Raw genomic sequence first — 282,605 nt, 5'->3', positions numbered from 1 at the left:
CAGGGTGCTTTCGTACGATCCCGCATCCGTCTCCTGCAGGAGATAGATCGCGGCTCCCGCTTCTTCTATGCCCTGGAGAAGAAGAGGGGGGTGAAAAAGCACATCCTCTGCCTCTTGGCAGAGGACAGCGCCCCCCTCACGGATCTGGTGGAGATGTGCGAGAGGGCCAGGGCCTTCTATGCTGACCTTTTCTCCCCGGATCCAACCGATGCCGATGCCTGCGGAGTGCTTTGGGATGGACTCCCGACGGTCAGCACGGGTGACCGAATTCCGAATTCTCGGAAGCCCTCTGTCTCATGCCCACCAATAAATCTCCGGGCATGGATGGGCTGACCGTGAAGTTCTACCGCATGTTCTGGGACGTCCTCGGCCTGGATCTTGCCACCGTCTGGGCCGAGTCCTTGGAGACCGGGGTCCTCCCTCTCTCGTGCAGGTGAGCGGTGCTCGCCTTATTGCCGAAGAAGGGGGACCTCCGCGATCTCCGGAATTGGCGTCCCGTCTCGCTCCTCAGCATGGACTATAAGGTCGTGGAGAAGGCCATCTCACTGCGGCTACGGTCCGTGCTGGTGGACGTGGTCCATCCAGACCAGACCTACACTGTCGTGGGCCATATCATCAATGACAATCTTTATCTGGTCCGGGATCTCTTGGAGCTTGGGTGTATGGATGGTTTGTCGTTTGCCCTCCTGTCCCTGGATCAGGAGAAGGCGTTCGACCAGATGGACCACGGGTATCTCCTGGGCACTCTGCGGGCATTCGGCTTCGGACCCTAGTTTGTGGGGTTTCTCCAGGTGCTGTACGCCTCCGCAGAGTGTTTGGTCAAGCTCAACTAGACCCTGACCTCACCTGTAAGTTTCGGGCAAGGGGTGCATCAAGGCTGCCCGCTGTCGGGTCAGCTGTACACTCTGGCCATTGAGACCTTCCTTTGTCTCCTTCGCAAGAGGTTGACAGGGTTGGTGCTCCGTGAGCCAGAGGTGCGGTTGGTCCTGGCAGTGTATGCTGACGATGTGCTCCTTGTGGTTCAGGACCCGGACGACCTGGTGTGGGTGGAGGCTTGTCAAGCTGTTTATTCAGCAGCCTCCTTCACCCGGGTCAACTGGGTCAAGAGCTCTGTCCTGGTGCTCGGGGCCGGGTGGCAGGCGAGCCCCCTCCCACCCGTGCTTCAAGCCATCCGGTGCAGCACGGATCCACTGCTCTATCTTGGCGTTTATTTTTCTGTCACGCATCTGTCTCCGCCGGAGAACTGGCATGGTTTAGAGGGCAGGGTGACTGGGTGGTTGCGGAGCTGGACAGGACTCCTCCCGTGCCTCTCCCTTCGGGGGAGAGCACTGGTGCTCAACCAACTGGTCCTGTCCATGCTCTGGCACCGACTCAACACCCTGTGCCCGCCCTCGGTGTTCCTGGCCAATCTCCAGAGGTTGGTTCTGGAGGGTTTTTTTGGCTGGGACTGCACTGCTGCAGGGGTTCTCCATCTCCCCCTGGAGGAGGGCGGACAGGGCCTGATGTGCATGCGCACACAGGTCCATGTCTTCCGCCTCCAGGCTCTGCAGAGACTCCTCTATAGTGCAGGTGGCTCGGCGTGGAGCATATTGGTGCACGCCTTCCTCCGCCGCCTGCGAGGGCTCCGATATGACCGGCAGCTCTTTTTTTCTTCATCCGAGAGGTCTTCCGCGAGACCTCTCCAGGTTGCCGGTCTTCTACCAGGACCTCCTCCGGACCTGGAGGCTGGTTTCAGCAACCAGGTCCTTTGTGGTCACCGAGGGGGTAGATCTCCTCGCAGAGCCCCTGTTACACAATCCCTATGTTCGTGTGCAGGTGGCGGAGTCCTCCTTGGTGCGCCAGAGGTTGATCCTGGCGGGAGTCACCAAGATCGGAGACCTCCTGGACTACGACCTGGGGGGCTGGGTGGATCCCCAGGCGCTCAGTCGGCGCATGGGGCTCTCCACCCTTATGACCCCCCGGCGCGTACTCCAGGAGGTGGAGGCAGCCCTGCCTCCTGCGGCTCGGTTTTTCCTCGAGCGGGTCCTGTGAGAGGGTGCACCCCGCCCGCCCCTCACTCCAGGCCCTCCAGATCTTTCCATTGGCCCCCTGCCCTGTGAGCCTTCCTGCCCCCCCCCCCAAACCGCATCAAGGGACCATCTGTACGCGCTCGTGCTGCACACACTTCATTACCCCACCCTCGTGTCCCACCCAGACACCAAGTGGCAGGACCTTCTACCAGCAGTAGAGGGTGGGGAACCCCAGTGGGCCAGTTTCTATTCCACCTTGGTCCCGTGGCCCGCTGGGGATATCAGCTGGCTGCTCCTGCATGGACCTGTGAGAACGGGCATGTACTTGGTGCGGTTTACCACTGTCCCTGAAGCCTGTCCCTTCTGTGGCGTGAGGGAGATCCTGGTGCATGTGTACCTTCAGTGCGCCAGGCTGCAGCCCCTCTTCCAGCTCCTCTAGAACCTCTTATTGAGGTTCTGGCTGCACTTTTCCCCTCACTTATTTCTTTATGCACACCCGATCCAAGGCCTCACGAAGTCACGGGACTACCTCGTCAACCTCCTCCTAGCCATGGCCAAGGTGGCCATTCATAACACCAGGGAGAGGAGGTTGGTGGGGGGGGGGCTGCGACTGTGGGGCCATTTTTCATTCTTTCATCCGTTCATGTATCTGGGCAGAGTTCCTCTGGGCAGTGTCCGCCGGCTCTCTTGATGTTTTCGAGGAGCAGTGGGCGCTGTCCAGTGTTCTCTGCTCAGTGTCCCCTTCTGGTTCCTTAGTTTTGGCCCATTGACCCCCACACCTGTTCCTGTTGTTGCCTTTGTTGTCCCGCGAACTCAGTTGGGTTCCGGGTTTAGTAGCACTTCCCTAGGCTGGAGGAGGGGCTTTCAGCAGTGGGCGAGCTAGCGCTCGTCCACGTCCCGGTACTCAAAAGGATCACTCTCCTGTAGCCATCTGGCCTGACCCTGTCACATAGTATAAATAATAAGTAAAGTACTCACCCCCGCAGTATCTTTGGGAGTATCCTTCACCTGAGTTCCCCCCATGCCTGTGTGAATGTCTGTCAAACAAATGTCCCTTTAACACATCCCTGCCACCCTCTTCCTCTCCGGTGTACCCCACTCGTGGGTTGTTGTCAGGGGTTAATAAAGTCCAGGCGTGCGCTTGGGCAGGTCTGTCTCCAGCTCCTAGGGGAAAAGTGCTACTGGTTTCCATGATCTTGTAGCTGCTTCCATGCCATTTCTCACTGCACCATCCTCACTGCCACCACTCTCAGGTACCACCACCTAACCCAGTTATAGTGACTTCTACCCAGATCTCCCCTATTGAAGTTGTTCTGAGTTCATTGAATAATTGAATAATTGACTATTAAGTAGGCCAGAGACCACATGAAAGTCATTCTATAAATCAGAAGTTAGGGGCACCCATGTGAAAGTTACTAGTGACACCCCCTTAACAGAGCAGCCTTTATGTCAACCAGTGGCCATTAGGGGGGAAGCAGACACTTCAAGTACACAGTAGCCTGAACTTTTCAACTGTCTTTCCTTCAAGGCCTTACGGTAGTTGGAGCTGGTCCCAAGCCGGTTTTCACTGACCAGATAGCAAAAGCACGGGTCTGACAACCACCAATCAAGTGTTAACACTGCAAAGACCTTTGTCTAAATGTGTATAAAAAATCTGTAAAATGTGTGTAAGACAGAGTTTTTGTACTAAAGTGCAAAGCTCTCCTTTCTTCTGCAGAATAAAGTAACTCTTCCTTATCCCTGTCTGGCTGTTATTGGCTCTCAGCTAAGTAGACCCGATATTTCAGTAACAGTTTCTGGCGACTCCGCCGGGACTATCCTAGCTCAGACATTAGACTCCGGACAGCTGCGGCGAATTGGGAACGGCGCCAACGGGGTGTTTCGCCCCTTTTCTCTGCTTCACCGCAGCCCCTGGGGTTCATGCTCCGATAAAGTGAGTCCTAATAAAATAAAAAAACACTATCTGGTTCTGGTCTAGTTAACCAGTTAATAAATTTCTGTCTTATACATTTAGGCGTTAAGTGTGTAGACAGAACTAAGCCTCTCATTTGTAATTCCTCAGAGTAGAAGCCATCGCGTGCGATGAAGCTCTGAAGTCGAATTAGAATCCTTCTGTCCCGTCCCCTGTAGCAGTCAGTATTAGTAGAAATTCCTGTAATAAAATCCTATTAAGCCATAATTCCCTCTGTTCTCTGTGTAATTCTCTGTTAGAGTGTCAGCAGGCAGATGAGTGAGTCTCTAGTAATTAAGCCATAATTCCCTCTGTTCTCTGTGTAATTCTCTGTTAGAGTGTCAGCAGGCAGATGAGTGAGTCTCTAGTAATTAAGCCATAATTCCCTCTGTTCTCTGTGTAATTCTCTGTTAGAGTGTCAGCAGGCAGATAAGTAAGTCTCTAGTAAAACCCTCTGAGGATAGCCCTTTAGATTATATGTTAAGTAAATAGTCTTTACCCGGTGTTTAAAAATAAATAGTTACACCTTGTGTAAAAATTGATGTGGCTAGTGTTGTAGAAATAGAATTGTGGAGAAAATGTGCATTTTCCCCAGAACATGTGCAGTGTATATTGTAGCAGAAGTAAAAGAAATGCAAACCTACCAATATAAGTTGTGTTGTCTCTTTCAGATCACTGGGTGTTTAAAAGCAAAAGTTAGAAGTAAAAGGCAATCAAAAGTCTAAGAAAGTTAATTGTGTGCCTTTTTTTTTTAAGTAAAAATCTTTAAGCTGTAGATAGCTTTAGATCTAAAAACAAGCCAGAAAGCATCTGTATTAATGCAATTTTCTAACTAATAAGGTAGAAGCCACTGAAACCTGGGCTGCCTATAAAATAAATACAAAAAAATATGAAGTAATTCTGTTTTGCCTAAAATCAACAAAAGTATGTGTATATAAAAAAAATATTTTAAGCAATGACTGACTGCCCAGAAGGGGCAGACCTCTGTTCTTTTGTCTTTCAGATCATCAGAGAAAACGGATGCCAGCTGAATAGCATTCAACGTACCATGCATTCACTGGTACAATAAGAATTATTTTTGTGTTCTGTGGCCAAAATTGTTGTTAAAATTTGCATACCAACAGTCTTTGGAAGCAAAAACATAGAAAGTTAACCCATTCCCCATATTGCCCATGGGATCCTTCTGGCTACCTCAGATTTCTAGCCAGAGGGCTAGAAAGAAAAGAAAGCTATTGGACACCAGAAGTTGTACCGAGTAGACTCCTCAAAAGTGAGTGTGCTTGTCCTGGTTTGTTGCTCCAAAGCTCTGTATATAAGTTATTTTACTGGAAGGGTGTATATGGCATACATTGAATAATAAGACTAATGTACTGTATAATGGCAATTGTGTATGTGTTCATTTTTTAAAAAAAGTGTATAAGTAAAAAGTAAAAGTTTCCTTTGTAAGTTAAAAAAAGCCAAGAAGGGAAGCAGGAAAAAGAACAGAACGAGTTAACTAAAAAAAAAATAGCCAGCAAGCTCAGTCCAAAGATAAGATGCTGGCCCAATCCAAGGACACTGCCCACAGCTAAGACTTGGCTGACAGCCAAGAAAAGGGGGGCCTGAATGTGCCCAAGCAACTACGAGATCTGCAAAACACTGCCAGGCATTAATGAAATGTGTTAAGTTTCTTTTCTCACAAATAAAAGAAGTGCTACCCAAAGACCCTAGCAGCCCTGCCATTCACTGAAACAAGGAGACTGAGTCTACGTAAAGTCCATCAATGAAAGACTGCTTTAGCTCCACACTGGAAAGGCCCTTTCCAAGTCCTGTTAACCACCACCACCACTGTGAAGTGCCAAAGACTACCTGCCTAGACCCATGCTTCTCACTGTAAAAAGACCCCTCCACCTCGGGAAGACTCTCCGACTGATAAGCCTATTTCTCCTTCTAGCTCTGCTGTGCCTTCTAAACAGCAAAAAAAAAAAAAAAAAAGTAAAGTGCTAGTAACCTCTCCCTTGTCCACTGACAGACCTACTGTGCCTTTAGATTTTTCTAGAAGAAGCAAAACCATTACAGGGTGATGTGCTAGTAACCTCTCCCCTTATGATGCTAAACCACATTGTTTCAAAAAAAAAAAAAAAAAAAAAAAGAACACTTGCTTCATTGAAACCACAAAGTCCAGGGATTCCTGACTACAAGAGACATTAAAAACTGACCCTAGTAAAAAAACAAAAAATTATACACTAGCAAAAAAAAAACTTGTAAAACCCATGCTTGGGAATGTAGTATAGTACTACACCAAAAAGAAATGTATTAAAATATCAATGAACTGTAATTAACACTACACTAGGGACTGTTAAATTTTCATTACCCTTATTCAGTTTCCAGATCACCTCTACATACCCAAAATGCTCACAGGGGGCTGCCATTAGATTAGCACAGCAGAAAGCTTGAGTTATTTCCTCTAGAAAGAAAAGTAACTTGACCGGATCCCTATGGGATGGGGACAAAAGTGCAGCAGCAGTTTAAAATATTTTTAAGAACCAAAAACATAATGAGAAATTAAAGCACAGCTAACCCAGGTACAGGCTAAAATTAGTAAGTTACATGTTATCTCCACCCTTAGTTCTATGACCCAGAAGTTGCTGACAGAGATGGTATTGAATATCACTGAGGCTGGGAAGGCATTGCAGTGGGATCTAGCATGTTCAGAAATTCAGGATTTCCTGAATGACCAGCTAATGGCCATTCAGAATAATCTAGAGCATCAGGCTTGGCCCACTGCCCTTACAGACACATCAAGAGTACCATCTGATCTGTGGCCATAAAGACATACTTAGAGACTTTCTGGGTGGAAGTGCAGACGTTCTCAGTGCTCCTTCCAAGCATATAGACCAGTTAAAAGTGGAGTGAGAGTAGGCTCCCACATACCGAATCCTGCCGGGTCCATGGGGAGGATGCATGTAAAATTAAGTAATTCACTGAGACATCTGCGAAATTAAACTACCTAGTATGCCCAATTAATTTTTAGTCAGTGCTCCTGAGATTACACTTGACATTTAAATAAAATTAAGAAGTCAATGGACATTTTAGTCATTAGAACCCCCACAGCTTCAGTGTATCCGTAAACTGAAGCCAGGAAAAGTTGTTACTCTTCATGACTACGTTTGCTGGGAGGGTAGGGGACAAGGAACTACCCTGACAGGACACTTACTTTTTCAAGCTAATGATAGCTGTGTGTATGTTAAAGCCACCACATTGCAAGACATACATTTTAATCTCATTACCACTGCAGGCAATCATATTATTTACTGGCCTGCAGATAGAATTTTGCAAGTAGTCCTTAGGTTCCAGATACCCTTTAATTGGACTAGTTTAGTACCTGATCGATTTCAAAATTTGCTTTCACTGTTACCAGAGGTTCAGAAAATCTCTAAAGTACAAGGGCAAATTTACATGCTTCAATATATAGACATACACCTTATAGAGTGTCTATTTTATGTATTAAGTATAATGTATTGTACTTTATGACTAAAACTGTACAAAAACCCCATCATATTATTGCTATGAGAATGTTATTGCTTGTATTGTTATTAGTTAGTTTAAAATTATGTTATTGTTGTTAAAAATGTAATAATAGTAATACCTTTCATGTCCATGCTCATCATGCATTGTCATTACATCCAATCAAAACCCCTTAAGTTGAAGCATCTGAAGTAAAATCTGAATTCCAAGACTTAATGCAAATAGAGATTTGAAAATGTTTGTTGTACTAGTAGTACAAAAGGGGGGGTTGTAGAAGCAAAGAAATAACTGACAAAAAAGAGATGCAATGCATGACAGTTCATTAGCAAGAGTTAAGCTAACTGTAACCCTAATAACGTAAGATTTATAAAAGCGAAAAATGTGTAAAACAAGTAAAAAAAAACTGTGTAAGAAGTTGTTGTGACCATGTGTAAATAATATAGAATGTAGACTAAGAGTCTACATTAGTGAGCAAAACAAGATATCAAAATGACCCATGTATAAACAGAATGCTGCTATTGTTTTCCATGCTGTATCTCTTGATCACACCTTTAGTTTTGAGAACCTCCTTCCAGACCGTGGGTCATGAATAGTTTACGGGGCTCTTTCAAACAATTGTTAAATAAATTCTTTTCTTTCTATGTGTTATTTAAACAATAATACAATGTGCCAAATACCTGTGTAATGCTATGATCAAAAGCTCTGCTGTCCATAAGAAAACCCAGTATCTGTCCCTCCAGCTTGATCACAAATTGCATAACGGGCCTGACAATTTTTGAATTTGTCAGGCCCGAAGGGGGGACTGTGAAAGTTACTAGTGACACCCCCTTAACAGAGCAGCCTTTATGTCAACCAGTGGCCATTAGGGGGGAAGCAGACACTTCAAGTACACAGTAGCCTGAACTTTTCAACTGTCTTTCCTTCAAGACCTTACGGTAGTTGGAGCTGGTCCCAAGCCGGTTTTCACTGACCAGATAGCAAAAGCACGGGTCTGACAACCACCAATCAAGTGTTAACACTGCAAAGACCTTTGTCTAAATGTGTATAAAAAATCTGTAAAATGTGTGTAAGACAGAGTTTTTGTACTAAAGTGCAAAGCTCTCCTTTCTTCTGCAGAATAAAGTAACTCTTCCTTATCCCTGTCTGGCTGTTATTGGCTCTCAGCTAAGTAGACCCGATATTTCAGTAACAGTTTCTGGCGACTCCACCGGGACTATCCTAGCTCAGACATTAGACTCCGGACGGCTGCGGCGAATTGGGAACGGCGCCAACGGGGTGTTTCGCCCCTTTTCTCTGCTTCACCGCAGCCCCTGGGGTTCGTGCTCCGATAAAGTGAGTCCTAATAAAATAAAAAAACACTATCTGGTTCTGGTCTAGTTAACCAGTTAATAAATTTCTGTCTTATACATTTAGGCGTTAAGTGTGTAGACAGAACTAAGCCTCTCATTTGTAATTCCTCAGAGTAGAAGCCATCGCGTGCGATGAAGCTCTGAAGTCGAATTAGAATCCTTCTGTCCCGTCCCCTGTAGCAGTCAGTATTAGTAGAAATTCCTGTAATAAAATCCTATTAAGCCATAATTCCCTCTGTTCTCTGTGTAATTCTCTGTTAGAGTGTCAGCAGGCAGATAAGTAAGTCTCTAGTAAAACCCTCTGAGGATAGCCCTTTAGATTATATGTTAAGTAAATAGTCTTTACCCGGTGTTTAAAAATAAATAGTTACACCTTGTGTAAAAATTGATGTGGCTAGTGTTGTAGAAATAGAATTGTGGAGAAAATGTGCATTTTCCCCAGAACATGTGCACTGTCTGGCTGTTATTGGCTCTCAGCTAAGTAGACCCGATATTTCAGTAAAACCCACATGAGATCCCTGTTGGAAACCCTTTTTATCCCCCTCAGGCAGAGGGGTGGGTGCCCTAACCACTGGGCTAAAGGTTATAAGGGAGGCTACCACCTCTTCTCCCATCCCCACCCCCCACCATTTTGTGTGGAGTGAGGCAGATGCCTCGCTCCATCTTGCAAAAAATGTCATTTTTTGCAAGTTCCCAGCTGTGGATCACAAGCAGAAAGAGGCTCCTTCTGGCAGCCCAGACCTAGAAGGCACTGAACTCTGAGAGAGGGGCAGAGCTTTTAGGACATACCACTCTGGTTGGCATCTCCTCTTGGTTAGCATAGATGGCTCCCTGCCTAGCTTGGTGGCTTTTATGCTGCCCATTCTTAGGCGCCTATCTTTCTCCCCATTCATTGTGTAGGGATTCTGAGCGCATAACTCAGGATTTGTGGATCCCAGTATGGTTCCAGTGATTTTCCAGGTGTTTAAAAGATAGAGGTTGTGATGCTCAGCACCACAGTGCCTCAGTCCCTTTGTGGATCTGGGCCTTCAGCTCTGCAGGTGCTCAGCCTCACCAGAGCTCACTCAACTTTGCTGCTGCCCTCTGAAACATTAGTGAAGGGCCAGCATCCACCACTTTCCTTTTCCCAACCATCTGCTGCACGTCTGGTAGGTCCTGACAGTCTGTTGAAACTTTTATCTCTCTGTTCAAATTAAACAACTCCTTCTTCAAAGTGCCTGTGTAATTGAGGCTGAATGGAGTGTCGCTGTGTGTTCCCATCTATTGGCCTAGACTAGGAGTTCTCAAACTTTTTTTGCTATTCGCGTAGCTGAAGTTGCGTATCTTAGATCGATCCCCCCTAGTGTAGACCAGCCCTTAGGTTATGGAACTAGTACCTTATCTCAAGCAGAACTTGTGCTTTTAGAATGCCCTGAAGTTCAGTCCCAAACAGGGGCATCATTACATATTGAATCCTGTTCATCTGCTTTGAAATAATCTACATGAAAAAATATTGTTGATTTATTTAGCCTTGATGAAGATGTGAGGTTGGAAAAGTATAGCATCTTCAAGACTCATTTCCTGACATACAGATAAATAGAATCCCTTCGATAAACTCACCATCAGACCTACACTTTATGTCAATGAAGTAAGTGGCAAAACTCCAAAGGAGGGATAGTATTGCAAAATCCCAAGGAGGACAAGGTTTCAGGAAGGAGAGTATCATTGATGGTGTCAGAAGCAGTGGAGAAGATGAAGACAGTGAGTAAAGAGTAGAAGCAAATAGGCTCAGAAAATGAGTTTTTCCCATGGAAAATTTTGATGGAAGGAAACAAATATTTCATGTTCATTGATGCTTTTACCTGAAACTTTCAACTTTTTGTCAAAAAGATGAAAATGAGAACTAATTTTTCATTTTTTTTGGCAACTGAAAACCAAAAGGGGTTTGGCTAAAAATACAAAACAAACAAACAAACCTTGATTTTTATTTTGATTAATTAAAAAAAGTCCACAATATTTCAGGTTTTGGGTGTTGAGTTTTCCAAGAATATTTTTGAGGAAAGCAGACACTTGCTGAGAAAACTGTTCTTTTGTCCAAAAAAAGAGAATAATTCCAGTGAAAAAAAGTTTAAATGAAAACATTTAGAGCACGTTTAGTAGATGCCCTGTGATATGACCAAGAAGAAATCCTCATAAACCTTAGCAGAGAGAATTTAGTCGATAAAAGTCTTCAAATGTATAAATCGGGGAGAAAGATTAGAGAAAAGGAGGTGGGGCTAGAATATGAGGCTGGTACAAGAGAATGCTTTATTAACCTTTTATCAGCATATTGTGCTAATAAAACCTATGGTTTAACGATCTCCAAGCAGCCTTGCATTTTGATATGGGATGGGCTTTCACCTTCAGACTTTTCATTCATAAAACATCCTGCTTAGACATTCTATTTGTTATTTACTAGCTAATAATTAACTCCCCCCTCTCAATCTGAAAATCATGTTTAAAGCAGATCAGGCCAGGGCAACTTGTGGATTAGTACAATGGAATGAGATGTCAACAATAGTTCCTATAATGGATATTTTTGCTGAGGAAGGCCTAAGAAACAACTTTAGCATTGGATCTATAGAGATCAAAGCAAGATCATGGTAAATTAGAATTGAAACAACATTTACCCCTGCTTTGGGGACCATAACTCAGGGAACTTTCTTTTTGGGGCCAGCTTATCCAGAAGTTAATGCTAACCTCTGATTCATTATAAAGGGACATTCTTGGAAAGAGTGCCCCATTCATTTGGTCTGGTATTTTCACTGTATGTTAGAAAACCAGTTCAATAATTTCTTCCTGCTCCCTTTAAGAGTAGGGCTCTCCATCAAACAAAAAGTTAAGGATTATGAATGTTTTTCAAAGGCAACCTGTGAACTGATGACAAAATTAGGACAGGAACTTTCAGCACAAACTGTGATTCCAGAAGTAGAAGAAAAATAATTTAAAAAACAAAAGTGTCTTTGCCCTGTAGTGTGATCATATCATACCCTAGACATACAACAAAAAATGAAGGTAAAAGCTTTTTTTCACCCTCCTGCCTCCCCTCCCCACAAACATAGCAGATTCCTTAAAAATAATGTGATCATTTACTATTTTCTGAAAAAAACTCACCCAGTTTTAATCACAACACTATACACAGGATCAGCCTGAAGGTTGGTCTTCTTTTGGGGGTGGCAGAGGTTAGGTTAGTGAGAGAATTCTGTGGTGCATCCCAAACTTGACTGCTTTTTTATGAACCATGATGAAAAACCACAGGACCCCTTTCTTCACCCTTCTGCTGCAGAAGTTATACCTGACTGTTTGTTCTGGTGTCTCTGTGGAGTTGCCAGCTTTCAGAGAGGTTTTGCAAGGAACAATTCTGCAAAAAAAGTAAAGAGCTTGAGGAAAAGTAGGTCCCCAGTTGCTGGAGGCCTCGTTGTACAGGGAATTTTAGTTTTGCATAGTGCTTAACAACCATTAGCTAATTGATCTTCACAACATTTCTCTGCGGTAGAGAAGTAATATCAGTTTTACAGATGCCAAGAGTTGATGCTAGAGCCAGGATTAGATTCCAGGAGTTTTTTGTTGTACTCACTACACTGCTTTATCCACACCATCCCTCACGCGATTGAGCTCTTTGAAGAACTGGGTCCTGGGATCTTGGGTTTACTTAGTCCTTACTCCATAAACATCCTCTCATTGATGTCAATGGAAGTCTGGTGTACAGGAATTACTGTACTTTATCAGACCAGCCATTCATCCAATCTCCTGTCTCTGAGCTGACAGTACCAGCTGCTTCAGAGGAAAAGGCAAGAAACCTGAAGCAGTAGTGGACAATTCTGAAATAACTTGACAATAGGGCACATTTCTTGCTAACCTCAGGCACTTAAGTCCAGATCCTCACAGGTATTTAGGTGCCAAACTCCCACTAAAATTGGGATCTGGGCCTTAGTGACTGAAATATGCCTTAAAAATAAGAACATAAGAGCGGCCATGCTGGGTCAGACCAAAGGTCCATCTAGCCCAGTATCCTGTCTTCCAACAGTGACCATTGCCAGGTGCCCCAGAGGGAATGAACAGAGCAGGGCAATTGTTGAGTGATCCCATTCACTGTTGTCCAATCCCAGCTTCTGGTAGTCAGAGGTTTAGGGACACCCAGAGCATGAGGTTGTGTCTCTGCCCATCATGGCTAATAGCCATTGATAGACCTATCCTCCATGAACTGATCTAGTTCTTTTTTTGAACCCAGTTATACTTTGGGCCATGAAACAGAAAGTTCCTTGTGAATTTTACCCTGGCTCTAACTTTAATTGTTTTCATTATCCATGGCGATGACTAATTCTCCTTTGACTCCAATAAACCTCTGGCCTCGGGTAATGACTGTGCCAGTTGGTTTCAAAGGTTAACTATTTGTTTGTGAAAAGGGTTTTCCTTTTATCTGTTTTTAAAATAGCTGCCCTTACATTTCATTAGTTGCTCTATTTCTCATTCCATTATATGAGAAAGAAGAAACAGAAGCTCCCAATTTAGTTCTGTATTCCTGTATGTTACTAAGGTTTGCAGAATGTATTTGGAAACCTCCATGAAGTCTGTTTTTCTTATCTTCCCCATTTTTGTTAACTTACCATATATGGTCCCTGCCTTTTGAACAATCCTCCACCTTTCTTCAAGTGTTTCTAGTTTACAAGTAATTCTGGGTATTATCTGGATGCCCCCATTGAAATGCAGCCTGTTTGCTCTGCACAATTATGAAGTGATGTAATATTAGCTACAGCTGAATTAATACAGATACATTTTATTATTGTGTTTTTCCTTTAAGATGGGATCTTTATCTCTCCAGTATAACCAGCACATGATAAGGATCCTGGCTGCTAATCTACTTTCACTTCTGAAGTTACTGAGCGCAGTGAGAGAACATTCATATCAGTGCAAAACACATCAGGTAAAGGGGTAAAAATACGATCAGGCTAATGTAAAACTCCGACTTTATATGTAGAGGTAATGATGCACCCTCCTCAACTGACATATACACTAAAAATATTACATTAATGCTAATGCCTTGAAGAGGATGTTAAGATGGCTGAGAACACTGTGGGGAGCTTGAAATTACTCCGAAGTATTTTTGCTCCAGGATTCATCAGGTAGGTGATCTTTGTTCATCTGAATACCATCTAGTCTGCTATTTTCTAGGTTTCCCTACTCACTCTGTGCCATTTATTCTTTAGATGAACTGTTAATGTCAAATAGACACTGGTCCTAGGACATCCACAGATAAACCGTCAGTTTCTTACTTTGCATTTAAATGATGTTAGAAATATTAGCTTATGTCAGAGGCTGGTACTTTCTTTCGTTATTATGATTAGGACACTCTCCACTGTCATTAACGTAGAGTCCTGTGGGAAGACTGATAAGATATTATATCCCCAGGTAATGACATTCTTATATAGTTTGCCTTCTTGTATATTACTGTGGGGGGAGGATATATTTTACCTCCAAGTGCTGTCTCAAGAGGGTTTTCAAAAATGGGAGCATATGGAGGGGAGGAAGCTGCTTTCTCACCTTTTTCTCTAAGAATGGGTGTCTAGTGCAGAGTAGGAGACTAATTCTCTCATGCCCTTTGTAGCTATATTTTCCCATATTCAGAATATGGATGTTCTGCTTCTATAGCCTCCCACTAGCAGAGCACTGAGATGTGTAGTGGAGCTGTATCCACCCTTTCATTACTTCATCCATTAATTAAGAGATTGAACTCCAGAGCAAAGATATGGAGGATTTTCATATCATGACTTCTTGGCTTCTAATTAATTAATCATAATCATAATTTGTATTATTATAGTGCCCAGGGGTCCCTGCTTGGGCAGTGGGTATCACAGGCCAATGGACACTAAGCCTCACCCAGGCTTCCTCTTCCCAAAGCAGGTGGGGGCTGGGGCTAGTGCTGGCAGCCCAGGACTCGGGAAAGCTGGGGCCGGTGCTCAGGCTGCCCGGTGCTGGGGCCGCTCAGTGTTCCGGAGCTGGGGCATTGGGACCACCCTCCCGGCACTCTGGGCCTGGGGGTGATGGGGCGGGCTGGCTAGGGCAGCCCAGGGCTGGGATTGGGGAGATGGTGGTGGGGGCCAGCCCAGGGGCCAAGACTTGGGGGGAAGGGCTCTTCTGACCATGATGGTGGGCTTGGGGCTCCAGCAGTGGAGGGGCGGGGCCTTGGGCAGAAGGGGCGTGGCTGGGGCCTAGCCTCCCCAAACAGGTGGTTCACGCGCCGCCCATGGGTCCCTGTGTTGGACTTGGACTCCATTGTGCTAAGAGCTGTACAAATACAAAACATAAAGTTGGCCCCTACTTCAAAAAGTTTACAAACTAAAGCTTGGTCTACACTATGAGTTTAGGTCGAATTTAGCAGCGTTAAATCGAATTAAGCCTGGACACGTTCACACGGCTAAGTCCCTTTTTTCGACTTAAAGGGCCCTTTAAACTGGTTTCTTTACTCCACCTCCGATGAAGGGATTAGCGATAAAATCGGCCTTTGCGGGTCGGAATTGGGGTAGTGTGAACGGAATTCGACGTTATTGGCCTCCGGGAGCTATCCCACAGTGCTTCATTGTGATCGCTCTGGACAGCACTCTCAACTCAGATGCACTGACCAGGTAGACAGGAAAAGCTCCGCGAACGTTTGAATTTCATTTCCTGTTTGCCCAGCGTGGAGAGCACAGGTGACCATGCAGAGCTCATCAGCACAGGTAACCATGATGGAGTCCCAGGATCGCAAAAGAGCTCCAGCATGGACTGAACAGGAGGTACAGGATCTGCTCGCCATATGGGGAGATGAATCAGTGCTAGCTGAACTCCGTAGCAGTAAACGAAATGGCAAAATATTAGAAAAGGTCTCCAAGGCCATGAAGAACAGAGGCCATAACAGGGACGCGCAGCAGTGCCGCGTGAAAATTAAGGAGCTAAGGCAAGCCTACCACAAAGCCAGAGAGGCAAACGGAAGGTCCGGGGCAGAGCCACAAACATGCCGCTTCTACGCGGAGCTGCATGCGATGCTAGGGGGTGCAGCCACCACTACCCCAACCATGTGCTTTGACTCCTTCAATGGAGAAACACACAGGGAAGCAGGTTCGGGGTACGAGGAAGATGAGGATGAAGATAATGTAGATATCTCACAGCAGCAAGGAAGCGGAGAAACCGGTTTCCCCAACAGCCAGGATATGTTTATCACCCTGGACCTGGAACCAGTAACCCCCGAACTCACCCAAGGCGTGCTCCCAGACCCTGAGGGCACACAGGGGACCTCTGGTGAGTGTACCTTTGTAAATATTACACATGGTTTAAAAGCAAGCGTGATTAATGATTAATTTGCCCTGGCAATCGCGGCCAGTACAGCTACTGGAAAAGTCTGTTAACATGTATGGGAATGGAGCAGAAATCCTCCAGGGACATCTCCAGAAAGCTCTCCTTCATGTACTCCCAAAGCCTTTGCAAAAGGTTTCTGGAGACGGCTGCCTTATCACGTCCGCCATGGTAGGACACTTTACCACGCCAGGCCAGTAGCACGTAGTCTGGAATCATTGCATAACAAAGCATGGCAGTGTATGGTCCCAGTGTTTGCTGGCATGCAGACAACATCCATTCCTTATCGCTCTTTGTTATCTTCAGGAGAGTGATATCATTCACGGTCACCTGGTTGAAATGGGGCGATTTTATTAAGGGGACATTCAGAGGTGCCCGTTCCTGCTCTGCTGAACAGAAATGTTCCCCGCTGTTAGCCACGCAGTGGGGGGAAGGGGTGAAGTGATCATCCCAGAGAATTGGGTGTCGGGGGGGGGGAGGGGGGGTTAGTTGGGTTTGTGCTGCATGTTAACCCGGAAACCGCAGCCCCTCTTTTTACATTGCAAACCCATTTTAAATGGCCAAACCAACAGGTGCTTGGTATGGGAAATGAGGGCGCTACTGTTTGAAACCATTCCCACATGTTAAGAAGGTTAAAAAAGCCAAAAGACTGTGGCTTACTATGGCTGCCTGCAAGCCGAAATCTGTTGCCTGGCACTGCATGAGTGATCTCTCACACCAAACCGGCAGGCCCTCAATATAAGAGGAAAAACGCGACCTTGTAACGAAAGCACATGTGCTGTGTAATGTGAACAGCAAAATTTAACGTGAAAGAGTGTACCAATTGTTCTCTAAAATGTGTCTTTTCTTAACCACCTCTCCCTTCTCCTCCACCAGCTGCAAATGTTTCTCCTTCGTAGAGGCTAGCGAAGAGTAGAAGGAGAAAACGGCGGACTCGGGATGATATGTTCTCCAAGTTCCAGATGTCCTCCCACGCTGAAAGTGCACAGCAGAATGAGTGGAGGTAGTCAATGACTGACTACAAAAAAGCACAATATGAATGAGAGGAGAGGTGGCGGACTGAGTCGCGGGCTGAAAATGATAGGTGGCATCAGCTTGTAGACAGAAGGCAAGAGTCAATACTCCGGCTGCTGGAGCATCAAACTAATATGCTCCAGCGTATGGTTGAGCAGCAGGAGCAGAGACCGCTGCTACAGCCCTTGTGTAACCAACAGCCCTCCTCCCCAAGTCCCATTGCCTCCTCACCCAGACGCCCAAGAACACGGTGGGGGGGCCTCCGGCCACCCAGTCACTCCACCCCAGATGATTGCCCGAGCATGGGAAGGCTGGCCTTCAATAAGTGCTAAAGTTTTAAACTGCAATGTGTCCTTTTCCTTCCCTCCTCCCCCATCCCTCCCGGGCTACTTTGGCAATTATCCCCCTAGTTGTGTGATGAATTAATAAAGATTGCATGAATGAGAAGTAACAATGACTTTATTGCCTCTGGAGGGGAGGGTGGGGTGGTTGGTTTACAGGGAAGTTGAGTGAACCGGGTGGGGGGGGGCAGAGGGTTCATCAAGGAGAAACAAACAGAAGTTTCACACCGTAGCCTGGCCAGTCATAAAACTCGTTTTCAAAACTTCTCTGATGCGCACCGCGCCCTGCTGTGCTCTTCTAACCACCCTGGTGTCTGGCTGCGAATAATCAGCGGCCAGGCGATTTGCCTTAACCTCCCACCCCACCATAAATGTCTCCCCCTTACTTTCACAGATATTGTGGAGCGCACAGCAAGCAGCAATAACAATGGGGATATTCTTTTCGCTGAGGTCTGAGCGAGTCAGTAAGCTGCGCCAGCGCGCTTTTAAATGTCCAAATGCACATTCTACCACCATTCGGCAGTTGCTCAGCCTATAGTTGAACAGGTCCTGACTACTGTCCAGGCTGCCTGGATTGGGATTCTATGTGATTAAAAAACAAAACTTTCAAAAAAAATTGTATTGGGCAAAAATGAAAAAAAAAATTCCTAGGGAGAAAAATCATTTATTCACCAGTTCTTATCATAATGTCATGATCTATTTTATGAGGAGCTTGAGTCACTGATACATGCTGTAAATTAAGTCTGTATCCCCAGGGAAACCAACAGGGTTAGAATGAACTCAGAATATACAACTGTGCAGGGTGAGTTAGGACAATAGAATCATAGAAATGTAGGACTGGAAGGGACCTCAAGAGGTCGTCAACTCCAGCCCCCTGCACTGAGGCAGGACCAAGTAAACCTAGACCATCCCTGATGGGTATTTGTCCAAACTGTTCTTAAAAACCCCAATGATGGGGATTCCACAACTTCCCTAGGAGTAAGAATGCTAGCACTTGAAGGTGTAAGGGTGCAAGATAGTTGGTTAAAACTAGACCTGGTTGAACAGTTTTCCATCAGAAAATGTTGATTCAACAAAACTGAAACATTTCACAGGAACACATCAATGTTGTTGAAATTTTCTATGGGAAATTATTGAAACATTTCATTTTGATTTCATTGTTTTTACTTTTATGCCAATATAATATGAGACAAGGTGGGTAAGGTAATAATCTTTTATTGAACTAGAAGTTGGTCCTATAAAATATATTACCTCACTCACCTTGTCTCTCTAGTATCCTGGTACCAAAATGACTACAACTACACTGTATAATATAATATAATATAATATAATATAATATAATATAATATAATATAATATAATATAATATAAATGATAAAGTTGAATCAAAACATGTTGACCTTATCATCTCATTTTGTGAAAAAATCAGATTTTATCCTTTCGGCCCAATTCCTGACTCAGGATTAAACCAGAGTTGGAAATCTTGGAATTTCCCATGGGATGGAAATTTGAGTTTTTGACCAGCTTTAGTTAAACACATACAGGTAGAAAGGTCAGGGTGATGACAGGCTGATATTTTCTTTCTTTCTTTCTTAACGAAGACAAGCAACATACAAAGAGTAGGGGAATGGAAGACAAACAGAATGTATACACTTTTTATAAACCTTATGTACAATTTATATTTTCAGCAAGTGACTCAGAGGTTGTGTGGATAAGAGGGGAGTGGCAGCAGCACAGAAATTATGGATGTTGATTTGTTGGAAATCTCAAAGGGCTGGTTAGTTGATTTGATGGTGGAAGTAGGTGAGTGATATTCAAAGAGATGACGTGGAGGTCAGAGAAAGGGAATTCAGAAATATACAAACCAGAGGCAGTATTATTCTTGTATATGGAATGTCTACTTTCTAACCTTCAAAATCTAATGCCCGGGGTATCTTATATACAACTCACCGCATTTATCTCAAATCACTGGCTTTGCACTCACTTATTTTTTTTCTCCCTTTGGTCCAGTACCAGCTAAAATGAAGATGAAGCTTTTCTTTTTCTCCAAGAGCTCAGTAGGGAGCTCATCTCTGCTTGGTTACATCATTTTCTTCACTTCTCTACTTGTTCACAGATTGGACTCAGGTAGGAATTCCTATTTGCATAGTATAGATGTTGGAGATAGCCAATCCATTATAATATTCATCCTCTGTAACTTTACAATTATTCACCCTAGAAACAATTTCTTTAGGTAGGAAAATTATGCTCTTTTCCTTCTTTTTGGGTGAGCCTATTGTCCTTGCTGCCTCATTCTCCTTAGAAGATTTAGGCATTATGGCCCTGATCCAACACCCATATGAGAGCAATGGATGTCTTTCGCATTAACTTCAGTTGGCATTGGACCAGGCTCTAGGGGCTAGAGTCAGGAAAGGACTTCAGTGCCTAACTGCCACTTGAAGCACCTAAATCCCAGAATCAGTACCCTGTGGGATTCACAAAACCCCCACTCAGCTGTCCCTGAAGCCTATAGGTACCTAACTTGCTTGATGCCTACATTTTTGCAGCAAAAGTTCCCTAGGCGCCTATGTTTTTGCCTCTGAGCATGTGCACTGCAGTGCCATGCCAAGCGTCCAGACAGCTAGACCCCACAGTAATATACAACCAGTGAAAAATTGGCATCCTCTGCCTAGCTCACTTGCAGGGCCTGATCTGGTCAGCATGCTCAGAGCTTGCCTACTGGCTCTGGCCCCTATAGGTGAGCTTACCCAAAACTACTGGGGGTGAGGGGGAAGAAAGTGAGTCACCATTGAGTTACCACCTCCCTCACAAGTTTTAGCCCAGTGGTTAGGCTACTCACTTGGGATGTGGGAGACTGCCAGCTCAAGTTCCCCCTTTGCCTGTGAGGGGAGGGAAGGGATTTGACCTAGTGTCTTCCTCTTGTCACATGAATGCCCTAGCCTCTGGTCTATGGAATACTCTGGTGTGTGTGGGTGGGGAGGTTCTCAATCTCTTTTGTTGAAGCTGCTCTACTGTGGATAACTAATTTTAAAAAAAGTCACTGTGGCAGCGGGACTGGCTTCTGAGTCTCCAGGTGAGTGCGCTAATCACCAGGCTACAGAGTCATCAGGTACCTAAAAGTTAGGTGTGGGGATGCTAAGTGTCTCTGTGAATCCAGCACTATATGTCCCTGTGCAAGAGCCAGAACACCTGCAGCTTGGATCAGCCTTCTATGTATAGCGTGCTGAAATTTTCCAAATTTCAATTTTTTGGTGAAAAACTGTGGTATTTTTGAATTTTAACACAAAAAAGGGGGGGGTTATAATGACTTTTCATGATTTTTTTTTCCTTTCGTTTTTCAACCAACTACATAGGGGGTCAAAAAATGTAACATTTCACCACGTTTTTGTCATCAGAATTTTGAATTTTAGGGAAAAAACCCTTTCTCCTCCCATGTTTTGACTCCTGTGCTTCTGGTAGACAATACAAACTGCAGGAACCTCATTGCAGATTTAGACTGTATTGACTTTCTGGCAGATTCCCTGTAAATCTGAAGATTGTCTCATCCTACAAGGTAACAAGTAAACAACATAGATCAAGACATATGACCATCCCAACTGTACTGAAAGAGAATAAGAGAGATTCTTTTAAATAACATGCCTATTGTGACTTATTGCTCAATTGATGTCATAGTGTCATTGTCTTTGTGTGCTACTATATTTTACAGCACACTTTACAGTGATTGGGTCAGATCAAGCTGTCACTTCCTCGATAGGAGATGAAGCTATTTTACATTGTCACCTCTCCCCCAAGATGAGCACTGAGAACATGGAAGTGAGATGGTTCCGATCCAAATTCTCTTCACCTGTGCACCTATACCGTGATCAGAAAGATCAGTACGTACAGCAGATGCCAGAATATCGAGGACGGACAGAACTTTTGAAAGACGGCATGGCTGATGGAAGAGTTACCTTAAAAATTCGCAATATCACATTCTCGGATGCAGGGTGGTACAGCTGTTTTTTTCGGTCAAATGTCTTTTTCGAGGAAGCCTTAATAGAACTGAAGTTAGCAGGTTAGTTACATGCTTTAGTGTCTTGACTCCTTCAAAATGTAATGAACGGAGTCATGTCTTTTAATCAGAAATGAAACTTGGTGTTTCACAGTTGCAAGATAATGACAATTACTTCAATTTACTTCTGGTTATGTCAGAGGATCACAATAGTTTTTGAACTCCAGGAGCACAGGGGAAAATTTTGGTCTTCCAGGAATGTGGGGAAGTGCCATTGGTCGGCTGGTGACAAAGTCCTTTTCTAACCATTGCTCTTCTCACCCACCATCCTGTGGAGTCCTACTCTTGGGACCCAGACTCAGTCTTCAGAATCAGGCCTTCTGTCCTGCAGAGCTTAGGGGGAATGTAGAAGTTGTAACCTGATGTATTGATTGTTTATTAATTATACTGATTACTTAAGAATTCCTAGTGATCAATCTGAGGTTTGACAGGTTCTTGACCCAAGATCAGTATTATTAAAATTACTGCTCAGTTGGGAACCCCGATGTGCATGGTTGCAACACGCTATAGGAACCCTTCTGTATTTGTAACAGTTCATTAATACATTTAGATAAATCACAAATACTCCAACTCAGTAAGGTAGACAGAGATAACACAGACTGTCCATCCACATATTCACACCATCCTTTGCAGAACAACCTGAAATGTTAGCCATCGTCTTCCTCATCACCATCACCTTCCTTATGATCACCCATGGCCATCAACCTGGCACCTCCTAAGGGCTACGTCTCTCTCTCCTCTTGCACGTGGGCTGGGATACAACTTTTATAATATGTTACGCTGACTCCACCACGTCTGATGCTGTCAAGGCTGTATCCCCACTTTGAACTTTAGTGTACAAATGTAGGGGCCTGCATGAAAACTTCTAAGCTTAACTACCAGCTTAGCTCTGGTTCCGCTGCCACCATCCCAAGGCTAATTTCCTTCCCTGGGTAGCCTTGAGAGACCTTCACCAATTCCCTGGTGAATACAGATACAAACCCCTTGGATCTTAAAACAAGGAGAAATTAACCATCCCCCCTCCTTCCTCCCACCAACTCCTGGTGAATACAGATCCAACCCCCTTGGATCTAAAACAAGGAGAAATTAACCATTCCCCTCCTTCCTCCCACCAACTCCTGGTGAATCAAGATCCAAACCCCTTGGATCTTAAACAAGGAAAAATCAATCAGGTTCTTAAAAAGAAGGCTTTTAATTAAAGAAAAAGGTAAAAATCATCTCTGTAAAATCAGTATGGAAATTAACCTTACAGGGTAATCAAACTTAAAGAGCTCAGAGGACTCCCCTCTAGTCTTAGGTTCAAAGTATAGCAAACAAAGATAAACACTCTAGTAAAAGGTACATTTACAAGCTGAGAAAACAAAGGAAAACTAACACGCCTTGCCTGGCTATTTACTTACAAGTTTGAAATAGGAGAGACTTGTTTAGAAAGATGTGGAGAACCTGGATTGATGTCTGGTCCCTCTCAGTCCCAGGAACGAACACACTCCCAAACAAAGAACACAAACAAAAGCCTTCCCCCCCCCCAAGATTTGAAAGTATCTTGTCCTCTTATTGGTCCTTTAGGTCAGATGCCAGCCAGGTTACCTGAGCTTCTTAACCCTTTACAGGGAAAAGGATTTTGGAGTCTCTGGCCAGGAGGGATTTTATAGTACTGTACGCAGGACAGCTGTTACCCTTCCCTTTATAGTTATGACACGCCCCCCAAATCACAGATAGTGTTGGACGTTCGGTTTCACACTGGCTGTGATTTTTTCCTGGAGTTTTAGGAGAAAACAGAGTTAATAAGACATATGTACCTTTAGACATACTACTGATTATATAAAAACTAACAATATGTTTTATTTCAAGAACAATTGTTAACCAGTTAACTTTGGGAAACTTTTCCGGGAGAGTGCATCAGCCACTTTGTTAGAAGCTTCCGAAATGTGTTGTATTTTAAAATTAAAATTTTGGAGAGCTAAACTCCACCGAAGAAGTTTTTTGTTATTTCCCTTGGCGATATGAAGCCACTGTAGCGCAGCATGGTCTGTTTGTAGTTGGAAACGCCGTCCCCAAACATATGGGCGTAGCTTTTCCAGCGCGTATACAATGGCATAGCATTCCTTTTCGCTGATTGACCAATGGCTTTCCCTCTCAGACAGTTTCTTACTGAGAAACACAACAGGATGGAATTCTTGATCCGGTTCTTCCTGCATTAAAATTGCTCCCACGCCTCGCTCGGACGCATCTGTGGTTACTAGGAACGGTTTGTCAAAGTCTGGGGCCCTTAGCACAGGGTCAGACATGAGTGTTGCCTTAAGCTGGTTAAAGGCCTTTTGGCACTCATCAGTCCACTGAACTGCATTTGGCTGTTTTTTTCTGGTTAGGTCTGTCAGCGGGGTGGCGATTTGGCTGTAGTGGGGTACAAATCGCCTATAATATCCAGCCAAGCCTAAGAAGGATTGGACCTGTTTCTTAGACTTTGGAACCGGCCACTTTTGGATAGCATCCACTTTGGCCTGTAGGGGATTTATAGTTCCTCGACCCGCCTGGTGCCCCAGGTAAGTCACTCTGTTTTGGCCTATTTGACACTTTTTAGCCTTAACAGTTAGTCCTGCCTGCTGGATGCGCTTGAAAACTTTTTCCAGGTGCTCCAGGTGCTCTGCCCATGAATTAGAAAAAATGGCCACATTATCGAGGTAGGCAACTGCAGATTCTCCCAATCCTGCTAGGAGACCATCTACAAGTCTTTGGAAGGTGGCGGGTGCATTTCGCAACCCAAAAGGGAGTACATTGAATTCATACACCCCTGCCTGGGTGACGAAGGCTGACCTTTCCTTAGCGGGTTCATCTAGTGGTACTTGCCAGTACCCCTTGGTTAAGTCCAAAGTAGAGATGAATTGGGCATGTCCCAATTTCTCCAATAGCTCATCTGTGCGTGGCATTGGATAGTTGTCAGGACGAGTTACAGCATTTAGCTTACGGTAGTCCACGCAAAAGCGTATTTCCCCATCTGGTTTGGGAACTAGAACCACTGGAGATGCCCATGCACTATTAGAGGGGCGGATTATACCCATCTGTAGCATGTCCTGGATCTCCCTTTGTATAGCAGTTTTGGCATGAGGTGACTCCCGGTAGGGTGGGGTTCTAATAGGGTGAGCATTACCTGTGTCAATGGAGTGGTATGCCCGTTCGGTTCATCCTGGAGTGGCTGAGAAAATTGGTGCAAAGCTTGTGCACAGCTCCTTGATCTGCTGTCGCTGCAGACGTCCAAGGGTCGTGGAGAGGTTCACCTCTTCCACGCCACCATCCTTTTTTCCTTCGTAGTAGACACCTTCAGGCCACTCCGCGTCATCAGTTTTCTGGGCTGTAAACTGGCAAACGTTTAATTCTCTGGAATAAAAGGGCTTAAGAGAATTAACATGGTATACCTTAGGCTTTATGTTGGAGGTGGGGGAGGCTATGAGATAGTTAACAGCTCCTAGGCGCTCCTGGACCGTGAATGGTCCTTCCCACGATGCTTCCATTTTATGGGCCTGGAGCGCCTTTAAGACCATGACTTGGTCTCCTACTTTGAAGGACCGTTCTCTGGAATGTTTATCATACCAGGCCTTTTGCTCTTCCTGAGCATTCTTTAGGTTTTCTTTAGCAAGGGCTAAAGAATGTTGGAGGGTGCTTTGTAGGTTGCTTACATAGTCTAGAATGTTAGTTCCTGGAGAAGGCGTAAACCCCTCCCATTGCTGCTTCACCAACTGTAATGGCCCCTTAACCTCGCGGCCATACACAAGTTCAAATGGTGAAAACCCTAAACTGGGATGTGGTACAGCCCTGTAGGCAAAAAGCAACTGCTGCAGCACTAGGTCCCAATCATTGGAGTGTTCATTTACAAATTTACATATCATGGCCCCCAAAGTTCCATTAAACCTCTCCACCAGGCCATTGGTTTCATGGTGGTAAGGGGTGGCAACCAAGTGATTCACCCCATGAGCTTCCCACAGGTTTTCCATAGTCCCTGCCAGGAAATTAGTTCCCGAATCTGTAAGGATGTCGGAGGGCCAACCTACCCTGGCAAAAATGTCTGTTAATGCCTGGCACACACTTTTAGCCCTGGTGTTGCTTAAGGGTACTGCTTCCGGCCATCGGGTAGCAAAATCCATGAAAGTCAATACGTACTGCTTTCCTCTGGGTGTCTTCTTTGGGAAAGGACCCAGAATATCCACAGCTATGCGCTGAAATGGGACCTCAATTATGGGTAGTGGCTGGAGAGGGGCTTTAACCTGGTCTTGGGGCTTTTCCACTCGTTGGCACACCTTACAAGACCGGACATATTTAGCAACGTCCTTGCCCATTCCCTCCCAGTGGAAGGACTTCCCCAACCGGTCTTTGGTTCTGTTCACCAAAGAATGGCCACTGTGATAATCATGGGCTAAGCTCAAGAGCTTTACCCGATACTTAGTGGGAACTACCAACTGTCTTTGAGGATGCCAGTCTTCCTGGTGCCCACCAGAAAGAGTCTCCTTGTATAAAAGTCCTTGTTCTACAACAAACCGGGATCGGTTAGAAGAGCTGAGAGGTGGTGGGGTGCTCCGCGCCGCTGCCCAAGCTTTCTGAAGGCTGTCATCTGCTTCCTGCTCGGCCTGGAACTGTTCCCTTGATGCTGGAGACATCAGTTCCTCCTTGGACTGTGGACTGGGGTTTGGTCCCTCTGGAAGCGATGCAGGTGCTGGGGCTGTTTCCATTGACTCTGAACCGATGTCCACTGGTGCACTATGTGGTATCTCAGGCTCTGGCTGAGCCTTTTGGGTAGGGTTATCTGCTGCTTCCGCCAGGTCAGGCTCGCTGGTGCCATCTGGCGTTGGAGTTGTAGATGGGTTTGCAAGCGCTGGACTCAGTGCTGGCAATGGTTCTGGTGCTGGTTGCGTTGCCAGTTCCGGTTCTGGGACTGGCTTTGGCTGGGTCTTTGGGATTGGGTCCACAACGGCTGTTGCAGTCATTGGCAGGGGATCCGGTTCCACCACCTTTGTCTGGGTCTCTGGTAACACAGACGGGGCCCTGGTGGACGGCTCAGGAACAGGGATGGGGGTGAAAGCTTGCTTAGCCTTTGCTAGTTCCAGTTCATGTTTCCTTTCTTTTTCTCTCTCCTACATCTCTTTTTCTTTCATCGCCATCTCTTTTTTTTTCAGCTCCATCTCTCTCTTGTGGGCCTTCTCTTTGGCTTTTTCTTTTCTTTTTTTTAGCTCCATCTTTCTCTTGTGGGCCCCCTCTTTGGCTTTCTCTTCTTTGTTTCTCAGCTCTATCTCTTTTTCTTTCAGCTCCATAGCTCTCTTGTGGGCCTCCTCTTTGGCTTTTTCTTCTTTTGTAGTCATTTTCCTGTTTTCTTGTGCTGGGTCACCCCCTCTGCAGTTGACTGAAACTGGGAAGCTCTCAGCTCTGGCTGCTGCTGAGTTAACAGAGACTTTCTAACTAGTTACTCCCGAGGATGTAAAAAGAAAAAAAACAATTCAGCTTGTAATTCTTTTTACCTTTGTTTGCTCATTTGAACACTTCTCTTAACAAAGGACCTGTTAAAAAAACTTAACACCTCTGCCTTCAGGCAAGGAGAGATAAGATATGCATCTATCTCCAGCTCTGCTTTCAAGCAGCTAGAAGGGAAAAAAAATTTCACTGGCTTTTGGGTTTAAAATGATCCCACTGCTATACCACCATGTCAAGGCTGTATCCCCACTTTGAACTTTAGTGTACAAATGTAGGGGCCTGCATGAAAACTTCTAAGCTTAACTACCAGCTTAGCTCTGGTTCCGCTGCCACCATCCCAAGGCTAATTTCCTTCCCTGGGTAGCCTTGAGAGACCTTCACCAATTCCCTGGTGAATACAGATACAAACCCCTTGGATCTTAAAACAAGGAGAAATTAACCATCCCCCCTCCTTCCTCCCACCAACTCCTGGTGAATACAGATCCAACCCCCTTGGATCTAAAACAAGGAGAAATTAACCATTCCCCTCCTTCCTCCCACCAACTCCTGGTGAATCAAGATCCAAACCCCTTGGATCTTAAACAAGGAAAAATCAATCAGGTTCTTAAAAAGAAGGCTTTTAATTAAAGAAAAAGGTAAAAATCATCTCTGTAAAATCAGTATGGAAATTAACCTTACAGGGTAATCAAACTTAAAGAGCTCAGAGGACTCCCCTCTAGTCTCAGGTTCAAAGTACAGCAAACAAAGATAAACACTCTAGTAAAAGGTACATTTACAAGTTGAGAAAACAAAGGAAAACTAACACGCCTTGCCTGGCTATTTACTTACAAGTTTGAAATAGGAGAGACTTGTTTAGAAAGATGTGGAGAACCTGGATTGATGTCTGGTCCCTCTCAGTCCCGAGAACGAACACACTCCCAAACAAGAACACAAACAAAAGCCTCCCCACCCCCCACCCCAAGATTTGAAAGTATCTTGTCCCCTTATTGGTCCTTTAGGTCAGATGACAGCCAGGTTACCTGAGCTTCTTAACCCTTTACAGGGAAAAGGATTTTGGAGTCTCTGGCCAGGAGGGATTTTATAGTACTGTACACAGGACAGCTGTTACCCTTCCCTTTATAGTTATGACAGATGCATATTCAACAGGGGTTTCTCCCCTCTTCCTTATGTGTATTTCCTTACCCTACTAGTGTTGGGGTGCCCATTTCCTATATGTTAGTGTGTATATGTATATATTTCAACTTGTTTCCATGGCACTCTTATGGTTAGACACCTGCAGACGTTCCCATCCTAAAATATCCCAAATCTGGTGAGCAATTTACACATCCCACCTTGTTACACTCAAGTGTCCAAACCCTTATCTTCTGTACACGCCCAGTGTACACCGATCCACTGTCTTCATGGAAACTGTGCACCTCCCTCTACTGGTTTCCCCTCAGTTTATAAGAGTACAGGTAAAAGGAAAAGATAAGACACAATCTATAGTCTCTAGTTATTCACAAGTTAACATTCCTGTCTCATAAAGTATTTCTCACTCAATGATCAGTCCTTACAGCGCTTGTGCCATCCAGAGAGCTGGCAGAGTCTCTCCTCCATAATAGATTACATCTTGTGCCCTTTCTTCTTCTCTTTTACAGTTACAGATTATTGTCTCTTATCGCAGAGACAAAGAATTTTCCTGGGGTTCTTTTGTCCTTGTAAATGCTCAAGCCTGCATCTGCACACAGGCAGGTCCGGCTCCAGGGTTTTTGCCGCCCCAAGCAGCAGGAAAAAAAAAAAAAAGCCGTGATCACAATTGCAATCGGCTGCACTCCGGCAGCAGCTCCACCGTGCTACTGTCTTCTTCGGCGGGAATTCAGCGGCAGGTGCTTCCCTCCGAGAGGGACCTGCCACCGAATTGTCTCTGAACAGCCCGACATGCCGCCCCTTCCCCTTGGCCACCCCAAGAACCTGCTTGCTGGGCTGGTGCCTGGAGCCGACCCTGCACACAGGGCTTGGGCTGTTCTCAGTGTTAATTGAATCAGCACTGAGACTCCCCCAGCCTCAAGTGACATATTTCGCTTCCAACAGTTTTGGAACACAATAGTCTACATGGTACATAACTCTATTATTTCCCCTGCAGGCATCTTGCAATAACCACAACAATCAGCTAATTCTTAGCTTTCGCCAGAGACAGTGTGACCTCCTTCAGTGAAATATTAAGGAGATGGCTTGACACAAGGGTGCTATACATGTGTGGGCATGTCTGGGTCACAACCCCCCTTGAGAGACTTAAGATGCTCATCAGGTCCCTCAGCTGCTCTGTCCATGAGTTTGATTAGGTTCTTCGCCAACATTCCCCCATTCACACATATTGAGACTTAAGGGATGCAAGTCAGGCTACAGTCAGCTTTTACACCTCGAGAAATTCTGTGCCACTGCACAATGCAGACTTTGCGCAGAATTAATGTTCTGTGCAGAATTTCCTCACCTCTGCCCCAAAAATGGGCTGCAGAGCTGTTGACTGCCACTAGGGGCTGCTGGACCTGGCAGAGCCAAGCTGCCCAGATTGCAAATGGAAGACACTACTGGAGGGAGGTAATGGGACGTGGAGGGTTCCTGGCAACCGAAGTTCCCTGCATGCTCTGAAGGAAGGAGGCGGAGTGCAGGAAACTCCACACAAACCCAGGACCCAGCATTAGGCTGTTTCTCCCTCTGGATCCCTGGGCTCTGGATGGGGTATGGGTGGCTGGGCTAGGAGATGCTCCACAGCTGGGCTCTGAGTGGAGGAGGGAGTGTGGGCTTCTGGCCTCCTGGCTGGGCTCTGGTGTGTGTGTGTGTGTGTGTGTGTGTGTGTGTGTGTGTGTGTGTGTGTGTGTGTGTGTGTGTGTGTGTGTAAGGGGCAGAGAAATAGGAACTGGGTTGTTGTAGGGGTTTCTTCAACGCTCTACCACAGGCACCAACTTTACACAGTGCCGGAGGGTGCTCATCTCCCGGTCCTGCCCCAGACCCCATCCACACTCCAGCCCCTCCCCCAAGGCCCCACCCCACCTCTTCCTGCCTGCACTCCATCCCTGCCCCGCCTCTCTGCCATGTTCCACCCCCTCCCCTGAGTGAGCCGCTTCCTTGCTCCTCCCCCTCCTCCCCCCCAGCCACCTGCACACCACCAAACAGCTGATTGTGGGAGGCAGGAGGCTAGGGGAGGGAGTGGGAGGCTCTGATTGGCGGGGCTCACTGGCGGGTAGGGGAGCTGAGGTTCTGATAGGGGGACTGCTGGTGGGTGCATAGGAAATTTTTTCCCTGTGGGTTCACCAGCCCCAGATCACCCACAGAATTAGTGCCTATGCTCTCTACTCCAAAATTATTGAAACTCACATGATTATATATTTAAGTATCAGAGGGGTAGCCATGTTAGTCTGGATCTGTAAAAAGTGGCAAAGAGTCCTTTGGCACCTTATAAACTAACAGACGTATTGGAGCATAAGCTTTCGTGGGTGAATACCCACTTCATCTGCTCCAATATGTCTGTTAGTCTATAAGGTGCCACAGGACTCTTTGTCGATGATTATATAGTGTTATTTTGACAACTATAATATGCAGAATTTCAAAATATTGTGTGCAGAATTTTTAATTTTTTGGTTTAACTGTGCAGCTCACTGGTATGGATTTTTCACACCCCTGAGCAACGTAGTTAAGCTGACTTAATTTTCTAGTGTAGACCAGGTCTGAGGGTCAGTAAAAAAGGTGAATGCAGCCATGCAGTAAGGTTACTATGTGAACTTTGATTCAGTTTCCTGAATCTTGCAAGTTTAAAATCTCAAACTTAATATTACTGAATATATTCATCTAGATTATAGGCATACTGCAATTTTTATTTCTTTCTCTAGCTTCCGGCTCAGATCCGCTGATATCTGTTGAGGATTATCAAGATGAAGGGATCCGAATTGTTTGCCAGTCGATTGGATGGTATCCAGAGCCTGAGCTGCAATGGAGAGATCGCAGTGGAAATCATTTGTCATCCCTTTTTGGAAAAAAATCTCAAAATGAAAATGGGTTGTTTAGTATTCAGCATATGCTCATTATAACAGAAAAGTCTATCAGAAACCTTTCCTGTTCTATCAGAAACAGTGTTCTGAAACAAGAAAAGGTATCAAGAGTTTATATATCAGGTGAGTTTCTTTCTAACTTACACAACAAATACAATGAAATATGGCTTACTTTAATGGGGAGTATTTATTAATATATTCTTGACATTGTCTACATGAAAAACTCAAGATGCTACAGGTAGAGGCAGTGATTAATCACTATTTTATACAAAATTATTCTCTCAATCACCATTAACCAACTGCTTGAAGTGTTGCTACTGGATAACATGCTTCAGGTCATGCCTTATTTATGGGTGAGTTATAAAACCCAAATGTCGACCAATTACAAGCCCAGTTTTGACCAATTAAATGTTCCACCACCATTCTCAAAATAGTAAGAGGTTTTGCCTCAGTACCTTGGAAAAAATTACAATTTGGGTAATTTTATTGAGCTGTGAAAAATTGCCCCTCTTAATTTTAATAAAATACTGGGTTCTTCTTTACTGCTTGTATTCTTAAAGTGTTATCAATAATACAATAATAATCATAGGAAAAGCTGCTGCATTAAACATCAGAGGTAAAAGTCTGTGATAGGTAAAGTGGTTCTTGTTATTGTTAAATAAATATAAATCAAATTTTGTCACAAAATCACTGTTCAGTTTAGAAGAAAATCAGTTGATGCTATCAGTGTTTCCAAATTAATGAGACTTTGTTTTACAGATGCATTTTTCCCCAAAGTGTCCCCCTGGTTTGTGGCGCTGCTTCACCTGGTGGCTTTTATGGTTTTTTTCATCTCTCTTGTGATTTATTTCTATTGGAATCAACACAAAGAAAACGGTAATATTAACAAAAAGAGCAAATATATTGCACTCAGGAGATTTTTCTTCTAAAACTCGAAAGTTAGATAAAGTGATTCGCAGAGGGGTTATGATTCCCTGGTTTGAAGAAGGATGAATAATGGTTACATGGAAGGAGTGAGAAGCACAACAGATGACTGAAACACTTCTCAGACAAAAGCTGAATGTTATAGGTTCAATTTTAGTAACAATGAGATGTCAAATAATTTAGGCTTCATTTTATTAATCAAAAACAGAACTATACAATGCAGAAAGGTTAATACTTTACTGATCTGGGAAGATTTCACAATTCCTGTGTATTGCCACAAACCTAACACTACTTTTTTAATCTAGCTCTTTGACATGTTTTTCAAGACATCAAGGCACTGGGATCAAACAGACATTAGAATCATAGAATATTAGGGTTGGAAGGGACTTCAGGAGGTCATCTAGTCCAACCCCCTGCTCAAAGCAGGACCAATCCCCAGACAGATTTTTGCCCAGATCCTTAAGAGGCCCCCTCAAGGATTGAGCTTACAGCCCTGGGTTTCGCAGGTCACTGCTCAAACCACTGAGCAGTCCCTCCTCCTATAGCTATCATCCTCTGCCTGATGGGCTAGACTGCATAAACCTCATACGTCTTAGCTTCTAACAGGTTGTTAGTGGCATGTACACAGAACTGGTTACATATAGACTTAGCGGAATTCAATGTTTATTTTTTTATCATTTTGATGATTGATATAGATGTTTATTTTTAAAAATTTCCCCCAATGTTCACAGTTGTGCCAAATGGATTTTAAGCATGTTTTCAATTTTTATTGACTTAAATGTTCACAATGCTGGGAAATTATGGAGGAGTCAGACAATAATTATTTAATGACAGGAGACATTTGAAATTCAAAAAGTTAACACTTTCTGAATGTTAAAACACAAATTGTGAATATCACGTCAAAATATACAAAGTAAAAATACCTAAATCAAAGTCTAATGATTCGCTCACAGCACTTCTCCTACCTTGCCTCTCTGTAAATTTCAGTTATCATTGATGGACATTTTTTTTTGTCGGTTTGTGTGTGTACGGCAAAAGCGACATTTTCCAATATTTACTGATAAATATGTAATCCTTCCAAGCCTGGTTCTACAAAGGTCATAATCAGCATCAATAAGTTTCCAGTGTGCAGTAAGTATTTTAAGTAATACAGTTAAAAGTTTTATACCTTAGAATGAATAAAACTATTCTAAACATATAATCTACCCGTCAACTTAATTTTGTAGCATAGACAAGCTACTAGCTACTTCCTTATTTTAATTGTGTAACATACCTTGTCTGATCACACTTGTAGTTACAGCAACAAAACAAACTTATCTACTTTAGTGTTACATAGGCTCTGACTTCCTCTTTTGTGGGGGGTGGGGTGTTCAACCCCCACTGTGCCCCAGGCCCTGCCCCAACTCCACCCCAGCCCCCAACCCTCAGAGCACCCGTGGAGTCGTCACCTATGGGTGAATACATTTGTTTGTGAGAGCTGATTTCACAGGACATCTGTTTATGAGAGTCAGTTCCACACACCTCAGTATGATTCCATTCCTTACATGACAAAACTCCTGTGCAGCATTAGCAATATATGTAACTATAACTTCGCAAGCGGTGTTTTTCCATTTTGGCTTTGTCCTAGCCACAAAGCATTCTGGTTCAGTTTGGCCAACACAAATACAGTGTGATTCTTCATTCTTCATTGTGATGGCCTAGGTGACTTTGCAAAGGGCAGCTATAATTTTAAATACATATATATCTTTACTAAAATAGACTCTCTTACACCATCCTCAAAGAGTAGTTATCAATGTTCACAGTCAAACGTGGAGGATATTTCTAGTGGGGTCCTGCAGAGGTCTGTCTTGGCTCTGGTACTAGTCAATACATTTATTAACGCCTTGGATAATGGAGTGGAGATCATGACTGTAAAATTTGCAGATGACAACAAAGTGGGGGAGCTCACAAGCCTTTCGCAGGAAAGGATTAGAGTTCAGAGCAATCGTGATAAATTGAAGAACTGTTCTGAAAGCACTAAGATGAAATTCAGTAAAGACCAGGGCAAAATAGTACTAGACCTCAGAAGAAAAAATCAAATGCATAAACACAAAACAGGAAGTAACTGACTAGGCAGCAGCACTGCAGAAAAATATTTGGGGGCAACAGAGGATCACAGATTGAACACGAGACAACAGTGTGATGCTGCTATGAAAAAAGGCAAATGTAAGTCTCAGATGTATTAATAAGGAGTGCTGTATGTAGGAGGTAATTGTTCTGCTCTACTCAGCACTGGTGAGGCCTCAGTTTGAGTACTGTGTCCAATTTTGGGTACCACACTTTGAGGAAGATATGAACAAATGAGAGAATCCACAGCAGAGCAACAAAAATGATAAGCGATTCGGAAAACATGACCTGTAAGGAAAGGTTGAAGGAACTGGGCATGTTTAGTCTAGAGAAGAGACGGCTAAAGGGGGACCTGATAATCGTCTTCAAATATGTAAAAGGCTGTTATAAAGAAGAGAGTGATCAGTTGTTCTCCATATCCGCTGAAGGTAGGACAGGAAATAATTGGCTTAGTTTGCAGCAAGAAAGATTCAGGTTATATATTAGGAAAAACTTTCTAATTCTAAGGATAGTTAAGTGCTGGAATAGGTGACCTAGGGAGACAGTGGAACCTCTGTCACTGGAGGATTTTAAGAACAGGTTAGACAAACATCTGTCAAGGATGGTCTGATATATTTAATCCTGCTTCAGTGCAGGAGGATGGGCTAGAGGACTCTTGAGGTCTCTTCTAGCTCTACTTTTCTATGATTATTTACCTTAGATTCATGTCTGTTTTTTTCTTTTCAGTGAAACTTAATGAAAAAATTAGTAAGTTCAATTTTTCTCCTTTATATAAATGTTGTATGAATTTCTACTCTCTTATGAGTGTTTGGACTCATGGTTGGTGTAGCTCTGGATATTGGGGGGGTGGGGAGAATACAAAAGTCAATCTAAGCTGCTGTTTTGCCTTCCCCAGTCCTTGGACCAATCAGAATCTGAAACAGACCATGACTTTGAGTAGCGTAAAGGCTTGTCTGGTGCAAACTAGAGGGCCCCCTAGGGACTACTCCACCAGCTGAAGTTTGGGCAGAGTGCTGAGTGCAGTGACCTCACCTCTTGGATGCCTGTCCCACCCTCTGTATCTCCAGCCCTGACATGCCTCCTAAGACAAAATCAGGGGAGCCAGTGGTGTAAAGCCTGCCTATGCCGGGACGATTCTTGGCTGCTTGTCTGAGGCAGTTTTAAAAGCAATTTGTGCTACCGGAATAGCACAAAAAGCATTCAGGGACTGAATGGGAACCTTGTGAAGTCAATGGGAGTCTTTCCATTGACCTAAACAGGCTTTAGATCAGACCCTTGTTGAGGGCCAGGGGTGTTTGGATGAGATCTCTAGCCACCTTATGTTTATATCTGATTCTTTCTTTTCAGAGAAACTTATTGAAGAAATTAGTAAGTTCATTTTTTTCTTCCTATCAGTCTTTGTATTACATTCTATCTTCTTACTATGACGTGTGTTCAAAGGAGTTCTCATGTCTATATATTTATGCTCTTGGTTTCAGATTGGAGAAAATTTCGAGGATATGCAGGTGACTAAAGCTGATGTATTATCGATATCAAAATCCCACCGTCCCCTGAGATCTTACATGTCCTGTCCTCCTACTATCAAATATCTTAATTACAAAATTAATGGGAAAAAACTAAGGATGGTAGAAAAATGTCCTTACATTATTTTTTTCCAAGTGGAGGTTTTTCAACTAAGCTAAACACAACACATTTTCATGGAAATGTATCTGCTTTTCTTGAAACTTTTCATTTTTTTCGTCAGAAAACTGAAAACCCATAAACTGAATTTCTTCCATCTTTTCACCAAAAATATTTCTGGTTTTGCCTGTTTACAGCAAAACTTTTATTTTTTTTCTGTTTTTGCCAGTTTTCATTCCCAAATATTTTGCTTCTGGCAGCTTTTGGCTGAAAACGGATTTTTTTTCTTTCCGTTTTTAGTTTTTCAATTAAAAGCATTTATTTTTCTGCAGAAAAGATTTCCAACCAACCAAAACCTACCCACCCCAAATGCTTTCCATCCAGTTTGAGATAAAACTGCTAATTTTCCTTGTGGGAGAGCAAATAATCAAACGTCTTTCAGGATCAGCAACTACGTACTTTGAAAAAGTAGAGAATAATGAAGAATATTTTCTCTGGTATTAAATTTTCAGGATGGCACTTGGCTTTTATTATTATTTGTTTTATAGTGGCCCCTAGAGGGTCCAACCCAGATCACAGCTCTGTTGTGGTCATCATCATCATCATGTTCCCATTATGCCTCTGGCGGTTAGGGCAGTGACGAAGTTCCTCCACTCCTGTCTGTTTCTGGCAAGTCTTTTAGTGGTTCCCCAGCTGTGCCCCAGGTTTTTCAGCTCGGCTTCCACAGCTCTTCACCATCCTGTTTTTGGGCGGCCTCGTTTTTGCTTGCCTTCAGGTGTCCATCTTATTGTGATTTCCATCTACTCTTGTGATGGAATCAGTTTCCATCCGAAGCATGTGGCCAATCCATCTCCAATGCCTCCTGGTATTGATATTGCTCATATACTCTTGGCTGCACTGTGTCAATAGATCTTGGTTTGAGGTTGTTCTGGGCTAAAAGATACAGAGGATTTTTCTGAGGCAGGTTGTATGGAATGAAGAAAGTTTGGACATAGGGATTGTACAAATACTTTGTCCTCAGGAATTTGCAGTCTAAAGAGACAAACAAAGAGTGGAAGGGGAAACAACATGGGCTGCATAGAAACACCCCCATTGGGGAGGCTAGCCCCCTACCCCGTTCCAACCCCTAGGCCACTGGCCCAAAGCCTCGGCTGCTGATGGGCCCACTCCTGAGTGCCAACCCGGCCCCTGGGATGCCAGCTGGCTGGCCCTGAGCTGCCCCCTGGCCCAAGTGGCCCCAGGCTGACGGCCCAAGCTGACTCCCCTGCCAACTTCTGGGGAGAACGGGAGCCAGGGCAGGGCCTTGGGCTGAGCCGTGGGAGGGGCCAAGGTCTGGGTTAGGAGAGGCTTAGCCTCCCCTGGCCTATGATACCTGCCGTCCCTGGGAAACAACTTGTCTAAGGCTTACGTCAGCCTAACTATGTTGGTCTCTACACTACAATTGTGCTCCTGCCAATGTAAGTTGCCCACAACATCGACATAATAACTAGACTTCCATGAGAGGCGTAGCTCTTGTATCGATGTAGTTAGGGTGACACAGTGTCCATGTTGGGGTTGCCAGGAATCCATTTTTTTACTGGAACGAGTGGTCAAAAAGGGACCCTGGTAGCTCTGGTCAGTGGCTAAAAGTCCAGTTGGTGGCACAGTGGGCGTGCTGCTCCCGGAAGCAGTTGGCATGTCTGGCTCCTAGGTTCAGGGGTCAGGGGCCTCTGCTCGCTGGCCCTGCCCTGAATGCCGGCTCCACATCTCCCATTGGCCAGGAACCTCATGGGAGCTGCGGGGGTGGCACATGTGGGCGTGAGGCTCACAGCTGTCCATGTCTCACAATGCTCCACTTCAGTCGGTGGAAGTGTTTCTGGTGAGGACACGCACCACCAACAGAAGGTGCATAGTGCGGATGTGAAGTTCTTTTCTTCTCCATGCAGCTATGGGGACTTAACCACCTCTACAGCACTGTCCCATGTATTGGGATTGTGTGGGGCTTTCTCACCATGTCCAGGGGCAGTGCTGGAGGGGTGGGAGAAAGTTTGGTTAAGCTGCAGGAAGCAGTTAGCAGGAGGGTAGTAAGTACATAGTTCCCCGACTTTGGCCTGCTGGGTCTTCCCTGGAAAAGGTAATACAGAACCAGATGTTGGGCCCAATTTTCAAAGGCAGTGTAGAGCTGGCCAGTTTTTTTCTTTTTTTTTTATGGAAAATTTTGAGTTTTTCTTGAAAAAACAAAAATTGATTTATTTTTATTTTTATTTTATTTTTTGGTTTTCTGATCAAAAAATTAATTATTTTTAGGAAAGCAGCCACGTTTTCTGAGAAATTTTTCATTTAATTGAAAAAAAAAGTGTTGATGGAAAATGTTTAACCAGCCTTATCGCTCGTCCACCACTCTAGTGGAAGCTGCAGGCCCTACACGGCAAAACATCGGGCTCACTCTCTCTTTTCTTTCTCTCTCTTTAATACAAATCATTAATCCCTTCCATGGGAGTGACTGTGATTCTCTTGTTCTCCTTTCTATAGTGAATTTCACACTGGATCCAGACACAGCTCATCCAGAACTCATCCTGTCTGACGATCAGAAAAGTGTGCATCATGGAGACATACGTCAGCATCTGCCCAACAATGCTGAGAGATTTGATTATTCTGCCATTGTGCTGGGCAGTGAGAGATTCACAGTTGGCAGACATTATTGGGAGGTTTCGGTGAAAGATAAGACTAACTGGGACTTGGGTGTTTGTCTGGAGAATGTAGACAGGAAGAAGAAGATTATAGCAAACCCTACAAAGGGATACTGGGTAATTGTGCAGAGGGCTGGGGATACATACAAGGCCCTCACTGAAATTCGGACTTCCATAACTGTGAAAGTGAAACCAAAGCAGATAGGGATTTTCCTGGATTGTGGAGAAGGAAAAGTCTCATTTTACAATGTGACAGATGGGTCACACATGTACACTTTCAATGCCAAGTTCACCGGGCCTGTCCGACCCTTTTTCAGTCCTTGGTACAATGAAGATGGTAAAAATGCTTCTCCTCTAAAAATCTGTCATGTTAGGGACTGGGAATGAGGCAATCAGCTATTCACAATGGCAGGGCAGGGAGGCAAATGTAGTCCAGTGAATAGGGCAGCAGACAGAGAGTGAAGAGCTGTAGGGTCTATGCCAGGCTCTGCTGTGTTACCGCAAGGAAGACTCACTGGGTCCAATTCCCCTGCCTTGTCTATTTAGATTACAAGCTGTGAGAAACAAAAGGTTTTCAAATCCCTCAGCTAGGTTACCTCTGTTCTCAAGATTTCTTGGCTCAATTTGTTAATTTGAAACTTAAAACAGCTCTGTATATTTTTATAAGTTTTATTAAAAGCTAATAAACAAACTTAAAAATCTAATAGACTTATCTCTTGGGCTAACAACTATAAAGTTTTACTAAACTAACTAAGGATAAGACAACAGAATTATCAAATCAAGGTCACAGTTGGAATTGAGTTAATTAATCAATGAACAATGATACTGAACTTAAAATACTCTAGTAATTTAGCCCCAAAGCATCGGTCTTGTAAAGCAAAGACTGAAGACTACAATCTTCGTAGAATAATCAAAAGAGAAGGACTGAAAACTTCATCCCCGGTCCCCAAAATCGGAATCTTATATTAAATTAATTTTAATCAAGTCATTAAATTAAGACAGCTGATCATCATATCATGATATTAATATGGCACACAGTCAATTCTTAAACATACTATCTTGAAAACTTCAGGAGGCAGTTGTCCCGTTAGTTCCAAACCTTAATTACAGGATCATGCTCATGGCAAGGTGAATGAATGAACTGATTGAATGTTTTAGAATCAAAACCAATCTAATTCGACCCTCAGACCTGAATGCAAATTTACACTCCACTTGCAGGTCCCATACGCTTAGGGCATGTCTACGCTACAAAATTCAGTTGACTTAGCTTCAGTCAGCAAACAGCCACCGCAGTAATTACATCGATTGTGCATGTCTACACTTTGCTTCTTGTGTCAGCGATGCGTGTGCTCACCAGGAGCACTTGTGTCAATTGCACTGTCAGTGTGGAGCACTGGGGGATGGCTTCTGAAAGCCAGTAACAGTCGACATAAGCAACACAGTGTCTATGTTGAAACTGCATCGACCTTGACTCTGCCTCTCGTGGAGCGAAATTTTAGCGTAGACCTTTCCATAGTTAGGTTGACATATGCTGCCTTGCATTGGCCTAACTCTGTAGTGCAGACAAGGCCTTAGTGACTGCCAAATCTCTTACCAGCAAATGAGGCAAACAAAGATTGGCTGCAACACACTGCAGACTAGACACTTGGAAATACAAACTATTGCTACTGGTGGTGATAAAACTGCCACTCTATCTGGAAGAAGTGCAGGAACCTTCATGTTGTGGTGTACCAAGAGTCACAGATGGCTTTAATTTAGCCCGGTGTTCTGTCCACTGTCCTGCACCACACTAGTTGCCTCCTGCTGGGGAATTGGAAAAACTCAGTAGAAGACCTATACCCATCCATTTATAACCCTTGGGACCATGGGTGGTGTGTAACTTCTCCATTTAGGGAGGCTGTGCGTTCCCGGACCATGGCCCCACCCCAAGGCCTGCCCCCACTCAGCCTCCTTCCCCCAAAGCCCCGCCCATGCTCCACCCCCGGCCCCACTTGGCCCCCTTCATGAAACCAGAAGAAGAACTCTGTGTAAGCTCGAAAGCTTGTTTCTCTCATCAAAAGAAGTAGGTCCAATAAAAGATATTACCTTGCCCAGCGTGTCTTTCTGACTTCCCTGGAAGCAGACAGCCCCAAAAGCAAGTCCCAAGAAAGTTCTTGTATGTTGCATACTCTCATAGATTTCTAAGGCCAGAAGGAACAATTGTGATTATCTAGTCTGACCTCCTGTATAACACAGGCCATAGGACTTCCCCATAATAATTCCTTTTGAGCTAGAGCATAGTCCATCACTAATTTCCATTGGTTCAGTGTCCATCTTCCCAGAGAAAATGTGAATCAAAGCTTTTCCACACCATACAGCATTTTCAGAGAAGAATGACAAATCCAACCTGAATCATGGCACAAGGTGTATTTTAATATCATATGAAGATTGATTCAACCCCTACACTAGCACATGGATCAGTTGTGTATTTTTCTCTTTACACAACAAACATAATATAAAGGAATCACATGGGACTAGCAGGGTCCGAATAACTGTGTTTACTATGGGTACCTGCATGGCCCCACAATATGCCAATATTTTTATGGCTGACTTAGAACAACGCTTCCTCAGCTCTTGTCCCCTAACGCCCCTACTCTACTTGCCCTACACTGATGACATCTTCATCATCTGGACCCATGGGAAGGAGGCCCTTGAGGAATTCCATGAGGACTTCAACAATTTCTCCCCCACCAACAACCTCAGCCTGGATCAGTGGACAATTCTAAAATAACTTGCCAATAGGGCACATTTCTTCCTAACCTCAGACATTTAAGTCCAGATCCTCACAGTATTTAGGTGCCAAACTCCCACTAAAATTGGGATCTGGGCCTTAGTGACTGAAATATGCCTTAGAGTGACATCTCTCACTATGAGAAAGGGACCAAGAGACCTTCTCCGTTGGATCATATGAACTGGAACCATAAACTCCCTGAACATTAAATCTCACCAAATGAGGGTTAATCCATCCTCATCATCATATCCACTTATTATACTCCAGTATGAACTTCATATCCTCATATCTCAATGCCTGTACTTTGACCCATCAACCTTTTACCCCCAATCGGGGATATTGCAGATTATGTATTCCTTATGCCATCCAATCTTAAACCAAACTTTGCACCCTTGATAATCTGTACGTTATTCCCTGATAACCAGAAACTTCTATGCTCAAACTCTGTTCACTTTTTTTTTTAACATCATCTTAATAAAAATTTTAAATCTATAAGCAGAGTCAGGATGAGCTCTACCCTGACATCTGGTGGTGAATTGTGGTGAGTGTGAAAAAGAACTTCAGGGGCTGATCTTGTTTGCATAGGCACACCCACCCTGCCTAGCATGAGCCCACAGCAGCCCAAAATGGTCACTTTGGCTGCTGTGGGATCCCCAGTTTCTCTGTTATTGGGGCAGGAGGAATATGAGGAATAATGTGTTGTTACCCTGATTATGTGAATCAAGGACAATGAAACTTTTATGACAGAGGGTCTCACCATCACCTAAGTAGCACTTGCTAGACAAGGGACATGGGTTCCAAAACCCAGTGAATTGGGAGAGGCTGGGACAGATATTTGTACTTGATGGCATGGGGCTTTTTTGAGGACCTGAAACAACCACAACCACCTTCTGAATATTAAAGCTAATTTTGATTCTATTAGGTATCTAGTTACAGGCTGCTGAGCAGAATTCACTTTGGGCCACTGGTGCACCTGCACTGGGGCTCCTCTACTACAAGCTGAAGTCACTGAAGAGCTAAAATCACTGAGTGCTGTGTTAACTAGTGGGGGGCCTGAAGATCTATTGCTAAGTGGCTGGCAGAGCAGAGCAGTTTGCGGGGCGGCTGTAGTGGCTCCCGGGATGGCTGGTGGAGCAGAGCAGAGTGGCTGGCAGAGTGGAGCAGTTCAAGGGATGGTTGGAGTGGCTCGCGGTGAAGGCCGCAGCAGAACCCTGTGGAGAGGCATGGCAGTTGGCCTTGGACCATGTAAGGTGCCCCTTAACGCCCCCTCCCATTTCCACCCAGACTGGGGGGGCGGGTAAAACTCTGCAGATAAACTTTTGAACTCTGGTGCTTCATTGACCAGGGACGGAGACTTTTGGTTTGTTAGACTTTTGGGGTGTTGGACTGTTGGGACTCTGGGTGATCTTTTGTGTTGCTGGACTTAAGACCCTGCTCATGGGTTGTTTTATAAATCTTGTTTGTGGTGTTTCCCCAACATAATGCTGCATTGTTTCTTTCCTTTATTAAAAGGATTTTGTTACACTCAGACTCTGTGCTTGCGAGAGGGGAAGTATTGCCTCTTAAAGGTGCCCGGAGGGGGGTGGGGGTGGTATGTAATTGTCCCAGGTCACTGGGTGGGGGCTCGAGCCGGTTTTGCATTGTGTTATTGAAACAGAACCCCTAGATACTGAACCCGGCCCTTGTTGCTGCCAACTCAGACTGGCAGAAAGATTACACATATAAGAACATAAAAGCAGCCATGCTGGTTCAGACCAAAGGTCCATCTAGCCCAGTATCCTGTCTTCCGATAGTGTCAGTGACCATTGCCAGGTGCCCCAGAGGGAATAAACAGAACAGGGCAATTGTTGAGTGATCCCATTCACTGTTGTCCAATCCCAGCTTCTGGCAGTCAGAGGTTTAGGGACACCCAGAGCATGGGGTTGTGTCTCTGACCATCCTGGCTAATAGCCATTGATGGACCTGTCCTCCATGAACTGATCTAGTTCTTTTTTGAACCCAGTTATACTTTGGGACATTAAACAGAAAGTCCCTTATAATTTTTACCCTGGCTCTAACTTTAATTGTTTTCATTATCCAGAATGACTAATTCTCCTTTGACTCCAATAAACCTCTGGCCTCAGGTAATGACTGTGGCAGTTGGTTTCAAAGGTTAACTATTTGTTTGTGAAAAATATTTTCCTTTTTTCTGTTTTTAAAATAGCTGCCCTTACATTTCATTAGTTGTTCTATTTCTCCTTCTATTATATGAAAAAGAGGAAACAGAAGCTCCCAATGTGGTTCTGTATTCCTGTATGTTACTAAGGTTAGCAGAATGTATTTGGAAACCTCCATGAAGTCTCTGTTTTTCTTGTCTTCCCCATTTTTTTTTAACTTACCATATATGGTCCCTGCCTTTTGAACAATCCTCCACCTTTCTTCAAGTGTTTCTAGTTTACAAGTAATTCTGGGTATTATATGGATGTCCCATTGAAATGCAGCCTGTTTGCTCTGCACAATTATGAAGTGATGTAATATTAGCTATAGCTGAAGAAATACAGATAAATTTGGCATAGATGATTCTCCCCAGCAGAAAACTGAGACAGATGGTTGCCTTCTAAATACAATTTTATTTTAGCCTCATAATGCTTGGGGGCATGGGAAAAAGAACATTTTCAAAATTATAATTATCATCGGGCAAATGGAGAACCTTGGAAAATCAAAATGGCTGCCTTGGAAATACTTTTTATTGTTGTGTTTTTCTTTAAGATAGCATCTTTATCTCTCCATTATAACCAGCACACGATAAGGATCCTGGCTGCTAATCTACTTTCACTTCTAAAGTTACTGAGCGCAGTGCGAGAACATTTCAAATCAGTGCAAAACACATCAGGTAAAGGGGTAAAAATAGAATCAGGCTAATGTAAAACTCCGACTTTATATGTAGCGGTAATGATGCACCCTCCTCAACTGACATATACACTAAAAATATTACGTTAACGCTAATGTCTTGAAGAGGATGTTAAGATGGCTGAGAACACTGTGGGGAGCCTGAAATTACTCAGAAGTATTTTTGCTCCAGGATTCATCAGGTAGGTGATCTTTGTTCATCTGAATACCATCTAGTCTGCTTTTTTCTAGGTTTCCCTACTCACTCTGTGGCATTTATTCTTTAGAAGAACTGTTAATGTCAAATAGACACTGGTCCTAGGACATCCACAGATAAACCATCAGGTTCTTACTTTGCATTTAAATGATGTCAAAATATTAGCTTATGTCAGAGGCTGGTACTTTCTTTCGTTATTATGATTAGGACACTAACATTCAGTTCTCACCCAGAACTCTCCACTCTTATTAACATAGAGTTCTGCAGGAAGACTGATGGGATATTATATCTGCAGCTAATGACATTCTTATATAGTTTGCCTTCTTGTATATTATTGCGGGGAAAGGATATATTTTACCCGCATGTGCTGTCTCAAGAAGGTTTTCAAAGATGGGAGCATATGGAGGGGAGGAAGCTGCTTTCTCACCTTTTTCTCTAAGAATGGGTGTCTCTGCAGAGTAGGAGACTAATTCCCTCATGTCCTTTGTATCTATATTTTCCTATATTTGGAATATGGGTGTTCTGCTTCTATAGCCTCCCACTAGCAGAGCACTGAGATGTGTAGTGGAGCTGTATCCACCCTTTCATTACTTCATCCATTAATTAAGAGACTGAATTCCAGAGCAAAGATATGGAGGATTTTCATCCTGACTTCTTGGCTTCTAATTAATGATAATCATAATTTGTATTATCATAGTGCCCAGGGGTCCCTGCTTGGGCGGTGGGTATCACAGACCAGGGGAGTCTAAGTCTCCCCAAACAGCCAGGTGTTGCCCTGCCCACGCTCTGTCCTAAGGCCCCCTCCTGCCTCTTGCTCTTCCCCCATGGCTCCAGCCCAGGTTGCTCCTCTTCCCAAAGTGGGTGGGGGCTGGGGCTAGGGCTGGCAGCCCAAGACTTGGGACACCTGGGGCCAGTGCTCAGGCTGCCTGGTGCTGGGACCGCCCGCCTGGCACTCCGGGGCTGGGGGCACTGGGACCGCCCGCCTGGCACTCCGGGGCTGGGGGCACTGGGGTAGGCTGGTCGGGGCAGCCTGAGGCTGGGATGGGGGAGCTGGTGGCCAGGGCCGGCCAAGGGGCCAGGACTTAGGACAGCTGGGCCAGGGCTCTTCTGGCCATGATGGGGGGCTCCAGCAGTGGAGGGGAGGGGCCTCAGGCAGAAGGGGCATGGCTGGGGCCTAGCCCCCACAAACAGGTGGTTTATGTGCCACCCATGGGTCCCTGTCATGGACGTGGACTCCCTCATGCTAAGGGCTGTACAAATACAGAACATAAAGTTGGCCCCTACTTCAAAAAGTTTACCAGCTAACTAATCCCAGGAGTATAAAGAGAAGCAGGTGGTAAGATAAATATTTGGAAGCTACTTAGGAGATATTTTTTAATGGATCACCCAGTTTTCAACCTTCAAAGCAAATAAAATATTCAGGGTATTTTATGTAATATTCACCATATTTGCATCAAATTCACTGGCTGACACTCACTTATTTCTGGCTTTTTTTATTGTTGTTGGTTTTTTTGCCCAGCACCAACTAAAATGAAGATGAGACCTTTCTCTGCGTCCAAGAGCTCAGTAGGGAGCTCCTCCCTTCTTGGTTACATCATAATCTTCATTTCTCTTCTTGTTCACAAGTTGGACTCAGGTAAGAATTCCTACTTTTCAACATACTTTCTGGTGCCTCCTGTAAATGAAATATTAATTCCATGGGGAAAAAATGAAATTTCCAAGTTGTTTTTCTTTTGAAGGGTTTCAAATGGACCAATTTTGGGGAAGAATGTTCATGACATTTTAAACAAAAATGTGACTGAATTTTTTTTTAATCAAAAATGTTGTTCAGATTTTTCATGAACTGAAAACACAGGCACAAACAGGTTCAGATTCCTTCTGACAGCGCTTGCATATCCTTCTGCTTCTCTCTCGGTCTCACATTACAGCAGGATGGTAGCCTTAAAGGGGTAGACAGTTACAGAGGTTTTCCATTCTTGTGGGACACCCTTTCTTCCCTCCTTCTCTTCTCTACCTTAATGGGGTCAGGCTGGTTGCAGCTGCAGAGCCCCTGGAAGCTTAGGAAGTTGGGGAAGGTAAGGGGAACAGGAATAAGTGAAGAGGAACAGGCAGTTCATGTAAAAAAAAAATGTTATCAGCATTTTGGAAAACACAAAACCAACCCAAAAAAACAGTTACAAATTTTAAGAGAGAATCCAGTGTTTTTTACACATTATTCAAGCAGGTCTACTCCCAGGCATCATGTGCTAGTGGCAGGTGGGAGTGGCCAAAGAGGTGTGAGCGGGAGGGCGGGGGGGCCAGGGGAGAGAGTGAAGAGGTGTGTGAGGGGCTGGCAGGCGGGGGGGGGGGCTGAGGGTGAAGAGGGTCTGAGGCACGGGTGCCTTGGAGTGGGGGCAGGCTGAGGGGAGGCGGGCCTCGGGGCAGGGCCACAGTCCGGGCACCCCCAACCTCCCCAAATAGAGGAGTCACACGCCACCCATGGCCTCTGTGCTTCCATGTTGCATCTGCCTGCCTTTCTTTCTGCTTCTCTCTGTGTGCCATGTCTCCTACTTTTCTAACACACCCACCCAACCCCTCACCCACCTCTCTGGTCCAACAGTACTCAGCAAAGCCATCCACCTACGTATTTGTCATTTGTATATGGGCTTGCATATTTCTCTGCCCAATGGGGAACTGCTATGCGGGAGCCTAACTGTTTCCCATGGCCATCCAAAATGCAGCCACACCCACTTAGCCTAACCTACAACAATAATTATTCAGCCCAGCTTCTAATACATACAAGGTGGAAGGAAGAGGAAGAGAGTTGAAATCAGATGTATAATGGAAGCCCGTTATAGGACATCAAAGGGCCCTGACTTTCAAGAGGTGCCAATTAAAACATCTAAAAACTGAAACACCAATAAAATCACTTTACACCATTTGGCCAAAATCTTGGCCATTAGTGTATAAATGTTATTTCAGGGAAGGGAGTTTTTTAAATGAAAATTATCTATTAGGGTTATTCACAAAGACACTGTTTGCACATGCAAATATTAGCTTTTTAATGTATATAGATTTGGACCTTCAATATTGTGGACATAAGATTTTAAGTGTAGAACTTTGAGCTAGAGGCTATTTTAGAAAATGTGGGTCTTAAAATTATACTGGAAAATAGTCTGGCCAAATATTGCACACAGATGATAATACTGCTTAGCTCTTTTCATCTGCATATCTCAAAATCCATACAAAAGAAGGTCATTCTTACAAATGAAGAAACTGAGGCACAGAGAGGGGAAGCGTATTCCCCGAGTTGCCACAAAAGCTAGTGACAGAAAGATGGCTAGAACCCTGAATGTCAGGGTATATGGTTAGTAATCCATTCAGTGGGCCATGCAACCTACCAACTATGCAACGCTCGTTCAAGTCACTGAGGGTTGTATCTGTGTGTATCTGGCGGCAAAATTTGATCTGCAATATTTTTCATCCATTTTTGTAATAAATTCCTATTTTAATTCTCCATTTGAATAATTTTCCATCAAATGCTAGCATTTCTCCTGAAAGCTAACAGGGAAGTGTATTAAAATTCACATATGAAGTCAGGACCCATGAACAACCACAATGCACTGAAAAGCTGTAAGGGATATATTTTGTATATATTGTGCCTGACCAGGAAATTAAAATCCTATTCTCAGTTCTTCTCGAATTCAATTGCTTTTGTGTCCTGTTCCATTTAACAGCACACTTCTCAGTGATTGGACCCGATCACCCTATCACCGCTTCTGTAGGTGATGAAGTCACATTAGCCTGTCACCTGTCACCCAGCATGAGTGCTGAGAACATGGAGGTGCGATGGTACCGGGCTCAGTTTTCTTCAGTTGTGCACCTGTACCGTGAAGGGAAGGATCAGTATACGGAGCAGATGTCAGAATATCGGCAAAGGACAGAGTTTCTGAAAGACAGCCTGGCTGATGGAAAAGTTGCCCTGAGGATAGGCAATATCAGACTCTCTGATTCAGGGCTGTACAAGTGTTTCTTTCGATCAGAGTTCTCATATCAAGAAGCTGCATTGGAACTACAGGTATCAGGTCAGTAAACCTGATTTTCTACATTGCCTTCCCTAGGTTGAGAGGACATCATTGTATCTCCTTTCATAAGCGCTGGCTTTTGGTTTTGCTGGTGGGTGTCCCACACCAGCTCTCCCTCCTCCCCAAGACCCTCCCCAGGGCCCCACTCCACCCCTCCCCCGAAATCCCCTCTCCTGAGCGCCTCCTGCCTGCAGCTCACTCCTTTCTGCCCCCTCCTGCCTTAAGGGCAGTGAGTGGGGGAGGGGGCAGAGAGGTGCAAGTGGCTCAACAGCTGATTGGTGGTAGAGCCACTGAACAGCTGATTGGCAGCCAGCCCTAGCCCCGGGCAGGCCCATGGGTGCTGAGCACCCCCTATTTTTTCTCCATGGGTGCTTGAGCCTCTGAGCACCCACGGAGTCAGCGCCTCTCCTTTAAATGGCAATTCCAACACTTTTCTTTCTGATGTCAGTTGTCATTTCCTAGCAGTGCTAAGTGTCTGAGATCTGAGGAGACACTTGAAAGTTTTGGTCTCTTGGTTTGTGCACTGCAGTTATATTTCTAAGCGCTGATTGCCAGTCGAGAGGTGTGGAAAAGCTGTTTTTTTCTTCCCTCCCCTCCATATTTGTGGTTTTTGAGGAAAATATCGTATATTCATTTAAGGTGATACAAAATATCTGAAACCTATCATTGCATTCAGCTTTTTAAATCACCTGCACCACTCTGTCTGGTGAAAACAGGAGAAAGATTTATACACATTCTTGGTGATTTTCTTTGAAATTATGGGGCTCAGTTGTCACTAGCCCTAACTCGACCATGCAGGGGAATGGCAGAGAGTAAGTGTGGCCATGTTAGATTTTCAGGTATCCCAGCTTTAGCATGTGTGGGAGTGCAGGGACCAGATGCTCACCCACCAGACCAAATGTGTGATGAGTAGGCGAGGAAAAGTGAGTCATAAACACAGCCATGTCTGCGGTCCTCTACTCCCATGTGCCCATCAATACAGCTGGCTAGGTACCCAGTGGGAGAACGCTGCACCATGAGAAGGGAATGTTTTTCTCCTCCCAGTGCTACCCGGGATGTCTCTAAAATGCACAGTCTAGTCCTATGGGATTATGTAGATGATAATCCAGTGGTTTTGTAGCATATGGTAATACACAGAAACATGCTAGACTAGAATCAGCATTTCTCAAATGCGGCCATCAGGGGCTTTTCTTGTGGCCTCCTCGGCTGTGATTGGGATGTGTGGGGGGAAGAGGGGAAGAGCAGCCCCTTCCCCACCCGCTCCCTGGTGCTCCTGGATGCACAGCCTTGGTGTTGGGGCTTCCAGCAGGGGTTGGTCCCTGCCCTCCCCCCGCCGTGGAGACACCTGGGCACAATGCTGGAGGAGCAGGCAGCTGGTGAGTTCTCTACCTTCCTGGGGCGGTGGGGCTCAGACTTTGGGCTTCAGCCTGTGGGTGGCGGGGTGGCAGGCTCTGGCTGCGTGGCATTGGGCTCCAGCCTCAGGCTCTGGCCATGTGGCATCGGGTTCTGTCCCTTAGCCGCAGGGCTTCTGGTTCCGGCCCCCTGCGGCCTCTTGCTTTCACCCCTCCACCCCCATCGCCCCTGGCCCCTGCTGCCTCCCCCGACCCCCCCCATCCAGGGCTTAATTTGTCCCCAGACTTGCCGGGACTGAGTAAGTATGCAGTGAAAAGTAATACCTGTGTGTTTGTTACTATCACTTTTCACAGCAGACTTACTAGCTGGCAATAAATAAATTACAATGATTTGGACGTGTCTATGTGCATATTTCTTTATTTTTCCTAAAGCTAATTAAGTATTTTAGGGGGAAAGTGTTAGTGCGGCCACCAGTGAGAGTTGGTGGCTGCACTCTGAAGCCATGAAATAATTTGTCTTGAGAACCCCTGGACTAGATTCTGTTCTGCTTTACTCCCCTCCTTGGATCTTGGGTCTGAGTATTGGAGAGCTCTTCCCCCGGTCTCTAGAGGGAGCCAGAGGGTGAAGAGGGGGGTAGAGAGAGAAAGGAGGAGAATGGGTTTGCTTTGCTCTCCTCCCTCCCCACGCCCCTGTGTTTGGCCAGAACAGCTGGCCAGGTGTGAAGACGGCAGTAAGATACACCATTCCATGGGCTGCAGCAACTTACTTCTCCCATAAGAATGGCCATACAGATTCAGACCAATGCTTCATATAGTCCTGTAGCCTGTCTTCCGACAGTGGCTGGTGTCAGATGCTTCAGAGGGAATGAACAGAACAGGGCAATTACTGAGTGATCCATCCTCCGCAATCCAGTCCCAGCTTCTGCCAGCAAGAGGCTTAGAAACACCCAGAGCATGAGGTTGCGTCTCTGACCATCTTGGCTAATAGCCATTGATGGCCCTATCTTCCATGAATTTATCTAATTCTTTTCTGAACCCAGTTATACTTTTGGCCTTCACAGCATCCCCTGGCAATAAGTTCCACAGGTTGACTGTGCGTTGTGGGAAGCAATGCTTCTTTTGTTTATTTTAAACCTGCTGCCTATTAATTTCATTGGGTGACCCCTGGTTTTTGTGTTGTGTGAAAGAGTAAATTTCACTTCCCTATTCACTTTCTCCACACCAGTCATGATTTTATAGACCTCTATTATAGCTGCCCTTCGGCCTTGCTTTTTTAAGCTGAATAGTCCCAGTCTTTTTAAAACTCTCCTCATATGGAAGCTGTTCCATACCCCTAATCATTTTTGATGCCCTTCTCTGAACCTTTTCCAATCTTAATACATCTTTTTTGAGATGGGTGACCAGACACAGTATTCAAGATGAGGGCATATCATGAATTTATATTAGGGCTGTTGATTAATTGCCGTTAACTCAAAAAATTAATTGCGATTAAAAAAGTTAATCACAATTAATCACAGTTTTAATGCACTGTTAGACAATAGAATACCAATTCAAATGTATTCAATATTTGTGGATGTTTTTCTACATTTTTAAATATATTGATTTCAATTACAACACAGAATACAAAGTGCACAGTGCTCACTTTATATTATTATTTTTTATTACAAATATTTACACTGTAAAAATAAAAGAAATAGTATTTTTCAATTCACTTCATACAAGTACGTGAAATTGCAACTTACAAATGTAGATTTTTTGTTACACAACTGCACTCAAAAACAAAACAATGTTAAACTTTAGAGCCTACAAGTCCACTCAGTCCTACTTCTTGTTCAGCCAATCACTAAGAAAAACAAATTTGTTTACATTTATGGGAGATAATGCTGCCTGCTTCTTATTTACAATGTCACCTGAAAGTGAGAACAGGCATTTGCATGGCACTGGTGTAGCCGGCATTGCATGGTATTTATGTGCCAGGTATGCTAAACATTCATATATCCCTTCATGCTTCGGCCACCATTCCAGAGGACATGCTTCCATGCTGATGACACTCATTACAAAAATTATGCATTAATGAAATTTGTGAAAGAACTCCTTGGAGGAGAATTGTATGTCTCCTGCTTTGTGTTACCCACATTCTGCCATATATTTCGTATTATAGCAGTCTCAGATGATTACCCAGCACATGTTGTTCAATTTAAGAACACTTTCACTGCAGATGTGACAAAATGCAAAGAAGGTACCAATGTGAGATTTCTAAAGATAGCTAAAGCACTTGACCCAAGGTTTAAGAATCTGAAGTGCCTTCCAAAATCTGAGAGGGACGAGGTGTGGGACATACAGAAACTCAGAATTCAAACCACCAAAAAAGAAAATCAACCTGCTGGTTGCATCTGATTCAGATAATGAAAATGAACATGTGCACTGCTTTGGATTGTTATCGAGCAGAACCTGTCATTAGTATGGATGCATGTCCCCTAGAATGGTGTTTGAAGCATGAAGGGACATATGAATCTTTAGTGCACCTGGCATGTAAATATCTTGCCACGCCGGCTTCAACAGTGCCATGAGAATGCCTATTCTCACTTTCAGGTGACATTGTAAAGATGAAGCAGGCAGCATTATCTCCTGCAAATGTAAACAAACTTGTTTGTCTGAGCGATTGGCTAAACAAGAAGTAGGACTGAGTGGACTTCTAGGCTCTAAAGTTTTATATGATTTATTTTTGAGTGCAGTTATTTTTTTGTACATAATTCTATATATGTAAGTTCAACTTTCGTGCTAAGGAGATTACAGTACAATACTTGTATTGGTTAATTGAAAAATACTATTTATTTTGTTTCTTTTTTACAGTGCAAATATTGTATTCTGTGTTGTAACTGAAATCAATATATTTGCAAATGTAGAAAATATCCAAAATATTTAAATAAATGGTATTCTATTATTGTTTAACAGCGTGATTAATCATTATTAATTTTTTTAATCACTCGACAGCCCTAATTTATATATGGCATTATGATATTCTTTGTCTTATTATCTGTACTTTGCCTAATGATTTCTACCATTCTGTTAGCTGTTATGACTGCTGCTGCACATTGAGCAGATGTTTCCAGAGAACTCTCCACAGTGACTCCAAGATCTCTTTCTTGAGTGGCAACAGCTAATTTAGACCCCATCATTTTGTATGTATAGTTGAGATTATGTTTTCCAATGTGCATTACTATGCATTTATCAACCCTGAATTTCACCTGCCATTTTGTTGCCCAGTCACCCAATTTTGTGAAATCTCTTTGTAACTCTTCACAGTCAGCTTTGGACTTAACTATATTAAGTAATTTTGTATTATCTACAAATTTTGCCACCTCACCATTTACCCCTTTTCCCAGATCATTTATGTTGAATAGTACTGGTCCCAGTACAGATCCTTAGGGAACTCCGCTATTTACCTCTCTCCACTGTGAAAACTGACTATTTATTCCTACCCTTTGTTTCCTATCTTTTAACCAGTTATTGATGCATGAGAAGATCTTCCGTTTTAGCTCATGATTGCCTACATTGCTTAAAAACCTTTGGTGAGCGGCCTTGTCAAAGGCTTTCTGAAAGTCCATGTACATTATATCCACTGGATCACCCTTGTCCGCATTTGTTGATCCCCTCAAAGAATTCTAATAGATTGGTGAGGCATGATTTCTGTTTACAAAAACCGTGTTGATTCTTCTGCAACGTAGCATGCTCATCTATCTGTCTAATAATTCTGCTCTTTACTATAGTTTCAACCAATTTGCCTTGTACTGAAGTTAGAGTATTGACCTGTAATTGCTAGGATCGCCTCTGAAGGCTTTTTTAAAAATAGGTGTCACATTAGCTATCCTCCAGTTATCTGGTACAGAGGCTCATTTAAGCGATAGGTTACATGCCACAGTTTGTTGTTCTGCAATTTCACATTTGAGCTCCTTCAGAACTCTTGGATGAATCCCATCAGGTCCTGTTGACTTATTACGGTTTAATTTATCAATTTGTTCCAAAACTTTTTCTATTGATACCTCAATCTTGGACAGTTCCTCAGATTTGTCACCTAAAAAGAATGACTCTGGTGTGGGAATCTACCACACGTCCTCTGCAGTGAAGACCAACGCAAACAATTTATTTAGCTTCTCCGCAATGGCCTTGTCTTCCTCGAGTACTCCTTAGCACCTTAATCATCCAGTGGCCCCATTGATTATTTGGACGAGTTCCTGCTTTTGATGTAGTTAAAAAAATGCTGCTCATTTTTGTGTCTTCTGGTAGGTGTTCTTCATATTCTTTTTTTGGCCTACTTAATTATGCTTTTACACTTGACTTGCCAGAGTTTACATTCCTTTCTATTTTCCTCAGTAGGATTTGACTTCCAGTTTTTAAAGGATGACTTTTTGTCTCTAACTGCCTCTTTTACTCTGTTGTTTAGCCATGGTAGCATTTTTTTTTGATCCTCTTACTGTTTTGTGTGTGTGTGTGTGTGTGTGTGTGTTTTAATTTGGGGTCTACATATAGTTTGGCCTCTATTATGGCATTTTTAGAAAGTTTCCATGCAGCTTGCAGGCATTTCACTCTTGTGACTGTTCCTTTTAATTTTTGTTTAACTTGCCTCCTCGTTTTTGTGTAGTTCCCCTTTTTGAATTTAAATGCTACTGTGGTGGGCTTCTTTGGTATTTTACCCTCTACAAGGATGTTAAATTTATTTACATTATGGTTGCTATTACCGACAGTTCAGTTATATTCACCTCTTGGACCAGATCCTGTGCGCCATTTAGGATTAAATCAAGAATTATCTCTCCACTTGTGTATTCCAGGATTGGCTTCTCCAAGAAGCCGTCACTCAGTGATGTCTAGAAATTTTATCTCTGCGTGCCATCCTGAGGAGACATGTTCTCAATCAATGTGTGGATAGTTGAAATCCCCTGTTATCATTGGGGTTTCTCTTTTTGTAGCCTCTCACTTCCCTCCCCACAGCAAAAGAGTAGTAAAGGGGTAATTGTGGCTCTCAGAGTCATAATTCCTTTCGCGGTTGCTCCTGGAATTGATAAATATGTCATCCCTTACTCAAGGCTGAGCCTACAGGATCAGTCTAGCCCTCAATGCTCTGTTGCCAAATATGTTAAATATTTAACCCAGAATATACAATTAATGCAGATTTACTTCATTCTCCAGTTTCAGGTACTAATCCCCTGATCTCTATTGAGGGTTACCAGGACGGAGGTATCCGAATGATGTGTCGATCGGGTGGATGGTTTCCAGAGCCTCAGTCACTGTGGAAGGACCTCAAAGGACAGCCTCTCCCATCATTGCCTGCAAAATACTTCCGTGATGAAAATGGCCTGTTTCAGACTGAATCTGTACTTATTGTAACAGAAAATTCCAACCAGAATCTGACCTGCACAATCAGAAACAACATCCTGAACAAAAAAGAGGAATCAAGCGTTTATATAGCAGGTCAGTTCATACGTCCATTGCTATGAAGTCTGGTTTGATAACCTGTTTGTCCTACATCAGTGGTTTTCAATCTGTTGTCCATGGACCCCTGGGGTTTGGCACACTGTGTCTAAGATTTCCAAAGTGGGTCCGCACCTCCATTCGAAAGATTGAAATCCACTGACCTACATGCATTTCAGGACTAGTCTCCATGTGTAAATAAAGTCGGTAACACTGAGAATATACTCTGACTTCGTCACTGGTTTTCCTCTGCTGGAAACTGAGGTGCAAGGCCCAGATATTTGCTACCACTCAACAGAGGGTTGACACTGGGATTAGAAATGGGATGCTGGTATTGGAAAAAAGAGAGACAATAATAAGGTTAATAATAATTCATAATAATTCATAATAAATTAATAATATGCCTTCGTTTTTCAGATTCTTTTTTCCCAAAGGTCTCCCATGTGATGGTGATTCGCCTGTCACTAAACCTGTTGGTTTTGGGTTTTTTCATTCCTTTGACTATTTACTATATATGGAAGCAACACAAAGAAAAAGGTAATACATGAAATAAAGGGAACAGTACAGACAGAGCAGTCCTGTCCATAGGGTGGACCGGGGAAACCGCTCCAGGCCCCATGATTTGAGGGCCGGCAGAAGCAAGCGACCTGGCCCCAGCCTGCTCCTCTCTGCCCCACCCAGCCGGCTCCTGGTGTCACTCGGGAGAGGGGTTGAAAGCCAGAAAGAGGTGGGGTGGGGGCTTGGGAAAAGGGTGGAAAGGGGCAGGGAGGGGCAGAGCAGGGGCAGGAAGAGGTGAGGCAGGGGCGGGACAAGGGCGGGAAGAGGCAGGGGAGGGGCTTGGGGTAAGGGGTGGAGTGGGGGTGCCGCCTGGGCCGGAGTGTTGGGGGGTTGTCCTGGGCCCTGCACCCCTGCTCTTCCCCCTCCCCCCCGCACCCTGCCCTGACTACAGATATAATCAGAGAGATATTTTTAAAATGAGAGAGGGTGGTATATAGAAGGTTTAACAGAGGATTTCAATTCAATGTTCAACTTTCCTTGGCATTCTCTTGTGCTTCCTATGCACAGCCACATGTTGACTGTGGACAATAGTTACACCGTGTAATGATCTAATTGTAGACGGGTTATTTGGAAACTCTGTCCCTTTGTAAATCAAGTATGGAGGATCAACAGAGCCTTCAGATACTTAAAATCTTCCCTCTGGAAGAGTAATCTTGACACTCTATGTCGGGGTGGCCAAACATACTGACCCTCTGAGCCACATATGATAATCTTCAGAAGTTCAAGGGCTGGACACATCCGACTCTGTGGACCCACAGAAAAAAATTATTGGGTGCTTAGCACCCACCGGCAGACAACTCCCCCCCTCATCTCCAGCACCTCCCATCCACCAGTGGCCCTGCTGATCAACTCCTCCCCCCACAGTGCCTCCCACCTGCTGCGATCAGCTGTTCTGCAGTGTACAAGGGGCGCTGGGGATGGGAGGGGAGGAGCAGGGATGGGGTGCGCTACGGGGAGGGGGCGGAACTGGGCAGGAAGATGCAGGGCAGGGTGGGGGCTTGAAAGAAGATGTGGGGTGGGGGCAGCAGGGCCACGGCAGAGTGGGGGCAGGGGTGGGGGTTTGGAGGAAAGGGTTGGGTGGGGGATCTGGGGTGGAATGGGGGGTTGAGCACTCCTGGGGCCCAGAGGAAGCTGGTGCCTGTGGCTAGGCATGCCTACCAAGGCTTGGGACTTCAGCTCTGTGGAGCGCACCTGCCGGGGCTCCTGCCCTATGGCGGGGTGGTGGGGTTCGGGGCTTCTGCCCTGTAGAAGGTGCTTGCTGGGGCTTGGGGCTGAAGCCCTGGCAACATCTACCATGGGGGAGAAACCCCAAGGCCCCCCTCTCTGTTTTGCAGAAGCCCCTAGCCCCACCACCCTGCCACAGGGCAGAAACCCCGAGTTCCCCTCCCAGTCTGGGAGGTAGAGAAGGGGTGGGCGTGGGGGGGTCCGCGAGCAACACTTTAACTGTAAAAGATCCGCATGCGGTTTGTGAGCCACAGTTTGGCCACCCCTGCTGTACGTGAATGAGAACTACAAATTCAGTACATTATAAAATACAATACAATTAAGACAAGTTAAAATACAATGCAATGAAGAAATGTTATGCAATTCTCTGTGTCAGAAGACGACGTTAGAAAAAATCATTTCAGCTTAAAAATTTCATTATGAAATGGCAATAGTACAAAAATCATTTTTATACTATTAGAATGTCTTCTTTTATTGGCATAGTAATGAGAACTGCAAGATACAGGCAAAAAATATAATTCTGCTTCTTTTGTCTAGAGTGAATTGTACATAGTGAAACAAAGCTGAATGCTGTTTCTTGGTATGGAAAACAATCCAAACGTACATCTACTTAAAGTGAGATTTAAAAAACCCAAAACTATTTTAACTTTTTTTTTGGTTTCTGATTAATTGTAAATTACCTTCCACATCCTGTACACCTGTTTCTGTTTGTTTTTCAATTACCTCGGTTTCTATCACAATTATAGCAAAATTACAATAAATATCAGTTGAAATGTCACCATAAATGTGAAAGGATGACATCTAACATATCTGATCTTTTCCTTCCTATAGATTCTCTGCACTCTAAATTGAAAGACTTTGAAGGTAAGTTCATGGGTTGTATGGAGCAAGTGAACTATCTGATCTAAATAGTCCATGAAATAAGCTAAGTCAAGAAAACAACGTTTATTATCATGGATGTGTAGTCCCTCCCCTGAGGTGTGGCTTAAGCCTCTTCCCTTTTTTCTCTGTCTGGTGCTTGCTGTCACCAATATTGAGAGTTTACATATACACAGGCATTGGCTCTGACTTTAATTTTTCCCCAGGGGTGCGAAACCCCCATTCTGCCCCAAGGCCCCACCTCCACTCTGCCTCTTCCCCCGAGGCCCTGCCCTCACTCCGTCTCTTCCTACCGCCTCCCTGCCCCCTCCGTCGAGGCCCCACCCTCTCTCTGCCTCTTCCTGCCCCTGCTCTGCTCCCTCCGCCGAGGCTCCACCCTTGCAACATCTCTTCCCGCCTCCTCCCCTCCCTCCATCAAGGCCCCGCCCTCGCTCTGCCTCTTCCTGCCCCCGCTCCAACCCAGGCCCCTCGTCTGTTTTCCCTGCCAAAGCTTGGGACTCCAGAACCCTGCCTTGTTGAGCCAGACATGCTAGCCTGCTGCAACATAGATCCAGGTCTGGTCCACGCCCCCAAAGCTGCAGGCTTTAACCAAAAACTGCTCAGCAGGTCACCTATCTCCAGCACCCAGACACCCAGTTCCCAATGGGATCCAAACCCCAAATAAATCTGTTTTACTCTATATAAAGTTTATACAGGGTAAACTCATAAATTGTCCACCCTCTGGAACACTGATAGCGAGATATGCACAGCTGTTTATTCCCCCAGGTATTAATCACTCACTCTGGGCTAATTAATGAACAAAAGTGATTTTATTAAGTATAAAAAGTAGGATTTACGTGGTTTCATAACAGACAGAACAAAGTAAGTCACCAAGCAAAATAAAGCAAAAACACTCAAGTCTAAGCCTAATACATTAAGAAACTGATTACAGGTAAAATCTCACCCTCAGAGATCTTCCAATAAGCTTCTTTCACAGACTAGACTTCTTCCTAGTCTGGGCCCAATCCTTTCCCTGGTACAGTCTTTGTTAGTTCCAGCAGACATCTTAGGTGGAAACTAGGGGTTTTCTCATGACTGGCAGCCCTCTTTCTTCTGTTCCACCCCCTTTTATAGCTTTGGCACAAGGCAGGAATCTTTTGTCTCTTCTTAATGTATTAGGCTTAGACTTGAGTGTTCCCCACCCCTCCTTTAAATGGAAAAGTACCAGATTTAAGATGGATTTCAGTATCATGTGACATGGTCACATGTCCTGTGAGACCTCATTCTTCATTACCCATGGGCTGGCCCACATGTACACAGAAAGGCTTGCAGGTAAATAAACCCATTCACAACCAATTGTCCTAGTCAATGGGAGCCATCAAGATTCTAAGCCACCATTAATGGCCCACACTTTGCATAATTACAATAGGATCTCAGAGTTATACATCATATTTCTAGCTTCAGATACCAGAATGATACATACATACAAATAGAAGGAATATATTCAGTAGGTTATAACCTTTGTTATGATACCAAACAAGAGACCTTTTGCATAAAGCATATTCCAGTTACATCATATTCACACTCATAAGCATATTTTTATAAAGCATATGGAGTGCAACGCATATGGAGTGCAACAGGCCTCAACATGGGTTTCAGGCCCTATTGTCTACACTCCTGACTCCAAGAATGCTGGGAAGTGTGGTCAGAGGGATGTGGTAGCCATTACAGTTGCAATCACTTCAGTAAAGCCCCCTAGAAACTCAGTCTGCATCCTCAGGAGCTGACAAACTCCAAGCTGGGGTTTATCTGAACGATCAGATAGTAAAGACTTTACCCAGGATACAGTAAGTAGTGTCCTCACACTCTGTTTGGAAAGAATGGCACATAGGCCACAGATTTATTGACTATATCAATGCTAATAAATGCAGTGAAATAAAAAAATAGTTCTTACAGCAAGGAGTTGGCCGTGGGAGATTTTTTAATCATAGGCTGCTTCTTGCTCCAGCTGATAAGCAGCAAATTCCACGGTCATAAGAACAGCCAGACTGGGTCAGACCAAAGTCCATTTAGCCCAGTATCCTGTCTTCCAACAGTGGCCAATGCCAGGTGGCTCAGAGGGAATGAACAGAACAGGTAACCACCGTGTGATCTATCCCCTGTTGCCCATTCCCAGCTCCTGGTCACCTCTGATTCTCCAGAAACTTACTTGGCCACACAGCCTACCATAGTTTGATCTGCAGGCTAAGATCATAGAACAGAAAACACTCCTAGGGAGGCCAAGAGTAGCACCGGCTAGCTTCATCAATCTCTGCTGTGGGGTTTCACTGTCCTAATACATCACAATTACCAAACTAGGAGACAAAGACCACCACTCTCCCTCTGCGGCCCTTTATCACCCATTTAATTGCCAATTGGTTGTCAAATTTTCACTAAAAGAACATCCTCTGAACAGTGAAAATTGAAGGCTTCAGTAAATAGTATAACAAAACCTACTTATGTAAAAAACAACCCCAAACTTGTGGGGTTGGTCCATGTCTGTAATGACATGGTGGGTGAGGTAATATCTTTTATTAAACCAACCCATCTTGTGAGATCAATGCTGCAAACAGCTATTAAAATGAGATTTTGTACAAGTGGTGTTTATGGTCATGATTGTAGGGAAAAGATCAAAAAAGTCTATTTTAGTATGTTTTTAATTTTAATAAATTGCAATTGGGCTTCCACAGAAAGATCAACTTGTGTCTGTCCTTATTTCATAGGAACATAGGAAACAGGAATGGACATATTGAATTAGATGTGTGCCCATCTAGTTCAATATCCTGTCTTTAATAGGAGAAATATTTTCAATCTTTCTGTCTCACATTGTCTTTAATAATTTTAGCATACTTATATGAAACAACTGTAGGAATATCACCAAAAATATGACAATATGAATCTCATATTTCATTCTCTTCTTCCTCTAGAAAAACTACGATTTCAAGTGGAGAAAGAGAAAGGTAAATTTCATTTACCTCAGTGTATCTCTAAAATGAAGAAAAACTAATAAAAGTTTATCTTTGTATCTCTGGTAGAAGAGGTGTTTTTAAGTAAACCAAAAGTGAATGTTTCCCTGATAGAGAGGAAACGTTACACAGGAAAATTAGAGATATCAAATATTCTGATTGAAGCTGGTTAAATCTATCAAATAAGCACAGTTTGCAAATTCTTTTCAAGATGTTACACTGTATTAGTCAAAATTTGAGTTCTTGATGGAAAACATCATTGTAAAGTCAAAAGCTGAAAAACTTCAAATAGTTTTAAATCGAACTGTATATTTAGACTGATGCTGCTCAATGCGCTTTCAGAAACTGCTTATTACACGTTTGCTAACGCAGCTTTCTTTCCCTGGCTGTACTACTAAGGAAAGATAGTCTGTGAGTTTAGTTTTCATTGAAGAGCCTTTTTGTTTGTAAGCCAGGACATCACTGGAGTGAATATGATATAAACTTTTATAACTTTCACATTACCAGAGCAACTTTCCTCAAACTCAACTCAGGGCTGAGAATTCCTCAAGGCACCAGGGCACCTAGAGGTTAAGTATTGCAATGAATCTGGCCATTACCTGTGTCCGTGGTATCCCCCATTTTCAGCATAGGGAATATCACTGGAACCAGTAATACCTGTAAAACCTGAATGCACTTTTTAAATGTGTGTACTGTATCTCGGCAACTGGAAATCTTAGAAGGTGAAATTGATTTCTGTGGAGTGGGGTCACCTCACAGACCCATGCACTGCTTGAAGCCCACTTAAACCTTATTTTGATTTAAGTGATGCATAATATTGATGGCCCACTGCAAAAAGGTGAATGTATCTTTGAACCACTTATCAAGTAAATCAGATGTTAGGTAATTTCACTAATTAAAAATGGCAGGAGCCACAGTGCTAGTGTCTTTCTTTCCAGCATTATTCATTTCAGGTCTTGTTTTTTGTTTGTTTCAGAAAAATATCTTTCAAGATTTGGTAAGTTCCCTTTTCCTCTACTATTTTATGAAAAAGCAGCCACTCCATAGTTAAGACTGAATATTCCTGACCATTATAAGCATGGTTTTCTCCCCTTTTCTAATATACCAAGTAAAAAGTATTTTAGCTTTATATTAGGATGCATAATCTTTGGGCAGAGGAAATATGAGTGAATTTGAGGTTATTGAGAAGGCATTTTTGAGATATAGTACTCAGAAAAACAGATAGTCACCATAGTTTGAAACCACAGTGTTCTTGTAAGGCTTGTAGCATTCAGATTTCTGATTTGGGTTTAATAAATATTTTTTTCCTTGCCATAAAAGTGGTACCAAGTTGTATTATATTAAGACTGCCTGTATTTGGACAAGTCTTCAGCTGTTTTTGTAACTTTGTTTCAGTGCTCAGAAAAGCCCGAAGATTTGCAGGTAACTGAAATTGACATGTTACCAATGTCAAAATACCTTTCTTTCAAAGACCTCTGCTCCCTTTTCTTCTCAAAATTAGCAGGATAAAAAAGTATTGGCTCTTAAGAGAGATGTAAGAGGCGATAATATAAAAATGCAAGTTACTGTTTAGCCCTTTTCGGCTTGAGCGGTCAGCCAAATTTGGGGACCTGCAGGTTGTTTGTTAGGAGGAAAAATTGATGTTGGAGTCAGTATTTCTTTGATGTAATCCTGTTTATTTACAAAGACTGTACAAAGTCATGTATCTCTGAATACAGGAATCAAACAAGAGGAAATAGTTTCTTTTTGCACAGTCGCAAGCCTCTTTCAGCTAACATTCAGTCCACAAAAGTTTTGCTCTAGGCCAGGGGTCTCAAACACGCGGCCCAGGGGCCGCATGTGGCCCGCAGGGTTATTTTCTGCAGCCCCCCCACCGTCCCCCAGCGTTTACCTAGAGCGGCTCCAGCCCGACATGCACCGGGGGCGGGGCATGCTCCCTGCCTGCCTGCCCTGCCCCTGTGCCGCTCCGGGAAGCCGACGGAACCTGGGGAATGAGGGGCGCAGGGGTGTGTGTGGCTGTTGCTTCAGGCACCACCCCCAGCAGCTCCCATTGTGGTTCCCCGTTCCCGGCCAATGGGAGCTGCTGGGGGCGGTGCCTGAAGCAACAGCCACACACACCCCTGCGCCCCTGCTTCCCCAGGTTCTCTCGGCTTCCCGGAGCGGCATGGGGGCAGGGCAGGCAGGCAGGCAGGGAGCCTGCCCTGCCCCCGGTGCGCGTTGGGCCGGAGCTGACCCCCCGAACTCCTCCTGCAGCTGAACCCCCTGCTGCACCCCACATGCACCCCAACCCCCTGCTGCACTCCGCACCCCTCCTGCACCTCAACCCCCTGCCCTGAGCCCCCTGCTGCACCCTGACCCCCTGCTGCACCCTGCACTCCTCCTGCATCCCAACCCACTGCCCTGAGCCCCCTGCTGCACCCCTCCTGCACCCTGCAGCCTGACCCCCTGCCACACCCCTCACCCCTCCTGCACCCCACACCCCAACTCCCTGCCCTGAGCCCCCACCACACCCCTCCTGCACCCCCTGGGGGCAGGGAAGGGGTGGAGTTGGGGTGGGGATTTCAGGAAAGGGGTTAGAATGGGGGCAGGGAAGGGGTGGGAAGAGGCGGGGCAGGGGTGGGGCCTCATGGAAGGGGTGGAGTGTGGGCGGGGCCGAGGGTGGCGGGGGGAGGTGTCAGTAAATGCAGCCCTCGGGCCAATGTACTAGTCCTCATGTGGCCCTCGTGGTCATTTGAGTTTGAGGCCCCTGCTCTAGGCTTTTTCCCAGGGCCAAACTCCCAGTGTCTATTCAGGATGTGTCCTTCACTTTCTGCTTCTTATCTGTGTCTGTTACTGCTTTGTTCTTCCTGCCTTTCTCTCACATACACCTCTACTGAAACAATACCCACTGAAACCCATCTGCCCATATATGCCTCACATGTGCCTTTCTCTTGGGCCGTATCATTTGCTTGTGTTATTGGTGGAAAACGCTATTGTTTCAGCTACATGGTTACATGAAGGAGCTCAATTACTTTTCCCATTGATACTGAATGAAAGGCAGCTGTTAGACCCACCAACTTTTATGGGGTTTAGCCCAACCCATAACATTATAAACAGGACAAAGAGCTCAGAGGACCAGAAATCTGAGTCAGCAGTGTAGCACTTTTGCAAAAAAAGCAAACATCATGCTGGGACGTATTAGCAGGAGTGTTGTAAGCAAGACACGAGAAGTAATTCTTCCGCTCTACTCCAGGCTGATTAGGCCTTAGCTGGAGTATTGTGTCCCGTTCTAGGTGCCACATTTCAGGAAAGATGTGGACAAATTGGAGAAAGTCCAGAGAAGAGCAACAAAAACAATTAAAGGTCTAGAAAACATGACCTATGAGGGAAGATAGAAAAAAACTGGGTTTGTTTAGTCTGGAGAAGAGACTAAAGGGGGGGGGACATAACAGTTTTCAAATACATAAAAGGCTGTTACAAGGAGAAGGGAGGTAACTTGTTCTTGTTAACATCTGAAGATGGGACAAGAAGCAATGGGCTTAAATTGCAGCAAGAGAGGTTTAGGTTGGACATTAGGAAAAACTTCCTAACTGTCAGGTTAGTTAAGCACTGGAATAAATTGCCTAGGAAGGCTGTGGAATCTCCATCATTGGAGGTTTTTAAAAGCAGGTTAGGCAAACATCTGCCAGGGGTGGTCTAGATAATATTCTTCTTCGCCTTGCCACTAGTGCAGGGGACTGGATTAGATGACCTATTGAGGTCCCTTCCAGTCCTACACTTCTATGATTCTATTAAATCCGATGCATTGAGAGATCTGTGCTGTAGCCCCTAATTTATTCCATGTGAGTAGAGTGAGGCCTCAGAAGGGAACATGTGTCTACGTGCCTTGCTTCCATGTGGAGAATCATGATTAAATCCATGACTTGTTAGACATAACTATTATCCACCCACATTCACCCCCAAAACACAAGCCAATCCAAATTTGGATGGAGCTCTCCTGTATGTGAAGCGTCCTGCCCCTGTGGTTCAAATATTGTCCCACCTCAGAACAAGACCATCTTGAAAGAATGGTTTTCTTATTTGGCTATAAATGTTTAGCCACCTGTCACACGTAGCTTAGCACTCAAACTGTAGTTCATCTAACCAGGATGGGCAGGGATGGTGTCCCCAGGGCTGGTTCCAGGCACCAGACGAGGAAGCACGTGCCTGGGGCGGCACATTGTATGGGGCGGCATTCCGGCCAATCTTCGGGTGGCACAGTCCACAGTCCGGCCGCCCTGCCACTTTGTTGTTTTTTGGGGGTTTTTTTGCTTCGGCAGTCCGGCCGCATTTTTTTTATTTTATTTTTTTTGGCTTGGGGGGCAAAAAAGCTAGAGCCGGCCCTGGGTGTCCCTAGCCTCTGTTTGCCAGAAGCTGGAAATGGGCGACAGCGGATGGATCACTTGATGATTACCTGTTCTGTTCATTCCCTCTGGGGTACCAGGCATTGACCACTGTCGGAAGACAGAATACTGGGCTAGATGGACCTTTGGTCTGACTCATTTTTATGGCCATTTTTATGTTCTTAGTGTCAGTGCAACTAAAACACTCATGATTTAGGTGCTTTAATAAATGCTCCTCTAGGAGCTACTGCAAATATCTACAACCACCGTTCTCAACATCTTTGACGTAAATAACATACAAAATGAGACAACTCCATATTTATGTGGGATGGAGGTAAATCTGGGCCTTAAATGTTATCTGTAAGTTATTTTCTTCCTATCATAGCTGGAGATAACCTTTAGTCTGGTAAAGGGAGGGTGAGGGAAGAATAGGCTTTTCGAGGAGATGGATATTACACCCCATTTTGTAGGTCCTGATATGGATAACTGAGAAGTTTGAGCAATGCTGCTGTGAGCTGAGGACAGAGAGATCTGATTGTGGGCATTCTATACAATTTCTTGGATTCTCTGAATTTCCTTTAGTGATGGTTTCTGTCTTTTAGGGCTAGATTTTCAAGAGTTCATCACAATGGCTCTGGAGCTGTTTTGAAAATTTGGCCAGCTCATTCTAGCATGTTTCTCATCCACATATAGGACAGGAGAGTCATTATATCCTCCTATTCCCTCTTCCACTTAACACCAGGGATATCACATTCACCTCTCTCATTACCCTCAACCTTTCCTACATGCACAATATTAGCCATCCAAAAGAGGTAGGTCTGTCATCCCCAGCTGAATGTACCCAAATACCCCTCTTTCTCCAACTACCAGTTCTACCACAATCCCCTGTAATAGAAACCTAAAGATAAAACAAAACACAATAAAACAAATTCCCTTCACACTGAATGAGTAGCACCTCTTCGATCAAATGAGCAAATACCATTCCAAATACTCGCTCCATAAGTGAGAAAATGCCAAACACTCCTATCTTCTCACCATGCCCCCACCAAATACCCCACCCACAAATAACTCCCTCCCAGAAATAGCTAACGAAAATATGCCTGATCATGTTTCCACTCCCTGTTCTTAGGAGGTGGCTGGAGGAGATGGGGGAGGAGATAGTCCTTCCTGTAGGGGATAAATGGATTTAAAGACCTCTTTCTCTAAATCCAGGACAATGAAACACTACTCATGAACTTCTGGTGCACAGACGCCTACTTTTACCTTTCGCCAGGGTGCTCCACCACTGCTCGACCCCACCCCTTCCCCCAAGGCCCGACCCTTGCTCTGCTCTTCCCACCCCTGCTCCATCCCACCCCACCTCTTCCCAGCCCCATTCCACCCCCTCTCCCAAGCGTGCCCTGCCGTCGCTCCACTTCTTCCTGTCCCCGCTCCTCTCCCTCCCCCCAGCACCTCCTGCATGCCACCAAACAGCTGATTGGCGGTGGGCAGGAGGTTCTGGAGGGGATGGGGAAAGAGCTGATCAGTGGGGCCTGCCAACAGCTGATCGGCAGGTGGCCGAAGGGTGCTGAGCACCCACTATTTTTTCCCCATGGGTGCTCAAGCCCCGGAGCACCCATAGAGTCAGTGCCTTTGGGCTAGTGTAAGGAATCATGATGACATTCAAACCAATAACAATATGCTTACAAACCTGTCATTTAACTTGTAATTTTTGAAACTCTACGACTTTTATGATAAAATGAATATGGACTGAATAGAATGTGATGGCTTCCCAGATGTTATTAACTTAAAGTAATAACATATTTAAAATGACTAGTTGTGAATATGTAAATATTATTAAATATGTTTTTGGATTATCTATACCAAAAGGAAAACTCTCTTTCCTCCTTCCAGTGAATGTGACTCTGGATCGAGAAACAGCACATCCTGAACTCTGGGTCTCAGAGGACCTCAAAAGTGTGAAATGTGCAGACATAACGGAGGAACAACCTGAAGATCTGGACATTGTTGATTCTTATCGCTGTGTCCTGGGCTCTGAGAGATTTAACTCTGGGAGACATTATTGGGAAGTGGAGCTTAAGAACAAGACTATGTGGCACCTGGGGGTTTGTGCTGAATCAGAAAACAGGGAGAGGTACAAAAGTATAGCACCTGAAGGTGGATACTGGGCCATAAGATTGTGGAATGGAGAATACAAAGCCCTCTCCACTCCTCGGACAACAATCACCTTGGAAATGAAACCCACAAGGGTTGGGATTTTTCTGGACTATAAGGCAGGAGAGCTCTCATTTTACAATTTGTCTGATGACTCCCATATCTACACTTTCAAATATAGCTTCCCTGGGACACTCCAGCCTTTCTTCAGTCCAGGTATACATGGATCTAAAGAAGATGCTCCCCTGACCATCTTCCCAGTTACAGCCTACCAAACAGCTGATCGGCAGGTGGCCGATGGGTGCTGAGCACCCACTATTTTTTTCCCATGGGTGCTCAAGCCCCGGAGTATCCATAGAGTCAGGGGGGACGGATAGCTCAGCAGTTTGAGCATTGGTCTGCTAAACCCATGGTTGTGAGCTCAATCCTTGAGGGGGCCATTTAGGGATCTGGGGGTGCAAAAAAAATAGTTGGGGGATTGGTCCTGCTTTGAGCCAAGGGTTGGACTAGATGAGGTCCCTTCCAACCCTGATATTCTATGATTTATAACTACCATTACAATTTTCTATCTGTCCGGCACACACAGGAAAAATGTTTGATAAGATGTTTGATGATGGGGAAATATCAAGTCAAGCTGGTTGAAAATTGAGAGACAAAATGTTTTTTCTTCGGAAAATACCATTTCATCGATATCTGAACTTTCCAGGGAGTGTGTTGATTTCATCAAAACTTAGTTTAGAAAAAAAATTAAACAAAGCATTTCATTCATGTTGAAATGCCCCTTTTGATACTTACAGAACAAAACATTTTGATTTTTTGTTTCAAAATGACCTTTGTTTAACATTTTATTGTATATAATATAATAAAAGGAATAAAGGCAAAATTGAAACAAAATCTTTTATTTAAATAGATTTCTACTAATCTTGCCTGGTCCCAGTCAAGCCAGAGATTCTCCTTCTGGATCCAGGTTCTGCACATGGGACAGCACAAAGGGTCATAGTCCCCCTCTGTCCATGTGTCACAGTGCTGAGGGATGCAGCCCCGGCAGAAGTTGTGCCCACAGTCTACACTCACCGGCTCTGTGAAATAGTCTCTGCAGATGGGACATTTGGTTTCCTCTTAGAGTCCCTATCCAGAAGTCCCTGAAGCCATGGCTGCTAGGAGCTGGGCTTCTGTTATCTCTGCCTTCTGCGCCGAATCAGAAGTGATTTTGCTGATAATGGAAGGTCCCTGCCTGACCTGCTATCAGCTGCTCTCCAGCTAAGACAGAGCACAGATGGTGACACAGCACAGAGGAGAATGTGTTTGTTTTGGGGATGATTATTCATTTACTAATCTGACCCCATGGCTTCCCTGGGGACAAGCTTGAATTCCACAGAGATGGGTAAATCTCCCATTTTAAGTGCTGACAGGAACATGTTTGCTCCAGCAGAGATGCCCTGTGCTAATGAGCACAGTAGCATGTGATCTTGTAATGAGAGATTGTATCCTAATACCAAGACACAAGGGAAAAGAAATAACTTTGCCCACACATCCTTGATTCTGGCACTGCCTAACTGAAACTGCTTGACTTTTCAGCCTTAAGAACTTCCTTTAAAAGGAACAGGTTGAGGATAATGTTGATATTAAGCCCTCCTAATTTTTCTGCTCTTCTATATAATTAGCTAATATGCAAACCTGTCCAACACTTTCAAAAGACAAGCCTGGGAGCTTAAATTCATAACTGCTAAACACCTAAAATCAAGGACTGAACAGACACACTGGATTTATGGCTTATTAGGACACGCTGTAACCCGCTACCCCTCTCTTTTTGTCCTATGACTGCAGAGGTGTTAATGGTCTGCCTTGAATGGTCACTTACAATATGTGCTAACTACTTATGCCAAACAATCTGTTCCAACTTGCATTATGCTGTGATGCTCGGAGTACCTTTCCCAGCCCTGCAGAAGAGCTGTGTGTGGCTCGAAAGCTTGTCTCTTTCATCAAGGGAAGTTGGTCCAATAAAACATATTATCTCACCTGCCTTGTCCCCCAAGAAAGACAGAGTTTAGCCCTAGATTGGATACAAGCTACCACTGGCTGAAGGTTGGGTTGAACAGTGGCAATTGCACATGCCCTTGAGCTATTCAACTTCATGAGAAATGGTACCCTCAAAAGCCTGTTGGCTGACTTTTCTGGGCATGCTCAGTGTAATCAGTTTAATTCATGAGCGTTAGGTAGGTGACTAACCTGAGACCTAGCTCTCTTGCCAACATCATTTTTAAAGGGAAAGTAGATGCCATGCATTAGCTATGATACATGTGCAGAGCTAGCACCAGCGCTGACTTTCGTTTTTCTGAGTGGGTGCTTCCACCGCTGCCCTGCCCCAAGGCTCCGCCTCTTCCCATCCCCACTTCGCCCCAGCTCTGCCCCCTCCCTAAGCACCTCCTACCCGCCGCCAAACACACCCACTATTTTTTTCCCATGGGTGCTACAGCCCCGGAGCACCCACGGAGTCGGAGCCTATGAGTGCTAGAGATCCCTGTGCCCAGATCAGAGCCATGGTATGACCCTGCGACCCAAAACATCCAGGTATACACACCTCTCTGCATTATTGCAACAATCTTTGCACAAAATAGGCCTTGTGAGGTATCATTTAAAAATGAATCACTTGCTGCTCAACCATACCATGGTGAAATGTATGTAGCAACACTATATGTAAACTTACGAGTTCCCCTGTATGATGTTACTAGAACATATTCAAGTCCAGACAACCTTGCCTCAGTAAAGGTGTGACATACGTCTGTCCTAAACAAAGGAATGCGTGTTTACCTCAATTTACCTATAAACAGGACTATCCAGACATCAGCGAGAGGAGATTGCAGAGAACAGAACAATTTGAATTTTAGCTAATACCAGCAGGGGGGAAAAACCATCACCACATGACCCCATGTTGCCTTCCTCACATAAACTTTACTTGGAGGAGTAACATTCAGGAGAATACATTGCAAAGGTTTACTGGTGTATAAAGACGGAGGGGCTGAATCTCAAGTGATAAGCAATTGAATCAACTGATTGGATACAATATTACTGTACTGATAAAAGTATATCGAGTGAGGTCTTTTCTGAAAGCTAATGACACACTGGTGATTAATAGCATTGTGAAATGTCCATATTAATGCGATACGAGGAAATATGGACACCTAATGATATTATGCTTTAAAGTTGGTGGCCAGACAAGGAGAAATAGGTAGGAGAGAAGGCAGCTATCTACCTGGCTGCAATGAAAGGTGAAATGCAAGTAGGGTGACCAGACAGCAAGTGTGAAAAATTGGGACGGGGTGGGGGGTAATAGGCGCCTATATAAGACAAAGCCCAAAATATCAGGACTGTCCCTATAAAATTAGGACATCTGTTCACCCTAAATGCAAGGTTTAACCAAAAACAATGGAATCCCCATTTACATAGAAATCAGCAGGGGGTTGGGAAGTCCACAGGAAGGGAAGTAGAGCATGAGGTCATCCTGCCTCTTAAAGCAAGGTCATTGAAATTTGGAAAACAAGGACCGAAGCCATCTTTGGGATCCTTCACTAGACAGACACAAAGGAATAGATCTCTTGCAAGCTCAGAAAGATGGGCCCTTCAACCAAGGGAGGGGTTGAAGTCTCTGGGAACTGAAGATAGGAAAGAAATCCACTTAGGAAAAGGTCTTTCACCCAGGTGGACAAGGGAAGCCAGCCCCTTGGCCTTCTGCAGAAAAGCCTGGCTGAGAGGAATTCAGCCCTGGCTGGCAAGAAGGAAGATTGCTGAGAGAAACCATCTTGAATAAAGCCCATACCTCGCTAGATTCAGTTTTTGACTTTTAGATGCAAATTTTCACTTTCATTTGCTTGTAACCATCTCTACTTTTATTCCTTTTCTCAGCATCACTTAACCTATGACCTTTTGTTAACACATTTGTTTGACATTGCACGTTGCCGAGCACACCGTTTGGGCAAAATTCAGGACAGGGAGTGCATTGGGGTCACCCTGCTGGTGGTAACCCAGGCTGGTAGAGAGCAGGGAGTGGGCCTGCTGTGTTGCTGGGATCAGAGTGGCTGGACCAGGGTGGCAGTTATACACAGACACTCAGGCTGTGACCTGCATGCTTGTTGCTGACTGTGACCGTCCCAAGCAGGGAGTTACAGTAACAAAGCATTGTGAAGCTCTCGGTTACAGGGTCAGAGGTGATGCATCCTCGAACCCTGTGACAGATCCCCAGATCTGGACAAAAAAACATTGGTGGAACCTCTCAACTTTGCAAAAAGCAGCTGTTGTCAGGGCGCTGTATCTCAGGAACCCCATATTCAAGAGACCCCAAATTTAGTTCACTAATCCTACCCCAGAAACCCATGAGGTACACCAAATATCAAGAGCAATCCGAGTAACCATGCAGGTTTTAGAGCACTTAGAAGAGACAAGCATTAAACAGAAAGCTGGTCCTAATGACAGCAGAGACTGGCAGCCCACTACAATTTCTCTGCTGTGTGGAGTCTCTCACGTCCAATATGATGTGAACTCTGCTTGAAACATTTGCCACATTATGGACGTTTAGGAGGTCTCTATCCTGGATTTGCAGAAGCCAGTTATGATCATAGCCCCAAGTGAAGAGTCACCCACATTCAGGTCCTCTTCGCTGTGTGGATTTTCTGATGTTTAATAAGATGTGAGCTCCGCTGGAAACTTTTCCCACAGTCCAGGCACTTATAGGGTCTCTCTCCTGTGTGGGTCCTCTGATGCGTAATAAGGTTTGAGTTGACACTAAAACTTTTCCCACAGTCAAAGCATTTATAGGGCTTCTCTCCCGTGTGGGTTCTCTGATGCACAATAAGGTGGGAACTCCGACTGAAGGTTTTCCCACAGTCCAAGCATTTAAAAGGTTTCTCTCCCGTATGGATTCTCTGATGCACAATAAGCTGTGAGCTCTGAACGAATGTTTCCCCACAGTCAGTGCACTTATAGGGCTCCTCTCCTGTGTGGATTCCCTGGTGTCTAATAAGGTGTGACTTCTGAGTGAAATTTTTCCCACAGATGAGGCACTTATGGGGTTTCTCTCCCAAATGGAGACTCTGATGTCTAATAAGGTGTGAGCTCTGTATAAAACTTTTCCCGCAGTCAAGGCATTTATAGGGTCTCTCTCCTGTATGGAGTCGTTGATGTGAAATAAGATCGGAGCTCTGAATGAAACTTTTCCCGCAGTCCAAGCATTTATAGGGTCGCTCTCCCGTGTGGTGTCGCCGGTGTGTAAGAAGGTTTGAGCTCAGGCTGAAACTTTTCCCACAGTCCAAGCATTTATAGGGTCGCTCTCCTGTGTGGGTTCTCTGGTGGGTAAGAAGGTTTGAGCTCAGATTGAAGCTTTTCCCACAGTCCGAGCACTTGAAGGGTCTTTCCCCTGTGAGCGTTCTCTGATGTCTAGGAAGGTGTGAACTGTCATTAAAACTTTTCCCAAACTCAGTGGATGTGTTTTTTCTCTCTCCCATTTGGATTCCTTGCTGGGATGTGGTTTTCTTGAGATTCCCGCAGCCTCTCCCACAACAAATAGATTTATCCACTTTTTTCCTAGCTGCCTCTCTTACAACTCTGGAAGAAATTCCCTTCAGTTCTTCCTGATAATGTCCCACGCAGTTACACTTGCTGAGGATTTTCTGCTGAGGATTCTCCTCCTTTGTTCTCACTCACTGTCCCATCACCTGCTGGGAGAGAGAGAGAGATACAATCCAGAGAGGAGTCATTCCATGGGCCGGAAAGAAAGGAGAACAACAAAGAGCTGAAACACAACATAATAACTGTTTAGGAGATTGAGGAATTGGATTCTGCCTCCCCATCCCATCCAAACACTCAGGGGGAAACAAAGTCAGGGCAGAAACTCCTGCCAGCTGTCAGGTCAGGTGGGAAGCCAGGAGTATATGATGTATGGCAGTGCAGTGTAGCCGTGTCGGTCCCAGGGTATTAAAGAAACAAGGTGGGTGAGGTAACATCTTTTATTGGACCAACTTCTGTTGGAGAGAGAGACAAGTTCATGAGTGCATGATGACAACTACTGGTTCAACCCTGGTTGGATTGAGGTGACGCAGAACTGGGGGAGTCTGTTCCCAAATAGAGCTGGGTTAAATTTTTTGGCCAGAGTTTAGTTGCTGAAGAACATAGTTTCAGTCGACCTGAAACTATTTGTGAATTTGATAGAACTCACCAAATAATTTCAGTCCCCCCCCACGACACCCCAAAATTGTGGAGGGACCGAGGCACCTTTCATAAAATGGCCAGAAGAGAAGATATTGGTGCTTGGGATGTGAAGAAGGGATTTGAATGTGGGTCTCCCAACATTGCAGGAGTACTAACGTCTTTGGCTAATAATGTTAAAAATTCTGACCTTATTTCTAATCAGAATTTGTCTGGCTTTAACTTCCAGCCATTAGTTTTTGTTACGCCTTTCTCCGCTAGATGAAAGAAATTTTAAGTAGCTGATATTTTCTCCCTGTAATCAAGTCAATAATTCATGGCAATAGTTCTGCAAAACTGAGGGAATTGTGTATTATTCAATAATTATAGGTGGCAAAACATCAGTGAATACTGAGATTTTTTTTTAATCAGGATTGATAAGTGAGCGAGAAAATGAGGCAAATCTATGAAAATTTACATATCTTCACTAATTAAACAAAAAAACCCAGCAAAATCTGATAGGTTTTTATATTAATAATGCATATGTAGATGAAAACAATAAGCAATATTTACACCGAGATTAATAATGTATAAATACAGAGAAATGAATCAAAATCAGATAGGAAATTATATCCAAATTCAATAAGAGAAAAAATCTGAAGGATGGTCCAGCAATGTTTGATTATTGGAGAGAAAGGTGGCCAGAGAAGATACTTATAAAGAGACACATCAGAATTGAAGGGTTTGGGCTTTTTTTTTTTTTTTCCTATATTACCTTCAAAAACTACATTAAGAAAATGTTATTACGGTTGCAAAGTCCACCACTCACAGCTAGGCTGGGCCAGAATAAAGGGTATCTGGGGAATATCGATTTCGTCCGCGCATTATACTGTAATACAATCTCTAAAGCTAGAATCACATACTGCACTGTTCATTAACACAGGACCCTGCCTCCTTGTAGCTGGGATGTATTTGCTGCAGGAAACATGTCCCTGTCAGCAGCTGAATAATGAAGAGATTTCTGTGGAATTCGGGGAGGGGGGGAGGCAGGGCAGGGAGGGAGGATGGATGGGAAGTAATGGGTTTGGTTTTTAAAGGAAGAATAACCACCATTCCACAAACACACCCTCTCCATTCCCCTCACTGCTTTTCCTTCGTTCTGCCTCCAGATTCACCCCCTTCCCTTTCTGACAATCCAGAAACACAAAGGGGAAAACCCAGTGGGTGGGGCCCGTTCCTTTTTTCCCCTTCCCTGTTTCCCCTCCTGAATCCCCCAGTTTGGCCCCCGGAGCAGATCCCCCACAAAGGGGTGCTGCTAAGGCCAGATCAACCCCCAGGCAACTTCACACAGCTGCCAGATCGAGTCTCCTGGGGCCCTTTGTGCAGTGACTTTCCTGCCCATCCCTCCATCACCTGGAGTCTCCGGCTCAGGAGCTGGTGTTGGCAGAGCCTGGGGACGCCCAGGGGGCTAGTTCCAAAAAGTCCCTGGGCTGGGCACAGAAGGCGCTTTAATGAAGGTCTCGCCCCTGCCCAGCCCCGGCTGGGGAGCAGCAGCTGCTGGTATCTCCCCAGATGACAAGGCAGGAGACAGCAGCTCCTGACCCAGGAAGATAAACAGAGCCAGAGCAAACACAGCTTCCCCTCCCCTCCCCGCCGGAGCAAGAACCAGAGCCCTCTGGATACAGCAGCTGATGAAGCTCTCCACCCCCGAACCTAGCACAGCCCTGGCCCAGGAACGATCTGGGGCCAGAGCCCGTCTCTCTCTGCCCTTGAACCCTAGAAACCTGCAGAACAAATAGCAGACAGATCAGTGCCACTGAGAAACGCGTCCCCTGCAGCTCGGGGCTCCGGGCAGCCTCTCTAGGGCCAGATCCAGGGCTTCATCTGTAATGTAAGAGGGGCTGGGGGCTCAAGCAATTTTTTTTACATTCATAACTGATGCAACAAGCCTAGAGGTGCCGGGACTCAGCTCTGGCACAAATTAAGCACTGCCAGACCCAGGCCCCCATTGCCCTGCGTCCCCTCTGATTTTGGAGACCCTTGGGAACAATCCCAGTCCCCATAGAAATCCCCCCGTCCGCTGTCCCCAGGATATTGAAGTCACCCCCTTTCCATCCCACACTGAGGTAGATGCTTTAATGCACAATGCGGCTGCACCCAGGGATGTGCGTGGGGAGGGGCAAGCAGGGACACGGGATCCCCCAGTCTGCGGGGGCACAGAACTCCTCTGGGGCCAGGGTGGCAGTGCTGGGGGAGAGCGAACTTCACCGGCCCCAGAACTGCAGAGAGAACCAGGCCCTCCGGCCGTGGGGGGTGGGTGAGGAAAGCCAGCTCCCCGGTCATGGGGGACACAGAAAGTGCCCCTCCTGGGGGTGCAACCCCCGCCCACACCTAAACAGACATCTGGGGCTCAGTGACCATGTTCCCCTCGGTTCAGACCCATTCAGATTCCATGGCCCCCTCCCAGCACAGTGCGGAGCCAAAGCACAATCAAGGAATGTTCCTCTGACAAACTAAACAAACATGATGCATCCTGATTTGACCCCCATTCCCGAACCTGACCTGATCACCCAGCTAGAACAAGGGGAAGAGCTGGTGGTCCCCGATCTCCAGCGCGCTGAGGAAAGCTAGGAGAGGAACTTGCACAGGCAAAGTATCAATGAAATTGGTAGAGAAACCCTCTGATTAGTGCCAGATGCCTCCAGAAATGTTATGAGAGGGATTCCCCAGTTCCACCTCATCTCTCCAGGTCAGGGTTGTAACTAGCAGATGTCCTATCTTCATGGCAGATGTCACACACAGTTTCACACCCATCCTGGCCAACAGCTGGTAGGAACTCCCAGTCCCTCCCTGCCTTTGCTTCCCCTCTGCTGTCTGGATGGGACTGAAGACAGACTCCGATTTCTCCACCCAACAGTTCTTGTGTTTTCCTCTCTTTACTGTTCCTCTCTTTGTCCTCTCTCCCTGGCACAGAGAATGGGTCCTGTCTGGATTCTCACTCCCTATCCCAACAGGTGATGAGACAGGCAGTGAGAACAAGGAAGAGAATCCCCAGCAGAATTTTAAAATATTGTGTGCAGAATTTGTAATTTTTTTGGTGCAGAATTCCAACAGGAGTACCTCACACTTGTTTCTATTTGAATCTCTATTCTTAAGAAACTTTTTTTTTTAATATCATCAGACTCCAGTGCTGCATGAGATATTGGAGTGGTGGCATATGGTGAAACTGGTAAACCAGGGTACGCTGTTCCTCTGGGAACAATGGAACTGGAATGTCTGTGGATATCCAGTGATACCACAGGGGGAAACTTTGAAGGGAAGCAGGAGCTGAGGTGCATCTATTGTCAACCTGGAAGGAAAAGGTGGGACTGGTGTAGCCCAGGGGAGAGAAGTCTGGTGGCTAAGAGGCTGGTTGTGTTAAGGCAAGACTCCCTCATGCTGGTGACAGCGAGGGAACACCCAGCCCTGAGTAGCATCATAGCACCTGTGTCTGATTGTGATTCCACAGCTGGGAAGGAAGGCAGGTTCCTAAGCTCTTTCCTTGTGGGAGCAAGTGAGTTAGACAGGCGCTTCGCTCCATGTAGCCATAGGAGAGGAGTGTGCATGGGGGATTCCTCCTTTAAACATTCAGCCCAGGAGTTCGAGCAGTCACCCCGCTGTGGGAAACCCAGGTTCAATCCCCCCCTTCAGAAAGGATTTGATCAGGGTCCCCTCACAGCTCTTAGGAGAGTGCTCTCACCACTGGGCCATGGGATCTTCTGGTATGGAACTCCCTCAATGTGTCTTCCCCTGGCACTTTGGATGAGTCATTAAAGAAGGAGACAGGAACCTCCATGCCAGGTGCCCCCTGGACTACAGAGTTGTTCTCTCTCTCTGGCCCAGCAAAAGCCCCCGCCGCGGCTGGGCACAGCTAATGAGTCAAGTCCCCTCCTCTCCAAAACCCCAACCCTGGAGGGATCAAGTGAGCTCAGGCCCAGATTAAGACACTGGCAATTTAGGCATTAGTCTAGGGCCCAATTTGTGTGTGTATGTGGAGGAGAGGAGGGAGGTGTCAGGAGGCTGTCCACACTGCAGCGGTGAGGGGGAGCAGTGCTGGCTGCCCCACTGCCCATGCAGCTGTGACCAAGGCGCTCCACCACGAAACAAGTGGGGCACCAGGGTGACACTGAGTGAGTGGCACCCAGACTCCCGCGCACCAGGTAACAAGCCCAAGTCTCCCCACATACACCCCATCTCCCGATCCCTGGAATCATCTCCTGTCTGTCCGCCCATGGGTGCATTGGCTTCTATGCACGATGCCCCCTTAATGCTGAGAGAAGCTGCCTCTGTATGGAGCCCATGATGGCAAGTGTCTGGGGCAGGGGGGCTGCAGCGCGGTGGGTTTATCGCTAGGACCCAGGAGCAGCTGGGATGCGGCTGGGAGCGATCGCTGGGGTTAGTCCCGGCAGCAGGAAGTGACTCGCAGCCGCTGCGGTGACTCGGGCTCCCGGCGAGATCCCCGAGCCCCGGCGGCTGGTGCTGGGAGCCCGGAGCCCGGGCTGCAGCCGGGAGAGGGGAATCTCCAGCAGGGCCCTTCCCGCTGCTCCCCAGGAGCCTCTCCCAGGGCAGAGCCCCCAGCCCGGCCAGGCCCCTTCCCGGCCCGGCCCCTGCCCCAGGGGGCCCCGCTCGGAGGGAAGGTAAGAGAGACCCCCACACACACCCGCAGGGAGCGGTGCCCCACACACACACGGGCTGCAGGGGGAGGTTTGGCCCCAGGCTGCTCCCAGCTCCCGGTGTGTGCAGGGCCGGGGGAGCCAGCCCGCGCCGCGCTGGGGCTGGAACAGTGACACGGCGGAGCCGGTACGGGGCTGAAGAGGGGCGGCGGGGGTGTCAGTGTAAGGGGGGATTTTAGGGGGCAGGATGGGATGGGGCAGGGGGTTGCTGAAGGGAGGGTGGGGCAATGCAGGGCAATCGGGAAACTTATGGGGCGGATGGGAACAGGGCTGCAATAGAGGAAAAGTGGGGGGGGCACTGCGAAGGAAAGGGGGGTATGTAGGGATCGGAGGCTGGGGGGAGACAGAACAAGAGCAGACTGGCTGGGGGAGGGAGAGAAACAAGGTAGGAATCGGGGAGAATGAGAGGGAGAGATACAAGGGCAGCTCCCCCACTCCATGGGGCAGCAGAGGGTGAGGGGCTGCCCCACCCCACAGCCAGAGGGGAATTCCTTTAGCACAACTAGTCAATGATGTTTTGGGGGTAGGTGGAGGCTTCCACCTAAGGGCTCAAAAGCTACTAAGCAAATATCCAGGCTCCCCCCCCCCACACACACACACACATATTGCTCCCAATTTATTTTATTTTATTTTTTTAAGACACACTCATGATTTTGGGGTCTGTCTCATAGAATCATAGAAGAAGAACAGAATCATAGAAGATTAGGGTTGGAAGAGGCCTCAGGAGGTCATCTAGTCCAACCCCTGCTCAAAGCAGGACCAACACCAATTAAATCATCCAAGCTAGGGCTTTGTCAAGCAAGGCCTTAAAAATCTCTAAGGATGGAGATTCCACCACCTCCCTATGTAACCCATACTCCAGATGTGGCCTCACCAGTGCCGAATAGAGGGGAATAATCACTTCCCTCAGGCTGCGGGCAATGCTCCTACTATTACAGCCCAATATGTTGTTAACCTTCTTGGTAACAAAGACACACTGTCGACTCATATCCAGCTTCTCGTCCACGGTAACCCCTAGGCCCTTTTCTGCAGAACTGCTTCCTAGCCATTCGGTCCCTAGTCTGTAGCAGTGCATGGGATTCTTCCTTCCTAAGTGCAGGACTCTGCACTTGTCTTGTTGAACCTCATCAGATTTCTTTTGGCCCAATCCTCCAATTTGTCTAGGTCACTCTGGACCCTATCCCTACCCTCCAGCGTATCTACCTCTCCCCCCAGCTTACTGTCATCTGCAAACTTGTTGAGGGTGCAAACCACGCCATCCTCCAGATCATTAATAAAGTTGTTGAACAAAACCGTCCCCAGGACTGACCCCTGGGGCACCCCGCTTGATACCTGCTGCCAACTAGACATCGAGCTATTGATCACGACCCGTTGAGCCCAACAATCTAGCCAGCTTTCTATCCACCTTATAGTCCATCCATCCAGCCCTTACTTCTTTAACTTGCTGGCAAGAATACTGTAGCAACCGTATCAAAAGCTTTGCTAAAGTCAAGATATGAGTGTTGGGGGCGGAGTGTTGGGGACTGCCCAGGGCCCTGGTCTGATTTCTGGGCAGGATTCAGATCTCAGCCACACTGGTGTCAGACCGGAGTCACTGCTGGCTCTGGCAGGGGGTGAGTGCGGATGGCCCAGTGAGATCAGCCTCTGCCTGCCTGTCCCTGGGGGCTGCAGGGGTAGCACAGGGAGGCTCAGTCATTAGCTGCTCCCACCAGAGGGCTCTGGCTATTGCTAAGAGAGAGGAGAAGGCTGGTGCGTGTCTCTCTGCTCCTGATATTAGAGCCCTTGAATTGAGCTGCTTGGGTCAGATACTGCTGCCTCCTCTACCAGACTGTGAAACTGCTGCTCCCAGCTGGGGCTGTACCGGGGACAGACCTTCATTAAAGTCCCCGTCTATGCCCAGCACTGGTAGGGACTTTCACCGTGCCTGGAACCGGCCCCTGGGGCAGTCCCGGGCTGTGCCCACACCAGCCCCTGAGCCACAGCCTGCAAGTGATGAGGAGAGACCTGGGGGAAAGGGCTGGGGCCAGGCAGGAAAGTGACTCTGCACAAAGGGCCCCTTTCAGGGACCAGCTGGTGAGTTTGTACCAGAGGGGGAAGGGTTCCCCGTGTGTCTGCGGGTCCCAGAGCTGCTGCCCTCAGTGACACAGACATAGCTGTTGTAGTAGCATATCTGTTTACTAGAGAGCAAACGCCCATGTAAATGGAGCAGTAACCAGTTCTCCCAGGCAGAGGGAAGGGAGACAGGGAATGAGACAGAAAGGGAGAGTGGAGAGACTGAAAGGGGCAGCAGGAGCACGAAGGGAGAAGAGAGTCTCCAAGCCTCATTCCCTGCATCACCCCTGGGCAGACTGAATCTCTTGGGAACAAGGGGAGGAGCTGACAGAGGAAAAACCAGGTTCTGCCACAGTCAAGTGCCCGCACTGCTGGGGGGACATGTTGCCCTCGGGGCCAATGTCAGGGGGAATCCCCCAAAGTAGCTCCTTTGATTTTGCTCTTTTCTAGCATTTGTCTTAGTGACTCTGTCCCTGGGGGGGTTTAAAAGTGTCTCAGGGGTTCAGTGCTGGTGGGAGGGGCCGGGTCTGTGTTGTAATAAAGTGACTGAGGGTTTTCTCAGCGTAGCAGAGTCCAGAGCGTCTCTTCTGCAGGGAGAGAGCCTGGGGGGAATTGGGGTGTGAAATGGACTCAAGCCCCTTCTGAAACTTCCCTCATTGCCCCTATCACCCTGACAGGCTGAGGAATCACGTCCACATTTTGCTCCAGATCGTCCTGTCTTCCAGGGGACAGGGAAGAGAACTGGCTGTGATGGAGCTAGCTCAGGTAGGGGATTTTCAGGGAGCTGCAGGGGGATTTGCCGCAGAGGGGGAGGGGCAGGAAACACCCAGGGGGAGGCAGGGATGGGACAGGGTGTGATAAACCTGCTGGGACACATTCAACTTGGAGCCTGATTTTCTGAACAGGTCCATTGGCGGTGGCGGGGAGAAACATTCCCCCATTTCTGAAACAGGAAACACACACCCCTGGGCAGGGCTGGGAAAACTGACCAGACTTCCAGTGCTGGAGCCTGAACCCACTGGCCAGAGGCTGCTGTGAAATACGAAGGGATGCTGTTGGGATTCCTGTCCCTGTCCCTGTCCCCTGCTCAGCTCTGCTTCCCATATCAGCCTGTGGCAGGTGTGTGGGAAATGAGAAGACACTACCCTGCTCTGTGTGCTGGGGGCGGGACAAGGAGCTCTCACCTTCTCCCCACCCCCTGAAGCCTCCTGACTGCTCTGAGCAGGATGGGGGTGGGATTCTGCTACTCTGTCACCCCCAGAGCTTCCATTTGTTTATCGTTTCTCCTGTGTGATTAGTGGGATTGTGGCTGGGGCAGCAGGCACTGAATGGGGGACTCTTGTTGTTTCAGATGCCAGTGACCTTCGAGGAGGTGGCTGTGTATTTCACTCAGGGGCAGGGGACTCTGCTGGACCCCACTCAGAGAGCCCTTTATAGGGATGTCATGCAGGAGAACTATGAGACGGTGACCTCGCTGGGTAAGGGATTCCCATTCCCTCAGTTATTGGAAGCCGTGGGGTCTGCGTATCTGAATCTGGTCAGGGTCTTCCCTGCTCAATTGGATTAGGGGGGACTAGGTCCTAGAGTCCACAGCTGCAGCATGAGAGAGACTTTCATCTCCATACCCCCTCCAGTGGGATAAGTGAATCAGAAACGTAAGAACATAACAGTTACCATACTGGATCAGACTATGGTCCATCTAGCATGGTATCCTGTCTCTGACAGTGGCCGGTACCAGAGGTTCATAGGGAGTGTTCAGACACAGGGCAATTATGGAGTGACCCATACCTGTCTTCCATTCCCGGCTTCTGTTAGCTAGTTGTTTGCCATCACTCCAAGCATTGGGTTTCATCCCTGACCATCTTGGCTAATAGCTCTAGCTGGACCTATTCTCCATGAAGTTTTCCAGTTCTTTTTTGAACCCAGTTATACTTTTGGCCATCACAACATCCATCAACAATGAGTTCCACAGGTTAACTGTGCATTTTTTGTGAAAAAAGAACTTCCTCTTGTGTGTATTAATCCTACTGCCTGTTAATTTAATCGAGTGTCCCCTGGTTTTGTATTATATGAAAGGGCAAATAACACTTCTGTATTCAGTTTTTGCAAACCACTCATGATTGTATAGACCTCTGTCAGATCCCCCCTTAGTCATCTTTTTTTTAAACTAAACAGCCATAATCTGTTTAGTCACCCCTATTATGGAAGCCATTCCATACCCTTGGTTATCTTTGTTGCCCTTCTCTGAACCTTTTCCAGTTCCACTATTCCTTTTTTGAGGTGGTGCTACCAGAACTGGGCACAACATTCCAGATGTGGGTGCAGTATGGATTTATATAGTAGCATTATGATATTTTCTATCCCCTTTCTAATAGTTCCTAACATACTGTTAGCCTTTTTAACGGCTGCTGCACATTGAGCAGAAGTTTTCAGAGAACTATCCACAGTGACTCCAAGATCTTTTTCTTGATTGGTAACAGCTAATTTAGAATTTACCACTGGAAAAAATAATCCTAACTATACATATTCAATGTGCACTACTTTGCACTTATGAACCTTGAATTTCATCAGCCATTTTGGTGCCCAATATCCTGGTTCAGTGAGATCCTTCTGTAACTCCTCACAGTCTGCTTTAGACTCATCTGTCTTGAACAATTTTGTATCATCTGCAAATTTTGCCACTTCACTATTCATCCCTTTTCCCAGATCATTAATGAATATGTTGAATAACAGAGGTCCCAGTACAGATTCTTTGGGGGCCCCACTATTCACCTCTCTCCATTGTGAAAACTGACCATTTATTCTTACCCTTTGTTTCCTATCTTTCAACAAATGATTGATCCATGAGCAGACCTTCCTTCTTATCGCATTACTTTTAGTTTCCCTAATAACCTTGGTAAGAGACTTTGTTAAAGGGTTTCTGAAAGTCCAAGTCTATGTCGACTGGATCGCCCTTGTCCACAATGCTTGTTGACTCCCTCAAAGAATTCTAATAGATTGGTGAGGCATGATTTCCCTTTACAAAAGCTGTGTTGACTCTTCCCCAATATATTGTGTTCATCTGAGGGTCTGATAATTCTGTTATTTAGTATAGATTCAACCAATTTGCCCGATACTGAAGTTAGACTTTTTGGTGTTTTCCACCCTACAAGGATATTAAATTTAATTACATTACAGGTCATTTTTACTGAACAGTTCAGCTATAGTTATCTCTTGGTCCAGATCCTGTCCTCCACTTAGAACTAAATCAAGAATTGCCTCTCCCCTGGTGGGTTCAAGGACTAGCTGCTCCAAGCAACCGTAACTTATAGTGTCTAGAAATTTTATCTCTGAATCATGCCCTGAGGTGACATTTACCCCATCAATATGAGGATAGATGAAATCCCCCATTACTTTTGCATTTTCTACTGCTGTAGCCTCTCTGACCTCCCTTAGCATATCACAATCACTGTCACTATCCTGGTCATGTGGTCAGTAGCATATTCCTACTGCTATGCTCTTAATAGTCAAACATGGAATTTCTGTCCATAATTTACAGTTTGATTCATTTTAGAATTTCACACTATTTGCCTCTGGTTTTGTTTGTTTGTTTGTTTTTTATTATATAATAGCACCACTGCCCCACCGGCGTGACATACTCTATCATGGCTATATATTTTGTACACTGGTATTACTGTGTCCCATTGATTATCCTCATTCCACCAAGTTTCCGCAACGCCTGTTATATCGATAACCTCATTTAATCCATGCACTCAAGTTCAGCCGTATTAGTATTTGTAGACTTCTAGCATTTGTATATAAGCACGTGTACGTTTCCTCAATATGCTTACCTTCATGTGTTATGTTTCAGTGGGACATTTTTTTTGTGTAACTGTTCCTCTCTAGCTCCTACCTGTACTTTACCAACTCCTTCCCTAGCCTCGATACTAGGATATAAAGCTACCCCTTTAATAAATTCATCCCTAAGGGATGTCTTCACCCGATCCAAGGCTCTCCCCCGCCCTTAGTTTAAAAACCTCTCTACAAACTTTTTAATTTTACATGCCAGCAGTCTGGTTTCATTTTGGTTTAGTGGGAGGCCATCCCTCCTATAAAGTCTCCTCCTTCCCCCAAAAGTTCTCCGGTTCCTAATAAACCTAAATATCTCCTTCCTACGCCATCATTTCGTCCATGCATTGAGACCCTGCCGTTCTGTCTATCTTCCTGGCCTTGTGCGTGTAACTGGAACCATTTCAGAGAATGCTACCATGGAGGTCCTGGACTTTAATCTCTTACCTAGCAGACTAACTTTGGCCTCCAGGAACACTGTCCTACCTTTCCTTGTATCATTGTTACCTACAAGTACCATGACCATCAGCTCCTCCCCAACACTACTTGTAAGGCTATCTAGATGTCTTGTGAGATCTACTGCCTTTGCATGCAGTGGGCAATGCACCATGCTGTTCTCTTGGTCATCACAAACCCAACTATCTATATTTGTAATATTCATATCCCCCATTACTTTTACCTGTCTCTTCCTAATATCTGGTGTCACCCATCCAGCGGTATCCTCAGTGTCAGAGGATATCATGACATCATCTTGAAGGTGGGTCCCAATTATGGGATCATTTCCCTCTGTTCCAGAGTGATGCTTTCGAGCCCCAAGATTTTCATCTTCCTCAACAGCACTGGGGCTGTTGGACAGGAGGTGGGACCGCTCTACTATGTCCCTAAAAGTCTCCTTTGTGTACCTCTCTATCTCCCTTTGCTCCTCCAGTTAAGGCGCTCTAGCCTCCACACCCTGTACTTTGTCTCTAAGGGCAGTGAGTTCCTTGCATCGCATGCACATATTCGCCAGCTGCCCACGAGGCAGGTAAATTACATGTTGCACTCTAATGGACGTGCTAATTCATCCCATCTCTCCAGCTTTCAAGGGGATAGAAGCCATGTATTGTCCTGCCTGTATTACTGCTCACTCACACACAGAATCCTTGTTCTCCTCCCTTCCTGGGACTAGCTCCATCCATGGGGAGGGCTCTGGGCTCTGCAGATTTGGAAATAGGCAGGGGTTTAAAACACCAGAGCTGTATGTGCATCAGCAAGTCCCCCAGAGTGCACAGATCCTGGGAACTCCTAGTGAGAGTCAATTTCCCCCACCTCCCCACATGCCTGCCTCTCCCAGGGAGGCTCAATGACCATGTCCCCATTTGTTCAGATTCCACATCCCCCCCTCCAGCACAGCACAGGGCCAGGTTAAAAGCTGGGAATGCCCTTTGTGACAGATACTCTACCAATACTCCTTGCGTCCTGATCTTCTTTGATTTCACCCCCTGAGCAGGATTTCCTGTTCCCAAACCTGACCTGATCGCCCGACTGGAACGAGGGGAAGAGCCGTGGGTCCCAGATCGCCAGGCCGCAGAGGAAGGGGAGAGCCCGAAAGGCACCCACACAGGTGAGGAGTCAGGGAAACTGACACAGAAACATCTGGCGAGTGAAGGAAAAAGCTGGGACTCTCAAAATGTGCTGTGAGTGAGAGACCTCAGTTCTGCCCCATCTCACCCAGGTCAGGGCTGCAGTCAGCAGGTGTCGTAGCATCAAGGCAAAGATCAGTCACGGCTTCCAAACCATCCTGTTAGCTGTCAGGAATTTCCTCCTGACATTACTTCCCTGGGAGTGTTGGGGTAGGATGGGGAGGCAGAATCCAATGTCTTCATCTCCCCAACAGTGACTGTGTTGTGTTTTCCCTGTTTTCTAGTCCCCTTTCTGTCCTTTCTCCACAGCACAGACAGTGACTCCTGTCTGGATTCTCTCTCTCCCAGCAGGCGATAGGACAGTGAGTGAGAACAAGGAGGAGAATCAGCAGCAGGAAGGTCCTGAGAAAGTGGAACCGCAGGAGAGGTTTTTGAGAAGAGCTGAAGGGAATTTTTCCCAGTGCTTGGAACAGGAAAAAGCCTGGGGAAATCGGTGCAGGTCAGAGAGGCAGCTGAGAAACTATTTCATTTATTGGGCGGATGAATCCATTCAATATGGGGGAGGATGCAAAGATCCCAAGGAAACCACAGCCCCACAGACGTATCACCAGGAAGAGAAACACTATAAACGCCTAGAGAGTAGGAAAAGTTTCAATGTGAGTAGAAACCTTGTTACATGTCGGAGAAACCATTCAGGCGAGAAACCCTATAAATGCTTGGACTGTGGGAAAACCTTCTGTAAGAGCTCAGACCTTATTAAGCATGGTAGAATGCACACAGGGGAGCGACCTTATAAATGCCTGGACTGTGGGAAAACCTTCACTCAGAGCTCACACCTCATTACACACCAGAGGCTGCACACAGGAGAGAGACCATATAAATGCCTTGAGTGCGGGAAAGGATTCAACGTGAGATCAAACCTTATTAAACATCAGCAAAATCACACAGGAAGGAAACCCCATATTTGTTTGGATTGCGGGAAATGTTTCAATCACAGCTCCTACCTTATTACGCATCAGAGACTGCACACGGGAGAGAGACCCTATAAGTGTCTTGAGTGTGGGAAAAGTTTCAATCAGAGCTCTAGTCTTATCACGCATCTGAGAACCCACACGGGAGATAAACCCTATCAGTGCCTCGACTGTGGGAAAAGCTTCAATGTGAGATCACAACTTATTATTCATCAGAGAATCCACACGGGAGAGAGACCTCATAAATGCTTGGACTGTGGCAAAAGCTTCAGTCACAGCTCACACCTTACTAAACATCGGCGAATTCACACTGGAGAGAGACCCTACAAATGTCTAGAGTGTGGGAAAACTTTCAATCAGAGCTCACACCTTATTATGCATCAGAGAACCCACACGGGAGAGAGACATTATAAGTGCCTCGAATGTGGGAAAAGTTTTGTTCGGAGATCAGCCCTTATTACGCATCAGAGAATCCATACGGGAGAGAAACCCCATACATGTTTGGACTGTGGGAAAAGTTTTAGTCAGAGATCAGCCCTTATTAGACATCAGAGAATCCATACGGGAGAGAAACCTCATACATGCCTCAACTGTGGGAAAAGATTCATTCAGAGATCACACCTTATCACACATCAGACAATCCACATGGGAGAGAAAACCCATAAATGTTTGGACTGTGGGAAAAGCTTCAATAACAGCTCCTACCTCACCAAACATCGGAGAATCCACAAGGGTGAGATACCCTAGAAACACTTCAATGGTGGGAAAAGATTCAGTGGGAGCTCTCACATTTTTATACATCGGAGAATTCCCACAAGAAAGAGCGATTTTTGACTTTTAAAAAGACTTTTAATAAAATCGGTACATAAAACGCACTGAAAACAAGAAAAAGAAATGACAGATTCGAGCCTGTAGAAGAGTTGAAAGTCACTGAGCAGAGAGTGGATGCGGTTCCAGGGTTCCTAGCCAATCGCTCATTAGGAGCACAATTAAAATTGCCCCCCGCTAACATTAAAATCTCACTTCTCGAACAATGTGCTAAAAGAGCACCCAAGCTCTGAAAAATCCCACTCACCTGGGCTTTCCCTACAGTAGCAGCACAGTCATCTGAGATCCTGCTGCAGCAGGGTCCGCCTCCCAGCAGCTCACTGGGCATCCGGTAGGGTGTGCCTGATTGATTGCGCTTCCTGATTGGTGAAGGGGTGGAGCTAGCTACTACGTGACCCAGCAGCAGCCGGGGCTCGCTGGAAACTCAATGCGTTCCATGCCTGCAGCTGCATTTGGTCCTGCTTCTTGCTTTCTGCTTCTCACCAGTCTGCTCTTGGGCCCAGCTGCCAGTTCCTGTCCTTCTCCATCTCCATCCTGTCCTTCTCCAACCCCTGTCTCTGCTTCCTGAACATGCTTCTGGCATACCCATTGACTCTGGCTTTCAGCCTTTGATCCCTGGCTTTCACCCTTGGCTCTGTGATGGGTGTAGGGAACAGATATGCCTTTGAGTGATTAATAGTTACTGGTTCCCTCTGGCCCTCAGAAAAATAGAAAAGTCCGCCTCTGTTTATCCCAAAACAGGATCCACCTAAGAAGTAAAGACAGCAAGAAAATGGTTCATATTATATGACACACCTTGTCTAAGAACCCATAGATCAGCCAAGGTTGAGATTTCCTCTCCCCAAGAATAGAAACTAAAATGTCTAAATGAGAGCACTGTTAATCAGCTAGGCAAGAATATCTCGTAATTTGCTTCTGTATAAACCTCTTTCTCCCTCCCAGCCTAGTTAAAAAGAACTCCAAGTTACCAAACTACGGTCACACCCTGCTTGCCTATGCAAAATGTTTTCACCCCAAAGTATAAACTATACATTGCTTTCCTTGTAAATCAAATATACTGTGAATCATCTCTTTCCCCCCAAATTAAAATCCGCACATTTGTTTGCGTTGTGATTGTGAATCAGATCTACATCCTTCCGTATGTGGAAAATGTCTCTTGTTCTGTTGTATGTCCTAAATAAGGTGAAATGCTTATGTACAATCAAAGAATGTATGGAGTATGTCCTTTAAATTTAGAAGAGTATAAAGGTTTTGTTGGGTTTCATTGTAAATGTTGCACTCTAAGAATTGTCTGGCACAAGGAAGAAGAAATGTAAAAAGATATAAACCAGGGTATAACTTTGGGATATTAAGAGAAATTGCTTAAGGGGGTGTCCCAATCGATAGGAGGGGCTAATGATGAAATACAATCCTTGAAATGAATCAAATGTGTAAAGCCTCTGATTAAAAAGAGGGTTGAAGAAATGTGTGATACACTGTCGCCACCTACTGGATACCAATGGAAGCAGCAAAGAAAAAACCTAAGCACTTATTTGACCTGGGTCCAATAGGAATGTGTGTGTGGCCCTTTTCTATGAGCCCTGAAAGTAGGGAATATAAACTGAAGTCACCATATGCTAAAGAGAGTTGACTGAACCCAACAAGAAAGTGAAAAATCCTAAGTACAACTCACTCCTGGACCAGACATGTGGAAAGAACTCTTCCCCCAGCCCAGGGTTATATGGATAAGAAGTGGTGAGATTTCATTTCAAGGGTTGTATTTCCCCTTCTGTTCTTTCATATAAATTACTGTGAGTTATCTTGCTGAGTCTGTGCTCTCTAGTGAGACCTCAAGTAATCATATTTTAACTTCTTTGTAAGCCCAAGCAAATTGGCCTAACAGATTTAAAAGAATTGCTTTTAGCAATTGTTTTTAATGCTCTAAACTTGTCTCTTTCGGACCAGTCCAGTCAAACTGTACTAACCACACTCTTCAAAGTGCCTTGCAGACAAGTGCACCCTGGGAAGTGTGATAAATGTGTTAGGAATTTAGAATTGATAGTCACAAGTCAATGTAATCAGAAATCTTGGTACTTTGTTCCTTGATATAACTGCTGAGCCTCAACGCTAGCCTCTGAGAATTGCTTACAAGACTGTATTGTGTGTGTCGTATACACCTAGCACTTCGGTTGTGTCTGCACTTTGGTGGTGAACTGCTGATTGTATATTGATGTGACTCTGGGTGAATTAATAAATTGTTGTTTGGTTGAGGATAAGCATGTGTCCTGATGTGAGAAACATAGTTCAACTTAAAAGTGGACCTGAAAAGAACCCATCATTAAAACTGGTAAGCTAATGTTCCCTCCACTGAATACAAGGGATTCTGTTGGATTCTATTATATATAGGCCTACTTTGTTAGGTTTCAGCTTTGAAATCTATCTGGCACCCTGGCAAATTCATAAATTGACTCCTTTTCATGCTTACGGCTCTGCTCTTGACGATGACCCCGGGTGCCCTGTGGTCCTGATTCTTGTCTCCAGCTTGATTCCACTCTACCCTCCAGGCCTGGTCATCCCCATGGTTCTCTCCATTAGACACAACCACCCACAACCTGGTTGTGATCCTGCCAGTTTGAGCCACCCAAGAGAGAAAGATCAGAGACCTGATTTGCTGAGAAACTGGCCTCTGGTAAGGCCTTCCTCTTCTCAGAGGTAATGGATACCTTTCAGAGGCTGCCACCCAAGACTGAGGTCTCGCTACCCAGGGCCCAGGTCTCTCAGGAACCAAAGATTCTGCTGCTGGCCAAGTTAGACAGCAACTGCAGGAAATTTCACGGCTTCCTAAATCAGTGCGGGCTCCTGTTCATGCTACGACCCCGTTCATTTCCCAGTAACTAAGCCCAAGTGGGTTTTATTATCAGCCTATTAGTGGGGGAAGCCCTAATCTGGGTGTTTTCCCCCCCTAGAATTTCCAGCTCCTTGCTAGGGCATCTTGAGGAATTCAGCTGAGACGTGGTGGCTGTCTTCAATGGCCCAAATTGCACCCATTCTGCTGAGACCACACTTCGGGACTTACGCCAGGGAATAGCCCTGTTACCCGGTTTGCTGTAGAATTCCAACCCTTAGCAGCTGGCACTAGATGGAATGAAGCAGCAGAACATTCCTATTTCCAATGCCACGTAGAGCCCTCATCCGACCCAGTGGCTGTGGCCAAGCTGTGCATCACCGTCAATCACCTGGCTGAATGCCGACTAGAAAGTCCAGTTTTCAACCCGCACTGGCTGACCAGCTTCAACCCTGTCGTACTGCCATAGTAAGGAACCAGCAGTGAACCACAGACATATGCCTACATTGTGGGGAACTTGGGCACTTCATCCAGAGGTATCCCAATACGATTCATGTTCTGCCCTGGTCAGGAAAGCCCTCTTCTGTCAACCAGTACCCTAGCTGTGATCAGTCAGCAAGCCACCGCTGTCCAACTTCCTCTTACTTACAACATCCTGCCATGTCTGAGCCGAGGATTCCAGGAAACTCAGGAGCCTCTGACATATTTTTGGACATACATTTTGCTTGAACATACAACATTCCCATGCCCGGAGAGCGTCCAAGCATCAGTATCGGGAGGGCAGCCTCAGGGACTGCCCGAGAAGCAGCAGTCCCGGGAGCGGCCGGAGCAGCGGCCTAGGGCAGCCCCAGAGGCCATCGGGAGAATGGTCTCCAGGGGCCTTTGAGCAGCGGGCCACTGGGGCCCATCAGCCCCCACCGCTGGAGCAGGGGCCCCCCAGAGTAGCGGGGCCCCAGGAGCAGAGATTTAGTCATCATGGGTATTTGTAGTAAAAGTCATGGACAGGTCACGGACTTCCATGAATTTTTGTTTATTGCCTGTGACCTATCCTGACTTTTACTAAAAATACCCATGATTAAATATTTCTCAAGGGAGAGTGCTCTTACCCCTGGGCCATGGGATCATCCAATGTCGGGCTCCCTCAATCTCGCCTGCTGACCCTGGGACACGTTGGGTGTCATTACAGAGTCCTTGGGGAAAGGGACGGGGCCCTCCCAGGCAGGTGCCCCAACCCCTGGGTTGCTGAGTCAGTCTCTTGCTCTGGCCCAGTGAACGTCTCCAGCTGCGCTGGGCATAGAGGGGGCTTTGCTGAAGGTCTCTCCCCAGCACAGACTCTGCTCAGGGAGCAGCAGCTGCGCGGTTTGTGGGCTCCCAGATCCCGAGGGAGGAGACAGCAGCTTGTGACCCAGGCTGGAAACCAGAGAGAGATGGAGGCGGCCTCCTCTCTCTGAGCAGGGCCCCTCTGGCCACAACAGCTACTGAATCAACTCCCCCCAACCCCTCTCTGCTGGACCCCTAACCCTGGAGGGATCCAGTGTAGCTTGGGCTGACCACGAAATGGGTGCCAGTCAGTGAGTGGTGCTGAAACCCCTGTTCCCCCAGGAAAAATTTTGGTCCTGGAGCCAATCCTAAGTGGGCAGAGCACCAAGACACCCTGAAGCAGGCCGGCCGGAGCTTTGCCGCTGACATCCAGGCTCTGGATGGGGACCAGCTCTCAGCGACCACATGGGGGCGCCAACTGGGTGAGGTGTAGTTGGAATTCCTAGGGGCAGATATGAGGGGGGTTTGCCTAGAGCCCAGGGATGGGTGAATCCGGGCCTACAAATCACTGAATGAACCTGTTGCCATGGTACTGACAGCTCCCTGACCTGAGAGGCAGGGGAGCAGAGCTGGTATCTCTGACCAAGGCTGGTAGCCACGGATGGGGGTGTATACCAGTTTTGTACTCGAGGGACTCACACACCGAGTCAGATGGTGTCACCGAGAAACGTGTCCCAGGCAGCCTCTCTAGGACCAGGACTCGAACCCATCACCCCTGTGTCCATGTAGACATTAGGGACCCTGTCTGGAACAAGGCCCAGTCTCCATAGAAACCCCCCTTCTCCCCAGTCCCCGGGATCTGCCCGGCTCCTTTCTGTCCCACCATTGATCCCGCGGTTTCTATGCACGATGCTCCCTAATGCGGGGAGAAGCTGCCCGTGCCCAGGGGCGGTGGGACCCCAAGGGGCAGGGTCTGGGGCAGGGGGCTGCAGCGCGGTGGGTTGATCGCTAGGACCCAGGAGCAGCTGGGAGGCGGCTCTGGGGGGAGCGATCGCTGGGCTCAGTCCCGGCGCCAGAAAGTGACTCGCGGCCGCTGCGGTGACTCTGGCTCCCAGCGAGATCCCCGAGCCCCGGCGGCTGGTGCTGGGAGCCCGGAGCCCGGGCTGCAGCCGGGAGAGGGGAATCTCCAGCAGGGCCCTTCCCGCTGCTCCCCAGGAGCCTCTCCCAGGGCAGAGCCCCCAGCCCGGCCAGGCCCCTTCCCGGCCCGGCCCCTGCCCCAGGGGGGCCCCGCTCGGAGGGAAGGTGAGAGAGATCCGCCCCCCCCCCCCCCCGTCACACCCGGGCTGCATCTCGGTTGTCCCCAGGCTGCTCCCAGCGGAGCTGGCTGCGATTCCCTGTCCTGGGCCCAGGAAAGCTGCCGCCAGCTCCCGGTGTGTGCGGGGCTGGGGGAGCCGGGTGGGGGGTTGCAGATAAGGGGGGATTGAGGGGAAACAGGGATGTGTGAGGGGCAGGATGGGATGGGGGCAGCGGGTTGCTGGAGGGAGGATGGGGCGATGCAGGAGTATCTGGGGAGACTTATGGGCTGGATGGGAACAGGGCTGCAATAGAAGAAAACTCTCAGTGGGGGGGCACTGCGAGGGAAAGGGGGGATGTGGGGAGGGGAGGCAGGGGGGAGACTGAGAGCAAGAGCAGACTGGCTGGGGAAGGGAGGGGTCGGGAGAATGAGAGGGAGAGATGCAAAGGCAGCTCCCCCACTCCATGGGGCAGGAGGGGGTGAGAATAGGGTTACCATCTTTTAGTTTTTAAAAAGGAGGACACTCCATGGGGACCCGGACCGGACTGGCCCCGCAACCCCGGCTCCTGGCCTGACCCGGCCCGGCCCCGTGACCCCGGCTCCTGGTCCGGCCTGGCCCCGCGACCCTGGCCCGGCCCAGCCCCGCAATCCCGGACCCCGGCCCGGCCCCGCGACCCCAGCTCCTGGCCTGGCCCAGCCCGGCTCTGCGACCCCGGACCCCGGCCCGGCCCCGCTACCCCGGCTCCTGGCCCGGCCTGGCCCCCGGCCTGGCACTGCGCCCCCGGCTCGGCACCACGCCTGGCCCGGCACTGCGACCCCGGCTCCTGGCCCGGCCTGGCCCCCGGCCCGGCACCGTACCCCCGGTTCCCGGCCCGGCACCGCGCGCCTGGCTCCTGGACCCCGGCCCGGCACCACGCCCCCGGCTCCCAGCCTGGCACCGTGCCCCCGGCCCCGCGACCCTGGCCTGGCCCCGCACCTCCGGCTCCTGCCGAGCACCGCCGGCCCCTGCCCGGCCCGGCCCCGCACCGCCGACCCCAGCCCCAGAGGCCCCGGCCGAGCACCGCCGAGCCCTCTCTCCCTCCCTCCCTATTTTCCCGGACATGTCCGGCTTTTTGGGATTTCCCCCCGGACGGGGATTTGAGCCCCCAAAAGCCGGACATGTCTGGGAAAATCCAGACGTATGGTAACCCTAGGTGAGAAGCTTCCCCATCCAGCAGCCAGAGGGGAATTCTTTTACCGCAACTAGTTAATGATGCTTTGGGGATCGGTGGAGGCTTCTGCCCAAGGGCTCAGAAGCACCAAGGCAAATATCTACCCCCCCCCGCACACCCTGCTCCCGATGTATTATTGAGTGTTGGGGGCTGCCCTGATCTCATTTACCTGCAGGATTCAGATCTCTGCCACACCGGTGTCCGACCAGAGTCACTGCTGGCTCTGGCAGGGGGTGAGTGCAGATGGGCCAATGGGATCAGCCTCTGCCTGCCTGTCCCTGCCCCCGCCCCCAATCTGTGTTGTGATAAAGTGACTGAGGGTTTTCCCAGCCTGGCAGAGCCCAGAGCGTCTGTCTGCAGGGAAAGAGCCTGGGGGCAATTGGGGTGTGAAATGGACTCAAGCCCCTTCTGAAACCTCCCCCATTGCCCCTCTCGCCCTGACAGGCTGAGGAATCACGTCCACGTTTTGCTCCAGATTGTCCTGTCTTCCAGGGGACAGAGAAGGGAAATGGCTGTGATGGAGCCAGCTCAGGTAGGAGATTTTCAGGGAGCTGCAGGGGGGTTCTTGTCAGGGACGGCTCCAGCTTTTTTGCCGCTTCAAGTGGCGAATGGGGGGCGGGGGAAAGGAAAACCCGATTGAGCGGCCGTCGAAGAGGAAGGGGGAGTGAAGGACCTGCTGCCGAAGTGCCGCCACAGGAGACCTGGACATGCCGCCCCAACAACGGATGGAGTGCCGCCCCTTTCTATTGGCTGCTCCAGGCACCTGCTTCCTTCGCTGGTGCCTGGAGCCGGCCCTGGTTGTTGTGGAGGGGGAGGAGCAAAAAACACACAGGGAGAGGTGGGGTGGGGACACAGAGTGTGATAAACCTCCTGGGACACATTCAACTTGGAGCCTGATGTTCTGAACAGGCCCATTGATGAGGAGGCGGTAGGGGGGAACATTCCCCCATTTCTGAACCAGGAAACACCCCCCTGGGCAGGGCTGGGAAAACTGACCAGACTCCCGGTGCTGGAGCCTGACCCCACTGGCCAGAGGCTGCTGTGAAATACGAAGAGACGCTGTCGTGATTCCTGTCCCTGTCTCCAGCTCAGAGCTCTGCTTCACATATCAGCGTGTGGCTGGCAGGCGTGTGGGAAATGAGAAGACCCTACCCTGCTCTGTCTACTGGGGGGACAAGGAGCTCTCATCTTCTCCCACCCCCTGAAGCCTCCTGGCTGCTCTGAGCAGGGTGGGGTGGGATTCTGCTACTCTGGCTTTCCCAGATCTTCCATTTTATTGACCTTTCTCCCCCATGAATTTTGGCTGGGGCAGCAGGTGCTGAGTGGGGGATTCTTGTTGTTTCAGATGCTGGTGACCTTTGAGGAGGTGGCTGTGTATTTCACCAAGGGGCAGGGGGCTCTGCTGGACCCGGGTCAGAGAGCCCTCTACAGGGACGTCATGCAGGAGAACTACGAGACAGTGACCTCGCTGGGTAAGGGACTCCTGTCCCCTCAGCTATTAGAACCCGTGGGGTCTGCGTGTCTGACTCTGGTCAGGTTCTTCCCTGATTAGTTGGATTGGAGGGGAGAGTCATGTAGTCCCCAGCTCCAGTGTGAGAGAGACTTTCATCTCCATACCCCCTCTAGGGTATGTCTACACTATGGGATTAATCCGAATTTATATAATTCGAATTTTGAAACAGATTGTATAAAGTTGAATGTATGGGGCCACACTAAGCACATTAATTCGGCGGTGTGCATCCATGTACCGGGGCTAGCATTGATTTCCGGAGTGTTGCACTGTGGATAGTTATCCCATAGCTATCCCATAGTTCCCGCAGTCTCCCCCGCCCATTGGAATTCTGGGTTGAGATCCCACTGCCTGATGGGGCAAAAAACATTGTCGCAGGTGGTTCTGGGTACAGCCTCACCCCTCCCTCCATGAAAGCAACGGCAGACAACCATTTCGCACCTTTTTTCCTGGGTGAACACTGCAGACTCCATACCACGGCAAGCATGGAGCCCGCTCAGCTCAAGACAGCAGTGATGAACATTGTAAACACCTCGCGCGTTCTCGTGCAGTTTATGCTGAGCCAGGACCAGAAAAACGAGGCGAGGAGGAGGCGGCAACGGCAGCGCAGTGACAAGCGTGATGAGGACATGGACATGGACACAGAATTCTCTCAAACTGTGGGCCCCGGTGCTTTGGAGATCATGTTGTTAATGGGGCAGGTTCTATCCGTGGAATGCCGATTCTGGGCCCGGGAAACAAGTACAGACTGGTGGGACCGCATAGTGTTGCAGGTGTGGGACGATTCCCAGTGGCTGCGAAACTTTCACATGCGTAAGGGCACTTTCATGGAACTTTGTGACTTGCTGTCCCCTGCCCTGAAGCGCCAGAATACCAAGATGAGAGCAGCCCTCACAGTTGAGAAGCGAGTGGCGATAGCCCTGTGGAAGCTTGCAACGCCAGACAGCTACCGGTCAGTCGGGAATCAATTTGGAGTGGGCAACTCTACTGTGGGGGCTGCTGTGATGCAAGTAGCCAAAGCAATCACTGAGGTGCTGCTATGAAAGGTAGTGACTCTGGGAAATGTGCAGGTCATAGTGGATGGCTTTGCTGCAATGGGATTCCCTAACTGTGGTGGGGCGATAGATGGAACCCATATCCCTATCTTGGCACCGGAGCACCAGGGTACCCAGTACATAAACCGCAAGGGGTACTTTTCAATGGTGCTGCAAGCACTTGTGGATCACAAGGGATGTTTCACCAACATCAACGTGGGCTGGCCGGGAAGGGTTCATGACGCTCGCATCTTCAGGAACACTAATCTGTTTAAACAGCTGCAGCAAGGGACTTACTTCCCGGACCAGAAAATAACCGTTGGGGATGTTGAAATGCCAATAGTTATTCTTGGGGACCCAGCCTACCCCTTAATGCCATGGCTCATGAAGCCATACACAGGCAGCCTGGACAGGAGTCAGGAGCTGTTCAACTACAGGTTGAGCAAGTGCAGAATGGTGGTAGAATGTGCATTTGGCCGTTTAAAAGGTCGCTGGCGATCGTTACTGACTCGCTCAGACCTCAGCCAAACCAATATCCCCATTGTTATTTCTGCTTGCTGTGTGCTCCACAATCTCTGTGAAAGTAAGGGGGAGACCTTTATGGCGGGGTGGGAGGCTAAGGCAAATCGCCTGGCTGCTGATTACGCACAGCCAGACACCAGGGCGATTAGAAGAGCACACCAGGAAGCGTTGTGCATCAGAGAAGCTTTGAAAACCAGTTTCATGACTGGCCAGGCTACAGTGTGAAAGTTCTGTTTGTTTCTCCTTCATGAAAACCCGCCCCCTTTATTGACTCATTCTCTATAAGGAACCTACCCTCCCCCTTCCCCCAGCTTGCTTTCAAAGGAAATAAAGTCACTATTGTTTAAAAATCATTTATTCTTTATTAATTGATTATAAAAAGAGGGAGAGAACCCGGGTGGGGTTTGGGAGGAGGATCGGCGGGAAGGAAAAGTCCACTAAAAAAAAGTTAAAAAAATGATTGCCTTTTGCTTGGGCTGTCCACTGGGGTGGAATGGGAGGGTGTACGGAGCCTCCCCCCCCCCCCCATGTTCTTACACGTCTGGGTGAGGAGGCTATGGAACATGGGGAGGGGGGTTATACAGGGGCTGTAGCGGCACTCTGTTATCCTGCTGCCATTCCTGAAGCTCCACCAGATGCCAGAGCATGTCTGTTTGCTCACACAGCAGCCCCAGCATTGCATCCTGCCTCTTCTGATCTTCCTGCCGCCACCTCTCATCTCGAGCATCTCTCCTCTCCTCACGTTGGTCCCTCCTGTCCTCACGTTGGTCCCTCCTGTCCTCACGTTCACTGGCTTCTTTCCTATACTTTGAAACCGTGTCCTTCCACTCATTCAGATGAGCTCTTTCACTGCGGGTGGATTCCATGATTTCTGCGAACATCTCGTCTCGCGTCTTCTTTTTCCGACGCCTTATCTGAGATAGCCTTCGGGATGGAGGAGGGAGGCTTGAAAAATTTGCAGCTGCTGGAGGGAGGGAAAAAAGGAGAGAATTTTTTAAAAAGATACATTTTGCAGAACAATGCTTATACTCTTTCACGGTGACCAACGCTATTCACATTCCATAGCCCATGTGATTTGTGTGCAAGGTCGCATTTTGCCTCTTAATATTGAGTGCCTGTGGCTTTGCTGCTAGAGATCACAGACGCAGGTCCAGGCAACAGAATTCGGCTTGCATGCGGCCATGGTAAGCCATTGTCTTTCGGCTTCTGCGCCCTCCTTTCCCACATACCAAGCAAAGCCCGTTGACTGCTGCGGTTTTCCTCTTAACCTTCAGCAGCAGAAAACAAACTACCCCCCGCCCCCATCCAATTCTCTGGATGATCGCTTTATCTCTCCCCCCACCACGTGACTGGTATCAGGGAAGATCCCTGCAGGAACCAAACTAACACCGCCCACCCTGCCATGCATTCTCTGGGATGATCGCTTTACCCCTCCCCCCACCGTGTGGCTGGTATCAGGGAAGATCCCTGTTAGCCAAATGCGAAAAGCTCTGGGCCAATTCCCACCCCCACACACCCTGCGCTTGGCTAACTGCAGGGAAGGATTTCTTTTCAGCCACAGGCAAACAGCCCAGTAGGAACGGTCACCTCTGTCCCCTTAATTAAATTCCCGTATTTCAACCAGGTTACCATGAGCGATATCACTCTCCTGAGGATCACACAGCAAGATAAAGAACGGATGTTGCTTGAATGCCAGCAAACACCGGGACCATACGCTGCCAGGCTTTGTCATGCAATGATACCAGATTACTTGCTGCAAGCATGGTGTGGTCAAGTGTCCTACCATGGAGGACGGAATAAGGCTGCACTGCCCAGAAACCTTGTGTCAAAGCTTTTGGAGTACCTCCAGGAGAGCTTCATGGAGATGTCCCTGGAGGATTTCCGCTCCATCCCCAGACACGTTAACAGACTTTTCCAGTAGCTGTACTGGCCACGAATGCATCCCAAGTCCTCAGGGCAAAGTAATCATTAAAAACCGCTTGCTTTTAAAACAAGTTTTATATTTTAAAAGGTAAACTCATCTGAGGTCCCTTCCATGGGGTCATGGTCTTGGATACTGGGTTGGGAGGGTACTTCAGTCAGGCTGAGAAAAAGATCCTGGCTGTTGGGGAGAATGGAGTGCTGTGTGCTCTCCGCAAACTTGTCCTCCTCCTCCTCCTCTTCCCCGTCCGCAGAATACTCAAGTGTAGCTGATGAGATTATCACCGCCTTGGAATCCACGGTCAGAGGTGGGGTAGTGGTGGCGGCCCCCCCAGAACTGCATGCAGCTCAGCATAGAAGCGGCATGTCCGCGGCTCTGACCCGGAGCGACCGTTTGCCTCCTTTGTTTTTTGATAAGCTTGTCTGAGCTCCTTGACTTTCACGCAGCACTGCTCTGAGTCCCTATTGTGGCCTCTCTCCATCATGCCCTTCGAGATTTTTTCAAAAGTTTTGGCATTTCGTCTTTTCGAACGAAGTTCTGCCAGCACTGAATCCTCTCCCCATATAGCGATCAGATCCAGTACCTCCCGTACGGTCCATGCTGGTGCTCTTTTTCGATTATCGGCCTGCATGGTTACCTGTGCTGATGAGCTCTCTGTGATCACCTGTGCTCTCCACGCTGGGCAAACAGGAAATAAAATTCAAATGTTCGCGGGGCTTTTCCTGTCTACCTGGCCAGTGCATCCGAGTTCAGATTGCTGTTCAGAGCGGTCACAATGTTGCACTGTGGGATAGCTCCTGGAGGCCAATACCATTGAATTGCGGCCACACTAACCCTAATTTGAAATGACAATATCGATTTTGGCGCTACTCCGCTCGTCGGGGTGGAGTACAGAAATCGATTTTAAGAGCCCTTTATTTCGAAATAAATGGCTTCGTTGTGTGGACGGGTGCAGGGTTAATTCAATTTAACACTGCTAAATCCGAATTAAAGTCATAGTGTAGACCAGGCCCTAGAGGGATAGGGGAATCAGAAACGTAAGAATATAACAGTTGCCTCAGTGTTCCCTCTAATTTTTCCCACTTCTGAGTGGAATGAATTTTGTTATGTGCACCAATATGGAGGTGACGTGTGACACATCTCCTTAATGTTGGTGCACATACAAAATTCATGTGGCGGGGTAGGGCCAAGGGGTTCGGAGTGTGGGAGGGGGCTCAGGCCTGGGGCAGAGGATTGGGGTGCAAAGCTGTGAGGGCTCTGGCTGCGGGTGTGGGCTCTGTGGTAGGGCTGGGGATGTGGGGTTTAGGGCTGGGACAGAGGGTTGGGGTGCAAAGCTGTGAGGGCTCTGGCTGGAGGGTGGGTTCTGGGGTTGGGCTGGGAATGAGGGGCTTAGAGCTAGGACAGGGTTGGGATGCGAGGGGGTGAGGATTCTGGCTGGAGGTGTGGGCTCCAGGGTGGGACCAAGAATTATGAAGTCACCCGCACCTGTTTTCCATTCCCAACTTCAGTTAGCCAGATGTTTGCCGTCACTCCAAGCATGGGGTTGAGTTCCTGACCATCTTGGCTAATAGCCCTAGCTGGACCTATTCTCCATGAAGTTTTCCAGTTCTTTTTTTAACTCAGTTATACTTTTTTGGCCATCACAACATCCGTCGGCAATGAGTTCCACAGACTAACTCTGCGTTGTGTGAAAAAATACTTCCTCTTGTGTGTATTAATCTGGTACAGAGGCTGAAGTTACAGACTACAATCAGCAGCTCTGCTATTTCATATCTGAGTTCCTTTAGAACTCTTGGGCGAATACCACCTGAGCCTGGTTCCTTATTACTGTTTAATTTATCAGTTTGGTCTAAAACAGCTTCTGTTGAAACATCAATGTGGGACAAATATGGGCTGCAAAGATGTCCCCCAAAAAGAATAGCTCTGATGTGGGTGTCTCCCTACACCTTCTGCAGTGAAGACCAATGCAAAAAATTCATTTACCTTCCCTACAGTGGCTTTGTTTTCATAGAGTCTTTGTCATCTAGTGACCCCACTGCCTGTTCAGTAGGCTTCCTCCTTCACATATCCTTAAAAACAAAATTACTGTTAATTTTTGCTTCTTTAGCAAGTAGTTTCTCTAATTCTTTCTTGGCCTGCCATACTGTACTTTTAGAATTAACTTGCCTGAGTTTGCGCTCCTTCCTATTATCCCTACCAGGATCTCCAAATTTGGAAGTATGTTTTTTTGCCTCTAATGACCTCTGTTTCTCTGCTGTTTAGCCATGATGGCATTTTTTTGGTCCTCCTACTGTGTTTTTAAGTAGTCTCCATGTTGCTTACAGGCATTTTACCCTGGGGACTGCTCTTTTTAATTTCTGTCTGTCTAACATCCTCATTCTTGTGTAGTTTCCCTTGTTAAAGTTAAATATTACTATGGTGGGTCTACATGCTTGTTGACTCTCTCAAAGAATTCTAATAGATTGGTGAGGCATGATTTCCCTTTACAAAACTCTTCCCCAATATACTGTGTTCATCTATGTGTCTGATAATTCTTTCCTTTACCATAGTTTCAACCAATTTGCCCTGTACTGATGTTAGACTTTTTGGCGTTTTCCCTCCTATAAGGATATTAAATTTAATTACATTATAAGTCACTTTTACTGAATGGTTCAGCTATAGTTACCACTTGGACCAGATCCTGTCCTCCACTTAGGACTAAATCAAGAATTGCCTTTCCCCTGGTGGGCTCGAGGACTAGCTGCTCCAAGAAGCAATAATTTATGGCAGTGGTTCTCAAATGTTTTTTTTCGTGGACCATTTGAAAATTGCTGAGGGTCTCGGTGGACCACTTAATGATCTTTCCAAATATTGATTGTACCGTTAGCTATGGTAAAGTGCTTCAAAGCGCTATATAAAAAATCCCTTATTAATAATTAACTATCCCTCTTACATGCATATTATCTGCACACAGCTCAGCTTTAAGATGCTAAACAAATCTGTGAGTCAACTAGATATAGTCATGCTCTCATTGCAAATATTAATATGATATTTTCTGATACTGGAAAGGAGAGTAAAAGGCATTCGCTCAGGCTTATGCAGTCTCTCTGAAATGTCCACTCTAAATTTGATTAATACTTCACACACATAGAACATTAAAAATAAGTAACAACATGACACAAAGAGCAAAACAAAATCACAAACAAACCACTGAAAATACAAATTGAAGTAAAATATCAAGTGGTTGGTCACGGGTATTTTAAAGGATTGTTTTGGACCCACGCTTTGCAAATGCAACAGAGCCCTGTAGAAACCGGCAAAGTTCTCCTGATTTCACATTGTGTGCATCACCAACTCAAAAACTCACAGTGGACTCATTGAGTTTTTATAGGCCCTGGAGCACATTAACACATGGCTTGGAGTTTGCAGACAGATCCCTGCTTCAAAGAGCTTGCAAATAAGGTCTTGATCCTACAAAACACCCAGCAGTACCCCTACCAAACCTAGTGCTGCTTGCTACTTAAGAGTCAATGGGAGTACTCTAAGGGTACGTCTACACTTACCTCCGGGTCTGGCGGCAGGCAATCGATGTTCTGGGATCGATTTATCGTGTCTGGTTTAGACGCGATGAATCGATCCCGGATCGATCCCAGAAGTGCTTGCCGTCGATGCTGGTACTCCAGCTCGGCGAGAGGAGTACGCGGCATCGACGGGGGAGCCTCCCTGCCGCGTCTGGACCCACGGTAAGTTCAGACTAAGGTACTTAGAATTCAGCTACGTTATTAATGTAGCTGAATTTGCGTACCTTAGTCCGAAGTGGGGGGTTAGTGGGGACCAGGCCTTAGGCTTAGAGCCGTGGTTCCCAAACTTTAACAACCCACGAACCCCTTTCACTAAAATGTCAAGTCTCACGAACCCCCTCCTAAAAATGAATATTTCCAGGGATTTTCTCCCTTACCTGAGCATAAATTATAAAAGCAGTGATCTTGGAAATATAAAATGTCGTTTTATGACATGCTCATTACACACTATTTATTATTAATTATTATTTATCATTACAGTATTTTTATTACATTATGAAAATGGCAACACTCTTCCAAGATCTCACTTTTGTAGCTTGTATCACTTTGAATAAGCCTGTTATAAGCCAAGGCTCCTATGTTTCATCAAGGAGTATCAGATGTGAAAGAGCATGAAGGTAATTAAGAAGCCAACTCAAAGAGTTCCTCCTACACAAGCATTCAGGTCTTGAGCAGTCCAGGCAAACAATGCACCTTACAACAAAGCTTAAACTCGTTCTTCATTATAATTTTAAAACAAAACTAGCAGCCTATTTAATTTTAAAAACGGTAAAAAAAAAAAAAATCTACCTCCCTTTCCATTTCTAATAAGGAGTCTTGAAGTTTAAATCTCAGTGTGATGGATATGCTTGCTTTGATCTGCTTATCTCTTGGAAGTCCTTGGGGTTCTGGGCTGCTGGCTTTGTGCTGCCCGGGGTCCCTAGGGACAGCTCTGTCCACCATTAAGGAATTTTTCCCCAAGAACCCCCTGTAACATTTCGCAGTCCCGCAGGGGTTCATGAACCCCAGTTTGGGAACCACTGGCTTAGAGGGAGCTATCCGCGGACCACCTGAATGAAGCTCACAATTTGAGAACCTCTGATTTATGGTGTCTAGAAATTTTCTCTCTGAATCACCCTGAGGTGACATTTATCCTGTCAATAGGAGGATGGATGAACTCACCCATTATTTTTACATTTTCTACTGCTGTAGCCTCTCTGACCTCCCTTAGCATATCACAGTCACTGTCACTATCCTGGTCAGGTGGTCAATAACATATTCCTACCGCTATACTCCTATTATTCAAGCATGGAATTTCTATGCATCATTTACAGTTGGATTCATTTTAGATATTCACCCTATTTGACTCTGTTTTTTTTATTTATCGTATAATAGCACCACTGCCCCACCAGGATGACCTACTCTATTGTTCCTATATATTTTATACCCTTGTATTACTGTGTCCCATTGATTATCCTCATTCCATCGCTTTTCCGGAACGCCTGTTATATCAATAACCTCATTTAACCCAGGCACTGGGTTCAGCCATACTAGTATTTGTAGACTTCAAACATTTGTATGTAAGCATACTTATATATTTGTGTGTAAGCATTTGTACATTTTCTCAATATGCTTGCCTTCATGTGTTATGTTTCAGTAGGACATTTTTTTGCATAACTGTTCCTCTCTAGCTCCGATCGGTACTTTACCAATTCCTTCCCTAGCCTCAGTACTAGGATATAGAGTCACCCTGTCAGGGTTCCCTCCCCACTCTGAACTGTAGGGTACAGATGTAGGGACCCACATGAAAACCCCGTAAACTTATTTATACCAGCTTAGGTTAAAAACTTCCCTATTCCTTGGATTAAGTAACGCTGCCACCACCAAGTGATTTAAACAAACATTTAGGGAGGGCCACTTGGAGCCCTACCTTCCCCAAATATCCCCCCAAGCCCCTACACCCTTTTTCCTGGGCAGGCTTGAGAATAATCCCCCAAGCCCCTACACCCCCTTTCTTGGGGAGGCTTGAGAATAATATCCTCACAAATTGGTACAGGTGAACACAGACCCAAACCCTCGGATCTTAAAACGATGAAAAATCAATCAGGTTCTTAAAAGAAGAATTTTAATTAAAGAAAAGGTAAAAGAATTACCTCTGTAAAATCAGGATGGTAAGTACTTTACGGAATAACAACAGACTCAAGAAAATAGAGGATCTTCCCTCTAGGCAAAACCTTAAAGTTACAAATCCAGGGATAAACCTCCCTCTAGACAAAACCTCCTTCTAGACAAGGAAAATCACAAGCCAAAATAAAAGTAAGCTAACACATTCCCTTATTATTACTTACTAATTCTAATCGAGTTGGATTGCTTGCCTCCTTGATCTGTCTCCGGCAAGCACACAGAACAGACAGACAAAGAACAGACATAACAAAGCCTTTTCCCCCTCCCCAGATTTGAAAGTATCTTGTCCCCTTATTGGTCCTTTTGGTTAGGTGCCAGCCAGGTTACTTGAGCTTCTTAACCCCTTACAGGTAAAAGGATTTTGTGCCTCTGGCCAGGAGGGATTTTATAGTACTGTATACAGAAAGGTGGTTACCCTTCCCTTTATATTTATGACATGCCCCTTTAATAAATTCATCCTTAAGAGATGCTTCTGCCTGAACTGTTTCCTCCTCCGCACTTGTCCGCTTTTCCCCAGCCCTTAGTTTGAAAAACCCTCTACAACCATTTTAATTTGACATGCCAGCAGTCTGGTTTCATTTTGGTTTAGTGGGAGCCCGTCCATCTTATAGAGTCTCTTACTTCCCCAGTTCGTAATAAAGCTAAATCCCTCCTTCCTAAGCCATCATCTGTTGAGACCCTGCAGTTCTGCCTGTCTTCCTGGCCTTGCGCATGGTTTGATTTCACCCCTTGCGCATGGAACCGGATGCATTTCAGAGAATGAATTCTAATCTCTTACCTATCAGGCTAGCTTTGGCCTCCAGGAACCCTATGCTAACTTTCCTTTGTGTCATTGATACCTACATGTACCATGACCATCAGCTCCTCCCCAGCACTGCTTGTAAGTCTATCTAGATGTGTTGTCCCCCAGAGCACATAGATCCTGGGACATCTCCCCACGTCTGCCTCTCCCAAGGGAGCTCAGTGACCCTGTCCCCCATCTATTTGCGTTCTACTTCCCCATCCCTTCCAGAATACTCAGGGTCAGGTTAAACTCAGGGAATGCTCTTTGTGACAGATACTCTACCAATGCTACATGCACCCTGTTTTGGTCTGATTTCACCCCCTGTGCAGGATTCCCCATTCCCAAACCTGAGCTGATCGCCCGGCTGGAAGGAGGGAAGGAGCCATGGGTCCCAGATCTCCAGGACGCGAAGGAAAGGGAGAGCCCAAGAGGCACCCACACAGGTGAGGGGTCAGGGAAACCGAGACAGAAACATCTGGCAAGTGAAGGAAAAACTGGGACTCCCAAAATGTGTGGTGAGTGGGAGCCCTTAGTTCTGGTGTCATATCATCCCAGCAAATGTCAGTCACGGCTTCCCATTCATCCTGTTAGTTGTCGGGAATTTCCTCCCTGACTTTATGTACCTGGGAGTGTTTGGTTGGGATGTGGAGGCAGAATCCAACGTCTCCATCTCCCCAACAGTCACTGTGTTGTGTTTTCCCTCTTTGATATTCCCCTTTCTGCCCTTTCTTCCCAGCACAGGCAGTGACTCCTGTCTGGATTCTCTCTCTTCCAGCAGGTGATAGGACAGTGAGTGAGAACAAGGAGGAGAATCAGCAGCAGGAAGGTCCTGGGAAAGTGGAACCGCAGGAGAGGTTTTTGAGAAGAGCTGAAGGGATTTTTTCCCAGGACTTGGAACAGGGAAAAGTCTGGGGAGATCGACACAGATCAGAGATGCAGGTGGGAAATTATCCCAGGAGGAAACTGGATGAATCCATTCAATATGGGGCAGCATGCAAAGCTCCCAAGGAAACCACAGCCCAGCAGACATATCACAGGGAAGAGAAACCCTATAAATGCCTAGAGAGTAGGAAAAGATTCAATGTGAGTAGAAACCTTGTTACACTTCAGAGAAACCACTCAGGCAAGAAACCATATAAATGCTTGGACTGTGGGAAAACCTTCAGTAAGAGCTCAGACCTTATTAAACACGTCAGAATGCACATGGGGGAGCGACCTTATAAATGCCTGGACTGTGGGAAAACCTTCATTCAGAGCTCAGATCTTATTACACACCAGAGGCTGCATACAGGAGAGAGACCTTATAAATGCCTCGAGTGTGGGAAAAGATTCAATGTGAGATCAAACCTTATTAAACATCAGCAAAATCACACGGGAGGGAAACCCCATATTTGCTTGGATTGCGGGAAATGTTTCAATCACAGCTCCTACCTTATTACGCATCAGAGACTGCACACGGGAGAGAGACCCTGTAAATGTCTTGAGTGTGGGAAAAGCTTCAGTCACAGTGCACACCTTATTAAACATCGCCGAATTCACACAGGAGAGAGACCGTATAAATGTCTTGAGTGCAGGAAAAGTTTCAATCAGAGCTCACACCTTATTGTACATCAGAGAACGCACACGGGACAAAAACCCCATACATGTTTGGACTGTGGGAAAAGTTTTAGTCAGAGATCGGTCCTTCTTAGACATCAGAGAATCCATACGGGAGAGAAACCCTATACGTGTTTGGACTGTATGAAAAGTTTTAGTCAGAGATCAGCCCTTCTTAGACATCAGAGAATCCATACGGGAGAGAAACCCCATACTTGTTTGGACTGTGGGAAAAGATTCATTCAGAAATCACACCTTATTACACATCAGACAATCCACATGGGAGAGAAAACCCATAAATGTTTGGACTGTGGGAAAAGCTTCAGTAACAACTCCTACCTCACTAAACATCGGAGAATCCACAAGAGTGGGATACCCTAGAAATACACCAATGGTGGGAAACGATTCAGTGGGAACTCACGCATCAGAGAATTCCCACAAGAAGGAGAGATTTTTGACTTTTTAAAAGACCTTTAATAAAATTGGTACACGAAACGCACTGAAAACAAGAAAAAGAAATGATAGATTTGAACCACAGAAGAGTTGATAGTCACTGAGCAGACAGTGGATGCAGTTCCAGGATTCCTAGCTAATGGCTCGTTAGGAGTACAATTAAAATTGCCCCCTGCCAACATGAAAATCTCACTTCTCCAACAATGTGCACCCAAGCTCTGAAAAATCCCCCACACCTGGTCTTTCTCTACAGTAGCAGCACAGACTGTCTGTGATCCGAGTGCAGCAGGGTCCGCCTCCCAGCAGCTGACTGGGCATCTGGTAGGGTGTGCCTGATTTGATTGTACTTCCTGATTGGTGAAGGGGTGGAGCTAGCTACTACGTGGCCCAGCAGCAGCCGGAGCTTGCTGGAGGCTCAACGCGTCCCATGTCTGTAGTTGCACTTGGACCTGCTTCTTGCTTTCTGCTTCTATTTTCCACACTCTGCTCCTGTGCTCAGTTGCCTGCTTCAGTTAGAATCATAGAAAATTAGGGTTGGAAGAGACCTCAGGAGGTCATCCAGTCCAACCCTCTGTTCAAAGCAGGACCAACCCCAACTAAATCATCCCAGCCAGGGCTTTGTCAAGCCGCACCTTAAAAACCTCTAAGGATGGAGATTCCACCATCTCCCTAGGTAACCCTGTGACGGGTTGGATCACAGAAACCCCCTTGGGAGCTGCCACCCGATGTGCCAAGACTACCCCTGCTTCTGTTTTCCCTGCCAGCTCAGGACTCCAGCACCCTGTCTTGCTGAACCTGACACTCCCGTCTGGCTCCAGACACAGATCCAGGGTCTGAATCACTTGTCCCAAAGCTGCAAGTTTACCTGAAAACAGCTCACAGTAGAGTGCTTGTCTTTAGCACTCAGATGCCCAACTCCCAGTGGGGTCTAAACCCAGATAAATCCGTTTTACCCTGCATAAAGCTTATGCAGGGCAAACTCATAAATTGTTCGCCCTCTATAACACTGATAGAGAGATATGCACAGTTGTTTGCTCCCTCAGGTATTAATACATACTCCGAGTAAATTACTAAATAGAAAGTGATTTTATTAAATACAGACAGTAGGATTTAAGTGGTTCAAAGTAGTAACAGACAGAACAAAGTAAGTCACCAAGCAAAATAAAATAAAATGCGCAAATCTATGCCTAATCAAACTAAATACAGATAATCTCACCCTCAGAGATGCTTCAGTAAGTTTTTCTCAGACTGGATGGGCACAATCCTTTCCCCTGGTACAACTCTTGTTGCAGCTCAGGTGGTAGCTAGGGGATTCTTCATGATGGCTCCTCTCCCTCTCTCTTCTCTTCCCCCCTTTATATATCTTTTGCATAAGGCGGGAACTCTTTGTCTCTCTGGGTTTCCACCCCCCCTCACTGGAAAAGCACCAGGTTAAAGATGGATTCCAGTTCAGGTGACATGATCACATGTCACTGCAAGACTTCATTACTCACTTGCCAGCACACACATATACAGGGAGACTCACAGGTAAATACAGCCATCTGCAGACAATGGGAGTCATCAAGATTCCAAACCATCATTAATGGTCCACACTTTACACAATTACAATAGGCCCTCAGAGTTACATTTTATATTTCTAGTTTTAGATACAAGAGTGGTACATTTATACAAATCAGATGATCACACTCAGTAGATTATAAGCTTTGTAATGATACCTTACAAGAGACCTTTTGCATGAGGCATATCCCAGTTACGTTACATTCACTTATTACCGTATTTTCTCTAAAACTATCCCAGTTACATTATATTGACTTGATAATAAGTTTTTATAAAACCATATAGACTGCACAACGTCACAAACCCATTCCAGTGCTTCACCACCCTCCTAGTGAAATAGTGTTTCCTAATATCCAACCTAGACCTCCCCCACTGCAACTTGAGACCATTGCTTCTCGTTCTGTCATCTGCCACCACTGAGAACAGCCGAGCTCCATCCTCTTTGGAACCCCCCTTCAGGTACTTGAAGGTGTTATGTTGCACTCCATATTCTTTATGGAAATATGCATATGAATATGAATGTGACATAACTGGAATATGCTTGATGCAAAATGTGTGATGTGACATACCATTGGAAATGTTATAATCTGCTGAATGTGTTCATCCTCTTCGTATGCATGTATCATTCCTATATCTGAAGTTAGAAATATGAAGTAGAAATCTAAGGTCCTATTGTAGTTATGATAAGTGAGGGCCATTAATGGTACTTCAGGAACTTGATGACTCTTAAGCAAGAAACAATGGGCTGTGAATGGATTTGTTTTCCTGCAAGTCTGTGGGACGCCTGTAAGGAGGAGGGGCGATGTGAAGACATGTGTCTGTGTCACCTGATGCTGGAATCCATCTTGGATTTGATATTTCTCCACAAAGCTGGGGGGGAATGTTTAAACAAAGACACAAAGGATTCCCGCCTTCTGCCAAATCTATATAAGGGTGTGAAGCAAGACAGAGAGAGGGTCGTGAGGAGACCCTTGCTTACCACCCAAGATGTCTGCTGGAACTAAGAGAGACTGAACAGGGGGAAGGGTTGGGCCTGGACTAGAAATGAGTCTAGTCTATGAAAGCAGCTTATTGGAACATCTTTGAGGGTGAGATATTACATGTAACCAGTTTCTTAGTGTATTAAGCTTAGCTTGGCGTGTTTGTTTCAATTTGCTTAGTAACCTGTGTTGTTCTGTCTGTTATCTCTTTTGACCACTTAAATCAGAGGTGGGCAAACTACGGCCCACAGGCCACATCCGGCCTGTGGGACCATCCTGCCCAGCTCCTGAGCTCCCAGCCAGGGACGCCCCTCCCCCGCAGCCTCAGCTCACTGCGCCGCTAGCGTTCTGGCCCGCCGCTCCTGCCGGGCATTGCGGCAGCGTGGTTGGTTCTGGCATGGTAAGAGGGTGGAGAGAGGGGAGTCCCAGGGGGCAGTCAAGGGACAGACAGCAGGGGTCGATTGGATGGGGTGGAGGTTCTGGGGGGGTGGTCAGGGGATGGGAAGCAGGGGGACTGGATAGGCAGGGCCGGCTCCAGGCACCAGCCGACCAAGCACGTGCTTGGGGCGGCACCTTGTAAGGGGCGGCCAATCTTGGGTGGTGGGTGGCGCTCGGGTTTTTTGTTGTTGTTGTTTTCGTTTCGGCCGGGCGGCGCTCGGGGGGGTGGGTTGTTTGTGTTTTGGCAGCGTGGCATGGCAGTCGGGGAACAGGGAGTGGGGGGAGGTTGGATGGGGCGGAGGTTCGGGGAGGGGTCAGGGGACGGGGAACAGGGCGGGTTGGATAGGCGTGGGAGTCCCAGGGGCCTGTCAGGGGGCGTGGGTGTGGATAGGGGTCGGGGCAGTCAGAGGACAGGGAGAAGGGGATGTTGGATAGGGGGTGAGGTCCCAGGGAGACTGTTAGGGGAGAGGGTGGTCAGGGGACAAGGAGCAAGGGGGGTTGGATGGGTCGGGGATTCTGAGGGGGTCAGTCAGGGGGCAGGAAGTGGGAGGGAGTGGATAGGGGACGGGGATCCTGTCTGGGGAGGCACAGCCTTCCCTACCCAGCCCTCCATATAGTTTGCAACCCCAGTGTGGCCCTCAGGCCAAAAAGTTTGCCCGCCCCTGACTTAAATCCTACCTTTTATACTTAATCAAATCACTTTTGTTTATTAATAAACCCAGTGTAAGTAATTGTTACCTGGGGGGTCAACAGTCTGTGCATATCTCTCTGTACCTCAAGAAAGAAGGTGAATAATGTGAATTTATACTGTATCAAACTTTATACAGTGTACGATGGATTTATTTGGGGTTCAGGTGTTGTACTTAAAGTACTGCACAGGATCTTTTCAGGGGGAATAAGACAAAACGCCACATTTATTAGTAATACATGTATTCATTAACACTGTATTATATGCATATAATATATTACACTTACACTTACACACACACACACAAACCCATTCCGTCTTGTTGTTACCAATTAGTTGCTCCCCTTAACTTCACTGGCCAGGTGAGTTAGATGGGGGAGGGGGTGGAGCCGGGCTTCTGCCGATCCGGATCGATGCTCCCATGTTGACAAGACGAGACCCGGGGTCCTCCGCAAGACACCTCACTTTTATAGCAGCTTTTCTCTTATGCAAATCTATACCGGATTCAAACTCTGTGTCTGTGTCCATTGGTCCTTTGTGCTGCTTTCTTTTGAATGCTGCAAAGAGGGTGTTTCCAAAAGAAGAAGCTTGCTTCTAACCCCCGAGGCCGTCAGTATGTCTGCTTGTCTTTAATGAGCCCACTTGACACCTTTTATTGTCCTTGGGTCTGGCTCCCAGCCCCTCTCCAACAGTTGAGGCTGTCTGGAGGTGCTGCCTTTCATGCCTTGCTCATCCACACCTCATTCATTCAACAGGGCAATTGATTAAGAGTGTGGGGGGGAAAGAGCTCTTGTTCTACTGCTAGCAAACAGAAATTTTTCTTCTACCTTATTCTATCCTTAGGGGCTATAATATTATACCAAGGGCAATGCAAAGTTTTTAAATGAGGCTTTGATACAAAGTTCCATGAAAACAGAGGTCACACGTGGGTAGACCCACCACAAGGTTATATGAAGAGGCACAATGTAAAGACATATGAAAATTATCAGAGATTGATCTACACAGGTCCCATTGGGGCTGTGCACTGGGGTGCCGAGGTAAATCCATTTAATTGAGTCACCCCAGAGATGAGTGGATTTTAGTGTCTGTATTCTGCAGAGGGGTGTGGCCGTATCTCTGTGTCTGTGCTGGAGGAGGCCTGGAGGGTCTGGCTCAGCAGACAGAGGCAAGGGGTGCCCAGGATGGAAGAAGGGTTAGGCTCAGTGGATCTCAGTGCATCAAGTGACAGTCCCAAGGGGGTCCCCATGAGAGAACCCATCACAACAGGCAGCTATCAAATCCCCCCTCACTCTTCTCTTCTGCAGATCAAACAAGCCCAGTTCCCTCAGCCTCTCCTCGTAAGTCATGTGCCCCAGCCCCCTAATCATTTTTGTTGTCCTTCACTGGCTCTCTCCAATTTGTGCACATCCTTTCTGGGGCGGGGGACCTGGACACAGTACTCCAGATGTGGCCTCACCAATGCCGAATAGAGGGGAATGATCAATCCCTCGATCTGCTGGCAATGCTCCAACTAATGCAGCCCAATATGCCGTTAGTCTTCTTGGCAACAAGGGCACACTGTTGACTCATATCCAGCTTCTCATCCACTTTAATCCCCAGATCCTTATCTGCAGAACTGCCACTTAGCCACTTGTCCTTGTTGAACCTCCAATTTGTCTAGTTCCTGTCTTCATTGCAACCCCTGCCTCTGCTTCCTGACCATGCTTCCAGCTCATCCATTGACTCTGGCTTTCAGCTTTCACCTTGGCTCTGTGATGGATGTAGGGAACAGATATGCCTTTGAACGATTAATAGCTACTGATTCTTTCTGGCTCCCCAAAATTAGAAAAGTTGTCCACCTCTGTTTATCCCAGAATAGGATGCACCCAAGAAGAAAAGACAATAAGAAAATGGTTCATATTATATGAGACATCTTGTCTAAGAACTCATAGATCAGCCAAGGTTGGGAGTTCCTCTCCCCAGAAATAGAAACTGAAATATCTAAACGAGACTATTGTTAATCTCCTAGACAAGAATATTTCATAATTTGCTTCTGTATAAACCTCTTTCTCCCTCCCAACCTAGCTAAAAGGAACTCCAGTTTACCAAGCTACGGTCACACCCTGCTTGCCTACGCAAAGTGTTTTCACCCGAAAGTATAAACTATACATCATTTTCCTAAATCAAATAGACTATGAATCATCTCTTTCCCCCGAAATTAAAATCCGCACCTTTGTTTGTGTTGTGATTGTGAATCAGATCGACATCCTTCCGTATGTGGAAAATGTCTCTTGTTCTGTTGTACGTCCTAAATAAGGTGAAATGCTTATGTACAATCAAAGAATGTATGGAGTGTGTCCTCCAAATTTAGAAGGTTATAAAGGTTTTGTTGGTTTTCACTGTAAACGTTGCACTCTAGGAATCGTCTGGCACAAGGAAGAAGAAATGTAAAAAGATATAAACCAGGGTATAACTTTGGGATATTAAGATAAATTGCTTAAAAGGGGGTGTCCCAATCGATAGGAGGGGCTAATGATGAAATACAATTCCTGAAATGAATCAACTGTATAAAGCTGCTGATAAAAAAAGGATTGAGGAAATTCATGATACACCAATGCCATTTATTGGATACCAATGGAAGTAGCAAAGAAAAAACCTAAGCACTCATTTGACCTGAGTCTGGGTGGAATAAGTTTTGTGTGGCCCATTTCCCAGTGGTGCTGGAACAACTTTTAGGGTGCGGGTGCTGAGGTGTACCCCCCTTACCCTGTCTGTACCCCTCACCGCCCCACGCTGGGACCATAGCTAAGGGTAGCTGTAGAGCCCCGGGCAGCGGTGGGACCCTGGGTGACTGTGGAACCCCAGAGGTTCGCAGTGGATCCCCCAGGGCCGGTGGCCTGGACCCCGGGAGCTGGCGGAGCCCATGGGGTTGAGGAGTGGCCCCTACTTCCCATGCTTATGCCCTTTTCTATGGGAGTGTGGAGCCAGTGAGGGGGCAGTGAGCAGAGCTGTACGCATGGAAAGGAGTCAATATATGAATTTGCCAGGATGCCAGATAGATTTCAAAGCTGAAACCAAACAATTCCTGGAGGCGGGGGGCAGACATGAGGGGGGTTGCCTAGAGCCCAGGGATGGGTGAATCTGGGTCTACAAATCACTGAATAAACCTGTTGCCATGGCACTGACAGCTCCGGCCCAGGGCTGGTAGCCGTGGATGCAGGAGTGGAGACAAGAGACCAGCTCTGGCAAAGGGCTCCCTGCAGGGCCGGCTTTAGGCCAATTCCCCCGAATCGGTCCTCGTGCCTAAGAGGTCCCCGCGCCCTAAAGAAGAACGCCTAACTTAGGCGCCTTTTTAATTTTTTTACTCACCCGGCGGCGGTCCGGGTCTTCCGGGGCATTTCAGCGGCGGGTCCTTCTGTGCCACGGAAGACCCGGAGCGTGTGAAGGACTTGCCGCCGAAGACCTGGACCGCCGCCGGGTATTCGAATTGGGCCCCGCACTTACTAAAGCCGGCCCTGGCTCCGTGTACCAGTTTTGTACCAGAGCGAATCACACACAGAGACAGTGTGACCGAGCAACGTGGCCTGGACAGCCTCTCTAGGACTGGGCAGGATCCATCACTCCTGTGTCCCTGATGATACGGGGGACTCTCTGGAACAATGCCCAGTGAAGTCTCCATAGAAACCCGTCTTCCCTGGGATCTGCCCCCTTCCTTTCTGTCCCCATCGACCCTGTGGTTTCTAGGCAGGATGCCTACATAGTGCTGGGAGAAGCTGCCCGTGCCCAGGGGCGGTGGGGCCCCAGGAGGCAGGGTCTGGGGCAGGGGGCTGCAGCGCGATGGGTTGATCGCTAGGACCCAGGCGCAGCTGGGAGGCGGCTCAGGGGGGAGCGATCGCTGGGCTCAGTCCCGGCAGCAGGAAGTGACTCGCAGCCGCTGCGGTGACTCTGGCTCCTGGCTCCCGGCGAGATCCCCGAGCCCCGGCGGCTGGTGCTGGGAGCCCGGAGTACGGGCTGCAGCCGGGAGAGGGGAATCTCCAGCAGGGCCCTTCCCGCTGCTCCCCAGGAGCCTCTCCCAGGGCAGAGCCCCCAGCCTGGCCAGGCCCCTTCCCGGCCCGGCCCCAGGGGGCCCCGCTCGGAGGGAAGGTGAGAGACACCCGCCCCCCGTCACCCCCGGGCTGCAGGGGGAGGTTTGGCCCCAGGCTGCTCCCAGCGGAGCTCGCTGCGATTCCAGCCCTGGGCCCGGAAAGCTGTTGGTACTGCGAGAACCTCCTGTCTGTAGTAGGACTTTTTCTAACCCCTGTAAAAAGCAGTCCCCAGAATCTTTATGCCAAGTAAGGGCAGGGTGAAGGGCAGTGGCTTCAGCAGATGTCACTGAGCATGCTCAGTACACTCTAGGTAGCAAACTCCCACAGGGAGCAGTTTCTTGCACTGCTGGCTGGAATAGAGGGAAACTCTGGGTTGGGGGATGCTGAGAAGGAAAGCGGACAGGTGTGTAGGGGGGCAGACAGGGGGAAAAGGCAGAGCCAGGGGGCAGGGAGAAGAGAGGGGAGAGACACAAGGCAGCTCCCCCACCCCATGGGGCAGGAGATGGGGAGGGGCTGCCCTGCCCAGCAGCCAGAGGGGAATTTTTTCCCCTAGAACCGGTCAAACCAGCAGTGGGGCTTGGGGGGCAGGGGCTCAGAAGCTACAAGGCAAATATCCAGATCCCTCTCCCCCCTGCTCCCAGTGTATTATTTTCAGACACACCCATGCTGGTGGGTTCTGTGTCTCCACAGTGTTGGGGGCTGCCCAGGCCCTGGTCTGATTTCCCTGCAGGATTCAGATCTCAGCCACACCGTGTTCGACCAGAGTCACTGCTGGCTCTGGCAGGGGGTGAGTGCGGATGGGCCAATGGGATCAGCCTCTACCTGCCCCTGGGGGCTGCAGGGGCAGGACAGCGAGGCTCAGGCACTAGCTGCTGACATTAGAGGGCTCCTGTTCTGGCTGAGGGAGAGGAGGAGGAGGAGGAGGCTGGTGCGTGTCTCTCTCTGTTCCTGTTGTCAGAGCCCTTGAGTTGAGCTCCCTGGGTCAGATGCTGCTGCCTCCTCTACCTGAGAGCCCAGACTGTGAAACTGCTGCTCCCCAACTGGGGCTGTGCCAGGGACAGACCTTTATTAATCCCCCTCTGTGCCCAGCACTGGTAGGGACTTTCACCGTGCCTGGAACCAGCCCCTGGGGCAGCCCCAGGCTTTGCCCACACCAGCCACTGAGCCACAGCCTGCAGGTGATGGGGAGACCCGGGGGAAAGGGCTGGGGCCGGGCAGGAAAGTGACTTGCACAAAGGACCCCTTTCAGGGACCTGCTGGTGAGTTTGTACTGAAGGGGGAGAAGGCTCCCTATGTGTCTGCGGGTCCCAGAGCTGCTGCCCCCAGTGACACAGCCAGTTAGCAGTTGCAGCAACCAGATCTCTACTGGAGAGGAAACACCCATGTACATGGGCCAGTAACCAGTTTTCCCAGGCAGGGGGGATGGGAGAGAGGGGTGGAGACAGTGAATAAGTCAGTAGGAACAAGGAGGGAGGTTTCCATTCCCAAATCTGCCTAGATCCATTCCCTGCATCACCCTGTGGAGACAAGGTCGGTGAGGTAATATCATGTATTGAAGCAACTTCTGTGGGTGAGAGAGACATGCTTTCAAGCCACACAGCTCTTCTGCAGGGCTGGGAAAGGTACTCGGAGCGTCACAGCTAAATACAAGATGGAACAGATTGTTTACCGTAAGTAGGCAACACATAGGCTAAGGCAGGGGTAGTCAGTCGGCGAACTGCAGGCCAAATCCAGACCACTGGACACTTTTGAACAGACCCTGAAATCTTTATTATTACCAGCATTCTTCTTATTTTTTTATTATTTTCTCTGCAGTCCAGACCTTGACTGTACCTTGACCAAGAAATTTGGACCTTGACCAAGGGTAGTCAATTATTTTTAGTCTAAGGGACCATTCAAGGTGAAGTGGCCTGTTAACAACTCTGCAGTCACAGGACAAAAAAGGGGGAGTTAGTGGGTTGCAGATTATTGTAATCAGCCAATAATCCAGTGTCTTTATGAAGACTGTGATTTTTAGTGTCTAGTGGAGTTATGAATTTAAGCTCCCAGGTATCTTTTGAAGATGTTGTGCAGATTTCCGTTGAGGATGAGGGCTGAGAGGTCAGATATGGAGTGATCACTCTGTGACAAGTTTTCACCCACTGGTGTAAGGGTGTTTTTGTCTTTTATCACTTTTTACTGTGAGTTCGTTCGAGAGTGTAGTGATTGTCTGCTTTCACCCACATAGTTGTTATTGGAGCATTTACGCACTGGATAAGGTGCACCCCATGTTGTGATAGGCGTGTGTAGGACCCATGGATCTTGAAAGCTGTGTTGCAGGGAGATGTGGATCACTGTAGCAGTGGAGATATGGCTGCAGGTTTTGCATCTGTTGTTTTGGCAGGGTCTGGTACTGCTTTGAATTGCTGCGATTGACTTCCCAGAGACTGTGGTAAGGAGGAAAGAGAGGAAAAACCAGTTTGTGTGTCTGCCGAGACACCACTCTGCTGGGGGGACCCACTGCCTTGGCGATAAAATCAGTGAATCCACCAAAGTAGCTTCTCTGTTTCTGATTTTTTTTTTTTAGTGTTTGGCTCAGAGTCAATTGTACAATTGTGTCAATTGCTTGACCGCCCTTTGGTTCGTTCTGAAATGTATGCAAGAGATCAAATAACCAAGACCAGTCAGGTTGGTTGCTCTAAGCCAATGATAATATAGTACAGGAAAAAAAGTGTTCTCTACAATACCAGTCTCCGGGAAGTCGTCACATGCAGCGTTGTTACGTTCACCTTACACACAAGGTGTGCAAAGTGACAACTCTAATGCCATCTCTTTATACATATGTACAGGTAAATGTACACTGTACATTGGGTTCTCAACCTTTCTCTTTCTGAGCCCCTCCCATGTTATAAAAACACCACAGCCAACCTGTGCCACAACTACTATTTTTCTACATATAAAAGCCAGGGCCGGCGCTAGTGGGTAGCAAGCCAGGAAATTACCTGGAGTCCCACACCAGAGGGGCCCCTGCAAAGTTAAGTAGTTCAGGCTTTGGCTTCAGCGCTGAGTGGCGGGTCTTGGGGCCCCAGGTTTCAGCACCATGCAGCACAGCTTTGGCTTTCTGCCTTGGGCCTCAGTGAGTCCCTGCTTGTCGGCCCCCCTGAAACCTACTTGCGGACCCCTGGTTGGGAACTGCTGCTGTACGTCATCTGAAATGAGATTGAACCAATCAGCTTTTTACCTTGTTTTTTCTGGTACCACGGTGGATCCTTTATCTCATGATTTCTAAGTGCCACAGGGCGTGAAGGCATCTCCTAGGTTTGTAGGTAAAACCATTATATGTCTTGTCCTCTTCCCTTGAGACATTCTAGTATAGACCTGTGAGAATGACTTCCTACCTGTTGCTATTGTAAAATTTTCAAAGGTCCTACTCCTGACAGTTTTCCAAGTACTTCAGCTAACGCAAAGTTTTCTGGGCTACTTGACATGGGTGAACAGAATTATGGGGAGGGTGTAATAGATTCAGTGAAGATACCTTCTGGGTCTTTATTGAAATTATTCCTAGCATATATGTATTGGCTAACAACATCCACATTGCACTTCAAATTGTCATGTATTCCCACGGGAGAGGGAAGGGAAATGGCTGTGATGGAGCAAGCTCAGGTAGGGAAATTTCAGGGAACTGCAGGGGGGTTGTTGTGGAGGAGGAGGTGCAGGAAACACACAGGGTGAGGCAGGGAGGGGACAGTGTGTGAAAAACCGGCTGGGACACGTTTAACTTGAAGCCTGATTTTCTGAACAGGCCCATTGGCCAGGGTGTGTGGAGACATTCCCCCATTTCTGAACCAGGAAACACCCCCCTGGGCAGGGCTGGGAAAACTGACCAGACTCCCAGTGCTGGAGCCTGAACCCACTGGCCAGAGGCTGCTGTGAAATACGAAGGGAAGCTGTTGGGATTCCTGTCCCTGTCCCCTGCTCAGAGCTCTGCTTCCCGTATCAGCCTGTGGCTGGCAGGCATGTGGGAAATGAGAAGACCCTGCCCTGCTCCATCTGCTGGAGGGGACAAGGAGTTCTCACCTTCTCCCCACTCCCTGAAGCCTCCTGGCTGCTCTGAGTGGGGTGGGGGTGGGATTCTGTTTCTCTGGGCCTCCTCCCCCATGACTAGTGAGATTGTGGCTGGGGCAGCAGGGGCTGAGTGGGGGACTCTTGTTGTTTCAGATGCTGGTGACCTTCGAGGAGGTGGCTGTGTATTTCACCCAGGCGCAGGGGGCTCTGCTGGACCCCTGTCAGAGAGCCCTCTACAGGGACGTCATGCAGGAGAACTATGAGACGGTGACCTCGCTGGGTAAGGGATTCCCATCCCCTCGGTTATTAGAAGCTGTGGGGTCTGCATGTCTGACTCTGGTCAGGTTCTTCCCTGGTCAGTTAGATTTGAAGAGAGTGGGTTGCATAGTCCACACATCCATTCTGAAAGAGACTTCCATCTCCATACCCCCTGCAGTCGAATCAGGGAGTCATAAATGTAATGGACATGCTAATTCATCCCCATTCCTCCTGCTTTCAAGGGAGCAGAAGCAGTGCATTTTCCTCTCTGCATTAGCTTTCCCTTATACCCTGTTCCCTTTTCTTCCTAGGACTTGCTCCATCTGTGGGGAGGGCTCTGAAGGTTGAGAAATTGGCAGGAATTTAACACCAGAGCTGTTGCTGTGTTAGCAAGTGTGTCCCCCCCCCCCCCCATGCCTTCCCCCCGTCCCCCAGCCCCACAGATGCTGAATGTTCCTACTGGGTTTCTGACAAATCTCTCCTACCCCAGGGGCTCAGTGACCCTGTTCCCATCTGTTCAGATTCCACATTCCCCTGCAGGGCATGGGGCCAGCTTAAAATCAGGGAATGTTCTTTGTGACAGATCCTCTACCAATGCTCCATGCACCTGATCTTGTCTGATTTCATTCGCTGAGCAGGATTTGCCGTTCCCAAACCTGATCTGATCTCCCGGCTGGAACAAGGGGAAGAGCCGTGGGTCCCGGATCTCCAGGCCTCTGAGGAAAGGGAGAGCCAGAGAGGCACCTGCACAGGTGAGGAGTCAGGGAAACTGACACAGAAACTATCTGACAAATGAAGGAAAAAGCTGGGACTCCCAAAAAAGTGCTGTGACGAGAGCCCTCAGTTCTGCCCCGTCTCACCCAGGTGAGGGCTGCAGTCAGCAGGTGTCATATCATGAAGGCAAATATCAGTCACGGCTTCCCACCCATCCTGTTAGCTGTCGGGAATTTCCTCCCTGACTTTCCTTCCCTGGGAGCGTTTGGGTGGGACGTGGAGGCAGAATCCAATGTCTCCATCTCCCCAACAGTGACTGTGTTGTGTTTCCCAATGTTGAGAAGAAAGGGGAACAGCAGTGACTCTTGTCTCTCTCTCCCGGCAGGCGATGAGACAGCGAGTGAGAATGAAGAGGAGAATCGTCAATCTGAAGGTCCTGAGCAAATGGAACCCCTGGGGACCGTTATTAAAACAGCTGATGGGAATTTTTCCCAGTTCTTGGAACAGGGGGAAGCCTGGGGAAATTGGCACAGGTCAGAGAAGCAGCTGGGAAACCACCCAAGGAAGAAAGGGGATGAATCCATTGAATGTGGGGCAGGATGCACAGATCCTAAGGAAACTACAGCCCAGCAGACAAATCCCAAGGAGGAGAAACTCTATAAATGCCTCGAATGTGGGAAAAGCTTCAGTGTGAGAACCAACCTTATTACGCATCAGAGAAACCACACCGGAGAGAAGCCCTATAAATGCTGGGAGTGCGGGAAAAGCTTCCATCAGAGTTCAAGCCTCACTAAACATCGGAGAATCCACACGGGAGAGAGACCCTATGAATGCCTCGACTGCGGGAAAAGATTCAGTGTGAGAACAAACCTTATTACGCATCAGAGACTGCACACGGGAGAAAAACCCTATAAATGCTTGGACTGCGGGAAAAGCTTTAGTCAGAGCGCCAGCCTTACCAATCATCGGAGAATCCACACAGGAGAGACGCCCTATAAATGCCTCGACTGTGGGAAAAGTTTCAAGGTGAAAACCAATCTGATTACACATCAGAGAAACCACACGGGAGAGAAACCCTACACGTGTTCGGACTGTGGGAAAAGCTTCAGCCAGAGCTCAAGCCTGACGAAACACTGGAGAATCCACACGGGAGAGAGACCCCATACATGCCTAGTGTGTGGGAAAAGTTTTAGCGAGAGCTCAACACTTATTAAACATGGGAGAGTCCATACGCGGGACAGACCCTATGAGTAACTCGAGCGTGGGAAGAGATTGAATGAAAGATAAGCCATTGTTACGCATCAGGGAACCCACACAGGAGAGAAACCCCATAAATGCTTGGACTGTGGGAAAAGCTTCAGTTGCGGCTGAAACCTTACGAAACATCAGCAAATGCACAAGGGTGGGAGACCCTAGAAATAACTCGACTGTGGGAAAAGATTCAGAGCTCAGACATGATTACACATCAGATAATTCATGAGAGAGAGAAAGACCTTTAATGTGGGGGAAGCTTCAATTGGTGCTCCTACGGTAGCGAGCATCATCAAATGCACACAGAGAAGAGTCCTGTTGGAGCATTTTGAAAGCTGAAGACATCTATGTGTAGCTAATTCCATGTTGGACATCAGAGACTCCTCCACACAGGAGGAAATTCTCTCAGGGCCCTGACTGGGGCTGGCCATGGTGACAAACCCATTTCCTCGTTCCCACACACATCAGGGGCATTTGGCTCCCAAGGATCCAGCTGCCCATCACTGGGGTGAGGATCCAACAGCAGCCAAACATCAGCTGGTCAGTGACCCTCTGGCTCTGCCTGGTCTCGGCAAACCCCAGGCAGAGGAGGAGAAGCCCCCATCAGCCCCTCCCCCCTGCTGCAGCCCTGGCTGCTGAGCTGATGGGCCACAGGCGGGGGAAGGGAGAGAGAGAAACTTCTCCAGCCGCTCCCTCTGCCTGGCTGAACATCCCCCCTCTCCCTTCCCCTCCCAGCCGGGATCCCCCTGCCATGGAGATGAGGAGAAGAACACTTGGGCCACACCCCACCTTCACTCTACACACCTGTCCCCACCCCCCATCTTCCACCAGCTCCTGGACTGGGCTCCCCCCACTTACCTGGAACTGTCCCCTGCAGGGGAGTGTCCCTGGGGGCTGGTAACTCCTCCCCTCCCCAAATCCCCCAGGGCGCTGGGCTTTGGGGGATCAACCATTAAGGGACCAGGTGATGGGTTATGGGGAGGAAACTGGGGATTGAGTGGTTGGGGCTGGTGGAGCTGGGAAGCAGGGGGAGCTGGGTGCTGGGGCTATCGAGTGTTTGGGGATCATGCGATAAGAGGCGAGGGGGAGCACAGGGGCAAGGAGGTGCTGCCTCATCACTCACCCCCTCTGCCCCTTCTCCCTGCCTCCGCTGCATTCAGACAGCACCACTGAGAGGGGCTGATTCCCACAGGGCCCTTTGTGGGAGGCCTGGAGATCCCACTTCTGCCTCTGCAGCATCAGCCTCTGAGCATCTGTCTATGGTAGGAAAAGCAGTCGGGATCAGCCAGCTCGTCTCCTCTGACCCTCCCCCACTTTTCCTAGTCTAGACTGACCTTGAGCATCTTATCGCATCACCCCATTAGCAGAGTGATTGTTCTAGTCCGGAGTTCTCCCTTTGGGGATAAATTGTCTCATTCCCAGATTCTCACATTGCTCCAGTGTGGGTTTCCCCACGCCCCCATTTTCTCCCTTCTATACCAGAATTACATTTATTTTAAAAAAGCTGGAGCAGGGACAGTGAAATGTGGTGTTTTAGCTGCTATGTTCTTTGCGAGCGATGGGGTGAGTCCGAGGGATTCCCTCCTTCCCCCGTCACTGTCACGCTCCATCTTTGACACAGCAGCCTCTGTCCGACCTTTGGAGAGTTTTATCCTCTCCCTATTCTATCCCTCTGCCTCCTGAAGTGTCACTCACCACAGTGGCCTTTGCTCTGCAGGAATGGCACATTGATTGCTTTGATCCTAAATCAGACTCCAGAGAGCCAGAGAAAAAGGTGTTGCAGACCTGGAGGGGGAATTCAAATGAAGCCCAAAGCACACCGGGAGGTTTCTGAGCTTCAATCCCTGTTTCCCTCTATTGGTAAAGTGACTTCTGGGATTTCCCAGCTAAATCCAGATCATTTGTCCATGAGAAGGTTCTCCCCTCCCCTTCCTTGCTCTTGTTAGGGTAATGCAAAAACTTTTGTAAATTACATAATCAAATAAGGACGTGCTGAGTAAAGCAGGTTTAGCCAGATCAGAAGAAAATGGGTCAATTTATTTTCCTTATTTTGAATTTGAAGATTCTCTGGGATTTCACTTTATGAACATGTGAAAGTGTTTTATAGCCCACCCTGGATTGTGGGGTTTTTCTCTCCTTGGTGAAGGCTGTTTGGTCATGTACTTTGATATTAGTTTACTTTGACAGGATGTAGCTCTGATTTATTGGAGACTTCACAAAAAATTGATCATTTGTCAGAATAGTCCTTATGTATTTTTGTCACCCTTTTCTACCCTTCCCTCTAAAGATTTCAATGTGGTTTGAAAATTGAAAATGATCAATATCTATCAGCACACACACTGAGGGTGAGGGCCAGATTTACACTCCGAGGGATGGAGACTGAAAGAAGAAGGAAGTTACTGTCTGATCCCTGCAGAGATATGAGATGCAGTCAGGAGGAGGAGAGCAGGGTTTGCTCTTCAGAGCCAGACAGATGAGGCTGAGAACTGTGAACTCACTGTACTGGGGCCAGAGAGAGAGAGGAATTGTCCTGTGAGTCCCTGAATTCTAAATGACTTTGAATGATGCCCCTAGAGGAATGATCCACGGAGGGGGGGACCATCTCCTGTTTGCAGAGAGGCGGAATCTGGGCAGAGGCGAGAAGGAAACCAGGGAAATGAACTGGCCTTGCCAGCCCTGAAGTCAGGCGAACCTCTGTCACCAAGAGGCAGAAGTGCATCCTGGCAGCCCAGCTAGTCACTCCCCCAACATCTACCGCCGTTTCCTCTGTGCGGATGAGAGACGTTCTGTGCTCCACTCACCCCACACTGCATCCATCTTCTAACCTGAGCTCCCTGGGTTTCCTGCTCTTTTGTGACGGGGTCCCAGTGTCTGTCGTGAATTGTCTGCACTTTTCCACCGACTTTAACTTGTTCCTCTTTCCCTGCTGCCTGCAGATGCTGGGAGAATCCATGTACTGGCCTGGGGCAGAAATGCATATTTGTGAGCTGGTGCTAGGTGGGGAGAGGGGATCGTTAACTTGTATTTCTTGCTGGCTAAGAATAAAGTAGAATTTAGCTTCTCAAACTCCCTGCGGCCCTTGTCTTGAATAATGGAAAAAATGATCCCAGCAGCTGTCTCTCTGAGATGTTATTTCTCCAGCCTTCACCACGGCAGACTGCAGACCAGAGCTGCCAACTCTTTGGATTTTCAGACTCGTCTGTGGGGAAAATCCATCATCCGCAGGGGAAACCCCCTCTGGCTGTCCTGTTCCATTCACTTTTCTCCTGCGGAAGGAGGGTCAATGAGCCTGGGGAAGGATCTTTTTCTTTTAACCTGAATTGAATTGTGGAGAGGAGCAATAATCTGTGTTGTGAAGTACTTTGAGATCTACGGATGCAAAGCACTCTCTAAGAGCGAGGTATGGTTTTGATTTATTTTCCCCCAAGCCACGTCAGTTCCTACACTCAGATCGATGGCCTTTGTGTGTTCGGAGGTAATGCAATAACTTTCGATTGCTGCATCTGATCAAATCACGTGTTTCAGGGGATGTTGGAGGCAGCCAGCAGGAGATGGCTGGTGATATTTTGGTGAACATCAGAAAACTGTAAGCAGAAATGGGGCCTTTCTGGCATCTGGGCACTAGACCCCTCTGCTTCAACCAGGTCTGCAATTGTCCATAGATCAAGACCTGGGTTGTGGCAGCCACTGAGGGCTGGATGGACAAAGGGATTTCCGTGCTGCAATGCCTAACTTTTAGGCACCTAGAAAATCAGTGGAACAACATTAGGATCCAGTAAACATGAGTTGTTCACATAAGAACGGCCATACTGGGTCAGACCAAAGGTCCATCTAGCCCACTATCCTGATCTAGCCCACTATCCTGTCTTCCGACAGTGGCCAACGCCAGGTGCCCCAGAGGGAATGGACAGAACAGGTAATCTTCCAGTGATCCATCCCCTGTCACCCATTCCCAGTGGGGGGCGGGGCCTCAGGGGAAGAGGCAGAGCAAGGGCAAGACCTTGGGGGGGGAAAGGTGTGGCAGGGACGGGGCTGTGGGGGAAGGGGCAGAGTGGGGGTGTGGTCACGGTTTGGGCACCAGTTGCCCTCCAACTTCTAGGGAGCTTCCAGCACTCCTGCTCTCACTGATGTAACTTGCCCGCTACACCAACTTAATAACTCCACCTCTGTGAGAGGCGTAGTGCTTAGATCAACGCAGGGTCAGCGTAGACACTGCATTGCTCATGTCGACTGTTGCCACCTTTCAGAAACTATCCCACAATGCCCCACGCTGGCAGTTGGATCGGTGCAAGCGCTCCTGGTGAGGACGCTCACCGCCAATACAGGGAACATAGTGTGGACGTGTAAAATTGATTCAGTTACTGTGGTGACTGTACATTGATGTAACGTAGGTCACCTTAATTTTGTGGCATAGAATTGCCCTGAGCGTTTTAATGCTCCAGTCCTTTTGTCAGTCATGCCCCTGGGCCTTTTCCTCACTGCTAAAGAAGGTGACTTCTTTTGTTTTACATTGCGGGTAACTAAGATGTGGGAGCTATTCTGAAGCTAAAATCAGCCTGGACAGGGCACTTCAGTTTGTAGCAGTGAGGAAAAGGGCTGAGAAAATGATGTCTCTGAAATGACACTTACCTGTGCCAAAGTGCAGAATTTGGTGTTGACAACTTGTTCGATGCGAGTAACAGTGACGGGAGGGGATTGGGGAGAGAGGGAGTCTGTTTGAGGAACAGTGCTAGATATTCTGCCCAATCGTTTGTGTTTAGAAGGGATTCATAAGTATTCCAAATCCTGTTCTTGATGCTTTACACTTATTTTTTGTGGACATTAAAAGTCTGTTCACTCTAGAAACTGTACAGCCTTATCAACAGTGGAAAGAGACTAAGAAAGAAATCCCACCACCTCCATGGGGGGCATGGATCAATGTACACGTCTCACTCCCCGTCAGTACCCAGCCCGGGCCAGGGAAGCTAATGATCCAACCAGCGGACCAAATTCAATGATGAATCCTGCTCACGTGCCAGCCATGGGCAGTAGGTATCAAAGGCCGGGGCAGGCTAAGCCTCCCCTAACCCAGGCTGTGGCCCCTCCCATGTTCCACCCTGAGACCCCTGTCTCCCTCCCCCTCTTCCCTGAAGCTGGTGGGGGGTCAGTGTCAGCTGGCAGCCTGGAGCTCAGGCCCGCCAGGGGCTGGGGCCATCCTGGGTGCCTCAGGTTGGCCCAGGGGTCAGGCCAGTGGCCCGGGCTCGTGCGGGGCTGGCCGGTGGCTTGAGCAGCTGGGACAGGTGGGGTTCCTCTGGCCACAGGGGGGAGGCCTCGGGGCTCTGGCCATTGTGTGTGTGTGGGAGACATGGGCAGAAGGGGTGGGGCCTGTGTGTTAGCCTCCCCGAAGTAGGGATTCACTCACTGCCTGTGCACTAGTCACGTTGTGTGTATGTTAAGAAGAAGTCCGCCTTCATGCCGGGTTTTACATACAATAGCCCTGAGGTTTAACTCTGCAGCATGCTTCTCCAAATTGGAAAAATACCTTTCTTTTTAGTGTGCCCAAATTTAACAGAGAGATTTCCGAATGGGAGCAAAATGTGACAGGCTGTGGTCCCCCTCCATCACAGCTTCCTAGCCCTGCACTAGAGGATGGGGAAAGGCAGAGGCAGAAAAAGAGACCAGCTAGATGTCAGGAATTGCTCTGCACAGTAAATTGTGCCTGCAGCAGTTTGTAACGTTGCGCTGGCCCGGAGAGGGGCAGTGGGGATGCCCTGGAGGTGGAGTGGATGTGAGGGGTTAGTCTAGCCCTACAAATAACTGAACGTACCTGGTGGCACAGCAGTGACAATCCCTGACCTGGCTTGGGGAGCAGAACTGGCTTTAGTGTTTATTTTATTCAGCAGTAACGCAAGGAACCTCCAGGCCTGTATCCTATAAGTAGGGCCCTACCTAATTCACAGTTGTGAAAAATGCATCATGGTCCATGAAATCTGGTCTTTTGTGTACTTTTACCCTATACTATACAGAGTTCATGGGGGAGACCAGCATTCCTCAAACTCAGGGTTCTGGTCTGAAAGGGGGTCATGGGGAGTGGTTGCAAGGTTATTGTAGGGGGGTCATGGTATTGCCACCCTTACTTCTGTACTGCCTACAGAGCTGGGCAGCCAGACAGTGGCGGCTGCTGGCCAGGAGTCCAGCTCTGAAGGCAGCACCCCACCAAAACAGCACAGAAGTAAGAGTGGCAATACCAGCCCATGCCATGCCATCCTTCCTTCTGCACTGCTGCTGGCAGTGGCGCTGCCTTCAGAGCTGGGCTCCTGGCTCGCAGCCACCACTCTCCAGCTGCACAGCTCTCAAGGCAGCACTGCCGCCAACAGCAGAGCAGAAGTAAGGGTGGCAATGCCATGACCCCCTACAATAACCTTGTGACACCCCCCCCCCACACACACACACACACACAATCCCCTTTGGGGTCAGGACCCCTACAGTTACAACATGTGAAATTTCAGATTTAAATAGCTGAAATCATGAAATTTACAATTTTTTAAATCCGGTGACTGTGAAATTGACCTGAATAGAGCATGAATTTGGTAGGGCCCTACCTGTAAGACACTGACTTCAGCAGTTAGCATAAGGCTTGAAGCCTATGACCTTTGACACAGATAAATGGCCCTATGGCTATCCCTCAGTTTTGGGGAGCTGCGAAGAGGGTGTTTAAGAGGGAAGTTTGTCCATGACACCAGTCAACCACAGAAACGTGAGCTAACACCAGCTTTGGGATATCTTAGGATGGGAATGTCTGCAGATGTCTGACCACCAGAGTGCCATGGCAATGAATTGACATATAGGATAATAAGCTGAGATCATTAATATACTAACCTATAGGAGAAGAGCACCCCAACACTAGCAGGGTGTGAAAATACACATAAGAAAGAGGGGAGAAACCCCTGTTTAATATGCATGGGACAGAGTAGCATCAGCATAACATATTATAAAAGTTGTATCCCAGCCCGCATGCGGGAGGATAGAGAGATGTAGCTCTTGGGAGGTGCCAGGTTGATGGCCGCAGGTGCTGATGAAGGTGATGGTGCTGATGAAGATGATGGCTAACATTTCAGGTTGTGCTGCAAGGGATGGTGTGAGTATGTGGATGGACAGATGGACAGTCTGTGTTATCTCTATTTACCTTACTGTGCTGGAGTGTTTGGGACTTATCTACATGTATTAATAAACTCTTACAAATACAGAAGTGTTCCTATAGTGTGAGTGTTGCAACCGTGCACATTGGGGTCCCCAACTGATCAAACAGTAATTTTAGTAATACTGGGTCTCATCTTGGGACAAGACCCTGTCAGACCTCAAAGTGATAACTTCAATGTCATTAATATAGGATTCATCCATCGGGTGGCTAAACCTTGTAGGTCCAGCCCAGGGCTAGTAGCTAGGGAGCATGATATGGAGACAAGAGGCCATCTCTGACCAACTGCTCCCTGGTCCAATCTCTCACCAGAGCAAATCACACATGGAGTCAGTTTCACTGGGAAATGTGTCTTCTGCAGCTCTGGGCTCCCTCTCTAGGACCAGGACCCTATCACGTCACACCTGGGTACTCCTTATTGGGAACTCTCAGGAACAATCCACAATCTTCCTAAACATCCCTCCCTCTTCTCCCCCCTCCCCTGGATCCTGGCCTTTCTGTCCTCCCATTGATCCTGTGGTTTCTAGGCAGGATGCCTGCATAGCGCTGGGAGAAGCTGCCTGTGCCCAGGGGCGGTGGGGCCCCAGGGGGCAGGGTCTGGGGCAGGGGGCTGCAGCGCGATGGGTTGATCGCTAGGACCCAGGCGCAGCTGGGAGGCGGCTCTGGGGGGAGCGATCGCTGGGCTCAGTCCCGGCAGCAGGAAGTGACTCGCAGCCGCTGCGGTGACTCTGGCTCCCGGCGAGATCCCCGAGCCCCGGCGGCTGGTGCTGGGAGCCCGGAGCCCGGGCTGCAGCCGGGAGAGGGGAATCTCCAGCAGGGCCCTTCCCGCTGCTCCCCAGGAGCCTCTCCCAGGGCAGAGCCCCCAGCCCGGCCAGGCCCCTTCCCGGCCCGGCCCCTGCCCCAGGCGGACCCCGCTCGGAGGGAAGGTGAGAGAGACACCCCCCCGTCACCCCCGGGCTGCAGGGGGAGGTTTGTCCGCAGGCTGCTCCCAGCGGAGCTGGCTGCGATTCCCGCCCTGGGCCCGGGGGGGGGGGGAAGCCGGGAGGGGGCTGGAGAGGGGCAGGAGGGGTGTGAGTAAGGGAGGTTGTGGGGGGAGAACAGGGATGACTGAGAAGAACGTAAGAAAGGGGGATGGAGGGGGCAGGACGGGATGGGATGGGGGGCAGGGGGTGCGCTGCATGGAGCATGAGGCGATGCAGGGGAGCCAGGGGAACAAGGCTGGAATAGAGGGAAACTCTGAGTGTTGGGATATTGCAAAGGAAAGGGGGAGATGTGGGGAGAAAGGGGGATGGGGAGGATGGGCAGCAAATGTGAGAGGAAGAGGAGACTGGCTGGGGAAGGGAGAACCGGAGGGCAGCGAGAAGGGTGGGGAGAGATACAGTGGCGGCTCCCCCATCATCCTATGGATTTAGAGCTTAGCGAGTGTCAAACCCGATTCACTGTTCGCAAGCATGAGGTGTGAGTCCTGATGGGCAGATGAGATCAGCACCTGTCTGCCTGTCCCTGGGGGCTCCAGGGCCAGCACTGGGAGGCTCAGTCAGGCATTAGCCGCTGTCACCAGAGGGCTCTGGTTATTGCTAAGGGAGAGGAGGAGGCGGTGGGTGTGTCTCTCTCTCTCTGCTCCTGATATTAGAGGCTTGGAGTTGAGCTTCCTGGGTCAAACGCTGCTGCCTCCTGCATTTTGATGTGGGAGCGCAGAGTGAGCAGTTGCTGCTCCCAAGCGGGGTCTGTGCTGGGAAGAGACCTGCATTAACCCTCTGTCTGTGCCCAGCCTGTGAAACCAGCCCCTGGGGCAGCCCTGGGCTCTGCTCACACCAGCCCCTGAGCTGCAGGTGAGGAGAGACTCGGGGGAAAGGGCTGGGGCCGGGCAGGACAGTGACTCTGCACAAAGGGCCCCTTTCAGGGACAGCTGGTGAGTTTGTAGTAGATGGACAGCGAGTGTCTGCAGGTCCCAGAGCTGCTGCCCTCGGTGACACCCCCAAGCTCACACTCCTGCTAGCAGAGGAGGTAGCTGATCTCTCTACTGGAGAGCAGATGTAAATGGGGCAGTCACCAGTTCTCCTAGACAGAGGGGAGGGGACAGAAGGGGGGAGTGGAGAGATGGAAAGGAGCAGCAGGAGTAGTGAGGAGAGAGGCTCTCAGCTCCCAGCCTGCCCACTGCATCATCACCCTGGGCAGACTGACTTTCCTGGGAGCAAAGTGAGATGCTGACAGAGGACAAGCCAGGTCCTGTCTCTGCCAGGTCCCTGTGCTGCTGGGGGGATGCACCGCCCTTGAGGACAATGTCAGGCTCCTTTGATTCTGCTTTCCCTAGTGTTTATCTCAGAGACTCTTGTGCCAGACATGACAACAACCTGGGCAAACCTTATGGAATTAAATGAATCTGTATTGATTGAAGTGTAAGTATTGGGGGAGTCCATTGTATCAAAAATGCAACTGTTAGTGTGCTGTTGCGGGATTGTGTGGGAGTTCTCTGGGTGGAAGATGGGACTGATGCAATCTCTGGGAGATATTAGGGATTTCAGAGGTCTTTGGGAACAATATTAGTGCGATGGATTTCCTAGGGAATACTTGGGGGTGAGGGAAATGCACTTTGAGCAGAGACCCGCTGGCTGATTGCCTGCTCAGGGTCTCTTCAAAGAGCCAGACAGGACGAATGAGTGACTCTTGCCTACACTAGCACTTAATGCCAGCAAAAACTTACGTTGCCCAAGGGATGTGAAAAAAACACACACACCCCTGAGCGACGTAAGTTTCGCCGACATGAGTGACAGTGTGCACAGCGCAGTGTCGGTGGGAGAGCTTCTCCCACCAATAGAGCTACCACTGCTTGCGGCGGTGGCATTATGATGTCACTGGGGAAGAGCTTGGGAGAAAGCATAGAGCGGTGACACGAGCGAGCTTACAGCGGCGCAGCTGTAAGCTCACCAGTGCAGGCATGCCCAGAGCCATGGGTTCTCATTCTGAGCAAAGAGTGTGATGAACCTGAAATCCCAGGGAAATGCCATGGTGGGGCTTTGAAACTTTTGAAGGCCTGTTCCTGCCCGAGCTCCTGTGGCAGAGAGGGGGTGGTCTCTGGGAAGTTATTAGCATGCATGTAGGTTCTTTTATTGTTTTGAATATGGTTTTATATATATATATAGAGAGAGAGAGAGAGAGAGAGAGAGAGAGAGAGATACCTATCTCATAGAACTGGAAGGGACCTCCAAAGGTCATCAAGTCCAGCCCCCTGCCTTCACTAGCAGGACCAAGTACTGATTTTTGCCCCAGATCCCTAAGTGGCCCCCTCAAGGATTGAACTCACAACCCTGGGTTTAGAAGGCCAATGCTCAAACCACTGAGCTATCCCTCCCCCCACCCATAGTGCTTTTTTCCTATAGTGCTTTTACCATAAGAATGAAATAAGCCTAGAAAGAGCTGTGTGGAAAATTATCTCTGGGGGAATTACACTGTATGATGTCAGAGCAGAGGAGTAAATCAGGCCTCCTTACACACTCAGGGAACAGCCTAGAAATACCCCAGTCAGAAGGGAGAGAGACGTGGGTCTCCATCCACAAGAGGCGATAGCTAGGGAGCTGCCTAGTAGGTGCCCTTGCTGGATCACTGAGTGTAAATACAGGAGCAGTTGCCCTGAACTGTGACAGCTCTGTTGCTAGGAGAGTTTAGAAGTGTTAGTGGGTTTAGCCTGCTAGGAGAGGCCAGGTCTGTGTTGTAAGACCTGGTCTACAGTTAACAATCAGATCCATCTTTTGCATCACTCAGGGCTAGGAAGAGTTTTAAGCCCTGAGCTAGTTAGGTCGACCAGAACATAAGAATGATCCTATTGGGTCAGACCAAAGGTCCATCTAGCCCAGTATCCTGTCTCCCGACAGTGGCCAATGCCAGGTGCCCCAGAGGGAGTGAATAGAACAGGGAATCATCAAGTGATCCATCCCCTGTCGCTCATTCCCAGCTTCTGGCAAACACCGACTAGGGACACCATCCCTGTCCATCCAGGCTAATAACGGTTGATGGACCTATCCTCCATGAACTTACCCAGTTCTTTTTTGAACCCTGTTATGGTCTTGACCTTCACAACATCCTCTGGAAAAGAGTTCCACAGGTTGACTGGGCGTTGTGTGAAGAAATACTTCCTTTTATTTGTTTTAAACCTGACCTCCATTGTGGATGCAGCTTGATAGAAAGAATAATTCTTCCATTGAACGAGCTACTGCCAATTGGAGAGGTGGATTACCCACACCAATGCACAAACCCCTTCCATTGCTGAAGGCAGTCTCCACATTACAGAACTATAGCAGTGTGCCTGTAACACTTGTAGTGTGGACATAACCTGAGTGTATTCCCAATGTGGCAAAGTCTAGAGCGTCTGTCTGCAGGAAGAGAGCCTGGGGGGAATCGGGGTGTGAAATGGACTCAAGCCCTTTCTGAAACCTCCCCCATCGCCCCTCTCGCCCTGACAGGCTGAGGAATCACGTCCACGTTTCGCTCCAGGAGACAGGGAAGGGAAATGGCTGTGATGGAGCCAGCTCAGGTAGGGGATTTTCAGAGAGCTGCTGGTGCTTTTGTTGTGGAGGGGGAGGGGACAGGGTGTGATAAAGCTGGTGGGACTCATTCAGCTTGGGACCTGATTTCTGAAACAGGAAACACCCCCCCTGGAGCCTGAACCCACTGGCCAGAGACTGCTGTGAAATACGAAGGAAAGCTCTTGGGATTCCTGTCCCTGGCTCAGAGCTCTGCTTCCTGCATCAGCCTGTGGCTGGCAGGCGTGTGGTAAACGAGAAGACCCTGCCCTGCTCTGTCTGCTGGGGGCACACTGAGCTCTCACCTTTTCCCCACCCCCTGAAGCCTCCTGGCTGCTCTGAGCAGAGTGGGGGTTAGATTGTCATACTCTGGCCCTCCCAGAGCTTTCTCTTTAATGACTTTCTCCCCTCCCCCCACCCTCACAATGAACAGTGAGATAGTGGCTGGGGAAACAGGTGCTGAGTGGGGGACTCTTGTTTCAGATGCTGGTGACCTTCGAGGAGGTGGCTGTGTATTTCACCCAGGGACAGGGGGCGCTGTTGGACCCCACTCAGAGAGCCCTCTACAGGGACGTCATGCAGGAGAACTATGAGATGGTGACCTCGCTGGGTAAGGGATTCCTGTGCCTTCAGCTATTAGAAACTGTGGGGTCTGTGTGTCTGAATCTGGTGAGTTCTTCCCTGCTCAGTTCGATCAGAGGGGAATGGATCCCAGAGTCCATAGACCTAGTGTGGAGAGACTTTCATCTTCATGCCCCCTCCAATGGGATCGGGGAGTCATAAACCTAATGGACACGCTAATTCATCCCCATCCATCCGGCTTTCAAAGAGGCAGAAGCAGTGTATGGTCCTGTTTGTATTATTTATCACTTGTTTGTACTGTTGGTGTGGCCCCGTTCATCCCAGGATAGACGGACAAAAGGTGGGGAAGGCAGTACCTTTGATTGGACCAAATATGGTTGGTGAAAGAGAGAAGCTTTTGAAGCTTGTTATTTTGTTTTGGATCACTTGATGATCACCTGTTCTGTTCATTCCCTCTGAAGCAGTTGGCATTGGCTGCTGTCGGAAGACAGGACACTGGGCTAGATGGACCGTTGGTCTGACCCAGTGTGGCTGTTCTTATGTTCACCCACAGGAGATGGCCCAAGAAAAGATATTGCGTCACCCACCTTGTGTCTCTTATTTTACACTCACCATCCCCTATGATCCTCCATTGCTGGGACTGGCTCCAGCCATGGGGAAGGCTCTGGAGGTTTAGAACTAGGCAGGGGTTTGACACCAGACCTGTGTCTGCATCAGCAAGTCCCCCAGAATGCACAGATCCTGGAAACCCCCAGTGAAGCTGTGACAGCTCCTCCCCACACAGACATCTGCCTCTCCCTGGGGGCTCAGTGGCCATGTCCCAGTTTAAGATTCCACATCTGCATAATTACAATGACCATGTTCCCGTCCTTTTGGATTCCACAATCCCCCAGCTCAGCACAGGGTAGGGTGACCAGATGTCCCGATTTTATAGGTACAGTCCTGATTTTTGGGTCTTTTTCTTATATAGGCTCCTATTACCCCCCACCCCCTGTCCTGATTTTTCACATTTGCTGTCTGGTCACTCTAGCATGGGGGCAGGTTAAACTCAGGGAATGTTCTTTGTGACCAGTACTCTCTCAATACTCCATGCACCTTCATCTTCCTGATGGACTCCCCCACTCCGAGCAGGATTTCCCATTCCCAAACCTGACCTGATCACCCGGCTGGAACGAGGGGACGAGCTGTGGGTCCTGGATCTCCCAAGAGGCAGACACACAGGTGAGGAATTGGTGAAACTGACACACAAACCATCTGGCGAGTGAATGAAAAAGCTGAGACCCAAAGGTGGGCTGCTATCAATCTCCTCGAGGTAGCCAGCCAGTATGGTATCATCATTGCAGATATCACCCATGGCTTCCCACCCATCCTTTAGCTGTATGAAGTTTCCTCCCCGACTTTTCTTGCCTAAGAGTGTTTGGGTGGGATGTGGAGGCAAAATCCAATTTCTCCATCTCCCCAACAGTTATCGTGTTGTGTTTTCCCCTGTTTGCTGCTCCCCGTTCTGTCCGGCACAGGGAATGACTCCTGTCTGGATTCTCTCTCCCAATAGGTGATGAGACCATGATGAGTGAGAACAAGGAGAAGAATCCACAACAGGTAGATCCCGAGCAAGTGGAACTGCAGGGGAACTTTTTGAGAAGAGCTGAAGGGGATTTTTCCCAATCCTTGAAACAGAGAAAAGCTTGGAGGAGTCAGCAGAGATCAGAGAGGCAGCTGGGAATCCACCCAATGAAGAAAGAGGATGAATCCATTGAATATGGGGTAGGATGCAAGAATCCTGAGGAAACCTCAGTCCAGCAGACAAATCCCAAGAAAGAAAAACCTTATAAATGTCTCAACTGTGGGAGAAGCTTCATTCAGAAATCGAACCTTATCGCTCATCAGAGAATCCACACAGGCGAAAAAAACCATAAGTGCTTGGACTGTGGGAAAACTTTCAGTGACAGCTCACAGCTTATTAAACATGGGAGAATCCACACAGGAGAGAGACCTTATAAATGTCTGGACTGCGGGAAAAGCTTCAGTCAGAGCTCACACCTTAATACGCATCAGAGAGTGCACACAGGAGAGAGACCCTATAAGTGTCTCAACTGTGGGAACAGTTTCACACAGAGATCCATCCTTATCAGACATCAGAGAATCCACACTGGAGCTAAACCTCACAAATGCCTCGACTGTGGGAAAAGTTTCGCTCACGGATCAACCCTTAGTTCACATGAGAAAATCCACACAGGAGAGAAACCCCACAAGTGCTTGGACTGTGGGAAAAGCTTCATTCAGCGATCAGCCCTTACTACACACCAGAAAATCCACACAGGAGAGAAACTTTATAAATGCTTAGACTGTGGGAAGAGTTTCACTCAGCGATCAAACCTGATTTCACATGAGATGATCCACAAAGGAGAAAAACCCCATAAATGCCTGGAGTGTGGGAAGAGCTTCTGTCACAGCTCATACCTTCTTAGACATCAGAGAATCCACACAGGAGAGAGAAGCTACAAATGCCTGGACTGTGGGAAAAGTTTCACTCAGAGATCAACCCTTACGAGACATCAGAAAATCCATACTGGAGAGAAACCCCACAAATGCCTCGATTGTGGGGAAAAGTTTCCTGTGGGTTATACGAGATGATGCAGCCCCTCCTCCCTGCTGCAGCCCTGACTGCTGAGCTGATGGGTAACAGGCGGGGGAAGGGAGAGAAAGAAACTCCTCCAGCTGCTCCCTCTGCCTGGCTGAAGTTCCCCCCTCTCCCTTCCCCTCCCAGCCGGGATTCCCTTGCCATGGAGATGAGAAGGACACTTGGGCCAGGCCCCACCTTCACTCTATACACCTGTCCCCACCCCTGAACTTCCCCAGCCCCTAGGCTGGGCTCCCCAACTGACCTGGAGCTGTTCCCTGCAGGGGGAGTGTCCCTGGGGGCTGATAACTCCTCCCCTCCCCAAATCCCCCAGGCGCTGGGCTCTGGGGGATCCAATGTTAAGGCACCAGGGCGATGGGGATTGAATGGTTGGGGCTGGTGGAGCTGGGTGCTGGGCTATCGAGTGTTTGGGGATCATGGGATAAGAGGCGAGGGAGAGCACAGGAGTAAAGAGGTGCTGCCTCATCACTCACCCCCTCTGCACCTTCTCCTTGCCCCCTCTGCATTCAGACAGCACCACTGAGAGGAACTGATTCCCACGGGGCCTTTTGTGGGGGGAGAAGTGGTGGGGATTAGCTAGCACATGTCCTCTGCCCCTCCGCCACTCTTCCTGGTCAAACTGACCCTGAGCATCTTATTGATTCTGAGCCCCCATTAGCAAAGTGATCGTCTGAGTGACCGAGTTCTCCTGGAGGGATCTTGTCCCCTTCCCAGTTCCTCATCTCACTGTCCTCCAGGGTGGTTTGTGGAAGGCTGGGGCTAGCGCACCCTGTGACAGACTGAACTTTGGGTTGAGGAGCTAGTTTATCAGACAGAATAGGGAACTTCTAATGAGTGTAGGCCCTAGTTCGACCTTTCTGATTTTGGTTTTGCACATGACCATGTGACTCCATCCCTCCCCTTGTTTCTGTTTGGATCTCTTGTCTCTCTTCAAATAAATGTCCTTTTGTTTTGCTGTCAGCAAATTCCAGTGCTGTATGTGATACCAGAGCAGTGGTCTTCAGTCAGACTGGTCCAGTGATGTTGTGATGTTGAGGGGTTCAACCCAGACCAGTGTCATCGCCTGCCCTGTAATCCTGGGTGTCTCTCTCTTTTGCAGCCGTGGTTCAGAGCCCTCACACCTGCAGCCTGCGCACAGCACCAGCGCCTCTCACTGGCTTCCACCAGCTTCGGTTCCTCTTTGCCGAGTCACCCCAACTCGCCCCCCAAACCTGAGTCTCCCCAAAGCCGACTGCCCTGTAGTGTCAGAGCCTCCTGAGCGTAGCACTCACAGAACTTCAGTAACTTTTCTGCTCTCTTAAAGAGACAGGGCACAGCCCCACCCTGTTAGGTTAGCAGAGGATTCGCATTTCATTGTGATCTGCAGCACGGAGATGGTTTGTTGTAAAACTAAAAATAAGTTTATTCTCCTGCACCACAGGGTTAAGGAATGTCTAGTAAGAGTGAAAGGGCCAGGGAGGTTACAAACAAAACGTGCTTTCTAGTGACTATATTTATCTTCAGTAAAGCCGTGTCTTGGTCTTAGCAGGTGTCTCACCTAGATTCAGTGTCTGGGGACTTTCGGCCCCCTTGGCTGGAAGGTTCCACTTTTCTCAGATGTACAGGAGCTTGGCCTTCTTGGATCTGCCCAGTAATGGATGCCAAGCTGGCTTTGTGGCCTGGTTATATCTAAGGTTCACATTTTGTCACGGCTATTTTTAGTAAAAGTCACGGACAGGTCATGGGTAATAAACAAAAAATCACAGAAGCCCACGACCTGTCTGTGACTTTTACTAAAAATAATGGGGGGAGGCTTACGGGGTGATGACTGAAGCTCGAGGGTTTTTGGGGGGAGGGGAGACTGAGAGCCCAATCCTCCCCGCTGCGGGGTGGCTGACAACTCCGGGTGCCCCGCCACGGCTGAGAGCTCTGGGGGACCCTCCGCCTCTGAAACGGAAAATCTCACAGATGTCTCTGAAGTCTGAACATCATGGAATCCGTGACTTCTGTGAAATAATCTTATCCTTCCTTATAGCTTCCAGAGTTCAATGACTTTGCTTCAGGAGGCAGGACGTTTTTGTGCAGCTGTGGCTTCCATCTCCCATTGAGAGTGGGAAGTGGCATCTTCCACATTGGTTTGCCTACTGGCTTTGTCTGCCCTTCATGTAAATGTCATTTCATTGTCCTCGCTCCATTTACATTGCAGACACATGCAAGCAGGGGGAAGAACCACATTCCTTTGCCTGGGGGAGAGGGGTGATGTGTTGTTAGGCAAGGCTTACATTTTAATAACATCTTGCAGCAGGTGTTTCTAATGCTTCATGTTGTATCATCATGCCAGAATCTGGCTGATCAGTGAGTTGTTAGTTTCCAGTGACACCTTTTAGATACCGATCATGGCCCCAGTGAGTTGGGCTGGTCAAGGCAGCTGAAACTCACTGCCAGCTCCCAGGGAGCCCCTGGCCCTCTGGCATTGGGATGCTCTCAGGGTTGGAGAGGTGCACTGGTCCTCGGGGAGCTGCAGATCAGGGATTTCCGTGGGTATCCGGTGTTAGGGGGGTGGATACCCTAGGGGCACACTTTGAAGGGACTCAGGAGCTGGGATCTGTTGTTACCCTGCAAGGCAAAGGCAGGGCTGGTGTACTCCGGGGGTAGGGTGACCAGAGGTCCTGATTTTAGGGGACTTGTCCCACGACCCGACCTTACATTGGTCGGGACGCACTTTGTCCCGTTATCTGGTGGACCGCGGCAAGCCGGCGCCACCAGTGCCATTCACTTGTTCTTCCAGGGCCCTGGGGCAGCGCTGCACAGTTGAGCTCCCAGCTGGCGTCCGCCATGCAGCAGCAGCCCGAGGCACACACAGAGTGAGGCAGGCAGGGAGGAGTTCTCCGCAGCTGGGCTGCATGCTGGGGGGGGGCGTGGCTTGTAGTTCCCGCGCCCGCCTCGACTTGACCCGACCCCCAGCCACGCGACCCTCCAGGCCAGGAGCCAGAGCGGGACCTGGTGGCTGCTTGCTGCGGGCTGCTCCGGGTAAGCAATCAACTTACTCCTGCTTTTGCTGCGGCTGGCCTGTGTGTGGGCCTGGGGGGGGATCCGCCGGGAGGCAGCGAGAGCGCGGGGTGCTGGGGGGGGGGCTTTTATAGAGCCCCGTTCTGCTCTGCTGATGCAGGGGGCCGCTGGCCCCGGTGAGCACGGGGGCAGGGAGCCACCTTCCTTCGGGAGGGGGCTAAGCATAGCAGTACCTACACCCCCCAGCCCGCTGGGAAGCAGCTCCTCTCTTGTGGAGGAAGGCGCCAGTGGGGGGTGGGGACATTGAGTGATTGGGGAGGGGGGGGTGAAAATAAAATAGGGGAGGAAAGAAATAAGCCAAGGAGGGCGACTGTCCAGCAGGGTTGGGGGGAGGGAGACTCAAGTTATGACAAATGTTCTGAAAGATTTCGATGAAGCCTGTGTGCCTCAGTTTCCCCTATATTTTGCATGGCTACCCAGTGGGGGAATGGCCAAGCTGGTGTGGAACCTGGTGGCCAAAGGGGGGACTCCCAGGGAGGGTGCTGGGCAAAGTGACTCCGATTCCGAACAGCTGCGGAGAAGGGAGCGGGGTGGGCTCGGGGGAGACCCCCGCTCGCCCCAGCTGGGGGCTGCAAGGCTTTAGGAAACGGGGTGAGCCCAGCCCTTACCTCTCTTGCTCTTGCCAATCTGCCCAAGCTTGGGGGCAGGGGCGGCAGGTTATATGGGCGCGTGGTGCCTGAGCACCAGGAATATTCAAGCCTGGGGGCTGTGCTCCACCTATATTTGGAGCTGGGTTTCTCCCTTGGCCCTGCCGGGAGCGGGCCCCGGGCCCCGCAGGCCACCCCCCACCCCGGAGCTTCCCTGCCTGAAAGAAAAGAGCCCAGTGCCTCTCCCTTGCTTGCTTCTGCTTTGCCACTGCGGCTGCTTCTGCCTAAGGGCTATCGCACAAGAGCAGCAGGAGGGGAAGGGGGAGGAGGCACACATGTGTTTGGCAGCCCCTCCCCACCCCACCTGGAGGAGACGCCAAGGGGACTTCCTGCCAGGAGATGGACATCTGGAGTGGATCTCACTCACCTGAGCAGCTGCTGGGGCTTCTGTGAGTGTTTGACCCTGTGATCCACCCCCCCACCCCACCCCGCAGCCCTCACTCCTGCCCAACGTTGGGCAAGGGGCATCCCCATCCCCCACCCCCAGTGAGGGGCAGCAGGCTGCAGCAGGGGAGGAAGGAAGCCACATGTGATGGCAGTCCCCTCCCCCCCCAGCACCCACCCACCACAGGGGAGATGGGGGAGGGGAGCTTCCTAGTCCTGAGCAGCTGGGGCTTGGGTGAGTTTTGTGACACACACACACCCCCCACAGCCACCACCCTGCAGTCCCCACTCCTGCCCCACACTGGGCAAGGGGCAGCCCCATCCCCAGTGAGGCTATGGTGAGGGGCAGGAGCAGGGGAGGCCACACATGCAGGGCTGGCACTTCCACTAGGTGGTCGCCTAGGGTGGCAGGATTTGGGGGGCAGCCACACTCCAGCCCCACCCCAGAGCCCTCACCTGAGGGGAAAAACACGCAACTTAAAGTTGGTGGTCAGTTTGGAGTATCATTGTGTTTAGCACAATACTTGGTTATTTTACACCCTTTAAAGTATATAATTAGTCGTATACAGGTGTTACGAAGTGGGAATGTTCTTAATGTTTTCTCTGAATACTGTGTGGGTGCCTCAGTTTCCCCTATGCATTTCTGAAGTATCTAGATGTTGGGATAAGGGGGTATGATTGTTGTAGAGCCCTAGTGGGCCAGTGTGATGCCGGCTGCACAGAGAATGGCCAAAATCCTGCCTCCGGGCAACTGATGGCCTGGGCCACTCTCCTGCAAGGTGCCAACTGAAGGTGTTGGAGAACAAAGAGATCAGGTGGCCTCCTAATGCCTGGAAAAGAAACAAAGGCCAGAGGAGGGAGTGTCAGTGCCTGGGTGGACTTCTGGGAAGCGCATGGTGTGGAAGGGGATGCTGGGATGCTCTGGAACCACTCCTTCAAAGCCAGTCAGGACTCTGGGGGAACCTCCTCTCTCTGAGCATACTGTTTCCAGGGCAAGAAGCTTACACCTTCCTGGGTCTGACCTCGGAGCATTCAGCATGCCCTTCTACACTGTGCGCTTCCCGCAGCGGGTCCGCCCAGGCAGGTCCTGGGGCAGCCAGAGGGCCCTGCACTCCAACTCTGCAGTCAGACGTGACTCTCAGCCAGCCAGTAAAACAGAAGGTTTATTAGATGACAGGAACACAGTCTAAAACAGAGCTTGTAGGTACAGAAAACAGGACCTCTCAGTCAGGTCCATCTTGTGGGGGTGGAGAGCCCAGACCCAAGTTCTGGGCCTCTCCCCATTTTCCCAGCCAGCTCCAAACTGACACTCCCTCCTCTGGCCTTTGTGTCTCTTCTGGACAAGGAGGCCATCTGATCTCTTTGTCCCCAACACCTTCAGTTGGCACCTTGCAGGGGAAACTGAGGCACCCACACAGCATTCAGAGAAAACATTAAGAACATTCCCACTTCGTCACAACAGGTGCAACAAAATATAATACTGTATATTGAAGTATTCTGACTTTCCACTTTTAATTGACCCTTGTAATCTTGTGGCGCTGACGTGTTGTAGCTTCAATTTATATCGGCTTACAGGGCGGGAGCGGGGGGGCACCACCAAAAATTATACAAACCTGCTGCCTATGCTTGGGGGGCCTCTTGTTCTGCCCCCCCCCCCCCCCCGCGCGCAAAGAAGTTGCTGGTAAATCAATGTGGGCTTATGCAAAGGGCACCACACACATGCCATGCTCAAGGAGCAGTACTAGAGAGTGTGTGCCTTCTGAGGTAGTGCTTTTCACCACCACTGCATGCAAGGCAGGGGCTCGGAAGCCACAATCTATCTAGCCCATGGCACAGACAAGATAACTAGTCTAATCAAAATAAAGCTTGGATGTTTTCCCTTAGTACAGACTGCAGGACTGATCCCACATTCTGTATTCAAACTTACTGATTACAAGTGAACACATGGTGCAACAAAGCCTCATAATGCTTAAAAAATAGCTGCAACATGCTCACAGTGCAGAAGAGGGGAGAAAAAGTCTGTATTCCACATGCTGTGGCCACATCTCAGGGTATGTCTACATTGCAATTAGACACCTGCGTCTGGTCCAGGCCAGCTGACTTGGGCTCACAGGGTTCGGGCTAAGGGGCTGTTTAATTGTGGTGTAGACATTCAGGCTTGGGCTGAAGCCTGGGCTCTGTGAGGTAGGGGGGTCCCAGAGCTCAGGCTACAACCTGAGCCAGAGTGTCTACACTGCAATTAATGGTGTGGCCGGGTCGGTCCGCTGACTCTGGCCCTCCGCCCGCTCCTGCTCGCTCGCAGCTGGCAGACAGGGTCACTGCTGCTGGCCCTACAGCCCCAGCGGCCTGGCAGGGGAAGTGGCACCGGCGCGGGGGGGGTTCCTCTCCCGACTGGACTCAAAGTCTTGTAAAAACCATCCACTCACACACACATAGGCGAGACAAACATTGGTATGGAAAGGATGATTTGCATTCAGAGTCAATGATTATTCTGACCAGTATATGGCATCCCACTTCATGATGGCAAATTTTGAAGATTTAAAATAACTTTAGCCACAAATAACCCACCAAAGCTTTAATGCAAACCTGTATTTGATTCAAATGATTTATGCTGTGATATTTTAAACATGCATCCCCTCTTTAGATGGGCTTGATCAAAACTGACAGGCAAAATACAGTGAGCAATGTCAGTTAAACTTTATGGGTAGAGAGGAATGTATGAAGCAGAAGGATTCCTACAATGGCATGTAGCTGATCTGTGACTTCTAGGAGCAATACCCCTGCAGCCATGGATGGGGCACTAGATGGGGAGGGCTCTGGGGGCTTGTCTACACTATCCGCCTCTGCACATGCTGATTCTACACAGGGCAGGCTGGAGCTGAGCACTGCTAGGCTGCTGCCCAGTTCACTTGCCCACATTAGCAAGCAGGGATTGCACCTGGCAGTGTTCATCTGCTTGATGTACAATCGGGCGCCATTGTCCCGATATTCAGGTAAAATTTTACTTTTGGTAGTGAAATAGAAAATTAGTTGATTGGGAATGTCCCATTAAACCTGATTGTGATTGGTTATCTACTGGCATTTTTGGTTTTTCAGGTTGTTTTCCGGTGTAACGCAAATTTACAGTAGTGTACAGTTCTGAACCACAGTGCATACCGTAGGACAAACTACAGTGGGCACGTAATAACACGTAAGAAGCACAGAGACTGAGCAGTTCTTTTCAGTGGCTAGCTATCTAGCTAACGGTCTTCAGCCGAAAACCCCACCTGAAATGGCAACGGCAAGGGAGGAGCCAACTACCAAAAAACAAAAGAGACAGTGCAGATACATGACAGAATGGGAAGCCACTTACACCTGGATTCGGAAATCCTATGTGTGTGATTCAAAAGCCTTTTGTAAAGCATGCAGGAAGGAATTTCCCATTTGCCATGGCGGTGAGGCTGATGTTAAGCATCATGCTGAATCAAAAAATCATGGACAAAACACCCAGACTCACAAGAGCAATACCATGATCTCACATTTTTTCAGCAAGCCAAATGAATCCTTCAATAACAAGGTTATCGCTGTTGAGCTAACTCAAGTTTACCACACAGTAGTCCATCAACACTCCTATCGCTCGTGTGACTGTGAACTTAAACTGGCACCTACCTTCTATCCAGATTCAACGATTGCAAAGCACGTCAGCTGTGGCCGGACTAAAGCGGAGGCATTGCTCAAAAATGTGCTGTCACTGCTCTCAACAGAATTTTTAAAAGACCTCAGCAAGCCAGATGGTCCCTATTTCTCAGTTGCCACAGATGCATCTAACACGGGCAATATGAAAACTTTCCCCTTATCACTGAGATACTGGACACCTGAACATGGGGTCCAAGATAAACTGTTAGACTTCTATGAGCAAAGCGAAGAGACCGCAGAGGCAATAAGCAACACATTACTTGAAAAACTTGCGACCCACAAACTAGACCTAAACAAAGTGTCTTCCTACTGTGCTGATAGTGCAAATGTGAATTATGAAAAGCAACAATCAGTGTACCAGAATTTAAAAAAACAAAATGAAAATATCTTGCCAGCGAACTGCCCTGCCCATATTGTGCACAATGCCGTGAAACATGGTAGCAATACCCTACAAGTTGACATTGAGACTCTGGTGATTAAGATGTTCAATCATTTCAGCAGTTCTGCTAAGAGAGTAGCAGCCCTGAAGGATATGTTTGACTTTGTGGATATGGAGTATGCCACTTTACTGCGCCATGTTCCAACGCGCTGGTTGAGTCTTTTCCCAGCTGTAAACAGGCTTGTAAATACGTGGCAGGCTGTTAAGTGCTACTTTGTTTCTCTGGGCAGTGAGAAGTGTCCAAAATTTCTATGGATGCTGTTCTCGGACAGGGAAAACGGTGAACCAGGTGAGGGGCCTAGCGAAGTTGAGGTTCATCTGTTTTTCCTCCAGAATGTCCTGAAAATCTTCAATGATACTGTGCTCTGTTTGGAAAATGAGAGTATGACAGCATGTGAAGTGTATGGCATAATGAATACTCTGAGAACTAAACTTCAGCAATGGAAAAATGACAAATTCTTTGGCTCCAAAGTTGAAAGTGCATTAACTGAGATGCTGCCTGTCACTGCTGCATGTCTCCAGAAAGACTTCCTGAACTTTTACCATGTGTCGATCCTATATTTGGAGAAATGGTTTGATTTTTCAACAGCTGGCTACTTGTTCAATACCCAGTGCTTGAACATCAAAGTTAATAGGGTATTCGAATTCAAGGATCTGTCTGCAGCCGTGACAGCTGTAAACCTTCAGAAAACAGTGGATCTTGATCAGTTCTATGATGAGTACTGTATCATCAAAGACATCAACTCCAAGTTGGAGCCTGGAAACTATTCAGTTGGGGAACTCTGGTCTCAAGTGCTGAGAAACAAGGACAGTAGCACTGAATTCCCGAACATGGCAAAGCTGGTGTCATACGTGCTCAGTATACCCATAAGCAATGCATACTCTGAGCGTGCATTTTCAATCATGAAAGGTGCATGGACTGATGTCCGGAATCGAAGCAGCATAGACTTGGTGCGGAGTGAAACCCTTGTCCAAATGAATTTCCAGATGAGTTGCAAGGACTTCTACAGCTTTGTGATTGCCCAGAAGCAAGTTATGGCTATGGCAAAGTCAGCCAAAAAGTACTAGACTTCTGGCATATCTGAGAGAGATGCAAATTGGGAAGTTGATTTATTGACTGAATAAAAAACCCGGCCCTTTACCCCTGTTCTTTGTTTAGTGTTCAAATAAATCTGTATGTTTTAAATATGTATTACGATTAAGTCTATAATTTAGACTCACTGATTCCAGACCTTTGTGATGTAGTTTGCTTCAGCTGTCAGTGGCTGAAGCTAGGGCTGAAGGCAGGACTGGGGCCTCCCCTCTGTGACTGCGGCTGGAGCCAGAGCTAGAACCGGGACCCTTCACTCCCCTGCCCTGCAACTGGATCTGACTTGGCAACCAGGATCCTGCGCCCCTGTCCTGCAGCTTCAGCCGGGGGCTGGAGCCGGAGCCCTGTGCCCCTGGCCCCGTGGCTTCTACTGAGGGCTGGAGCTGGGGCCATGAGTCCTTGCCCTGTGTCTTGTGGTGCGGGCTGCAGCAGGGGCCGTACAACCCCTCTCGTAGGGCCTCCTCTCATGGCTCTGTGCACCTGTGTCTGTCGTTGTTGTTCCCCCACCCCCACCTTCCACCCCTGCTCGCCCAATGTGTCCTGATATTTCACTCTTGCGATCTGGTCACCCTACCCGGGGGAGAACGCTCCAGTGGCTGAGGGGCTGGATCTGGTAGGGGGCTAACACCCAGCTGGCACAGAGCACGTGAAAGCCGGGTGAATCCCAGTCCTGGGTGCGCTGAGCAGCCTTCCAGCACCTCTGCCTGGGAATGCACCACTGGGAACCCCTCTGCTGGAGTGTTAGGGCTCAGGGGCCTGTGCTCTTGTGAGAATGATGTCAAGTGCCACCCAGAAAAGCCAGCAGATGCGGGTGTGGGGTGATTCTTCTTGTAAACTCCTAGCCCAGTAGTTGGAGCAGCCACCCTACTGTGAGAGACCCAGGTTCAGTTCTAGCCTTTGCCTGATGGGGGGAAAGGATTTGAACAGGGGATGCCCACAGCTCTCAGGACAGTGCTGTCACCATTGGGCCATGGGGTCTCCCAATGTCAGACTCCCCCCATTTCCTGTTTTACTTTGGGTTTCATTGCAGAGTCCTTGGGAAAGGGGATGGGGCCTTCCCAGGCAGGTGCCCCTGGACTGCAGAGTCAGTCTCGTGAACGTCCCACCCGGGCTGGGCACAGAGGGGGCTTTGATGAAGATCTCTTCCCAGCACATAGCCTGCTGGGGGAGCAGCAGCTGCGCAGTCCAGGCTTCCAGATCCTCATGGAGCAAAAAACAGAGACAGATTGAGAGCAGCCTCCTCTGTCTCTCTTTCCCACCTCTGGATACAACAGCTAGTGAATCAACTCCCTCCCCTCCAGACCCCCAACCCTGGAGGAATCCAGTGCAGTGAGAGATGGATTAAGGGATAGGCCATATAGGCAGGTACCTAGGGCTCTATTCCTGGGTGTGTTGGGGGTCACACAGGAGCCTGCTCATTGGGGAGGAGGAGCAGTACTGGCTGCCCCACTGCCCACTCCAGAATGTCCCAGGCCCAGCCCCCATTTCAGAAGAGGGGGCACCAGAGCAAACTCGAGTGAGTGCTGTTGACACCTGGTGGGGGCCAGAGTCGAAATGGAGTGAGTTGGGCTGTGATCCCCGTGCACCAGTCCCTGAACCAGACTGGCTGGAGTTTGCTGGTGACATGCAGGTGTGTGAGAGGGAGCTGCAATCAGTGCCCACATGGGGGAGTCAGCCGGGAGAGGAGCAGAAGGGATCCCTGGTCATGGGGATGGGGGGAGGGGCAGACATGAGGGGGTTTGGCCTAGAACCCAGGGATAGGTTAATCCAGCCCTACAAATAACTCCATGAACCTGGTGGCAAAGCTCTGAAACCCCCATGACCCAAGCTGGTATTTCTGGCCCAGGGCTGGTAGCCAGTGAACCTGGTGTGGAGACAAGAGACCAGCTCTGATCAACTGTTCCCTGTGCCAGTCTGGGACCAGAGTGGCAGGTTTCAACGTAGCCATGTTAGTCTGTATCAGCAAAAACAACGAGGAGTCCTTGCGGTACCTTAGAGACTAACAAATTTATTTGGGCATAAGCTTTCAGGGGCTAGAACCCACTTCATTGGATGCATGGAAAATACAGGAGCAGGTATAAATACATGAAAGGGTGGGGGGTTGCTTTACCAAGTGTGAGGTCAGTCTAAGGAGATAAATCAATTAACAGCAGGATACCAAGGGAGGGAAAATAACTTTTGAAGTGGTAAGAGAGTGGCCTATTACAGACAGTTGACAAGAAGGTGTGAGTAACAGTAGGGGGAAATTAATATTGGGGAAATTAAGTTTAGGTTTTGTAATGACCCAACCACTCCCAGTCTTTATTCAGGCCTAATCTGGTGGTATCTAGTTTGCAAATTAATTCTAGTTCTGCAGTTTCACATTGGAGTCTGTTTCTGAAGTTTTTTTGTTGAAGAACTGCCACTTTTAGGCCTTTTATTGACACACAGAGTCAGTGCATGGAGAAACGTGTCCCCCCCCCCCCCCCCCAGCTCTAGCTCTGGGTTGTCTCTCTAGGACCAGGAGCCCCATCACCCCTGTGTTCCTGTAGATCAGTGGTTCCCAAACTTGGTTCGCGGCTTGTTCAGGGTAAGCCCCTGGCAGGCTGGGAGACCGAGACGCTTTGTTTAGCTGAGCGTCCCCAGGTAAGGCCACTTGCAGCTCCCAGTGGCCGTGGTTCACCGTTCCCCGCCCATGGGAGCTACAGGAAGCGGCACGGGCTTGGGGACTCTCTGGAACAATGCCCAATTCCCGCAGAAACCCCCCTCCCCGGGATCTGGGTCTCCTTTCTGTCCCCCCTCTCCCCCCCCAGCTACACTGGCCTCTGTGCACCGTGCCCCCTTGATGCGGAGAGAAGCTGCTGGAGCCAAGGGGAGGCGGGGCCCCCGAGGGGCAGGGTCTGGGGGCGGCTCCAGCGCAATGGAATCAGCTTGTCGCTAGGACCCAGGAGGAGCTGTTTGCCAGCCAGGAAGTGAATCGGATTCGGATTTCCTTGCCGCTTAGGTGACTCTGACTCCCAGGCTCCTGGCGAGATTCCCGAGCCCCGGCGGCTGGTGCTGGGAGCCCGGAGCCCGGGCTGCAGCCGGGAGAGGGGAATCTCCAGCAGGGCCCTTCCCGCTGCTCCCCAGGAGCCTCTCCCAGGGCAGAGCCCCCAGCCCGGCCAGGCCCCTTCCCGGCCCGGCCCCTGCCCCAGGGGGCCCCGCTCGGAGGGAAGGTGAGAGAGACCCGCCCCCGCCCCGTCACCCCCGGGCTGCAGCGGGAGGTTTGGCCCCAGGCTGCTCCCAGCGGAGCTGGCTGCGATTCCCTGCCCCGGGAAAGCTGCCGGCAGCTCCCGGTGTGTGCGGGGCGGGGGGGCAGAAGAGGGACTGGAGGTGGGAGGGCAAGAGGGGATTTGTAGGTGGGAAGGGATGTGTGGGCGGGCAGGAGGCAGGTGAAGGGGGCGGGATGCGGCAGAGGGGGCGCTGCATGGAGGATGAGGCAATGCAGGGGATCAATGTACAAGGGAGAATTGTGGAGCTCAAGGGTTGGATTACAGGGGAATCTGTCCGGCGGGATCTAGTGAAGGAAAAAGGGGGATATGGGGAGAGAGGTCTGGGGAGGCTGGAATGTGAGAGCAAGAGGACGCGGGCTGGGGAAGGGAGAGAGAGGCCAGTGAAAAGGGAGAGGGATGGTGAGAGATACAATGGCAGTTTCCCCGTGCCATGGACTCAGATCTCACCCACACCGGTGTCAGACCGGAGTCACTGCTAGCTCTGGCAGGGGGTGAGTCCGGTTGGGCGGATGAGATCAGCTGTCCCTAGGGGCTATATGGGGAATCCAGGGCAGCTCATTCATCAGGTGTTGTCACCAGGGCCGGCCCCAGGGTTTTGGCTGCCCCAAGCAGCCAAAAAAAAAAAAAAAGAAGAAGCCGCTATCGCGATCTGCGGCAGCAATTCAGGGGGAGGTCCTTTGCTCCCAGCGGGAGTGAGGGACCGTCCGCCGAATACCTGGACGTGCCGCCCCTCTCCGGAGCGGCCGCCCCAAGCACCTGCTTGCCAGGCTGGTGCCTGGAGCCGGCCCTGGTTGTCACCGGCCTAGAGGGCTCTGGCTATTGCTAAGGGAGAGGAGGAGGTGGGTATGTCTCTCTCTGTCTGCTCCTGGTATTAGAGCCCGGGAGTTGAGCTTCCTGGGACAGATGCTGCTGCCTCCTCCAGACTGAGCAGCTGCTGCTCCCCCAGCAGGATCTGTGCTGGGGAGAGAACTGCATTAACCCCCCTCTGTGCCCAGCCCAGGTGGGGACTTTCTCTGGTGGCTGGAACCAGCCCCGGGGGGAGTCCTGAGCTCTGCCTTCACCAAATCCTGAGCTGGACCTGCAGGACCAGTCTGCAGGGAGAGAGCCTGGGGGGAATCGGGGTGTGAAATGGACTCAAGGCCCTTCTGAAATCTCCCGTATTGCCCCTCTCGCCCTGACAGGTTGAGGTGTCTACATTTCGCTCCAGATCCTCCCGTCTTCCAGGGGACAGGGAAGGAAAATGGCTGTGATGGAGCCAGCTCAGGTAGGGGATTTTCAGGGAGCTGCAGGGGCAGTTGCTGTAGAGGGGGAGGGGCAGGAAACACACACGTGAGGCAGGGAGGGGCCAGCATGTGACAAACCAGCTGGGATACGTTCAACCTGGGTCTGATTTTCTGAACAGGCCCATTGTCAGGGGGGAACATTCCCCCATTTCTAAAACAGGAAACAGTCTCCTGGGCAGGGCTGGGAAAACTGACCAGACTCCCAGTGCTGGAGCCTGACCCCACTGGCCGGAGGCTGCTGTGAAATACGAAGGGACGCTGTTGGGATTCCTGTCCCTGTCCCCGCAGAGCTCTGCTTCCTGTATCAGCCTGTGGCTGGCAGGTGTGTGGGAAATGACCCTGCCCTGCTCCATCTGCTGGGGGAACAAGGAGTTCTCACCTTCTCCTCACCCCCGGAAGCCTCCTGGCTGTTCTGAGCTGGGTGGGGGTGGGATTCTGCTACTCTGGTCTTCCCAGAGCTTCCATTTCTTTATCTTTCCTCCAGCGTGACTACTGGGATTGTGGCTGGGGCAGCAGGTGCTAAGTGGGGGACTCTTGTTGTTTCAGATGCCGGTGACCTTCGAGGAGGTGGCTGTGTATTTCACCAAGGGGCAGGGGCCTCTGCTGGACCCCTCTCAGAGAGCCCTCTACAGGGACGTCATGCAGGAGAACTACAAGATGGTGACCTCACTGGGTAAGGGATTCCTGTGCTCTTAATTATTACAAGCTGAGCTGTCTGCGTGATCTGGTTAGTTCTTCCCTACTCAGTTAGATCAGAGTGAAATGGATCCCAGAGTCCATAGATCTAGTGTGAGAGAGACTTTCATCTCTCCATGCCCTCTCCAATGGGATCGGGGAGTCATAAACCTAATGGGCACACTCATTCATCCCCAGCCATCCAGCTTTCAAAGGGGCAGAAGCAGGGTATGATCCTGTCTGTACTGTTGGTGTGGCCCCATTGAACCCAGGATAGATGGACACAAAGTGGGGAAGGCAGTACCTTTGGTTGGACCAAATTTGGTTGGTGAAAGAGAGAAGCTTTTGAAGCTTGTTATTTTGTTTTGGATCACTTGATGATCACCTGTTCTGTTCATTCCCTCTGAAGCACCTGGCATTGGCTGCTGTTGGAAGACAGGACACTGGGCTAGATGGACCTTTGGTCTGACCCAGTGTGGCCATCCTTATGTTCACCCACAGGAGTTGGCCCAAGAAAAGCTATTACGTCACCCACCTTGTGTCTCACCATCCACTATGATCCTCCCTTGTTGGGACTGGCTCCAGCCAGAGGGCTCTGGAGGTTTAGAACTAGGCAGGGGTTTGACCCCAGAGCTGTGTCTGCATCAGCAAGTCCCCCAGAGTGCACAGATCCTGGAAGCCCCCAGTGAGGCTGTGACAGCTCCTCCCCCCCACAGACATCTGCCTCTCCCTGGGGGCTTAGTGGCCATGTTCCCATCTGTTCAGATTCTACATCTGCATAATTACAGTGACCATGTTCCCACCTTTTGCGATTCCACAATCCCCCAGCTCAGCATGGGGCAGGTTAAACTCAGGGAATGTTCTCTGTGACAGATACACTGTCAATACTCGAAATACACCCTCATCTTCCTGATTTCTCTCTCTGAGCAGGATTTCCCATTCCCAAACCTGACTTGATCGCCCGGCTGGAATGAGGGGAACAGCCGTGGGTCCCGGATATTCAGACCTCTGAGGAATCGGAGATCCCAAGAGGCAGCCACACAGGTGAGGAATTGGTTAAACTGACACACAAACCATCTGGCAAGTGAATGAAAAAGCTGAGACTCCCAAAGGTGGGCTGTTGGCGAGCTCCCTGGGGTGTGTTTCACCCCACCCAGTCAGGCTGTAGCCAGCCGGTATGGTATCATCATGGCAGATATCACCTATGGCTTCCCACCCATCCTTTAGCTGTATGGAGTTTCCTCCCTGACTTTTCTTGGCTGGCAGTGTGTAGATGGGATGTGGAGGCAGAATCCAATTTCTCCATCTCCGCAACAGACACTGTGTTGTGTTTTCCCCTCTGTGCTGTTCCCCGTTTTGTCCTTTCTCCCTGACATAGGGAATGACTCCTGTCTGGATTCTCTCTCTCCCCTAGCAGTTGATGAGACGATGATGAGTGAGAACAAGGAGAAGAATCCACAAGAGGAAGATCCCGAGCAAGTGGAATTGCAGGGGAACTTTTTGAGAAGAGCTGAAGGGAATTTTTCCCAATCCTTGGAACAGGGAAAAGCTTGGAGGAGTCAGCAGAGATCAGAGAGGCAGCTGGGAAACCACCCAATAAAGAAAGCTGATGAATCCGTTGAATGTGGGGCAGGATGCAAGGACCCCAGGGAAACCACAGCCCTGCAGACAAATCACAAGGAAGAGAAACCCTATAAGTGTCTCAACTGTGGGAAAAGTTTCAATCAGAAATCGAACCTTATCACTCACCAGAGAATCCACACAGGAGAGAGACCTTATAAATGCCTGGACTGTGGGAAAAGCTTCAGTCAGAGCTCACACCTTATTACGCATCAGAGAGTGCACACAGGAGAGAGACCCTATAAGTGTCTCAACTGTGGGAACAGTTTCGCTCAGAGATCCATCCTTATCAGACATCAGAGAATCCACACTGGAGATAAACCTCACAAATGCCTCGACTGTGGGAAAAGTTTTGCTCACAGATCAACCCTTAGTTCACATGAGAAAATCCACACAGGAGAGAAACCCCACAAGTGCTTGGACTGTGGGAAAAGCTTCATTCAGCGATCAGCCCTTACTACACACCAGAAAATCCACACAGGAGAGAAACTCTATAAATGCTTGGATTGTGGGGAAAGTTTCACTCAGCGATCAAACCTGATTTCACATGAGATGATCCACAAAGGAGAGAAACCCCATAAATGCTTGGATTGTGGGAAAAGCTTCCGTGACAGCTCAGACCTTCTTAAACATCAGAGAATCCACACGGGAGAGAGAATCTACAAATGCCTCGACTGTGGGAAAAGTTTCACTCAAAGATCAACCCTTACAAGACATCAGAAAATCCATACTGGAGAGAAACCCCACAAATGCCTCTACTGTGGGAAAAGCTTCATTCGGAGATCAGCCCTTACTACACACCAGAAAATCCACACAGGAGAGAAACTCTATAAATGCTTGGACTGTGGAGAGAGTTTCACTCAGCGATCAAACCTGATTTTACATCAGATTCTCCACAAAAGAGAGAAACCCCATAAATGCTTGGATTGTGGGAAAAGTTTCATTCAGAGTTCAAACCTGATTTCACGTGATATGAGCCACAAAAGAGAGAAACCCCATAAATGCTTGGATTGTGGGAAAAGCTTCCGTGACAGCTCAGACCTTCTTAAACACCAGAGAATCCACACAGGAGAGAGAATCTACAAATGCCTGGACTGTGGGAAAAGTTTCACTCAGAGATCAACTCTTACTAGACATCAGAAAATCCATACTGGAAATAAATCCCACAAATGCCTCGAATGTGGGAAAAGTTTCACTCAGAGATCAACCCATATTAGACATCAGAAAATCCATACTGGAGATAAACCTCACAAATGCCTCAACTACAGGGAAAAGTTTCATGTGGAGATCAAACCTGATTTCACGTGAGATGATCCACAAAAGAGAGGAAACCCAAAAAGACTTGGACTGTGGGAAAAGCTTCAAGAACAGCTCAACGCTCACTGAAACATCGGCGATGCCACACAGGAGACAGCTCTTAGAAATACCTTGACTGTGGGAAAGATTCAGTCAGAGCTCACCCATTATCATACATTGAAGAGTCCCCACAAGAGAGAGACTTTGAATGTAGGGGAAGCTTCATCTGGTGATCCAGAAGTATAAAGCAACAGCAAACCCACCCAGGGTAGAGACCCCTTAGGGCAGGGGTGGGCAAACTACGGCCCATGGGCCAGATCTGGCCCCTCAGGGCTTTGGATCCGGCCCACGGGATTACCTCCCCCCCCCCGTGGTGCCGCGGACCCCACGCCGCTCTCAGAAGCGTCCGGCACAACGTCCCTGCGGCCCCCAGGTGGGGGGGCAGAGGGCTCCGTGCGTTGCCCTTGCCTTCAGGTACCGCTCCCCCGCAGCTCCCATTGGCCGGGAATGGGGAACTGCAACCAATGGGAGCTTCGGGGGAGGTACCTGGAGGCGTGGCAAGGGCAGCATCCTTGGAGCCCTCCCCCCCAAGGGGCCACAGCGCTTCCTGGAGTGGTGCGGGGCCAGGGACAGGGCAGGCAGGCAGGCAGCCTGCCCTGGCCCTGGTGTGCGCCGCTGCCACCTCGAGCTGCTTTAGGTAAGCGGCGCCAGGCCTGAGCCTGAACCCCACCTGCACCCTGCCCCCCAACTCCCTGCCCTAACCCCCCTGCCTGCACCTCACACCCCTCCTGCACCCCAACTCCCTGCCCTGCACTCCTTGCTGTACCCTGCACCCCTGTGCACCCCAACTCCCTGCCCTAACCCCCCTGCCTGCACCTCACACCCCTCCTGCACCCCAACTCCCTGCCCTGAGCCCCCTCGTACACCCCACACCCCTCCTGCATCCCAACCCCCTGCCCTGCACTCCTTGCTGTACTCTGCACCCCTGTGCACCCCAACTCCCTGCCCTGAACCCCCTCGTGCACCCCTTCTGCACCCAACCCCCCTGCCCTGAGCCCCCTCCTGCACCCCAACCCCCTTCCCTGAGCCCCCTCATACACCCCGCACCCCTCCTCTGCCCCAGTCCCTTGCCCTGAGACCCTTCCTGCACACTGCACCCCCTCCCACACCCTGCACTCCCTCCCGCACCCCAACTCCCTGCCCTGGCCCTGCATACAATTTACTCACCCAGATGTGGTCCTCGGCCCAAAAAGTTTGCCCACCCCGGCCTTGGGGTCTCTCTGCACAGCAAAGAAAAACCCGTGGCTGACCCATGACAGCTGACTCAGGCTCATGGGGCTTGGGTTCACTCCTATGTGAACGTCGGGGCCTGGGCTGGAGCCTGGGCTCTGGGACCCTCACACCTTGCAGGGTCCTAGAGACAAGGCTCCAGAATAAGCCTGGAAATCTATACAGCAATGAAAGAGCCCCATGAGCCCAAGTCGGCTGGTACGGGCCAGCCACAGCAGGTGCCTAGTTGCTGTGTAGGCAGACCCTGAGCTGCCTGTAGCATGGAAAAGTCTCCAAGTGGAGCTAACACCACCATGGACATGAGAGACTCCTCCACGCATGGGGGAAATTCTCTCAGGGCCCTGACTGGGGCCGGCCATGGTGACAAACCCATTTCCTCGTTCCCACACACGTCAGGGGCGTTTGGCTCCCAAGGATCCAACTGCCCATCGCTGGGGTGAGGATCCAGCAGCAACTGAGCCTCAGCTGGTCAGTGACCCTCTGGCTCTGCCTGGTCTCAGCAAACCCCAGGCAGAGGAGGAGAAGCTCCGATCAGCCCCTCCCCCCTGCTGCAGCCCTGGCTGCTGAGCTGATGGGCCACAGGTGGGGGAAGGGAGAGAGAGAAACTTCTCCAGATGGTCCCTCTGCCTGACTGAAGTTCCCCCCTCTCCCTTCCCCTCCCAGCTGGGATCCCCCTGCCATGGAGATGAGGAGAAGGACACTTGGGCCAGGCCGCACCTTCACTCTAGACCAGTGGTTCCCAAACTGGGGTTCGCAGAACGTTACAGGGGGTTCGCCAGAAAAATTTCACTAATGGCGGACAGAGGACCCTAGGCATTGGAGACAGCAGGTGGGACCCGGTTGCAGGGCAGACACCCCGAGCCCCAGGGAGAACGGGGCCGGGCAGTTGGAGCTGGCATTAGCAAAGTGATCGTCTGAGTCACCAAGTTCTCCTGGGGGGATCTTGTCCCCTTCCCAGTTCCTCATCTCACTGTCCTCCAGGGTGGTTTGTGGAAGGCTGGGGCTAGCGCACCCTGTGACAGACTGAACTTTGGGTTGAGGATCTAGTTTGTCAGATAGAAAAGGGAACTTCTAATGAGTGTAGGCCCTAGTTCGACCTTTCTGATTTTGGTTTTGCACATGACCATGTGACTCCATCCCTCCTCTTGTTTCTGTTTGAATCTCTTGTCTCTCTTCAAATAAATGTCCTTTTGTTTTGCTGTCAGCAAATTCCAGTGCTGTGTGTGATACCAAAGCGGTGGTCTCTGGTCAAACAGTGATGTTGTGGGTTCAACCCAGACCAGTGTCGCCACCTGCCCTGTAATCCTGGCTGTCTCTCCCTGTTGTGCAGCCGTGGTTCAGCGCCCTCACACCAGCAGCCTGCGCACAGCACCAGGGCCGCCCAGAGGATTCAGGGGGCCTGGGGCAAAGCAATTTTCGGGGACCCCTTCCATTAAAAAAGTTGCAATACTATAGTAACATGTATTTGGAAATGTAAAAAAATAACCAGTGAAATACATTCCAAAATTAATTTTTAATAATTTGAAAATACACAAAATACATTATTTAAAAACATTAAATGCTTTAATGGTATGTATACATTTGCAATTACATAATGAGCTGTTGCTGGGTCATGGTGATGGTTGGTGCCAATGGGCTGTCGCTGCCTGGGGGTGGCGCTACTGTTGCCTAGAGCTGGGTGGAGAGCTGGGCTCTGGGTTGGGGGGTGTCCAGTTCAGAGCGGCTGGGCTCGGAGCTGGGGGTCAGGGCTGTGGGGGGATGGGGTCGGGGTGCCCAGCTCAGAGGGGCTGGGCTCGGAGCTGGGGGTCAGGGCTGGAGGGGGGTCGGGGGTGCCTGGCTCAGAGGGGCTGGGCTCAGAGCTGGGGGTCGGGGTGCGCGGCTCAGAGGGGCTTACCATGCCGCCTCCCCCCTCTCCCGGAGCCTCAGTGAGCTGCGTCCAGGAGCTCCTGCCGCTCGGCCCGCCGGAGCTCGCAGCCCCACCCCCTTACCCGCGGCTCCGAGCAGGAGGATCTCAGGCCCCACCCGAGCCACACCACTGCAGTGCTGCCCGGGGCCGCTCCTGGACGCGGCACCCTGAGGCGCCGGGGGATGGGGGAAGGTGGAGGCGGGGGGGCGGGGAGCCTCCGACATTCTCGGGGGGGCCCCTATGGGGCCCGGGGCAAATTGCCCCACTTGCCCCCCCCCTCCCCCCCGGGCGGCCCTGACAGCACCAGGGCCTCTCACTGGCTTCCACCAGCTTTGGTTCCTCTTTGCCGAGTCACCCCAACTCGCCCCCCAAACCTGAGTCTCCCCAAAGCCGGCTGCCCTGTAGTATCAGAGCCTCCTGAGCGTAGCACTCACAGAACTTCAGTAACTTTGCTGCTCTCTTAAAGAGACAGGGCACAGCCCCACCCTGTTAGGTTAGCTGAGGACTTGCACTTCACTGTGATCTGCAGCACCAAGATGATTTGTTGTAAAACTAAAAATAAGTTTATTCCCATGGAACCAAGGATTAAGGAATGTCTAGTAAGAGTGAAAGCAAAACGAAAGGTTACAGACAAAACATGCTTTGAAACATACGTTTAACTGCAGCAAGTTACCGTCTTGGTCTAAGCAGGTTTCTTGCCTAGATTCAGTGTCGGGACTTTCAGCGCTCTTGGCTGGAAGGTTCCACTTTTCTCAGATGTACAGGAGCTCGGCCCTATGGTATCTGCCCAGTAATGGATGCCAAGGTGACTTTGTGTCCTGGTTATAGTTTCTAAAGTTTAATTACCTCGCTTCTATCTCCCATTGAGAGTGGGAAGTGGCATCCAGGGCTGGCCTTACCATGAGGCGAACTGAGTCGGCAGCCTCAGGTGCCAGACTCTGGGAGGGGCGCCACTAGGACCCAGAGTGTAGAAAATTGTGTCTGCTGCTGGTGCATATGTATTGTCTCTGCTCTAGATGCACAGCGATGGTGGAGTGCTGTGCTGGAGGAAGGAGGGCACAAGAGACATAACAAGCAGGCAGGAGAAAAGGTGAGAGGGAATAACAGAAAGCAGCAGGAGCTGCAGGGAGAGAGAGGAGGAGGAGCCTCTTATGTACCTCTCTAGCACCCTCAGGAGCCTGGCTGATTAACACCAGCTTCTCAGGGAGCTTCCTGTTTCCTGCTGCTTCCCTGAACCCACTTGAGGAGAACAGGCAGTCAAGTGATGTAGTAGGAGCCAGTTAGGCACTTAAGTCCCTGATATCTTCCCTCACTCAGGCCCTGCTACCAGCTTGCTTATCTGTCCTCTTCAATTGAGTGTTGAGAGCCACTAGAGCTGGCACAGAACAGCAGTCATGAGTGAAAGAAGAAAACGCCCCTCTGGGGCAGCATTCGGAAAAAGAAAGAAAGCAAAGGAAGCTTTTCTATCTAATCAGGAAGGAGGTCTCCTGAGATACATAGACACAAATGTTCACGGTGAGCCTTCCGGCCCCAGTGAGGATGTGAGTGGTGAGGAGATGCCTGATCTTCCAGTTAGTCAGAGTGCAGGTGACCTGGCAGCTTCTGCAGCATCCATATCTCCATCTCAAATGGATGTAACCATGCACATTCCTGAAGAAAAGTGTAGCTCAGAGAAGAGTGTGATGGAGGCGCAAGAAACAGCTGCTGCTGAGTTTAGTTCCTTAAGTCTAGATGATCCAGGACTGTGGACCCACTTGAGCAGTAGCCTGAGAGACTTCCTTGTACTGCATGGGCCACAGCAAGTGAAAAACTTCATGTTCCCCAAAGACAATGAAAATAGAAGTTTCCATCCAACACATTACTGGCGTGAAATCCCCAATGGTGACAAAGTGAAGAGGCCATGGCTTATGTACTCAGAAACCCAGAATGCTGCATGTTGTTTTTGTTGCAAACTCTTCCAGTCTAATGTTCCAGCCAGATTGGGTTCTATAGGAACAAAGGACTGGAAAAAGCTGGCTAGAAATCTGGCATGCCATGAGAAGGCAGCAAATCACCAGAGAGCATTCCATAGATGGAAAGAGCTTGAGATGAGACTAAGGTTAAAGGCCCACCATAGATGATCAGCATCAAAAGAAGATCGCATCAGAGTCTCTGGCAAAATGTTCTGAAAAGGCTCATTGCCATTGTGAGAATGCTTGCTACCCAAAACCTAGCACTGTGTGGCACTTCAGATCAGCTGTATGTGCCAAACAATGGAAACTTCCTTAAAATTGTAGAGCTGATGGCTGAGTTTGATGCTGTACTCCAGGAGCATCTAAGAAGAGTCACCACCCAAGAAATGTACACACACCACTACCTTGGAAAAACAATTCAAAATGAGATCATACAGATTCTGGCAACAAAAGTCAAACAGGAGATTGTGGCAGATCTGAAGTCAGCAAGATATTACTCTGTTATTCTGAACTGCACACCTGACATCAGACATACGTAACAATGACTTTAATGGTGTGTTTTGTAACAAGAACATGACCTAGTGAAAATGTCCCTGCAATGGTGACTGTCAGAGAGCATTTTCTAGAATTTATTGACATTGATGATACTACAGGAGCTGGTATGACAAATGTGCTTCTTAAAAACTGGAAGATACGGGAATTGCAATAGCTGACATGAGAGGTCAGGGCTACGATAATGGTGCCAACATGAGAGGAAAGGAGACATGGATCCGAGAGTTAAACCCTCGAGCTTTTTTTGTCCCATGCAGTTCTCATTCATTGAACTTGGTGGTCAGTGATGCAGCCTCAGCTTCTAGTGAGGCTGCTGAATTTTTTAATGTAATTCAAAGCATCTATGTATTTTTCCCTGCATCAACTCATCGATGGCAAATTTTGAAGCAACATCTGGGAACATCCTCTCTGACACTGAAATCACTGAGTGCCACACGATGGGAAAGTCGAGTGGAGGTGATAAAGCTTCCAAATTGGGAAGATGGACAATGCCATAGTTGCCATTATGGAGGATAATGCTATGACAGGAACTGTTTGTGGGAGAACAGTGGCAGAGGGAAACGGAATCACCAGAAACATACATAACTTCAAATTTCTGTGTGGCTTAATGTTGTGGCATGACATACTGTTTGAAATAAATGTTGTAAGCAAGAGACTCCAAGGTGTTGACCTTGATATATCTGGAGCAATCATACCCACAGTCTTACCGGTCAGATGAGGGATTTCAAAATGTTCTGAAGAGTGCACAGAAGTTGGCAGAGGAACTTCACACTGAAGCTATTTTCCCACCCATTCAAGAATACAAGAGTCACCGAAGAAGACATTTTGATCACGAGGTACAGGATAATCCTATAAGAGACCCCAAACAATTCAAAGTTGAATTCTTTAACCAGGTGCTAGATTGTGCAATACAGTCAGTTGAAGAACGTTTCATGCAGCGCAAGGAACACAGCAGTATATTTGGGATGTTGTATGATATTCCAAAACTCCTCACTATACCTGAAGAAGACCTACACCAGCAATGCAGGGCACTAGAGACAGTGTTGACACATGATGACATGCGTGATATTGATGCAAGTGATTTAGGTGATGAACTGAAAGCCCTTTCAAGATACATTCCAGCAGGATCAACTCCAAAGGCTGTTCTGGAATATATGTGCACAAATAAGATGACCACCCTCTTTCCAAATGCTTTTGTTGCTCTGCTCATACTTCTAACACTTCCTGTAATAGTTGCCAGTGGAGAACGCAGCTTCTCCAAGCTGAAGTTAATAAAAACACATCTACGCTCCACAATGACACAGGAGAGGCTGGTTGGCTTTGCAACTATCTCAATAGAGCATGAACCTGCCCAGACTGTGGACCTTCAAGAAGCAGTTCAAATCTTTGCAACCAAGAAGGCACAGAAAGCACCACTTTGATTATTCAAACAGATAAAAATGCCAGTGTTTACTATGCAGACAAGAAAAGTTAAATTTGTTGTTCAGGTGTTTGAAAGTTAAGTGTTACTTAAAATTTTTGAACAAGGCATTTTAAGTTGTTAGTTCTCCTCTATTGGGGTAGGTAGCAGAGCAGTACCATGAGAGGAGTAGAACAGGAAGAAGGCAGAATTGAGACCTTTCAAAGTTTTGGCCCAAGTGAGGGGGCATGGGTGTGTTATTTGAGCTCCCCACCTCAGGTGCCAAAATGTTGTGGGCCGGCCCTGGTAGCAGCTTCCACTTTGGTTCACCTGCTGGCTTTGTCTGCCCTTGGTGTAAATGTAATTTCATTGTCCTCGCTCCATTTACATTGGAGACAGGTTCCAGCAAACGGAAGAACCACATTCCTTTGTTTAGGGAAGGAGTGACATAAGCCTTGCCTGACAAACACATTTTAAGAACATTTTCCAGCCTGTGTTTCTAATTCTTTGTGTATGGCCCATACGTATCTCACGCAAGCATATGACTGATCATATTAGTTTCCAATGACACCTTTTAGATACAGATTATGGCACCAGTGAGCTGGGTTGGTGAAGCCAGCTGAAACTCACTTCCAGCTCCCAGGAAGCCCCTGGCCCTTTGGCACTGGAATGCTCTCAGGGTCAGAGCAGTACACTAGTCCTTGGGGAACTGCTCACTGGGGATTTTTGTGGGTATCCAGTGATAGGTGGCACAGTGCCCACTCACGATTGTCTCAGGCCTGACCCCCATTTTGGGAGGGGGGGCATCAGGCCAAATCTGAGTGCTGTTGACACCTGGTGGGGGCCAGGGCCAAAATGGAGTGATTTTTGCTGTGATCCATGTGCGCCAGGGCACAAGTGGGCAGAGCACCAGTCCCTGAACCAGACCAGCTGTAGTTTGCTGGTGACATGCAGGTGTGTGAGAGGGAGCTGCAGTCAGTGCCCACGTGGGGGAGCCAGTTGGGAGAAGAGCAGAGGCAATCCTTGGTGGGTATGGGGGACACACAAGGGGGTTTGGCCTAGAATCCAGGGATGGGTTAATCCAGCCCTACAAATACTTCCAGGAACCTGGTGGCAAAGCACTGACAACAACATGAACCACGTGAGGGGAGCAGAGCTGGTAGCTCCAGCCCAGGGCTGGTAGCCAGTGAGTGTGGTGTGGAGACAAGAGACCAGCTCTGCCCAACTGCTCCCTGTGCCAGTCTGTTACCAGAGCGGATCAAACACAGTGTCCCCGGCTGCCCGTCACCCCCGTATGACCCTGGATACTGGGGACACGCTGGAGCAATCCCAAATCTGCACAGAAACCCCCTTTCTCGGGATCTGGGCGCCTCCCCCGGGTACGTTGGCCTCTGTGCACGACGCCCCCTTAATGTGGGGAGAAGCGCCCTGCAGCGCGATGGGTTTATCGCTAGGACCCAGGAGCAGCTGGGTGGGAACAATGGCCGGACTCCCTGAGTCCCGGCAGCAGGAAGTGACTCGCGGCCGCTGCGGGGACTCTGGTCCCAGACTCCAGCGAGATCCCCGAGCCCCGGCGGCTGGTGCTGGGAGCCCGGAGCCCGGGCTGCAGCCGGGAGAGGGGAATCTCCAGCAGGGCCCTTCCCGCTGCTCCCCAGGAGCCTCTCCCAGGGCAGAGCCCCCAGCCCGGCCAGGCCCCTTCCCGGCCCGGCCCCTGCCCCAGGGGGCCCCGCTCGGAGGGAAGGTGAGAGAGACTCGCCCCCGCCCCGTCACCCCCGGGCTGCAGGGGGAGGTTTGGCCCCAGGCTGCTCCCAGCGGAGCTGGCTGCGATTCCCGCCCGGGGCCCAGGAAAGCTGCCGCCAGCTCCCGGTGTGTGCGGGGCGGGGGGAGCCAGTCCGGGCCGTGCTGGTGCTGGAATTGGGACAGTCACACGGGGGCTGCCGCCACCATCTGCTGCTTTGCTGCTGGGGTAGGTGCTTGTGTGAAGGTGTCGCTCACTGACCTGGGAGGCCCAGGGGCTCTGCTGGCCCTAGGGATAAGAGCGGGCAGAGGAGTCAAATGTGGGGACAATCCGTGCAGGGGCCAAACTGATGTGCAGGAGGGTCAAGGCGCTGGAGGGAGGGGAAGGAGATGGGGAAAATCAGAGACGGGGTGGTTAGGTACCAGGGTTAAGAATGTGGCTAAGGCCCGGCCAGGCAGTATCAGTGGGGAAATCCCAGCGTATTGAAGGGCAGAGGGGTTAAAAGCGACAGCAATGGGGGTGAGCAGTCTGCAGTGGTTCCAAAAAAGGATGTTGAGGGGTCAAGGGGCTCCTCCCCCCCCCCCCCGAGATGCTACACCTCAGCACCCGCTCGCAGGGCTGGGTTCTCACACAGCTGCATCCCAAGGCCCAGAGGCATGGAGCTGCTATAGGAGACCTGATTCTGGGCAATATTTCACATATCCTCTCCCTTCCCAAAGTTTTAGTGTTTAAAAGAATCCCAGATCAGTCGCTATCTCTGCATCATGCCCCATTGATGCAGGAAGGCTCGTGGGCTGCCTAGGGATCCATGAATGGGAACCACTCTGCGGGTGTCTAAGTGGGCTGGGATGTAGGAGACCCAGGTTCAATGCCCCCCACAAGCAGAGGAGGAAAGCGGGTTTGAACAGGGGTCTCCCACATCCCAGGTGAGTGCTGAAAGATAGAAGGTGGGTACCACCACCGCTGCCTCCTTCTCTGGCTGTTTTGGGTGGAATTAGGCGCCTAGCTCAAGAAACAGCTTAGGGGCCTGAGCCACCTGACTCCAGGAGCTGGGCTCCCATTCGGGGAGCGCTAGGCAGGGCTAGGTACCTTCCTGCCACTGAGAGTTAGGCGCCAAAGTCTGTGAGAGCCAAGATGGGTCTTGGGTCAGCATCTCCCATGGGCAGGCTGAGGTGGCTCCTCGCCTTTGTGGATCCCATTCTCAGGCACCTGCCTCTCTGCATTCTCTGTACAGGGAGCCTAGACACCTAACTCCGCTCTGGGGATCACAGGATTGTTCCTGTGACTTGCTAGGGGCCTAAAAGCTAGTCCATACAATGCTCAGCATCCCGATGCCTCCATCCCATCGTGAGTCCAGCCCCCCGGCCTTTTCCTCACTGCTAAAAAAGGTGGGTTTAGTTTTTATTGTTTAGGGTTGTTTTTTTACCATGGAGTAACTAAAGTACAGGATTATTCTGAGGTAAAAATACAGTGAGGAGAGAGCACTTGAGTTTTAGCAGTGAGGAAAAGGGCTGAGAAAATGTCTCTGAAATAGGATCAGAGAGCAGGGAGGTAGGTTCCCTGTATTTTCTTTTTTCCCTCCTGGACCATGGGTGCACTTTATTGACACCCACCCGTGTGTGCCGAAGTGCAGCAGTGCACATGTTGTGTCGGAAACTTGTTCAGGATGCGTAACTGTGGCAATGGGGGATAAGTCTGTAGAAGGGACAGTGGTAGATTTTCTGCCTAATTCCTTGCACTCAAAAGGTGTTTGTAAGTATTTTAAATACTGTTTATCGGGTTTGGCGGTACACTCAGTGTTTTGTGTGCATTAAATGTTTGTTTACTGTAGAAACCGTGCAGCCTGATGTACACATGGTAGCACCTGAACCCCACATTCAGGGAGTCGAGCCCCCGGCCCTGCCCCTTCTGCCTGAGGCCATCTCCTCCTCACCCGCCGGAGCCCTGAGCCCCCTACTGCAGCTGGAGGAGCCCCAGCCCGCCCACCCCAGCCTCACTGAGTCCTGGGCTGCCAGCTGGCCCGAATCCCAGACTGCTGTCTGGCCCAAGCACCGGCCTGCCCACCCCAGCCGTCCCAAGCCTCAGCCCACCCGGCCGGCCTGAGCCCCAGCCTGCCTGCCTCAGTCGGCCTGAGTCCTGGGCCGCCAGGCACCGGCCAGCCCGCCTTAGCCCCTGCTGGCTTTGGGGAAGAAGCAGAGCAAGGGGGGAGGAGGAACAGTGTGGGTGGGGCCATAGGGGAAGAGCGGGATGTAGGAGCGGGGCCTCGGGGTGACTCATGGGCGGGGCCATGGCCTAGCTGGGGAAGCTTAGCCCCCCTCCCTTGGGCTATTTTACCCGCCGCCCAAGGATCTACAGTGGAAAGAGACTAATAAATAACACCACCTTCGTTCCGGGTTTTACAGACAATAGCCCTGAGGTTTAACTCTGGGCAATGCTTTTCTGGATTACCAAAACATCTTTCTTTGTGCCCAAATTTAAAATAGTGATTTCACTGTGGTAGCAAATTGTGACAGGCGTGCCCCCTCCATTACAAGTTCCTACCTCTGGACAGGAGGCTGGGGAAAGGAAGCAGAGTGTGACAGGCAAACCCCCGTCCACCATTCTTTGCTGTCCTGGGACCAGGAGATGCAGAAAAGTAGAGGATGAGGAAAGGTGAGAGGTAGCAGATTGTGAGGGGAATACACTCTCCCTCCATCACTGCTTGCTACCCCTGGATCAGAGGTTGGGGAAAGGCAGAGGCAGCAAAATGGTGGAAAGGCAGCAAAAGAGAACAGCTAGGTGTCAGTAGCTGCTATCCAGTAGCAAATTGTACCGGCGGCAGTTACACTGGCCAGGAAAGGGGCGGCAGAGAGCCCTGCAGGAGTGGACATGGCCCCTTGATCGGTTATTTTTAGGAGCAGATGAACCCACCAAGCCTGGTGGCCTGGTACAGCTCCATGACCCAAGTGAGGGAAGCAGACCTGGAAGCTCCGGCCCAGGGCTGGTAGCCAGTGAGTGTGGTGTGGAGACAAGAGACCGTCCCCGACCAACAGTTCCCTGTGCCAATTGCTTCCCAGAGCGAATCACACCTGGAGTCAGTGTCACTGCGAAAGGCGTCCTCTGCAGCTCCAGGCTCTGGGTAGCCTCTCTAGGACCCCAACACCCCCCGTCTCTGTTTATATCGTGGACTCTGTGGAATAATCCTGAGTCTTGATAGAAATCCCCCTTCTCCTGCCTCCCCAGGACTGGTACATCTCCTTTCTGTCCTCCCATTGACACGGTGGCTGCTTTGTACGATGACCCCTTAATGCTGAGAGAAGCTGCCTGCGCCCAGGGGACATGGGGTCCCTGAGAGGTTTATCGCTGGGACCTAGAAAAAGCTGGTGTGGGAGTGATCACTGGGTCCCGGCATCGGAGTCTCTGCAGTAAGGGCTTGTCTACACTGCAAAATTAGGGCAACTTAATTTAGGTCGACCTACAGTCCCGCCTGTAATTAAGTGGGCTGTTGGTGTCCACGCTGCCCTCCTGCTAGCGGAGCGTGTGCTTGCCAGGAGCGTTTGCACCGACTGATGTGGGGCACTGACAGCTGCACAGGGCTCTGGGGTGAGAGCCCAAGCTGTGACCCCAGGGCTCAGTTTCACAGCAGAGAGCCTATCCGGAATGAAATTGACATCCTGGCTCAGAGCAGCAGGGGACTCACAGCTGGAGCTGTAGGCTCCCCGCTGTGAAACTGAGCCCAGCATGGGGGGTGGGGGGTGTCACAGCTTCCGTTGTCACCCTGGGGTGAGGGGTGGTGGCTCCAGCTGTGAGCCTGTCGCCCGGCTGACAGTGGGGTGGGGCTAGCTGTGAGCCCAGCCCCTGCTTAATTTCACAGCAGGGAGCCTACCGCTGTGGGATCCCCACTTCTTGCAAGATCCAGAACCCCAGCAGCTGCTGCTGGCAACCCCAGAGTCCTGGCTGCAGATGGGCGAGGACCATTCCCGCTACTCCCCAAGAGACTTATCAGTCCGGACACCCCAGCCTGCCCAGGACATCACTTAAGGGGAAACCTGCCCCCTACTCCCAGGGCGGGCACCGCTTGGAGGGAAGGTAAGAGAGACCCTCCCATCTGTCCCCCCAAGGAGCGGTGCCCCCCTGTCACACCTGGGCTGCAGGGGGAGGTTTGGCCCCAGGCTGCTCACAGCAGAGCTGGCTGTGATTCCCTGCCCTGGGCCCAGGAAAGCTGCCGCCAGCTCCCAGCATGTGCGGGGCGGGGGGAGCCAGCCCACGCCATGGGGAGGGCTGGGACAGCCACACCTGGAGGGATAGAGGGGGGTGGGAGCCAGAAGATGTCTGAAGAGGGGCGGGGGTGTGTGTGCAAGAGGGGATTTACAGGTGAACAGGGATGTGTGACGAGCGCAGAGGCTGAAGATGCAGATGCAGGGGGCAGGATGGGCTCGGGGCAGGGGGTGCCTGCTGCATGGAGGATGAGGCAATGCAGAGGAGACAATGTACTGGGGAGAACTGTGGAGCCCACAGGACACAGGGCTAGAATAGAGGGAAATCTGGGTGGTGGGATCTAGTGAAGGAAAAGGGGGGATATGGGGAGAGGGGGCTGGAGGGGTAATGTGAGAGCAAGAGGAGGCGGGCTGGGGAAGGGAGAGAGAGGCCAGTGAAAAGGGATTGGGATGGTGAGAGATACAATGGCAGCTTCCCCGTGCCATGGATTCAGATATCACCCATACCGGTGTCAGACCGGAGTCACTGCTGGCTTTGGCAGGGGGTGAGTGCGGATGGGCCAATGAGATCAGCCTCTGCCTGCCTGTCCCTGGGGGCTGCAGGGGGAGTCCAGGGCAGCTCATTCGTTAGGTGTTGCCATCAGACTCGAGGGCTCTGGTTATTGCTAAGGGAGAAGAGGAGGCTGGTGTCTGGAGAAAAGTTGCTCTCTCGTCACAGAGGGCAGGACAGGAGGCAATGGGATCAAACTACAGCATAGCAGATTTACATTAAATCTCAGGAAAAAACTCAGTAAGACAATGGAAGAGACGCCTCAGGAGGTCGTGGAAGCTCCTTCACCGGTGGTTTTCCAAAGGAGGCTGGAGAGCCCTCTGCCTGGGGTGGCTTAGACCCAACAAATCCTGCATCTTGGCAGGGGGGTAGAATAGATGATCCTTATGGTCCCTTCTAACCCAATGGTTCTATGATTCTAATCCTTATTGAATTAAGTGCATGTATTGTGGGGGTCCATTGTAGTGAAAATGCTACTGCTTGTGGGCTACTGTGCGGTTGTATGGGAGTCCTTTGGGTGGAATCTCTGGAGATATTAGGGATTTCAAAGGCCTTTTGGGAACAATATGAGTGCGATGGATTTCCTAGGGCCATGGCGTCACTTACAAGCTTACAGCAGCACAGCTGTGCCGCTCTGAGAGCGCTCGTGTGGCCACGTTATGCCGACAGCAGAGAGCTCTCCCGTCTGCATAATAAAACCAGCTCAGTGAGCAGCAGTTGCTGTGTCAGCAGGAGAGTTTTTTTCACACCCCCGAGTGACAAAAATTTTTCCTACATAAGTGCTAGTGTAGACATGGCCTAGGGAAGACTTGGTCCCCAATCAAAGGGGAGCTGCTCAGTCGGTGCCCTTGCTGGACCACTGAGCGGAAATACAGGAGCAGTTGCCCTGAACTGTGCCAGCTCTGTTGCTGGGAGGGTTTAAAAGTGTTGGTGGGTGGAGCCTGCTGGGAGAGGCTGGGTCGGTGTTGTAAGACCTGGTCTACAGTTAACAGTCATCCATTCATTGCATCACTCAGGGCTAGGCAAAGTTTTGAGCCCCGAGCGCCATAGTTAAGTTGACCTGACCCCCATTGTGGACGCAGCTCGACGGACGGGAGAATTCTTCCACCGAACGCGCTACTGCCGATTGGAGAGGTGGATTATCGGATGGACAAACCCCTGCCGCTGCTGTAGGACGCATCCATGCTATGGAGCTGTAGCCGTGTTCCTGCAGCGCAGTAGCTGTGCCGCTGTAGCCCTTGTAGTGTGGACGTAGCCTGAGTGTATTCCCCAGCCTGGCAGAGTCTAGTGCAGCCGTTTCTCAATGCAGCCACAACAGGCTCCTGGGCAGAGATGGGGGAGGGGGCAAAGCAGTGGCACCTCCCTGCAGTGCCCAAGGGCTCCAGGGGAGGGCTTCAGCTGTGGGGCTCTAGGGGTGGACTTAACCCCCGTCACCCCATTCAGCCTTAGGGCTCTGGCTCCAGGCTTCAGCCCCTCTACCCCAGCTTCAGTTGTGGGGCTCTGGGCTTCAGTCCTCCAGGGTGGTGGGCTTCAGCCATCTTGCACCCCCCCAGTTCCAGCCATGGGGCCCCTTCAGTCCTCCAGGGTGGTGGGGCTTCATCAGGGCTGGCTTTACTGGCCACTATGGTCAAGAGGCAAGCAGTGGGGTGAGCCAGGGGTGTGAGGCTGCAGAAGGGAATTCGGGGGGGAAGAAGTGGGGCCCAGGAGGTGATTGGGAGCCATGTGGGGTGATGGAGGGCTGGGAGAGGCAGTGGTGGTCAGGGGAGATCCAGGCAGGGGAGGCAGCAAGGGCCAGGAGCACCAAAATACAACTGTACACTAGCAAGACATGAGAAATTATTCTTCTGCTCTACTCTGCGCTGATTAAGGAACAAACCATCCCTATGTGTAGAAAGATAGCAAATATGGCAGGCGACCAGCTTGACTTAACAGCGAAATCCTTGCTGATCTTAAACACAAAAAAGAAGCTTATAAGAAGTGGAAGATTGGACAAATGACCAGGGAGGAGTATAAAAATATTGCTCAGGCATGCAGGAGTGAAATCAGGAAGGCCAAATCACACTTGGAGTTGCAGCTAGCAAGGGATGTTAAGAGTAACAAGACGGATTTCTTCAGGTATGTTAGCAACAAGAAGAAAGTCAAGGAAAGTGTGGGCCCCTTACTGAATGAGGGAGGCAACCTAGTGACAGAGGATGTGGAAAAAGCTAATGTACTCAATGCTTTTTTTGCCTCTGTCTTCACGAACAAGGTCAGCTCCCAGACTGCTGCACTGGGCAGCACAGCATGGGGAGGAGGTGACCAGGCCTCTGTGGAGAAAGAAGTGGTTCGGGACTATTTAGAAAAACTGGATGAGGGCGCTAAAGGAGTTGGCGGATGTGATTGCAGAGCCATTATTTTTGAAAACTCATGGCGATTGGGGGAGGTCAGCCTCACCTCAGTCCCTGGAAAAATCATGGAGCAGGTCCTCAAGGAATCAATTCTGAAGCACTTAGAGGAGAGGAAAGTGATCAGGAACAGTCAGCATGAATTCACCAAGGGCAAGTCATGCCTGACTAACCTAATTGCCTTCTATGAGGAGATAACTGGGTCTGTGGATGAGGGGAAAGCAGTGGATGTGTTATTCCTTGACTTTAGCAAAGCTTTTGAGACGGTCTCCCACAGTATTCTTGCCGGCAAGTTAAAGAAGTATGGGCTGGATGAACGGACTATAAGGTGGATAGAAAGCTGGCTAGTTTTTCGGGCTCAACAGGTAGTGATCAATGGCTCCATGTCTAGTTGGCAGCCGGTTTCAAGCGGAGTGCCCCAAGGGTCGGTCCTGGGGCTGTTTTTGTTCAATATCTTCATTAATGATCTGGAGGGTGGAGTGGACTGCACTCTCTGCAAGTTTGCTGATGACACTAAACTAGGAGGAGTGGTAGATACGCTGGAGGGTAGGGATAGGATACAGAGGGACCTAGACAAATTAGAGGATTGGGCCAAAAGAAATCTGATGAGGTTCAACAAGGACAAGTGCATAGTCCTGCACTTAGGACGGAAGAATCCCATGCACTGCTACAGACTAGGGACCAAATGGCTAGGTAGCAGTTCTGCTGAAAAGGACCTAGGGGTTACAGTGGAGAAGAAGCTGGATATGAGTTGACAGCGTGTCCTTGTTGCCAAGAAGGCTAACGGCATTTTGGGCTGTATAAGTAGGGGCATTGCCAGCAGATAGAGGGACGTGATCATTCCCCTCTATTCGACATTGGTGAGGCCTCATCTAGAGTACTGTGTCCAGTTTTGGGCCCCACACTACAAGAAGGATGTGGAAAAATTGGAAAGAGTCCAGCAGAGGGCAACAAAAATGATTAGGGGGCTGGAGCACATGACTTATGAGGAGAGGCTGAGGGAACTGGTATTGTTTAGTCTGCAGAAGAGAAGAATGAGGGGGGATTTGATAGCTGCTTTCAACTACCTGAAAGGGGGTTCCAAAGAGGATGGATCTAGACTGTTCTCAGTGGTAGCAGACAACAGAACAAGGAGTAATGGTCCCAAGTTGCAGTGGGGGAGGTTTAGGTTGGATATTAGGAAAAACTTTTTCACTAGGAGGGTGGTGAAGCACTGGAATGGGTAACCTAGGGAGGTGGAATCTCCTTCCTTAGAGGTTTTTAAGGTCAGGCTTGACAAAGCCCTGGCTGGGATGATTTAGTTGGGAATTGGTCCTGCTTTGAGCAGGGGGTTGAACTAGATGACCTCCTGAGGTCCCTTCCAACCCTGATATTCTATGATTTTAAGTCTCAACTGGAGTAGTGTGTGCAGTTCTGGGTGCCACATTTCAGAGAAGAGGTGGACAGATTGGAGAAAGTCCAGAGAAGAGCAACAAAAATTATTAAAGGTCTAGAAAACATGACCTCTGAGGGAAGATTGAAAAAAAAAACTGGGTTTGTTTAGTCTGGAAAAGAGAAGACTGAGAGGGGACATAACCGTTTTCAAGAGTGTAAAAGTTTGTTACAAGGAGGAGGGGGGAAATTGTTCTTCTTAACTGACAAGAAGCAATGGGCTTAAATTGCAGCAAGGGAAGTTTAGGTTGAACATTACGAAAAACTTCCTAACTGTCAGGGTGGTTAAGCAATGGAATAAATTGCCAAGGGAGGTTGTGGAATCGCCGTCAGAGGTTTTTAAGATCAGGTTAAACGAACACATGTCAGGACTGGATTAGATAATACTGAGTCCTGCCATGAGTGCAGGGGACTGGACTAAATGACCTCTCAAGGTCCCTTCCAGTCCTATGATTATTTTTTCTAGTGCATCTGGAAAAAAGAAAAGGGGAAAAAAAAAAGCTCTACATCAGTAAATTACAAGGATTTGGTCAGGGATATGTGCATGTTTATTAGAGCTGTCAAGTGATTAAAAAAATGCAATTAATTGCACTGTTAAATGAAAATAGAATACCCTTTATTTAAATATTTTTGGATGTTTTCTACATCTTAAATATATTTATTTATTTCAATTATAACAATACAAAGTGTACAGTGTTCACTTTACATTCATTTTTATTACAATTATTTGCAGTTAATTACAAAAGAAAGTATTTTTCAGATCTAATACAAGTACTGTAGTGCAATGTCTTTATCATGAAAATTGAACTTACAAATGTAGAATTATGTACAAAAAATAACTGCATTCAAAAATAAAACAATGTAAAACTTTAAAGCCTACAAGTCCACTCAGTCCTATTTCTTGTTCAGCCAATTGCTCAGACAAACAAGTTTGTTTACATTTGCTCGAGATAATGCTGCCTGCTTCTTGTTCACGTCACCTGAAAGTGAGAACAGGTGTTCGCATGGCACTGGTCTATCTGGCATCGCAAGATATTTACATGCCAGATGCGCTAAAGATTTATATGTCCCTTCATGCTTCAACCATCATTCCAGAGGACATGTGTCCATGCTGATGATGGGTTCTGCTCGATAACAATCGAAAGCAGTGCTGACAGACACATTTTCATTATCTGAGTCAGATGCCACCAGCAGACGGTTGATTCTCTTTTTTTGGTGGTTCTGATTCTGTAGTTTCCATGTCAGAGTGCTGCTCTTTTAAGACTTCTGAAAGCATGCTCCACACCCCGTCTTTCTCAGATTCTGGAAGGCACTTCAAATTCTTTAACCTTGGGTTGAGTGCTGTAACTATCTTTAGAAATCTCACATTGGTACCTTCTTTGCATTTTGTCAAATCTGCAGCGAAAGTGTTCTTAAAATGAACGACATGTTCTGAGTCATCATCTGAGACTGCTATAACATGAAATATATATGGCAGAATGTGGATAAAATAGTCAGATACATACAATTCTCCCCCAAGGAGTTCAGTCACAAATTTAATTAATGCATTATTATAATTATTTTTTAAACAAGTGTCATCAGCATAGAAGCATGTCCTCTGGATTGGTGGCTGAATCATGAGGGACATATGACTATCGCTTCTCAGCTCTATGAGCCAAGATGTGAAAAAATATCTGGCATGTAAATACCTTGCAATGCCAGCTACAAAACTGCCATGCGAATGCCTGTTCTCACCTTCAGGTGACATGAACAAGAAGCGGGCAGCATTATTTCCTGTAAATGTAAACAAACTTGTTTGTCAGAGCAATTGGCTCAACAAGAAGTAGGACTGAGTGGACTTATAGGCTCTAAAGTTTTGCATGGTTTTGTTTTTGAGTGCAGTTATGTCACCAAAAACCTACATTTTTAAGTTATACTTTCACAATAGAGAGATTTCACTATACTTGTACGAGGTGAATTGAAAGATACTGTTTCTTTTCTTAATCATTTTTACAGTGCAAATATTTGTAATAAAAAATATAAAGTGAGCACTGTACACTTTGTATTCTGTGTTGTAATTGAAATCAATATTTTAAAATGTAGAACATTTAATATTTCATACATTTCAATTGGTAATCTATTGTTTAACAGTGCAATTAAAACTGATTAATCTCAATTAATTTTTTTAGTAGCGATTAATTTTTTTGAGTTAATCACATGAGTTAACTGCGATCAAACAACAACCCTAATAATTAACTTTAGGAAAAACAAATAAGTATTTTAGGAAAATTTGTCAGAGTGGCCACCAGCAAGATTTGATGGCCACACTCTGAGGCCACCAAAAGATCTGTTGTGAGAACCCCCTGTTCTAGAGCATCTGTCTGCAGGGAGAGAGCCTGCGGGGAATCAAGGTGTGAAATGGATTCAAGCCCCCTCTGAAACCTCCCCTCTTGCCCTGACAGGCTGAGGAATCACATCCACATTTTGCTCCAGATCCTCCCGTCTTCCAGGGGACAGGGAAGGGAAATGGCTGTGATGGAGCCAGCTCAGGTAGGAGATTTTCAGGGTGCTGCAGGACAGGGTGTGGTAGAGAGGGAGGGGCAGGCAACACACAGGGGGAAGTAGGGAGGGTGTGACAAACCTGCTGGGACATGGTCAACCTAGGCCTGATTTTCTGAGCAAGCCCATTGGCAGGGCAGGGAGCTGGAGGGAGGGAGAGGAATTCCCTCCTTTCTCAAACAGGAAACACTCCCCTGGGCAGGGCTGGGAAAACTGACCAGAGTCCCAGTGCTGGAGCCTGACCCCACTGGCCAGAGACTGCTGTGAAATACGAAGGGAAGCTGTTGGGATTCCTGCCCTGGCTCAGAGCTCTGCCTGTGGCTGGCCGGTGTGTGGGAAATAAGACCCTGCCCTGCCCCCGTCTGCTGGGGGAACAAGGCGCTCTCACTTTCTCCCCACCCACTGAAACCTCTTGGCTGCTCTGAGTAGGGTGTCGGGGGGAGGGCAGGAGGAGATGGGATTCTGCTACTCCAGGCCTCCTCCCCTGTAAATAGGGAGATTGTGGCTGGGGCAGCAGGTGCTGAGTGGGGAACTCTTGTTGTTTCAGATGCCGGTGACCTTCGAGGAGGTGGCTGTGTATTTCACCCAGGGGCAGGGGGCTCTGCTGGACCCCTCTCAGAGAGCCCTCTACAGGGACGTCATGCAGGAGAACTACAAAACGGTGACCTCGCTGGGTAAGGGATTCCCGTCCCTTCAGATACTAGAAGGCATGGGGTCTGCATGTCTGAATCTGATCAGTTCTTCCCTGCTCAGTTAGATTAGAGGGGAAATGGACTCCAGAGTCTACACATGCAGTGTGAGAGACTTTCATCTCCCTACCACACGGGTAGTCTATTTTTTTGTCAAGGTCCAAATTTCTTGGTGAAAGTATAGTCAAGATCCAGACTCTAGAGAATATAAATAAGTAAATAAAAAGATTTTGGGGTCCATTCAAAAGTGTCTGATGGTCCAGATTTGGCCTGTGGTCCACCTGTTGACTACCCCGCCATGCCCCCTCCAATGGGATCAGGGAGTCATAAACCTGCTGATTCATCCCCATCCCTCCAGCTTTCAAAGGGGCAGAAGCAGTGTATGGATCTGTCTGTTATTTCTCACTAATTTATAGTGTTGTTGTGGCCCCATTCATCCCAGGATGGACAGACACTAAGGTGGGGGAGACAGTACCTTTGACTGGACCAATTTCGGTTAGTGAAAGATATGCTTTTGAAGTTGGCCCAAGAAAAGATACTACATCACCCACCTGGTGTCTCTTTATACTCACAGTCCCTGTGATCCTCCATTGCTGAGACTGGCTCCAGCCAGAGGGCTCTGGAGGTTTAGAACTAGGCAGGGGTTTAACACCAGAGCTGTGTCTGCATCAGCAAGTCCCCCAGAGTGCACAGATCCTGGAAGCCCCCAGTGAGGCTGTGACAACTCCTCCCCGCACAGACATCTGCCTCTCCCTGGGGGCTTAGTGGCCATGTTCCCATCTGTTCAGATTCTACATCCACATATCAACTATCAGGGGGTAGCAGTGTTAGTCTTTAAGGTGCCACCAGACTCCTTGTTGTTTTTGTAGATACAGACTAACAGATTTGTTTGGGCATAAGTTTTCATGGGTAAAAACCTCACTTCTTCAGATGCATAGAGTGAAAGTTACAGATGCAGGCATTATATACTGACACATGAAGAGCAGGGAGTTACTTTGCAAGTGGAGAACCAGTATCCACATAATTACAGTGACCATGTTCCCGTCTTTTGGGATTCCACAGTCCCCCAGCTCACCACGGGGCAGGTTGAGCTCAGGGAATGTTCTTTGTGACAACAAAGAACAATCAGCAATCGATTTATCTGGGATCGATGATCGCGTCTCATTAAGACACGATATATCGATCCCCAAATGCGCTCACCGTCTACTCCGGAACTCCACCAGAGCGAGTGGCGGTAGAGCCGCGGCAGTTGATCCTGCGCTGTGTGGACTCCAGGTAATTCGATCCAAGATATTTAGACTTCAGCTATGCTATTCACGTAGCTGAAGTTGCATATCTTGGATCAATCACCCCCCAGTGTAGACCAGCCCAAATACTCTGTCAATACTCAGATACACCCTCATCTTCCTGATTTCCCCCCCCTTACGAGCAGGATTTCCCGTTCCCAAACCGGAGCTGATCACCCGGCTGGAACGCGGGGAAGAGCCGTGGATCCCTGATCTCCACGCCTCCAAGGAATGGGACATCCACAGAGAAACCCGCACAGGTGAGGAATCAGTGAAACTGACACACACACCATCTGGCGAGTGAATGAAAAAGCTGGGATGCCCAAAGATGTGTTGTTAGCGAGCTCTCCGGGCTGTGTTTCACCCCACCCAGTCAGGCTGTAGCCCTCTGGTATCGTTTCGTCATGGCAGATATCACCTATGGCTTCCCACCCATCCTTTAGTGTTACCCGCACACTCTATGGCACCCACCTTTACCCTGTTCCTAGGACTCAAGGAGTAACACAATTAATTTAGGCACCCTGCCCCCCCACCCTGTTCCTAGGGGTCAGAGCATAATCTTCTGCGGGCTTACAGGATGTTTTAACCAGTGAAAGAGCCTTACACAGTAATAAATAGAGGTTAAGGATATTAACAGTTACCAAGACAGAACACACACGCTAAGCATACAGTGCTCATCACTCCCAACAAGGCAGGTGAACTTTTCCTGGTGGCCAGTCAGGATTGGTTTGTCCAGGGACTCCAGCGTCTGCACAATATAGTCGGCAGGGAGTTGAGATCTGGCATCTCTGATCTTGGGCTGGGTCCTGGAGTTAGTTCTAAGGAATTTCCTTTTGGACCCCAGCTTATATAGTGGCATTTGAGTCCTGCTTAGCTTGACCGTAAGCTATCATTTTAGTCAAGTATTACAAAATAGTTCTTTGACCAAGCCTAACATATTGCAAAACAATTCTTTACTCTATCGTAGCCCACCACCTGAGCTGATTTAAACCTTGCATAATTAGTTATGGATCAGTGTAGCAAGGCGAAGACTCACCAGCGTGCTGCCTCCTGCTGGTCGTTTGGGAATTAGCTCTTTTCCAGCATACAGAGCACCCTCTGCTGGCTAGTGGCTCACCTGCCTTAGGCCCCATGTCCCTCCCGAACCCCGGTGCCCATTTACCTCGGGGTTCTGCCCCAGCAGTGCCCCCACACTCTGGGTCTCCCCTCCCAGGGGATCCCCCAATCCTCTAACCTCACCTTGCCTCTGGCTATTGCCAGTCATCATCTAGCCCCCACTCACTGGGGCAGACCAGTCTGTAATGGCCACTCAGCCTCGGCAAGGGTTTAGGACCAGCTACCTCTGCCTATCCCCAGGCTGCACCTCTGTAGCCGCAGTACCTGCTTTGGCCTTTACCAAGGCCTCAGCCTGGGGACTTGCCAGGCTGGAGCTCCCCAGCTCCTCTTGCCTTTCCCCGGCACTGCTCTGCTCCAGGTACCCTGAGCTCCCAGGCAGCCAGGTCCTTTCTCTCCACAGCTAGAGAGACTCCTCTGTCTCCTGGCCCCACAGCCCCTTTATCAGGGCCAGCTGGGCCCTAATTGGCATGGCCCCATCTGTGGCTGCTTCCCCCATCAGCCTAGCTTAGCTGCTTTTAACCCCTGTTCTCCAGGAGTGGGGCAGCTGCCCCACTACAATCAGACAGAAACAAGCAAAGAACCAGACAGAGACGATACAGATAAACAATAGCGAAGCAGGGACCGTAAAGACAAAACAGTAAAGAAGGAGGGATTTCACAATCACAACTGTTGATAAGTGATTCCTTGCCAGACAGGATGCTGTCCAACGAAGTTTTCTTTAAACATCTTAAGGCCTGTTCCTTTATCTGGTGGTGGTGGGTGCTATTAGGACAGGATCTCCTTCTTAGCAGCCCGATATTTCATTGTTTTGATACAATTTAGAGGGAATGTGACTTTCTTGTCTCATGGCTTCTAAAAGGCCTCAGACCTGACAGTGAGGAATCACCTTACAGTTAATGTAACCCTGTGCAGACTCACCCCATGGTGCCTCTGGCTGATCTCTCCCAGGAATTAGCTCTGCCAGCCTTGGAGCGCCCTCTGCAGGCCAGTGTCCCACTGCCGCTTGGCCCCCGTGTCCCTCCTTGGACGTTATCTGGGGTGCTGCCCCCTGCCGTACACCCCTCAGTCTCAGGGTCTCCCCTCCCCAGGGAACCCCCACCCCTCTATCCCCACCTCACCTCACCTCAGACATGGGCTACTGCTAGTCACCAACTCACCCCTGCACCCTGGGGCAGACTGCCGTGTCAGCCACTCATCATAGGCAAGGTTGGGTCTGGACCTGCTGCCCCTCTCTGCAAACCAGTGCCTCTATGGGGCCTTGGACAAGGCCCTGCAGCCTGGGGAGTTGCCAGCCCGGAGCTCCCCAGCCCCTCTGGCCTTTCCCCAACTCTGCCTCACTCTAGGCACCCTGAGCTTCCCAGCAGCCAGGCTCCCCTCTCTCTCTCTGAAAGCAGAGAGAGACATTTTGTTCCTGCGCCTGGCTTCCCTGCCTTTATAGGGCCAGCTAGGTCTGTTTGGGGCATGGCCCCAGCTGTGGCTGCTTCCCAATCAGCCCAGCTTTTCCCCCTGCCCCAGCCCTCTCCAGGGCTGTTTTAAGCCCTTTCAGGCAGGAGCGCGTGACCTCCCTGCTACACTCCCTGACTTTACTTCCCTGGGAGTATTTGGATGGGATGTGGAGGCAGAGTCCAATTTCCGAGGGCATGTCTACACTACAATCTTAAGTCAACCTATGTTAGATCGACTTACAGCCACCACAGTAATTACTGCCGTGGCTGATGTCCACGCTCCCCTCCTGCTGTCGGTGGTTTGCGTCTTCACCAGAGCGCTTCCACTGTCTGAAGAGGGGCAGTGTGGGGAGCTGAGCCATGAACTAGGGGAAGCCGCCTTGGGCTTCTCGCATCCAGTGGGGAGATCAGTGCCTGGCTGCTGTGCTCTCGGTGGGGAGCCAAGAGCCAGGAGGGCAGCTGGCTGTCAGCAGGGAACATGGCGCCTGGACCGCGGGGGGCAGCAGGTCTCTTAGTGGGGAGCGGAGAGCATGGGCAGTAGCCCAAGCCAGAAGCCCAGGTGGTAGCCCGGCTTGGAGCGGAGACCTGGCAGCAGCCCAGCTATGGAGCCAGGAGTCTGGCTTTCTTGTCAATTTCACAGCTCCAGCAGAGCTGAAATTCACAAGACAGCCAACAGCCCATGTAAGGAAGGCAGTGTCTACACAGACAATGTGTCGCCCTCACTACACGGACATAAGCCCTATGCCTCTCCTGGAAGTGGAGTTATTATGCTGGTATAGTAGGGCACTTACACTGGCAGGACACGGCTGTAGTGTGTACACTGACATAATTAGGTCATGTAAGCTGCCATACGTCGACCTAACTGTGTAGTGTAGACCAGCCCTCAGTCTCCCCATTAGTTACTGTGTTGTGTTGTCCCCTCTGTGTTGTTCCCTGTTCTGTCCTTTCTCCCCAGCACAGGGAATGACTCCTGTCTGGATTCTCTCTCTCCCCTAGCAGTTCATGAGGCGATGATGAGTGAGAACAAGGAGAAGAATTCACAGCAGGAAGATCCCGAGCAAGTGGAATTGCAGGGGAACTTTTGGAGAAGAGCCGAAGGGAATTTTTCCCAGTCCCTGGAACAGGGCAAAACTTGGAGAAGTCGGCAGAGGCCAGAGAGGCAGTTGGGAAACCACCCAATAAAGAAAGAGGAGGAATCCATTGAACGTAGGGTAGGATGCAAGAATCCCAAGGAAACCACAGCCCCACAGACAAATCCCAAGAAAGAAAAACCCTATAAATGTCTGAGCTGTGAGAAAAGCTTCAATCAGAAATCGAACCTTATCACTCATCAGAGAATCCACACAGGCGAAAAACCCCATAAGTGCTTAGACTGTGGGAAAAGCTTCAGCCAGAAATCGTCCCTTATTATACATGGGAGAAAGCACACAGGAGAGAGGCCTTATAAATGCTTTGAGTGTGGGAAATGTTTCAATCAGGTCTCAAACCTGACTACGCATCAGAGAATTCATACTGGAGAGAAACCTCATAAATGCATGAAATGTGGCAAAAGGTTTAGTCAGCGATCAGCCCTGATTACACATCAGAGAATCCATACGGGAGAGAAACCCCATAAGTGCTTGGAATGTGGGAAAAGTTTTAGTCAGAGATCAGCCCTGATTACACATCAGAGAATCCATATGGCAGATAAAATGTACAAATGTCTCAAATGCGGGAAAAGTTTCAGTGTGAAATCAGCCCTTATTATGCATCACACAATCCATGCAGGAAAAAAACTTCATAAATGTTTGGACTGTGGGAAGAGTTTCAGTGACAGCTCAAACCTCACTAAACATCGGAGAATCCACACAGGAGAGAGACTGTATCAGTGCCTCGACTGTGGGAAAAACTTCAATCGGAAATCGAACCTTCTTACCCATCGGAGAACCCACACAGGAGAGAAACCCCATAAATGCTGGGACTGTGGGAAAAGCTTCAGTCAGAGATCATCCCTTATGAAACATGTGAAAATCCACACGGGAGAGCGGCCATATAAATGTCTTGAGTGTGGGAAATGTTTCAATCAGAACATAAACCTTATTACGCATCAGAGAACCCACACGGGAGAGAGACCCTACAAGTGCCTGTACTGTGAGAAAAGTTTTACTGTGAGGTCAGCCCTGATTACACATCAGAGAATCCATACAGGAGAGAAACCCCATAAGTGCTTGGACTGCGGGAAAAGTTTTAGTCAGAGACCAGCCCTTATTACTCATCAGAGAATGCATACGGGAGAGAAACCCTTTAAATGTCTCAATTGCGGGAAAAGTTTCACTGTGAGATCAACCCTTATTACGCATCAGGCAATCCACACAGGAAAGAAATCCCATAAATGTTTGGACTGTGGGAAGAGCTTCAGTCAGAGTTCATCCCTTATTAAACATGGGAGAATGCACACGGGAGAGAAACCCTACATATGTCTTGAGTGTGGGAAAAGCTTTAGTCAGAGATCATCTCTTATTATACATGGCAGAATGCACACAGGAGAGAAACCCTATAAATGTCTTGAGTGTGGGAAATGTTTCATTCAGAGGTCAAATCTTGTTACACATCAGAGATCCCACTCGGGAGAGAGACCCCATGAGTGCCTTGACTGTGGGAAAAGTTTCAAAGTGAGATCAGCCCTTGTTACACATCAGAGAATCCATACGGGAGAGAAACCCCATAAATGCTTGGACTGCGGGAAATCTTTTAGTCGCAGATCAGCCCTTATTACACATCAGATAATCCACACTGGAGAGAAGCCCCATAAATGCCTGGAATGTGAGAAAAGTTTCAATAACAGCTCGAACCTTACTAAACACCGGAGAATTCACACAAGAGGGAGCGACTCTAGAAATACCTCGACTGCAGGAAAAGATTCAGTCCGAGCTCACACATTATTACCCATCAGCGATCCACAGAAGAGAGAGAACTTGAATGTGGGGGAATCTTCAGTTGGTGCTCCCACAGAATCAAGCATTGTCAACTCCACTCAACTTCAAGCGGAGCTAATGCCATGTTGGACATCAGAGACGCCTCCACACAGCAGGGAAATTCTCTCAGTGCCCTGACTGGGGCCGGCCATGGTGACAAACCCATTTCCTCGTTCCCACACACAGCAGGGGCATTTGGCTGCCAAGGTTCCAGCTGCCCATCGCTGGGGTGAGGATCCAGCATCAGCCGAGCATCTGCTGGTCAGAGACCCTCTGGCTCTGCCTGGTCTAAGCAAACCCCAGACAGAGGAGGAGAAGCCCCCATCAGCCCCTCCTCCCGGCTGCAGCCCTGGCTGCTGAGCTGATGGGCCAAAGGTGAGGAAAGGGCTATCGAGTGTTTGGGGATCCTGGGATAAGAAGCGAGGGAGAGCACAGGGGTAGAGAGATGCTGCCTCATCACTCACCCCCTCTGCCCCCTCTGCATTCAGCCAGCACCACTGAGAGGGGCTGATTCCCACAGACTGCAGCGGGTTCTCAACCTATTTACCATTGTGGGCTGCATATGCGGCCCATAATGCATTATGTGGGCCGCATCCAATACTACCTGTATGGCCCTGAGGATGTCATATGGGCTGGAGCTGTGTGCTGATTGGGCGCATACAGCCCACGGGCCGCAGGTTGAGAACCACTGCCACAGGGCCTTTCGTGGGAGGCTTGGAGATCCCACCTCTGCCTCCGCAGCATCAGCCACCGAGGGTCTGTCTGTGGTAGGAAACATGGTCGGGATCAGCCAGCTCATCTCCTCTGACCCTCCCCCGCTCATCCTACCCTAGACTGAGCCTGAGCATCTAATTCATTCTGATCCTCACCATTAGCAGAGTGACTGTTAGTCACTGAGTTCCCTCTCTGGGGACGCTGGGACAGTTTGCATAGTGGACGCGCTGAGAGCCATTGAACCAAACTGTAAATCCTGGATAAGATGGAAATCACTTCAAGCCAGGGGATGCTGCAGCACCCCTTGGTCTGGAACCTGTGTCTGGGGGTAGATTCTCTCATTCCCAAATAGTCTCACATTACTCCGGGCCGTGCTGAAAAGCATTTAGTGTTTGTACATTTTCTCCCTTATGGGCCAGAATTAAACAGAATCCCACAAAAGTGGGAGCAGGGACAGTGAAATGTGGTGTTTTAGCTTCTGTTTTATTTGCGAGCGATGGGGTGAGTCCGAGGGATTCCCTCCTTCACCCATCACCCTCATGCTCCACCGGGACACAGCAACCTCTGTCCAAACCTTGGAGAGTTTATCCCAGGGGTGGACAAACTACGGCCTGGGGGCCATATCCGGCCCACCAGCCATTTTAAGCCGGCCCTTGGGCTCCCGCTGGGGAGCAGGGTCTGGAGCTTACCCCCCTCTGGCACTCCAGGCAGGGAGCAGTATTGGGGGCCACTCCATGTGGCTCCCAGAAGCAGCGGCATGGCCCCCCTATGGCTCCTACACATAGGGGCAGCCGGGGGTTCTGCTCTGCATGCTGCCCCTACCCCAAGCGCCGCCCCTGCAGCTCCCATTGGCTGGGAACTGCAGCCAATGGGAGCTGTGAGGGTGGTGCCTATGGATGGGACAGTGTGCACAGCTGCCTGGCCGCGCCTCTGCATAGGAGACGGAGAAGGGATATGCTGCTGCTTCCGGGAGCTGCTTCAGGTAAGCGCCATCCGGAGCCTGCACCCCATAGCCTCTCCCCGTGCCCCAATCCCCTGTCCCAGCCCTGATCCCCCTCCCACTGTCCAAACCCCTTGATCCCATCCCAGAGCACCCTCCTGCACCCCAAACCTCTCATCCTCAGCCCCACCATAGAGCCAGCACTCCCAGCCAGAGCCCTCAACCCCCTGTGCTCTAGCCCCCTGCCCTAGCCCTGATCCCCCTCCTGCCCTCCAAACCCCTCGATCCCAGCTCAGAGCACCCTCCTGCACCCCAAAGCTCTCATCCCCAGTTGGAGCCTCCACCCCAGCCTGGAGTCCCCTTCCACAGCTGGAACTCATTTCTGGCCCCACTCCCAAACAGCCCTCACCCTCTCCTGCACCCCAACTCCAATTTTGTGAGCATTCATGGCCCACCATACAATTTCTATTCCCAGATGTGGCCCTTGGGCCAAAAAGTTTGCCCACCTCTGGTTTATCCTCGCCTCATTCCGCCCGTCCACCTCCCAAAGTGTCACTTGCCACAGTGTTCTTGGCTCTCCATGCTTAGGAATGACAGCTTGATTTCCCTGACCCTAAATCAGACTCCTGAGGGCTGGAGAAGAAAGCACAGATGGAGCTTTCTGTGTTTATTGCTGTTTCCATCTATTGGCAAAAATTCCTTCCAGGCTTTTTCAGGCTAGTCCAGATCATTTGTAGATGGGAAGCTGGACTTTCTTTCTTTCTTTCTTTTTCTTCATGCTAAAACTTTTGTAACTAACAACCATGAGGTGTGAAATAAAGCAGGCTTAACCAGTACAGAGGGAAATGGGTAAATTTATTTCCCTCATAAAACGTCTTAAGATTCTCTGGGATTTCACTTTATGAATGTGAAAGTGTTTTATAGCCCACGCTGGATTGTGGGTTATTCTCTATTCCTGAAGGCTGTTTGGTCACATACATTGATATTAGTTTAGCTCAGGGGTCGGCAACCTTTCAGAAGTGGTGTGCCGAGCCTTCATTTATTCACTCTGATTTAAGGTTTCACGTGCCGGTAATACATTTTAACGTTTTTAGAAGGTCTCTTTCTATAAGTCTATAATATATAACTAAACTATTGTTATATGTAAAGTAAATAAGGTTTTTAAAATGTTTAAGAAGCTTCATTTAAATTAAATTAAAATGCAGAGCCCCCCGGACTGGTGGCCAGGACCCAGGCAGCGTGAGTGCCACTGAAAATCAGCTCGCGTGCCGCCTTCGGCACACGTGCCATAGGTTGCCTACCCCTGGTTTAGCTTGACAGGATGCAGCGTAAATTTCTTGAGGAAATCAGGAGACAAATGATTGTTTGTCAGAATAGTCCTTTGTATATTTCATTTTAAGCTTGTCATGTGATTTTTGTGTGGTTTGAACAATGACAATGATCAATATCTGTTCCACAGACACTGAGCGCTAGATTTAAACTCTGAGAGGCAGAGACTGAAATGGGGAAAGAATGTACTGCCTGATCCCTGCAGCGATGTGAGATACAGTCAGTAGGGGGAGAGGATGGGAGATGCTGGGAAACTGCTGGGTTTACACTTGAGATCCAGACAGCTGAGGCTGAGAACTGGAAACTCACTACACCAGTGCCAGAGAGAGACAGGAATTGTCCTACCAGTGCCGGGCAAAGCTGTCCCTGAAGTCTAAAGGGCTACAGATGACACCCCAAGAGGAGTGATGGGAAAGGGGCAGGGTCTCCTGCTTGCTGAGAGGATGAGGCTGGGCAGAAGGGAGAAGGAAACCAGGGAAATGAACAGGTCTGGCCAGCCCTAAAGCCAGACCAACCCAAAGAGAGCCTGTTGACCCAGCTGGTCTCCTCCTCACCTACCGCAGTCTCCTGCGTGTGGACTATAGACACACTCTGGGTTCCCCATATCCCACACGGCTTCCCTCAAACCTGAACTCCCCTCGTTTCCTGCTTTGGAACGTTTGCTTTGTGACCTGGTCCTGGTGTCTCTCACAGACTGTCTGTGCTTTTCTACCAGTTTTAACTCATTCCTCTCTCCCTGGGGCGCATGGAAGCTGGGAGCAGCGCTGGGCTGGGCCAGGCTGAGCATTGGGGGGGGTGGGGAAGGTTAACTTTTCTTTCTTGCTTTCAAATAATAAAATAGAAATTAGCTTCTCAAATTCCCAGTGTCCTTTGTCTCGACTAAAGGATCCCAGCAGCCATCTGGGAAGCCTCTAGCTCCAGCCTTCACCACTTCAGACTACAGATGCCAGAACTGCCAACTCGTCAGGTTTTCTGACTCTTCTATGGGTCAGTAGAGAAAATCCATCATCTGCAGGGGCAGTCCCCTCTGGCCGGCATTTCCCATTCGCCCACCTCCTGCAGGAGGGGAGTTAATCAGTGTGGGGAGGTGTTTTTAATCTTGCACTGCTATCGAAAATGCTGTCTGAGAGCTAGGTATGTTTTCATTTAGTTGTAGCTGAGCAAAGGGAGGCCGTACGCCCAACTCAATGGCGTTTGTCTCTTGGATGCGCTGTCATGGGTATCAAAGGCCAAGGCAGGCTAAGTCTCCCCTAATCCAGGCTGTGGCCCTGCCCATGTTCCACCCCAAGGCCCTGCCTCCCTCCCCTCTTCCCTGAAACCGGGGTGAGGCTCAGCTCTAGCCGGTGGCCTGGAGCTCAGGCCTGCCAGCTGCCAGGAGCTGGTGCCACCCTGGGCGGCTTGGGCCAGCTTGGGCTTGCCGGCTTGGCCCTGGGCAGCTTGGGGCAGCCTGGGCTTGCTGGCCAGTAGCTTGGGGCTCCTCTGGTGGCAGGGGGGCTTGGAGCTCCACCTTGGGGGAGCGCCACTGGTGGAAGGGGTGGGGCTAGTGGATTAGCCTCCCCGAAGGGGGTATTCTCCCGCCACCTATGCGTGATGTAATAATTTTGCTGCATCTGATTAATTTTTTTTTTAAAGGGACTGTTCTAGGCACCCCTCAGGAGAAGGCTGGTGATTTCGGTGAACATCAGAAAACCGTAAAGGGACATGGGATGGCATCTGGTACCTAGAGTCATCTGCTTCAGCCTGGTCTGCAATTGTCTAGAGACCAAAGACCCGGCTGTTGGCAGCTACTAAGGCCTGGATCCACAAAGAGACTAGAAAAATCAATGAACGGGATCCAGAAAGCCTGACTCAGTCACCCAGGCGCCCTATATAAAGCATGGGGAGAGAGAGGGGCCTATGAATGGGATCCGCAAAAGCCAGCGTGCTAGGCAGGGAGCTGCCTAAGCCAATGGGAGATGCTGAGGAGAGGGTACAATTTAATCCTCCCTCCTCTAATGGAGATAAACCTCTCCCTGCAGCCCAGATTTCAGGGCCTTATAACACAAAGGCCCATGGGCAAAAGGCTCACTGTTCAATACAAGCAACTCCTGTCTCAGACCTGACAAACTCACTACACTTAATGCACTGTTTTCCTGGTATTGATCCATAAGGGGTAGCCTGTGAGAGCTCTATTGAAAGCTTATACTGTGTTGATACTCATAAATATTGCGAGATGCATGTATGGGAGATATTGAAGTAATAACGTAACTATATTGAAAGTTATCCCATTATGGTGTTGGAGTGAAAGTGAGTCACTCACTTGTCTTGGTGACAGCCCATTTAAATTGGAGGGAGTTTTCCCTGGCTAGCCCATTATGCAATACGTTGCTCAACTGTCCACCATTGCGCCTATTCAGAAAATGAATGGAAAACCATCAAAGCTGAACTATAAACACTGAAAGCTGGTGGCAGTGAGAAGGAGGATCTGACGGCGAGGGGATCGCCCTGGCTGGGAATGGAGACAAAAGACTGATTCCGTGTGTCACAGGGTGGAGAAAGACACTCTGGATCCGGTCACTGAAGCGGGATACTTCCTGGAAGACTGGGAGCTGGCTTCTTGGGGCTAGCAAACGCTGCGGAACACTGACCTTTCAGGTGAGGATCTGTTTGATCAGGTAGAAAATGTAACTTCTAGTGAGTGTAGGCCCTTGTCCCAGTTTTCTGAATTTTTTGTTTCCATCCCTCCCCCTTGTTTCTATTTGAAGCTCTCGTCTCTCTCAAAATAAACTTCCTTTTGTTTTACTATCAGCAAATTCAAGCTTGATGCCAGAGCGGTGGTGTCAGGTGAAACAGTCCAGTGCCATTAAAACAACAAGGAGTCCGGTGGCCAGGGCTGGCTCCAGGCACCAGCGCAGCAAGAAGGTGCTTGGGGCAGCCAACGGAAAGGGGCGGCACGTCTGGCTCTTCGGCGGCAATTCGGCGGTGGGTCCCTCAGTCCCTCTCAGAGGGAAGGACCTGCCGCTGAATTGCCGCCGAAGAATGAAGCAGCGGCGGTAGAGCTGCCACTGATCACGCTTGGGGCGGCAAAAACGCTGGAGCCAGCCCTGCCGGTGGCACCTTAAAGACTAACCGATTTATTTGGGCATAAGCTTTCATGGGTAAAAAACCTCACTTCTTCAGATGCATTGTGAGGCTGTGGGGTTCAACCCAGACCAGTGATGGGTTGTCCCCACCTATGTAGGGTCAGATCCTCCTCAGTGTAGCACTCACAGACGTTTCGTAACTTTGCTGCTCTCTTAAAGAGACAGCGCACAGCCCCACCCTGTTAGGTTAGCTGAGGCCTCACACGTCACTGAGATTGTTTGTTGTAAAACTAAAAATAAGTTTATTCCCATGGAACACAGGATTAAGGGATGTTCAGTAAGTGTGAAAGAGCCAGGAGAGGTTACAAACAAAACGTGCTTTCTAGTGACTACATTTATCTTCAGCGAATCTGAGCCTTGTGTCTCAGCAGATTTCTCACCTAGATTCGGTATCTGGGGACCTTCAGACCTCTTGGCTGGAAGGTTCCACTTTTCACAGATGTACAGGAGCTCGGCCCTCTTGGATCTGCTCAGTAATGTGTGCCAAGCTGGCTTTGTGGTCTGGTTATAGCTTCCAGAGTTCAATGACGGCGCTTCAGGAGGCAGGAAGGTTTCTTGCAGCTGTGGCTTCCATCTCCCATTGAGAGTGGGAAGTGGCATCTTCCACTTTGGTTGACTTTGTCTGCCCTTGGTGGAAATGTAATTTCATTGCCCTTGTTACATTGCAGACAGGTTCAGGCAGGCAGAAGAACCACATTCCTTTGTCTGGGGCGGGGTGACTTAAGCCTGACAGCCAGGTTTTTAAGAACATATTCCTGCTCGGATATAATTACAGTTCTTCATGTTTCACCCACACGTACCTCATGCAAGAATATAACTGAGCAGTGAGTTTGTAGTTTTCCAATGCTATACAACATGGCACCTTTTAGATCCACATTATGGCAACAGTGAGTTGGGCTGGTTAAGACAGCTGAAACTGCTAAATCCCAGGGAGCCCCTTGGCCTCTGGCACTGGGATGCTTTCAGGGTCAGAGAGGTCTCGGGGAACTGCAGATCAGGGATTTCTGTGGGAATCCCATGATAGGAGGCTGGGTACCAAAAGGGCACCCTTTGAAGGGCTCGGGGGCTGGAGTGGGTCTATTGTTAGCTTGGAGGGCTGGTGTAGCCCGGGGGGGAGCGCTCCAGTGGCTGAGAGGCTGGTTGTGGTAGGGCGCTAACACCCTGCTGGCACAGGCAAGATTCCTGGCGTCACAGGCAGCTGGAAGTGAGGTGAATCCCAGCCCTGGGTGCACTGAGCAGCCTCCCAGCACCTCTTTCTGCCTGCAAATGCACCGCTGGGAACCCCTCTGCTGGAGTCAGGTGGCTTAGGTGCCTGCCTGTGTGAGAATGAGAGAGGCAGATGTCAAGCTGCACAAAACAGCCAGAGGAGGGGAGTGCGGGGTGATCCCTCCCTTATGCATGTAGCCCAGGGGTTAGAGTAATCACCCAGATGTGGGAGGCCCAGGTTCAATTCCCTCCTCTGCCTGATGGGGAGAAAGGATTTGAACAGGGGGCTCCCAGTGCTCTCACCGGTGGGCCATGGGATCTTCTGGTGTGGAGGTCCCTTAATCTCTCCTGCTGAACCTGTGACACTTTGGAGGAGTCATTACAGAGTGCTTGGAAAAGAGGACTGGACCCCTCCAGGTGGGTGCCCCACTACTGGCCTGCAGAGTTGTTCTCTCCCCAGCACCGACCCTGCTGGGGGAGCAGCAGCTGCTCAGTTCAGGCTCCTAGATCTCAATGGAGGAGGCAGCAGCATGTGACCAAGATGAAAAACTGAGAGACAGGTCCTGCCATGGATCTACCAATCCAGTGCTCTGGAACAGTTCCCACGAGGACCTCTGCAGAGTGCCAGCCCCGCGCTGCAGGTCTCGCTCTTTCCTGACCACAAGCCACTGAGTTTCACCAAACCTTGGAGCCCTCAGCTCCCTTCCCACCCTGCGAGTCCACCTGAGTTGGATGCCCGAGAGAGACTTGGACACCCAAAGGGAGAGATGCACCCCCACCTTCAGCATCTGCCAGGACTCTCAGCCAGTGTCGTTAAAGCAGGAGGGGTTATTAAATTTCTGGAAGACATAGAGCATCCGTGGTTAGCACAGAGATCAGAAAGTTACAGCATGGTCCATCTGGGTCAGCCTAGAGCACAGAGTCCTCCGGCAGTTCCGGAAAGACTTAAGCCTCCAACAGCCCACATTTAACAACCCCTGACCTGGCCCCTCCTCAGTCTTTTGTTCTTGTCCCTGGGCAGACCTTGTCCCCTGGTCCTCCTCCTCAGCCCTTTGTTCTCCAGCTGGTCAAAAAGGGCTGGCTTACTGCTGAGGGGAGGAGGGCCATCCATGGTTGTTAGCTAGCTGCCAAATGTTCAGGCAATTCAAGTGGCCATTGTGTTCTCAGACTCTCCATGGACATGGAACCCAGAGATCTAGGCATCAGTCACAGCTGGATCTCTGCAGAGGGTAAACAACCTTTTCCGGACAATGCCACATATAGGGGAAACTGAGGCAGACACTATTCATACAAAAATATTACAGAAAATTCCCACTGTGTCACACCTCTTCCCCCTTCGAGGCTGAATTGAGCGGGGATCACTTTAGCCAGTGAGCTGGGGGAGAACAGGTACCCCTTTCTGGGACAAAGCATCCACTATATGAGCACAGCCTCCTCTCTTTGAACAGGGACCAGGCCCCTCTGGACACAACAGTGACTGAATAACTCCCCTGCAGGCCCCAGATCAAGTGCAGTTAGGGCTGAATTAAGGCATAGGCAACCTAAGTATGCCTAGGACCCAAGGCCTGCACCCCATTTTTTGGGAGGAGCACATGAGGCCAAAATGGAGCGAGTGGCAATGTGACCTCCCATGCACCAGGTCACAACCCAGCTCACTCCATTTTGTTCCCCCTGCCATGCCCTTGTCATATTGGGGGCGGGGTCAATGGGGCCAAACCTGAGTGGGTGGAGCACCAGCTCCTGAACCAGATTAGCTAGAGCTTCACTGCTGATATGCCGGTGTCCAATAGGAAGCTGCAGTCAATGCCTACATGGGGGAGCCAGCAGGAGAGGGGCAGAGGGGATCCCTGGTGTGTGTGTGTGTGTGGAGGCGGGCAGACATGAAGGGATTTTGCTTAGACCCCAGGGATGGATTAATCTGGCCCCACAAATAACTCCGAGAAACCTGGCGGCAAAGCTCTGACAACTCCATGGAGTGAGGGGATCAGAGCTGGTAGCTCCGGCCCAGGGCTGGTAGCCAGTGAGTGTGGGGTGCAGACAAGAGACCATCTCTGCCCACCTGCTCCCTGTGCCAGTCTGTTACCAGAGAGATCACACACAGAGTCAGTATCACCGAGAAACAGGTGGTCTACAGCTCTATCTCTGGGCTGCCTCTCCAGCACCAGGACCCCCATCATCCCTGTGTCCATGTAGATATTGGGGACTCTCTGGAACAATCCCCAGTCTCTATTGAACCCCCCCTTCTCCTCCCTCTCTGGAATTGTCTCTTGTCTGTTCGCCCATGGGTACATTGGCTTCTATGCATGACGCTCCCTTAATGTGGGGAGAAGCTGCCCGTGCCCAGGGGAGGTGGGACCCAGGAGGCAGGGTCTGGGGCAGGGGGATGCAGAGCGATGGGTTGATCGCTAGGACCCAGGAGCAGCTGGGAGGCGGCTCTGGGGGGAGCGATCGCTGCGGTCAGTCCCGGCAGCAGGAAGTGACTCGCAGCCGCTGCGGTGACTCTGGCTCCCGGCGAGATCCCCGAGCCCCGGCGGCTGGTGCTGGGAGCCCGGAGCCCGGGCTGCAGCCGGGAGAGGGGAATCTCCAGCAGGGCCCTTCCCGCTGCTCCCCAGGAGCCTCTCCCAGGGCAGAGCCCCCAGCCCGGCCAGGCCCCTTCCCGGCCCGGCCCCTGCCCCAGGGGGGCCCCGCTCGGAGGGAAGGTAAGAGACACCCGCCCAGAGCGGTGCCCCCCCCCCCGTCATACCTGGACTGCAGGGGGAGGAGGCTAAAGAAGTGCAGAGAGGGGGTGGGCAGGTGTGATCGCGGGGGGACAGGGAGGATGGGTCGATGCAGGGGAATCAGGTTGCAGGGGGAGAATTATGAGGCTGAGGGGAAGGAGGCTGGAATAACTGAGTGGGGGGGCTCCTGCGAGGGAAAGGGGGGGCATATGGGGAGAGGAGTTATCTGACATAATTTGCTATCAGTAGCAGTTACTGATAGGTGAGGTTCTTGTTTGTTGATTAATCCTAATTTGCTACCCCTCACCTTTAGCGCCCCTGGTCCGGGTACCTCTGTCACAAGTTGCTACTGAATCAAGTCTCCTGTAGGTTACATCAGACAGAGAAAAAAGAACGGGAGTATTTGTGGTACTTTAGAGACTAAAAAATTTATTTGAGCATAAGCTTTCGTGGGCTAAAACTCACTTCATCGGATGCATGCAGTGGAAAATAGAGTAGGAAGATATATATACACAGAGAACATGAAAAAATGGGTGTTGCTATACCTGCTATAATGAGACCAATCAATTAAGGTGGGCTATTATCAGCAGGAGAAAAAAAATGTGTAGTGATAATCAGGATGGCCTATTTCCAACAGTTGACAAGAAGGTGTGAGTAACAATGGGGGGGAAAATTAGCATGGGGAAATAGTTTTATTTTGTGTAATGACCCATCCACTCCCGGTCTTTATTCAACCTAATTTAATGGTGTCCAGTTTGCAAATTAATTCCAATTCAGCAGTTTCTCATTGGAGTCTGTTTTTGAATTTTTTTTGTTGGAGTATTGCAACTTTTAGGTTTGTAATCAAGTGGCCAGGGAGATTGAAGTGTTCTCCAACTGGTTTTTGAATGTTATAATTCTTGACATCTGATTTGTGTCCATGTATTGTTTTGCGTAGAGACTGTCCAGTTTGGCCAATGTACATGGCAGAGGGGCATTGCTGGCACATGATGGCATATATCACATTGGTAGATCTGCAGGTGAACGAGCCTCTGATGGTGTGGCTGATGTGATTAGGTCCTATGATGGTGTCCCTTGAATAGATATGTGGACAGAGTTGGCAATGGGCTTTGTTGCAAGGATACGTTCCTAGGTTAGTGTTTTTGTTGTGTGGTGTGTTTATGCCCAAATAAATTTGTTAGTCTCTAAGGTGCCACAAGTACTCCTTGTTCTTTTTGCTGATACAGACTAACATGATACCACTCTGAAACCTATCACACAGAGAGGAGCGGCGGTGACTAGGCATTGGGATGCCTGTGCCTTTTGAGAACCCAGCCCTGGGAAGCCCATACTGAGAGGTGCTGTCTTGTGCAAGGGGAAATAAAAAAGCCCCTTTGCTCCCTGCTCCCCCAGTGTTTGCAAACACTGGTGTCTCAGTCCACCGGGGTAATTGTTACCCCCTCTGCCCTGGCCTATGCCGGGGTTTTGCCCTCTATCACTCTCTGGCAGCGCTTAACCCCCGATTTTACCCTTCAGCCCCTATCCTAACCCTGCCCCCAGCTGCTTGACCCCCCTGACCAGTCAATTTTTGCCCCCTACTCAGACTCTGGCCACCCTCCTCCTCTTATTTTCTCCCTTTGCCCCTTTTTAACCCCTGTAAAAAGCAGTCAGCAGACTCTTATGCCCAGTAAGGGCCGGGTGAAGGGCAGTGGCTTCAGCAGATGTTACTGAGCATGCTGAGTGCACCCCAAATAGCAAATTCCTAGAAATAGCAGTTTCTTGCATTACACCGGAAGGGGGCTGAAGAGGGGCAGGGAGTTTAGATAAGAGGGGATTGAGGGGGAACAGGGATGTATGAGGGGCAGGAGTGGGATGAAGGGGGATGCATGGGGCAGGATGGGATGGGGACAGGGGATGTGCTGAGGGGAGGATGTGGCGATGCAGGGGAATCAGGGGAGACTTATGGGGTGGATGGGAACAGGGCTGCAATAGAAGGAAATTGAGGGAGGTCACTGCAAGGGAAAGGGGGGATGTGGGGAGGGGAGGCTGGGGGGAGACTGTGAGAGCAAGAGCAGACTGGCTGGGGAAGGGAGAGAAAAAGGGTAGGAGTCAGGGAGAATGAGAGGGAGAGATACAAGGACAGCTCCCCCACCCCTTGGGGCAGGAGAGGGTGAGGGGCTGCCCTACCCAGCAGCCAGAGGGAATTCCTTTACCGCAAATAGCCAATGATGCTTTGGGGGTAGATGGAGCCTTCCGCCTAAGGGCTCAGAAGCTACAAGGCAAATATCCTCCCCCGCTTCCGCCCCCACGCACACCTGTCATGGAGTTACCGGGGCAATGCTCTGGAACTACTCCATACGAAGCCAGTCAGGACTCTGAGTGAGCCTCCTCTCTGGGCGCAGACGATCTCCAGGGCAAGAAGCTTACACAGCTTCGACCTTCCTGGGTCTGACCTCGGAGAATTCAGCATCCCCTTTTCACACCGTGCACTTCCCACAGCGAATTCGCTTAGGCGGGGCTCCTGGGGAAGCCTGAGGGCCCTGCACCCCAATTTCGCAGTCAGACGTGACTCTCAGCCAGCCAGTAGAACAGAAGGTTTATTAGACAACAGGAACACAGTCTAAAACAGAGCTTGTAGGTACAGAGAACAGGATTCCTAAGTCAGGTCCATTTCCCCAGCCAGCTCCAAACTGAAAGTCTCCAGCCCCTCCTCTGGCCTTTGTCTCTTTCCTGGCTAGGAGGCCACCTGATCTCTTTGTTCTCCAACACCTTCAGTTGGCACCTTTGCAGGGGAAGGGCCCAGGCCGACAGTTGCCAGGAGATGGGATATCGGCCATTATCTATGCAGACAGCATCACACTGGCCCTCCAGGGCTCTGCAACAATCACACACCCTTATGCCACCACCTAGATACTTAAGAAATGCATAGGGGAAACTGAGGCACCCACACAGTATTCAGAGAAATCATTAAGAACATTCCCACTTTGTCACAACACCCTGTTCCTAATTTATTATTTTCAGACACACTCATGGTTTGGGGGTCTGTCTCCTGAGTGTTGGGCACTGCCCAGGACCCTGGTCTGATTTCTGGGCAGGATTCAGATCTCAGCCACACCGGTGTCAGACCGGAGTCACTGCTGGCTCTGGCAGGGGGTGAGTGCGGATGCACCAATGGGATCAGCCTCTGCCTGCCTGTCCCGGGGGGCTGCAGGGGTAGCACAGGGAGGCTCAGTCATTAGCTGCTGCCACCAGAGGGCTCTGGCTATTGCTCAGGGAGAGGAGGAGGCTGGTGCGTGTCTCTCTCTGCTTCTGATATTAGAGCCCTTGAGTTGAGCTGCCTGGGTCAGATGCTGCTGCCTCCTCTACCTGAGAGCCCAGACTGTGAAACTGCTGCTCCTCAGCTGGGGCTGTGCCAGGGTCCAGGGTCCAGGGATAGACCTTCATTAACCCCCCGCTCTGTGCCCAGCCCAGGTGGGCACTTGCGCTCTGCCTGGAAGTAGCCCCTGGGGTAGCCACAGGCTCTGTCGACTCCAGCTCCTGAGCCGGAGCCTCCAAGTGAGGAGAGAGACGAGGGGGAAAGGGCTGGGGCCGGGCAGGACAGTGACTCTGCACAAAGGGCCCCTTTCAGGGACCTGCTGGTGAGTTTGTACCGGGGGGAGGGTGTCCCTAAACCTCTGACTGCCAGATACCTGGAGTGGACGATGGGATGGTTCACTCAGTGATTGCCTGTTCTGTTCATTCCCTCTGAAGCACCTGACACTGGCTGCTGTCGGAAGACAGGACACTGGACTAGATGGACTATTGGTCTGACCCACTACAGCAGTTCTAATGTTCAGCAAAAATTACAACTGATTTTTGCCTTTGAGAAGGATGATCCATGAGACAGTATTCTGCCTCTATTGCATATTTGAGAATCAAGTTCTACACACAAGCAATGGCATGTGGAAAAACACTAAAGGCTGGGTTGAGAGGCAAAATAGCAGTTGTAAAAGGCAATCACCATTGGTGGATTGAATGAAAACAAAGTTTTGAGACCAGGCCAGAAATTCAGTCAGACTGGAAGTCAGATGATCCAAAAGAATAAACTTCTGCTCTAAAAATAAGAAAAAAAGTGAGAATTAAAAATTCCAAATTAGAAATTCCAGTAATACTGGAAGGCAAGGGCAATATTGGAAGCAAGGGCAATACTAGAAACACAGATGTCATTGCTAAAACTACTAGCAAGTACTTTCTTATGCATATTTTCAATGAGCATTTGTTGTTAAAATATAAATTAAATAGCACAATGACATGCATCTGCACAATAACAAAGCTAAATGATGAAGTGCTAAGAGGAATTCAGAAAATCAGGGAATTCAGGGAATCCCAGCAACAGATGAGACAAATTGGTGAACTGCTGTGAGACTTTATGCAGTCAGATACACCGATAAGGGATTCTTTGTTTCTGAAGGGGTGTATGTAAAATATTTCACTAAATTAAGTCTCCCACAGCACCTCAGGTTTCAGAGGTGTAGCTGTGTTAATCTGTATCAGCAAAAAGATCAGGAGTACTTGTGGCACCTTAGAGACTAACAAATTTATTTGAGCATAAGCTTTCGTGGGCTAAAACCCACTTCATCGGATGCATGCAGTGGAAAATAAAGTAGGAAGATATATATACACAGAGAACATGAAAAAATGAGTGTTGCTATACCAGCTATAACAAGACTAATCAATTAAGGTGGGCTATTATCAGCAGGAGAAAAAAAAACTCCTTCTTGTCAACACCCATTTTTTCATGTCCTCTGTGTATATATATCTTCCTACTGTATTTTCCACTGCATGCATCTGATGAAGTGGAGTTTAGCCCACAAAAGCTTATGCTCAAATAAATTTGTTAGTCTCTAAGATGCCACAAGTACTCCTGTTCTTTTCACAGCACCTCAGTAGGTTTCATCAGACAAAGAGGAGCTGCAGTGACTAGTCATTCGGATGCCTGTGCCTTTAAGAACCAAGCCCTGGGAAGCCCATGCTGAGAGGTGCTGTCTGCAGGAGGGGAAATAAAAAAGTCCCTTTGCCATTGCACACACTCTATTTTTGCAAACACTGGTGTCTCAGTCCACTGGGGTAACTGTTCCCCCCTCTGCCCTGCCTGTGCTGGGGTTTTGTCCTCTGTCACCCTCTGACAGGGCCTCACCATGGGCTTCACCCAAGCTCCTTCAACAGGGCTGTCCCTAGCTATACTGAGGCCCTATGCAGCACCCCCAGGGGCGGGGGGACGGGACAGGGCTGGCTTGGAGGCGGGGGGAACCGAAGTAGCAAGTTATGACAGATAGCAGTTTGTTACACTACACCTGCTTGGGGAATGGAGAGCCGAGGGCAGGGAGAAGGGTGAGGAGAGATACAAGGGCAGCTCCCCCACACCATGGGGTAGGAGAGGGTGAGGGGCTGCCCCACCCTGCAGCCAGCAGGGATTGTTTCCCTGTAACTGTGGTGAAAAAAGTATGGGGGGTGGGTGGGTAGGGGACTAACCCCTCAGGGCTCAGAAGCTACAAGGCAAATATCTAGACCCCCCACCCCACCCCAGTGTATTATTTTCAGACACACTCATGATTTTGGGGTCTGTCTCCTGAGTGTTGGGGGCTGCCCAGGGCCCTGGTCTGATTTCCAGGCAGGATTCACATCTCAGCCACACTAGATGGGCCAATGGGATCAGCCTCTGCCTGCCTGTCCTGGGGGCTGCAGGGGTAGCACAGGGAGGCTCAAGCACTAGCTGCTGTCACCAGAGGGCTCTGGCTATTGCTAAGGGAGAGGAGGAGGCTGGTGCGTGTCTCTCTCTGCTTCTGATATTAGAGCCCTTGAATTGAGCTGCCTGGGTCAGATACTGCTGCCTCCTCTGCCTGAGAGCCCAGACTGGGAAACTGCTGCTCCCCAGTGGGGTCTGTGCCAGGGACAGACCTTCATTAAAGCCCCTGCTGGGCCCAGTCTGGGTGGGCACTTTCTCCAGTGGCTGGAACTAGCCCCCTGGGGCAGCCCCGGGCTCTGCCCGCACCAACTCCTGAGCCAGAGCCTGCAGGTGACTGGGAGAGACCCCGGGGAAAGGGCTGGGGCCGGGCAGGAAAGTGACTCTGCACAAAGGGCCCCTTTCCGGGACCTGCAGCTGGTGAGTTTATACCGGGGGGGGGGGGGAAGGGGCTCCCCCGTGTCTGCGGCTCCCAGAGTTGTTGCCCTCAGTGACACAGCCAGGCTCACACTGGAGAGCAACGCCCATGGGAACGGGACAGGCACCAGTTCTCCCAGGCAGAGGGGAGAGGGACGGAGACAGGAAGGGGAGGGGTGAGACTGAAAGGGGCAGCAGGAGCAAGAAGTGGGGAGGGAGGTTCCCAGTTCCCAGCCCTGCCCGGATCCATTCCCTGCATCCCCCTGGGCCAACTCACTCTCCTGGGAACAAGGGGAGGAGCTGACAGAGGAAAAGCCGGTCCCAGCAGCGCCCTGCCCTCCGGGCCAATGTCAGGGGAAACCCCCCAAGTGGTTCCTTTCATTCTGCTTTTCTAGTATTTGTCTTTTAAACCTGGGAGGGTTTAAAAGTGTCTCAGGGATTCAGTGCTGGGAGGGGCCGGGTCTGTGTTGGAATAAAGTGACTGAGGGTTTTCCCAGAATGGCAGAGTCCAGAGCGTCTGTCTGCAGGGAGAGAGCCTGGGGGGAATTGGGGTGTGAAATGGATTCAATCCCCTTCTGAAACCTCCCGCATCACCCCTCTCGCCCTGACAGGCTGAGGAATCACGTCCGCGTTTCGCTGCAGATCGTCCCGTCTTCCAGAGGACAGGGAAGGGAAATGGCTGTGATGGAGCCAGCTCAGGTAGGGGATTTTCATGGAGGTGCAGGGGGATTTGCTGGGGGAGAGGGGGGAGGGGCAGGAAACACACAGGGGGAGGCAGGGATGGGACAGGGTGTGATAAACCTGCTGGGACAGGTTCAACTTGAAGCCTGATTTTTCTGAACCGACCCATTGGCGGGTGGGGGAAGGGGGAGACATTCCCCCATTTCTGATACAGGAAACACCCCCCTGGACAGGGCTGGGAAAACTGACCAGACTCCCAGTGCTGCAGCCTCACCCCACTGGCCACAGGCTGCTGTGAAATACGAAGGGAAGCTGTTGGGATTCCTGTCCCCGGCTCAGAGCTCTGCTTCCTGCATCAGCCTGTGGCTGGCAGGTGTGTGGGAAATGAGAAGACCCTGCCCTGCTCCGTGTGCTGGGGGGACAAGGAGTTCTCACCTTCTCCCCACCCCCTGAAGCCTCCTGGCTGGTCTGAGCAGGGTGCGGGTGGGATTCTGCTTTTCTGGGCCTCCTCCCCTGTGACTAGTGGGATTGTAGCTGGGGCAGCAGGCGCTGAGTGGGGGAACTGATGTTTCAGATGCCGGTGACCTTCGAGGACGTGGCTGTGTATTTCACCGAGGGTCAGGGGGCTCTGCTGGACCCCAGGCAAAGAGCTGTCTACAGGGACGTCATGCAGGAGAACTATGAGATGGTGACCTCGCTGGGTAAGGGATTACTGGGCCCTCAGCTATTAGAAGCTGTGGGGTCTGCGTGTCTGAATCTGGTCAGGTTCTTCCCTGGTCCGTTGCATTGGCAGGGAGGGTCGCATAGTCCACAGCTCCAGTGTGAGAGACACTCCATACCCCTTTCAAGGAAACAAGGGAGTCAGAAACCGAATGGACAGTCTAATTCATCCCCATCTTGCCAGCTTTCAAGCGGCCAGAAGCAGGGTATTGTTCTGCCTGTATTATTTCTCCTTCACACACAGTTCACCTTCCTTCCTGGGACTAGCTCCATCCATGGGGAGGGTTCTAGTTTCTGCAGCTTTGGAAATAGGCAGCAGTTTAACACCCGAGCTGTGTGTATGTCAGCAAGTCCCACAGAGCGCATCTACCCTGAGACCTCCTAGTGAGGGCGTGACAACACCCCGCCCCCCGATGTCATCTGCTCCTAATGGGTCTGAGTTACCACAATCCCATGTAGGGTCAGGTTAAACTCAGGGAACGTTCCTTGTGAAAAATACTCTACCAAGACTCCATGCGTCCTGACCTTGCATGATTTACCACATGCAACTAATAGGCAACTAGTTTAAAACAAAATGAAGTGTTTCTTCACATAACGCACAGTCAACCTGTGGAACTCTTTGCCAGAGGATGTTGTGAAGGCCAAGATTATAACAGGGTTAAAAAAAAAACTAGATAAGTTCATGGAGGACAGGTCCATCAATGGCTATTAGCAAGGATGGGCAGGGATGCTGTCCCTAGACTCTGTTTGCTAGAAGCTGAGAATGGGTGACGGGATGGATCACTTGATGATCACCTATTCTGTTCATTCTGTGTGGGGCACCTGGCATTGGCCACTGTCGGCAGACAGGATACTGGGCTAGATAGACCTTTGGTCTGACCCAGTATGGCCGTTCTTATGTTCACCCTCTGAGCAGGATTTCACATTCCCAAACCTGAGCTGATCGCCCAGCTGGAACGAGGGGAAGAGCCGTGGGTCCCAGATCTCCAGGCCTGGGAGGAAATGGAGAGCCCGAGAGGCACCTGCACAGGTGAGGAATGAGGGAAACCGAGACAGAAACATCTGGTGAGTGAAGGAAAAAGCTGGGACTCCCAAAATGTGCTGTGAGCGAGAGACCTCAGTTCTGCCCATCTCACCTAAGTGAGGGCTGCAGTCAGCAGGTGTCATAGCATCAAAGCAAATATCAGTCACGGTGGGATGTGGTGGCAGAATCCAATGTCTCCATCTCCCTCTTTGCTATTCCCCTTTCAGTCCTTTCCCCCCGGCACAGGCAGTGACTCCGGTCTGGCTTCTCTCTCTCCCAGCAGGCGATAGGACAGTGAGTGAGAACAAGGAGGAGAATCAGCAGGAGGAAGATCCTGAGCAAGTGGAATCGCAGGAGAGGTTTTTGAGAAGAGCTGAACGGAATTTTTCCCAGTGCTTGGAACAGGGAGAAGCCTGGGGAGATCGACACGGATCAGAGATGCAGCTGGGAAACTATCCCAGGAACAAACTGGATGAATCCACTAAATGTGGCGGAGGATGTAAGGAAACCACAATGCAGCAGACAAGTCACAATGAAGAGAAACCCTACAAATGCCTTGACTGTGGGAAACTATTCCATTTCAGTGCAAACCTTCTTACACATTGGAGAACCCACACAGGAGAGAACTTCTATAAATGCGTAGACTGTGGGAAAAACTTCAGTAAGAAGTCATTTCTTATTATACAGCAGAGACTGCATATGGGAGAGAAACCTTATAAATGCCTTGAGTGTGCAAAAGTTTTCACTGTGCCATCGGCCCTTATTAGACGTGAGAGAACCCACACAGGGGAGAAACCCTATAAATGCATGGACTGTGGGAAAACTTTTGGTCAGAGTTCAGACCTTATTAAACATAGGAGAATCCACACAGGAGAGAGACCTTATAAATGCCTTGAGTGTGGGAAAAATTTCATTCGCCGCTCACACCTTATTAAGCATCAGAGAACACACAGAGGCGACAAACCCTATAAATGCCTCGACTGTGGGAAAAGTTTCTTTGACAGAACAAAACTTACTAGACATCAGGCAATCCACACAGGAGAGAGACCGCATAAATGCTTGGACTGTGGGAAAAGCTTCATTCAGAAGTCACAATTTATTATACACCAGAGAGTGCACACAGGAGAGAGACCCTTTAAATGCTGTGAGTGTGGGAAAAGTTTTATTCAGAAATCACAGCTTATTACACATCAACGAACCCACACAGGAGAGAGACCTTATAAATGCCTTGAGTGTGGGAAAAGTTTTATGCAAAGTTCATCTCTTATTCAACATAGGAGAATCCACAAAGGAGAAAGACCCTATAAATGCCTTGAGTGTGGGAAAAATTTTATGGAACGTTCATCCCTTGTTAAACATAGGAGAATCCACACAGGAGAAAGACCCTATAAATGCCTCGAGTGTGGGAAAAGTTTTATGGAAAGTTCATCCCTTACTAAACATAAGAGAATCCACACAGGAGAAAGACCTTATAAATGCCTTGAGTGTGGGAAAGATTTCATTCGTAGCTCACACCTTATTAAGCATCAGAGAACACATAGAGGCGACAAACCCTATAAATGCCTCGATTGTGGGAAAAGTTTAGTTGACAGAACAAACCTTACTAGACATCAGGCAATCCACACTGGAGAGAAACCCCATACATGCTTGGACTGTGGGAAAAGCTTCATTCAGAAGTCACAACTTATTCTACACCAGAGAGTGCACACAGGAGAGAGACCCTTTAAATGTCTTGACTGTGGGAAAAGTTTTAGTGAGAGCTCAAAGCTTACTAGACATCAGAGAACCCATACAAGAGAGAGAACCTATGGATGCCTTGAGTGTGGGAAAAGATTTATGCAAAGTTCATCCCTTATCAAACATGGGCGAATCCACACAGGAGAAAGACCCTATAAATGCCTCGACTGTGGGAAAGGTTTTATTGCAAGTTCAGCCCTTACTAAACATAGGAGAATCCACACAGGAGAAAGACCCTATAAATGTCTTGAGTGTGGCAAAACTTTCAGTCAGCGCTCACATCTTACTCAACATGGGAGAACGCACACAGGAGAGAAACCCTACAAATGCCCTGAGTGTGGGAAAAGTTTCAGTTTCAAATCAGGCCTTAATATGCATCGGAAAACCCACACAGGAGAGAAATCCCATAAATGCTTGGACTGTGGGAAAACTTTCAGTCAGCGCTCATACCTTACTAAACACAGGAGAATCCACACAAGAGAGAGACCTTATAAATGCCTTGACTGTGGGAAAAGCTTCAGTAAGACCTCAGAGCTGACCAAACATCAGAGAAGCCACAAAGGTGAGAGACCCTAGGAATAGCTTGACTGCAAGAAAAGATTCAATTTGACTTCACGCTTCAGTGACCCACACAACAGCGAGACCTTGAATGTGGGGGAAGCTTCATTTGATGCTCCCGGAGTATTAGGCATCTGCAAATCCGCACAGGGAAGAAACCTCTGAGATGTTCTCAGTGTGGAAAATGCTCCTAGTGGAGCTAACACCATGTTGGACATCAGAGACTCCTCCACACAGGAGGGAAATTCTCTCAGGGGCCTGACTGGGGCCGGCCATGGTGACAAACCCATTTCCTTGTTCCCACACACATCAGGGGCATTTGGCTCCCAAGGATCCAGCAGCCGCTGAGCATCAGTTGGTCAGTGACCCTCTGGCTCTGCCTGGTCTCAGCAAACCCCAGGCAGAGGAGGAGAAGCCCCCATCAGCCCCTCCTCCCGGCTGCAGCTCTGGCTGCTGAGCTGATGGGCCAAAGGTGGGGGAAGGGAGGGAGAGAAAAACTCCTCCAGATGCTCCCTCTGCCTGGCTGAAGTTCTCCATCTGCATGGATGGTGGGTGAACGTGCCCTTGGGGGGAGGCTAGCCCCTGGCCCATCCCCCTCTGCCTGAGGCCCTGCCACTTCTGCTCCAGCAGGCAGGAGGGGGCCTAGAGGAGTGTGGGCGGGGCCATGCTAGGGTGTTTCGGGAGGCATGGCCTCCCCCAGTTTACTATACCCGCCGCCCATGCCCCTCTCCCTTCCCTTCCCAGCCGGGATTCCCCCTGCCATGGAGACAAGGCGAAGGACCTTTGGGCCAGGCCTCACCTTCACTCTAGACACCTGTTCCCACCCCCTAGCTCTTGGACTGGGCTCCCCCACTTACCTGGGGCTGTTCCCTGCAGGGCGAGTGTCCGTGGGAGCTGGTAACTCCTCCCCTCCCTGAATCCCTGAAGGTGCTGGGCTCTGGGGCATCAACAGTTAAGGTACCAGGGTGATGGGTTATGGGGACAACACTGGGGATTGAATGTCTGGGGCTGCGGGAGCTGGGAAGCAGGGGGAGCTGGGTGCTCGGGCTATCGAGTGTTTGGTGCTCATGAGATAAGAGGTGAGGGAGAGCACGGGGCAGAGAGGTACTGCCTCATCACTTACCCCCTCTGCCCCTTCTCCCTGCCCCCTCTGTATTCAGACAGCACCATTAGAAGAGATGGTTGGTTGAGATTTAGCTTTTATTTCTTGGTTTGAAAAGAATAAAGTAGAATTTAGTTTCTCAAACTCCCAGCGTCCCTTGTCTTCAATAATGGGCGGGGGGGAGAATGGTCTTTAATGGACTCACTCAGACGCTGTCTGGCTGTCACACATTGATGCAGCTGGGGAAAAGGCTGGTATCATTCTGGGGTGTATTAACGTGAGTGTTGTAGGAGGTCATTGTCTCACTCTGCTCCGCACTGCGGTTAGCTGAGCTGGAGTCCTGTGTCCAATTCTGGGCACCCCACACTTTAGGAAAGATGAAGACAAATTGGATTGAGTCCCGAGGAGAGCAACAGAAAATGATCAAAGGTTTAGAAAATCCGACCTGCAGGGGATGGTTAAAAAAAGTGGGTCTATTAGTCTTGAGAAAAGCAGACTGGGGGTGGCCTGCAGACATGTTAGGGGCTTTTATACAGAGACTGGGGATCAGTTGTGCTCGATGGCCACTGAAGGGAGGATGAGAGGTAAAAGTGTTAAGCTGCAGCAAGGATGATTTAGGTTAGAGATTAGAAAAACTTTCTAACCATACGGGTACTTAAGCTCTGGAATAGCTTCCAAGGGAGCTTGTGCAATCCCCAGCACTGGAGATTTGTTTGTTTGTTTGTTTGTTTGTTTGTTTTAAGCCCCTTGGAGGTGTTATTTCACCATACCTGAGCTCCACACACTGCAGGTTCCGGCTGTGACATTTTCTCGGCCAGTTCTGCCCTGCCACACCTGGAGCAAATGCTCCATCTGCTGGAGGAATTACAAGGCAGCGAATTAGCTAAATTGGCAAGTGGTGATGAAGGTGAGCAGATGAGCAGAGCAGAGCAAAACCAAACCTAAAGGCTCTGGTGCAGCTGCCCAAAGGGGTCCTCTGTATGGAAAGGGAGGACCCTCCGCATAGACAAGGAGAAAGGGAAGTATTCTGTGGCCCTGGACAGTGGCGACTCCCTATTGCTTCTTTGGGATTTGGATTTTCCCATCAGGTGAAGGACTTGGACTGAGGTGACCCCAGGGTAGGAGACGAGAGGAAGAGGCCCAGGGAGGACAGACTTAACTAGTCTTGGTTGCCAGGTCACTGGTAGCTAAAAGGGCCTTGAGTCGGAGCCCGGTAGAGTGGGAGGGCCCGGGCTCCCCTTCCTACGACCCCCTTGGCTGTCTGGGGTTGTGACCATGACCACTAGGCCACGCTTCCCAAACAGACCCTGAGTGCAAACCATTATTGTCCTTCTGTAGTGTCTAACCCCTGTCCACAAGACACTCAGAAATTCCCAGGTAATTTGTCCCTAAAGGGACAACACCAGCTTGTTCGATTCAATTGAGGATCAGCGCCAATATAACATCACAGCACTGAGATATATTTGTAGTGAAAACACAGGAGTTTATCAACAAAGACTAAGGTTTAACCGTGTGACTTTATCTGATAAAATATGACTATGTAGATCATTGTTGCAACTACTGTTATATAATTGCAACAAATCGTGTACAAAGTGTGTCAAGGAAGGTGTCAATAGAATGCAAGAGAAGCAAGTCTTGGCCCAGCTGGAAAAAGAAGCCAAAGCGAGAGCCAAGCAAGTTGAAGAAAGAGCCAGAGAAGCTGACAGGATGTGTATGGAACAGTGACTGCTGAGCAGAGGGTTCACCAGATGCAACAAGAAACTGCCAGACTTAAGCTCCAAATCAAAAAAGCAATGGAAGAAGAGCAGAACCTGTATCATCTTGGAAGTCCAGTTTATAACAATGTTGGTATGCTGTTTGATCATGGTGGATATGTTTACTCAGGGGGATGTCATAACCCAGTCCTAAAGTGAGTATGAATGTGACTCTTCTGTGTTATCTGTAACTAACAGGGAGATATGTGGATACCCGAGCGCTCGGTCATTGCATGGGGCTCTCCACACTTCAGACCCGCTACACATACTCAAGGAGGTAGGGGCAGTCTTATCCCCCACCTCTCGGGTATTCCTTGAGCGGATCCTGCGAGAGGGTGCTCCCTGCCCACCCCTGACCCCAGGCCCTCCGGACCTTTTCATCGGGTCCCTGTCCTGTGAGCCCCCTCTCCTCCATAACCTGATCCGGCTGCGCATCCTTGCTTCCAAACAACGCTGAGGGAACAACTTTACAAGCTCCTGCTCCACATGTTTCACTTCCTTACCCTCGTGTCCTGCTCCGCTACCAGGGGGTGGGACTTTCTACCACCTGTAGAGGGTGAGGAGCCCCGGTGAACCAGCCTATATTCCTGCCTGCTCCCACAGCCCGCCATGAATATCGGTTGGAGGCTCCTTCATGGAGCCGTGAGCACAGGTGTGTACCTGGCACAGTTCATCCCTATTCCCAACACCTGTCCCCTTTGCAGGTGAGGGAGAACCTGGCGCATACCTATCTAGAATGTCCAGGTTGCAGCCCCTCTTCCGGCTCCTCCTGAACCTCCTCTTGAGGTTCTGGTTGCACTTTACCCCACACCTCTTTATATATTCACACCCTGTCCGTGGCCCCACGAAGTCACGAGACCCCATCAACGTCCTCCTGGCACTGGCCAAAGTGGCCATTTACAATGCCAGGGGGAAGATGCTGGACGAGCGGGCACTCTGTGACTCTGGGGCCTATTTCAGTTCCTCCCTTGTCTCACGCATCTGGGCAGAGTTCCTCTGGGCATCGCCTGCTGGCTTTGAGGAGCAGTAGGTGCTGTCTGGGGTTCTCCCAGTGTCCCCCTCTGGATCCTTAGTTCTGAACCTATGACCCTCAATCCCATCCCTGTTATCCCTTAGTTGTCCCCGAATTCAGTTGGGTCCTGGGGTCCAGTGGTTCCTCCCGCAAGGCTGGGGGAGGCACCCACCCACTGTAATGGGTTAGATCACAGAAACCCCCTAGGAGCTGCCACCTCAGGGCCGGCTCCAGGCACCAGGTGCTTGGGGCGGCCAGTTGAAAGGGGCGGCACGTCCGGGTCTTGAGCAGCAATTCGGCGGCAGGTCCCTCAGTCCCTCTCGGAAGGAAGGACCGGCCGCTGAATTGCCACTGAAGAATGAAGCGGTGTGGTAGAGCTGCCGCTGAAGTGCTTTATATATATAGATATAGATATATTTTTTTCCCCCCGCCGCTTGGGGTGACAAAAAAGCTGGAGCCGGCCCTTTGCCACCTGATGTGCCAAGACTACTTCTGCTCCTGCTTTCCTGCCCTTGCAACTTAGGACTCCAACACCCTGTCTTGTTGAGCCAGACACGCCAGTCTGCTCCAACACAGACCCAGGGTCTGAACCACGTGCCCAAAAGCTTAACTGAAAGCAAATTACAGAAGTGTTCCTGTCTTTAACACTCAGATGCCCAACTCCTAATGGGGTCCAAACCCCAAATAAATCCGTTTTACCCTGTATAAAGCATATACAGGGTAAATTCATAAATTGTCCGCACTCTATAACACTGATGGAGAGAGATGCACAGCTGTTTGCTCCTCCCCAGGTATCAATACATACTCTGCGTTAATTAATAAATAAAAAGTGATTTTATTAAATACAGAAGGTAGGATTTAAGTGGTTCCAAGTAGTAACAGACAGAACAAAGTGAATTATCAAGCAAAATAAAATAATACATGCAAGTCTAAGTCTAGTACAGTAATAAAAACTCAATATAGATAAAATCTCACCCTCGGAGATGTTTCAATAAGTTTATTTCACAGACTGCACACCTTTCTAGTCTGGGCACAATCCTTTCCCCTGGTACAGCCCTTGTTCCAGCTCAGGTGGTAGCTAGGGGATTTCTCATAATGGCTGCCTCCCTTTGTTCTGTTCTACCCACTTTTCTTGCTGCCACAGCCTCCTGGGCCATGATTGGGGGGGGAGGGGGGAGAGGCACAAAGCTGCTGCCCGCTCCCACAGGGCTGCCAGCAGGGGTTCAACCCTGCCTCTTTCTGGAGCCTCAAAGGCTGGAGGAGCAGGCAGCTGCTGTGAGTTCCCATCTTGTCGGGGGCGGTGGGGCTCGGGCTTCTGGCTTCAGCCTTGGGGTGGCAGGCAGCAGGCTCCAGCCATGGGGTTTGGGCTCCTGCCCTGGGCTCAACCCTCCCCCGCCCACCCATCGCTCCTGGCCCCCGCTGCCACCTCCAGCCCCAGGCTCCAGTTGTACGGCAGCAGGCTCTGGACCTCTGCTGCAGGGCTTTAGGCCCTGGTTTCACCACTACCCCTGTTGCCGCTGGCCCCCACTGCTGCCCTATCCACTTCCCATCTCAGGCTTAATTTTCCCTCCAGTTTTCTGGGTCTGTGTAAGTCTGCTGTGAAAAGTGGTATTTGTATGTTTGTTAATCACTTTTTGCTGCCTCCCAGCTTGCTAGCAAGTCTGCTGCTGTGAAACGTGCTATTAACAAACGTACAAACGGCACTTTTCACAGACGCAGACTTACTAGCCAGCAAATCTTTAAAATAAAAAGCAACCAAAAAAGCAAAAGAAACAACAATTAACAAAAGACAAGAACATGCGAAGCACCTTATTTGTGACAGGTTTCAGAGTGGTAGCCGTGGTAGCCTGTATCAGCAAAAACAATGAGGCGTCCTTGTGGCACCTTAGAGACTAACAAATTTATTTGTGTATAAGCTTTCGTGGGTTAGAACCCACTTCATCGGATGCATGGAGTGAAAATACAGGAGCAGGTATAAATACATGAAAGGATGGAGGATTGCTTTACCAAGTGTGAGGTCAGTCTAATAATAATTTCCCCCTACTGTTACTCACACCTTCTTGTCAACTGTCTGTAATGGGCCACTCTCTTACCACTTCAAAAGTTATTTTTCCGCTACCAGGGGGTGGGACTTTCTACCACCTGTAGAGGGTGAGGAACCCCGGTGAACCAGCCTATATTCCTGCCTGCTCCCACAGCCCGCCATGAATATCGGTTGGAGGCTCCTTCATGGAGCCGTGAGCACAGGTGTGTACCTGGCACAGTTCATCCCTATTCCCAACACCTGTCCCCTTTGCAGGTGAGGGAGAACCTGGCGCATACCTATCTAGAATGTCCAGGTTGCAGCCCCTCTTCCGGCTCCTCCTGAACCTCCTCTTGAGGTTCTGGTTGCACTTTACCCCACACCTCTTTATATATTCACACCCTGTCCGTGGCCCCACGAAGTCACGAGACCCCGTCAACGTCCTCCTGGCACTGGCCAAAGTGGCCATTTACAATGCCAGGGGGAAGATGCTGGACGAGCGGGCACTCTGTGACTCTGGGGCCTATTTCAGTTCCTCCCTTGTCTCACGCATCTGGGCAGAGTTCCTCTGGGCATCGCCTGCTGGCTTTGAGGAGCAGTAGGTGCTGTCTGGGGTTCTCCCAGTGTCCCCCTCTGGATCCTTAGTTCTGAACCTATGACCCTCAATCCCATCCCTGTTATCCCTTAGTTGTCCCCGAATTCAGTTGGGTCCTGGGGTCCAGTGGTTCCTCCCGCAAGGCTGGGGGAGGCACCCACCCACTGTAATGGGTTAGATCACAGAAACCCCTAGGAGCTGCCACCTCAGGGCCGGCTCCAGGCACCAGGTGCTTGGGGCGGCCAGTTGAAAGGGGCGGCACGTCCGGGTCTTGAGCAGCAATTCGGCGGCAGGTCCCTCAGTCCCTCTCGGAAGGAAGGACCGGCCGCTGAATTGCCGCTGAAGAATGAAGCGGTGTGGTAGAGCTGCCGCTGAAGTGCTTTATATATATAGATATAGATATATTTTTTTCCCCCCGCCGCTTGGGGTGACAAAAAAGCTGGAGCCGGCCCTTTGCCACCTGATGTGCCAAGACTACTTCTGCTCCTGCTTTCCTGCCCTTGCAACTTAGGACTCCAACACCCTGTCTTGTTGAGCCAGACACACCAGTCTGCTCCAACACAGACCCAAGGTCTGAACCACGTGCCCAAAAACTTAACTGAAAGCAAATTACAGAAGTGTTCCTGTCTTTAACACTCAGATGCCCAACTCCTAATGGGGTCCAAACCCCAAATAAATCCGTTTTACCCTGTATAAAGCATATACAGGGTAAATTCATAAATTGTCCGCACTCTATAACACTGATGGAGAGAGATGCACAGCTGTTTGCTCCTCCCCAGGTATCAATACATACTCTGCGTTAATTAATAAGTAAAAAGTGATTTTATTAAATACAGAAAGTAGGATTTAAGTGGTTCCAAGTAGTAACCGACAGAACAAAGTGAATTATCAAGCAAAATAAAATAATACATGCAAGTCTAAGTCTAGTACAGTAATAAAAACTCAATATAGATAAAATCTCACCCTCTGAGATGTTTCAATAAGTTTATTTCACAAAACCTTTCTAGTCTGGGCACAATCCTTTCCCCTGGTACAGCCCTTGTTCCAGCTCAGGTGGTAGCTAGGGGATTTCTCATGATGGCTGCCTCCCTTTGTTCTGTTCTACCCACTTTTCTTGCTGCCACAGTTCCTGGGCCATGATTGGGGGGGCACAAAGCTGCTGCCTGCTCCCACAGGGGTTCAGCCCTGCCTCTTTCTGGAGCCTCAAACGCTGGAGGAGCAGGCAGCTGCTGTGAGTTCCCATCTTGTCGGGGGCGGTGGGGCTCGGGCTTCTGGCTTCAGCCTTGGGGTGGCAGGCAGCAGGCTCCAGCCATGGGGCTTTGGGCTCCTGCCCTGGGCTCAACCCTCCCCCGCCCACCCATCGCTCCTGGCCCCCGCTGCCACCTCCAGCCCCAGGCTCCGGTTGTACGGCAGCAGGCTCTGGACCTCTGCTGCAGGGCTTTGGGCCCTGGTTTCACCACTACCCCTGTTGCCGCTGGCCCCCGCTGCTGCCCTACCCACTTCCCATCTCGGGCTTAATTTTCCCTCCAGTTTGTTGGGTCTGTGTAAGTCTGCTGTGAAAAGTGATAGTTGTACGTTTGTTAATCACTTTTCACTGCCTCCCAGCTCGTTAGCAAGTCTGCTGCTGTGAAACGTGCTATTAACAAACGTACAAACATCACTTTTCACAGACGCAGACTTACTAGCCAGCAAATCTTTTAAATAAAAAGCAACCAAAAAAGCAAAAGAAACAACAATTAACAAAAGACAAGAACATGCGAAGCACCTTATTTGTGACAGGTTTCAGAGTGGTAGCCGTGGTAGCCTGTATCAGCAAAAACAATGAGGCGTCCTTGTGGCACCTTAGAGACTAACAAATTTATTTGTGTATAAGCTTTCGTGGGTTAGAACCCACTTCATCGGATGCATGGAGTGAAAATACAGGAGCAGGTATAAATACATGAAAGGATGGAGGGTTGCTTTACCAAGTGTGAGGTCAGTCTAATAATAATTTCCCCCTACTGTTACTCACACCTTCTTGTCAACTGTCTGTAATGGGCCACTCTCTTACCACTTCAAAAGTTATTTTTCCTCCCTTGGTATCCTGCTGTTAATTGATTTATCTCCTTAGACTGACCTCACACTTGGTAAAGCAACCCTCCACCCTTTCATGTATTTATACCTGCTCCTGTATTTTCACTCCATGCATCCGATGAAGTGGGTTCTAGCCCATGAAAGCTTATGCCCAAATACATTTGTTAGTCTCTAACGTGCCACAAGGACTCCTCGTTGTTTTCACCTTATTTATGTTTCTATTCTGTGTAGGTCCACTAAAGAATAGAGGCAATTGTACACTATTTTTATTATGGAGTCTGCAAAACAAACCCAACATTAATAAATTAACAGGATATGGGCACGGATATGTGCATATTTATTTGTTTATCCTAAAGTTAATTAAGTATCTTAGGAAAAATTGTCAGAGTAGCCACCAGCAAGAGCTGGTGACCGTGCTCTGAGGCTACCAAAAAATTGTAGTGCGAACCCCTGCACTAGAAAGCTTACAGTGGTGCAGCTGCATCAGTAGCCTAAGAGTGGTGTCTAATATCTTGATCTGTTTCTGGCCTAGCAAAATGAGACCCTGCACTTAACTCGGTGGCACTGGTCTGTTTCGATGGCTGCATCTGATCAATTCCAACATTGCAGGGGATTGTCTGGGTGCCCATCAGGAGAAGGTGGATGATTTTGGTGACAATTGGAAAATGATGAGGGGGAAATAGGGGACTATCCTGAGTGGGCAAAGCACCAGTCCCTGACCCAGAGCAACAGGAGCTTTGTTGCTGACATCCAGGTGCCTGATGGGGAGCTGCAGTCGGTGCCCACACTGGGGAGCCAGCTGGGAGAGGGGCAGAGGGGATCCCCGGGAAGAACCCAGGGACAAAACACAGACAGCACCATGACCCGAGCGAGGGGAGCAGAGCTGGTAGCTCCAGTCCAAGGCTGGTAGCCAGTGAATGTGGTGTGGAGACAAGAGACCAGCTCTGACCACCTGCTCCCTGTGCCAATCTTGTTACCAGAGCATCCCTGACTCCCCATCACCCCTGGATTCTCTGGAACAACCCCATCTCCCTAGAAACCCCCCTTCTCCCCCCGCCCCGGGATCTGCACGTCTCCTTTCTGTCCCCATTGATCCTGTGGTTTCTAGGCAGGATGCCTGCATAGTGCTGGGAGAAGCTGCCCGTGCCCAGGGGAGGTGGGGCCCCAGGGGGCAGGGTCTGGGGCAGGGGGCTGCAGTGCGCTGAGTTGATCGCTAGGACCCAGGAGCTGCTGGGAGGCGGCTCTGGGGGGAGCGATCGCTGGGCTCAGGCCCGGCAGCAGGAAGTGACTCGCAGCCGCTGCGGTGACTCTGTCTCCCAGGCTCCTGGCGAGATCCCCGAGCCCCGGCGGCTGGTGCTGGGAGCCCGGAGCCCGGGCTGCAGCCGGGAGAGGGGAATCTCCAGCAGGGCCCTTCCCGCTGCTCCCCAGGAGCCTCTCCCAGGGCAGAGCCCCCAGCCCGGCCAGGCCCCTTCCCGGCCCGGCCCCTGCCCCTGCCCCTGCCCCAGGGGGCCCCGCTCGGAGGGAAGGTAAGAGAGACCCGCCCCCCCCCCCCCCCCCCCCCCCGTCACACTCGGGCTGCAGGGGGAGGTTTGGCCCCAGGCTGCTCCCAGCGGAGCTGGCTGCGATTCCCGCCCTGGGCCCGGGAAAGCTGCCGCCAGCTCCCGGTGTGTGCGGGGGGGGGGGAGCCAGCCCGGGCCGTGCTGGGGCAGCCACACCTGAGATGGGGGGCGGGAGCCGAAAGGGGGCTGAAGATGGGCGCGGGGTGCAGATAAGGGGGGGTTGAGGGGGGACAGGGGTGTGTGTGGCCGGGGGCAGGATGGGATGGGGGCAGGGGGGAGATGGGGGTCGGTGATTGCACTGAAGGGAGGTTGGGGCGATGCAGGGTGATCGGGGGCAGAGGGGGAGTTATGGGGCTGACGGGAACGAGGCTGGAATGGAGGGAAGACGTGCGGGGGCTCTGGGAGGGAAAGGGGGGGATGTAGGGAGGGGAGGCTGTGTAAAGTGCTGCCCGGTGAAGGGGAGCCCAGGGGCAGGGAGACGGCGGAGGGGTGGGAGAGATACAAGAGGGGCTGTCCTGCCCAGTAGCCAGTGGGGATTTCTTCCCCTACAAATGGTCAAACCAGGGTGACCGTTTGTCCCGACTTGGGCAGGACAGTCCTGAAGTGCCGAGTTCAAGTCCCGGTCCTGGGCTGAATGACTCCAGGACACCATTTGTCCCGGATTCCCGGTGCCAGGGCTCTGCGCCTGCCCGAGGCTCAGGGGCAGCGCCAGCCTGTTCTCCCGGGGGTGGGATTGAGGGGGGCCTTAGCCCCCCTTCACCACAAGCCCCCACTCCTCCTCCTCCCAGTCTGCAGTGAGGAGTCCCAGACCCTCCACCTGCCCTGGGGGGCAGGGGTGTATCAGGGCCGGCAGATAGGCCGGGGGATGCTATCGACACTAGGGTTCCCAGCTTTCTAAATCCAGAAAACTGAACACCTTTGTCCCGCTGCAGCTCCGCACCTTTCGTTGACGCCCCGCCCCCCTCGCTCCATCCCCCTCCCTCCTTTGTTCACTCCCCCCACCCCTCTCTCCCCGGCTCATTTTCCCTGCAAGGCCCAAACGGGCGCCAGGAGCTGCAACAGTCTGAATGTGGGAGATGCACACACTTGCCAACACAGAGACTCTTTTCCCACACGCTTTCTCGGGGCCCTACGGGGGAGGTGGCGCAGGAGTCCCACAGGGCCCTGAGATAGGCAGTCTCGTGTCAGGGCCGGCCTTAGGGAAAATGGCCCCCTGGGTGAACTTGCATTTTGGTGCCCCTGGCCCCCATGGGCATGGAGCATCATCACCCCAATTGCCTCCCCACCCTCCCTTCACCCCTAACCCCTGCATTGTACCCCCTTTGTCCCTAACCCCTGCCCCCTCCTGTGCCCCTAAGCTCTGCATCCCCTTCCTGCACCCACATGGGGAAACTGACCTGGGTGCAGAGATGGAGCAGCTGACATTGCTGCTCGCTCCCCCACTGGACTGCTGCTCTCCTGCCCCGGGCCCCACTATGGGGCTGTGAGCGGGGGAGCGAGGGTGGGGCTCCCTGCACCCAGGTCATGTTCCCTGCCTGGGCTGCATAAGGAGAGGGCAGGAGAGCAGCAGCTCCTGATGCTCATCTCCTAGCACTGTCCCTTTAAGAAAGCACTCTGGGTCGGTCAGGCACCTGAAGGCTTGTTCAGACACAAGCAGCTGGACCCAGAGAGGCAGCAGCCAGGGGCGGCAGGTTTGTAGAAATTTTGGCCGTGCCCAGAATGCCCGGAGCCTGCCCCCCACCTGCCTAAGGCTCTGGGAGGGAGTTTGGGTTGGGGAGAGGGTCTGGGGTGCCGGTTCTGGGATGGAGTTTGGGGGCTGGAGGGGGTGGCAAGGTTCCCTCCCAACTCTGAGGTACAGATGTGGGGACCTGCATGAAAAAACCCCTAAGCTTATTTCTACCAGCTTAGGTTAAAAACTTCCCCAAGGCACAAATTCTTCCTTGTGCCTGGACAGTATGCTGCCACCACCAAGTGAGTTAGACAAAGATTCACGAAAAGGACCACTTGGAGTTCCTGTTTCCCCCAAATATCCCCCCAAGCCCCTTCACCCCCTTTCCTGGGGAGGCTTGAGAGGAACCAAGGTGAGCACAGACCCTTGGGTTTTAGGACACTAAAAACCCAATCAGATTCTTAAAAACAGAACTTTTCTTATAAAGAAAAAAAGTAAAAGAAACACCTCTGTAAAATCAGGATGGAAGGTAACTTTACAAGGTAAAAAGAGTTAAAACACAGAGGATTTCTCTCTAGGCAAACCTTTAAACTTACAAAAAAACAGGAATAAACCTCCCTCTTAGCGTATGGAAAACTCACAAGCTAAAACAAAAGATACTCCAACACATTTTCTTGCTATTACTTACATCTAATATTACAGAAATAGTATCATTTCATTAGGAACTGGATTACTTGCTTAGTTTCTCCCTTTGTCTCTCGAGAGAACACTCACAGAGCACAAAACAAAGCCTCTCCCCCCCCCCCCCCCCCCCCCCCCACACACACACATTTGAAAGTATCTTCTTTCCCCATTGGCCCCTCTGGTCAGGTGCCAACCAGGTTATCTGAGCTTCTTAACACTTTACAGGTAAAGAAGGGATTTTATGCTATCTTTAGCTGCATGTTTATGACGGGGAGTGTGGGAAAAGGGGGGGAATGCAGTCTCTGGGAGGGGGTGGGGGAGTGTGGCGCTTACCTGGAGCTCCTAGGCAGGGAGGCCGGGGGTCTCCACACGCAGCTACCCCCAGGCACTGCCCCCACAGCTTCCCATTGGCCGCGGGGTCGCTTGGGGCGGGACACAGACCCACCCAGGGGCTGCAGGGAGGGGCTGGCAGCCATGTGGAGTGAGCAGGCAGGAAGCCACTCGGCTCCCTTGCCCTGCCGGTGGTGAGTGGTGGTCCCGGTCTGTTTTAAATGGCCCGGGGGATGTTGGGGCGGGGCGCTCGGGGGCAGAAGGTGGGGCCAAGGGAGAGACCTGGCTTCATACAGTGCCGGAGCCTGGGCACCACGGGCCCATAGAACTCGCCGCCCATGGCAGCAGCACACACAGATTCCCCGTCCTGTCACCCCAGCTTAGTGGAAATCGGGTACATGGGAGCAGGACACCACGACATCAGCCTCCCCCCACCCCGCACAGCAGAGAGGAAGACGCTCCCAGTCGCGTGGCCGGGGGCTCTGGGGAGGAATGAGGCGGGGGACAGGAGCAGCGGTGGCTGCACATGGCAGTGGAGCAGGGGGGAGGAGGGGCACCTAGCTCGGCTGGTCATCCAACTGCCCCTTGCAGCTCAGGTCCCTTCTCCCCTCTCACCCACAAGACCAGCCCTGGTCTCGTTCTCCTCCCCTCCCCTCCAGCAGCCCCATTCCCAGCACTCGGAGACGAGGATCTATACCTCGAACTCCTCAGTGCTGGCGATGGGGCCACAGACCGCGGGGTCGCTGCAGGGGCACGTGCCGTAGCTGGAGCCCAGCCACAGGAGGAGCGCGAGGAGAAGAGGGACGGCAGCAGCAGGAGAAGCGCGCGCCATGATCCCTCGACAGCCGCCTGCTGAGCGCTCACAAGTGGGGCTAGTTCGTCCCCTGCCCTGACCCAGCCGGCCACTGGAAGCTGCGCCTGTGGGTGGGAGATGGGGGCAGTGCGCAGAACCCCCTGGCCGTCCCTAAGCCTAGGAGCCGGACATGCTGGCTGCTTCCCAGGAGCGGCGTGGCGCGGAGGCTAGCAAGGAGTCTGCCAGCCCTGCTGCACGGCACCAGTCTACGGCCGGCTAGTGGTGCTGACTGGAGTCTCCAGGATCCCTTTTCGACCGGGTGTTCTGGTCCAAAATCAGACACCTGGTCACCCTAATTGGCACTCCAGCCCCCTGCCAAGGGCAGGTGGAGGGTCCGGGGCTCCTTGCAGTGGCCCGGGCTCCCTGTGCAGGTGTTATTTCGGCCTGGCTTCCGGTCTGGCCAGGGGCAGGGCCTCAGGGGAAAGAGGAGGAGCAGGGGGCGTGGCCTCATGGAGAGGAGGGGCGGGGCTCCTTCACATGTCCTACTTTTGCCTTTAGAAAAGGTGGTCACCCAGAGATGGGGGCGGGCAGGAGATTTACCCCGAAAGGCTGAGAATTTACCAGGCAAATGTCCACCCAAAATCCCCCCCACACGCACACACCCTGCTTCCAATTTCATATTTGTGTTTAAAGACAATCTCCTTATTTGCGGGGGTCTGACTCCTGGGATGACAGCACTGAACAGGGGCTGGTCTGATTTCTGCGCAGGATTCGATGTCCAACCAGAGTCACTGCTAGACACAAGGAGTAGAATTGGGGTTTGGTTCGGGTACAGTGGCAGTCGATGTATTCGGTTCTGGTTAGGGTTCGGGTTGGGAGGGAGCCCTGTGGCTTGCTTCAGTGTGGAACTGAATTTGGGGCATGGAGCCTGCCTCAGGTGGGGCAATTAGAGGGAGAAGCTGCCCTAAGGGGTGAGGGCGGGTGAGAGGAGGCCTGTCTAAGTGGAAGAAGAATTGAGCAGCCTTTTTCCTTGGCTTGAAGAGTTAATGTTAACTTCTGGGACAGGGAGCCCCCACTTCTCTTCTCCTCCCTCCCTCCCTCCTCCTGTGGGCTGCCCCCTTCTCTTCTCCTACTGGGACAGGCCGTTCCGGTAGCGATCACATGCCTGGGGGTTGTTTTGGTGTCTTGTTTATAATGAGTGAGATCAGAGTAGGTTTTATTTTATTTTGTCAAATATTGAGCTGAAAAATTGCTGAAACTTGATTTCAACAGGTAGCCATTTTTTTCCAAGTTCAATTCAGATTCAGGTTCACCGAGGAAGAGGAAAAATGATGGTTTAAGTCTGATTCCAGTTCAGTTAAGCATATCGGTTCAACCTGGTTCTCTGGTTCTGTTCCGGTGTGAGTCCAGATGGGCAAATGCTGCTGAATTGTCCTCATAATGGAGGCTGGTGGGGCTGGTTACTGCTAAGGCAGAGGAGGCTGGTGTCTGTCTCTGTCTGCTCATGATTAAGGCTGCGAGTTTGCCATGGAGGTCATGGAAGCTAGAAGCTTAGGGAGGGAGATGTCACCGCTTCTGAGAAGCCGGGTAGGGAACCTGGGAGCCCTGCTAGCCCCGCCCCCCAGCAACAGCGGGGGTCCTGGGCTGCTCTCTCCCGAGCACCCGCGGAGCCCTCCGGGCTGCTAACTCCCAGCACCCGCAGTTTCCCCCCCCGGGCCACCCCACTGACCACCCACGTACTCCCCAGCACCTATGGCCTCCCCCACCAGCACCCACAGCACTCCCAAGATTTTGTCCGGGGTATAGTACAAGTCGTGGATAGATCATGGGCCGTGAAATTTTGTTGACAGCCCGTGACCTGTCCATCAGTTTTACTAAAAATATCCGTGACTCTAAGGGAGCCTTACCCATGATATTAGGGCCCGGGAGTTAATTGGTGCTGCCTCCTGCATTTTGATCTGCACTTCGATTTTGACTGAGCAGCTGCTGCTCCCCCACCAGGATCTTTGCCAAGGAGAGACCTTCATTAACCCCCCTCTGGGTCCAAGGGGGGAGGGGGGCGGGACACAACTTTCTCAGGTGGATGGAGCCTGCAGGTGATAGGAGAGACCCGGGGGAAAGGGCTGGGGCCAGGCAGGAAAATGGCTCTGCAGAAAGGGTCTTTCAGGGACCTGGTGGTGAGTTTGTACCGGAGGGGGAGGGGCTCCCCCATGCCTGCAGGTCCCCGAGCTGCTGCCCTCAGTGACACAGCCAGGCTCACACTGGAGAGCAAATGCCCATGGGAACGGGACAGGCACCAGTTCTCCCAGGCAGAGGGGAGAGGGACGGAGACAGGAAGGGGAGGGGTGAGACCGAAAGGGGCAGCAGGAGCAAGAAGTGGGGAGGGAGGTTCCCAGCTCCCAGCCCTGCCCGGATCCATTCCCTGCATCCCCCTGGGCCGACTGACTCTCCGGGGAACAAGGGGAGGAGCTGACAGAGAAAAAGCCAGGTCCTGCCCCAGCCGAGTCAACGCACTGCTGGGGAGACACACTGCCCTCGGGGCCAATGTCAGGGGGAATCCTCCAAAGTAGCTCCTTAGATTCTGCTCTTTTCTAGCATTTCTCTCAGAGACTCTGTCCCTGGTGGGGGGGGTTAAAAGTGTCTCAGGGGTTCAATGCTGGTGGGAGGGGCCGGGTCAGTATTGTAATAAAGTGACTGACGGTTTTCCCAGCATGGCAGAGTCCAGGGCATCTGTCTGCAGGGAGAGAGCCTGGGGGGAATCGGGGTGTGAAATGGACTGAAGCCCCTTCTGAAACTTCCCCCATCGCCCCTCTCGCCCTGACAGGCTGAGGAATCATGCCCACGTTTTGCTCCAGATTTTCCCATCTTCAGGAGACAGGGAAGGGAAATGGCTGTGATGGAGCCAACTCAGGTAGGGGATTTTCAGGGGGCTGCAGGGGGGAGTTGCTGTAGAGGGGGAGGGGCAGGAAACACACAGGAGGAGGTGGGGTGGGGACACAGGGTGTGATAAACCTGCTGGGACACATTCAATTTGGAGCCTGATTTTCTGAACAGGCCCATTGGCGGGTTGGGGGAGGGGGGGACATTCCCCCATTTCTGATACAGGAAACACCCCCCTGGGCAGGGCTTGAAAAACTGACCAGACTCCTAGTGCTGGAGCCTGACCCCACTAGACGGAGGCTGCTGCGAAATACGAAGGGAGGCTGTTGGGATTCCTGTCTCTGTCTCTGTCCCTGGCTCAGAGCTCTGCTTCCTGCATCAGCCTGTGGCTGGCAGGCGTGTGGGAAATGAGAAGACCCTGCCCTGCTCTGTCTGCTGGGTAGCACAAGGAGTTCTCACCTTCTCCCCACCCCTTGAAGCCTCCTGGCTGCTCTGAGCAGGGTGCGGGTGGGATTCTGCTTTTCTGGGCCTCCTCCCCCTTGACTAGTGGGATTATGGCTGGGGCAGCAGGCGCTGAGTGGGGGAACTGATCTTTCAGATGCTGGTGACCTTTGAGGAGATGGCTGTATATTTCACCCAGGGATAGGGGGCTCTGCTAGACCCCAGTCAGAGAACCTTCTACAGGGACGTCATGCAGGAGAACCATGAGACAGTGACCTCGCTGGGTAAGGGATTCCTGGGCCCTCAGCTATTGGAAGCCGTGGGGTCTGCATGTCTGAATCTGGTCAGGCTCTTCCCTGGTCAGTTAGATTGGAGGAGGAGGGTCGCATAGTCCACAGCTCCACCCTGGACTATGCGACCGACTCCGTGGGTGCTCCTGGGCTGGAGCACCCACGGGGAAAAATTAGTGGGTGCTCTGCACCCTATGGCAGCCAAGCTCCCCTGCACTACCTCCTCCTCTCCCCTGAGCATGCTGCGTCCCCACTCCACCTATCTTGCAGCGTTTCCCACCCGGCCACTGCCAAACAGCTGCTTGCACGCTCGGGGTGTGGGGGGGGGAACGGAACCTGGCACATTCAGGGGAGGAGGCGAGGCCAAGGCGGGGATTTGGGGAAGGAGTTAGAATAGGGGCGGAGTTGGGGCGGGGACTTTGGGGAAGGGGTTGAAATGGAGGAGAGGAAGGGGTGGGAAGAAGTGGGGCAGGGGTGGGGCCGGAGGCAGGGCGGGGGGTTAAGCACCCATGGAAAAGAGGGGAAGTCGGCGTCTATGCCAGTGTGAGAGAGACTTGCATCTCCATACCCCATTCACGGGAACAGGGGAGTCAGAAACCTAATGGACAGGCTAATTCATCCCCATCTCTCCAGCTGTCCAGGGGCCAGAAGCAGGGTATTGCCCTGTCTGTATTATTTCTCCTTCACTCACCGTTCACCTTGCTCCATCCGTGGGGAGGGCTCTAGGTTCTGCAGGTTTGGAAATAGGCAGGAGTTTAACACCCGAGCTGTGTGTGTGTCAGCAAGTCCCCCAGAGCGCATCTACCCTGAGACCTCCTAGTGAGGGAGTAAAAAAAAACCCCACCCCCAGATCCCTGCTGCTCCCAAGGGGTCGGAGTTACCACAGTCCCATGTAGGGTCAGGTTAATCTCAGGGAATGTTCCTTGTGACAAATACTCTACCAATGCTCCATGCGCCCTGAGCTTGCCTGATTTCACTCCCTGATTAGGATTTCCCGTTCCCAAACCCGAACTGATCACCCGGCTGGAACGAGGGGAAGAGCCGTGGGCCCCGGATCTCCAGGCCCCGGAGGAAAGGGGGAGCCCGAGAGGCACCTGCACAGGTGAGGAGTCAGGGAAACTGACACAGAAACATCTGGCGAGTGAAGGAAAAAGCTGGGACTCCGAAATGTGTTGTGAGCGAGAGCTCCCAGTTTTGCCCCATCTCACCCAGGTCAGGGCTGCAGTCAGCAGGTGTCGTATCATCAAGGCAAATATCAGTCATGGCTTCCCACCCATCCTGTTAGCTGTCGGGAATTTCTTCCTTGACTTTACTTCCCTGGGAGCGTTTGGGTGGGATGTGGGGGCAGAATTAAATGTCTCCATCTCCCCAACAGTCACTGTGTTGTGGTTTCCCTCTTTGCTATTCCCCTTTTGGTCCTTTCCCCCCAGCACAGGCAGAGACTCCTGATTGGATTTTTTCTCTCCCCGTAGGTGATAGGACAGTGAGTGAGAACAAGGAGGAGAATCAGCAACAGGAAGGTCCTGAGCAAGTGGAATCGCAGGAGAGGTTTTTGAGAAGAGCTGAACAGAATTTTTCCCAGTGCTTGGAGCAGGGAAATGCCTGGGGAGATCGACACAGATCAGAGATGCAGCTGGGAAACTATACCGGGAAGAAACTAGATGAATTCACTGAATGCGGCGGAGGATGTAAGGATCTAAAGGAAACCACAGTCCAGCAGAGAAGTCACAATGAAGAGAAACCCTCCAAATGCCTTGACCGTGGGAAGCGATTCCATTTCAGTGCAAACCTTCTTACACATTGGAGAACCCACACAGGAGAGAAGTCCTACAAATGCTTGGACTGTGGTAAAAGTTTCCCTGAGAAGTCAAACTTTACTACACACCAGAGACTGCACATAGGAGAGAAACCCTATAAATGCCTTGTGTGTGGGAAAAGATTTAATTGGAGGTCACAGCTTATGTCACATCACAGAACCCACACAGGAGAGAAGCCCTATAAATGCTTAGACTGGGGGAAAAGCTTCAGTAGGAAGCTAGTTCTTATTGTACACCAGAGACTGCACACAGGAGAGAAACCCTATAAATGCCTTGTGTGTGGGAAAGGTTTTAGGCAGTGGGCACTGCTTATGTCACATCAGAGAACAATCTTAGGAGAGAAGCCTTATAAATGCTTAGACTGTGGGAAAACCTTCATTCACAAGTCAAACCTTATTATACACCAGAGAGTACACACAGGAGAGAGACCTTTTAAATGCCTTGAGTGTGGGAAAACTTTCAGTCACCGCTCAAATCTTACTAAACACCGGGGAATCCACATCAGAGAGACGCATTATAAATGCCTCGACTGTGGGAAAAGCTTCATCGATAGAATAAAATTTACTAGTCATCAAAGAATGCATACAGGAGAGAGACCCTATAAATGCTTTGACTGTGGGAAAAGCTTCATACAGAAGTCAAGGCTTACTGTACACCAGAGAGTACACACAGGAGAGAGACCCTATATATGCTGTGAGTGTGGGAAAGGTTTTATTCGGAGCTCAGAGCTTATTAGACATGAGATCACCCACACAGGAGAGAGACCCTTTAAATGCCATGAGTGTGGGAAAAGTTTTAATCATAACTCAGCACTTATTATACATCAGCGATCCCACACAGGAGAGAGACCCTATGAATGCCTTGAGTGTGGGAAAGGTTTTATTGAGAACTCAGCGCTTATTAGACATAGGAGAATCCACACAGGAGAAAGACCCTATAAATGCCACGAGTGTGGGAAAAGTTTCAGTGTGAAATCAACCCTTACTGCACATCAGAAAACCCACACAGGAGAGAGACCCCATAAATGCTTCAACTGTGGGAAAAGCTTCATTCAGAAGTCCAAGCTTAGTGAACACCAGAGAGAACATACAGGAGAAAGACCATATCAATGCCTTGACTGTGGGAAAACTTTCATTAAGCGCTCAGACCTTATTAAGCATCAAAGTATCCACACACCAAGCGACAAATCCTATAAATGCCTTGACTGTGGGAAAAGTTTCCCTGACAGAATAAAACTTACTAGACATCAGAGAATCCATACAGGAGAGAGACTCCATAAATGCATGGACTGTGGGAAAAGCTTCATAAACAACTCAAGGCTTATAGTACACCAGAGAGTGCACACAGGAGAGAAACCCTTTAAATGCCGTGAGTGTGGGAAAAGTTTTAGTCAGAGTGCAACGCTTATTACACATCAGCGAACACACACAGGAGAGAGACCCTATGGATGCCTTGAGTGTGGGAAAAGTTTTATCTCAAGTTCAGCCCTTACTATACATAGCAGAATCCACACAGGAGAAAGACCCTATGGATGCCTTGAGTGTGGGAAAACTTTCAGTTACCGTTCAAATCTTACTAAACACGGGGAAATCCACATCAGAGAGATGCATTATAAATGCCTCGACTGTGGGAAAAGCTTCAATAAGAGCTCAGCACTGACCAAACATGAGAGAATCCACAAGGGTAAGAGACCCCAGAAGTAGCTTGACTGCAGGAAAAGATTCAATTTGACTTCACACTTCAGTGACCCACACAACAGCGAGAGCTTGAACGTGAGGGAAGGTTCATTTGGTGCTTCCGGAGTATCAGGCCTCTGCAAATCTAAACAGGGAAGTAACCTCTGAGATGTTCTCAGTGTGGGACATGGTCCAAGTGGAGCTAACACCATACTGGACATCAGAGACTCCTCCACACAACAGGGAAATTCTCTCAGTGCCCTGACTGGGGCCGGCCATGGTGACAAACCTATTTCCTCGTTCCCACACACATCAGGGGCGTTTGGCTCCCAAGTATCCAGCTGCCCATCGCTGGGGTGAGGATCCAACAGCAGCCGAGCATCAGTTGGTCAGTGACCCTCTGGCTCTGCCTGGTCTCAGCAAACCCCAGGCAGAGGAGGAGAAGCCCCCATCAGCCCCTCCCCCCTGCTGCAGCCCTGGCTGCTGAGCTGATGGGCCACTGGTGGGGGAAGGGAGAGAGAGAAACTCCTCCAGCCGCTCCCTCTGCCTGGCTGAAGTTCCCCCCTCTCCCTTCCCCTCCCAGCTGGGATCCCCCTGCCATGGAGATGAGGAGAAGGACACTTGGGCCAGGCCCCACCTTCACTCTAGACACCTGTTCCCATCCCCCATCTTCCACCAACCCCTGGTCTGGGCTCCCCTACTCACCTGGAGCTGTTCCCTGCAGGGGCTGGTAACTCCTCCGCTCCCCAAATCCCCCAGGGCACTGGGCTCTGGGGGATCCACCATTAAGGGACCAGGCAAATGGGTTGTGGGGAGGAAACTGGGGATTGAATGGTTGAGGCTGGAGTAGCTCGGAAGCAGGGAGAGCTGGGTGCTGGGGCTAGTGAGTATGTGGGGCTCATGGGATAAGAGGCGAGGGAGAGCACAGGGGCAGAGAGGTGCTGCCTCATCACTCACCCCCTCTGCCCCTTCTCCCTGCCCCCTCTGCATTCAGACAGCACCATTGGCAGAGACTGATTTCCACAGGGCGTTTTCTTGGAAGCCTGGATTTCCCACCTCTGCTACAGCAGCAGCAGCCTGTGAGAGGGAAGCAGCGCTGCCTAGTGGATAGAACCCTGGCCTGGGACTCAGGAGACCTAAGCTCTGTTCCCAACACTGCCAGCAGCTTGCGGGGTGACCTGATACAATCTGTGCCTTCCAGAGAGGGAATAAATGGGGGGTGATAATATCAGCCTCCGAGTGTCTGTCTAGGGCAGGAGAAGTGGTTGGGATTAGCCAGTACATCTCCTTTGTTCCTCCTCCCCTTTTTCTAGTCTAGACTGACCCTGAGCAGTTTATTCCAATCCTCCGTTGGCAAAGTGATTGTTAGAGTCACTAAGTGCCCCCTTTGCAGTGAGATTGTCTCATTCCCAGACATCCCCACATTGCTCCAGGTTATGCGGAAAAGCATTTAATTTTTTTTTTTTTTTTTTTTTGCTGTTTCTCCCTTTTACACCAGCACTCAATAGAGTCTAAGGCCTTGGCTACACTTGCAGATGTACAGCGCTGTGAATTAAACCTGACTTCGTACAGCTGAGTAGGGAAAGCGCTGCAGTCTGTCCACACTGCCAGCTGCCAGCGCACTGTCGTGGCCACATTTGCAGCATTTGCTGTGCCATTGGGAGTGGTGCATTATGGGCAGCTATCCCACAGAGCACCTCTTCCCATTCTGGCGCCGTGGGTTGTGGGTGCGGGGCATTCTGGGTCCTGTCCCAACGCCCCGTGATGCATCGCTTCGCATCCCAGAAATCCCTTTGTTTCCGTCCACCTTTGGCGCCATCTTTCAACGATTTCTGTGCAGCGCGATCTGTCTGCAGGAAATGGAGCCCGAACTGCTGTGGCGTATGATGACTTATCTGTCCAGCACGTCACGTTTGGCTGTCGAACTATTCCTTAAGATCCAAAGTGACAGTGAGGGTGAGGAGTCCGACGATGTTATCGAGCCGCGTAACGCATATGACACGAAATTGCTTGTGGCATTCACGGACATGCTCAGTACCGTGGAACGCCGCTTTTGAGCTCGGGAAACAAGCACCGAGTGGTGGGATCACATCGTCATGTAAGTCTGTGATGACGAGCAGTGCCTGCAGAACTTTTGGATGAGAAAAACCACTTTCATGGGACTGTGTGAGGAGCTTGCCCCCCACCCTGCGGCGCAAGGACACGAGATTGAGAGCTGCCCTGCCAGTGGAGAAGCGGGTGGCTATTGCAATCTGGAAGCGGGCAATTCCAGACAGCTATCGTCGGTCGCAAACCAGTTTGGAGTGGGAAAGTCGACCGTTGGAATCGTGTTGATGCAAGTTTGCAAGGCCATTAATTGCATCCTACTCAGAAGAACCGTGACTCTGTTTAACATGCAGGAAATAGTGGATGGCTTTGAACAAATGGGGTTCCCTAACTGTGGAGGGGCGATAGATGGGATGCACATTCCTATTCTGGCACCACCCCACCTAGGATCCGAGTACGTTAATCGGAAGGGGTATTTCTCTATGGTCTCCAGGCGTTTGTGGATCACCGTGGGCATTTCATTGACATTAACACAGGCTGGCCCGGAAAGGTGCATGACGCACACATCTTTCGGAACACTTGGCTGTTCAGGAAGATGCAGGCCGGGACTTTTTTCCCAGAGCAGAAGATCATGGTGGGGAAGTCGAAATGCCCATTGTGATCCTTGGAGATCCTGCTTACCCGTTAATGCCGTGGCTCATGAAACCCTACACAGGGAGCCTTGACAGCAGCAAGGAATGGTTCAACTACAGGCTGAGCTGGTGCCGAATGACTGTGGAGTGCGCCTTTGGACATTTAAAGGGCCGCTGGCGATCTCTGTATGGGAAGCTGGACTTGGCCGAAAACAGCATCCCCGCGGTTATATCCGCATGCTGTGCCCTCCATAATATTTGTGAAGGGAAGGGTGAAAACTTCACTCAGGCATGGACCTCCGAGGTTCAACACCTGGAGGCTGAATTTGCACAGCCAGAGAGCAGGGCTATTACAGGGGCCCAGCGCGGGGCTGCAAGAATTAGGGATGCCTTGAGGAAGCAATTTGAGGCTGAAAACCAGCAGTGATATCTGGTGCCCTGCACGGGAGTGAAGTGCAGTAGTTCCAATCTTTAGGAATCAGTGTTTGCTAAGCAGACTTGCAGTGCCTGTTTATTTCCTGGGCTAAGGAGTCTTTTACTTTATGCAATAATAAAGAATGTTTTCAAAGCCAAAAAATCCATTTATTGAAAAGAAAACAAATTTATTTATTGAAAAGAAACAAGGGGGTGGAGTGGGGAACAGTGCAATCACAGATTCGCGTATGTCCTGTCTGGTGTGCTGTGCAGTGAGTGCTGCACTTCAGGACAGCTATACTGCATGGTGATGGGGGTTGAGTGCAGAGGGTAAGGGTCGTGGTTTTCAGGGCTGGGTGGTGAAGATACTGGTGTTGGAGGCAGCGGGTGGCGTGAAGAACACGGAAGTTGGGGAAAGTGGGTTGGAGGTGACAGTGGGGCACAACGGAAAGAGTTTTGGGACAAGGGCTGTGGGGGGGGGGTGTTTGCGTTTGCGGTACTGCTCTTCTTTCTGCATGGCTATGAGCTCCTGGATAGTATCTGCGTGGCGCTCCAGGATGCTTATGAGCCGACCCGTGCTGATACCAGACACCTCTGTGTTCTTGGGGAACCAGGGTGCAGTACCCAGCCTGACTCATGAAAGACACCCCCCCTCCCCCAGCCTCTGGGAAAATATTGCACAACCAAAACCCATCAGAGGAAAAAACTTGCAGAGACCAGTGAAGGGCGTTGGGAGACACACCTAGACCCCTCCTGACAAGGGTGACAAGATTAAGACATCTCCATTAGCATACAGAATGGAGAGCAGAGACAACTCCCCTAGCCTCATCTGCATGAAAGATGGGACAGGAAGACAGAATGGAGAACAGAGAACCACACTGAATTCTGGGACCAGAAAAAGCAGGGAAGCACTGCATCATGGGAATCTCTGCTCCAGATGCTAATGAACCTATGTCTGCACACACCCAGCTCAGCAATTATCAGACCAATTCTAGTAATGAATCCTTAATTGATCTCCAAATACTGAAGCAGCCTAGTTGCATTGTGAGCTCCCTGGAAGAAAACACCACCCATAGCCAAGAGTGATCAGCTCCTCTTGTCTAGTCTAAAGAAAACCCTTGAGTCATCAGCTTACCTATAAACAAATCTAGTGTTCTCCCTTGAACAACTGTAATTTCTCTACAAAAATCCCTACTCACCCTCTAGTCAGGGTTCTGATGCTTAGATCCAAACTAGGCATCAGTTCCACTGGACCTCCATCGTCTCCTCACTGATCGTGCTGGGGACTCTGTCTGCCTCTTGCCCTCAGGATCCTCAGCTACCACCATCATCTGGGAACCCCGACCAGTTCAAGCTTCAGGGAGCGGTGAGACCTCCTTCTTTCTCTCTCTCTCCCTCTCTTTCCATTTTCCTGCCTACCTTAAGTATTAGCTTTTAACCATGTATGTTATATTGGTTTAGTCAATAAATAACTTCTATGGTTAAGTTGGTTGCTTCTCTCTCTCTTGCTGAACTTTACTCACTTGTATTTTTCGCTTCCCCTATTCACTCTACAGCAATGCTTCTTTTACCTAAGCTAAATATCCCTGCAGCACCCAAAATACTGTGGGGTTTGCTCATCGAGTAGGTTACTGCCAGTACAATTGTGTTGGGGGAGTGGGGATAGGGATGTGCTGAATCTGGGACACATAAGGGTAACAGCTTGAAAGTGCTGCTTGACCCAGTCCATGGAGCCCAGGGGCATATAAAGAGAGAGAGCTTGAAAGTGCTGCTTCATCCAGCCCAGTGAGTCCAGAGACATATAAGGGGTCAGCTTGACAGTGCTGATTGACCCAGTCCGCTCAGACTTGCTCTGTTAATGTACGTGGGTGTGTTGGGTGTTCGTCCGGTTCTGGGGAGGGAGTAACCCAGCCCTAGGGAACCTAGGTCCTGCAGGATAGCTCCATTGGGAGGGGACTTGCAGAAGGGAGAAGAAGAGCTCCACATGAAAACACAAGTGACACAAGCAGTACATTGACAGGATTACAGAACCCCCTTCCCCAGAGGAGTAACCTGAATAAATGAGCATACCCCAAAGTAATGGGCACATCTGATAACAGTGCTTTGCTGCCGGTGCGTGGTGCTTTGCCGCCAGTGTGCTGCGTTTTCCTGGCGGATCCTGCTTTCTCTCTCCCTCCAGTTCTGTGCTTTCTTATTCTCTTTAATAGATTGCCGCATCACTTCTTGCAGCATGTCTTCTTTGCTTTTTCGCGGTCTCTTCCTGAGTCTTTGCAGTCTCTGAGCAGGCGATAAGAGGGACGGCTGAGGTCTCAAGGTCTGCTGTATAGGCAAAATGCAACATTTAACAGAGGCAGCATTTTTTATACCAGACAGAGTAATGATTTCCCCCGCACTTAAGGAGTAGAAAACACACAGGGTCTACACAATTGCATAATTTTCCCGTCCGAAACAGAGCACACACGTCCCACGGGAGCCTCAAAATGGTGAGTAAGGGGGATGGATTGTTTCAGGGCTGCACTGTCCTCTGGGTTTCTGTGCCTTGGGGAGAGCCAACAACTTCAGGGGGCACCTACACTGAACACTGTCCCAACATTTTCCACAGGAGTTTGTCCTGGACGATATCTCGCTGCTGAGGGTGATCTGGGTAGCAAGGGAGGGTCTTCTACTGCAATGCTGATTCCACCCTGGCCCATATGCAGCTTGCCTGTGTGCAGCAATGGCCCCCCTCGCGGCACAGTGGCGCGGACACGTTAGCCTGGCTGGGACAAGGACCACGGTGGCTCTCTCGATAAACCTGCGCAAGCGCATTGCACACGTTCTGGATGAGACATTCGAGGAGATTACCGAGGCCGATTACCGCGATGTGATAAACCACATCAATGCACTATTCCGCATCTAGGCATGCATGCCTAACCCTCCTCTCCCAAAGAGCCCGCACCGAAAAAATTCCTTCCCCCAAAAAAACCGCTTACCGGGAACCTGCTCTTCCGTTTGTCCTCCACCAAGTACCAGCCGCTGTGACTGGCTACCTTCCTCCTGGCTCGAGAAGAGCTCATGGCTTCATTGCTCCACGGATTCCGGGGTGTCTCCATCCGGCCCACCACCATCACTCCCATTTTCCTCCTCCTCTTCCTCCTCCCCCCCACCAGCTCTGAAGTGTCCATGGTGGTGCTCGGAGTGGAGGTGGGGTTAACCCCAAGTATCGCATCCAGCTCTTTGTAGAATTTGCAGGTCATGGGGGGAGCACCCGAGCGGCCGTTTGCGTCGCGGGCTTTGCGGTAGGCACTCTGGAGCTCCTTCACTTTAATCCTTCAGTGCAGGGCATCCCGGTCATGCCCCTTTTCACCATGTCCTTTGATACCTTCCCGAATGTATCGTAATTCCTACGGCTGGAGCACAGCTGGGACTGGACAGCTTCCTCCCCCCAAACACTGATGAGGTCCAGCAACTCGCCATTGCTCGATGCTGGGGCTCGCCTGGCGTGTGGAGGCTCACCTGGAAAGATTCGCTGATAGCACTCCACACCACGCCGGGCTGAGCAAACAGGAAGGGGATTTTAAAAATTCCCGGGGAATGTACAGGGTGGGTCACATGGTCGGTTACCTGAGGCCAGGGCAGTAGAGTTTGAACTGATGACCAGAGTGGCTAGAACAGGCATTGTGGGATACTGCCGAATAATTCTGGAGGCCATTCACAGGCATTGGGCGGCCACACCGGCACCGCAGTGCTGCAGCGGCAGCGCAATACTCGCTATTCCTCTTGGGGACGTGGAGTACCTGCAGCGGTGTACCCACGGAGATACAGCACTGTAAGTGCCCTGTCAGTGTGGATGGGGAGTGAGTTACAGCGCTGGGGACGGCTTTACAGCGCTGTAACTCGCAAGTGTAGCCAAGGCCTGAGCAACAAGGGCTTAAGGGCTCGTTTTGGGCTCAGCCAGCCCTGGCCCGCCTGCAGCAAATGCTCCATCTGCTGGAGGAATTAAAAGGCAGCGAATTAGTTCAGTTGGGAGCAGTGCTGAAGATGAGCAGACCTGCAGTCCACAGCTCCAGTAGAGCAGAGCACCGTGAAACCTAAAGTCTCTGATACAGCTGCTTAAAGGGGCCCTCTATGGGAAAAGGGAGGACCTTCTGCATAGACAAGCAGAGAGGGAAGTATTCTGTGGTCCTGGACTGTGGCGATTCCCTCTTGCTTCTTTGGCATTTGGATTTTCCCATCAGGTGAAGGCCTTGGACTGAGGTGACTCCAGGGTGTGAGATGAGAGGAAGAGGCCCAGGGAGGACAGACTTAAGTAGTATTGGTTGCCAGGTTACTGGTAGTTAAAAGGGACCTGGGTCGGAGCCTGGTAGAGTGGGAGGGTCCGGGATCCCCTCCCCTCGACCCCCTTGGCAGTCCAGGGTTGTGGCCATGACCACAAGGCCAACTTCCTCACCCCCGTGTCCTGCCTGGATACCAGGTGGCGGGACTTTCTATCACCTGTAGAGGATGAGGAACCCCGGTGGGCCAGCCTGTTCCCACAGCCCGTCGTGAATATTGGTTGGAGGCTCCTTCATGGAGCCTTGAGCACAGGTGTGTACCTGGCACGGTTCACCTCCATTCCCAACACCTGTCCCTTTTGCAGCGTGAGGGAGAATCTGGCACACACCTATCTAGAATGTGCCAGGTTGCAGCCCCTATTCCAGCTCCTCCAGAATCTCCTCTTGAGGTTCTGGCTGCACTTTACCCCACACCTCTTCATACATTCACACCCTGTCTGTGGCCCCACGAAGTCGCGAGACCTCGTCAGCATCCTCCTGGCACTGGCCAAAGTGGCCATTTACAATACCAGGGGGAAGATGCTGGAAAAGGGGGTGCTCTGCAACTCTGGGGCTTATTGCAGTTCCTCCCTTGTCTCATGCATCCGGGCAGAGTTTCTCTGGGCAGCGCCTGCTGGCTCCCTAGACAGCTTTGAGGAGCAGCGGGTGCTGTCTGGGGTTCTCCTGGTGTCCCCCTCTGGATCCCTAGTTCTGAACCTATGACTCCCACTCCCATCCCTGTTATCCCTTAGTTGTGTCCCCTGAATTTAGTTGGGTCCCAGGGTCCAGTGGTTCCTCCTGCAAGGCTGGGGGAGGCACCCGCTCGCCTCCTGGAATTTCCAGTAAAACCAGCCCAAGCCGCCTGCCCAGGACCTCCAGAGGAGCAACACAGTGGAAAGGGGCAGGGTGCAGGCAGGACCACCACAGCCCGGGCCTCCCCTGGCCTATTAAACCTTCTGCCCATGCCCAGACCAGAGCTTCAGGGGAGGCTTTTTTTTTTTTTTTTTAGCTTCTCTCACTAACATAGCTTGCTGCCACAGCCTCCTGGGCTGTGATGCGGGGGGGGGGGGGGCGCAAAGCTGCTGCCCCCTCCCTTGGGGATGCCAGCAGGGGTTCAGCCCTGCCTCTTTCTGGAGCCTCAAAGGCTGGAGGAGCAGGCAGCTGCTGTGAGTTCCCATCTTGTCGGGGGCGGTGGGGCTCGGGCTTCTGGCATCAGCCTTGGGGTGGCAGGCAGCAGGCTCCAGCCATGGGGCTTTGGGCTCCTGCCCTGGGCTCAGCCCTCCCCGGCCCACCCATTGCTCCTGGCCCCTGCTGCTGCCGCTTCCAGGTACTGTAGCAGGCTCTGGACCATTGCTGCAAGGTTTTGGGCCCTGGGCTCACCACCATCCCCATCGCCGCTGGCCCCCTCTGCCCCCCTACCCACTTCCCCTTCTGGGCTTAATTTGTCCCCCGGTTTGCTGGATCTGTGTAAGTCTGCTGTGAAAAGTGATAGTTGTACGTTTGTTAATCACTTTTCGCTGCCTCCCAGCTCCTAGCAAGTCTGCTGCTGTGAAACGTGCTATTAACAAATGTACAAACATCACTTTTCACAGACGCAGACTTACTAGCTAGAAAGTCTTTAAAATAAAAAGCAACCAAAAAAGCAAAAGAAACAACAACGAACAAAAGAGAAGAACATGAGAAACACCTTATTTGTGTTTCTATTCTGTGTACGTCCAGTAAAGAATAGAGGTAACTGTACATTATTTTTATTATGGAGTCTGAAAAAAAAAAAAAAAACCCAAAGCCAACATTAATAAATTTCCAGGATATGGGCATCGATATGTGCATGTTTGTTTGTTTTTCCTAAAATTAATGAAGTATTTTAGGAAAACTTGTCAGAGTGGCCACCTGCCATGCTCTGAGGTTACCAAAAAATTGTAGTGGGAACCCCTGCACTAGAGCTTACAGTGGCGCGACTGCATCAGTAACCATAACCTAAGAGTGGTGTCTAATATCTTGATCTGTTTCTGGCCTAGCAAAATGAGGCCCTGCACTTAACTCGGTGGCACTGGTCTGTTTCGATGGCTGCATCTGACCAATTCCCACGCTGCAGGGGATTGTCTGGGCGCCCATCAGGAGAAGGGGGATGATTTTGGTGACAATTGGAAAATGATGGGGGGGAGAGTAGGGGACTATCCTGAGTGGGCAGAGCAACAGGAGCTTTCCTGCTGACATCCAGGTGCCCAACAGAGGGCTGCAGTCAGTGCCCACACAGGGGAGCCAGCCGGGAGAGGGGCAGAGAGGAGCCTGGGAGGGGGGCAGACATGAAAGGGTTTTAAATAGAGCCCAGGGATGGGTTCATCTAGACCAGGGGTGGCCAAGCTGTGGCTCCAGAGCCACATGTGGCTCTTCAGAAGTTAATATGTGGCTCCTTCTATAGGCACCAACTCCGGGGCTGGAGCTACCGGCGCCAACTGTCCAATGTACTGGGGGGAGCTCACTGCTCAACCCCTGGCTCTGCCACAGGACCTGCCCCCACTCCACCCCTTCCTGCCCCTTCCCCTGAGCCTGCCATGCCCTTGCTCCTCCCCCCACCCCCAAGTCTCCTGCACACCATGAAACAGCTGTTCATTTGTTCAGTTATGGGGAGGGAAGGGGAGGCACTGATTGATGGGTCTGCCGGTGGGTGGGAGGTGCTGGGAGTGGGGGCGGGAGCTGATGGGTGGAGGGGGGGCTTGTGATGTATTACTGTGACTCTTTGGTAAATTCTGGCTTCTTCTCAGGTTCAGGTTGGCCACCCCTGGTCTAGACTAAGAAGTAACCGGAAGAACCCAGTGCCACAACTCTGGCAGCTCCATGATCCGAGCTAGGGGAGCAGTGCTGGTAGCTCCGGCCCAGGGCTGGTAGCCAGTGAGTGTGGTGTGGAGACAAGAGACCAGCTCTGACCACCTGCTCCCTGTGCCAGTCTGTTACCAGAGCTTCCCTGACTCCCCATCACCCCTGGATTCTCTGGAACAGCCCCATCTCCCTAGAAATCTCCCTTCTCCCCCCTCCCCGGGATCTGCACGCAGGGCCGGCTTTAGGCCAATTCAACCAATTCCCCTGAATTGGACCCTGCGCCTAAGAGGGCCCCGCGTCCAAGCCCCGGTGCGGTGTACTGGCAAGAGTCAGTGCGCCGTACCAGGGTGTCCCGGCTTCCCCAGGGGGCAATTTAAAGGGCCTGGGGCTCCCAGGCCCTTTAAATTGCCACCAGAGCCCCACTGCTGGAGCCCTGGGGTAGGGCTGTGAGGTCTGGGGGCTATTTAAAAAGTCCAGGGTTCCTGCTGCCTCTACTGCCCTGGCCCTTTAAATAGCCGCTGGAGCCCCACCGCTTCCCCAGGGCTCCCGCAGCTATTTAAAGGGCCGGGGTGGTAGAAGCAGGGGAGCACAGGGCCCTTTAAATAGCCCACAGAGCCCTGGGATAGCGGGGGACTCGGGGGCTATTTAAAGGGCTGGGGCTCTAGCTGCCTCTGCTGCGCCCCCTGCCCTGCCCGCAGCCAGCCCCTGTCTCCAAGCAGCCCTGCACCCCCTGCCTGCAGCCAGCCCCTGCTGCACCCCCTGCCCGCACCAGCCCCTGCTGCACCCCCTGCCCTGCCTGCAGCCAGCCCTGCACCCCCTGCCCACACCAGCCCCACCCCCCCTGCCCTGCCTGCAGCCAGCCCTGCACCCCCTGCCCACAGCCAGCCCCTGCTGCACCCTCTGCCCTGTCTCCCGCCAACCCCTGCTGCACTCCCCTGTGGCCCTGCCCGAAGCCCTGGGATAGCGGGGGGCTCGGGGGCTATTTAAAGGGCTGGGGCTCTAGCTGCATCTGCTGCACCCCCTGCCTGCACCAGCCCTGCACCCCCTGCTCTGCCCGCAGCCAGCCCCTGTCTCCAGCCAGCCCTGCACCCCGTGCCTGCAGCCAGCTCCTGCTGCACCCCCTGCCCGCACCAGCCCCAACCCCCGTGCCCTGCCTGCAGCTAGCCCCTGCTGCACCCCCTGCCCTGCCTCCAGCCCCACACCCCCTGCCCGCACCAGCCCCACCCTCCATGCCCTGCCTGCAGCCAGCCCTGCACCCCCTGCCCACAGCCAGCCCCGGCTGCATCCTCTGCCCTGTCTCCAGCCAACCCCTGCCGCACTCCCCTGTGGCCCTGCCCAAAGCCAGCCAGCCCCACACACACCCTGCTGGTACCAGCCCTGAAACCTCTGCCCCGCCCGCACCAGCCCTACACCCCCTGCCCTGCCTGCAGCCAGCCCCGCACCCCCTGCCCAGTCTTCAGCCAACCCCTCCTGCGCCCCCTGCCTGAAGCCTGAAGAGGGGAACAGTCCTGCACACCTCTGTCTCCAGCCCTGCCAACCCCTGCCACATCCCCCTGCGGCCCTGCCTGAAGCCAGCCAGCTCCACACACCCCTGTCTCCAGCCAGTCCCGCACCCCTTGCCCTGCCTGCAGCCAGACCCTTCCTTCAGTCAGCCCCTGCCCTGCCTCCAGCCAGCCCCATGTCCACTGGTGCCCTGCAGTTCCCAGGGCAGTAACTCTGCCCACCTGCTTCAATGAGGGGGGCAGGGAGCAGCTGGGACCCACACATGTGCACACCACGTGACCAGACAGCAAGTGTGAAAAATCCGGACAGGGGGTGGGGGGTAATAGGATCCTATATAAGAAAAACGCCCCAAAATTGGGACTGTCCCTATAAAATCGGGACATCTGGTCACCCTAGCACACCCCCAGGGAGTGGCGGGGACCCACACATGTGAAAGGGAGCTCATTAATAACCTATCAACAGCATATATGATGCAATGTACATAATATATAATTTCATTATTTATATAGTTATGGAAAGTAAATAATACATGGAAGAAATGAAAGGCTTTTTTTACGTTTTTTTTTTTTTTTTGTATTAGTTATCCCTGCCGGGGCCCGCCAAAAATGTTCAAATTGGGCCCCGCACTTCCTAAAGCCAGCCCTGTCTGCACATCTCCTTTCTGTCCCCCCCACTGATCCTGTGGCTTCTAGGCAGGATGCCTGCATAGTGCTGGGAGAAGCTGCCCGAGCTGGGGCCCCAGGAGGCAGGGTCTGGGGCAGGGGGCTGCAGCGCGATGGGTTTATCGCTAGGACCCAGGAGCAGCTGGGAGGCGGCTCTGGGGGGAGCGATCGCTGGGATCAGTCCCGGCAGCAGGAAGTGACTCGCGGCCGCTGCGGTGACTCTGGCTCCCGGCGAGATCCCCGAGCCCCGGCGGCTGGTGCTGGGAGCCCGGAGCCCGGGCTGCAGCCGGGAGAGGGGAATCTCCAGCAGGGCCCTTCCCGCTGCTCCCCAGGAGCCTCTCCCAGGGCAGAGCCCCCAGCCCGGCCAGGCCCCTTCCCGGCCCGGCCCCTGCCCCTGCCCCAGGCGGGCCCCGCTAGGAGGGAAGGTAAGAGAGACCCGCCCCCCCCCCCCGTCACCCCCGGGCTGCAGGGGGAGGTTTGGCCCCAGGCTGCTCCCAGCAGAGCTGGCTGCGATTCCCGCCCTGGGCCCGGGAAAGCTGCCGCCAGCTCCCGGTGTGTGCGGGGGGGGGGGAGCCAGCCCGGGCCGTGCTGGGGCAGACACACGTGGGGTGCAGGGGGGCTGAAGAGGGGATTGAGGGGGGAACAGGGGTGTGTGAGGCCGGGGGCAGGAGTGCGGAGCAGGGGCAGGATGGGATGTGCCAGGGGTTGCACTGAAGGGAGGTTGGGGTGATGCGGCGTGATCGGGGGCAGAGGGGGAATTATGGGGCTGAGGGGAACGAGGCTGGAATAGAGGGAAGATGTATGCGGGGGGGGGTCACTGCGGAGGAAAGGGGGGAAGGGAGCCTGGGGGCAGACTGAGAGCATGAGCAGACTGGGTGGGGAAGGGAGAGCAGGGGGCAGGGATAAGGGGGAGGGGAGGAGAGATACAAGGCAGCTCCCCCGCCCATTGGGGTAAGGGAGGTTGAGGGGGCTGCCCTGCCCTGCCCAGCGGGGATTTGTTCCCCTACAAATGGTCAGACCAGCAGTGGGGGATGGGCAGGGTGACCATCTGTCCCCAATTGGCAGGACTCGGGCTAAATGACCCCAGGATTCCCGGTGCCGGGACTCTGCGCCTGCCCGAGGCTCAGGGGCAGCGCCAGCCTGTTCCCCGGGGGCGGGATTGAGGTGGGCGTTAGCCCCGCTTCGCCACGAGGCCCCGCCCCTCGAAGCCCTTCCCCCTGGCCAGCCGCAAGCTAGATCCCGGCCATACTAAGAGCCTCCCAGTCTGCAGTGGAGAGACCCAGACTCGCCACCTGCCCTGGGGAGCGGCAGATGGGGCGGGCGGTGCTATGGGCACTAGGGTTCCCAGCTTGTCCCGCCCCTGTCCCGCACCTTTCATTGAGGCCCCGCCCCCCTCGCTCCATCCCCCTCCCTCTTTTGTTCACTCTCCCCCACCCTCTCCCCGGCTCATTTTCCCTGCAAGGCCCAAACAGGCGCCAGGAGCTGCAACAGTGTGAATGTGGGAGATGCACACACTTGCCTACACAGAGACTCTTTTTCCACACGCTTTCTCGGGGCCCTACGGGGGAGGTGGTGCAGGAGTCCCACAGGGCCCCGAGATAGGCAGTCTCTTGTCAGGGCCGGCCTTAGGGAAAATGGCCCCCTGGGCGAACTTGCGTTTTGGTGCCCCTGGCCCCCCTGGGCATGGCGCATCATCACCCCAATTGCCTCCCCACCATCGCTTCACCCCGAACCCCTACATTGTTCCCCATTCACCCCAACTCCTACCCCCCTCCTGTGCCCCTAAAGTCTGCCTCCCCTTCTGGCACCCACATGGGGAAACTGACCTGGATGCAGGGAAGGAGCAGCTGACATTGCTGCTCGCTCCCCCACTGGACTGCTGCTCCCCTGCCCCGGGCCCCCCTAGGGGGGTGTGAGGGGGGGGAGCGAGGGCAGGACTCCCTGCACCCAGGTCATGTTCCCTGCCTGGGCTGCATAAGGAGAGGGCAGGAGAGCAGCAGCTCCGGATGCTGACCTCGTAGCACTGTCTCTTTAAGAAAGCACTCAGGGTCGGTCAGGCACCTGAAGGCTTGTTCAGACACAAATAGCTGGACCCAGAGAGGCAGCAGCACACACAGATTCCCCCTGTCCTGTCACCCCAGCTTAATGGAAATCGGGTACATGGTAGCGGGACACCCCAACATCAGCCTCCCCCCACCCCGCACAGCAGAGCGGAGGTGGCTCCCAGTCCAAGTGGCTGGGCTCCGGGGAGGAAGGAGGCGGGGGACAGGAGCAGTGCTGGCTGCACACTGCAGTGGAGCAGGGGGAAGGAGGGGCACCCCTGCTTCTGAGAAGTCACCTCCAACTGCCCCTTGCAGCTGAGGTCCTTCCCCCTTACTCCCACCCACCCACAGGGCCGGCCCTGGTCTCGTTCTCCTCCCCTCCCCTCCAGCAGTCCCATTCCCAGCACTCGGAGACGAGGATCTATACCTCGAACTCGGGTGCCGGCGATGGGGCGACAGACCGCGGGGTCACTGCAGGGGCACGTGCCGTAGCTGGAGCCCAGCCACAGGAGGAGTACGAGGAGAAGAGGGAGGGCAGCAGCGGGAGGGGTGCGCACCGTGACCCCTCAACAGCCACCTGCTGACCAATCGCGAGTGGGGCTTGTTCGTCCCCTGCCCTGACCCAGCCGGCCACTGGGAGCTGCACCTATGGGCGGGAGGTGGGGGGCATGTCGGCTGCTTTTCCAGAGCCGCGTGGCGCGGAGGCTAGTTGGGAGCCTGCCAGCCCTGCTGCGCGGCGCCGCCAACAGGACAGTCTACGGCCCGGTCACCCTAATTGGCACTCCAGCCCCTTGCCAGATGGAGGGTCTGGGGCTCTCTGCAGTGGCCCGGGCTCCCTGTGCAGGTGTTATCATGGCCTGGCTTCTGGTCTGGCCAGGGGGCAGGACCTCAGAGAGAAGAGGAGGAGCAGGGGGCATGGCCTTGGGGAGAGGAGGGGTGGGGCTCCTGCATGTGTCTCACTTTTGCCTTTAGAAAAGGTGGTCACCCAGAGATAGGGGCAGGCAGGAGATTTACCCCAAAGGGCTGAGAATTTACCAGGCAAATCTCCACCCAGAATCCCCCCCCACACACACGCACACACACCCTGCTTCCAATTTCATATTTGTGTTTAAAGACAATCTCCTTATTTGGGTGGGGCGGGGGGTCTGACTCTTGGGTTGACAGCACTGAACATGGGCTGGTCTGATTTCTGCGCAGGATTCGGTGTCCAACCAGAGTCGCTGGAAGCCGAAAGGAGTGGAATTGGGGTTTGGTTCAGGTTCAGTGGCCGTCGGTGTGTTCAGTTCTGGTTCAGTTACCAGGCAGTGCCCCAGAAGCAGGGAGGGGGTTGGGAGTGAGCCCTGTGGCTTGCTTCAGTGGGGAACTGAATTTGGGGCATGGGGCCTGCCTCAGGTGGGGCAATGGGAGGGAGGAGCTGCTCTAAGGGGTGGGGACGGGTGAGAGGAGGCCTGTCTAAGTGGAAGAAGAATTGAGCAGCCTTTTTCCTTGGGCTTGAAGAGTTAATGTTAACTTCTGGGACAGGGAGCCCCCACTTCTCTTCCCTTCCTCCCTCCTCCTGTGGGCTGCCCCCTTCTCTTCTCCTACTGGGACAGGCCGTTCCAGTAGCGATCACATGCCTGGGGGTTGTTTTGGTGTCTTGTTTATAATGGGTGAGATCAGAGTAGGTTTTATTTTATTTTGTCAAATATTGAGCTGAAAAATTGCTGAAACTTCATTTCAACAGGCAGCCATTTTTTTCCAAGTCCAATTCAGATTCAGGTTCACTGGGGAAGAGGAAAAATGATGGTTTAAGTCTGGTTCCAGTTCAGTTAAGCATATCGGTTCAACCTGGTTCTCTGGTTCTGTTCCGGTGTGAGTCCAGATGGGGAAATGAAATCCACAGCTGCTGAACTGTCCTCATATGGGGGGCTAGTTATTGCTAAGGCAGAGGAGGCTGGTGTCTGTCTCTGTCTGCTCATGATTAAGGCTGCGAGTTTGTCATGGAGGTCATGGAAGCTAGAAGCTTAGGGAGGGAGATGTCACCGCTTCTGAGAAGCCGGGTAGGTAGCCTGCGAGCCCAGCCAGCCCTCCCCACAGCACTAGCAGGGTCCTGGCCTACTCCCACCCGAGCACCCACAGCGACCCTTAGACTGCCCCCTGCGGAGCCCCCCCGGGCTGCTAACTCCCAGCACCTGCAGTGCCCCCCCCAGGCCACCCACCTGACCACCCACGTACTCCCCAGCACCCATGCCCCGCCCCCCACGAGCACCCACTGCACTCCCAAGAATTAGTCAGGGGTATAGTACAAGACATGGACAGATCATGGGTGGTGATATTTTGTTTACAGCCTGTGACCTGTCCGTGACTCTAAGGGAGCCTTACCCATGATATTGGGTTGATGCTGCCTCCTGCATTTTGATCTGGGTCCCAGACTAAGCAGCTGCTGCTCCCCCAGCGGGGTCTTTGCCAAGGAGAGACCTTCATTAACCCCCCTCTGTGTTCAACCGTGTGTGTGTGTGGGGGGGAGAGACGGGGGACGGGACAAACGGACAGCTTTCTTGGGAGGATAGAACCAGCCCCTGGGGCAGCCCGGGCTCTGCCAACAGCACCCTCTGAGCCAGAGCCTGCAGGTGAGGGGAGAGACCCGGGGCAAAGGGCTGGGGCCGGGCAGGAAAGTGACTCTGCCCAAGGGGCCCCTTTCAGGGACCTGCTGGTGAGTTTTTACTGGAGGGGGAGGGGCTCCCCCATGCCTGTGGGTCCCCAAACTGCTGCCTTCAGTGACACAGCCAGGCTCACACTGGAAAGCCAAAGCCCATGGGAACGGGACAGTCCCCAGTTCTCCCAGGCAGAGGGGAGAGGGATGTAGACAGGAAGGGGAGGGGTGAGATCGAAAGGGGCAGCAGGAGCAAGAAGTGGGGAGGGAGGTTCCCAGCTCCCAGCCCTGCCCGGATCCATTCCCTGCACCCCCCTGGGCCGACTGACTCTCCTGGGAACAAGGGGAGGAGCTGACAGAGGAAAATCCAGTTCCTGCCCCAGCTGAGTCAACACACTGCTGGGGAGACACACTGCCCTCGGGGCCAATGTCAGGGGGAATCCTACAAAGTAGCTCCTTAGATTCTGCTCTTTTCTAGCATTTCTCTCAGAGACTCTGTCCCTGGGGGGGGGGGTTTAAAAGTGTCTCAGGGGTTCAGTGCTGGTGGGAGGGGCTGGGTCAGTATTGTAATAGTGACTGAAGGTTTTCCCAGCATGGCAGAGTCCAGGGCATCTGTCTGCAGGGAGAGAGTCTGGGGGGAATCTAGGTGTGAAATGGACTCAAGCCCCTTCTGAAACTTCCCCCATCGCCCCTCTCGCCCTGACAGGCTGAGGAATCACGTTCATGTTTCGCTCCTGATCGTCCCGTCTTCCAGGGGACAGGGAAGGGAAATGGCTGTGATGGAGCCAGCTCAGGTAGGGGATTTTCAGGGAGCTGCAGGGGGGAGTTGCTGTAGAAGGGGAGGGGCAGGACAAACCTGCTGGGACACATTGAACTTGGAGCCTGATTTTCTGAACAGGCCCATTGGCGTGTGGGGGAGGAGGGAACATTCCCCCATTTCTGAACCAGGAAACACCCCCCCTGGGCAGGCTGGGAAAACTGATCAGACTCCCAGTGCTGGAGCCTGACCCCACTGGCCGGAGGCTGCTGTGAAATACGAAGGGAAGCTGTTGGGATTCCTGTCCCTGTCCCTGGCTCAGAGCTCTGCTTCCTGTATCAGCCTGTGGCTGGCCGGTGTGTGGGAAATGAGAAGACTCTGCCCTATTCCGTCCCCTGGGGGGACAAGGAGCTCTCACCTTCTCCCCACCCCTTGAAGCCTCCTTGCTCTGAGCAGGGTGCGGGTGGGATTCTGTTTCTCTGGGCCTCCTCCCCCATGACTAGTGGGATTGTGGCTGGGGCAGCAGGCGCTGAGTGGGGGAACTGATGTTTCAGATGCCGGTGACCTTCGAGGATGTGGCTGTGTATTTCACCGAGCGACAGGGGGCTCTGCTGGACCCCGGTCAGAGAGCTCTCTACAGGGACGTCATGCAGGAGAACCATGAGACAGTGACCTCGCTGGGTAAGGGATTCCTGGGCCCTCAGCTATTGGAAACCGTGGGGTCTGCGTGTCTGAATCTGGTCAGGTTCTTCTCTAGTCAGTCAGATTGGAGGAGGAGGGTCGCATAGTCCACAGCTCCGGTGTGCATAGGCACCGACTCCGTGGGTGCTCCCGGGCTGGAGCACCCACGGGGAAAAATTAGCGGGTGCTCTGCACCCTATGGCAGCCAAGCTCCCCTGCACTACCTCCTCCTCTTCCCCGAGCGTTCCGCGTCCACACTCCTCCGCCTATCTCACAGCGTTTCCCGCCCAGCCACCGCCAAACAGCTGTTTGCATGCTCTGGGAGGGCGGGGAGGAGCGGGAACATGGCGCGCTCAGGGCAGGAGGTGGGGAAGAGGCAGGACCGGGGCAGGGATTTGGGGAAGGAGTTAGAATAGGGGCAGGGAGGGGCAGAGTTGGGGCGGGGACTTTGGGGATGGGGTTGAAATGGGGGCTGGGAAGTGGCGGGGCCTCATGGAAGAGGTGGAGTGGGGGCGGGGCAGAGGCAGGGTCGAGCACCCACAGAAAAGAGGGGAAGTCAGCGCCTATGCCAGTGTGTGAGAGACTTGCATCTCCATCCCCCATTCAATGGAACAGGAGAGTCAGAAACCGAATGGACAGGCTAATTCATCCCCATCTCTCCAGCTGTCCAGGGGTCAGAAGCAGGGTATTGCCCTGTCTGTATTATTTCTCCTACACACTGTTCACCTTGCTCCATCCATGGGGAGGGCTCTAGGTTCTGCAGTCTTGGAAATAGGCAGGAGTTTAACATCCGAGCTGTATGTGTGTCAGCAAGTCCCCCAGAGCGCATCTACCTGAGACCTCCTAGTGAGGGGGTAAAAAAAAACCCCACCCCCAGATCCCTGCTGCTCCCAAGGGGTCTGAGTTACTACAGTCCCATGTAGGGTCAGGTTAATCTCAGGGATTGTTCCTTGTGACAAATACTCTACCAATGCTCCATGCGCCCTGAGCTTGCCTGATTTCACTCCCTGAGCAGGATTTCCCATTCCCAAACCCGACGTGATCGCCCAGCTGGAAAGAGGGGAAGAGCCGTGGGTCCCGGATCTCCAGGCCTCGGAGGAAATTGTGAGCCCGAGAGACACCTGCACAGGTGAGGAGTCAGGGAAACTAAGACAGAAACAACTGGCGAGTGAAGGAAAAAGCTGGGACTCCGAAAACGTGCCATGAGCAAGAGCCCTCAGTTTTGCCCCATCTCACCCAGGTCAGGGCTGCAGTCAGCAGGTGTCGTATCATCAAGGCAAATATCAGTCACGGCTTCCCACCCATCCTGTTAACTGTCGGGAATTTCCTCCCCGACTTTACTTCCCTGGGAGTGTTTGGGTGGCGGCAGAAATCCAACATCTCAATCTTCCCAACAGTCACTGTGTTGTGTTTTCCCTCTTTGCTATTCCCCTTTCTGTCCTGTCTCCCCAGCACAGGCAGTGACTCCTGTCTGGATTCTCTCTCTCCCAGCAGGTGATAGGACAGTGAGTGAGACCAAGGAGGAGACTCATCAGCAGGAAGGTCCTGAGCAAGTGGAATTGCAGGAGAGGTTTTTGAGAAGACCTGAAGAGAATTTTTCCCAGTGCTTGGAGCAGGGAAATGCCTGGGGAGATCGACACGGATCAGAGATGCAGCTGGGAAACTATCCCAGGAAGAAACTGGATGAATCCACTAAATGTGGCGGAGGATGTAAGGATCCCAAGGAAACCACAGTCCAGCAGAGAAGTCACAATGAAGAGAAACCCTACAAATGCCTTGACTGTGGGAAACGATTCCATTTCAGTACAATCCTTCTTACACATTGGAGAACCCACACAGGAGAGAAACCCTATAAATGCCTTGAGTGTGGGAAAAGATTTAATTGGAGGTCACAGCTTATGTCACATCACAGAACCCACACAGGAGAGAAGCCCTATAAATGCTTAGACTGTGGGAAAAGCTTCAGTAGGAAGCTAGTTCTTATTGTACACCAGAGACTGCACACAGGAGAGAAACCCTATAAATGCCTTGTGTGTGGGAAAAGTTTTAGGCAGTGGGCACTGCTTATGTCACATCAGAGAACAATCTCAGGAGAGAAGCCTTATAAATGCTTAGACTGTGGGAAAACCTTCATTCACAAGTCAAACCTTATTATACACCAGAGAGTACACACAGGAGAGAGACCCTTTAAATGCCTTGAGTGTGGGAAAACTTTCAGTCACCGCTCAAATCTTACTAAACACCGGGGAATCCACATCGGGGAGACGCAATATAAATGCCTCGACTGTGGGAAAAGCTTCATCGACAGAATAAAATTTACTAGTCATCAAAGAATGCATACAGGAGAGAGACCCTATAAATGCTTTGACTGTGGGAAAAGCTTCATACAGAAGTCAAGGCTTACTGTACACCAGAGAGTACACACAGGAGAGAGACCCTATATATGCTGTGAGTGTGGGAAAGGTTTTATTCGGAGCGCAGAGCTTATTAGACATGAGATCACCCACACAGGAGAGAGACCCTTTAAATGCCATGAGTGTGGGAAAAGTTTTAATCATAATTCAGCACTTATTATACATCTGCGATCCCACACAGGAGAGAGACCCTATGGATGCCTTGAGTGTGGGAAAGGTTTTATTGAGAACTCAGCGCTTACTAGACATAGGAGAATCCACACAGGAGAAAGACCCTATAAATGCCACGAGTGTGGGAAAAGTTTCAGTGTGAAATCAACCCTTACTGCACATCAGAAAACCCACACAGGAGAGAGACCCCATAAATGCTTCGACTGTGGGAAAAGCTTCATTCAGAAGTCAAAGCTTAGTGAACACCAGAGACAACATACAGGAGAAAGACCATATCAATGCCTTGATTGTGGGAAAAGCTTCATTCAGAAGTCAAAGCTTAGTGAACACCAGAGAGAACATACAGGAGAGAGACCATATAAATGCATTGACTGTGGGAAAACTTTCATTAAGCGCTCAGACCTTATTAAGCATCAGAGGATCCACACACCAAGTGACAAATCCTATAAATGCCTTGACTGTGGGAAAAGTTTCACTGACAGAATAAAACTTACTAGACATCAGAGAATCCATACAGGAGAGAGACCCCATAAATGCTTCGACTGTGGGAAAAGCTTCATACACAATTCAAGGCTTATTGTACACCAGAGAGTGCACACGGGAGAGAAACCCTTTAAATGCCGTGAGTGTGGGAAAAGTTTTAGTCGGAGTGCAACGCTTATTACACATCAGCGCACCCACACAGGAGAGAGACCCTATGGATGCCTTGAGTGTGGGAAAAGTTTTATCTCAAGTTCAGCCCTTACTATACATAGCAGAATCCACACAGGAGAGAGACCCTTTAAATGCCACGAGTGTGGGAAAACTTTCAGTTACCTCTCAAATCTTATTAAACATGGGAAAATCCACATCAGAGAGATGCATTATAAATGCCTTGACTGTGGGGAAAGCTTCAGTAAGAGCTCAGAGCTTACCAAACATCAGAGAACCCACAAGGGTGAGAGACCCTAGAAGTAGCTTGACTGCAGGAAAAGATTCAATTTGACTTCACACTTCAGTGACCCACACAACAGCGAGAGCTTGAACGTGAGGGAAGGTTCATTTGGTGCTTCCGGAGTATCAGGCCTCTGCAAATCTAAACAGGGAAGAAACCTCTGAGATGTTCTCAGTGTGGGACATGGTCCAAGGGAGCAAACACCATGTTGGACAACAGAAATGCCTCCACACAGCTGGGAAATTCTCTCAGTGCCCTGACTGGGGCTGGCCATGGTGACAAACCTATTTCCTCGTTCCCACACACATCAGGGACATTTGGCTCCCAAGGATCCAGCTGCCCATCGCTGGGGTGAGGATCCAGCAGCAGCCGAGCATCAGCTGGTCAGTGACCCTCTGGCTCTGCCTGGTCTCAGCAAACCCCAGGCAGAGGAGGAGAAGCTCCGATCAGCCCCTCCCCCCTGCTGCAGCCCTGGCTGCTGAGCTGATGGGCCACAGGTGGGGGAAGGAAGAGAGAGAAACTTCTCCAGATGGTCCCTCTGCCTGACTGAAGCTCCCCCCTCTCCCTTCCCCTCCCAGCTGGGATCCCCCTGCCATGGAGATGAGGAGAAGGACACTTGGGCCAGGCTCCATCTTCACACTGTCCCCAACCCCATCTTCCACAGCCCCTGGGCTGGGCTCCCCTACTCACCAGGAGCTGTTTCCTGTATGGGGAGTGTCCCTGGGGGCTGGTAACTCCTCCCCTCCCCAAATTCCCCGGGGTGCTGGGCTCTGGGGGATCCACCATTAAAGGACCAGCCAATGGGTTGTGGGGAGGAAACTGGGGATTGAATGGTTGGGGCTGGTGGAGCTGGGAAGCAGGGGGAGCTGGGTGCTGGGCTATCGTGTGTTTGGGGCTCATGGGATAAGAGGTGAGGGAGAGCACAGGGGCAGAGAGGTGCTGCCTCATCACTCACCCCCTCTGCCCCTTCTTCCTGCCCCTGCTGCATTCAGACAGCACCATTAGCAGAGACTGATTTCCACAGGGCGTTTTCTTGGACGCCTGGATTTCCCACCTCTGCTACAGCAGCATCAGCCTGTGAGAGGGAAGCAGCGTTGCCTAGTGGATGGAGCACTGGCCTGAGACTCAGGAGACCTCAGCTCTGTTCCCAACTCTGCCAGCAGCTTGCGGGGTGACCCGAGACAAATCTGTGCCTTCCAGAGAGGGAATAAATGGGGGGTGATAATATCAGCCTCCGAGTGTCTGGCTAGGGGAGGAGAACTGGTTGGGATTCGCTAGTGCATCTCCTTTGTTCCTCCTCCCCTTTTGCTACTCTAGACTGACCCTGAGCAGTTTATTCCAATCCCCCATTAGCAAAGTGATTGTTAGAGTCACTAAGTGCCCCCTTTGCAGTGAGATTGTCTCATTCCCAGACATCCTCACATTGCTCCAGGTTATGCTAAAAAGCATTTAATTTTTTGTGCTGTTTCTCCCTTTTACACCAGCATTCAATAGAGATTAAAAGAGCTGGATGAGGGATAGCAAAATAATGCGGTGGTTTCGCTTCTGTATTATTTGAAGGGGATGAGAGGAGTCTGAGGGATTCCCTCACGCCCCCATCAATTTCACACATCTTCTCTCACAGAGCAGCCTCTGTCCAAGCCGTGGAGAGTTTATCCTTTTCCCTTTCTACCCCTCCACCTTCATGTGTGTCATTTACCACAGCGTCCTTTGCCAACCATGCTTAGGAATCAGGCTTTAATTTCTTTGATCCTCAATCAGGCCCCTAGGGGCTCGAGACAAAAATGTCACATTCCTGAAGGGGGAATTCAAATGAACCCCAAAGCACAGTTTCAACTTCAGTCCCAGCCTCTATCTATTGGTAAAGTGGCATCTGGAGTTTTTCCAGCCAAATCCAGATCATTTGTAGACAGGAAGTTTTTGGTTGTTTGTCTTTTTTTCCCCTTTCTTTTATGACGATGATGCTAAAACTTTTGTCAATGACCAGCCAAAGAATGCGGCGGTGCTGAGGAAAGGAGCTTTAGCCTGTTCAGCAGGAAATGGGCAAATTGGTTCCCAAGAGTTGAGTTTTAAATTCTCTGGGATTTCACGTCATGAACGGGAAAGTGGTTTGTAGCCCACCCTGGAGTGTGGGTTTTTCTCTTTTTGGTGAAGGCTGTTCTGTCATTTATTTGACGTTAAATGAGTTTGACGGGATATAGCTCAGATTTCTTGGGGACCTCAAAAGACAAATGATAATTTGCCAAAATAGTCCTTACTGATTTTCTTTCACATCAGATTTGCTTCTTCTTTGAACAATGAAAATGACCAGTGCCTGTCAGCAAAACAATGAGGGCGAGTGCTGGATACCCACTCCAGGAGTCAGGGACTGAAATGGGGAAGGAAGTTACTGCCTGATCCCTGCAGAGATGTAAGATACAGTCAGGAGGGGGAGAGGGTGGGTGTGGGGGTGCAAGACCTTGAAAGGGCACTGTTTGCTCTTGCAAGCCAGAGAGCTGAAGCTGAGAACTGTGAACTCACTGCACATGTCCCAGAGAGAGAGAAAATGTCCTATGAGTGCTGGGTGAAGTCGTCCTTGAACTCTGAAGGGCTACAAATGAAGCCCCAAGAGGACTGATGTGGAGAGGGGTCGGCTACGCCCCATTGCTGAGAGGAGGAGGCCGGGCAAATGCCTCTCTCATGGATTGTTAGCGACTTTCTACCAACTTTAATGTGTTCCTCTTTCCCTGGGGTGCGTGTGTGGCTGGAGCAGCAATGTGCTGAGCTCGGCATTGGATGTGGGCGGCGGAGGGGGGGGGGCAGGGGATTAAGCTTTTATATCTTGGTTTGAAAAGAATAAAGTAGAATTTAGTTTCTCAAACTCCCAGCGTCCCTTGTCTTGAATAATGGTGGGGGAGGGCGAATCGTCTTTAATGGACTCACTCAGATGCTGTCTGGCTGTCACCCATTGACGCAGCTGGGGAAAAGGCTGGTATTCTGGGGTGTATTAATGTGAGTGGTGTATGTAAGTTGCCGGAGGTCGTTGTCCCGCTCTGCTGGACACTGGGGAGGCCCAGGTAGAGTCCTGTGTCCAGTTCTGGGCACCCCACACTTTAGGAAAGATGAGGACAAATTGGATTGAGGAGAGCAACAGAAAATGAACAGAAAATTAGAAAACCCAACCTGTGGATGAACGCTAAAAGAAGTGGGTCTATTAGTCTTGAGAAAAACAGGCTGGTGATGGTCTGCAGCCATGCTAAGGGCTGTTATACAGAGACTGGGGATCAGTTGTGCTCCATGGCCACTGAAGGGAGGACCCTAAAAGTGTTAAGCTGCAGGGGAGGGAGATTTAGGGTAGAGATTAGGAAAACTTTCTAACCAGGAGGGTTAGGGCCGGCTCTAGGATTTTTGCCGCCCAGCTGGGGAAAAGGCTGGTATCATTCTGAGGTGTATTAACGTGAGTATTGTAGGTGGTCGTTGTCCCGCTCTGCTCGGCCCTGGGGAGGCTTCAGCTGGAGTCCTGTGTCCAGTTCTGGGCACCACACTTTAGGAAAGATGAGGACAAATTGGATTGAGTCCCGAGGAGAGCAACAGAAAATGAACAGAAGATTAGAAAACCCGACCTGCGGAGGAAGGCTAAAAGAAGTGGGTCTATTAGTCTTGAGAAAAGCAGACTGGGGATGGTCTGCAGCCATGCTAAGGGCTGTTAGAGAGACTGGGGATCAGTTATGCGCCATTGCCACTGGTGGAGGACCCTAAAGTGTTAAAAGAAGAACAGGAGGACTTGTGGCACCTTAGAGACTAACAAATTTATTAGAGCATAAACTTTCGTGGACTACAGCCCACTTCTTCGGATGCATATAGAATGGGAGCTATATATACACACATACAGAGAGCATAAACAGGTGGGAGTTGTCTTACCACCTCTGAGAGGCCAATTAATTAAGAGAAAACAAACTTTTGAAGTGATAATCAAGCTAGCTCAGTACAGACAGTTAGATAACAAGTGTGAGAATACTTACAAGGGGAGATAGATTCAATGTTTGTAATGGCTCAGCCATTCCCAGTCCTTATTCAAACCGGAGTTGATTGTGTCTAGTTTGCATATCAATTCTAGCTCAGCAGTTTCTCGTTGGAGTCTGTTTTTGAAGTTTTTCTGTTGTAATATAGCCACCCGCAGGTCTGTCACTGAATGACCAGACAGGTTAAAGTGTTCTCCCACTGGTTTTTGAGTATTTTGATTCCTGATGTCAGATTTGTGTCCATTAATTCTTTTGCGTAGAGACTGTCCGGTTTGGCCAATGTACATGGCAGAGGGGCATTGCTGGCACATGATGGCATATATCACATTGGTAGATGTGCAGGTGAACGAGCCCCTGATGTTATGGCTGATGTGATTAGGTCCTATGATGATGTCACTGGAATAGATATGTGGACAGAGTTGGCATCGGGGTTTGTTACAAGGATAGGTTCCTGGGTTCCAGTGACATCATGAGCTAGCTTGATTATCACTTCAAAAGTTTGTTTTCTCTTAATTAATTGGCCTCTCAGAGGTGGTAAGACAACTCCCACCTGTTTATGCTCTCTGTATGTGTGTATATATATCTCCTCAATATATGTTCCATTCTATATGCATCCGAAGAAGTGGGCTGTAGTCCACGAAAGCTTATGCTCTAATAAATTTGTTAGTCTCTAAGGTGCCACAAGTCCTCCTGTTCTTCTTTTTGCGGATACAGACTAACACGGCTGCTACTCTGAAACTTTTCCTAAAGTGTTAAGCTGCAGGGGAGATTTAGGGTAGAGATTAGGAAAACTTTCTAACCAGGAGGGTATTTGAGCTCTGGAATAGCTTCCAAGGGAGCTTGTGGAATCCCCACCATTGGAGTTGGGTTTTCTTGTTTGTTTGTTTTTGTGTTTTTTAGCCCCTTGGAGGTGTTATTTCACCATCCCTGAGCTCCACAAACTGCAGGTTCTGGCTGTGATGTTTTCTCAGTGTGTCCTGGACTGTGAATCTCTTTGTTAGCCCCCTGCCTCAGTGCGAAGGGGACGTGTTGCTGCTGAGCTGGGTGTCAGCTCCCTGTCACCTCCAGCCTTTAGCTCCCCACACAAAATCCCCAGGGCTCTGCCAGTCCTTACTTTGCCATGCAGGTTAACACTAGGCGCAGCCTCTTCCTTGAGCTCCTCTGAAGTGTCCTTGGGATGGGGTGCACCAGCCCCACACTGAGCAACAAGAGCATAAGGGCTCGTTTTGGGCTCAGCCAGCCCTGGCCCGCCACACCTGCAGCGAATGCTCCATCTGCTGGAGGAATTAAAAGGCAGCGAATTACTTCAGTTGGGAGCAGTGCTGAAGATGAGCAGACCTGCAGTCCAGAGCGCAAGCAGAGCAGAGCGCCGTGAAACCTAAAGTCTCTGATACAGCTGCTTAAAGGGGCCCTCTGTGAGAAAAGGGAGGACCTTCCGCATAGACAAGCAGAGAGGGGAGTATTCTGTGGCCCTGGACTGTGGCGACTCCCTCTTGCTTCCTTGGGATTTGGATTTTCCCATCAGCCGAAGGCCTTGGACTGAGGTGACCCCAGGGTGGGAGAATAAAGGAAGAGGCCCAGGGAGGACAGACTTAAGTAGTCTTGGTTGCCAGGTTACTGGTAGCTAAAAGGGCCCTGGGTCGGAGCCCGGTAGAGTGGGAGGGCCCGGGATCCCCTCCCCAAGATCCCCTTGGCAGTCCAGGGTTGTGGCCATGACCACTAGGCCCACTTCCTCACCCTCGTGTCCTGCCTGGATACCAGGTGGCAGGACTTTCCACCACCTGTAGAGGGTTAGGAACCCCGGTGAGCCAGCCTATAATCCAGCCTGGTTTCACGGCTCGCCATGAATATCGGTTGGAGGCTCCTTCATGGAACCGTGAGCACAGGTCTGTACCTGGTACGGTTCACCTCCGTTCCCAACACCTGTCCCTTTTGCAGCATGAGGGAGAACCTGGCGCATACCTATCTAGAATGTGCCAGATTGCAGCCCCTATTCAGGGTCCTCCAGAACCTCCTCTTGAGGTTCTGGTTGCACTTTACCCCACACCTCTTTATATATTCACACCCTGTCCGTGGCCCCACGAAGTCATGAGTCCCCATCAATGTCCTCCTGGCACCGGCCAAAGTGGCCATTTACAATACCAGGAGGAAGATGCTGGACAAGGGGGCGCTCTGTGACTGTGGGGCCTATTTCAGTTCCTCCCTTGTCTCACGCATCCGGGCAGAGTTCCTCTGGGCAGCGCCTGCTGGCCCCCTAGACAGCTTTGAGGAGCAGTGGGTGCTGTCCAGGGTTCTCCTGGTGTCCCCCTCTGGATCCCTAGTTCTGAACCTATGACTCCCACTCCCATCCCTGTTATCCCTTAGTTGTCCCCTGAATTCAGTTGGGTCCCAGTGGTTCCTCCTGCAAGACTGGGGGAGGCACCCGCTCGCCTCCTGGAATTTCCAGTAAGACCAGCCCAAGCCGCCTGCCCAGGACATCCAGAGGAGGAACACAGTGGAAAGGGGCAGGGTGCAGGCAGGACCACCAGAGCCCGGGCCTCCCCTGGCCTATTATACCTTCTGCCCATGCCCAGACCAGAGCTTCAGGGGAGGCTTTTTTTTTAGCTTCTCTCACTAACATAGCTTGCTGCCACAGCCTCCTGGGCTGTGATGGGGGGGGGGGGCGCAAAGCTACTGCCCCCTCCCTTGGGGCTGCCAGCAGGGGTTCAGCCCTGCCTCTTTCTGGAGCCTCAAAGGCTGGAGGAGCAGGCAGCTGCTGTGAGTTCCCATCTTGTCGGGGGCGGTGGGGCTCGGGCTTCTGGCTTCAGCCTTGGGGTGGCAGGCAGCAGGCTCCAGCCATGGGACTTTGGGCTCCTGCCCTGGGCTCAGCCCTCCCCCACTGGCTCAACCCTCCCCCTCACCACCACCCTCATCGCCGCTGGCCCCCTCTGCCCCCATACCCACTTCCCCTCCTGGGCTTAATTTGTCCCCCGGTTTGCTGGGTCTGTGTAAGTCTGCTGTGAAAAGTGATAGTTGGATGTTTGTTAATCACTTTTCACTGCCTCCCAGCTTGCTAGCAAGTCTGCTGCTGTGAAACGTGCTATTAACAAACGTACAAACATCACTTTTCACAGAAGCCGACTTACTAGCTAGCAAATCTTTAACATAAAATGCAACCAAAAAAGCAAAAGAAACAACAATTAAAAATGACCAGAATATGCAAAGCACCTTATTTGTGTTTCTATTCTGTGTAGGTCCAGTAAGGAATACTTACTGAAGAAGTAACTGTACATTATTTTTATTATGGAGTCTGCAAAAAAAACCCAACAAACCCAACATTAATAAATTACCAGGATATGGGCATCGATATGTGCATGTTTGTTTGTTTTTCCTAAAGTTAATTAAGTATTTTAGGAAAAATTCTCAGAGTGGCCACCAGTGGGAATCCCTGCCCTAGAGAGCTTACAGTGGGGCAGCTGCATCAGTAGCTATAACCTAAGAGTGGTGTCTAATATCTTGATCTGTTTCTGGCCTAGCAAAATGAGGCCCTGCCCTTAACTCGGTGGCATTGGTCTGTTTCGATGGCTGCATCTGACCAATTCCCACATTGCAGGGGATTGTCTGGGCACCCATCAGGAGAAGGGGGATGATTTTGGTGACAATTGGAAAATGGGGGGGGGGGTAGGGGACTATCCTGAGTGGGCAGAGCAACAGGAACTTTCCTGCTGACATCCAGGTGCCAAAGGGAGGGCTGCAGTCAGTGCCCACACGGGGGAGCCAGCTGGGAGGGGGCAGAGGGGAGCCTGGGAGGGGGGCAGACATGAAGGGGTTTTAAATAGAGCCCAGGGATGGGTTCATCTAGACCAGGGGTGGCCAAGCTGTGGCTCCGGAGCCACATGCGGCTCTTCAGAAGTTAATATGTGGCTCCTTCTATAGGCACCAACTCTGGGGCTGGAGCTACCGGCGCCAACTGTCCAATGTACTGCGGGGAGTTCACTGCTCAACCCCTGGCTCTGCCACAGGCCCTGCCCCCACTCCACCCCTTCCTGCCCCTTCCCCTGAGCCTGCCATGCCCTTGCTCGTTCCCCCCCACCCCCAAGTCTCCTGCACACCACGAAACAGCTGATCACAAGGTGTGGGGAGGGATGTGTCTGCCGGTGGGTGGGAGGTGCTGGGAGTTTGGGCGGGAGCTGATGGGAGGGGGTTGCTCATGTATTACTGTGATTCTGGCAATGTACATTGGTAAATTCTGGCTCCTTCTCAGGTTCAGGTTGGCCACCCCTGGTCTAGACTAAGAAGTAACCGGAAGAACCCAGTGCCACAACTCTGGCAGCTCCATGACCCGAGCTAGGGAAGCAGAGCTGGTAGCTCCAGCCCAGGGCTGGTAGCCAGTGAGTGTGGTGTGGAGACAAGAGACCAGCTCTGACCACCTGCTCCCTGTGCCAGTCTGTTACCAGAGCGGATCACACACAGAGTGTCCCCGGCTGCCCTCGCCCCTGGATTCTCTGGAACAGCCGGAGTCTCCCTAGAAACCCCCCTTTTCCCTCCGCCCCGGATCTGCACGTCTCCTTTCTGTCCCCCCATTGATCCTGTGGTTTCTAGGCAGGATGCCTGTATAGGGCTGGGAGAAGCTGCCCGTGCCCAGGGTCGGTGGGGCCCCAGGAGGCAGGGTCTGGGGCGGGGGGCTGCAGCGCGATGGGTTTATCGCTAGGACCCAGGAGCAGCCGGGAGGCGGCTCTGGGGGGAGCGATCGCTGCGGTCAGTCCCGGCAGCCGGAAGTGATTCGCAGCCGCGGCGGTGACTCTGGCTTCCCTCGCTGGGAGGGAAGGTAAGAGAGACCCGAACCCCCGGGAGCGGCGCCCCCCCCCCGTCACCCCCGGGCTGCAGGGGGAGGTTTGGCCCCAGGCTGCTCCCAGCAGAGCTGGCTGCGATTCCCGCCCTGGGCCCGGGAAAGCTGCCGCCAGCTCCCGGTGTGTGCGGGGGGGGGGAGCCAGCCCGGGCCGTGCTGGGGCAGACACACGTGGGGGTGCAGAGGGGGCTGAAGAGGGGGTTGAGGGGGGAACAGGGGTGTGTGAGGCCGGGGGCAGGGGGTGGTGATTGCACTGAAGGGAGGTTGGGGCGATGCAGGGTGATCAGGGGGCAGAGGGGGAATTATGGGGCTGAGGGAAGGAGGCTGGAATAGAGGGAAGATGTAAGGGGGGGGTCACTGCGAAGTAAAGGGGGGGATATGGGGAGGGGAGGCTGTGAGGAGACTGGCCGGGGAAGGGAGAGCCCGGGGGCAGGGATAAGGGGGAGGGGAGGAGAGATACAAGGCAGCTCCCCCGCCCATTGGGGTAAGGGAGGGTGAGGGGGCTGCCCTGCCCAGCGGGGATTTGTTCCCCTACAAATGGTCAGACCAGCAGTGGGGGACAGAGGCGTAGCAAGCGCCCTCCGTACCCTCTGACTGGAGGGGGCCCCGCAAGGAAGGGGGCCCCCAAAAGTGGCAAAAAAAATGTAAGGTATAACTAGGTAAGTGACATTTATTGACGCTATTGCACAATCCATGTCGGTTTTACTGACAAAACCGTGAAGTTATTATGATACATCATAATGCTATTGGCTACATCAGTTGTCTGTCGGTCAGTTTCGAATTTTAGTTGGACCTATTCAAAGAATGTGTATTTGCGATCATAATGGCGGTCGGCGGATAATTGTTAGTAATTTAGTTGTTTAATTTTTTATCGTTTGAAACGATTCGTTTCCAACGCAGAAGCGTCTTTTTGATGTCTAAGAGAATGTATAAGAGCGGAGTTAGTAAACGAAAGGCAGCAAAAGATGCCGAGAAGGAACTTGAGAAATTTCCAAAGTTGTCAACGTATTTTGCGCTGCAATCCAACGTACAGGTACAGGCACATGAAACGGACAGCGCTAGCAGCGACTAATCGTATCCAGAAGTGTCCAGAAGTGCTTCAAGTGAGGTCGGAGGTGAAGCCAGTTGTTCTACCAAACAAACTGTGACAGATATTCCAGCTGCTGCCGGGAAAGAAGTATCTGAATCACTGACTGATGATCCAGGAGATTGGCCGTCTATAATATCGGACAGGCAAGTGTGTGACATTGTTGCACGTGGGCAGAATGAAAGTTAAAAATTTCCATTTAACGAGGAAAGACAGAGGTTCACAAGTACTCATTTCTATCGAACCATGGCAAATGGCGAGAAAATAAGACGTTCATGGTTAATGTACTCAGTTCAGAAAGATGCCATTTTTTGTTTTTGTTGTAAATTATTTGGCACTGGCGACATACAGCTACGTCGTGGAATATCTGCTTGGAAAGCAATGTCAAAAAGACTTCAGCAGCATGAAACAGGCAAAGGTCATCAAGACTGTATGGTGAAATGGTTTGACCTTCGGTCAAGCATAGTAAACCGTACATCTATTGACCAACTCGAATTGCAGGCTTTTCTGAAAGAAAGAGATTTCTGGAGAAATGTTGTCAAACGCATGGTTGATGTCGTTAATTTCTTGTCCGAAAGAAACTTGGCATTTCGAGGAAGTAATGAAAAGCTCGGCGATCCTTCGAATGGCAACTTTTTGGGACTGTTTGAATTGCTTGTAAAGTATGATACTGTCCTTAGCGAACTTTTACAGAGGATTAAGAAGGCAGAGACACATGTCCAGTACCTCAGTCCACAGATCCAAAACGAGCTGATTCAACTTGTTGCCAGTAACATTCAAGAGGCCAACATATCGCAGCTTAAAAAAGCAAAATATTATTCAGTAATTTTGGACTGTACTCCCGACGTGTCACATGAAGAACAGATGTCTGTGGTGTTACGCTTTGTTGAATGCAACGGTGAAGATGGTGTCAATATTCGTGAAGCATTTGTTGGTTTTCTTAATGTTCATGATACAGCTGGCGAGGGCTTATTGGAAGCGTTTCTTGAAAAGGCAAACAACTTAGGAATAGTTTCAGAGTAGCAGCCGTGTTAGTCTGTATCCGCAAAAAGAAGAACAGGAGGACTTGTGGCACCTTAGAGACTAACAAATTTATTAGAGCATAAGCTTTCGTGGACTACAGCCCACTTCTTCGGATGCATATAGAATGGAACATAATATTGAGGAGATATATATACACACAGACAGAGAGCATAAACAGGTGGGAGTTGTCTTACCACCTCTGAGAGGCCAATTAATTAAGAGAAAACAAACTTTTGAAGGAATAGACATTGTTGACATGAGAGGCCAAGCTTATGATAACGGCGCAAATATGAGAGGGAAGAATAAAGGAGTTCAAGCCCGCATGCTAGAAATAAATGACCTTGCCTTGTATGTACCATGTGGAGCTCACACTTGGAATCTTGTGATCTCAGACGTGGCAAGGTCATCGAAATATGCCGTTGACTTTTTCGGTCTGATTAACAGAATATACGTTATCTTTTCTTCTTCATCTTCACGTTGGGATATTCTTCAAGAACATATGCCAATATCTGTTAAAGGATTATCGGACACTCGTTGGGAGTCGAGAATTGATGCTGTGAAGCCATTGCGTTATCACCTTGAAGAATTGTGCACGGCTTTATCATCTTTGCGAGAATATGCGCTCGAAAAGAAAGATGGCAATACAGCAACAGAAGCCGGTGCGCTTTTAGACCATGTTATTATGTGGCCTTTTGTTCCGACTGTGTACACGTGGTACGATATACTATTTCACGTCAATAAAACCAGCAAAGTAATTCAGTCACCAGATGTGTCAATTGACGTACTGCAGGCAGAAGTCGGTGCTACAAAGAAGTTTTTGGAAGACTATCGAAATAAAGGATATATCTCTGTGGTCACAAATGCACGTGAAATAGCAGAGCATATGGGTATTGAACAGGTGTTTCCAGAAACCAGGGTGCGACGTAAGAAGAGAATGTTTGATTACGAATGTGCTGATGATTCGAGTCATCGTGCTGCCGAAGAAAAATTCAAATTGCAGTTCTTTCTTGTTCTCACTGATCAGGCCATATCTTCTGTTTCGTCGCGATTTGACCAACTTGTGGAGTGGTATAAGTTGTTTGGATTTCTGTACAACGCTAACAGCCTGAAGCAGTGTCACAGAGAAAAGGAACTGGAGAATCACAGCAAAAATTTTGAAAGAAAAAGGGGAGACATTGATGCCAACGAACTCATAATGGAATTGAATCGTTTTATGTCATCGAGAAAGAGAGAGGACTTGTCACGGCAAACAATTTTTTAACGTACATATACAAGAACAGCCTTCAGGAGATATATCCGAATCTTTGTATTTGCATCAGAATTCTTCTGACCACACCAGTTACTGTCGCTGGTGCTGAAATGAGCTTCAGCAGAATGAAACTGATCAAGAATATCCTGCGCTCAACCATGACAGATGACAGGCTTTCTGCGCTTGCAGTTATCTCAATCGAAAGCAAGATTGCCAGATCTCTGGACTATGATGCATTGATTAACCAATTTGTGGAGGGGGATGGGCAGGGTCACCGTCTGTCCCAAATTGGCAGGGCTCGGGCTAAATGACCCCAGGATTCCCGGTGCCGGGGCTCTGCGCCTGCCCGAGGCTCAGGGGCAGCGCCAGCCTGTTCCCCAGGGGCGGGATTGAGGTGGGCCTTAGCCCCCCTTCGCCACGAAGCCCAGCCCCTCGGTGGTCTCTTCTCCCCCCGCCCCTCAAAGCCCTTCCCCCTGGCCAGCCGCAAGCTAGATCCCGGCCATAATAAGAGCCTCCCAGTCTGCAGTGGGGAGACCCAGACTCGCCACCTGCCCTGGGGAGCAGCAGATGGGGTGGGGGGTGCTATGGGCACTACGGTTCCCAGCTTGTCCCGCCCCTGTCCCGCACCTTTCATTGAGGCCCCGCCCCTCTCGCTCCATCCTCCTCCCTCCTTTGTTCACTCTCCCCCACCCTCTCCCCAGCTCATTTTCACTGCAAGGCCCAAACAGGCGCCAGGAGAAGGCCAGGAGCTGCAACAGTGTGAATGTGGGAGATGCACACACTTGCCTACACAGAGACTCTTTTTCCACACACTTTCTCGGGACCCTACGGAGGAGGTGGCGCAGGAGTCCCACAGGGCCCCGAGATAGGCAGTCTCGTGTCAGGGCCGGCCTTAGGGAAAACGGCCCCCTGGGCGAACTTGCGTTTTGGTGCCCCTGGCCCCCATGGGCATGGAGCATCGTCACCCCAATTACCTCCCCACCCTCCCTTCACCCCGAACCCCTACATTGTTCCCCATTCACCCCAACTCCTACTCCCCTCCTGTGCCCCTAAACTCTGCCTCCCCTTCTGGCACCCACATGGGGAAACTGACCTGGATGCAGAGATGGAGCAGCTGACATTGCTGCTCGCTCCCCCACTAGACTGCTGCTCCCCTGCCCCGGGCCCCCCTAGGGGGCTGTGAGGGGGGGAGCGAGGTTGGGGCTCCCTGCAGCCAGGTCATGTTCCCTGCCTGGGCTGCGTAAGGAGAGGGCAGGAGAGCAGCAGCTCCTGATGCTGACCTCGTAGCACTGTCTCTTTAAGAACAGGTTTCAGAGTAGCAGCCGTGTTAGTCTGTATCCACAAAAAGAACAGGAGAACTTGTGGCACCTTTGAGACGAACAAATTTACACTATGATAGCGCGTCTCAATTGATTGGCCTCTTACTTGGTCTGGTTACTTCCGCCTTTTCATGTTCTCTGTATGTATAAATATCTTCTTGCTGTATGATCCAGTCTATGCATCTCTTTAAGAAAGTACTCAGAGTTGGTCAGGCACCTGAAGGCTTGTTCAGACACAAACAGCTGGACCCAGAGAGGCAGAAGCACACACAGATTCCCCCTGTCCCGTCACCCCAGCTTAGTGGAAATCGGGTGCATGAGAGCGGGACACCCCGACATCAGCCTCCTCCCACCCCGCACAGCAGAGAGGAGGTGGCTCCCAGTCCGAGTGGCTGGGGTCTCCGGGGAGGAAGGAGGCGGGGGACAGGAGCAGTGCTGGCTGCACACTGCAGTAGAGCAGGGGGAAGGAGGGGCACCCCTGCTCCTGAGAAGTCACCTCCAACTGCCCCTTGCAGCTCAGGTCCTTTCCCCCGACTCCCACCCACCCACAAGGCCGGCCCTGGTCTCATTCTCCTCCCCTCCCCGTCAGCAGCCCCATTCCCAGCACTCGGAGACGAGGATCTATACCTCGAACTCCTGGGTGCCGGCGATGGGGCGACAGACCGCGGGGTCGCTGCAGGGGCACGTGCCGTAGCTGGAGCCCAGCCACAGGAGGAGCGCGAGGAGAAGAGGGAGGGCAGCAGCGGGAGAGGCGCGCGCCGTGACCCCTCAACGTCCGCCTGCTGAGCAATCGCGAGTGGGGCTTGTTCGTCCCCTGCCCTGACCCGGCCAGCCTCTGCGCCTGCAGGCGGGAGATGGGGGCAGTGCGCAGAACCCCCTGGCCATCCCTAAGCCTAGGAGCTGGACATGCCGGCTGCTTCCCCAGATCCGCGTGGCGTGGAGCCTAGCTGGAAGCCTGCCAGCCCTGCTGCGCAGCGGCGCCAACAGGACAGTCTGGTCAGCGGTGCTGACTGCAGCCTCCAGGATCCCTTTTTGACCGGGTGTTCCAGTCCAAAATCAGACACCTGGTCACTCTAATTGGCACTCCAGCCCCCTGCCAGGTGGAGGGTCCAGGGCTCTCTGCAGTGGCCCGGGCTCCCTGTGCAGGTGTTATCACGGCCCAGCTTCCGGTCTGGCCAGGGGGCAGGACCTCAGAGGGAAGAGGCAGAGCAGGGGGTGTGGCCTTGGGAAGAGGAGGGGCGGGGATCCTGCATGTGTCCCACTTTTGCCTTTAGAAAAGGTGGTCACTCAGAGATGGGGCGGGCAGGAGATTTACCCCAAAGGGCTGAGAATTTACCAGGCAAATGTCCACCCAGAATCCCCCCCCCCATACACACACACACACACCCTGCTCCCAATTTCATATTTATGTTTAAAGACAATCTCCTTATTTGGGGGGATCTGACTCCTGGGATGACAGCACTGAACAGGGGCTGGTCTGATTTCTGCGCAGGATTCGGTGTCCAACCAGAGTCACTGCGAGCCGCAAGGAGTGGAACTGGGGTTTGGTTCGGGTACAGTGGCAGTCGGTGTGTTCGGTTCTGGTTCAGCTACCAGGCAGTGCCCCAGAAGGGGGGAGGGAGTTGGGAGTGAGCCCTGTGGCTTGCTTCAGTGGGGAACTGAATTTGGGGCATGGGGCCTGCCTCAGGTGGGGCAATTGGAGGGAGAAGCCGCCCTAAGGGGTGAGGGCAGGTGAGAGGAGGCCTGTCTAAGTGGAAGAAGAATTGAGCAGCCTTTTTCCTTGGCCTTGAGGAGTTAATGTTAACTTCTGGGACAGGGAGCCTCCACTTCTCTCCCCCTCCCTCACTCCCTCCCTCCTCCTGTGGGCTGTCCCCTTCTCTTCTCCTACTGGGACAGGCCGTTCCAGTAGCGATCACATGCCTGGGGGTTGTTTTGTTGTCTTGTTTTATAATGAGTGAGATCAGAGTAGGTTTTATTTTATTTTGTCAAATATTGAGCTGAAAAATTGCTGAAACTTCATTTCAACAGGTAGCCATTTTTTTCCAAGTTCAATTCAGATTCAGGTTCACTGAGGAAGAGGAAAAATGATGGTTTAAGTCTGGTTCCAGTTCAGTTAAGCATATCGGTTCAAGCTGGTTCTCTGGTTCTGTTCCGGTGTGAGTCCAGATGGGCAAATGCTGCTGAACTGTCCTCATAACGGAGGCTGGGGGGCTGGTTACTGCTAAGGCAGAGGAGGCTGGTGTCTGTCTCTGTCTGCTCATGATTAAGGCTGCGAGGTCATGGAAGCTAGAAGCTTAGGGAGGGAGATGTTGGATAGGGAGCCTGCGAGCCCAGCCACCCCGCCCCACAGCACTAGCAGGGTCCTGGGCTGCTCCCACCCGAGCACCCACAGCGACCCTTAGACTGCCCCCTGCGGAGCCCCCCCCCGGGCTGCTAACTCCCAGCACCTGCAGTGCCCCCCCCCAGGCCACCCACCTCATAGACTCATAGACTTTAAGGTCAGAAGGGACCATTAAGATCATCTGGTCTGACCTCCCGCATGATGCAGGCCACAAAGCCGTCCCAGCCCTTTCCCTTGACTCTGCTGTTGAAGTCCCCAAATCCTGTGGTTTAGAGACTTCAGCTAGCAGAGAATCCTCCTGCTAGCGATCCCCGCCCCATGCTGCGGAGGAAGGCGAAAAACCTCCAGGGCCTCTGCCAATCTACCCTGGAGGAAAATTCCTTCCCGACCCCAAATATGGCGATCAGTAGAACCCCGAGCATGTAGGCAAGATTCTCCAGCCTCACCCTCATTGGCCACGTACTCCCCAGCACTCATGCCCCGACACCCCCCCGACCCCCGGCCACGAGCGCCCACAGCACTCGTAAGAATTAGTCAGGGGTATAGTACAAGTCGTGGACAGATCATGGGCCGTGAAGTTTTGTTTACAGCCTGTGACCTGTCTATCAGTTTTACTAAAAATATCCGTGACTCTATTGGGTTGATGCTGCCTCCTGCATTTTGATCTGGGTCCCAGACTGAGCAGCTGCTGCTCCCCCAGCGGGGTCTTTGCCAAGGAGAGACCTTCATTAACCCCCCTCTGTGTTCAACTGCGGGGGGTGAGAGACGGGGGACGGGACAAACAGATAGCTTTCTCTGGTGGATAGAACCAGCCCCTGGGGCAGCCCCAGGCTCTGCCAACAGCAACCCCTGAGCCGCAGCCTGCAGGTGAGGGGAGAGACTCGGGGGAAAGGGCTGGGGCCAGGCAGGAAAGTGACTCTGCCCAAGGGGCCCCTTTCAGGCACCTGCTGGTGAGTTTGTACCAGAGGGGGAGGGGCTCCCCCGTGCCTGCAGGTCCCCGAAGTGCTGCCCTCAGTGACACAGCCAGGCTCAGACTGGAGAGCCAACGCCCATGGGAACGGGACAGGCACCAGTTCTCCCAGGCAGAGGGGGGAGGGACGGAGACAGGAAGGGGAATGGTGAGACCGAAAGGAGCAGCAGGAGCAGTAAGTGAGGAGGGAGGTTCCCAGCTCCCAGCCCTGCCCGGATCCATTCCCTGCATCCCCCTGGGCCAACAGACTCTCCTGGGAACAAGGGGAGGAGCTGACAGAGGAAAAGCCAGATCCTGCCTCTGCCTAGCCCCCAGCAGCTGCCCTCGGGGCCAATGTCAGGGGAAATCCCCCAAAGTGGCTCCTATGATTCTGCTCTTTTCTAGCATTTTTCTCAGAGACTTTGTCCCTGGGGGGGTTTAAAAGTGTCTCAGGGGTTCAGTGCTGGTGGGAGGGGCCGGGTCTGTGTTGTAATAAAGTGACTGAGGGTTTTCCCAGCATGGCAGAGTCCAGAGAGTCTGTCTGCAGGGAGAGAGCCTGGGGGGAATCGGGGTGTGAAATGGACTCAAGCCCCTTCTGAAACCTTCCCCATCGCCCCTCTCGCCCTGACAGGCTGTGGAATTACGTCCACATTTCACTCCAGATCCTCCCGTCTTCCAGGGAACAGGGAAGGGAACTGGCTGTGATGGAGCCAGCTCAGGTAGGTGATTTTCAGGGAGCTGCAGGGGGAGTTGCTGTGGAAGGGGAGGGGCAGGACAAACCTGCTGGGACACATTCAACTTGGAGCCTGATTTTCTGAACAGGCCCATTGGCGTGTGCCAGAGGAGGGAACATTTCCCCCATTTCTGAACCAGGAAACACCCCCCTGGGCAGGGCTGGGAAAACTGACCAGACTCCCAGTGCTGGAGCCTGACCCCACAGGTCAGAGGCTGCTGTGAAATACAAAGGGAAGTTGTTGGGATTCCTGTCCCTGTCCCAGAGCTCTGCTTCCTGAATCAGCCTGTGGCTGGCAGGTGTGTGGGAAATGAGAAGACCCTGCCCTGCTCCGTGTGCTGGGGGGGACAAGGAGTTCTCACCTTCTCCCCACCCCTTGAAGCCTCCTGGCTGATCTGAGCAGGGTGCTTGTGGGATTCTGCTTCTCTGGGCCTCCTCCCCCATGACTAGTGGGATTGTGGCTGGGGCAACAGGTGGTGAGTGGGGGACTCTTGTTGTTTCAGATGCCGGTGACCTTCGAGGAGGTGGCTGTGTATTTCACCGAGGGACAGGGGGCTCTGCTGGACCCCGGTCAGAGAGCTCTCTACAGGGACGTCATGCAGGAGAACCATGAGGCAGTGACCTCGCTGGGTAAGGGATTCCTGGGCCCTCAGCTATTGGAAGCCGTGGGGTCTGCGTGTCTGAATCTGGTCAGGTTCTTCCCTGGTCAGTCAGATTGGAGGAGGAGGGTCGCATAGTCCACAGCTCTGGTGTGCATAGGCACCGACTCCGTGGGTGCTCCCGGGCTGGAGCACCCATGGGGAAAAATTAGTGGGTGCTCTGCACCCTACGGCAGCGAAGCTCCCCTGCGCTACCTCCTCCTCTCCCCCAAGCACACTGCATCCCCACTCCTCCGCCTATCTCACAACGTTTCTCGCCCAGCCACCGCCAAACAGCTGTTTGCATGCTCTGGGAGGGCAGGGAGGAGCGGGAACATGGCGCGCTCAGGGTAGGAGGTGGGGAAGAGGCGGGACCAGGGCGGGGATTTGGGGAAGGATTTAGAATAGGGGCAGGGAGGGGGCAGAGTTGGGGCAGGGACTTTGGGGATGGGGTTGAAATGGGGGCTGGGAAGTGGCGGGGCCTCATGGAAGAGGTGGAGTGGGGTGCGGGGCCAGAGGCAGAGGCAGGGTCGAGCACCCACAGAAAAGAGGGGAAGTCGGCGTCTATGCCAGTGTGTGAGAGACTTGCATCTCCATACCCCATTCGATGGAACAGGAGAGTCAGAAACCTAATGGACAGGCTAATTCATCCCCATCTCTCCAGCTGTCCAGGGGTCAGAAGCAGGGTATTGCCCTGTCTGTATTATTTCTCCTTCACTCACCGTTCCCCTTGCTCCATCCGTGGGGAGGGCTCTAGGTTCTGCAGGCTTGGAAATAGGCAGGAGTTTAACACCTGAGCTGTGTGTGTGTCAGCAAGTCCCCCAGAGCGCATCTACCTGAGACCTCCTAGTGAGGGGGTAAAAAGAACCCCCACCCCCAGATCCCTGCTGCTCCCAAGGGGTCTGAGTTACCACAGTCCCATGTAGGGTCAGGTTAATCTCAGGGAATGTTCCTTGTGACAAATACTCTACCAATGCTCCATGCGCCCTGAGCTTGCCTGATTTCACTCCCTGAGCAGGATTTTCCGTTCCCAAGCCCGACCTGATCGCCCGGCTGGAGCGAGGGGAAGAGCCGTGGGTCCCGGATCTCCAGGCCTCAGAGGAAAGTGCGAGCCCGAGAGGCACCTGCACAGGTGAGGAGTCAGTGAAACTAAGACGGAAACATCTGGCGAGTGAAGGAAAAAGCTGGGACTCTGAAATGTGCTGTGAGCGAGAGCCCCCAGTTCTGCCCCATCTCACCCAGGTCAGGGCTGCAGTCAGCAGGTGTCGTATCAGTCACGGCTTCCCACCCATCCTGTTAACTGTCGGGAATTTCCTCCCCGACTTTACTTCCCTGGGAGCGTTTGGGTGGGATGTAGAGGCAGAATCCAGTGTCTCCATCTCCCCAACAGTCACTGTATTGTGTTTTCCCTCTTTGCTATTCCCCTTTTGGTCCTTTCCCCCCGGCACAGGCAGTGACTCCTGTCTGGATTCTCTCTCTCTCCCAGCAGGCGATAGGACAGTGAATGAGACCAAGGAGGAGAATCAGCAGCAGGAAGGTCCTGAGGAAGTGGAATCGCAGGAGAGGTTTTTCAGAAAAGCTGAAGGGAATTTTTCCCAGTGCTTGGAACAGGGAAATGCCTGGGGAGATCGACACAGATCAGAGATGCAGCTGGGAAACTATCCTGGGAAGAAACTGGATAAATCCACTGAATGTGGCAGAGGATGTAAGGATCCCAAGGAAACCACAGTCCAGCAGACAAGTCACAATGAAGAGAAACCCTACAAATGCCTTGACTGTGGGAAAAGATTCAGTGTCAGTGCAAACCTTCTTACACATTGGAGAACCCACACAGGAGAGAAGTCCTATGAATGCTTGGACTGTGGGAAAAGCTTCCGTGAGAAGTCAAACTTTATTACACACCAGAGACTGCACACAGGAGAGAAACCCTTTAAATGCCTTGAGTGTGGGAAAAGATTTAATGTGAGGTCACAGCTTATGTCACATAACAGAATCCACACAGGAAAGAAGCCCTATAAATGCTTGGACTGTGGGAAAAGTTTTAGGCAGTGGTCACAGCTTATGTCACATCACAGAACCCACACAGGAGAGAAGTCCTATAAATGCTTGGACTGTGGGAAAAGCTTCAGTAGGAAGCTATGTCTTATTGTACACCAGAGAGTACACACAGGAGAGAGACTCTTTAAATGCCTTGAGTGTGGGAAAAGCTTCATTGACAGAATAAAACTTACTAGTCATCAGAGAATCCACACAGGAGAGAGACCCCATAAATGCTTTGACTGTGGGAAAAGCTTCATACAGAAGTCAAGGCTTACTGTACACCAGAGAGTGCACACGGGAGAGAGACCCTTTATATGCTGTGAGTGTGGGAAAAGTTTTATTCGGAGCGCAGAGCTTATTAAACATCAGATCACCCACACAGGAGAGAGACCCTTTATATGCCGTGAGTGTGGGAAAAGTTTTAATCATAACTCAGCACTTATTGCACATCAGCGATCCCACACAGGAGAGAGACCCTATGGATGCCTTGAGTGTGGGAAAGGTTTTATTGAGAACTCAGCGCTTACGAGACATAGGAGAATCCACACAGGAGAAAGACCCTATAAATGCCACGAGTGTGGGAAAAGTTTCAGTGTGCAATCAACCCTTAATACACATCAGAAAACCCACACAGGAGAGAGACCCCATAAATGCTTCGACTGTGGGAAAAGCTTCATTCAGAAGTCAAAGCTTAGTGAACACCAGAGAGAACATACAGGAGAGAGACCATATCAATGCCTTGACTGTGGGAAAACTTTCATTAAGCGCTCAGACCTTATTAAACATCAGAGGATCCACACAAGCGACAAATCCTATAAATGCCTCGACTGCGGGAAAAGTTTCACTGACAGAATAAAACTTACGAGTCATCAGAGAATCCATACAGGAGAGAGGCTCCATAAATGCTTGGACTGTGGGAAAAGCTTCATACACATGTCCAGGCTTATTGTACACCAGAGAGTGCACACGGGAGAGAAACCCTTTAAATGCCGTGAGTGTGGGAAAAGTTTTAGTCAGAGTGCAACGCTTATTACACATCAGCGAACCCACACAGGAGAGAGACCCTATGGATGCCTTGAGTGTGGGAAAAGTTTTATCGCAAGTTCAGCCCTTACTAACCATAGGAGATTCCACACGGGAGAAAGACCCTATAAATGCCACGAGTGTGGGAAAACTTTCAGATACCGCTCAAACCTTACTAAACATGGGAGAATCCACATCGGGGAGATGCATTATGAATGCCTTGAGTGTGGGAAACATTTTGTTGACAGAACAAAACTTACTGTTCATCAGAGAATCCACACAGGAGAGAGACCCCATAAATGCTTAGACTGTGGGAAAAGCTTCCTTCAGAAGTCAAAACTTATTCTACACCAGAGAGTGCACACAGGAGAGAGACCGTATAAGTGCTTGGAGTGTGGGAAAAGCTTCATTGAGAAGTCACAACTTATTCTACACCAGAGACTGCACACAGGAGAAAGACCCTTTCAATGCTGTAAATGTGGGAAAAGTTTTATTCGGAGCACAGCGCTTATTACACATCAAAGAACCCACACAGGAGAGAGACCCTATAAATGCCTTGAATGTGGCAAAAGTTTTAGTCAGAGCTCAAATCTTTTTGCACATAAGAGAACTCACACAGGAGAAAGACCCTATAAATGCTTGGACTGTGGGAAAACTTTCAGTCAGCGCCCACACCTTACTAAACACGGGAGAATCCACACAGGAGAGAGACCTTATAAATGCCTTGACTGTGGGAAAAGCTTCAGTAAGACCTCAGAGCTGACCAAACATCAGAGAATGCACAAGGATGAGAGACCCTAGGAATAGCTTCTCTGCAGGAAAAGATTCAATTTGACTTCACGCTTCAGTGACCCACACAACAGAGACCTTGAATGTGGGGGAAGCTTCATTTGGTGCTCCCAGAGTATCAGTTATTCACAAATCCACACAGGGAAGAAACCTCTGAGATGTTCTCAGTGTGGAAAATGCTCCAAGGGGAGCAAACACCATGTTGGACATCAGAGACTCCTCCACACAGGAGGGAAATTCTCTCAGGGGCCTGACTGGGGCCGGCCATGGTGACAAACCCATTTCCTCGTTCCCACACACATCAGGGGCGTTTGGCTCCCAAGGCCCCAACTGCCCATCGCTCGGGTGAGGATCCAACAGCAGCCGAGCATCAGCTCATCAGTGACCCTGTGGCTCTGCCTGGTCTCAGCAAACCCCAGGCAGAGGAGGAGAAGCCCCCATCAGCCCCTCCCCCCTGCTGCAGCCCTGGCTGCTGAGCTGATGGGCCATAGGTGGGGGAAGGGAGAGAGAGAAACTCCTCCAGCTGCTCCCTCTGCCTGGCTGAACATCCCCCCTCTCCTTTCCCCTCCCAGCTGGGATCACCCTGCCATGGAGATGAGGAGTATCGAGTGTTTGGGGCTCATGGGATAAGAGGCGAGGGAGAGCACTGGGTAGAGAGGTACTGCCTCTCATCACTCTCCCCATCTGCCCCTTCTCCCTGCCCCCTTTACATTCAGACAGCACCATTAGCAGAGACTGATACCCACGGGGCCTTTTGTTGGAAGTCTGGATTTCCCACCTCTGCTACAGCAGCATCAGCCTCTGAGAGGGAAGCAGCGTTGCCTAGTGGATAGCTCTGTTCCCAATGCTGCCAACACCTTGCGGGGTGACCCGAGACAAATCTGTGCCTTCCAGAGAGAGACTAAATGGGGAATGAGGGATAGCTCAGTGCTTTGAGTATTAGCCTGCTAAACCTAAGGTTGTGAGTTCAATTCTTAAGGGGGCCATTTGGGGATTTAGGGGGAAGGATAGCTCAGTGCTTTGAGGGGGCCATTTAGGGAACTGGGGTAAAAATCTGTCTGGGGATTGGTCCTGCTTTGAGTAGGGGGTTGGACTAGATGACCTCCTGAGGTCCCTTCCAACACTGATATTCTATGTTCAGCCTCCAAGAGTCTGTCTAGGGCAGGAAAAGTGGTTGGGATTAGCTAGTGCATCTCCTTTGTTCCTCCTCCCCTTTTTCTAGTCTAGACTGACCCTGAGCAGTTTATTCCAATCCCCCATTAGCAAAGTGATTGTTAGAGTCACTAAGTCCCCCCTTTGCAGTGAGATTGTCTCATTCCCAGACATCCTCACATTGCTCCAGGTTATGCTAAAAAGCATGTAATTTTTTGTGCTGTTTCTCCCTTTTACACCAGCATTCAATAGAGTTTAAAAGAGCTGGAGCAGGGATAGTAAAATAATGTGGTGTTTTAACTTCTGTGTTATTTGAGATGGACAGGGTGAGTCCGGGGGATTCCCTCCTGCCCCTGTCAACCTCACACATCTTCTCTCACAGAGCAGCCTCTGCCCAAACCGTGGAGAGTTTATCCTTTTCCCTTTCTACCCCTCCACCTTCATCTGTGTCATTTACCGCAGTGTCCCAGACTCTATCTATTGGTAAAGTGGCATCTGGAGTTTTTCCAGCCAAATCCAGATCATTTGTAGACAGAAAGTTTTTGGTTGTTTGTCTTTTTTTCCTCTTTCTTTTATGACGATGATGCTAAAACTTTGGTCAATAACCAGCCAAAGAATGCGGCGGTGCTGAGGAGAGCATCTTTAGCCTGTTCAGCAGGAAATGGGCAAATTTGTTCCCCAGATTTTGAGTTTTAGGATTCTCTGACATTTCACTTCATGAACGGGAAAGTGGTTTGTAGCCCACCCTGGAGTGTGGGTTTTTCTCTTTTTGGTGAAGGCTGTTCTGTCGTGTATTTTGATATTAAATGAGTTTTAAAGGATATAGTTCAGATTTCTTGGGGACTTCAAAAGACAAACGATAATTTGTCAAAATAGTCCTTACTGATTTTCTTTTCACATCAGATTTGCTTCTTCTTTGAACAATGAAAATGACCAGTGTCTGTCAGCAAAACAATGAGGGCGAGTGCTGGATACGCACTCCAGGAGTCAGGGACTGAAATGGGGAAGGAAGTGACTGCCTGATCCCTGCAGAGATGTAAGATACAGTCAGGAGGGGGAGAGGGTGGGTGGGTGGGTGACTAGGGCCTTGAAAGGGCACTGTTTGCTCTTGCGAGCCAGAGAGCTGAGTCTGAGAACTATGAACTCACTGCACATGTCCCAGAGAGAGAGAAAATGTCCTACGAGTGCTGGGTGAAGTCGTCGTTGAATGCTAAAGGGCTACCAATGATGCCCCAAGAGGACTGATGTGGAGAGGGGTCGGCGACTCCCCATTGTTGAGAGGAGGAGGCCGGGCAAATGCCTCTCTCATGGATTGTTAGCGTTTTTCTACCAACTTTCACTTGTTCCTCTTTCCCTGGAGCGCCTGTGTGGCTGGAGCAGCAGTGTGCCGAGCTGGTGCTGAAATGCACCGTGCCGAGCTGGGCATTGGATTGGAGGAGGGGGTTGGGATTTAGCTTTTATTTCTTGCTTTGAAAAGAATAAAGTAGAATTTAGTTTCTCAAACTCCCAGCGTCCCTTGTCTTGAATAATGGTGGGGGAGGGCGAATGGTCTTTAATGCACTCACTCAGATGCTGTCTGGCTGTCACCCATTGACGCAGCTGGGGAAAAGGCTGGTATCGTTCTGGGGTGTATTAATGTGAGTGGTGTATGTAAGTTGCTGGAGGTCATTGTCCTGCTCTGCTGGACACTGGGGAGGCCTCAGCTGGAGTCCTGTGTCCAGTTCTGGGCACCACACACTTTAGGAAAGATGAGGACAAATTGGATTGAGGAGAGCAACAGAAAATGAACAGAAGTTCAGAAACCCGACCTGTGGAGGAAGGCTAAAAGAAGTGGGTCTATTAGTCTTGAGAAAAGCAGACTGGGGATGGTCTGCAGCCATGCTAAGGGCTGTTATACAGAGACTGGGGATCAGTTGTGCTCCATGGCCACTGAAGGGAGGACCCTAAAAGTGTTAAGCTGCAGGGAGGGAGATTTACGGTAGAGATTAGGAAAACTTTCTAACCAGGAGGGTATTTGAGCTCTGGAATAGCTTCCAAGGGAGCTTGTGGAATCCCCACCATTGGAGTTGGGTTTTCTTGTTTGTTTGTTTTTGTGTTTTTAAGCCCCTTGGAGGTGTTATTTCAAGATGTCTGAGCTCCACACTCTGCAGGTTCCGGCTGTGACATTTTCTCAGGATGTCCTGGACTGTGAATCTCTTTGTTAGCCCCCTGCCTCAGTGCGAGGGGGACATGTTGCTGCTGAGCTGGGTGTCGGTTCCCTGTCACCTCCAGCCTTTAGCTCCCCACACAAACTCCCCAGGGCTCTGCCAGTCCTTACTTTGCCGTGCAGGTTAACACTAGGCGCAGCCTCTTCCTTGAGCTCCTCTGAAGTGTCCTATGGATGGGGTGTGCACCAGCCCCACACTGAGCAGCAAGGGCATAAGGGCTCGTTTTGGGCTCAGCCAGCTCTGCCCTGCCACACCTGCAGCAAATGCTCCATCTGCTGGAGGAATTAAAAGGCAGCGAATTAGTGCAGTTGGGAGCAGTGCTGAAGATGAGCAGACCTGCAGTCCACAGCTCCAGTAGAGCAGAGCACTGTGAAACCTAAAGTCTCTGATACAGCTGCTTAAAGGGGCCCTCTGTGAGAAAAGGGAGGACCCTCCACATAGACAAGCAGAGAGGGACGTATTCTGTGGCCCTGGACAGTGGCGATGCCCTCTTGCTTCCTTGGCATTTGGATTTTCCCATCAGGTGAAGGCCTTGGACTGAGGTGACCCCAGGGTGGGAGATGAAAGGAAGAGGCCCAGGGAGGACAGACTTAAGTAGTCTTGGTTGCCAGGTTACTGGTAGCTAAAAGAGCCCTGGGTCAGAGCCTGGAAGAGTGGGAGGGCCCGGGATCCCCTCCCCAATATCCCCTTGGCAGTCCAGGGTTGTGGCCGTGATCACTAGGCCACGCTTCCCAACCAGACCCTGAGTTCAAACCATTATTGTTCTTCTGTAGTGTCCTGTTCCCATGCAAACTGTCCCCAAAGGGACAATGCCAGCTTGTTTGAGTCAATTGAGGATCAGCGCCAATATAACATCACAGCACTGAGATATATTTGTAGTGAAAACAAACAGGAGTTTATCAACAAAGACTAAGATTTAACCGTGTGACTTTATCTGATAAAATGTGACTATGTAGATCATTGTTGTACTACTGTTCTGTAATTACAACAAATCTTGTACAAAGTGTGTCAAGGAAGGTGTCACTAGAATGCAAGAGAAGCAAGTCTTGGCCCAGCTGGAAAAAGAAGCCAAAGCGAGAGCCAAGCAAGTTGAAGAAAGAGCCAGAGAAGCTGACGGGATGTGTATGGAACGGTGGCTGCTGAGCAGAGGGTTCACCAGATGCAACAAGAAACTGCCAGACTTAAGCTCCAAATCAAAAAAGCAATGGAAGAAGAGCAGAACCTGTAACATCTTGGAAGTCCAGTTTATAACAATGTTGGTATGCTGTTTGATCATGATGGATATGTTTACTCAGGGGGATGTCATAACCCAGTCCCAAAGTGAGTATGAATGTGACTCTTCTGTGTTATCTGTAACTAACAGGGAGATATGTGGATACCTGAGCGCTCGGTCATTGCATGGGGCTCTCCACACTTCAGACTCCCCTGTGCATACTCAAGGAGGTGGGGGCATCCTTATCCCCCACCTCTTGGGTATTCCTTGAGCAGGTCCTGCGAGAGGGTGTTCCCTGCCCACCCCTCACCCCAGGCACTCCAAACTTTTTCATCAGGTCCCTGTCCTGTGAGCCTCCTCTCCTCCATAACCCGATCTGTCTGCGAGTCCTGCAGCCGGTTCGCTTCCGAACAACGCCGAGGGAACAACTTTACAAGCTCATGCTCCACACGTTTCACTTCCTCACCCTTGTGTCCTGCCTGGATACCAGGTGGCGGGACTTTCTACCACCTGTAGAGGGTTAGGAACCCTGGTGGGCCAGCCTATATTCCAGCCTGGTCCCACGGCCCACCGTGAATATCAGTTGGAGGCTCCATGAAGCTGTGAGCACGGGTATGTACCTGGTACAGTTCACCCCCATTCCCAACACCTGTCCCCTTTGCACCATGAGGGAGAACCTGGCACACGCCTATCTAGAATGTGCCAGGTTGCAGCCCCTATTCCGGCTCCTCCAGAGTCTCCTCTTGAGGTTCTGGTTGCACTTTACCCCACACCTCTTCATATATTCACACCCTGTCCGTGGCCCCACGAAGTCACGAGACCCCATCAACGTCCTCCTGGCACTGGCCAAAGTGGCCATTTACAATACCGGGGGAAGATGCCGGATGAGTGGGCGCTCTGCGACTGTGGGGCCTATTTCAGTTCCTCTCTTATTTCACGCACCTGGGCAGAGTTCCTCTGGGCAGCGTCCCCTGGCTCCCTAGACAGCTTTGAGGAGCAGTGGGTGTTGTCCAGGGTTCTCCTGGTGTCCCCTTCTGGATCCCTAGTTCTGAACTTGTAACCCCCCCACTCCCATCCCTGTTATCCCTTAGTTGTCACCTGAATTCAGTTGGGTCCGGAGATCCAGTGGTTCCTCCCGCAAGGCTGGGGGAGGCACCCAGCCGCCTCCTGGAATTTCCAATAAGACCAGCCCGAGCCATCCGAGCTGCCTGCCCAGGCCGTCCAGAGGAGGAACACAGCGAGCGGTGGGAACCTCCGGCAGGGGGAGGTGGAGTGGAGGAGGGACTCAGCAGGCAGTGGAGGGTCTCAGGGAAGGGGCCCGAAGCAGGGAGGGGAAGAGATGAGCGTAGGCAGGACCACCACAGCCCAGGCCTCCCTGGCCTATTATACCTTCTGCCCATGCCCAGACCAGAGCTTCCAGGGCTGGGGGAGGTGTTTTTTTTTTAAAGCGTCTCCCACTGACAGAGATACTGCCCAGCAGATACACTAGGGCAGCATTTCTCAAATTCGGCCACTGGGGGCTTTTTTTGCTGCCACAGCCCCCTGCCTTCACTAGCAGGACGAAGTACTGATTTTGCCCCAGATCCCTAAGTGGCTCCCTCAAGGATTGAGTGGCCCCCTCAAGGATTCATAAGTTTCACAGGAATCTGTGACATTCTATACCTTGGTGGAGTGTACCCCATATTCCTCATTTTCATAGAATTGTGATCTTACCTTGTAAGGTATCAGGGGAAAGGTTATGATCTGCTGAAAGTCAGTTCTCTATTCATATACGTGTATCATTAATGCAGATGAAGTTATGAGAATTGTGTTGTATGCTGGTCAGTAAAGCATGCTGTAACTTTGGAAAGCAGTCTTTCAATGATCCCCCACCAAAGACAACAAGAAGCAAAGTAACCAACGCCCAGCCGGGGTGTAAACTAGCCCATCACCAGCCAATGTCCAGCCATTGAGCTAAAATGCATTCACTCACCTGCATGACTTTTTTGTAAACGCCCCTGCTTTAACAAAGACACCAATATCACACAAAAAGAACAGGAGTACTTGTGGCACCTTAGAGACTAACAAATTTATTAGAGCATAAGCTTTCGTGGACTACAGCCCACTTCTTCGGATGCATCTCAGCCATTCCTGGACTTTTGTTTTAAAAGCACATGACCTGATCATAGAAAAGAGAGAGTCTGGTGACATAGCAGACTCTTTTGCTACCTATTCTGCAACCAAGACACTGAGAAGAAGACAAGAGTACAACACAGGAGATTTGCCCAGGTTGAAGGAACAAACCTGTCTACGAAGGACTGTAATCTCCACTGGGGTGAGAAAAACTGACAAATCTAGTTGCTGCCCAGGTTTCTTTCCTTTAAAAGCATTTTATCCAGAGATTCCTATCTCATTAATAATTGTCATGATTATGAGGTGTTTTGTTCAAATGCCTGCTTTTGATTTTAAAAGATTTTCCTGCCAGTGATCATGGAGATATGTGTGTTACATGGGTTTAAGTATGTCAGATTCTCCAGAATATCAGAAATCTGATTTTTTCACCAACACCTTGATTAGGAAAGGAATTCCCTGGTCTAAACATCAGTGTGGCAGATAAGGCAGGTAAGAAGCGGGCTTCCATAGATATATAATATTTTCCAAATATATAGCACCGTGTCATCAAATACCCCTGCTTGTGCTTCTTCTTCTTTTTTAAAAAATTCTCATTCTTGTGCTGTTCTATTTCCTGTCGAGTTACTGTGATTTACTGAGTTAAAATATTACAGGTTTCAGAGTAGCAGCCGTGTTAGTCTGTATCCGCAAAAAGAACAGGAGTACTTGTGGCACTTTAGAGACTAACAAATTTATTAGAGCATAAGCTTTCGCTGTAGTCCACGAAAGCTTAAAATATTACAGGTATTCTCATTATTTCAAATGAAATGTGATTACCATGGATCTAACGCTGCCAGACTTTGTTAGCTGGAAATACTTTGAATTCATGCACATAGCTCTGCAACCTGCCCAGTTTTGAATCCCCTCGGAATGGCCGTGTTTGAATCCCAGTCCCATCCGTCTACCCCCGGCCTGGGCAGGGCGCAGAGCAGGGCTGGGGCTGGACTCCCGTGGGGCAGAGGCAGGCGGGGACCGGGTGCAAGCAGGCCTCCCTAGGCTGAAGCCGCCATGCTGGGCTCCGGCTCCATGTGCTACTCGGGGACCTCCCCGGTTCGCCGCCTGCTGCTTCTGGCCGTGAAGCTCGCTCCGTTGCCAGCCGTACACCAGCAGCTCTTAAAGGGACCCGCGCTGAGTCACACGCTTCTCTTGCTCTGGGACCGGTGCTGGCAGGGCTGTGGCACCTGGGAATCAGAGCCGGGAGCGGGAGCTGGACAGGGTCACGCTCAATTTTGTGAATGTTAACAGCGTGTAATGTTCTCTTCTGTGATCAATACTCAGTGAAATCATTTGAGGAAAAAATTGCATGTGTATTGGCCTATAAAAAGAACAACACATATCCAGAAGGAATGAATAAATCAGGCAGACTCAACCTGCGTAGATTTGCTTCCAGATTTTCCTTGGAAGGTAAGCAATTATTTTTCTGCAATGGAATTCTTCAGTATATACGTGATGTTCCTGATCGCCCAACACAGGGTTTACCTGAAGTGTTCAATTTACCTTAACTGGGACCAGGATTAGCATCACTACTTTTCTTCACATTTCCTTTGCCTACTGCAAGAGGGCCTCCTCAGTCCCGCTTCTGTGTCGTAGACAAACCCCACAGCAATCCTTGTTCTGGTTCAACACACTCTGCAATTTCCCCACCTGGGTTTCCCAGCTGTCCAGTTTTCCACCAGAACACCCGGTAGAAAAGGGGCTCCAGCAGCTCCAGGCTGCAATGTTGACTGGGCTGGTAAAAGTCCAGTTGGCGTTGCAGCAGGGCTAAGGCAGACTCCAAGCCTTCTGTGGCTCTGTGCACCTCTCGGCAGCAGTGCCAGAGAAGCTAGGGTGACCAGATGTCCCAATTTTATCCTGATTTTTGGGTCTTTTTCTTATAGAGGCTCCTATTGCCCCCCACCCCCGACCTGATTTTTCACACTTGCTGTCTGGTCACCCTAAGAGAAGCAGCTCCTAGGCTCACGGGCAGCCAGTTGGCTCTGTGTGCTGTGCTCTGCACTCAGTTTCATGTAATATAGATATTAGCAAAACAGACTAATTTTTTTTATCTTAATTTCTCAAGTATGTCATTCAGTGTATCCTACAAACCAAAGCCCATAACTGTTCATTGAGCAGTGACTTGCAGTTTAAAATGTTTATTTAACATCTATTTATAGTCATATATTGAAATCACACCACCCACTATTAAAGGCAGGATGACATATACTGTATTCAGATTTCTTGTATATGCATATGTCTTATAATGAATCTGACTTATGAAATATCTGATAATTGCTTAAGTCGGGGCGGGCAAACTTTTTGGCCTGAGGGCCACATCGGGTTTCTGAAATTGTATGGAGGGCTGGTTAGGGAGGCTGTGCCTCCCCAAACAGCCAGACGTGGCCTGGCCCCTTCCCCCCATCCAACTGCTTATCACCCCCTGACAGGCCCCCTCCCCCGGGACTCCTGCCCCATCCACCCCTCTTGCTCCCTGTCCCCACGCAGCACAGAGCACTGGTCAGGCCGTGGCGGCGCAGTGAGATGAGGCTGTGGGGGAGGGGGAACAGCAGTGGAGGAGCCGGCCGGGGGCTAGCCTCTCAGGCCAGTAGCTCAGGGGCCGGGCAGGAGGGTCCCACGGGCGGTAGCTTGCCCACATCTGGCTTAAGTGCAGCAGTTGATGTCATAATCATATCTCCATCTTCTTTCATGATCAGATGGGACACTTTTCCATCATGCCAAAGGAAAAAAGTTGGTTGTTGTGCACACAATGAAACAAGCCCTAGAACACTTTTAACTATTTCATGACAGTGCACAGTGTGGACATCAAGGAATAGTCAAAACAACAATAACCATGAACAAAATATACTATTGGCCTGGGATGACAAATGACATCGCCGATTGGGTCCGTACTGGAGTAAAACTAAATCCTGTAATATTTACTTTATATTTTTAATATAAGTTTTACAGTTACATTGTAAAGAACAGTAATTATACATTTTCTGCAAAATGGAGAATTACTTTGCAATAATACTGTCATAAAAGACATTTAATGTCATCCTATTATTCTGTTTTCACTATGTAGGTTTCACGATGTCCACGTTGCCAGAAAGTGGGCAAGGAATTAAATCTTGATATCACATTGAAAAGCATAAAGGTGAGTTTTGGACAAAATTGCCACTGTAGAGGGCAAAAGAGTTCAATTAGAAAACAAGTCAGGGAAAGGTGTAGCAAGATTTTACAGTATCTCCCACCTAAAAGTATTTAAAGAGCCTCCAACATTAGGTGAGGAACATATATCACAGAGAAACATGGAAAAGGAAACTGCTGTGGATGAAAATGTCAAAACCTCAGAGGTAGGAGAAATAGGAGGAAATGTATCTCACAAGCCTCACAACAGCCAAGTGGAGGTCACACACATGGAAAAGGAGGAGTGTGTAGTGTCAGGAGTTTCAAGCAGTCATCCAGGTGATTTTGATTACGTGGTTATGGAGGATGATGAAGACAGAGAATGGCTTCTCAAAGGTATTGCTTACCACACAGTTGTTTTTAAAGAATTTGTTGACACACTTCCATTTATCAAGCAGGTCAATAATTTCCATGTAGGAATGGCCACATGGTCACATGCAATATATATATATTTTTTCCCCAGTAAAACTTGTAATGACCCACAAGATTACATACAGACTGGAGGCCAAAGTAAGAAAAATCAATTTGTATGACAAACAATTGTGTGACCTGATGCAAGAAGGACAGCTGAGTGATAACGTACATTGAAATAGCTGTAAACATGGAAGCTGACTGGACTGATTCAACAGATGTTTTTGAAATGTTAACTCTTCTTTCATCATCTGTTGTAGGTTATTGATGTGTATTTGCATTGCTTGGTTGAGAAAGCAAGTGAGAAGGTAGGTCATTTATTGTGATGCTATATGGCAATATCAAGTATATCAATAATCCGACTATCAGATGAATATGTGATAAAACATGTCTGACTGCACAGGGCCTGGAACTGTCATTACAAACCTCTAATTACTGAAAATATGTATGTACTTACTGCATCCAAACACGTAATCAGAAGTAATTTGAGGTATATACCAGAGATACAGTCCGTGACATGAATAAAGCCACACTAGTTGTGATATGCAGTTCAGTGGGGCCATGATATAAACCGAAGCCTATGCACTGCATAATCAGTTTTAAAAGTAAGTACGCCATAGAATATTCAGTTTTAATAACATAAGATTTATAAACTATATTTCATGTTTTTGGTAACAAAAAGGATCTCTTCCATGCCTTCTTTTAAATGATTTACCATGTGTTTTTGTGTGACACATTAATAAGTTGCTTGAGTATTAACAGGTAGAAGCCATCTCGGCAGTCGTTGCTCCTAGCATTCTGTCAGGCAGAGCAAGCCAAATCAAAATGGAAAAGGTAAATATTAACATGCCCCACATGGGCAAATTCCCATTTTCAGAAAGGCAGTTAAGCAGTCTTAGGAAACAGCAAAAACTATTGTGGATGAACTCATTCTCCTCCTCGGTGGGTTCCATGCTTTTGGTTAGCGGCAGGCTGGGGTATTCCTCTCTCCATCAGAATTTCCCCATTCACCAAGGCTTGTCAGAACACCTTGCCTGAGCAGAGTTCCTCCCAAGCTCCTTGACAGGGGGGAGAGGGAGAGGAGACTTGTCTTTGGTAGCCCCTCCAGGCATGGGGTTCACAGAGCAGACACCCAGTTGAGTCTTTCCCCTCTGGTGGAGGTCTCTTCCCTCAGACCTCTGGGACTCAGAAGGGCTGTTCGCCCTGTTAGGCAGTGTTTCCCCTGCCCTTTCCCTCTGTACTGTGGCTTTCCCCTCCTGGTGCTTGTCAGCATCTGCACAGGGCAGCTTTCCAGTGGCACACCTGCTTCACACAGCTCTCATCACGCAGCCCTAGCTGGCTGCAGGGGAGGCTATTAACAGGTTCTGCCAGGTAACTTGATCGGCCACAGGTGTTCCAATTAACATGGAACAATTACCAACGGAAAAGGGGCCTGATTATCCTGGGGCTAATCTGCCTGCCTTCCACCACTTCCTTTTGCTGCCATGCCTGACCCATATTATGCTATGTTCGTGAAAGATTAATAAGCATGTATTGTATTAGTAAGCATGTACTGAAATTGTGTAATACAATGTTATCCCCACTGAATGCTTTGCTTCACAGACAAGTATAACTGCATTTTCATTCTCTTTTTTTCCAATGATCACAGAGTGGAACTCTGCAAAGAGAGATATTATTGCTTCCAGTCAATGCTCAAAATCACTGGGTTATTGTGGTAAGATGCTTTCCATTGTTATACTTTGGCATTGTGTGACCTTAATATATTCTTTCATAGAAATCTGATACAGCTGCGTACCAGTGACATAATTTGCTTTATACAATATTTAATAATTTCAATAAAGGAAAATGGAACTGTAATTTAAGTCTTTACATTCTGAGGACTGCAATTTTGAAAATAAAATGCTAGTGATAAGACTGTTATTCTGTTGGCAATTTGAATATACAGGATAAAATGTGCACTGTTGTATTGAAGGAACTGACAATATAAATGTCTCATGTGTGTAAGTGACACATTAAAAATGATATTATCTTCCTGCAATGTCTAGGAAAATCATTAGATATTTGTTGACATTATCAGATTTCCACTGAGATGTTGATGCATGTTCACTTACAGATAACTCTAATGGAAACCAAAGAGATGTTAATAATTGATCCCTGGGGTAATGAGAAAACCGATGAAAGAGAATTCCTGAGGAATTGGAGGTGATTTTTAGACATTTACTTTGACAGTTCACGTGTTTTGTAATCGTGACAGTTATTTTAGAACAACTGTTGCAATGAGGATAATGTCTTCCAGCAATAAAGAGAAATGGAAACTTATGCTGACTAGGCTTAATAATAGACATTGAGTGAACTTTTGTGATTTGAGGCTGGATAACTACTTCATTGAAAGCAGGCACAAAACACTAGTATGTAGCACGAGTCATAAGGTGTTAGTAGTAACACTGTCCACAGCAAAGCAAGGGATGTGTTTAGCATAGGACTCTGATACAATTATATGAAACCAAGTGCATACATGTGATCATTCAGTCATTGCAAGTAGAAAAACCCTCTTATGGAGTCGACTACTGTACTTCCTTCAAATTACAGGTCTTTCCTCTATCAACGAAATGGAAAACTGAAGGAGAATTGGAAAACCAAAATACTGGACCACCACAGACAAATTGATGGGCATAACTGCGGACCACTAATCCTAAAGGTATTCAATGCCAAATGTTCAATATTGATTATAGTCATGATTGTCATCTTGTTTTCTAATTCCAAGTGCTATTAGTTTGCAGAAACATATTTGCAGCATAAAGAGATCAGTTCTGTAGAAACAACACAAGAGGATCTAACTACATTTAGAAGAAAAATAGCAATTCTCTTAATGAAAGAGTCAGGTAATAACTTTGTTACATATCCATAGTGGGCCCATAGCATATGGGAGGACAACTGAAAGAGCGGAATAAAGTCAGATGACAAAGAGTTGCCTTAATACACCTCCAGTGTGATATGTCACAGATTTGTTTATGTCATGGTGAATCTACCTGAGAAAAGGTCTGTAAGTATTGTTCAAAATGCGGTGGTAATGAATGGTTGCTATTGACTTTTCAGTGAAATGTATTTGGATATTGTTGTAGCCACTAGCAGGAAACCAAGATTTGGAGAATCAGAGACTGGGTCTCCCCAAAAAATGTAAACAATGAACCCTCGAAAAAGGAAAAGTATTTGCAAACAACGGAATGTTTTTTGAGATGTTAACAATAAGGAATAAATCAAAATTTCTATTTACAGTTTGGGTCATAATATAACCATCATTTGACAACATTTCATTGGTTTTTTTTCAGAGAGCGTGGAGGACTACTGCCTACACCGCAATTATCTAACTTGCAAAAAAATACATGAAGATGGAATAATGGTAAGGGGAAAAAAAGGTATGATATATTGGAACAGATCTGTAAGGAGAAGGCAGTACAAGAACAAAACTCATGGCTGAAGACAAACAGTTGCATATTATCCAAACATAATTACCTGCCTAAAGATCACGATTATTGTAATAATTCCACAGTAGCAAATATTTCCACTGCTGCTGATAGTCAGATCTTGATTAATGATAATATGTTGAAGGAATATTAGTTATTAACTTTTACATTAGTTGAAGTTATCTGTACAATTATTATTTTTTGGATTTCACATTCTCACTTCTTACTTATCAAAAGTGCAGTGCGACTCTTGCGAGAGGTGGGCACACATAGCCTGCCTTCCCGAGGGAATCACTGAAGAAAACCTGAATGCTGAGGAGAAAGGGTACAGATGCATCAAGTGTGCATAGTTCAGTTATTTAACTAAAATGTACATTGAAATAAGGAATTTGCTAAGAGCAGTATTTTTGTTTTCTTCAGCAAACACTTCTGAAATATAAATGAGAAGAGAAGTGTAACCTTACATTAAATTTCAGTAAAGAAAAAAAGCATTAACTATCTATAAATATGTTCAGATTATTTTTTATAAAAATAGTTGAAATGAAACCTACAATGTTCTTGTTTCCATCTTTTGTTACAACAGGGAAGGTTTTATATTTTTAAAAATACCTCAGTATAGTTGTGTCCACATTTTCAATGGAGATTTCACAATGGTAACAAATTATGACAGGGCATCAATCATCCATAAAGGTTTGTTACCTCTGAAATTTCTCATACTGTGCTCTCAGGCTGATGCCCTATGACATACAAAGCAAATGGGGCCAGAGGTACCCCCTCGGTCATACTTTGGTACCCCTAGACCAGAAGTGTTGCATGGGTTTTTGTTCATTTCATTCTCAACATAGTCATTTGGATGTTTATCACAACGTTTTATGCACTTTTAGCTGTTTGTTATTACATTTACTGTTATTTGTACATGTTCGGGGCAGGTTACCCCATTTCCCATAATGGAGTTTAGATGTCCATCATGGGGTCTGAGACAAAGGACAGCTTGGTCTCCAAGAATGAGTGAAGTTTCTTTCTGTCCAAAGTTCCATAAAGAGGCTAACAGACATTTGGAACAAGTTAAAACTGTCTGCTAGAGAGCTACTTACCTCAGAACTTTGGCACATGCGTCTTGGAAAAAAATGGTGTGAGCACCCACTGCTCGGGGGCTGTTCGTTATAGGTTCCAGTTATTTAGGGCCTACGTTTTTTATAGTTCATGATTTTTTCCTTTTCACGATGTTACTTCCCTTAAATAAATCTGCTGTTTGTTTGCAAAAATCATTTCTCTATCTCTTTTGTCCACTACACCACACAAGAGAGGTGGGAGGCACAGCAACTTCTATCTAGCACAGGGGTTGGCAACCTTTCAGAAGTGGTGTGCCGAGTCTTCATTTATTCACTGTAATTTAAGGTTTCGCGTGCCGGTAATACATTTTAATGTTTTTTAGAAGGTCTCTCTCTATAAGTCTATATATTATATAACTAAACTAGTGTTCTATTGTAAAATAAACGAGGTTTTCAAAATGTTTAAGAAGCTTCATTTAAAATGAAATTAAAATGTTGATCTTACGCCGCCGGCCCGCTCAGCCCGCTGCTGGTCTGGGGTTCTGTTCACCTAGGCCGGCAGCGGGCTGAGTGAGGCCTGCGGCTGGCAAGGGTTCGGCAGCCAGAACCCCAGACCAGCAGCGGGCTGTGCGGGGCCGGCAGCCAGAACCCCAGACCAGCGGTGGGCTGTGCGGGGCCGGCGGCCGGGACCCCAGACCAGCAGTGGACTGAGCGGCTCAGCTCACTGCCACTCAGAGGTTCCATCCGCCGGCTCCTGCCAGCCGGGATCCCAGCTGCTGGATCCGCTCAGCCCGCTGCCAGTCTGGGGTCCCGGCCCTCCCCACATACAGTGGGTACCTACCTTCTTCCTTGTTCTGGCCATTCTCTTC

The 282,605-nt window shown here is 49.9% G+C and overlaps 8 protein-coding genes, 2 long non-coding RNA genes and 1 pseudogene across 72 annotated transcripts; 10 read left to right on the top strand and 1 right to left on the bottom strand.

Moving 5' to 3' along the window:
• Nucleotides 1–13,303: 13,303 nt before the first annotated feature.
• LOC101941257 (butyrophilin subfamily 1 member A1) lies at nt 13,304–39,074 on the top strand. Of its 4 annotated transcripts, none has more exons than XM_065565006.1 (9): nt 13,304–13,957; nt 19,529–19,645; nt 21,311–21,572; nt 30,893–31,174; nt 31,811–31,927; nt 34,808–34,828; nt 35,429–35,449; nt 35,560–35,586; nt 38,213–39,074. In XM_065565006.1, exons 3-9 carry the CDS (start codon nt 21,311–21,313, stop codon nt 38,755–38,757), a joined length of 1,275 nt encoding a protein of 424 aa, XP_065421078.1. In that variant the 5' UTR covers nt 13,304–13,957; nt 19,529–19,645; the 3' UTR covers nt 38,758–39,074. The 4 variants fall into 4 exon arrangements, with proteins under 4 accessions (XP_065421078.1, XP_065421079.1, XP_065421077.1 ...); XM_065565004.1 differs by having other exon boundaries at nt 13,740–13,957; nt 21,225–21,572; XM_065565007.1 differs by lacking the exon at nt 34,808–34,828 and having other exon boundaries at nt 13,701–13,957.
• A 4,879-nt stretch (nt 39,075–43,953) lies between these two features.
• Nucleotides 43,954–68,164, top strand: LOC101940706 (butyrophilin subfamily 1 member A1-like). The gene is made up of 10 exons (XM_065564986.1): nt 43,954–44,211; nt 45,745–45,861; nt 47,942–48,289; nt 54,829–55,110; nt 55,528–55,647; nt 57,724–57,756; nt 60,717–60,749; nt 61,732–61,752; nt 62,151–62,177; nt 67,010–68,164. Exons 2-10 carry the CDS (start codon nt 45,756–45,758, stop codon nt 67,576–67,578), a joined length of 1,539 nt encoding a protein of 512 aa, XP_065421058.1. The 5' UTR covers nt 43,954–44,211; nt 45,745–45,755; the 3' UTR covers nt 67,579–68,164.
• Nucleotides 68,165–70,202: 2,038 nt separating this feature from the next.
• Nucleotides 70,203–75,066, bottom strand: LOC101935782 (zinc finger protein 436-like). Of its 2 annotated transcripts, none has more exons than XM_042842888.2 (2): nt 74,861–75,066; nt 70,203–72,981 (listed from the first exon to the last, which is right to left on the bottom strand). In XM_042842888.2, the coding sequence occupies exon 2, from the start codon at nt 72,766–72,768 to the stop codon at nt 71,911–71,913; it is 858 nt and encodes a 285-aa protein (XP_042698822.2). In that variant the 5' UTR covers nt 72,769–72,981; nt 74,861–75,066; the 3' UTR covers nt 70,203–71,910. The 2 variants fall into 2 exon arrangements, with proteins under 2 accessions (XP_042698822.2, XP_042698821.2); XM_042842887.2 differs by having other exon boundaries at nt 70,203–72,978.
• Nucleotides 75,067–77,989: 2,923 nt separating this feature from the next.
• LOC101935611 (zinc finger protein 436-like) lies at nt 77,990–89,715 on the top strand. Of its 7 annotated transcripts, none has more exons than XM_065564929.1 (5): nt 77,990–78,123; nt 80,889–80,976; nt 81,563–81,689; nt 85,529–85,642; nt 86,013–89,715. In XM_065564929.1, exons 2-5 carry the CDS (start codon nt 80,962–80,964, stop codon nt 87,377–87,379), a joined length of 1,623 nt encoding a protein of 540 aa, XP_065421001.1. In that variant the 5' UTR covers nt 77,990–78,123; nt 80,889–80,961; the 3' UTR covers nt 87,380–89,715. The 7 variants fall into 7 exon arrangements, with proteins under 7 accessions (XP_065421001.1, XP_065421000.1, XP_065421004.1 ...); XM_065564928.1 differs by having other exon boundaries at nt 86,010–89,715; XM_065564932.1 differs by having other exon boundaries at nt 85,976–89,715.
• A 2,994-nt stretch (nt 89,716–92,709) lies between these two features.
• Nucleotides 92,710–106,392, top strand: LOC135975032 (zinc finger protein 251-like). The gene is made up of 5 exons (XM_065565091.1): nt 92,710–92,846; nt 94,494–94,581; nt 95,395–95,521; nt 105,873–105,986; nt 106,285–106,392. The coding sequence occupies exons 2-5, from the start codon at nt 94,558–94,560 to the stop codon at nt 106,323–106,325; spliced, it is 306 nt and encodes a 101-aa protein (XP_065421163.1). The 5' UTR covers nt 92,710–92,846; nt 94,494–94,557; the 3' UTR covers nt 106,326–106,392.
• LOC135975023 (zinc finger protein 501-like) lies at nt 106,326–107,658 on the top strand. Its single transcript, XM_065565060.1, has one exon. It carries the CDS (start codon nt 106,477–106,479, stop codon nt 107,518–107,520), a length of 1,044 nt encoding a protein of 347 aa, XP_065421132.1. The 5' UTR covers nt 106,326–106,476; the 3' UTR covers nt 107,521–107,658.
• A 3,358-nt stretch (nt 107,659–111,016) lies between these two features.
• On the top strand, nt 111,017–113,640 carry LOC135974731 (uncharacterized). Its single transcript, XR_010591839.1, has 2 exons — nt 111,017–111,421; nt 112,261–113,640. It is a non-coding gene; the product is annotated as an uncharacterized LOC135974731 (long non-coding RNA).
• A 2,118-nt stretch (nt 113,641–115,758) lies between these two features.
• LOC101934474 (zinc finger protein 569-like) lies at nt 115,759–145,889 on the top strand (annotated as a pseudogene).
• LOC101935336 (zinc finger protein 850) lies at nt 129,571–269,579 on the top strand. 50 transcript variants are annotated; one of them, XM_065564769.1, is made up of 6 exons: nt 162,405–162,754; nt 166,605–166,819; nt 173,754–173,841; nt 174,398–174,524; nt 175,972–176,085; nt 179,342–187,110. In XM_065564769.1, exons 1-6 carry the CDS (start codon nt 162,425–162,427, stop codon nt 179,380–179,382), a joined length of 915 nt encoding a protein of 304 aa, XP_065420841.1. In that variant the 5' UTR covers nt 162,405–162,424; the 3' UTR covers nt 179,383–187,110. The 50 variants fall into 50 exon arrangements, with proteins under 50 accessions (XP_065420827.1, XP_065420840.1, XP_065420844.1 ...); XM_065564724.1 differs by lacking the exons at nt 174,398–174,524; nt 175,972–176,085; nt 179,342–187,110 and adding exons at nt 198,742–199,093; nt 199,804–199,917; nt 200,195–203,452 and having other exon boundaries at nt 162,419–162,754; XM_065564723.1 differs by lacking the exons at nt 174,398–174,524; nt 175,972–176,085; nt 179,342–187,110 and adding exons at nt 198,742–199,093; nt 199,804–199,917; nt 200,192–203,452 and having other exon boundaries at nt 162,420–162,754.
• Nucleotides 162,678–226,159, top strand: LOC112058656 (zinc finger protein 850-like). Of its 4 annotated transcripts, XM_065564879.1 has the most exons (5): nt 191,332–191,350; nt 218,625–218,711; nt 219,279–219,405; nt 220,400–220,513; nt 220,884–226,159. In XM_065564879.1, the coding sequence occupies exons 3-5, from the start codon at nt 219,372–219,374 to the stop codon at nt 222,929–222,931; spliced, it is 2,196 nt and encodes a 731-aa protein (XP_065420951.1). In that variant the 5' UTR covers nt 191,332–191,350; nt 218,625–218,711; nt 219,279–219,371; the 3' UTR covers nt 222,932–226,159. The 4 variants fall into 4 exon arrangements, with proteins under 4 accessions (XP_065420950.1, XP_065420949.1, XP_065420951.1 ...); XM_065564878.1 differs by lacking the exons at nt 191,332–191,350; nt 219,279–219,405 and adding an exon at nt 162,678–162,754; XM_065564877.1 differs by lacking the exon at nt 219,279–219,405 and having other exon boundaries at nt 191,234–191,350.
• A 7,222-nt stretch (nt 269,580–276,801) lies between the features above and the next one.
• LOC103306028 (uncharacterized) lies at nt 276,802–281,852 on the top strand. The gene is made up of 4 exons (XR_508656.4): nt 276,802–278,934; nt 279,334–279,422; nt 279,810–279,918; nt 280,550–281,852. It is a non-coding gene; the product is annotated as an uncharacterized LOC103306028 (long non-coding RNA).
• Nucleotides 281,853–282,605: the final 753 nt, after the last annotated feature.

Source organism: Chrysemys picta, chromosome 12 (assembly GCF_011386835.1).
Source record: "Chrysemys picta bellii isolate R12L10 chromosome 12, ASM1138683v2, whole genome shotgun sequence".
Taxonomy (NCBI): Eukaryota; Metazoa; Chordata; order Testudines; family Emydidae; genus Chrysemys; species Chrysemys picta.
The sequence above is the reverse complement of the archived record's forward strand: the minus strand, read 5'-3'. Positions and strand labels throughout refer to the sequence as shown.

Excerpts from the sequence above, each read along its gene's own strand:
- LOC101935611 (XM_065564926.1), top strand. Across the intron at positions 81,690-85,528 it reads TGAGACGGTGACCTCGCTGG|GATTTCCTGTTCCCAAACCT; the intron begins GTAAGGGATTCC and ends CCCCCTGAGCAG. Across the intron at positions 85,643-85,970 it reads CCCGAAAGGCACCCACACAG|CACAGACAGTGACTCCTGTC; the intron begins GTGAGGAGTCAG and ends CTTTCTCCACAG.
- LOC112058656 (XM_065564878.1), top strand. The coding sequence starts at position 218,636 with ATGCCCACGTTTTGCTCCAGATTTTCCCATCTTCAGGAGACAGGGAAG. Across the intron at positions 218,712-220,399 it reads CTGTGATGGAGCCAACTCAG|GATTTCCCGTTCCCAAACCC; the intron begins GTAGGGGATTTT and ends CTCCCTGATTAG. Across the intron at positions 220,514-220,883 it reads CCCGAGAGGCACCTGCACAG|GTGATAGGACAGTGAGTGAG; the intron begins GTGAGGAGTCAG and ends CTCTCCCCGTAG.
- LOC135975032 (XM_065565091.1), top strand. The coding sequence starts at position 94,558 with ATGGCTGTGATGGAGCCAGCTCAG. Across the intron at positions 95,522-105,872 it reads CGAGACAGTGACCTCGCTGG|GATTCCCCATTCCCAAACCT; the intron begins GTAAGGGACTCC and ends CCCCCTGTGCAG. Across the intron at positions 105,987-106,284 it reads CCCAAGAGGCACCCACACAG|GCAGTGACTCCTGTCTGGAT; the intron begins GTGAGGGGTCAG and ends TTCCCAGCACAG.
- LOC101941257 (XM_065565004.1), top strand. The coding sequence starts at position 19,540 with ATGAAGATGAAGCTTTTCTTTTTCTCCAAGAGCTCAGTAGGGAGCTCA. Across the intron at positions 34,829-35,428 it reads GAAACTTAATGAAAAAATTA|AGAAACTTATTGAAGAAATT; the intron begins GTAAGTTCAATT and ends CTTTCTTTTCAG. Across the intron at positions 35,587-38,212 it reads AAAATTTCGAGGATATGCAG|TGAATTTCACACTGGATCCA; the intron begins GTGACTAAAGCT and ends TCCTTTCTATAG.
- LOC101935782 (XM_042842888.2), bottom strand. The coding sequence starts at position 72,768 with ATGGGAGAGAGAAAAAACACATCCACTGAGTTTGGGAAAAGTTTTAAT.
- LOC135975023 (XM_065565060.1), top strand. The coding sequence starts at position 106,477 with ATGCAGGTGGGAAATTATCCCAGGAGGAAACTGGATGAATCCATTCAA.
- LOC101940706 (XM_065564986.1), top strand. The coding sequence starts at position 45,756 with ATGAAGATGAGACCTTTCTCTGCGTCCAAGAGCTCAGTAGGGAGCTCC. Across the intron at positions 57,757-60,716 it reads TAAATTGAAAGACTTTGAAG|AAAAACTACGATTTCAAGTG; the intron begins GTAAGTTCATGG and ends TTCTTCCTCTAG. Across the intron at positions 61,753-62,150 it reads AAAATATCTTTCAAGATTTG|TGCTCAGAAAAGCCCGAAGA; the intron begins GTAAGTTCCCTT and ends ACTTTGTTTCAG.
- LOC101935336 (XM_065564723.1), top strand. The coding sequence starts at position 162,425 with ATGTGGGGAGAAGCGCCCTGCAGCGCGATGGGTTTATCGCTAGGACCC. Across the intron at positions 166,820-173,753 it reads GGGCACCGCTTGGAGGGAAG|GCTGAGGAATCACATCCACA; the intron begins GTAAGAGAGACC and ends TTGCCCTGACAG. Across the intron at positions 173,842-198,741 it reads CTGTGATGGAGCCAGCTCAG|ATGCCGGTGACCTTCGAGGA; the intron begins GTAGGAGATTTT and ends CTGATGTTTCAG.